At 50.2% G+C, this 268,231-nt stretch overlaps 12 protein-coding genes, 3 long non-coding RNA genes and 1 other non-coding gene across 27 annotated transcripts; 9 read left to right on the plus strand and 7 right to left on the minus strand.

Annotated features, from left to right (window-relative positions):
- Positions 1-6,090: 6,090 nt before the first annotated feature.
- On the minus strand, positions 6,091-27,471 carry MAP1S (microtubule associated protein 1S). Its single transcript, XM_032465304.1, has 7 exons — positions 27,316-27,471; positions 25,971-26,072; positions 24,388-24,470; positions 23,431-23,571; positions 20,383-22,738; positions 7,264-7,499; positions 6,091-6,333 (listed from the first exon to the last, which is right to left on the minus strand). Exons 1-7 carry the CDS (start codon positions 27,434-27,436, stop codon positions 6,178-6,180), a joined length of 3,195 nt encoding a protein of 1,064 aa, XP_032321195.1. The 5' UTR covers positions 27,437-27,471; the 3' UTR covers positions 6,091-6,177.
- On the plus strand, positions 27,057-33,713 carry LOC116659018. The gene is made up of 3 exons (XR_004314288.1): positions 27,057-27,183; positions 31,596-31,694; positions 32,264-33,713. It is a non-coding gene; the product is annotated as an uncharacterized LOC116659018 (long non-coding RNA).
- A 2,545-nt stretch (positions 33,714-36,258) lies between these two features.
- Positions 36,259-60,769, minus strand: LOC116659017. The gene is made up of 4 exons (XR_004314287.1): positions 60,699-60,769; positions 51,794-51,797; positions 37,672-37,676; positions 36,259-36,269 (listed from the first exon to the last, which is right to left on the minus strand). It is a non-coding gene; the product is annotated as an uncharacterized LOC116659017 (long non-coding RNA).
- On the plus strand, positions 38,550-38,621 carry TRNAT-AGU. The gene has a single exon. It is a non-coding gene; the product is annotated as a tRNA-Thr (tRNA).
- Positions 44,470-104,592, plus strand: UNC13A (unc-13 homolog A). Of its 5 annotated transcripts, XM_032465299.1 has the most exons (45): positions 44,470-44,647; positions 54,000-54,029; positions 54,618-54,717; positions 56,594-56,711; positions 58,398-58,521; positions 59,221-59,294; positions 60,164-60,218; positions 62,131-62,166; positions 65,185-65,392; positions 70,083-70,625; positions 71,136-71,244; positions 72,991-73,037; positions 75,101-75,179; positions 75,342-75,347; positions 75,832-75,903; positions 76,196-76,415; positions 76,963-77,190; positions 78,046-78,187; positions 78,313-78,482; positions 79,465-79,580; positions 81,234-81,397; positions 81,765-81,915; positions 82,229-82,297; positions 82,606-82,695; positions 82,922-83,056; positions 84,604-84,737; positions 85,766-85,851; positions 86,046-86,172; positions 86,855-86,951; positions 87,310-87,453; positions 88,296-88,379; positions 88,955-89,032; positions 89,288-89,376; positions 89,803-89,955; positions 90,910-91,033; positions 91,985-91,990; positions 93,571-93,609; positions 94,762-94,791; positions 96,170-96,226; positions 96,601-96,681; positions 97,398-97,545; positions 98,734-98,790; positions 101,162-101,254; positions 101,970-102,129; positions 103,160-104,592. In XM_032465299.1, the coding sequence occupies exons 1-45, from the start codon at positions 44,626-44,628 to the stop codon at positions 103,458-103,460; spliced, it is 5,196 nt and encodes a 1,731-aa protein (XP_032321190.1). In that variant the 5' UTR covers positions 44,470-44,625; the 3' UTR covers positions 103,461-104,592. The 5 variants fall into 5 exon arrangements, with proteins under 5 accessions (XP_032321190.1, XP_032321191.1, XP_032321192.1 ...); XM_032465300.1 differs by lacking the exon at positions 91,985-91,990; XM_032465301.1 differs by lacking the exon at positions 62,131-62,166.
- A 9,037-nt stretch (positions 104,593-113,629) lies between these two features.
- On the minus strand, positions 113,630-134,143 carry COLGALT1 (collagen beta(1-O)galactosyltransferase 1). Its single transcript, XM_032465305.1, has 12 exons — positions 133,798-134,143; positions 132,391-132,501; positions 131,520-131,637; positions 127,792-127,926; positions 126,420-126,624; positions 124,066-124,185; positions 118,336-118,412; positions 118,151-118,257; positions 117,762-117,894; positions 116,378-116,505; positions 115,442-115,648; positions 113,630-115,209 (listed from the first exon to the last, which is right to left on the minus strand). Exons 1-12 carry the CDS (start codon positions 134,058-134,060, stop codon positions 114,942-114,944), a joined length of 1,872 nt encoding a protein of 623 aa, XP_032321196.1. The 5' UTR covers positions 134,061-134,143; the 3' UTR covers positions 113,630-114,941.
- Positions 134,144-135,511: 1,368 nt separating this feature from the next.
- Positions 135,512-152,772, minus strand: NIBAN3 (niban apoptosis regulator 3). 3 transcript variants are annotated; one of them, XM_032465307.1, is made up of 15 exons: positions 152,563-152,772; positions 151,161-151,291; positions 148,779-148,904; positions 148,036-148,150; positions 146,131-146,298; positions 144,717-144,832; positions 144,529-144,633; positions 144,134-144,296; positions 143,334-143,524; positions 141,848-142,006; positions 140,650-140,766; positions 140,462-140,569; positions 139,526-139,637; positions 137,746-137,829; positions 135,512-135,860 (listed from the first exon to the last, which is right to left on the minus strand). In XM_032465307.1, exons 1-15 carry the CDS (start codon positions 152,615-152,617, stop codon positions 135,754-135,756), a joined length of 1,857 nt encoding a protein of 618 aa, XP_032321198.1. In that variant the 5' UTR covers positions 152,618-152,772; the 3' UTR covers positions 135,512-135,753. The 3 variants fall into 3 exon arrangements, with proteins under 3 accessions (XP_032321198.1, XP_032321199.1, XP_032321197.1); XM_032465308.1 differs by lacking the exon at positions 140,462-140,569; XM_032465306.1 differs by lacking the exon at positions 137,746-137,829 and having other exon boundaries at positions 152,563-152,747.
- Positions 152,773-155,917: 3,145 nt separating this feature from the next.
- Positions 155,918-161,659, minus strand: PGLS (6-phosphogluconolactonase). The gene is made up of 5 exons (XM_032465309.1): positions 161,319-161,659; positions 157,887-157,994; positions 157,499-157,600; positions 157,070-157,210; positions 155,918-156,282 (listed from the first exon to the last, which is right to left on the minus strand). Exons 1-5 carry the CDS (start codon positions 161,604-161,606, stop codon positions 156,145-156,147), a joined length of 777 nt encoding a protein of 258 aa, XP_032321200.1. The 5' UTR covers positions 161,607-161,659; the 3' UTR covers positions 155,918-156,144.
- Positions 161,660-164,069: 2,410 nt separating this feature from the next.
- Positions 164,070-186,614, minus strand: SLC27A1 (solute carrier family 27 member 1). 4 transcript variants are annotated; one of them, XM_032465311.1, is made up of 13 exons: positions 186,420-186,614; positions 184,619-184,786; positions 176,591-176,985; positions 176,297-176,458; positions 176,129-176,198; positions 175,276-175,367; positions 175,087-175,196; positions 171,904-172,113; positions 170,672-170,798; positions 170,446-170,583; positions 170,204-170,368; positions 169,662-169,808; positions 164,070-168,179 (listed from the first exon to the last, which is right to left on the minus strand). In XM_032465311.1, the coding sequence occupies exons 2-13, from the start codon at positions 184,783-184,785 to the stop codon at positions 168,022-168,024; spliced, it is 1,941 nt and encodes a 646-aa protein (XP_032321202.1). In that variant the 5' UTR covers position 184,786; positions 186,420-186,614; the 3' UTR covers positions 164,070-168,021. The 4 variants fall into 4 exon arrangements, with proteins under 4 accessions (XP_032321202.1, XP_032321203.1, XP_032321204.1 ...); XM_032465312.1 differs by having other exon boundaries at positions 186,406-186,614; XM_032465313.1 differs by lacking the exon at positions 186,420-186,614 and adding an exon at positions 186,257-186,342.
- Positions 186,615-192,272: 5,658 nt separating this feature from the next.
- NXNL1 (nucleoredoxin like 1) lies at positions 192,273-196,203 on the plus strand. 2 transcript variants are annotated; one of them, XM_032465314.1, is made up of 2 exons: positions 192,273-192,511; positions 195,299-196,203. In XM_032465314.1, exons 1-2 carry the CDS (start codon positions 192,285-192,287, stop codon positions 195,627-195,629), a joined length of 558 nt encoding a protein of 185 aa, XP_032321205.1. In that variant the 5' UTR covers positions 192,273-192,284; the 3' UTR covers positions 195,630-196,203. The 2 variants fall into 2 exon arrangements, with proteins under 2 accessions (XP_032321205.1, XP_006174894.1); XM_006174832.2 differs by having other exon boundaries at positions 192,273-192,610; positions 195,299-195,647.
- A 2,961-nt stretch (positions 196,204-199,164) lies between these two features.
- On the plus strand, positions 199,165-205,683 carry TMEM221 (transmembrane protein 221). The gene is made up of 3 exons (XM_006174798.3): positions 199,165-199,512; positions 201,573-201,658; positions 204,174-205,683. The coding sequence occupies exons 1-3, from the start codon at positions 199,193-199,195 to the stop codon at positions 204,641-204,643; spliced, it is 876 nt and encodes a 291-aa protein (XP_006174860.1). The 5' UTR covers positions 199,165-199,192; the 3' UTR covers positions 204,644-205,683.
- A 7,563-nt stretch (positions 205,684-213,246) lies between these two features.
- Positions 213,247-216,911, minus strand: MVB12A (multivesicular body subunit 12A). 2 transcript variants are annotated; one of them, XR_004314289.1, is made up of 9 exons: positions 216,730-216,906; positions 216,503-216,601; positions 216,291-216,387; positions 215,153-215,279; positions 214,673-214,792; positions 214,483-214,589; positions 214,199-214,260; positions 213,839-213,925; positions 213,247-213,622 (listed from the first exon to the last, which is right to left on the minus strand). XR_004314289.1 is itself a non-coding variant. In XM_032465315.1 (9 exons), the coding sequence occupies exons 1-9, from the start codon at positions 216,817-216,819 to the stop codon at positions 213,560-213,562; spliced, it is 822 nt and encodes a 273-aa protein (XP_032321206.1). In that variant the 5' UTR covers positions 216,820-216,911; the 3' UTR covers positions 213,247-213,559. The 2 variants fall into 2 exon arrangements, 1 of the variants encoding a protein (XP_032321206.1); XM_032465315.1 differs by having other exon boundaries at positions 213,839-213,895; positions 216,730-216,911.
- A 20,792-nt stretch (positions 216,912-237,703) lies between these two features.
- On the plus strand, positions 237,704-241,082 carry BST2 (bone marrow stromal cell antigen 2). Its single transcript, XM_032465317.1, has 5 exons — positions 237,704-238,228; positions 239,014-239,089; positions 239,359-239,416; positions 239,688-239,818; positions 240,056-241,082. Exons 1-4 carry the CDS (start codon positions 237,719-237,721, stop codon positions 239,782-239,784), a joined length of 741 nt encoding a protein of 246 aa, XP_032321208.1. The 5' UTR covers positions 237,704-237,718; the 3' UTR covers positions 239,785-239,818; positions 240,056-241,082.
- Positions 241,083-243,199: 2,117 nt separating this feature from the next.
- Positions 243,200-245,732, plus strand: CCDC194 (coiled-coil domain containing 194). Its single transcript, XM_032465316.1, has 2 exons — positions 243,200-244,252; positions 245,393-245,732. Exons 1-2 carry the CDS (start codon positions 243,620-243,622, stop codon positions 245,561-245,563), a joined length of 804 nt encoding a protein of 267 aa, XP_032321207.1. The 5' UTR covers positions 243,200-243,619; the 3' UTR covers positions 245,564-245,732.
- A 321-nt stretch (positions 245,733-246,053) lies between these two features.
- Positions 246,054-248,007, plus strand: LOC116659021. Its single transcript, XR_004314291.1, has 2 exons — positions 246,054-246,133; positions 246,448-248,007. It is a non-coding gene; the product is annotated as an uncharacterized LOC116659021 (long non-coding RNA).
- Positions 248,008-253,392: 5,385 nt separating this feature from the next.
- PLVAP (plasmalemma vesicle associated protein) lies at positions 253,393-266,722 on the plus strand. Its single transcript, XM_006174830.3, has 6 exons — positions 253,393-253,862; positions 258,521-258,617; positions 258,718-259,430; positions 261,262-261,319; positions 261,454-261,535; positions 266,100-266,722. Exons 1-6 carry the CDS (start codon positions 253,494-253,496, stop codon positions 266,104-266,106), a joined length of 1,326 nt encoding a protein of 441 aa, XP_006174892.2. The 5' UTR covers positions 253,393-253,493; the 3' UTR covers positions 266,107-266,722.
- The last annotated feature ends 1,509 nt before the right edge of the window (positions 266,723-268,231 follow it).

Consider the following 268,231-nt stretch of genomic DNA (forward strand, 5'->3'; position numbering starts at 1 on the left):
TGCAGTTGTCTCCACATGCAATCCATTACTAACTGGATCCTCCTAGCCTCCCTCCTTGACTGTCTGTAATCTCCCAACAGTGAGAAACCTAGCTCCCACCATCCACTCTCCATTTACTTCATTATTCCATTCAGGGGTGCAGGTATAGTGGCTTCAGGATGTGAATTTTTACCCACAGCGGGGTTTTCAAACAGAAACTGATCACCTATCTCTTCAGCTCCAAATCCCCCCCAGCAGCCTCAGTAAAGACCACACCCCATCCCCCTGTGCAGCCTGGCCATGCCCTTCTCGGGGCAGTCCCACCTCAGGACCTTTGCACCTGCTGTTCCTTCCGCCTGGAGTGCTCTCCTCCCAGCTTCCCATCTGACTGGTAACTTAGCTTTCATTTCCTACATGAAAGCTCTGGTCTGGCTTCCTTACAGCCCAGTGCTGAACCCCTAGGGCTGAGGCGTTGTGTTAGTCTTGGCCCTCTCCCCCTCCATGGGCTGGCACCACCCATACCAGCCAGATGGGGTCTGAACTGCATTTATACCGTCATACACGCCTCCCTTAAGCCTGGGCCAGGGGCAAGGTGGGGAAGGGACAGGGGTAATTCTTGTTTTATAGGCAAGGGGACTGAGGCTGGTGGACAAGAGGCTACTCTCTGAAGTCACACAGTGGACATGTCAGAGGAAGGGCTTGACAGCTGCACTGGTGCTGAAATTCTCACCTGCCCTGCCCTTGGATACCCAAAGATGCTGTGGGGAGGACAGGATGCAGAACAGGACTGTCTGGCCTTGGAAAAGGAAACTTGAGGGGTCCAGTCACCACCAACACAGCCCAAGGATACCTAGAGGTTCAGGCCAATTTTCTTCTTTCCAAGATTGGGTGTGGGGTGGGGTGGGGGTCCAGAGTGTTGTTACTTTCCCAAGGACACATTCCCAGTGCTGCCAAGCTGGGACACAACCAACATTTCTTGAGCATCTACTATGTGCCAGGGAGGGTAAAGGCACATACTGTGTGGGATTTGTCCTTGTCCCAGAAACAGCCCAGGTTATGGACTAGAAGGAAGCAAAAGAGGGTGACTTACTGGTAGACAGGGTGGCATTTTAAAGGGAGTCAGTCAGGAAGAACAGAAAGAGGGCCTAGGCTGGGGGTGGGGACCAGAGGGAAAGCAGGGAGGGCTTCCTGGAGAAACGGCTCTAGTTGGTGGGCTAGGAAGATGAGAGGTTTTGTGCTGCTCTTTCCGGGAGAGGCTATCCCTTCCTCCTCTATCACAGCCTCCCAAGAGCCCACATCAGTCCAGAAAAGTGCCCTGGCCACGCTCCACTAGGGACCCGGTCTCCCTCAGCCCCACCCGGTATCGCCTCCGGAACCTCAATCGAACCTGGCCTGCTCGTAGCACCCCAGCTTGGCTCCGCCTCCCCAGCCCCACCCCCAGCCCTTGGAAGGGGAAGTCCCAACTACTCAGTGAGGTATCCAAGCAGCTGTAGGGCCGGCCCGGCCCCTCAGCCTCCCCAACTTTACCAGTCTCCTTTCGGTTCCTCTAAAAGACCAAGACTGCCTGTGCGGGTCCCTCCGCCCGCCATGCTCTCCCTCATTCCCTAGTGTGGCTTAATCCTTTCCATACTCATGAAGCTCTCTCCCATCCCCAGGCATGTGGGGCTCCTGTGGCGCCCCATGCCACCCACCACACCCTACAGCGTGGGTGGTTGTCCCCGCCTATGTGTCTGGCTCCCCTACTTGACACTGCCCCGTGAGGGGAGCATCCAATATTTGTTGACTGATGGATGGCTGGATGGTGGCATTCCAGGGAGGGAACACCAGCGGATGCAAAGGCCTGGAGGCTGATCTGGTTGTTGAAGCAACACGAGAAACCAGGGGGCGGATCAGGCTCAGGGTGAGTATCTGGGAGGGGCTGCCTACGAGCAGGCGGCACAGAGAGTGGGTGCCCGGGCCAAGGTCGTACACCTGGCTCCTGCCACATGCTTGGGGGTCCCCAGGTGCTTCCGCGGCTACCGCCCAGATATTTTTAGTGCGTGCTCCTTAGAGGCTGGGCCAGACAGCTGTCAGGAGGGATTGGGGGAGAGGGAGGAAAAGAGACAGACAGAGGAAAGAGAAGAGGACGAGGGGGTGAGGAACTCCAGGCCCCAGACTGTTCTAGCAGGTAGATGGGAAAGAGTCAAGCGTAATGCCCTATACCAGGAGTTGGCAAACGACAGCCCAAAAGCCGAATCCAGCCCACTAGCCTGTTTCTGTAAGTGAATTTTTTTTGGAATACAGCTATTTTCACTCGTTCTGCTGCAACAGCAGAGTTGAGATCTGGACAGGCTGTGTGGCCGACAACACCAAAAAACAAACAAATAAACTATCTGGTTTTTTACAGAAAAATCTTGCCAACCTCCTTCCAGGAGAAAAATCTCTTTGGGAGGAGGACTTGTCGGTAGTTATTCATTGATTCTCACCGCTATTTCTCTGATTCTCCTCCTTCCAGATGCGAGAGGAGTGTACCTTGCAACGCCTGAACTAGGCAGTCATGTGACTTGCTCTGGCCAATGAAATGAGGGTGCAAGTAGCACACAGCTTTCTGGTGGAAGCCTTAGGAGCTGGTGCCTGATTTGCCACGTCCCTTTCTCCTCTCCTGCCACCTCTGCCACCTGATGTTCTAGGTGGTGGAAGTTCTGTCACGATGGGCTGCTGAGTGAGGGCTATGAGAAAGACGGCAACATCATAAATCTAAAGGGCAGGGAAAGACGGTCACCAAGTATTGAGGGCCAAAGCCCAGACCCTTACCCCCCCATAACCCCCCACAACTGACTAAAATAAAAATACGAAGTGGAGCTCTTTCTAGGAATGTAAGGATAAATCAGTGTTGAAAAAACCTACTAATAGGTTAAAAAACATAAACATTTCCCCCTAGTGGTTCTTAACTTTATTTTGAGGCCTCTATTAGGTGCACATAAGTTTGGAACTGTGAATTAAAAGTTTTCATATTCCTTATTTCTATTAATATACCAAAAATATAACCTTATTAATATGGGCATATCAGCTTTAATTTTTTTCTTTAGTATTTGTCAGGTTTGTTTTTTCCCATCCTTCACTTTCAAATTTTCAGTATCTTCATATTTAGATGTTTCTTGTAAATAGCATAAAATACGAATTAAAATAAATAGTCTGACAATCTTTTGTCTTTTAACTGGAGTTCTGGTCCATTTACATTTATTTAAATTACTGGCAAATGTATATGTATTTCCATTATCTTATTCTGTGCTTTCTAATTGTATCTCCTTCCCAATGGAAGGATTATTTCAGATTCTTTCTTTTTCCTGCTCTACTAATTTGGAAGTTATAAACTAGTTCTATTCTCCCAGTATGTACTGAAACCATTAATATTCTTACTCTGCTGAACTAAGTAACATATTACTCTTCCCTCAAACAATACAAAGATTTAAAAACCTCTACTCCACTCAGCTCTTATTTATTTGCCATTGTTGCCTAAATTTAATTTACCTTTTAATCCTACATATTGGACATTATAATTCTTGTTAATGAGGGTGATTTTTTTTTTAATTTTCTTTTTTTGTGGGGGGTAGGTAATTAGGTTTATTTATTTAAATGGAGGTAGTGGGGATTGAACCCTGGACCTTGAACATGCTAAGCATGCACTCTACCACTGAATTATAGCTTCCCCCAGGGTGATGTTTCTTTAGCTGCACCCATGTATTTCCCACTTTTTTTTGCTGTTTCCTTCTGCAAGTCAGCCCTTCCACCTGGATCACATTTTTCTGCCTGAAAAAATTCTCTCAGAATTTCATTCAATGGGGTCTTCATTTCTCTCTCATCCTCCAAAGACATTTCTGTTGGGTGAGAACGTCTGGTTTGCTATTTTTTTTTCTGTTTGAAGATGGTACCCCACTGTCCCTGACTTTCACGTTACGGGGCTGAGGAGCTGATTCTCAGTCTGCCGTTTTCCCTTTTATTGTTGACTTTGGTTTTCTGTATTTTCAGTTACCTTTTCATATATCCTGCTTGGGATTTGGTTGGCTTTCTGAATATTGGTGAATTGATGCCTTTCATTAGTTCTAGAAAATTCTCCATCATCATCCCCTTCAGAGTCTGCCTCTGTTCGTTCTCTTCTGCATTTAACCTCCTTTTTCTCTTCCCATATTTGGGAAATTAATTCAGTTTCATTTCCCAGTGCACCAATTTTCTTTCCAGCGATCTCAAATCCACTGTTGACCCAATCCAATTATTTGCTTTTTATTTTCTCTTAGTTCTAGTTGGCTTTTCTACAGATATTACTCTCTCTTGCTCTTTGTTCACATTTCAGGATTAAATACAGCAAAGACATCAGGATTAAAGATACCAGGTCTTTGCTGTTGGCATTGACAGGCTGTGAGTTTTGATGCTGGCTCATATTCCCTGGGATGTGATTGGAGGAATTTTTAAAGACTGAGGTTGAAGGCTCTTCCAGCAGAGCCCCAGGGTCACCACCATCCTGGACTACTTTAAAGCATGTCATCCACCCAAGTTTGCTTTCTATTCTTGGGAAGATCTTATTTTGAGTTCTACTTCTTGCTTTGAGGCCTTCACTTATCAGACACACCCTCTTGAAGGCCCATGAAAACGGAAGACCAAACCTGCCTTGTCTAACACAAAAGCTGCTTCCGTCCTGGGGCTTCTGTCTGCACTGACGTTGTGGCCTCTGACTGTTCCTTACTTTCTGGTTGCTCACTGATACATTAGTCAAAATTGAACTCAACTTTACCCAGTAATTTTAGTAGTTTTTATTGGGAATCTAGCTCCCTACCTGGTTAGAAGCAGAGGCTGACAGCATTTCTTATTCATGTGTTCAGACCCCACCCCCCCACCCCCGTGGAGATGCTAGAACTCCAAGAGGAATGAGCGTGTAAAAACAACTTTTTATGAATGAAAAAAGTAAAATTAAGGAGAAAGAACCTGCCTGATGAGCTATGCCAATGAAATCAATAAGGAGATGACCAGAAAGGTTGGTGATGGATTAGAACAGATTTGGAAACAAACAACGCAATGTGGGATCTTATTCAGGGAGGAAGGAGTGTTTCAAATCTGAAAATCATAAAAAATAAAATGTTTGCAGCAAAACCGCTCATAAACAAAACTGAAAGGTAAATTTGGGAAAAAATTTACAACACAAAAGTTTATTAATGGTTAAGATGGTAAATTTTATGTTACGTGTTTTAAAAATTTTAACAAGTTTGTTGTCCCTATTGAAAAAAATATTATGATGTATGAATGAGCAAAAGACAAGCATCTAATAAAAAAAAAAAACTGAACCAGCCAATGAAAAATAAATACAAGAAAACTTCCAGAAAGAAATAAAATGAAAACAAGGAGACAGCACCTGTACTCAACAGTTTGGCCAAGATGAAAAATCAGGGTGATGTGGCCTCACGTACAAACAGTATCTTATCCTGCGATCCTGGACCAAGAAGTCCATCCTTATGGGAAAAGGCGGGTAGGTATTGGGGGCTAGGACTTGGTTGCATGTTTTTTAAGGTCACCATTTGACCCAGTACAAATGGCATCTTAATGAAAATGTTATCTAGATGTTTCTGTATGTGCAGGACATAGAGATCAGGGAGAGGGTTCATAAGGAAATTAATGTTTTATAACCTTAAGGTTCAGATTGCTTTTTAAGACTTTTCTGTAGAGTGAGACTTTCCTGCCATGAGTGCCGATTATCTCTAGGAACAGAAGGCAACTTTTGTTTAATGGCTTTGGATCATAGAGACTGGGGTTCAGATCTCACCTCAGCCACCAACTGGTTTGTGTGGCCAGGGTCTGGCAGCTGCCCTCCCAGTCTATAATGTGGGCCCCTTAGGTGGCTAGGTTGGGCTGGAAGGCCGTGGTCAGCAGTGAGCTCCACTGGCCAGAGGTCATTACTTAAGAGGCCCTGCCTCCCCTGGTCCTGGGTTTTCCCATCTGGGACCTAGAGGCCAGAGAGTGCCTGATTTGGGGGCCACTGGGGGTTCTGCAGAGCCTGTCTCCCTAGAACTGAGGACCCACATGGCAGCAATGATGGGCCTGGGTGCTAAGTCTCCCGCCAGCAGAAGGAACTGAGGCCACAGCTGAGCGGAGTACCTGGTTTATTTCCATCGCAGGTGAATCTCAGGACAGTGGCAGACTCTGGGCAGAGGGGCGGGGTTGGGGGCGGGGCTAGAACTCCACCTTGCAGGCAGGGAAGGCCTCATCCTGCATGGATACGGTGCTGTTGCTGCCCAGCACCGTGATGCCCAGCGCCTGGTGCCGGGCATGTGTCTCCTCGTACCACTCGTGCATCACCACTGAGTCGAAGGTGGGGATCAGGGTCACCTGTGGGTGGGACAGATAGACCAATGGTGAGGGGCAGCACCCTCTTCCCTCCTGCCCCAGCCCCATGGCCGCTGAGGCCCCTCTTCTCTGACCACCTTTGCTCTGCCTCCATTCTCTCTCGCTTGGATGTCTGTAGCCACTGCCAGCCAGTCCCTGAAGTCCCTTCTCTTTCCCACAGCCCCCACGGTCCCTTCTACAATCCAGGAGACCAGACTACTCCTCTGTGAATTCCTCTCCACGCTTCCACCCACCCTCCACCACCCTCTCCCACTCTTCACTCCCCAGGCCTCCCTCCAGCTCCTTGAATGCACCGAGCTTGCTCCCCACTTCGGCCTCTGCCTGTGCTGTGCCCTCGGCCCGGGACTCTCCCTCCCAGCTGCTCCAGAAACTGTGTGCCAGGCCAGGTGTCACACACTCAACTCCTGAGTGGGCAGCCAGGTACCTGGAGACTCCTTCTACCTAAACTCGCCTCCCCCTTCAAGGTTCTACTTCAAAGCTTCCTGTGGAAATGACGCCAGCCCTTGGGGCCAATTCTCAACTTTCTCAGCTGCATAGACACCACACACTCCCTGTTTCCTCCTGGCCAATCCTCATAATGTTGGGGAGGTTAAGGGGCAGAGGTCAGGGGAGGTGATCAAACCAGCCCCATCCACGCCCTCATCCAGGTTTGCGCAGACACACAAGGAAGTGGATGTAACAGGAACATAGTCCTGAGGGCTGGGAGGGACTCTGGCATTTGGCCTCACTGCCCCATGGCCATGGGGGCATGGCTTAGTCTCCCTGAGCTCTGCTCCCTCCTCTGATGTGGGTGAAGGTCACTTCGACCTCACAGGACTGTGCGGGTTTAACAGGAAGACATTAGGAAGCATTGACCCCACCCTGCCATCTGCTGCCCTCAGGACTGTCCTGAGGCCCCCGCTGGTCACTCACCTGGAGGTCCCGGTCCCACTGCTGCTTGCCAGCCAGGAGCGCATCTAGGACGGCCCGCATGCCCTCCTCCTTGTGCTGGTCCTGGCCGCTGATGACATAGCAGAGCGCACGCACCCGCCGGAAGAACTCCTCGTCCACCAGGCGGGCACTGCCCCCGCTGGGCAGGTAGGCCAGGTCGAGGTACACAGGGGAGCTGGGTGGGGCTGCTGACCCTCCTGGCCGACTGCCAGCTGACCCTGTGGGCAACAGGGATGGGGTCAGTCGTGAGCTCCAGGGACAGGAAAGGGGCTGAGACCCAGGGCCTGAGATGAGGCTCCCAGCTCCACCTGCACCCCTCTTGAGTGGCTCCCTCCCTGGCAGAGGTCTGATCTCACCGTTTTATGGTTGACAAGCCCTCCCTGTGAGCGGCAGTTACTCAATGAACCCTGCAAACACCCTGGCCAACCCCTCAGTGCCTGGATCCTTCCTGGCTAGTCCCTGGACACAGACATCCCCAGGGCCTGTGGGAGGGGGCAACCAACGAGGACTTCCTGGAAGAGGGAGTTTTGGAGGTTGAGCCCCTAAAGCAGCAGTACCTGGAATGCTCTGCTGCTTCAGCAGCATCCATCTGTTCAATTACTCAAGGGGCACTTATCAGGTGTTTATCAAACCCTCCTGGGCACCATAGCCTAGGGACATGGCAGTGACTAGAACAAAAATTCCTGCCCTCAAGGATGATGGGGAGCCAGAGTGGTTGTGGGAAGGACAGAGTTGCAAGCGGGAGAAGCAGGATGGGGCAGCCTGGATGCAGATAGGGCAGCTGCTCTCCAGGCCTTGTCAAGGGGGACAAGGCCACCACTCCTGGGCCAGGGAACTCATCAACTGATGGGAGGACAGAGCTGGGTCTTGGGCACAGGAAACCCACCAGATGTTTGGCATCTTATGCTCATAAACACTGTCCAGACCAGGATGTAGGACCAGGGGGCATTTGCAGAATGAATGAAACCCCCAGCTTTGGGCAAGTAGCATCTCTTGCTCATAACTGGGGATGGTGGCATCAGGGATCCTGAGCAGAGCCTCAGGAAGGGAAAGCCACCACAGCTGTGGAAAGCAAGAGGAAGACAGGAGCAGCAGAAGGACAATAGCAAAGAGAAGATGAGGGGAACATGGGCAGAAGCCGTGGGGTGCGAGGACAGGGGTAGAGTGGGGACTGGCAAGCGATGGCAACCGCCTGCTTTTGTAAATATATACAGTTTTCCTAGAACACCCATTCGGGTACTTACTGAGCTGCTTTTGTGCTACAACAACTAGCTGAGTAACTGGGACAGAGACCCTCTGGCCTGCAAAGCTGAAAATGTTTACCCCCTGGCCCTTTAAGACAGGTTTTGCTGACACCAGAATGGATGGTTGGTTTATGAGAATTAGTGGGAGCAGGAGACCCCCGAGTGGCCAAGACTGTGGCCTTTGGAAAGAGGCCAAATGCCCCGGCAGGATAGGGCCTCAGAACACCCCCAGCCTCCAGGTGCCAGCCTTGTCCGTGGGCTCTGGGGGACCCCCCTCTATCTCCCTGACACTGTGCTGGGAACCCCTGACCCACCAAAGAACATAGGAGCCCATCAGGTTCCTCCCTTGGAATCTGCCCAGGAAAGATAAGAGGTGGTGGCTTGGGTGGGGGGATGGGGGTGGCGCTGAGCTAGAAGACAATCAAGAAACCAAGGTGGCCAGGAGTGGAGGACAGGCCACGCGAGGAGAGAAGCTGGAGATGTCTGTCAAATCTGGAGGGCTGAGCCTCTCCAAGCAACTAGAATAGGGCCCAGCCCTGAGGAAGCGCTCAGTGAACACAAGCTAAAGTTATGATTAGTCATGGCTGTTGCTGCTTTCTTGCCATCCCTTCCTTGGTAAGTTTGAATCTGCGCTGATGCAGGGACTGCCGAGTACTGGAATGTGTGGACTGTGAGCTAAGACAAGCTGGGAGTGCAAAGCACGCACCAGGCTCCCAAGATGTAGTGTGGAAAATAAAAAAGGGGACTATCTAGTAATTTTTCATGTTGGTTACATGCTGCTGGGTTTCTACCAAACATTTAAAAAACTAATACCAAGCCTTCTCAAAATTTTCCAAAAAACTAAAGAACAGGAAATACTTCCCAACTCATTCTATGAGGCTAACATTGCTGATACCAAGGTCAGACAAAGACACTACGACAAAAGAAAACTAGTGACCAATAACCTTTATGAATACTGATGCAAAAATTCTCCACAAAATACTAGCAAACCAAATTCAGCAGATCATAAGGATCATACACCATGACCAAGCGGGATTTATTTCTGGGATGCAGGGTTCAACATACAAAAATCAATTGATGTAACATACCATATTAACAGAATGAAGAAAAAAAAAACACATGATCATCTCAGTTGATGCAGAAAAGGCATTTGACAAAATTCAACACTCTTACATCATAAACATACTCAACAAAGTAGGAATAGAAGGAAAATATCTTAACATAATAAAAGCCATATGTGGAAAAACCCACAGCTCATACCATAATTAATGGAGGAAGACTGAAAGCTTTTCCTCCAAGATCAGGAACAAGGCCAAGATACCTGTTTTAGCTACTTCTGGTCAACATAGTACTGGAAATTCTAGCCAGAGCAATAAGGCTAGAAAAAGAAACAAAAGGCATCCACATTAGAAAGGAACAAGTAAAGTTCTCTCTGTTCACAAATGATACAATGTTATGTGCAGAAAATGCTAACAATTCCACACACACAAAAAAACCTATTAGAACTAATAGATGAATTTGGTGAAATATTTGTATACAGAAACTACAAAACACTGCTGAAAGAAACTAAAGAGGACATAAATTAATGGAAAGCTATCCTATATTCATGGATTGGAAGACCTAATATTGTTAAGATGCCAATACTACCCAAAGCGTTTCTACAGATTCAATGCAATTTCTATCAAAATTCTCAATGAATTTTTTTTGCAGGTGTAGAATAATACATTCTAAAACTCACATGGAATCTCATAGGATCCCAAATGGCCAAGGCAATCTTGAAAAAGAACAACAAAGGTGGAGGACCCACATATCCTGATTACTACAAAACTACAGTAATCAAGGCAATATGGTACTGGTATCAAGACAGACATATAGATCAATGGAACATAATAGAGAGCCCAGAAATAAACTGTCACATATATGGTCAAATGATTTTTGACAAGGGTGCCAAGAACATTTAACGGGGGAAAGGACAGTCTTTCAGCAAATGGTCCTGGGAAACTGGATACCCACATGCAAAAGAATGAAGTTCAATGCTTATTTAGCACCATACCCAAAAATTAACTCAAAATTGATCAAAGAGCAAAATATAAGAGTTAAGCCTATAAAATTCTTAGAAGAAAACATAAGGCAAAAGCTTCATGACACTGGATTTGGCAATGACACCAAAAAGCACCAGCAACAAAAAACAGACAAACTGGATTTTATGAAAATTAAACTTCTGTGCATCAAAAGACACTAACAACAGAGTAAAAAAGGCAACTCACAGAATGGGAAAAATATTTGGAAATTGTATATCTGATAAGATATAGAGAGACAATATATAGAGAACTCTCAGAACCTAACCACAAAAAGACAAATAACCTGACTCCAAAATGGGCAAAGGACAGTCCTACAAAGATACACAAATATCTAATAAGCACATGGAAAAGTGATCAATATGCCCACACTGTACAGCCATGTGGCTTATGCTGTACACCTGCTTGCCCCTTTCTGGGGAGTCTGGAATTTTGGTGTATGCAATACTGTGATTTATAAGAAATCTATAAACAGTTGGTCATTCACAGATGTATTTGGTCTTCATCCACAGTTCCTATCTCACAGCTCCCCAAACCCTTGGATTTTCTGATCAGTAAGAGCAATGGAAGCATCTTCTGTTACAATATTTGGTTTCCTGGCCTCAGTTCCAGAAACTACTTCAGGGCGTAAAAGTGAAATAGGTGTCTTGTTATTCATAACAAGCCCTTTCCATCACAACTAGGCTTATGTTAATGAAGGTGACTTTGAATCCCATCCCAGGGTGGGAGCTAGTTGCCGTGTGATTAGAAGGTTGGAACTTTCAGTCCTGCCCAATTCCTCCCCAGGCTCTGGGGAGAGGAGAGGGCTGAGGTTGAATCAGGCACCACTGGCCAATGATTTGGTCAATTATGACTGTAATGAAGCCTCCATAAAAGCCCCAAAGGAGAGCTTTTTGGCCCTTTTTCAAAGCTTCCACATCTGGGGACCAGAACACTTCTGCATGCCACTGTGTGGGGCCCCAAGCTCCACAAGGACATCAGATCCCTTGTTCAGGACCTCGTCCTATGCATCTCTTCATCTGTTTGTTGATTTGTATTCTTCAGTGTCATTTTATAATTGGTAATCTAGTGAGTAAATTGGTCTTCCTGAATTCTGTGAGCTGTGCTAGCAAATTAATCAAAGCCAAGACAGGGGTCATGGGAACCTCTGATTTATAACCAGTCTGTCGGAAGCATAGGTAACAAACTTGACTTGCAACGGCATCCTGAGTTGCAAGGTGTCGTTCAGAACCTCCAGTTTATAGCCAGTTGGTCAGAAGCACAAGTAGAAACCTGGGCTGTGATGGTATCTGAAGAGGAAGGTGGTCTTGTGGGACTGAGCCCTTTACCTGTGGAATGTGATTCTATCTCCAGGTAGATAGTGTCAGAATTGAACTGAATTCTTAGACACCCTGAAAGTGTCCAAGAAGCTCCCCTACCCCTCAACACACACACACACACACACACACACACACATAATGGAATTGGGTCCAGGAACCCTTTTTGGTTGGTGTCAGGCGTGGGATTTGTTAGAATGGTCCTGGTTTATGGAAACATGTGTTTTTTGAAGAGAAAGATAGAAGGGCAGACAATGAGGAAACTGACTCATGGATGGTTACCTGGTCACCCATAGTAAGAAACTGCAGCTGTGCTATGATCAGTTACTAAAGGTAAAAGTTACCAGTGGAAAGTAGAAATGGTAGTAGACCCAACTCCCAATGAGTTGGTTCACTGGATATATAAGAAGTGCCAAATAATAAGCAGCATGCTAAATATAGTTTCCTGGCTATTGTTTCCTGTAATAGCCTAAATAAAAGTTAAAAAAAGTGCTTGTTTGGGCCTTGATGCTGAACCAATTTCAGATTTGGGTCAATCTAGGCTTTGGCCATTAGCCTCAAAACTGCCCAGAAAGGGGGAAATTAGGCAGGGGCAAAAGGAAGTACCTCTAAGATTTCTGGTCACCAAGCAGGCAGTGAATATTAAGGGGAGGGCAAAAGCATGAAACAACCAAAAGCAGGGGCTACAGTATGAAGAAACTGACTCATTTTGTGGATTAGTACCACCAGTTTCCTGAAGACCCTTTACCAAAATGGACTGCAAGAGTAACCAATTTGGGGGCTGTGGCTTTGGTTTTGAATGCTGCAGGGCAGAAGAGCGTGTTTGGGTTGACGTAGGACCTGCAGCTCCCTGCTGAACAATCAGAGACGGCTGTGTGTGATCCAGACACTCAGGAGGTTATTGTCAAAGGAACAGCCAGCCTGATGGACTGGACAAAAGCCACTGGAAAGTTTATCCTGTGGAGGAGGACTACCCGACTCCCACTATGAATGCCAGACAAAGTGGCTGAGATGCTTCCTAGGCAAGCCACGTGGGGTTGGTTTTGAGGTAACCGGGACATTCACACACTGAACATGCCCATTACCCAGGTTATGGTAAATGCTGTGATGAAGGGAATCCCTGTTGCATGGGGCACCTCCATGTAACTTTACTGCCACAAAACTGAACAATAGTTCAAGAAGCCTCATCAGATCTGCTGTCTCAGCTTCCCCTGTGGGTCTTACTGACACCAAGAACATTACAGAAAGAGACTCACAGACATAGAAAACAAACTTATGGTTACCAAAGGGGAAAGGGGCCAGGGGAGGGATAAATTGGGAGTTTGGGATTAGCAGATACAAACCACTATATACAGAATAGATAAACAACAAGGTCCTACCGTACAGCCCAGGGAGCTATATTCAATAGCTTGTAGTAATCTATAGTGGAAAAGAGTATGAAAAAGAATATATAACTGAATCACTACGCTGTACACCAGAAACTAACACTACACTGTAAATCAACTATACTTCCAAAGAAAGAAAGAAAGAAAGAAAGGAAGGTAGGAAGGAAGTAGGGACAAAGGGGAGAGTAAAGGGACTCGACCCAGCAGAGTGGAACTCCTCAGACTGCTGTTGAAACATGGCATGAATAAAGCTGACATTGACAGAGTTGAAACAGGTGTCGACTTAGAACTATTAAAAGGCCCCAAACAAGTCCACTCTATTTATTTATCTATTTATTTGGAGGAGTTTAAAAAGCTGGAAAGCAAAGGTTACAATGAGAAACCTGACCAGGAATCCCCTGGGGTGATGATCAGGAAGATTAATCAAGATAAAGACTGAAGTAGAGGCCAGGGTCTTCTGGCCCCACCCCCAGGCAGGGACCCAAAGACATATGCACATGTGTGGATAAAATGGCCAGGAGAGGAGGAAAGTTTCCTGGAACTCCTTGATACAGGAACCCAAAGCACTGTGATTCCAACACCTGTTGGCGAAGTCTTAGCAGCACCTAAGGTTAGACTGGGAGGAACTGTAAATGCAAATACAGTTGGGAGCAAGGTGAAATTTGGATGAAAACTGGGCTGTTTATGAACAGATTTGTGAGGTGGTCACATCTTCTTTACCTGAACATATTCTTGGGATGGGTACTATGTCTGACTGGGGATTGCTACCCCTACTTCATATTGTAAAGCAGAGGCATGTAAGTCCGCCCTCCGGCTAACTGCCTAGAACAGGTGGCTAACTTGGAGCACTCTAGAACACCTGGTAGACAAAAAGACGCCCACTTTAATTCATGATATACTAGAAGCTGGAGTGCTGGTACCAAGGGGTTTGCAGTGTGATAGTCCTGTGTGGTGGAGGGTTCATGGAGACTGAACAGTAGCCTATCAAGGCTCAAATTAAGTTGTACAGCCCATGGGCTCAGCAGTTCCGGACGTGGTTTCAACCCTACAGAAAATGCAAGGCGGCTGCTACTCCCCATCTCAGAAAAGAGCCAGCAGCAGTTGGCCTTCACGTGGGATGGATCCCAATTTACTTTTCCTGTGCTGCCGCAGGGGTATCTGAACTCACGGGCTTACTGTCACAATTTGGTCACAAGGGAAGGGATGTGACGGGGGTCTCCAGTGTCACAATAAATTGCATTGATGGTGTTATGATGGTAGTGGAAATGGAAGAACAGGCTGGGACTGATTTGAATTCAGTGGTGATGCACATGACCACGGCGGGGGGCGGGGGGAGTTTAGTAAATCCAGCAAAGGTCCCTGGGCCTGCCCAGACAGTCAAATTCTTAGGAAGAACCTGGGCAGGAGCCACCTGAGATCTTCCACAGAGACTAAAAATAAACTGCTGTCGCTACCCAGGCCCCGGTCAAACAAGCAGCCCAGCATTTGGCTGATTTGGATTTCGGAGCGTGCATATTCCACATCTGGGAACACTGCTAGCTCCCACCTTTAAGACCACCTGAAGGAAAGCTGTATCTGAGTGGGGACCTGAATAAAGCAGTGTCTGAATTACAAAGGGAAGCAGCCCTCTCAATGCCTTTGGGCCCTTATGACTCTGACTCCGACTTGATTTTGGGAGTGTCTGCCATCATCCTCTGCAGACTGGAGTTTATGGCAAAAGCCCAGGAGTACCTCCCAGCAGTGACCACAGGGATTTGGGGCCAGAAGATTCCAAGATGCTGCTGCCCGTACAGTGTTTGAGAGACAATTATTAGCCTGCAATTGGGCGTTAACTGGAATTGCTTCAATGACTGATGGACATAAAATAATCATGAAACCTGAGATACCCACAATGCCTTGGGTGATGTCGGAGAAACCCTCTAATAAGGAAGGCAACGCCCAGAAGAGTTTCAGAGTAAAACAGAAATGGTTCATACAGGAGCATGCTGCCAAGGGAAAGCAGGGAGATGCCCGCTGTATCATGATCAGGTAGCCTCTTTTCCTCTAGAACCGACTTTGGGGCCACCTGAGGAGCTGCTGGAACAGACTAGCACGTGGACGTGCCCTGTGAACAGCTCTCAACTGAACAACAAATTGCTGCTTGCTTTACAAAGGGCAGTTTCAAGATGAATGGACAATATGCCGTTTGGAAAGCAACCACATTAAGACTGGCGGATGCAAGACTGATTGAAGAAGGCAAGAACTGATCCGCTGAGTGGCCTGAACTGCACGCTGTTTTCCCAGCAGTGGTGGAAGAAATTGAGCAACAGTAAAAGCCCTTATATTTGCAGTTTGACCGACTCATGGGCCACAGCCCGTGGCCTGGCCATATGGTCAGGTGGCTAGGCAATGGAAACCTGGACTATTAAAAGGGCGCCTGCAAGGGGCACAGCCCTGTGGAAATCACTCTGGGAATTTAAGAGGCGCCCTAAAGCAGGACATGTCCATGCCCATCAGAAGAACCCCTTCCAGGTTTGGAAGGTGACTGAACCACCAAGTGGATCTTTTGGTGTGCTTCCCTGAGGTGGCCATGGATCAGCGTCTGTGAATGACTGGACGTTGGGGAGGGGTGCAGCAATGCAGGGCGGGTGGCTAGACCCAGATATATTCGTCTGGCAGCCTGCAAGGCACAAAAGGCCAATAAGAACTGTCAACAAGAGAGAGAAACCACAGATGGCGATGGGGGAAACTCCCCGGGGGCAAGGCCTGGCCCAGAGCTGACAAGCGGATTACACTGGACCCATGCCAGTGGCCCCCGGGGTGGGATGAGGTGAGCACTATGAACGAGTCCTAACAGGAACAGACAGTCCGGGCTGGCTTTTCATACCTGATAGTAGATGCAAACGCTCAAAACAGGAACAGAAAACACCGTGACCACTTGAGCCACTGAGTTGTTATTCTTCGGACCGAGGGACACACATTACAGCCCATATCGTCCAACAGTGGGCCAAGAGACCACACACCAGATGTGCTGTATTATCACCCTCAGAATGATGGTTTACTAGAAAATCGGAATGGGTGGCTGCCACGTTTGCTATCTAAAATAGGGGGGAAGATAAAGCCATGAGAGGTGGGCTTAAACGCCTTCAAAAGTGTGTGCTCATGCTTGACATCAGGGGGTTAAGGGGGGTCCCCACCAGATAGGTTCCTCCCCTTTTCTGAGGGATGTGGGGAAGTGGGGGTGGGGGAGGATGCTGACGCAACTGTCATTCTTCCCCACGTCACAGCAACTTTGTTTTTCCCTACTTGATGCAGTGGTCCCAGGACCAGGGATGCAAGTGCGGGTGCCAGAAGCAGGGATGACTCCTAAACCAGAAACGGGAACCATACCTTTAAATCTTCATGTCAGAGTTCCTAAGGGCCTGATGGGGGGGCCTTCAGCCCTCAGGCAAAGCTGGGGCCACCAGTGAGTGCTGCTGTGCTGCCCGTGGTTCTGTACCCGCGTAACCCCACTCTACACGGGTGGGAGCGGACAGAGGGGGAGGCACTCGCTAGCCTGGTTTGCTGCCAGCCGTCTGGACCAGCACAGTGGCTGAACCTCATGTCCCCGTCTAAGGGTGGAAAAGTTTGGGTAAAGATAAATGACAAGTGGAGAGAAGGAGAAATAATAGCTGAGGGTAAAGTGATGAATAAGTGGGTTATGCAACGAGGGAAATCCAACATTTTATTAATAGCTGGAGAGAGGCTCAGAGCAAGAGAATAATTCAATCTCTCAGCAGAAGCACACCAGATGCCCGGCAGGGTGAAGCTAGTTTGCTGAAGCCAGCCCTGCTTTGGGGACCTGACAAGACTGAATAGGCAGCCTGCTGATCTGAGTGGCATCGCTCTGGGAGACATTCTGGTCTTAAGATATATTGATGAACAGGACCAACTGTTAATGACTAAATGGAATTCTGGTGATTCCAGCAATGTGCCTGGATCTTCTGACTCCTAGTTTTCAGGCTACATCTACTACCAAGGATATCATTTGGGGAGGAATTTCCAAGAACTGCTCCCTACTAAGACTTCAAACCATGTGGTGCGGGGCTCTGAGCTGACAGATCTATGTAATCACTGTGTAATTCTCAATCTTGACGACCAGGGAGAGGTAAATTAGGAATTTGGGATAGGCAGATACAACCTACTATATAAGAAATAGATAAAAAACAACATCCATGGTGCATTCAACAACACTGGCCCACAAGACAGAAAAGAGCCTTAGGGGACATCAGTGCTAAATCTAGGTATCCTAGGACAAGTTGGATTCGCTCTTAATGAGCAGCAACATTCACTAGAAAAAGATTAACTGGAATAGGCAGATTAGAGGGAGGTCTCATCCAGGAAGGCAAAGGATGGGAGTCAGTCTGGAAAGAGAATGAGGTTTTAGCAAAGTGGGTCAGGCAGACTCAGCCAATAATGCTGGACGGGCTAGAACCCAGTGCTGGGAAGGGGCCTGTTCTCTGACCCAAAAAGGCCTCTCAACAAAATAGTATTTTGTATTAAAATAAATACAAACAGAGGCTGAAGTGGCCCCCCAATCCTAGCTGCTGAGGCTCAGGGGCACCCACACCTATGTTACGGCCCTCCAAGCTTAAGGAAATTCTCTGGGAGGATCTGTGGTTTACACAGATGGACCCTGACTGCTCTCACCCCCAGTAAAGCTAGAAATAAAACATATCCTGTGGTCCAGTTAACAGGGACAGGAATATTCTAAATACCATTCATGTCTTCCCCGAGGGAGGGAGGTGGGCCCTGCTATACAACACATGATGGAAACCAGACTCCACACAAGCCTGTGAGCTGAGACTGGGTGAGTGGCTTTGTCGCCAGTGACCTTGGAATCTGGAGCTAACTGACTCATGGCCAATTGTCACGACCCTTGTCCTTAATAATATCTGTCATATGGGCAAAGGCAGATTTTGCTGGGAAGGCAAAGTGAACATCTCTGTAGTTCTGATTTGCTCTGTAATGAAACTGAATTGTACCGTGACCATATTTCAATACGGTGTAACCCTGGAGTTGGTAAGATTCAACTACTTTAGGTAAATAAGTCTTGTGATAATGCTGACAGTGATGATCAGATGCATTGGGAGACTAAGTTAAGCCTCCTCTGGATGTAATACACATGGAAAAGGACTGGCCCAAGGAGCAACTGGATCGAGCGAATCTCCAGCTGATTTCTGTGCTAAATAGCTCTGCACAAGTTTATTGCAAAGTCCAAGTAGCAAATGACGTGTTTCCTTAAATTGATCCCTACCCCACACTAGCTTCTCCAAGTGTTAGGCCTGTTGGTGTTGGTACATCGGCGGGGGGCGGATAGGGATTAGGTTTGTTTATTTTTCAACGGCACTATCGGGGATTGAACACAGGACCTCATGTATGCCAGGCATGCGCTCTACCACTGAGCCGTACCCTCCCCGCAGTGTGGGTACTACTGCTGTATCTATTCTCTAACTGCTGTCCCATACACAGCTGCTGGGGTAGGTATGACTGTTTTGCCGTACGGGATCTGTGTTCAAAGACCAGGGGGTGGACTGTGATATTGTGATTTATAAAAAATATATACACTTGGTCATTCTCAGACGTATTTGGTCTTCATCCACAATTCGTGGCTTACAGCTCCCCAAACCCTTGGAATTTTCTGCTCAATGAGAGCAAAGGCAACATCTTGTTACATTTGGTCTCTTGTCCTCATTTCCAGAAAACACTTCGGGGCCAAAAAGGTGAAATGGGTGTCTTGTTACGATTCATAACAAGCCCTTTCCATCACAAGTGGATTTATGTTAATGAAGGTGACCTTGGATCCCATCCCAAGGTGGGAGCTGGTTGCCAGGAGAACCAACCACGTGATTAGAGGGTTGGAACTTTCAGTTCTGCCCCCTGATTTCCAGGGAGGGGAAGAGGAGCTTGAGGTTGAATCAGTCGCCATTGGTCTATCATTTAGTCAATCATTACTGTGTAATGAAGCCTTCATAGAAGCCCCAGAGGACAGCTTTTTGGCCCCCTTTCAGAGAGTTTCCACATCAGGGAAACAGAACACTTCTGTGTGCCACCGTGCAGGGCCCCAAGTCCCACAAGGACATCAGATCTCGTTTGGGACCTCACCCTATGTATCTCTTCATCTGTTTGTTGATTCGTATCCTTTAAGAGCCTTTTATAATAAATCAGTAATCTAGAGAGTAAACGAGTTTTCCTGAGTTCTGTCATCTGCTCTGGCAAATTAACCAGATCCAAGGAGGGGGTCATGGGAACCTCTGATTTACAGCCATTTGGTCAGAAGCACAGGTAACAACCTGGACTTGTGACTGGCATCTGAAGTTGAGGGTGCCTGTGGGGCAGAGCCCTTTACCCGTGGAACACGGGTCTATCTCTAGATAGTGTCAGAATTGAAGGGAACTGTAGGACACCCAGCTAGTGTCCAAGAACTGGATCTAGGAACCCTTTTCAGCGTACGTGTCAGGCAGAGGCTGCCTGCATGATCATCCCCAACAGAAACCCTGGGTCCTGAGGTTCTAAGGAGTTTCCCTGGTGGACAGCACTTCACACGGGTCAGCACAGCTTGTAGCTCAGAGAATGAAGCACATGGTGTGTGACTCCACTGGGAGAGGGCTCCAGAAGCTCGTGCCTGGTTTCCCTGGGACTCCCCCCTTGTCTTTTCCCTTCACTGATTCTACTCTGTATCCTTTTGTTGTAATAAATTTCCGCCATGAGTCTGACTCTACACCGAGGTCTCCTAGCCAATCCTGGAACCTGGGGGTGGTCTTGGGAACCTGGACACAAATGCATTCAATAAAATATACCATTAAAACTAGTTTTACCTGTTTCTGCTTAAGGTGACTACTGGAAAATTCAGGATGCTGGTTGTGCTCACGTTCCATTGACCGTACTACTTGAGCACTTGGAATTATAAGTGCTTAAAACAGTCAGGTCAGAGCTTCCATTTTATAGGAGAAAACTGAGGCCCAGAAAGGGTGGCGGGTGTGGCTGAGACCACATAGCAAGTAGGGAACAGGACTCAGGCAGGTAACCCACTGCAGGACTCCAGCCCCCAGGTACTTACCTGATGGACCCCGAGTGGTCATCTTCGGGACTGAGGCCTTTCTGGACAGGGGTGTCCGACTTCCTCTGTCACTGGGCTCGCTCCGGGTGCTGAGTGGCCGACTGGCCCGGTCCCCACTGGTCAGCCCCTTGGTTTTGGCAGTGGTCACTGGAGCGGCTTTGGGGGCAGCAGAGCCAGGGTTGGGGCGGCTGAGGGGCTTGCGGGTACGGCCGAGGCCCTCTCTCAGCCGGGCCTGCTCAGGAGGCAGCATCTCAGGGTCCACCATGCAGATACTAGGTGGGGTGGGCAGCGGTGGGGGGATCTTGAGGGGGTCAGGCAATGGGTCACGGCGAGGGACCCCAAAGCCCTCTGTATCCTCATCTGAGTCCGCAGTGCCAGGGGCAGCTGGCAGGGGGTCTGAGTCAGACAGGGTGGGCAGGGACTCACTAACAGATGTGGGTGGTGTCTCCTCGGCCCCTGGAGCACTCGCCCGCTCCTGGGACCGGGCACTGCTGTCATTGGAGCTGCCAGGGGATGAGGGTGCTGGAGCCATGGGGACGGCCTTGCGGTGCTCAAACTCACAGGGTGACACCAGACACAGGTCCACGTCGTGCGGGGAGGCTGAGCGCCGCACCCGGGGGCCACAGAGTGGGAGGCTCAGCCCGGCTTCACTCGCAGTGGCAGGCGGTGGCGGGAGCACTTGCTCGAAGGAGACAGACAGAGACTCATCCACCTCTGTGGAGTGCGGGGAGCCCACCTCGGCGGGCAGCGAGGGTGTGGTCACTGTAGGGGACGCATCCGGCCCGGTCTCTCCACCCCGCAGCGGGCTCAGTGACAGTGGCCCACTGCTCTCAGCTGGGCCCTGGTGGGCTCCGGCGGGTGAGGGCGTGCATGGCTGGGGGGTGCTGGCGGCCAAGAGTAGCTCCAGGGTCTTCTCCTCCAAGCTGCCACCCTCTTCCCCAGCTGGGCTCAGCCCCAGCTCCAGGCTGCTCTCCTGGCTGGGTGTGGCCAGCAGCTGGGAGGCTGGGGAGCCACAGGCCTCCGTGGAGGGGCTGGCCTCTCCACAACGGAAGCTGGGGGGGCTGTGGGGCCCATTCTCTGTCGGTGGGACACCCAGGCGGGGTGTGTTCGGTTCTTTGCGGGGCTTGGGAGCCACCAGGGCACCTGCCTTCTTGCTGCTGACCACAGCAGGGGCCATCCGGCGCACTTCCCGGGGCTGGGTCCGAGTGGTGTTTGGCTTGGGGTCCTTTTTTACCTCCCGGAGGTGCTTGGTTTCTTTCTCAGCCCTACGAGGGGCCTCAGCTCGTGGCGGCTCCTTCCGGGTCACCCCAGGGCGCTCTTGGGCAGACCTGGAGGGCGCTGCCAACCGACCCTCTTTCCTCAAGCTGTCCCGGGAGCCCACGCTCTCCTTGCTCTCGGCTCGCCGAGGCCCCATCAGGTCCTGGGGGGTCACCACAGGCTCCCGCAAGAATCCCAGGTGCTGTAGGCGGACCAGGCCATCCAGGAGGCGGGCAGGCGGCGTGCAGCCAGGGAACAGCACACGCACCACCTTCTCAGCGGGGCCCGCGGGGTGCCACACCAGCAGGGCGCACACGGAGGCCAGCGTGTGGTCGGCAGTGGCCGAAGGCGGGTGCAGCACGTACATGTCCAACCGGCCCACACCCATCTTCTGGAAGAGCACGGTGGGCTCGGCTGGCAGTGGCCCCCGGTTCAGGGGCAGGGGCGTGATGCCCAGCCGGGCCAGGAGGCTCAGGGCCAGCTCCGCCTCATCCTCGCCGCGCACCAGCCGTGAGGCAGCTGCCCGGGCATTGAGGAACACGACACCCAGGTTAGGGGAGATCAGCCTGCGCAGCCTGTCGTCCCCGGAGCCCCCGCCAGCGGCTGCCTCCTCACGCTCTGCCAGCTTGCGCCGCAGCAGGCTGTTTAGGCCAGGGAGGCTGTCTGCACCCGCGTGGGTCACCAGCACGGCGTCCACCCGGTCCAGGTGCCGCACCAGTTTCCAGAAGCTCGACTTGGGGTTAGAGCCACCATTGACCAGCACGGTGAAGCCGTTGACGGCAAAAAAGGCAGCATCGCCGAGGCCACCAGGAAAAATGTAGCAGCAGGGCCGAGCAAGCCTGAGGAAGCCCACAGAGGCCGGAGGCTCAAGCAGCTCAAAGGGGGATGGTGGCTCCAGTGACTCGGCCACGTATTCCAGGAACTCACGCAGGCCCTCAGCAGCTGGCAGCTGCACTGGAGGGTTCAGCCGCAGCTGGAGCACGCCCTGGAGGCCGGGCACTTCGGATGTCAGCTGGGCCCAGTCACCAAAGGTTGGGCAGGTGATGGTGAGCTTGGCTGGGCTGGCAGGTGGGGGTGTGGAGGCCAGGAGATCCCGGATCTATAGAGAGGGGGATGGTTAAGGGGTCACCTGCAGCCAGGCAACACCCAGCCCCTCGGGAAAACTAAGTGAGAACATCTCTGTTCTGCCTTCTGGAGCTAGAATGGCCCTTTGCCTGCCCTTGTCACCCTCAGGACAAAACCCAGCCCTCCTCACAGTCCAGGAGGGCCTACTGTCCTGCTTCACCAACTGTCCCCCTTCCACTCATCCTACCCTCTCTCACTCTCCCTGCCCCAGGGCCTTTGCACTTGGTGTTCTCACCTCCTAGAGAACAGATCCTTCCAGGGAGGACTTCTATTAGTATCCACCCCCAACCCTGTGTACTGGCTCTTATCTTGCCATCACTACATCACTCACTACAATGTAAAAAACATGGTCTGCCAGAGTTTTCTGCTTATCTACCCTAACCAGACTAAGGGATTCAAAAGGGGCCCCATCCAATTCTGTCCAAGATGGGAAGTAGAATCTGGGGTGCCACTTGAGGCCTCTGAGACCTCTGGGTCTAAAGGTGCAGCCTCAAACCAAAGTGGGTGATGGGACTGGGCCCTGACAACAGGAGGAACACACGTTACCACCATCATTCCACAGAGGAGGAAGGGATAATGCTCAGGGGGAACAGTGGGTTGCTGGGCCATACAGCCCAGTGGGGATGAGGCAGGATTCAGAGGCAGGATGGGGAGGGGAAGGCTTACCTCTTTGTCCCCTAGGACCTGGAGGAAGTGGCGGGGTGAGAAGCCCCCTGTCTGGAGCAGCAGCTCCCCTGTCTCCTCCAGGCAGGGCCCAGCCAGCACCAGCAGCTTGTGAGAGGCAGGATCCAGCAGGAGGTTTCGGAGCTGAGGGAGGGGGAGAGTTTTCAAAGCTGTATTCCATGCAGTGAGATAGCCGACCCTCCACTTTGGGGGTAGTCCCCAGCCGCAAATCTGCATATAACCACCCCACTCCTGTCCCCACAGTGGCCAGGCCAGTGCTAAACTAGAAGCTGGGATTATAGCCTGTGGACCTCCTTCTGGGCCCTGCCTGCACCCCACCCCCCCAAATCCTGCTCATTCTACAAAGCCCAGCTCTAGTGCCCCCTCCACTTGGAAGTCCTGTATACCCTTTCTGGGCTCCCTCAAGCCCACCTCTCCCTCTGGCCCAGTCCTGACACCATGGGGAGGAGGGTACTGTGTCTGGCTCTGTCTCCTCCAGAGCCCCACCCAGGGAGCAAACAGGAGCATTTCTGATCAGAGAAATTGACCTGGACAAGGGTCTCTAGAGGGGTGTCTGGGGGCTCTATCTTGTTTCTCTTTCTCATGGAAAATTGGGAGAAGAGTGCAGATGTCCACAAGCTAGAAGTATTAAGAAGTCAATTCAGACAACTACTGGGCCCCAGCCAGAAGGAACGCACAGGACGCAAATATCGGTCAGATCCTGCCCTCTTGCCTCCAGACCATCCCTATCCAGTTCCTTCCTCCCCAACTCCCACCTTTTCTGATGCCACCCGCTCCCATCATCAGCTCTGAGGGAATAAATTGAGGCTGGAGCCACTGGGTGGGGGGGTGTCCAGAAGAGCATTTCAAGCAGCATGAAGTCAGGAATATAGGAGGTGAGGACAGAGGATGGCATCAGTCCCCGAAGCCTGCTCCCTGCAAAAGCCTACCCTCCCCTACCTCGTCACACAGGGATTTGTCTGATGGATTCAGGAGGACCAGCGTCTCCAGGGTGTCTCCACGGTGGTGCAGGCTCCGCTGGCCTACGGGGAAACCAGGCCCTGTGAGTTTAGGGCTGAGCCACGTGTGTCGGGGTCAGGCTGTCCTGGGGCCGAACCCTGCCCCACTGTGTGACCCCACGCAGCCACGAGCCCGTCTAGGACTCGGTTTCTCAGGAACCCCAGCCAGGGAGGTCATCCAGGGACAAACATGCCTGTGGTAGGGCCACAGGTCAGGATGAGGCCATAACAGGAAACCTGCCTTGGCAGGCCTGGAAACAGCCGTGACAACAGGCCTCTGCTGCATGCAGGGCCCAATTCTCAGCCCTGTGGGGGAGGCCACTGTCACCCTCATTTTATAGTCAAGGAGCCTGAGCCCAGGGAGGGCCAAGGAGGACTCACCAGGAAAAGGGCATAGCATGGGCAAGGGCCCTGAGGCAGGACTAAGCTTGGAGTGTCTGAGGATCAGGAGGTGGCAGGTGGGGCTGGAGCAAGGGGCCACATGAGGGAGCCGAGGGCAGGGAGGCCTCACGGGCCACAGAGAGGGGAGTGGGGATGATTCTGGGAGCCTGACCCTGGTCTGTTCCCCAGAGCCCAGATATGTTTCAAACACAGAGCACCAGACCCTGAGTCTGGAGAGGCATGGACCCTCCATGGCTGGTTACCCTTTATCCATTTATCACATACTTTTCATCATGCGTGGATGCTGACACATTCAGGTAGAGAAACTAAGGCAGAGAGAGAGGAAGCGGCTGCCAAGATCACTCAGAACAGACGGGATTTCCAGCTTCCCCCTACTCCCCCGCCAATTCAGTGAGGGTCAGGAAGCTACCCAGAACCGATGGGACAATGAGGCAAGGTGACGGACACTTCCTTCCCCTCCTGCAGCAGCCAGGAGGTGACTCAACAGGCTGGCTGAGACAGGGGGAGCTGCAGGCAACACCCAGGCCCCACCCAGCAGCTGCTCAGTTCACCCCAGTCACCCAAAAATCCCCTGGGAGCCATGGCCTGTATGGGGCTGGCACGGATCCCAACCCCCTCCTTGATCCTGCCTTCTCAGATCCTCATCTATTGAGCATCTACTGTATAGGAATCACAGCCATGAACCAGACACAGCTTCTGCCACACCAAGCCCATGCTCCACTCTCCAGTCCCGCTCAGCAGTCCCTCACTTTCCAAATGTCCTGTCCCTTTGCCTGGGGCTCTTCCCTCCACCCTCCACACCAACCGCAGCTGCTTCTCATCCAAAAGGACCCTCCTCAAAGGTCTCCCTGTCCCCTCCACCCCATCTCAGCTGCCTCATCTGTAAAATGGGGACAATAACACAAATTCTTGCCTTGTGGGTTGTTGACGACTGAGGGAGTTAGTGCTGGCTCAGGGCCTGCCCCTCCTCTGTACTCAGTAGATAGCAGCTGTATGATTACTGTTGTTGTTTACAGTCATCCCCGACCCCCATGCCTGGTTCATAGCTGGCACTCAGAGAACACATGCCCAATGAATGAGCAGAAGGGGTGCAGCTACAGCAGGTGGGGTCCCTAGACTCACCTTTCACGATGTTGGAGAAGGTGGCTGAGTGCCGGGACACGAAGACTTTGAGCTGCTCATCGAGGCTGCAGACACCAGGGTCAATGTCCCAAGACCGGATGCCTGATGAGGAGGGCAGGGGAAGCAAGGAAGGAACTCAGCTGGACTCCCCAGCTCCCAGAATACTTCACTAACTAGCATCTGGCAGGTGGGGGCCGCCACAGCCCCCTCCCCTCAACCTGCCTCTGCACAAGACAGCCTAGATCCTCAGAAACATCCAACGTGCCTTTGGAGCTCATTGCTTCTACCATCTGGGAACCCAAAGCGTAACTCAGGCATTTTATAGAGAAGACACATGACATTAGTAAGAAAGCCCTGCCTCCTAAATAGTCATCTCCTTCCCTCATTATCCTCCTCACCCCCAGGTACAGTTCCCACCTCAGAGAAAGCTTTGCACAAGCTGTTCCCATTGCCCGGAGGCACTTCTCCCTGCCTCCCCACCCTTCAGGTCCTCTCAGCTCTGTATCCTTCTGAGCACTCCTGAACCATTTGAGTTTAAAATTTATTTCATCTCCTCACTCACTATGGGTCAGCCTCTCCAAGCCCCCACCCCCACCAAAGACCACTAGCCTTGTGAGGGCACAGCTGAGCCTGCGGGTGGTCCCCACCCCATCTCTGCCCTGTGGGGTAATAGTCCCCAACCATGTGAACCGAAATGGGTGCTGCCACCCCATTTTACAGGCCATGGACAGCAGGCCTTGCCAATCTGAGAGATGGGGAATGAATGAATGCCTTCCAACCACAGGTGTGGGGTGCACCAGGCCCGCTGGGCCCACCGTGCCAAGCGGTTGCAGGTAAACCTTGCAGGTGCATCTATGACTCACCTTCCCAGCTGCCAAATCCCCTGGGCACCTGGGCCGCACCCGCCCACAGCCCAATTAGCAGTTCTTCACGGAGCAATGGAAAGTGGGCCCCGGGGCTCCAGGTCCAGCCTCCCCATCGCTGCTCCTCCCTCCAGAACGTCCAGGCTGCTAAGACTCGGGAATTCGGGGCGGCCCGGAGGGTAGGAAGCGGAGCCGTTGCCCGTGTTGCCCAATCGCGTGGGTCCCAAAATCCGGGCCCGTGTCCCTTCCCCGGTCTGCACCCTGTTCGGGGCGAAGCACCCCAGCCCGAGCCCGAACGCCGCTTCCTCCGCCAGCGCCTGCGGCCACTGCCTGCGACATGTAGCCTAATGGTAAGGAGACTGGGTCCCTGGGCCCCTAAGATCAGCCGCCCCCCGCCCCCGCCGCTCCATCCCCGCGGCCCTCAGGCCGAGATGCGCGGCCGCGCCTGCCTCCCAGACCCCGCGTCCCTAGGCCAACCGGACCTCGTTCGAGCTCCTCCAGCACGTAGGCTAGCAGCCCCGGGCATCCGCACTCGCCGCCCACCACAAGCAGCAGCGAGCTGGGCGTCTCCGCGGCCCCGGGCCCTTCCACTGCCGCCGCCATCTTCGCACCGCCCTGACGCTCCGAGCGCCCGCCCTGCTGTCCCCACCCCTTAAAGGGGCCGGACCGGAAGGGCTGAAGACCCCGCCCGGAAGTCCCCCCTCTTTATGTGCATCCTCCCGCTCTTTGAGGTGATGCGAGATGGGCATACCGGCATGGAGAGGTTGATGGAGTCTTGGGTCGCCGTTTTGGGCATCCCTCCCAAATGACCACTGATTCACTCATTCATTCACTCATTTATTCATTCGTTCATTCAGCAAGCTCTGATTGCATGCCTACTACATGCCAATCGGAATGTCTGCCCTCTGGAAACTCACATCACATCACAATGGGCCCAGTCAGAACCAGATCTGAGATGGCCCCAGTTCCTTAGATTAGGGCTTAAACAGAGAAAAGAAGGGTATCTTTGAGGGCTTTGAGGGATGTAGGATTTTGCCAGGTGTGGTGATGAGGCAAGGACATGTGAGGCATAAGTTAGAGCAAATGCAAAGTATTAGAGGTAGAAAAGTACATGTGAATTTGGGACACATTCCAGAGCACTCTGGGCCTGAAGCAGGGCACCACATTTATTCTGCACCTCCTGTATGCCAGGTGTTTTACTCCATTAGCTCATTGAATACATGCATCAACCTATGAAGTCACCACTGTTACTATGGTCATTGCAGAGGAATGAAGAGGAAACAGACCTGGAGAGATGAAGTCACCAAGCCCACAAAGAGACAGAGCAGAGATACAAATCTTGGTGGATCTCATTCCAGATCCAGCCTGTGGCAGACACAGACTGCCTGGCTCACATGTGCACCCCTCCCTTTCCAATCACATTTAGCCCTTTTTACACATAGTGGCCATTACTTGAAAAATCCTGTTGCATCAAACTTTTTGACAGTTGCCCATGCCAAGGAAGGGCTGGGCTATCTCCCCCTAGGACTGACGTATATAAAACAAATCAAGACAAATGAAAAGATCCAGGAAACAGGATCAGCCTCCCACTGCCCTTCATTATCTGTTCAGCCCAACTTCCTTCCTGGTCAGTGTGCAACAGTTGCTTGCCACGTGCTGTCTAACATCTAATGTTTGAGTGCTCCACTTCCTCTCTGTCTTTTTGACCCTGGCATCCTTCCTCTATCCCAGTCCCTCCCTCTTGGCTCCCTTCCCTATTTCCTGGCTGCCTGTGATTTCTTCTATTATTGCTCTGGGTAATAATGGAAGTGGGAGCATCTGTGTCAGGTTCTATCTCCTCCACCAGGAAAGGAGACGATTGGAGGCCAGACCAGGCTGAGGTCTCTCTGGGGTCCTGGTCTTTTGCATTTAGGCATCTGGAAAGTGCGTGATAAAGGGCTGTGGAATGCGTGAAAAACTCACCCATCCACCATTCATTCATTCATATGTACTTACTGATTGGATCAGGACTGGAACCCAGGACCTTATGTGTAAAGTTTATGCTCTTTCTTCTTCCCAATGCTATGAGTTATGATTGTCAATGTTCATTCTAGTTGGCCTTAAAGGGCCCTGAAGTGCCAAGATGTGTCTCTACCAGGGAGTATGTGAGCTGATGTTCTGAGTGTTCTGGAGTCCTGAGGTTTCCTGTCCTCAGTCTGGGGTCTTTGGTGTGGAGAGTGTGAGAAGCATTTCCCAAGAGATGAAGAAGCATCTGGGGATCATTTCTGAAATCCTAGGCATCAGACCCTGGTCATTGCCCTCCTGACTTTATCCACACCTGGCCTGTTTGCAAGTCATCTGCCCCAGAGGGGTCAGGTGATGGCATTTGTGGGGAAAAGAGAATCCTCAGCTCTCAGGACTGTTGGATGCTCTTGTCTTCTTCCTGTGGCAATTCTTTTTTCTTTTAAACATATTTATTGAGATTTAACATGGGCATGTTCAGATTCATGCATGCCAGGAGTGAAGGCTGGTAGAGGTGATAGCCCTTGGGTTGGAATCGAGGAAATCCCCAACCTCTGCCAGTTCCTTGGACCTTCTAGTTGACTCTGCCCTCCCTCAAGGTGACTACTACCTTGACCTCCATCACTCAAGGTGAGTTTTAGTTGATTTGGAACTTCACAGAAATAGGATCAACAGCAGGTGTCCATTCTTGGCTCTGGATTCTCTTGCTCCTCATATTGTTCAGAGCAGGCTCTTGTTCCTTTTCATGGCTATATAGTATTCCAGTGTGCCCTTTTGTTTTCTTTTTAAATTGTGGTAAAATAAATCTAACATATTACTTACCATTTTAACCATTTTCAAGTGTATAATTCAATGATATTTAGGACATTCAGGATGTTGCACGACCCTCGCTAGTATCTAGCTCCAGAATAGTTAGAAGAACACCCCATGCCCATTAGCAGTCACTCCTATTTCCCTCCCTCCCAGCCACTGGCAACCACTAATCTGCTTTCTGTCCCTATGGATTTGCCTGTTCAGGACATTTCAGACAATATGTGGCCAGTTGCTACCAGGCTTCCTTCACTCAGCATAAAGTTTTCAAGCTGCATCCATGTTGTATCGTGTATGACCACTTTATCCCTTTGTGTGGATCTACTGCATTTTGACGGTCCATTCATCTGTTGTTGATGTTTGGGTTGTTGCTACCTTTTTGCTATTGTGAATAGTGCTGCTGTGAACATGCATGTACAAGATTTTGTTGAGCAGCTTTTGATGCTTTTGGGTCTTTACCTAGGAGTGGAATTGCTGGGTCATAGGGTAAGTCTACATTTAGCTTTTGATGAACTTCCAGGCTGTTTTCCATAGCAGCTATAACATTTTACCTTCCCACTGGTAGTGTTCCAATATCTCCACATCCTTGCAAACACTTGGGGTCTTTTCCTTTCTTATCATAACCGTTAGGTATGAATTTGCCACTATTTGTCCACTTTACCTGTTAATGGACATTTAGGTTATTTCCAGTTTGGGACTACAGTGGATAAAGCTGTTTTGAACCTTTTTGTATGTGTCTCCTGGTGAACATACACTTTTTACCCCCAGGGTTGGAATGGTATACTCATGTGATAAGTAATGGCCAGGCTGTTTTCTCAAGTGTTCCGTGTGAGAGGGAGTGCCACCCCATGTGCTCATCAACACTTAGTTTTCAGCCACTTTAATATTTGCCTTTCTCTCCTTCTTCCCCAGCTGGCTCACCAACCCTGGTCATCACATTCATTAAGCACTTGTGTTAATAATATTCTAATTCTGGGTGCTGGGAGATGAACAAAGCTACTGATTCTGGATGCAAATCACTCTCAGTCTGGGACAGGAGGGATCCTGAGGACCATGCACTTTGTGTGTCAGTTTATCTCATTCTTGCAACAAGTTGGGGCACAGGTTCTGAGTAAACACATTTAATAAAAGGGGAAGGGAGATCTGGAGAGTCAAGGGACAGAGTCAATGTTCAGCATCCAGCTAATATATGAACTAGGATATGTGACTCCAAACCCTGCAACAGGCATTCATTCATTCATTCATTTTTTTCATTCATCCATTCAGTAAACACTTCCTGCCAACTTTCCTGTGCCCCCTAGAGGTCTCAGTCCTAGTCCCCAAGGAGACCCTAGTCTGCAGGAGGAAGAGCCGCTGGCCACAGATGGAGTGGAGTCAGGGCTGGGGTAGAAGCTGGACCTGGAGCTGGAAGAATCAGGAGTGGGGGAATGAGGGTTTTGTGTGTGGAGACAGGGAAGGTGTCCTGGAAAAAGGGACATTGAGTGGGGGTAGGTAATAGCTCAGTAATAGAGCACATGCCTAGCTTGCATGAGGTCCTGGGTTCAACCCTCACACCTCCATTAAATAAAGAAATAAATAAGTAAGTAAATCTTTTTAAAAACAGGGGGACATTGAGGCTGGGGTTTTGAAGAGTGCATAGGAGTTCATCAAGCAGATGATGCATTCATTAATTTGACAAATACCCTCAGCCAAATCCTCTGTGCTAACCTCACCCCAGCCTGGTCCCAAGTAGTCTCTAGGCTGGGGGAGACAGAACGAGACAGGACTTCCCAAAGGGTCATGGATGGGCAGGAAGGAGAGGTTGGGGCTGGAGACACTCCAGATGGAGGAACATAGAAATTCTTCAGAGGACCAGCAGAGGTCTCCGGGGAGGAGGATATGGCTCCAATTTTCTCCCCCAGAGCAGAAAGAGCTGGTGCTGAATGTTTTTGCTTTGAACTATATTGCTTAGGTTCAGTGAGGCCCAGACAACATGATTCTGCCTCAAAGAGATGCTTGGACCTGCTTCAAGCCACCTCCCAGCAATGGAGCCTCAGTTTTCCTGGGTGAGGTATGTGGAAGGAAAAACATATATCCCCTTACCCATGAGCCTTGTATTATGGTAGTAATAGAGAAGGACTTCGAATTGTTGCCTGTTTGTGGAGGTCTACACATTTGAGATAAACAGGGATCTGTGCATGGAACAGGGATGTCTCAACCTGACCTGAAAAGATCTAGGAGGACTTTCTGGGGGAAATAGCTTTTGAGTCAGGGCCTGAGCACAAGTATGGGACAGCAAAAGGAAGAGCACATGGAGAAGGAAGAGCATCTCCTGTGGGGGAAACAACATATGCAAAGGCCCTGAGGCCAGAATAAGCTGTGTGTGTTCCAAGACTAGAGAAGACCATGCGTGGCTGGCTGGTGTGACAGGGAGATGCAGAGGAGTGGAGTCAGGGGGGTTGGTGGGGGTTGGACCAGGCAGGTTCACCGGAAAGGGTGTGGGTTTTTACTCTGAGGGCTATGGGAGCCATGGAAAGTGTGGGAGCAGAGGGGCCATGAAAAGTGAACTGTAAAAAGGACAATGAACTGGTTTTAAACATTTGACGAGATTAACATGTAACTACCCATCCCATTTTACAGGTGGGGAAACAGAGGACTGCAGAGAGTAAGTCATATGCCCAGGATCACATAGACATCATGTGACAGACCCACGATTTGAATCCACAGTGTCCTCAGTTTTAGGGGCTGGGCTCTTCAGCACCATGCTATGGGGCAGAAACGAAAGAGGGGTCTGGGAGCAGCCTGACCAAGGTGGGAACCCGCTTGCAATCAGTTTATTCCATAAAATCACCATGATGTGGTATGGGGGTGGGAGTGGAAGAGAGAGGCTGCGTCTTGTTTATAATCCAGTCCTCTCTGGGTAGGGAACCTCACAGCCCCTCCTCATATCCCCTAATTAGTGTGAAGATGCCCCCCAGAAATGATGGTTCTTGCTCCTCTCCTCTTGCCAGCTCAGGGTTCTGCCAAGCTCCAGCCCCATGGTTTATTAGACAAGATGGCCCACTTTGGACACATAACAGTGGCTCAGGATATGAATTTTCCCTTCCCCTCTTGGGCCACTCCAAACCCCACCTAGGGCAGGTCCTAGATAGAGTGCAAGAAGGGAAGGAGTGACAGGCTGGAATGGCTTGGGTCTCTGGGAGCTGCAGAGGACCATGAAGTAGAGCCACAAGCCACCATTGAACACATACTGTGCTCATCCTCAGAAATAACCTGCATCCCTTACCTCCTCCGTTCCACACACGTGTATTAAGTGCCAGGCCAGTAGCAAGTGAATCTCATCCTGCCCTTAGGAACTTTTAGCTCAATGCTCCCTAGAATGTTGCCAAACTGAACTCAGGTCTCCTTGCCTGACAAGAAACAAAATCAATCTACTGATAATAGGTTGTGGTGAAGGAAAGTGTGGTGTTTATTTGCAGGGTGCCAAGCAAGGAGAACAGACAATGAATGCTCAAAAGACCCAAACTCCCTAATGTTGTCCAGGAAAGGGTTTTTAAAGGCAACATTAGGGGGTGAGGGTCACAGGGTGTGTGATCAGCCCGTGGACATTTTTCTGATTCGTCGATGGTGAGGTAACAGGGTGATTTTCAGGAATCTCAATCTCACAGTCTTCTGGCTGCAACCAGTTTAGGGTCTATATGTCCATGGTCAGCAGTTTCCATCTGGTGGGCTCTTGGTTTCTGTAAAAACACCTTAAAAATGTGGGTCAGAAGGTTATCCATATCCCTCAAGGAGTTCTGTGTTTTTATATCTGATCTATTATTTAAGTTATTATTACTTTTCCTGCTTGATTGCTTTTCCTTTGTACCTGCTTTTCCACTTCTTTAATCACTAACTGCTTGAGTCTGCTTTTGGAACTTGAGGAAGGTCTAGGAAACTAAAGCTTTTTCTATAAGCAAGAAACGGAACACAGGGGTCTGTCACTGGGAAGACCCCATAGAGGCCAGTTCAGTTTCAAGAAGGCAGAGGGCTCCCTAATCTTTGACACCAGATTCATTCATTAAGTTTTCCAGTTGACGTATATTTATTGAGCGCCTATTATACGTAGGCAATGGGGAGACAATGTTTTCCGAGACCCCCGGCTTGGCTTCTAGTTGGGAAATAGACAAGGAAACCGACAAGAAAACTGGTATGAGAACACAAGATGCCGAGGGCCCAAAGGGCGGTCTCCATTCTGCCTTGGGGATCAGGGAAGGTTTCCCAGAGGAGGGGACGTTTCAGCTGAGTGCGAAAGAGAAAGCAGCTTTTACAGGAGAAGAGAGAGGAAGAGATGTTTCTGGCAGTGGGAACAGTTAGCGCGTGAAAAGCCTGTAGGCGAGGAGTGTCAGAGGAACTAAAGACATCTAGGGAAGCCCAGTCTGGAGGAGGATGCAAGAGGAGAAGGGAAGATCGGGAGCCAATCACCATGCAAGAAGAGCCTTGTGGGCAGAGCTTTCGGTGTGCGCCCTCTAATTGGTTGCCAGCTGTCGTGTGAAGGACGGCCATAGCGATTACACCCGCCATGGTCCAATCAGCGGCGGCCACCGGGGCGTGGTCGGGGCGGAGCTGCATCATCCAGGTCCAGAGAGGGAGGGAACCGGCCTTGAGTGACTTGCAGTCGCTGGAGGAAGGCGGGGATCGGAGGGGACCGAGATGAGTTCCAACCCGGTTTCCCACCTCCGTCCAGATCTGGACCCCCAGGCGACGCCGTGTCCCCACATCCACACCCGAACTAAGTCAAATGGTCGCCATTGTATCCGCATCTCCGGTCCCACTAATGACGCTGCCATGAAACACAGGCTGAGGACAACACAGGGGTCAAGGGTGCAGACCCCAAGTCTGGTAGAGTCCAAATCCCAGCTGTGTCCTCCAGCTCTTTGATCCCTCTGTGCCTCTGTTTCCCCATTGCTTGAACCCGCATCATAACAGCTCCGCCTATTAGGGACACCACTGGGATTAAACAAATTAAAACACGCTGAACAGGAACCAGCCCCTGCACGTGCTAAGCGCTTACCAGTAATTTATCACTTTGCTCTGGAAATTGGCCACAGGCAGCTCTCCTGGGTAGAGAGCTGGAGGCAAATCTGCCTGGGTTCTTCCCAGGGAGAGCACTGCAAATCCAGGCCTATTTCCAGGTACATATATTTTTTTAAGTCCAATAAAGTTGACATAATTAAACATCAGTTCATTTGGACTTTGCAGTTCCCCTTTTGCATTCTGGAGCCATAGTGTGTATGCATTTGGGTCTCAAACATTTTCATAGGGCTCTGGCGTTCCTGGGACCCCAGGGCACGGTAGTGGGTGGGGGAGGCTGACACAGCCCGGCCTGACAGTGCCGTAGTTGTAGTCCTAGAGGCATAAGAGACTGAAGCCCTGGCTTTGAGCTGTGCCTTATACTGCCTGGGCAGTTTGGGCAAATGCTATGGCGTCTCTGATTGTCTTCCTACCTGTCAAAGATCACATCACTGAAGCCCCTTTGTCCAGTGTTCTCAGACCTGCCCCCAGGCTGAGTGCGAGTCCATGGGATCTCCAGCCAGTCTGGGGTAGGGAAGCAGGACACGGAGGGGTGGCATGAATGAGGGTGCAGCTCGGAGCTGAGGCACATCAAGGGGCTTGGCTAGGGCAGTGGTGACAGCAAGGGCCTGGAGGCTGGAGAGGAGAGGCTGGGGATTTGGGGGGCCCTCTGCCAAGCTGGACCCAGACCCAGTGGTGGATGACCCTCACAAGCTCTTGGAATTCTCACTTTGGGCAAAGAACCACATCCGCTCCCAGAGTCACTTCTTCATGCCTCAGTTTTCTTCATCTGTAAAATGGAAATAATTGTACACATCTGGGGAGATGTAAGATAAACAAGAAAAGCTCAAGAATTGTTGAGAGGGAGCCCTCACTTTTTTTTTAAACTATCATTTTAGGGGATTTGGGAGTGTAGTGGTTAAGGGCCCCAGCTGGACTGCTGGGCTCTGCCACTTACCTGCAATGTGACCTTGGGTATATGACTTAAAATTTTCGTTCTCAGTTTCTTGCCTATAAAATTAATTATGGGTATTAAACGAGTGAATATTTGTAGAGTTCTGCGCAGCGCCTGGCACACTGCAGGCACTTGCTAAATAAATTAACTCCCCTCTAGGTGGTCCCTGGCTCTAGGTGATCCCCAGCCTTAGGATCGCCCATTGGCCCAGCGCTGCCCCCTGCTGGTCACTCTGGGGACTTTGTGTTGAGTCCCGCCTCTGAGGCCGGAGCCCAACCGGCCACCTCATCTGAATCAGCCTCATTTCTTTGCCCCCTCGAGGCCTCATCATCTTGACCAATCCAATCGCTCTCTTTTATTATCAGCCCTCCCCAGGCCAATCCAATTCCTTCACTTCCTCTAGTTAGTCTCGCCCTACAGCGTTGTAGGTCAGGGCTGGGAACTCAAAAGGAATCAGCTCTGACCTTGTCCCATTGGTTCTCTAGGAAAAAAGTTTTTTTTTTGTTTGTTTGTTTTGTTTTGTTTTAATCTCCATGTTAAAGGAGATAAACCAAGATTGCCCTCATCAATTCCTCTTAGTCACTGCCAGCCTGAGAGCCATAAGTAGGTCCAGCCTCAGAACATTTGCACTTGTGCTCTCTGCTAGGAACTCCCTTCATCCAAGTCCCATCATGCTTAGTGAGACCTCCTCACTCTTAAGCTTCCCCTCTTCCAGGAATTCTTTCCCAACATCCCAATCGGGACCCCCTTCCCCCCTTAATCATCTCCCTTACTTTGTCCCAGCTTTTACCTTAGAGACTGGGTTCTGTTGCCCCACATCCTCCTCCCAGACTCCAGGTAGGACCCCAACCTTGGACGTTGCATGGACATGCCTGTGGATCCAGGCTGTGTTTGTTGAGGGAGTAAATGACTACATGAAGATCTGTGTTGCAGAAACAGCCTAATGTAAGAGTTGGTCCAGCCTCACTTCATATCCCAGCCTTGTCTCCCCAATCTCTCAGTCTTCCTATCCATAAAATGAGCAGAGTATTGCACCCACATCAGGTTGCAGAAGATTAAGAGAAATAGCATATGGCAGGCTACATAGCACATTGCCAAGTACACTGTAGGCCTTCAGGAATCACGTAAGTACTCTTCCCTCCAATTATGAGAACCTCAGGCACAGGATTCATGTCCTACTTCATCTACTTCAGTACTCTCCCATCCCCCACCCTGCCCTAGTACCCAGGGCAAGGTCATTGACAAAAGAACTGCTGGTGGGGTGGGGAGAAGATGAGAGTGTCCCAAGGACTCTGAATTCCATGTTCCCCATGCGTACCATTGCTTGCTATTCTGATAACAGGGACTAGGGTCAGAGATAGATAGACATGTGGAGGATGGACCCCTGGGTTTGATGTCTTGATTTTGGTCCTGGAAGCCAGGAGGCCCTTTACCCTCTGTCTACACTCTGGCCCCAAGTGGCTATACCCCATCTCATGTTGATGTCTATCCCATTTGTATCACCAGCCCAACCTCTCCCCTGAGCTCCAACTCAATTGTGCAACTGTACTGGGTATTCTTATTGGGTGCCTTGTGAGCATCTCACATTCAGCAAGTCCAAAACATAGCTCCCTGTTTCCCACCCTGAGATCTGCTTCTCCATCAGCATGGTGGAAGGCTCCACCATCACCCAGCTGGCCAGGCCCCAAACTCTGGACCATTCTTGTCACTTTCTTGACTCCATGTGTCCAGTCCATTTGTTGGTCCTCTAGGCTCAGACTCCAGAATGAACCCAAACCTCCCCAATACTCCCATGAGCCCGGCAATCTCATGCCTGGATGCTGCCCTGGCCTTCTGCCACCTATACTCCACCTGCTCTGACCATCCCTGCTCTCCTAGGCAGTATCAGAGGGATTCTTAAAATTATAAATCGGATCATGTCCTTCCTCAGCTCAAAGCCTTCCCATGGCTGTCCATTGGCCTTTGAGTTAAACCCACAATCCTCCTTGTGGCCAGGAGACCTCACATGGACTGTACTCCAGCCCACAATCTCCTCCCTCACTCCGACTTGTACTGACTCATTCACACTTATGGAATACCTATTGTGTGCTGACACCATTCTCAGCACAGGGTGGGTGGGTGGCCACCTCACTGACCAGTGCAGTTGGGGCATCAGAGAGGGGTCTAGGGTTGGGGTTCATGGGTGAGGATGGGGCCTCAGTAGCTACAAGATGCCCATGGAGCCTTGGGTCCTGCTGGACCCCACAGGGTCCCATCTCTCCTTCTCATTCACAGTTTCCCTCTCTCAGTGTCTTTCTCTGTATCTCAGACCCCTCTCGATATCCCTCAGTCTCCTCACTAGCCCCCGATCATCTCCCCTCTCTCTCACTCTGCTTGGGCCACACCAGCCTCCTTGATATTCCTCCAACCCACCAGACACAATCTCACCTTAGGGCCTTTGCACCTGCTCTGCCCTCTGTCTTGAATGCCCCTCCCCCAGCTCTCCCCATGCCTGGCTCCTTCTCCTCCCTTGGGTCTCAGCTCATGGCTTGCTTCTTCCAGGACCCTCTCAGTGACCCTCTCCTCCACCATTTCTCTCTATCGTGGGACCCATCCTGTTTTCCTCATAATTTTCTTTGATTTTCTCTGTGCATGCTTATTTGTTTCCAACTCTCATGCTAGGGACCATGTCGTTTGTTGGAACCTGTTGACGGGAGTAGTTCCCAGCATCCAGATGGTGCCAACAAGTGTTTTGCAGAACAAATTGATTGACAGCTGATTCATATCTGTCTCCTCCATGGAGCTTCAGGCAGTGTCAGAAATATGAGATGTATCCACTAAGGGCTGGGAATTTATTTGAAAACCAAGCAGTGTGACCCTGAGTTGGGGCTTTAGAAGAAGCTCCATTTATTCCTCATTAAACAGCTGAGCTCAGGTGGGGAAGGTATAGCTCAGTGGTAGAGCTCATGCTTAGTATGCACGAGGTCCTGGGTTCAATCCCCAGTACCTCTATTAAATAAATAAATAAACCTAAATTACCTCCCCCACTCCCCCCCAAAAAATCTGAGCTTAGCAGATGCTGTGGAGGAGGAACTTTATCATTCAAAGCCCAAAAGTCTCCATAACTGCTTTTGGCACAGGGAATTGGCAAGTTTTAATAAGAGCAGGGCCCCTGGGGATGGCCAGGAACTCAGATGACAGGGAGGGATGTGTGTGTGTGTGTGTATGTGTGTGTGTGTGTGTGTGTGTGTGTGTGTGTGTGTGTGTGTGTGTGTGTGTGTGTGTTGTGTTTTCCACCAGTCTGTGCACTGTCTCGCATCATCCCTCTTTGAGTAATTTTTCTCTGGGGATGTCATAGGATGGTGGAGAGAATGAGACGTCAGAAGCCAAGAGAGAAGAGAGACAGAAAGAGAGAGAGTCTGAGAGTTTGCAAAAGACGTGTATGTAGATGCATAGTGAGGAGAGTCAGGGAAAGAGGGAACTTCGGAGGAGAGAGGGCAAGAGGAAGACAGCATGGCGTAATTAAATGGAGGGATGAGATAGCTCAAATAAATAGCTTTGGAATGAGCCAAGCTGTTGGTGGAGCAAAATGGGACACTGGGGCATAAAATTAATTGGATCTGAGTGATCAATTTATCAGGGACTTTAGCAGAAGGAAGGAAATGGAGTATGAATAAAAGAGAAACAGAACAAGAGAGACCAATTGGTATCAAATATATTGAGAGAATGTAATTCATGCGAACATATTAAAGGTGAAAAGTTATAGAGTTGTCCCAATTGATGCAGGAAGTGCATTTGCTAAGATTCATCACTTGTTCATGATAAAAGAAAAACATGTTAACCACTGAAAATAGAAGTGGATCTCCTTCACTTGATTTTCTTTTAAAAACCTACAGCAGATACATTTAATGGTGAATGTTGAAATCTTTTCTTTAAGATAAGGAACAAGGCAAGAATTCCTGTTACCATGGTGTCTGAGATTATACTGAAGTCCCTGGCTTGTGCTGTAGGGTAGGAAAAAGAAATTAAAGGCCAACAGACTGGAAAGAAAGAAATGAAAATGTTTTCATTTGCAGATGGCATTGTGTACAATGGAAACCCTGACGAATCTGCAGCTCTAATGATTGGATTTACGGAAGGTCAAGAGAGCTTGTTAGATGCTAGAACCAATTGTATTTTACACTCCTGCAACTAACAGGTAAAAAATGCAATCTGAAAAGACCATTTATTCATAGCATCAAATATACAAAGCATCTAGAAATAAATCTAAAAAAACAAAGACTTGGAAGATTTATGGAGTGGGGGAGGGTATAGCTCAGCAGTAGAGTGCTTGCTTGGCATGCACGAGGTCCTGGGTTCAATCCTCAGTACCTCCATTAAAGAAAATAAATAAACCTAACTACCTCCTGCTCCCTCCAAAAAAACAAGATATATGGAGAAAAATGTCAGCTTCATTTGTCAAAAACAAATAAATGGAGAGGTTCATTGTATTCACACTCTGGAAGAGTCAAAATAAGAAAAGATGTTGGTTTTCCCTCTCTTTGGTTTATAGATTCAAAGCAATTCCAGTCAAAGTCCCAACAGGGTTTCTCAGTGGAACTCAACAACCTAAGAAAAAAATGAAGAATAACCCAGATGTTCCTGAAAATGAGAGAGGGGGCTCATAATAATAATAATTAGCAAGGACTAGTATAAAAGGATAGATGGTCTCAGCCCAGAAGAGAGAGCCAGAACAAATCCTCAAGTAGGACAGAAATCCTGCAGCACAGCTACATTGTTGTTGGCCTGTGTCCACTATTAAGTCCATACATGTACAAAAACTTGCTTTGTGGCAGTTTCATTAAAGGTTGTTGGGATGATTGACTATCCACATGGAAAAAGTATGTAATTGGACTTAATCTCACTCCACACTCCCAAATCAGTTCCTCCAAGAGAGGTTGACTTGACTATAAATGATTAAAGTCTAAAAATGTAGAAGATGCTATGTGAATATATGATGCTGGAGCAGGAAATAATTCCTTAAACAAGACACAGTGGGCATTCATCACAAGAAAAAAATCTGTAACTATGTATGATAATGGATGTTAACCAGACTTACTATGGTGAAAGTTTCAAAATATATATAAATATCAAATCATTATGTTGTGCACCTGAAACTAATAGAATGTTGCATGTCAATTATGCCTCAAAAAATAAAAGGCCACAGTGTGCGTACTGCAAACTGATTGATCAAGTTGAAGAAGTTAAAATTAAATTAATAGATACGGAAAGCAGATTAGTTGTTGCTGGGGCAGTGGTGAGGAGGAATGAGGAGTGACTACTAATGGGGATAGTGTTTTCTTTTGCTGTGGTGGAAATGTTTAAAGATAGAAGTGGTGGTTGTACAACACTGTGAATATACTAAATGTCACCAAATTGCACACTTTAAAATATATAAATGGTAAATTTTGTTGTATGTGTTTTCAGCAATAAGAAAAAGGAATTTAAAATTAAGAGCTTCTCAGAAACTCCTGCTCAGGAGGTGAATTTCCTCCCCAAGAGGGTGGGCTGGGCTTAGTGATTTGCTTACAAACAACACAGAAGGGAAAGGGAAAAATAATAACTTGACATGGATAAACTTGGGAGACAGCACCTTACTCAGGTCATCAAAATTAACATCCTCTGTGATGTCACATGGACATCAGGGACCTCTAGTATGAGGGAGGAGGGAACCTCATCTCTGCAATCTTCCTCCCAAGGCCCATAACCCCAGCCTAATAATGAGAAAACATCAGATAAACCCAAATCAAGTGATTTTCTACAAAATACCTAACTGGTACTCTTCAAAAGTATCAAGATTGTGAAAATCAAGGAGAGATTAAGAAACTCACAGAGAAGGAGACCAAGGAGATAAGATAATTAAATGCAATACAGGATCCTGGATTGGATCCTGGACTAGAAAGAAAATGTTAGTGGGAAAACTGGAGAAATATAAAGTCTGCAATTTAAGTAATAGTAAGGGCCAATGTTAATGTTTTAATTTTGACATATGTACCCTGTAACCATGTGTAAGATGTTAACATTAGGGGAAGCCTAGTGAAGGATAGATATATAAGAATGCTTTCTGCCTTTTATAACTCTGTACCTCTGTAACTTTTTTGTACATCTAAAATTTTTCCAAAATAAAAGTTTTTTTTTTTAATTAAGCACTTCTGGTATGGAGATTCCTCAAAAGACTGAAAATAGACTTACCATATGATCCAGCAATCCCACTTTTGGATATATAGCCACAGGGAACTCTAATGCAAAAAAATACAGGCATCCCAATGTTCATAGCAACACTATATAATAGCTAAGTCATGGAAGCAACCTAAGTGTCCATTGACGATGACTGGATAAAGATTTTGTGGTATATTTACACAATGGAATACTATTCTGCCATAAAAAGGAATAAAATAATGCCATTTGCAGCAACATGGATGGACCTGGAGAATGTCATTCTAAGTGAAAAAAGCCGGAAAGAGAAAGAAAAATACTACGTGATATCACTCATATGTGGAATGTAAAAAAAAAAAAAAAAAAAAAAAAAAAAAAGAACACTATGAATTCATCTATAAAACAGAAACAGACTCACAGATTTAGTAAATAAACATGGTTACCCAGGAAAGGGGGTGGGAAGGGATAAATTTGGGAGTTTGATATTTACAAGTGATAGCGAATATACAGAAAAATATGTTTGAAAAAATTTCTTCTTTATAGCACAGGGAACTATGTTCAATATCTTGTAATAAACTCTAATGGAAAAAACATGTAAACAAATATATGCATGACTGGGATATTGTGCTATACACCAGAGACTGACACATTGTAACTGACTGTACTTCAATTTTTAAAAATGAATAAATAAAATTAAGCACTTCTGTTCAGAGAATGACACCATGAATAGATTGAAAACAAACCACAAAATTGGAGATTTTTACAACACATGAAACCAACAAAGGGTTTGTATCTAACATGGATAAATAGCTATATAAATCAATAGAAAAAGACAGTCACATTGTTCAAAAATGGATAAAAGACTAAAAGGCACTTCACCCTAAGAAGAAACCCAAAAATTACATAAAGTGTTCCATCCCATGAGCAATCAGGAAGCTAATAAAAACCAAAACCAAAAATACCCTCTCCCTTTTGGCATAATTCAAAAACCTGGAAAATTCAAAGTATTGGCAAGGAAATGGAGCAGCTGAATGCTTATATGGTGCTAATGCAATGTAAATTGCTGAGGCCAAGTCAAAAAAAAAAATAGTTGCTGTAATTTCATGAAGCTGAGCATGTAGGTGTCCTATGATCCAGTCATTACTACTCATGTATATTAGCCTATATTTCTGAGAATGGTTATAAAAGCCTTGTTTATGATAATTCCAGAATGGAAACAATCATAAATTCCACCAACTGGAAAATAAATAATCAAATATGTACTAATTCAAAGGAACACTATACAGCAGTGAAAAAGCATGCATTACAGCTAACCACAGAAACTCAGATTAGTATCAGTAGAATCATGTTGAGCAAACAAAACAAGTTAAAAGAATGTGAAGGTTTTATTCTAGATTATGTGAAGTTCAAAACCACACAAAACTAAACAATGTTTTGTTTGCTAATAAGTATGTGGTAAAATTGTAGCAAAAAGTAGGGGAATGAAAAACAAAATTTGGGGTAGTTCTTCATTCAGAGGGAAAGGACAATAGATTGGGAAGGGACAGTGGCCTACATGGTCTTCCACTATGATGGCAATATTTTTTACTCAAGCCTGTCATCACTGCTCCTTATTTCTTACCTATGGTTAATTGATAGGTGATAAAAAATTTTAAAGCAATGAAAATCACAATGGTTAACATTATACATTACTATTCCATGTGCTTTCATATGTTAATTTATATAATATCTCCTACAACTCTGTGAGGCAGGTCCTATTATCTCTGTTTTACAGATAGGGAACCTGAGGCAGAGTGGTCACATGACTTGCCCAAAGTCATGCCTGTGATTAGAGGCAGAGTTAGGTTTTGGACACAGGCCTCCCTTGTAACTAACTCCATATATGGCTTGTGTTTATGAGGCTCTGCATGTGTGCTGGGGGCAGGGGACTCTGTGGGGCTCAACCTCTGGGACTGTTCTAGGTACTGGAGATACACAGTGAACAGGTTTGTAGGACATCAGCTCACACGGAACTGCCTGGTTAGATGTACAGGGAGGCGTAGTGAGCAGAGCTGTGTTGGGGTCAGGGCCCAACCAGAGGAAGAGTTAGGGTGTAGGGGAGTCCTGAAAGGTGGAGTAAGGGCTAGGTTTGTGGCTTTCTGGATGTTCAAACTGGGCATTGATGGATGAGTAGGAGTTTGCCAGTTACACAAGGGAGTAAAGAATGGAATCCAGTTCGAGTGTGTGCAAAGATCCACAGCCTGAGTGAAACAGAGACACAGAGGGAGACCAAGACAGGACTTTGTAGAGACACAGAGAGGCTGGACATAGGCTCAGCGGGAGACACATGATCGAGAGAGACAGAGAGAGGAACAGAGAGACCCAGAGAGAGAAAGAGACAGAGAAACAGATGCAAGGAGACAGAGATGTAGAGACAGAGGAACAGAGGTATTCAGGGAGAGCAGAGACAGCAAAGGACTCAAAATTGAGAGTCAAAGGAGAGACAAAAACACGCAGAACCAGAAGGGAACCTGCCTGGAAACCGCCCTCTGGTCCAGGAGCCGGGACTCAGCTCCGGCCCTTTAAACCACCCCCACCCCCCCCACCCCCCCGCCAAGCTTGCGGCGCTCGCACCCCATCAGGCGTCGCTGGGCTCCGCCTTCCTTCCACATCACTGCCACGTCAGGAGCTGTCCGCGCCCCTGGTGCTGAACCAAGATGGCCGGCGGCGGAGGCCTGGCCCCGGCGTGAACTGAACGCGGGCTGCAGCACCCGCCATGCCCCAGTCCAGCGGCCGCTAAAGCCCAACCTGACAGAGCCGGTCCGCCGGCGACCCCGGAGACATGTCTCTACTTTGCGTTGGAGGTAGGAGGCGAGACTGCGGGGCGGGGAACCGGTGTGGACCCCGACTGGGCTCGGGGTCTGTGTGGACGCGGCTGGACTCCTGAGGGGGTGACCCGAGTACATGCGGCTGGACTTTCGAGGGGGCAGCCCTTGTAAACGAGTCAGGGCGCCTGAGAGGGTGATCCGTGTAGACGCAGCTGGGCTCTGAGGGGGTCTTGGTTGCCGCTCCTGGGGGTCGTGTGGACACGGATGAACGCGGAGGCCCGTGTGGACGCGGGCAGGGATGTGGGGCTCTATCTGGAAACGGTCTAGACTGGTCGTCTGTGTAGAACAGGCTATTAGGGGGGTCTGTGTGGAAGGAGCTGGGCTGGGTAATTCGAATGAATTCTGCAGGGTACTTGGAAGGAGTCCTGTGCTGTGGGCTGGGCAGCAGACTGGGCTCGGAATTGGGAGAAGAGTGTGGGGTGGGGTGGGGGTTGTCTCCAAGCCCTGAGAGTGTAAGATTTGGGTAGAGGGGCTTAACCGTTAGGACTACCACGAGCTCTAGGTATCCTTCAGCCCTGGGAGTGGAGAGGACTGGGAGGGGAGCCGTGGAGACCCCTTCCAGAATTCTGAGAGGGCTGGGATTCTAGGGTCTGGGGGAGCTTTTCTGGTTGACTCTTTGGCTTCCCTAGTAGGGGCTGGAGGAATCGCCTGAGGGCCTTCCCCTCCCCGCCCTCTCTTGCCCCTCGGAACGCATATCTGGGCTTCTCTGTAGGGAGCCGACCCCTTGAAAGTGCAGTTCTCCCCTGCACCCCTCACGGCCAATCTCACCTCACCCACATTGCGCTGTAGGGAGGGAGGAAGAGGTGGGGTGGAGCTATTTTGGGGCCAGAACGCCATCTGCACCGAGGCCCACGCCCAGGCCCACGCTCTGCGTTGGGGTGAGGGGAGGGAGAGAGACGCGGGAGGGGCATTACCGCCCCCCACAACACGCACCTTTGAAGCAGGGTTAGGGAGAATCCAGACCACCTGGATCAAGGCGTCTGGGGGCAACTCTGAGTTCTCAGCAGGGTGCCGTGGCAGCTGGGGTGGTGGTGAACCGGGGCTCAGGGCTTACAGAGGTCTCAAACTTGAGTTTTAAGGCTTGGGGTCCTCCCCTCTCACCTCTACTCCCTTCAGAAAGGCTGGGGTGGGGAAGAGGTGTGTTGGCCAAGCCTGAGATGGCAGGCTTCAGGAGACCTCAGGCAGCCTAGAGTATATTCTGTGTGTGTGTGTGTGTGTGTGTGTGTGTGTGAGAGAGAGAGAGAGAGAGAGAGAGAAGAGAGAGAGAGAGAGACAGAGAGAGACAGAGAGAGACAGAGAGACAGAGAGAGAGAGAGACAGAGAGAGGGAGCACTGAACCCCGGCCTCAGCCTGAAACCGAAGGGCAGGCCCGGGAGCTGGGAACCGCCCCCACTGACCCTCCCCCTCTCTCCCTTCCCCCTGTGCCGCTCCATTCACAAACCCAGCCCCGCCCGCCGGCTCCCCGCCGTGGTGGCTTCCCGAGTGCTGCTCGCGCGCGGGGCTGGGCCGGCGTGGACGCGGGTGTTCTTAAAGGGACAGGGGCTCCTTTCATTGAGCTTGTTCCCGACGGGCGGGGCTGATGGTGGGAGAAGAGCCAGTAAGATCAAAAGTCAACTCGTTCAGTCCCTAGCCTGTGGAGTTAGGGGAGTTGGGAAGTGGGTTAGACCCCCATGCAACTCCCACAGACCAAGCCTAAGGGGAGGAGAGGGCGAATGTCCAAACCCCCTACTGGCCCTTCCCCCTCCTCTGAGTTGTCTAACACCTGGGAGGGAGCAGCACTGGAGGGGAGGGTCAATGTGGGTGTTCCTGGTTGACTCCTCCTAGCTCTCTCCTCTGCCCCCAACCCCCACCTTCGGAGTTGGGCTTCTCTGGAATCTCACCCTTAACTCTGATGCAAACTGGAGTCTGGGCTGCAGGGGTGGTGTGAAGCGGAGGCAGTAAGAGGGGTGAGGCTTCCTGAATAGGAGGCCTAGGGAAAGAATCGTGTTGGATGATTACGTGGAACTTCTAAGGAAAGAGTCACCAGCAGAGTGGAGGGGGGTCTCTGGGAGGAGCAAGGCTGGGGGTGAGGTAGGAGGCAGAGCCCTGAGGTGTAAAGGGATCAGCAGGATGCTGAGAGAGGCTGGATAGGGGAGACAAGGAGAAGTGGGGAGAGGGGGATATACTGGGAGAGGTGGGGGTGATGTCCAGAGTGGGAAGCCTTGAGGGCTGAGGGGAAAGGGGAAGGTAGTAGGGCATCTAGGCTGGGAAGGCTTTCCTCGGGTTTAAGCTCATCCTAGGAGTTGAGGAAATACCTGCTCCCCAAGGCAGGGGCTCACCCACATTCGCCCATAACTGCACACACTGAAGCTGGTACAGTCATACCCAGATTTGCCTTGTGTGGACAGAAGTGCTCAGGACCTACCAAGTCTCTATGATGACCACATGCCTTTAACTACAAATTCATGGACACATGTGCACATTCACATGCCCCTTTGAACATACACACATACACATATACTGGACACAGTCACTCTGCGCCACAGACATGGTCCCCCCCAAATAAAAGCATGTGCCTGCACATGCACACACATGGATGTATCCACACGTGCTTGATGTAGGTTCACAATATGTATGTCACCTAAAGATCCACCCATACCATAATACTCAGACATGTACCTATACCTACATACCTGTTAAGGCCCCAAACCCCAAGAAACACTTGTGTACACATGAGCACATGCCAAGACCATACATGTGCACATATGACAACACTTGGCTGGACATTCAAAGCAGCCATTTTGAGCAGATGAATGATGACGTATCCAGACATATGCTAATATATGTAGATTCACATAAGTGTGTACATTTTTGCAAAGTAAGCAAATACACATGCTATACAACTGTTTAACACACATACTCCAACACGTGTTTTTGCCTAACATATCATTCAAAAGCCTGCATGTACCCAAGCTCACACATACCAGCATATGGCACAAACAGTCACGCCCCACTCCCCAGCACATACATGCAGAACCTCACCTGCACTCAAATGGTACACGAGTATCCATCCCTCTATACATTCAACCCATATACACTCAACTGCCTGCCTGGTAACGTGAACAAATACACATGCCAGTACACACAAATGCCAGTTCTTTTGTGCACACCCTGCACTAACACATGGGAGACCATCCCCCTCTACAGACCTTGCCTCTACCACCTTCTCATTTCTTTATCCATTGCCCCATTGTCCCCTCCACCTTAATCCACTTGCTAAGTCTTGACAGAGTCCTGAGGCTGCTAACAGCAAGTGCCAACTAGTTCCTTTGTGAATTCATTCATATAGTTACTCACCAAGCGTTGAGCACTGACTATAAGCCAGGCACTGTTCCTGGCTCTTGGGACCCAGCCCTACTCCTGACTTCATGCTGGTTGGGTCAGAGTGGGAGAGATGGGGAAGGGCTGAGGGAGTTGGGGAGGAGCGTTTCCATGGCTCTCTTCCTCTGGGAAGCCTGCCCTGTTCCCACCACCACCATTTGCCTAGGTCTCACAAGATGAGGGGGAACTGTGCAGAAGGGAGACCATGATTTAGGTGGAGGGCACATCACGTGCAAAAGCGTGGTGACAGAGATTTGGTTTTAGAACTTCCTATGTGTCTCATGGCATTTTGCCAGGTCACTGAATGTTTAAAAGTCTTCATAAATATTTGATGAATGAATATTGCATATAAATTAGCAAATGCATGTGATGGTGAGTTTGCCTCACAACTAAAAATAATGTCTACAGTCAGCCCCACTTATCCAGCACTCCACAAGCACAGTGTTGAGGGCTTTTATGCCCATTGCCCTCTTCAATCCTCGCAGCAACCCACTTTACAGACGAACAAAACTGGGGCTCAGAGAGGTTCAATAACATGTCTGATGCCACATAGCCAGAGGTGTAGCTGCCCAACTTCACAAACTACTGGGAATTAGAGAGTGCAGGTGGAGCCTCCTCTCAGCCTCCAGGATCTGGGAGACACCCAAGTCCCTTCTATGGTGTGAGAATCTGTCCTGGGATCACCTTATTTCTTCTTCCACTCAGTGAGCAGACATGCTATGATCTCCCCATTCATCATGGATGCTCCCTTGCCCCTCTCCCAGGAAGTCTTCACAAATCCCTCTGCCCTTTACTGCTCCATTCCTGATACCAACCACCCAGTCAGGGGAGGTCTGCATATGGGTCTTTGCTCTCACCACCCTCACAGGGTACCTCCAGGATCGGCTCTGATTCATTTTCAGGACAGCAACGTTAGCCACCTCCATATCTTGCATTTCACTTGCCTCTCACATACGATGGGCTTCCTCTGTGAGGTGCCAACCAGGACATCCAGCCTGAGTTCAGCAGGTCTGGATTTGAATCCTTAAATCCACCACTTCCTGGAAAGTCCCATATCCTCTTCATTCCTCAGTGTGCCCATCTGTAGAATAGGCACAGTAACAGTACCCGCTGCCTAGGTTTGCTGGGACTCTCCAATCAGATGAGGCATGCAGAGCCCTTGGTATGACGCCTGGCTTGTGGAAGGGTTCGATATGTGTGTGAGCCAAAGACAGGAAAAATCAATGATGGTGTTTTTATTAATGGGGACTAAAAGCTTTCTGGAAGGAGGTCTGTGAGTGTAGGGCATTTTCTGAGAGCTCACTGCGTTCTCAGTCCTGAGGAGGGCTCAGTAATTCACAGTGGGCCAAAGAGGTGCCAATTCATTGGAGGTACGTGGGCCCATGAAAAGTTCAGCACCGCGGACAGCTCAGGAGGGAGCCGCTGGGTTCAGCACAGTGGACAGCGTCCGCGCCAGGGGACCAGGTCCCAGGGCAGGATTGCTGGAGGAGACAATGACTTCTTTCCTTCAGTGAACACTATTTAATGAGCACTTACTATATGCCAGGCCTACTTCTAGGTGGCACCTGGTAAAGAATACAGACAGAAATATCTGTCAAGGTTCTTGGTGTGTTTTTCACACCTAAGGCTTTAATTGGACTCCAGCTTATTTCTGTCTAAGGAAGATGAGAGTCCTCATTTATTCTCCCTAACATACAAAACCAGCGGGACCACTGTCCTTGTCAGAAGGCCCATGTCCACTATAGACATCACATTTTAAGTACCGAACATCCTAGGACCTGTTTCTGAATTATCTATGCTTCCTTTCCACCACTTGCAGTGTCTTCTGATACCCAATAAGCACGTCCAGCGGGTAGGCCTTCAGCCACTTCCCTTGATGGCTGGAATTCTCTATTCCCCTACTCCCACTCCCAAGCTTGGCAGGTTATGGACCAGGTGCCTCAAGACTGGATTCTACCTCAATTAGAATCCAGGATCGTCTAAGCCAGGGGCACAATTAGAACTCAACCAAATAATAAAAATAGCAGTGATACTAGTAATGGTAATAATGATAATATTAGTAATGATAGTATAAAAATGCTGATGCTAGTAATGATGAAGAAAGGGGAGAGGGAGAGAGAGGAAGAGGAAGGGGAGAAGAAGGAAGTGAGACCAACTAGGTCTCCCTTGCCCCATTTCTCACATGCAGAAACTGAGACCCATTGAGCAGAGGCTCACTGGCCTGGCAGTGCCAATAAGCCCCTGCTCCTACTTCCACTGATTCTGCTCTTGGCAACATCTGCTTGTGCAACCACATTAATCAGTCAGTGTTGATGGGGGCGCCCCAGGGACAGCGGAGGCCCCACAGGCTGCTGACCTGGTATGACGTGGTGTCTCCTGCCAGCCCGTCAGAAGGTCCAGCAGTGGGGACCTCCCCCACTCTCCACTTCCTGCGGTCGCGTTGCTCACGCCTTCCGCGCCCACATTATAAATAGCCTCATGCATGTGACCAGGAGCTCGCGGAGGAGGGGCGGCGCTTCCGCCCTGGTGACCCCGATACCGCGGGCAGGGGGAAGGTGGCTGCGCTGAGATGTGATGACAATTACAGTGGTGAAGACGACAATGACTGGGGTTCCGCTTACTGATAGGGAAGACAGAGGGAGAGAGAGATTTGTTTCTTTCTCTGAGCAACATCAGCCCCTCCCTGAGTCCCCCTTCCTCCAATCCCTCTCTTCCCCTGAGCCCTACTCCTAAGACCACCCACCCCTCCATGCTCCCCTCCCTTCCTGAGTAGTCTCCCCCATCAGGAGCCTCCTCCAGCTCTCCAAGCTTCCTTTTTTTAGTTCCCTACCCTCCTCCTCCTTATCCCATTCCCTCCCAACCTATTCCCTCCCAAGAGCTTCCTATCCCACCCTAGTCCTTGGTCCCACTTGGAGTCCCCTTCCCTGATTCCTCATCCTCCTCTGAGTCCTGTCTTTCACCCTGAGATTCCCCTTCCTCCCTCTGAGTCCCCGGTGATGAACATACATTGATGTCCTCACCCTGGACTCTCTGAAGGGGCCTGGGGTCTCACTGTCAGAGCTAGAGCCCTCCAGAAATCTCCCATTCCTGGTGGGCCCCAAGTTAGCCCATTGCCCTCTGGCCCAGAGAGGCTTAAGGAGGAAGAAAGGGGGAGAGACTGAGAAACTGGGAACAAGAGAGACAGACAGAAGCAGACAGAGAAGGAGAAGAGAGACAGAAAGACAGTGATGGGGTGAATAGAAACAGAATTGGAAGGAGGGAGTCAGGGAGAGATCTCCTCCCTAGAGAAGAGGATAGAGACAGACCTTGGACAACTGGTTTTCCCTCTGAGCCCTGTCCCTGATCTGTACAAAGGGGACACAGAATGGGACCTGCAGAGTGGGGTCCAGCCTGGGCCAGACCTCAGTGAGCCCCTCAGATCCCCCAGGGCCTGGCACCTACCTTCTCCCAGTGCCTCCCCACCCCCAGCTTTTCTCTCCTAATCCTGTCTCTCCTCTCCACAGCATCTCCCCTGCCTGCCCTCCCTAGTGGAAATCTCTGTGTCTCTCTCTTTCTGTCTCTCTGGGTCTCTGTCTCTCTCTGACTCTCATGTCTTACCTCCTTCTACTTCTTCCTCCCTTCTTTTCCTTTCTCTCCCCATGTTGATACCTCCATGTGTGCCTTTCTCAACCTCTGTGTCTCTCCCACCGTTCTCCCTCCCCGCCACCCCCCCCCCCCGCATCCTTCCTGCTTCACAGAATCATCAGGTTTGCAAGCTGGAACTCTCCTAGGAGGGAGGCCTGGAGCTTCTCCTGTGCACAGTCCTAAGTGCCCCTGAGCCTCAACAGGCCCAGGAGTGAGGGGCTGGGTGGATGAGCTCCCTGTGGGCTGGGTAGGGCTGCGTGTATGAGAGGGGGTCTGTGGGTCAGGGATAGGGACCCTCTCCTTCTAGAGAGTGATTTTTGCACATGCAGTAATGTGCCTTGAGTGGGAGGTTGAAGAAGACAAGACATGGTGACAGATTTTGGGTGTGGGAAAAGAAACGGAAACAGAAATACAGTGGGAGACAGATATGGAAGCTCAGAGAGGGAGGTACACTTTCCCAGGGTCACACAGCACCATAAGATGAACCCAGCTCCAACCGACTCCATCCTGAACCATTGCTCACCTCTCCCAATGCCCAGCCAAGGGCTCTATCTGTTTTCTAACTCCCAAACTGAAACCCAGGTGTGGTGGGCATAATGTGCAACTTATTTGCACTTAAAGTCTGGGTCTTTGGGAAGGATGCTGTTGGCATAAGGAGACACTCAGTTCCTCGTCTTCTCTGCAGCTCTGAGGAGCTCACTCAGTGCTTCTGGGCATCAATCCACACCACCCCACCCCAAACATACGGTCTGTCTGCAACAGGAACAAATAGTATTTACTGACAAGTGTTTAAAACCACTCTACTTCCCCTGTCCTCGATAGGAATTCTTTATTCACTGATTCCATTCAGGTGTTTTTCAAGAAAGAAATTCAAGTGATGGAGACAGAGATACAAATCCCATATGTGAAGATGAGCCCCAGATAGGAGGCCATGGTATGTGCCCAGAAAAAGGCTGAACTTGACTCTCAAAAAGAAGAAAGAACAGAAAGGCAATTCTGTTTCTAGGAATTTATCCTTCAACTTACTTGCACACACTTTTTAAGACATACTTAGAAACAGAAAGGTTCTGCAGAGGGTATAGAATGATACTATTTGTGCAAGAAATAAAATAATGTACATGTGCACATAATTGCGAATGCACAGACTATCTATCTCTAGTTCCACAAGGAACTGGTAATGGTGATTGCACCTGGGAGAGAGAGTGAGAGCTGGGGTAGAAAAAGCCTTATCCTCATTGTATAATCTTTTGATTGCTTTGGATTTTGTAAAATGTGCGTGTATTGCCTACTCAAACAAAAATACTCATTTGAAAAGTAAAAGGGAGACAAAATATAGAAAGCAGGCGAGAGGGCTCAGTTTGGGAGCAGGTTTTGGGTGGGAGTAGAGAGTGAATAGCGGAGAAATACATTGGGAACAGATGCAGAGTTTTAGAGATATTGAAAGTGAAAGTTTAATATCCTGTGAGAAAAGCCAGCAAAGAGTGGAATTGTTTTGAATCACCTGGGGCTGTGGGGTTATGTGACATATGAGGAGACTGGACCACATGTGATCCTGATGTAATTTGGGTCTCACCTTTCACAGGCAAGTTGGGCTGGACAAGCTCTAACAACCTCCTGGCCAGGACTGGAATGTTTCTCTATGCACTATGGAGTCAGCTCTCTGGGTTGTTCTTTCCCACCTTGTCCAATTCCCTTTGAATATTAAACCCCAAACCCTGGGATCATTTGGTAGGACAGACTGAGCTGAACAATTGGGGGACAAGTCTCACTGGCCTAAGAGGGGGATTGGAATCACTGGAGATTGTTTTCTCCTCTCCCCTACCTCCTTCTCACTAAATCCCTTCCTTCTTCTGAAGCAATCCTGGAGGGCTTCCTGTGGGAGGCCTCTCCTGCCACCTGCCTTCCTTCTTTTGAATCGTGTTCAATTGTGCGTAAAGTCATAACTGGAGGGAGGGAGCTTTGAGGGAGTTTGATGGGGAGGGGGGTGGGGCAGGGACTGCTCCCAAGGTCCATGCTTCCTTCCACCCCTAGGTCTGCCTGTGTTCATCTGTCTGATGGCTTCTCTCTCTCTCCCTCTCATCCCTGCCTCCCTTCTCTTCTTATTTCTCCTCTCGTTGTCTGCCTCTGGTCTCTGATTTCACCTTCACCTTTTTTTTTTCTTTTTGATCTCTATCTGTCTCTTTTGCTCTCTATTTTTTGCCTCTCTCTTTACTCTGTCTCTTTCTGTGTCTCTCTCTTCTCTGTCTCTCTCATTATGTCTCTATTTTCATGTGTCTGTGTCTCTGTCTCTCTGGTCCCCTTCTCTCTCCCTGTCTCCCTTCCCTATCTCTGTCTCTCTCCACAGTCAAAAAAGCCAAGTTTGATGGTGCCCAAGGTAAGTGACCTCTATTTCTGCCCTATCCTGTGTTGTCTGTCTGTCTGTCCGTCTCTTGGAGAGATTGGGGAGGGGGTCTGAGCCAGTGATGGGGGCTTGGGATCTATGTCTGCTGAGCATCATGGACAGTGTCAGACTTGGTCTGGGGTCCCAGCAGTCTTCCCAGCCATCCCCTGAAGACCCCAGTGGGAGTGAGGCTCATCCTGAGCCAATGCTGATTACTAGGATCCTAAAAGACAGGGTAGGGACTCTTAGATCAGTTGAGAAAAGTAAGGCTCAGAGAGGTGAAAAAGTTTTCTTTATCTAAAGATATTGGACACAGTCATTTTTAAGCATCGGGATTAGGCATTCCAAAAGTCCGCATCTCCCTTGCACCAAGGCCCCTGCCTTGTGTTCTGAGGAGCTGGGGTGGGGCTCTGGGGGCTGATCTGGGGATGGAGGCACAGAAGAACCTCAGTATATTGGACCTGGGGTGGCTCCCAAGAATTCACAGCCCCTGGGGGATCATAGTAGGGTCATCAATAGCTTGAGAAGGGGCATGGGGGAATCCCTGAGCCCCTGCACTGACCTCTGTTTTCATCATCACAGAGAAATTCAACACGTATGTGACCCTGAAGGTGCAGAATGTTAAGAGCACGACCATCGCCGTACGGGGCAGCCAGCCCAGCTGGGAGCAGGATTTCATGTTGTGAGTCTTCTGTGACTGGACCTAAACAGCCTCACCCCTTGGCACAGCCAGGCGCTTTGCTGGTCCTACAGGGCACAGCCGGACACCTGGGTGTTGTCTGGGACTCCCCTCCCTCCTCCTTCAGCCCCCATGTCCAGACATCAGCTTTGCCTCCAAAGAACTTCCCAAATCCAATTGTTTCCCTTTATCTCCGAGGGCACCAGCCAAGTCCCCACTGCCCGACAGCCTCCACCCTGGCCTCCTGCTGCCATCTGCCTCTCACAATCTGTTCTCCTCCAGGCAGCCAGAAAGATATTTTTAAAACTGCAAATCACATCCTGTTACTCTCCAAACTTGCTTGTGGCTCATAGTTCATCAACCTCAGAACAAAACTCATATCCTCCCCACCATCCCCAAAGGCCCAGCCCCTGTGACCTCACGCCAATATCTTGCTCCTTCTCTCCTGGGTCGCCTGCCCCAGACACACCCACCTCTGCCCTGTTCCTTCAACATGTCCAGCTTGTTCCTGCCCCAGGATCTTTGCTCTTGCTCTTCTTTTCCCTTCTCTTCCCTTCCCAGTTGGCTCTACCTGTCCTTTGGGTCTCAGCTGTGTCACCTCCTCAGGGAAGTCCTCCCTGATCACCATCCCCAAGCTGTAATTGAAGAGTCATTTCAAGCCTTGTCACTAATTGTTATTTTATTCATTTGTGTGATTTTTTTCCCTCCCCTCCCTGCTGACCCCATTTGTGTGGTTTTTGACATATTTCTGGCCCCTTCCCCTCCAAGAGGGAAGGGCCCTGTCATTCTCTGTCCCCACTGTGACACTCACACCAAGGACAGGGCCTGGCACACAACAGATGCTCAATAAATATGTGCCTAACAACTGTGCCATGACCTGGCCCCTCGCCTCAATCTGGAGCCACTCAGGGCTTTCGTTTTATATCCCACCTACTCTGATGATGTGTCAGGCCCTCTTCTAAGGCTTTGATTAAATCATTTTGCCCATAACCCTGGTTGGGAGGGTGCTACTGTAATCCTCATTTTGCAGATAAGGAAACAGAGGACCAGAGGGGCAAAGCCACCTGCCCAGTGTCATCCAGCCTATACTTGGGAGAGCTGGGATTTGGACCCAGGCAACCCTGAACCTCTGAGCAGACCCTGGCTGGGTATTTTCACTGGTAGAGACCATGAGAGATTCCAGAATTGAGATTCTGGAGCAGAAGAGCATTTGGGGAAAGAAGGAAGGAACTGGTTCTACAATTCTGGGGAAAATGTGAAGGGGGTGGGACAGAGTGGTCCCCAACTCCCCCAAAACCACTTACTAAATGATCAGGTCACAGTCAACAGATATATTCAAGGAGCTCATTCCTTAAGATAAATCTTTGGTCAATTGGTAGACTCAGTGAATTGGACATCCCCCAAGATTTTCCCCCAAGTCTGCATATTTCCAGGGTGGGGCCTGCAGGGAAAGGGCTTAGAGGTGAAATCATTCATATGCTCAAGGGTGTCTTCATATGATTGAAAAGATGACTTTGGGAAGGATGGAAGCACCTGAATATCCTAATCCTGGGGTAATAGGGAGCCATGGAGGGTGTTTGAGCCTCCTCACTTAGCCAGCATTCTCAGGGTCTGAGGACTAGAGGAAAAGTCAGATGAATTGGGGGTACAGGAGAAATGTGATAACTATCCACTTCCTTCCCAGCTTGGAAAACATTCTGCTATGATATCCTGAGCATGTAACTAAGCCCTCTGGCCTCAGTTTCCCATCTGTAAAACAAGAGCCACTGTGTTACCTTCCTGGCTAGGACTCACCGAGGCGTGGATTCGCACTCCAGTTCTTGTGTGTCCCAAGGTAAGTGAACTGACTTTTCTGAGTCTTCGTTACCTATTTCCACAGTGAGATTAACCGCCTGGATTTGGGGCTGACAGTGGAAGTGTGGAACAAGGGTCTCATCTGGGACACGATGGTGGGCACAGTGTGGATCCCCCTGCGGACCATCCGCCAATCCAATGAAGTAAGTAGTGGGCTGAGGGTTGGGTAAGAGTGCCTGGGAAGGGACCAGGGGCCAGTGGCCCAAATAAGATGGACATCTATATCCTTCAAATGACCATGTTCCTATAGGCATCCAGGGCCACAGTGGCAGCTCCAGTCACCAGGGTCTAAACTCCTTCCATCTTGTTGCTCTGCCTTTCTCCCCACGTGGCTTCCACCTCATGGCCCAAGATGCTTACTCAAGGATTACCATTATATCTGCATTCAAGTCAAGGGAGGGAAAGGTAACAAAGGAGGGGGTTGGCCCTTCTAATGAAGGGCCCAAACTGGAAGCTGTCCAAGGCACTTTATTCACATGTCATGGACCAGAACGGTCATGTAGCCCCATCTACCTGCAAGGGAGTCTGGGAAATGTAGTTTTAAGCTGCACAGCCCTGGGCCCAGCTAGAAATGTGTTCCTATGAAAGAGAGGAGAAAGAATATTGTGCGTAGATAGCACTTTGTGCCTAGATGGGCATCACGGAGGTTACTCCAGTTCTAAGGAAGGTACTAGACAATAACCTTGGCCTCCTCCCTCTCCTCCTGGCCTTAAGTCTCACACTCTCCACTTGGCCCCTAGGATCCTGTCCTGCCCTCCCTGCCCATCTCCCTTGGGAGGCTTTCCAGATGGCACTGACCCACTTTGCCAGACTTATTTTCCCCTAAGTCACAATCTATACACCTCACAGGCCCCAAAGATGGCCTCTGAACTTTCACATATGCTGTTCCCTGGGTTTCAAGTGTCCTCCTTTCCATCACCCTTAAGCCCAGCTCTCATCCCCTCTCCTCCAGGAAGCCCTCCCTAACTTCCCCCTGAATCTCTCAGCTCTCCTCCCTCCCACTGGCCTGGCCCTGATTTCATGGGTCTGGGACTATCTGTGTCAGGCTCTGTCTGCTATGACTGTGGGCTCCTCGGGCATTACCCAATGTAGACGAGGCATAGAGCAGGCACCAGGGAGGGTTCATTTTCTAATGAATAAATGGAGAGGGAGGAAAAGGGTGCAATAGTCCAGGCAAGTGAGTCCAAAAGGAAGCCTTATAGATGATCCAAAATTTCCTCAGTGACCCCCAACAATGTATGAGGAAGGCTGGTCACCTGGGACAACTGTGACCAATGCAAGGGACCCTGAGCTACTACCCCAGCCCCTGCCAGCCTTCCCCTAGGGCTGCAGAAAGCAGATTCTGCAGAACACTATTTTCATTTGAGAGATGAAGAAACTGAGGTTTAGAGCGGACCCCACATGCTCAAGGGTTCATTTCCCTGAACCAAGGGGAACTGGTTCATTCATTCAGGAGTTTCCTCTCTGGATGGTGGGAGGATCAGGTCTTTTATCTGAAGTCAGGGCCCCATAACCCCTCATTAGAGATGATGGGTGCTGTGCAAGACTGGGACCACCCCTATCTGACTCTGCAGGTCCCTCTATCTGACTTCTTACCCCTGAGTTCCTTAGAACCACCATATTGCCCTGAACTGTGACCTTCCTTCTCTGAGTCTCAGTTTCCTCACCTGTAAAGTGGGGACACGATCCTTGCTCTTGGGATAAGAGTGAGATGGGGTGAGGGAGACATCTTGGTGACAGTAGGAGGTCTGCTGGCCAGTGCACACCAAATACGTGATCCACGTTGCTTACCTGTGACCCTAACCCCTGTTACCCCACCCACACTGCAGGAGGGCCCTGGAGAGTGGCTGACCCTGGACTCTCAGGTCATCATGGCAGACAGTGAGATCTGTGGCACTAAGGACCCCACATTCCACCGCATCCTCCTTGACACCCGCTTTGAGCTGCCCTTAGGTGAGTGTGGGGTGGGGGATGGTGGGGAAGGAACCTCACTCAACCCCAGGAGAATAGCCGGGCCTATGTGGGTCCAGAAAACCCTTCATTCTGAGGATGAGTTTCCTCCTCCCCAGAGGAGAGTCTCCTGGGTTATAGCAAGTCAGCAGAGATGTGTGCCTGCCACGTGCAGCGTGCACTCCAGCTCCTGCAGGTCACCAACGGCCTGTAAGGGCTTTTCAACCTATGGAGCTCAGGTCTAAGCCATCCTGTCTGGTCTTTGGTGCGGTCTTAGGCTGAAGAGTGAGCTGAGGCTAGGAGAGACAGATAGAGGCAGAGAGAGACAGAGAGACAGAAAGAGAGAGAGACTGAGAGAGAGGAGAGAGAAAGAGAGAGAGACATGTAGAAATAAACAAAAGGAGAGACACAGAGTAACCTCTCCACCTTTCCTGGGAGCAGCTTGGATCTCCCACATTATCCTTCCAAGAACCCATGGCTTCCTCACCCTTGTAATACTAGGATGCAACTTCTCTCCTATTCTCCATCCATTCCCAAGGCCACTCTGGGCTGCACTGGTGGGGGGTCAGGGGTGCCATCTTGCCCTCCCTTCCTCTCCCTCCACCCACTGGAGAGCAGCCCCATGGGCCTGCAGGATACACTGGATGGAGGCTGAGAGGCAGGGAGGGGCTTCCAGACTCACAGCCAGGGCTCTGTTTGCAGACATCCCCGAGGAGGAGGCACGCTACTGGGCCAAGAAGCTGGAGCAGCTGAATGCCATGAGGGACCAGGATGAGGTGAGTGTTGGCATGGGGGCTCTTTTCTTCCTCTGTCTCTTTGTCTCCCTATGTCCTCCACTCTCTGTCTCTGTTTCTCTCTCCGCTTGTCTTTCCCTATGTCTGTGTCTCTAACTCTTTGTAACCTGACTAAATCAGTGACCCACGTGGTCCAGTCTTGAACCCATGATGGCATCAAGGAACATATATATGGTCCACCAAGGACATGATGATTTCAGTTGACTCAAGATCTGCATTTACCAAATACTCTCAAGGAGATATGGAGGCTCCATAACAGTTCTTTCACCCTCTTTCTGCCCATACCCCTCAACTCCTTGAGTCACACTTTCAGATTTCTTAAAGTTCTCCTCCCCTCACAGCAGCCCTAGCCCCTGTACCTCTGTTCTTCCATGCCCCCCACTTCTTCTTCTGCACTCTGTCTTCTCACGGTTCAAAGACCCAATGTGGCCCAGAAGACAGTCTTCAGGGAAGAAATAGCAAGCAAGCCTGGAATACTCTTGAGTGGGAGGCGGAAAGCAAAGGGGCAACAACACTCACATGTTAATAATTTTTGTCCAACCTCAGCTCACATCTTCTTTCTTCAGCTCCCTGCCTCAGTGTTCTCTCTCTCCCTCTCCTCTCTCTCCCCTTCTTTCTGTTTCTTTTCCTCATCTGTGTCTCTTTTTCTTTTTTTCTGTTGCTCACTGTCCCTGTGTATGTGTCTTTCTCTCCCTCTTTCTTTCTCTGTGGACATCTGTATCCTTCTCCTACAGAGAGAGAGGATTTAGGAGGTGGGGGAAGTCAGGATGAAACAGAACAGAGAACCATCCTGATCCCCTGGCTTCTGGCACCCCCCTGAGACAAACCTTCTCTTCTGCCCTCCCCTTCAGTATTCATTCCAAGATGAACAAGACAAGCCTCTTCCTGTCCCCAGCAACCAGTGTTGTAAGTACATCTCAATTCCTTCCTGGGCATCATCTGAAACGCTCATCCCTCTCCTACCCCATGACTGTCCTGTATAATGTGTTACTCCCTCTAGAGATATGGGTCCTAAGAGTGCACAGTATCTGCTCACAACTTAGTGGAAAAAAGAAGGGATCTGGCACTTGGGTTTGAGTCCTGCCTTGCTATGTGGCCATAGGCATGCCAGTGTCCCTCTCTGATCCCTAGAATCCCTCTCTTTGAAACTGGGGCATCTGATAGGCACCCCCACTCCTTTCTAGAAGGATCCAGGAATGTTAGAGTCTTTGAAAAACACTTTGAAGACTCTTCAATTTCATTCATCAGATCCTGGATGAGGACCTATAACTCATTCAATAAACTTTCATGAGGCCAACACAGACCCCACCCTGAGCAGCCCACAGTCAGATGGTGCAGACAGACAATCAGGTCAACACGTATATAATAGGCACATGTATAATGAACAAAGACTATTTCATTTACTCATTTTCTTGGATAAGGAAACTGAGGCCCAAGAGGAGAAGTGACTTGCCAAGGCCACACAACTGGCAGAAGGCAGAGCCAGTATTTGAGCTCAGGTCTGAGGGACTCTAAGTTTGCTTGTCTTTCCACTGCACTGCACCTATCAATGAAGGTGATTATCATGTTCCACTGCATACTGCCTCTCCATCAAGGCTGGAGTTTTCAAAAGCATTTATCTTCTTTGGCCTGTGGACACTCAGATGCATCCCCACCAGGTCTCCACAGGCCTAGAAGATGTCATTCCCTTAAAAGTGCTGTTTGAGTCCTCTGAAGTAGGAAGGGAGTAAAAATTATAAAGTCTCAGGGCAAAACTCCCACCCGTGATACTTTGCTCCCACCCCACTCCTCAACCTCTTTCCCCTTTGCCATCTGCTTCCCCATCCTCCTTTCCTCCTCTCTCACAGTCTCCCCTGTATCCGTCGTCCACCCTCCCCTATATGCCCAGGATTGTGATGATGAAGGTGGAGGGAGAGGGTGGAGACTGCAGTTGGAGGAACCCTATTCTTACACTAACTTGGGATGTGATATTGAGAAAATCCCTTGACTTCCCTGCCTGGGGAGCGGTCATCGTTGCTCTGAAGAAATTAACAACCCCCTTCTCTGGTGAATGGGGTCATTGAAGGATTGTGGTGGGGCAGGGGCAGGCAAAGTAAAGGGCAGGAGCAGATGCCAAAGAGCACCTGGGCAGGAGGACTGAAGCAAGAGGTGGGTTCAGCTGGAGAATGGAAACCTACTACCCAGCATCTACCTCCGAGTCCTCTGGGGGATGTGTCATCACCCCCATTTCACCAAGGAGGCAGCCAAGAGGAGTCTGAGTTTTGGTCTAGTTGTTTTTCTGAGCTGCCTGGTGCTGGGGATGAGGCTCAAAGATGTGGTGCTCTCCCTGGTCCTGATGCTCAGGCTGTGTGACTTGAGGCTGTTCATTCTACCTCTCTGACCCTGCTTCTTCACCTCGAAAATGAGAAGAATGATTAAAAATAAAAACTCACCCAACAAGGGGTGTTTCAAAGTTGAGGATTTCCAGTTCAATGTTTCTTTTATTATCTGGGATATGGGGGAAGGAAGGAATGGCAAATCCTGACCCCAGACTTCAGAGTTGGAAAACCATGGGATGGAATCCCTCTTTGTTACTTCCTGGCTGAACCTGTGGCCTTGTCAAAAAATGGGGAGATCATGCCTTCCTCCCAAGGTATTCAGTGAAGGCATGACAAAAGCCAGTGGTTAAATTGATGCTCGGGGAAGATACTCAGGACAGAAGGGGATGGGATCCTGGGGTGGGAGGAGGAGACGGGGAGAATGAGGAGGACGGGGAAGCACCCCCATGCCTCCCCCTCTGCCTGCTGCCTTTTATTATCTCTGCCCCTTCTCTTTGTAGGCAACTGGAATTATTTTGGCTGGGGTGAGCAGCAGAGTAAGTACTCAGCTTGATGTTCTGGGAGGCCATGGGGAGGTGGGCACCTTGGCGACCCTGAGGCCCCCACAGCCCTGCTCAGGGAAGCGGGGAGCCTGTGGCTGGCACATTAGGGCCAGAGGACTGGCAAGATCCCTTTGGTGCCATCCTGCCCCCTGATCATTAACCTCTGTCTTGAGGGTCCTACTGTCTGGTGGGGAGTGGGCACCACCCCTGAGGTGGAGGGATTCAGCTGGGAGGAGTGGGCATTTAGACTGGAGACCTGCCTGTCTCCAACTGGGCACTGTGACTTCCCCTCCCTCTTGCTCCCCATGTATAACCTCATCTCCTCTCCTGTGACTCCTTCTTCCTCTTTTTGTCTCCCCATCTTCCTCCTTCACCTGAAAAGGAACCCTAATGTCACTCAGAGGCTGATGGGTGGGAGGGGAGAGGGTCTCAGAGGGAGCAGCTGAGCAGGGACCCCAGCAGATATCACTCAAGATCTCAGCTCCCAAATCTCTCTTCCTCCACATCTTCCTCCAATTTACCCTTAGAGGAAGGAAACAAGCTACCACCCCCAAATTGGATGGCCATTTTTCTCCCTAAGGAATAGCTCCCTTTCCCCCATGTACTGCCTCTTTCAGAGAAATCCACTCTTACACTCTGAGCATGAATTTACCTCTTATTCTCTACTCCACCAACTAGGGGCCTCTCCACCCCATCCCCATATCCTGATGGACCAGCTCCACCCAACCCTCCCTCCAGGATCAGCGAAACTGTTTACAAATACAGTTGCCCTTTGAATAACATGAACTTGAACTTATATGTGGATTTTTTTTCCAATAAATATTGCAACAGGACTACACCTGTTTGGTTGAAACCATGGATGCAGAATTGTGGATACAGAGGACTGATTGTAAAATGTCACACATGGATTTTCAACTGCATTGGAGTCTCTAACCTTTGCATAGTTCAAGGGTCAACTGTACTTTGATCCAAAGCAATCTGTCAAAAACGAGTCGATCAGAAGCCAATTTAGCCAAAATAGGCATTTGGCAGACAAGAAGGCTTGGTAACAAACAAACAGTCTACCACAAACAAACAATACAATGAAAAAAAAATCATTTTTTGTTAAAACCAATTTAGAAAAGGCCGATAATTGGGTCAAGTAGAACAAAGACAACTGGGTCAAAAGCAGACCATTTTGTCAACCAAAAGTAGCTGAAAATGCCTTATCCAGAGAAGCAGGCAATTTGGTCAAAAATCATTTGGTAAAGAGCAGAGTCTGGACAAAAACAGAAAGAACCCAAGAGAAAGCAATTTGCCCCTCAAAAAACAGACAATTTGTTAGAAAAAAATAATTTAGTGAACACGCACACAGCCTCATGTGGTTTGGCTGGAAACACCTCAGCCCAGTCAAGGGCACGTGGGTAGACTGTAAGCCCAGATGATGAGAAGAAAACAGGTTGGTTAGAGGCGTAATTGGGTGACATTCACAAGCTGTCCCAAGTTGCAGACCCCCCAGTTCAGGGCTCTATGATATCACAGGTTCACCTTGGTGCATAAATCAAAGTTGCAGAAACTCACATCTACTGCCGATGCTCCCAGGACACAGCACATCTGATGGTGGTCGTATGGCAGGGACAGGATAAAAAGCTTGCAGATCACGGTGGCCCAAGTCAAATGAGAAGCCAGGGAGCCGGAGTTACCTTGGTGAGGCAGGGTTTGCTGCTAAAAATAAATTTAAGGTTTTGCGGAAGGCAAAATAACGTAGGGAATGAATCAAATAGCTAGTTCTACAAGAAGTATGAAATTAATTTTTCAACAGTTTACCACAATAAAAAAAAAAGATCAACCTGTTTTGGAATATAGAGAAATAGACTCTATCAGTGGGAAAAGAATGAGAAAGTTAAGGGGGGTTGGTGTAGCTCAAGTGATAGAGCTCATGCTTAGCATATACAAGGTCCTGGGTTCAATCCCCAGTACCTCCTCTAAAAATAAGTAAGTAAACCTAATTACGTCCCCACTGAAAAATAAATTTAAAAAAAAATGAAAAAGTTAAAATAATAAAGAGAAAAAATCTGGGAAATGAGCAAAAATACTTAAAGACATTAAAAAAGTACAAGCCACCCCATTGGTGTTTAAAATCACCAGTAAATTGATACCACAGCTGAGCATACCATGGGGCTCCCAAGCAGGGGGTTAATTTAGGGTAGGGGGCAACCCCACTTCTTTTCAACTCAACTGTTGCTTTCTAAATAAATTGAGTCTCTCCTGTTCCCACCACAATCTAGCATCTTTTGAGACTGTTTTCTTTTCACTAAGAAAGAAAACCTATTTTCCATTTACTAAGGAAAACAAGCCAAACTAAAATATCCTGTAATTCTTATTAAACACTTGAAGTTTGGCAACCCGAACTTGTTCCATTTGACCGATAGATTCTGGGCACGTGGTGGTCTTGTCAACCTAAGAATCTAGTCTTTTTGAGGCTGACAGCACTTTGTCAGAGCCCCTTCCTTGTTCCTATGCATGTGAGCTCAGGTCTGGGGTCCCTATCCTTGAATATCAAGAAATCTCTGAAGGTTAATGGGCATTTATACTCTACTGTGTCTTCCTGATCTCCCTCCAACTTTCCCCTGAGTGTTTGTGTGACTCTTGTTATGGGAAACTCATTGCCTGATGGAAAAACTCATATTGTTTTCAGAGCCTGGACTTTAGCAAAGTCCATTCTCACACTTGAGCTGAAAGGCACCTTCCAGTTTGTCCCTGTCTTCCTCACATTGTAGGACCAACCCTGGACCTCATACTCTAGGTCCATTTTGAGCCACATATAGAGAAGTGGGTTGTCACCTCCCTTATTCTAAAGCCTATTCCTCTATTAACATGACCCAAAATCCTTCATTCATTCTGGTAGATTCCTCTTCTTGGGTTAGCAGCCAGTGAAGAACTCTAAGTCTGAGAGACTGTATTGGCTTCCATTGTGTGCTCTCTCTCTCCCTCCCCTCCTCACTCTCTCCTCTCACCTCTTTTCTCTTCCAGATGATGACCCTGACAGTGCAGTAGATGATCGTGACAGTGACTACCGCAGTGAGACAAGCAACAGCATCCCGCCACCCTATTATACTACATCCCAGCCCAATGCCTCAGTCCACCAATATTCTGTCCGCCCACCACCCCTGGGTTCCCGGGAATCCTACAGTGACTCCATACACAGTTATGAGGAGTTCTCTGAACCGCGGGCCCTCAGGTAGTCACTGTGGAGTAGATGATCTGTGTGGTGTGTGTGTCCGCATGCATGCATGTGTGTGTGTATCTCTGGAGTGGAGAGAGGAGTATAGGGCTGGAGGGAGCTGGGGGTGGAGGAAAGTGGGTCTAGGAAAGCAGAATCCATGCTTTCCAGATCCTGGTCCTGCTATATCCGGTCTATAAGCAAGAAAAATAATGATGGTTAATTGAGCACTTACTATGTGCTGGGTATTCTAATGAGTCCCAAATAATTCACTTATTCCTTCCACAGTCTTATGAGGTGAGAATTTACCTCTTCATCTCCCAATGGCTTTGTAGATAAGGAAAATGAGGCAGAGAGATGAAGTGATTTTCCTAAGGTCACAGAGTTAGTAAGTGGCTGAGCCTGTGAAGAAGGCTTCTGAGTCCATCTCCACAGCCATAATCCCATACTGATTCTCAGCCCTAAAAAAAGGCACCTGAGTACCCACAAAGTTAGCCTCTCAAGATCCCACAGCTGGACAAAGGTGATGTTCCCATCTTGCAGCCAGGACATCAACCAAGGAGACCATCCATCCTCTGTACTCTCAGCAACATCTCAGAACCACCCCCATGTTACCTTACATTCAAAACTTCAAGGGCAGGTGGAAGGTATAGCTCAGTGGCAGAGCATGTGCTTAACATGCACAAGGTCCTGGGTTCAATTCCCATTAAAATAAATAAGTAAATAAATAAATCTAATTACCTCCCCCCACAAAACAAACAGAAAACAAAAATTCAGGGGCAAACCCCAGTTATTTTTTTAAGTACTGATAATTCTTTTTTTTAAAGTACTGTTAATTCTTTTTTAAAATTTTTAAATTGAATTATGGTCAGTTCACAATGTTGTGTTAATTTCTGGTGTACAGCATAGTGATTCAGACACCATAGTGATTCAGATATATATATACATACATACATACATACATACATACATACATACATACATACATATATGTATGTATAAAATTCCTTTTCATATTCTTTTTCATTATAGGCTATTATAAGACATTGAATATAGTTCCCTGTGCTATATAGTAGGACCTTGCTGTTTTTCTATTTTATATATAGTAGTATCTGCAAATCCTGAATTCCCAGTTTATACCCCAGTTATTAACCATAGCTATCCAGGCTCTTGAAATGCAGACCTTCTCTGCCTCTTGACAAAGAGGTTAGTCATGGAAACAAGTATTGATATCGTGGCTGAGACTTGGAGAAAATCAAAATCAATTTATTTGTAGCACGGTAAGAAAACAAATCTTGCATTGTCTGTCTTTGTACCGTCGAGGTAAATGGAGATTTCAGAGCTGTGCTGTCCAACATGATAGCCACACATGGCTTTTTAAAGTTAAATTTCAATAAATTAAAATAAACAAAATAAAATTTCCGTCCTTCTGTCATACTGGACAATTTTCAAGTGCTCAAGGGTCATGCACATGTGGCTAGTGGCTACCATGTTCAATAGCAGGGGCAGAAAACATTTTCATTTGCTGGAAATTCCATTGCACAATGCAGTAGAGAGTATGGGTAAAACATAATCTGAAGAAAACCTTTTTAAGCTTCCTACCCACTCATGAGCATCATCCACTACAATATTTTTTGCAGATATTTGAACAACTTTTATTTTGAATTTTCCTATGGAAAGCTTGGATAGTTAATAGACGGAATGTGTTAGAAGGAAATTTTTAAAAAGAGTGAGCAGTTAGCTATATTGAACATTTTTTCATGGGCCTATTGGCCATTTGTATGTCTTCTCTGGGGAATTGCTTGTTCAAGATTTGCAGATGCTAACTACTATATGTAAGAGAGATAAACAACAAGTTTCTTCTGTAGAGCACAGGGAACTATATTCAATATCTTGAAAAAGATACAAAAATGAATATATGTACACATGAAACATACACACATGTATGACGGAAACATTACGCTGTACATTAGAAATGGACACATTGTAACTGACTATACTTCAATTTTTTATAAAAGAGTGAACATTTAGTCTAACCTCTATTTTTTAGGTCCAAGGAAATGAAATGATGTAGTCAAGGTAAAGCATTTAGTGGCATAGGTGGGAGCAGAATTAGACTTACCCTGGATTTGTTCTAGCATTCCTCCTTCAAATCCTTCGTGCTTGAGCTGTCCTGAAAATAAAGCACTAGGTCCCTTTCCATTTATCTTCATGACTTCCTGATTCAAAATAGCTTCAGAAGCACTCCTACCTCCCTAACAGCTCCTCCTACCATTTTTGCAACCACTACAATTTGTAAAGCCTGGTTCATTAGGCACATTTGGGCTAGCTCAGACTTAAGCAATTATTGGAATCAAGTTTCAACACTTTGGAAACAGCTGAAAGAAGGGTCAGATATCAATATCAAATATGAATAAAATATTAACTGTTTTGGAAGATAGAAAAAAGTCTTTTCTTGGGGGAAAAAGCAGAAGAGGGCCCACTTTACAGATAGGGAAACTGAGGCTCAAAGAGTGGGAGCGAGTTGCCTGGGTCTCAGAGCAGGGTGTGCACTGAGCTGGTCTTGGCTTGGGATCCCGCCCTGTGTGCGTGGCCACTTCTTGTCCTTCTCTAGCCTTGGGTGTGTCTGTTTGTCTGGGAGGATTCTGTTTATTGTAAGCATTCCTGGGATGGAGTGAGGGAGTGAAAAAGAAGGAGCCCCCTCCATTCTCACCATGAACAGGTCATAGGGTGGGAGGGGATGCGGAGGCAGAAGCTGCCTGAGTCTCTCTAAGGGTCTCTTAAGCCACCCTCCCAGGCCACTCTGACCTTGCTGCCCAGTGCTGGATGATGCTGGGCGCCCAGAGGCTGGGGAGACAGAGTGGGACACAGACATTCCATCCAGCAGGTCAGTGTTTGGCTAGAGGGAGGGACATGGCTTGATAACCTGGCGGTGGGGAAGGGCATAGAGGGCTTCCTGGAAGAAGGTGCCCGGGACCCAGCCCTTGAAGGATAAATGAGGAGTCTAAGGAGAGGCATTCCAGGCAAAGAAAACAGCTCGACTAAAGGCTGGAGAGGTGGACAGGGCCAGATCATGCAGGGAGGCCCTTGGTGGCTTACTTGGGGACGTGGCATCCAGGAGAGCCATCTGGGGTCAGAGCCGTGTTGGACCCTGAATGTCAGAGCTGGGGTGAGAGGAGTCTTGGTGACTACCAGGTCCCACCCTGTCACTGCCTGGGGCAGTTTACATGGTGCCTGAGGTCACAAGTGGACACATCCAGGCCGAGGTGGGGGCCCCAGTCTCACTTGGGAGCGCAGAATGTGCTGGGGTGGACTTTGTGGGTATTCACTGGCAGAGGAAGCTTGGAGTCCTTCCCAGCTCAATAACAACTGCTAATTCCCCCATCCCTACTGCCTGCAAGGATGGGCACTAAAAAGCAATCAACCATGCATGTAACTTGGCAAATAAGGACCAGAGGGAGAAACCTCTGCTTGATTCCTACAGCGTCCCAGAGGCTGGCCGGGGAAGAAGGTCCCAGTCAGAGAGTTTAAGACCAGGAATGCTGTTTATTGAGTGACTGAATGAGTGGGTAGAAGGAGGACGACAGGTGACCCCTGTCACACTGCCTGCCCTCAGGCAGAGGCAGATATTTCTTCCTGGTCATGTCGAGTGTGATCCAGGGTGCATATAAGGAGCCTATACTGGGGGTGGAGTGGGCTGACCTGGCCTGAGGGTAGGGGAGACTCTCTCAAAGAAGTGCTATTTCAGCAGGCACCAAAGGATTGTTCCAGCTAAAGTGGGCGAGGAAGGATGTTCCTGGCAGAGGGCACAGCTGGTGGGCACGATTTAGGGTGTTGGGACAGCTAGGAGGCAGATATGGCTGGGGCAGGGGGAGATAAGGAAGGATGGAGGGAGATGGGGGTGGGGACATTGGAGGGTTTGGGCCACTGTGGGGTGCAAGGAGTGGCTTTATTTCAAGGGGGCTGTGGTAGGGTTTGGAACAGGGCAGGCGAGTGATTAGTTTATGATGCGAATGAACCTCTTTGTGGCTTCCATGGGAAATGGGGACTGTCAAGGACAGGAGTGGACGTGGGGGCAGCATCTAGTGGAGATGGCAGAGCCTGGACTAGGGTGGGGCCTAGGGTGCAAGGAAAAGGATGCATTTCGCAGACATTTTCGAGGTGGAGCTGAGGAGACCCACCACAGGATCAGCTGTGAGTGGAGGTTGGGTCAAGGAGAGGAGGCAAGGAGGCCCAGGTCCCTGGTGAATGGAAAGTACTCAGCAGTGGGCTCAGCAGTGGAGGACCAGGTTTAGGTGGGGGTGACATGAAAAGCCAGGCACAGCTATGTTCAAGCTTTAGGAGCACGAGGTCTCCCAGGGGGCTCTGGCAAGGCCACTGATTCAGGGTCCCCAACACATGGGTGAAGCATTTGCAGCCTTCACAGTGCATGGGTAGGAGTGGCTCACAATAGGTCACCAACGATCGCTAATATCATCACTCTGGTTTTATTGCCTGTCCCCCAGACAGTGAATGCCCCAAGAACAGGGATTTTTGTCTCTTTGGTTCACGACTGTGTTTCCCTGGAGCACAGAGGTGCTCCACTAATGCTGGGAAGCTAGGGAATGATCAATGCAAGGAATGACTGGGTGATGGAACCTGTGTGACCAGAGCTGGGAAGGGCAGCCACTCTCTGCCCCAGTCCCTGAACCCCCACCTGTCCCTGCAGCCCCACAGGCAGCAGCCGCTATGCCTCCTCAGGGGAGCTGAGCCAGGGCAGCTCGCAGCTGAGCGAGGACTTCGACCCAGATGAACAGAGCCTGCAGGGCTCCGAGCTGGAGGACGAGCGTGACCGGGACTCCTACCACTCCTGCCATAGCTCAGTCAGCTACCACAAGGACTCGCCTCGCTGGGACCAGGATGAGGATGAGCTAGATGAGGAGCTGGATGAGGAGCTGGACGAGGACCTGGAGGACTTTCTGGAGGAGGAGGAAGAGGAGCTACCTGAGGATGAGGAAGAGCTAGAGGAGGAAGAGGAGGTGCCCAACGACATCCGTGGCTATACCGAGCGCCAGGAGGTGGCCGTGGCTGAGCCCAAGGACTTTAAGCGTATGAGCCTCCCGCCTGCTGCCCCCGAGAAGGAGGACAAGGCCCCAGTCGTGTCTGCCATGGCCCCTGACGTGGCCAAGGGAGCCCCTGAACCAGCCGCACCTGAGGAGGTGCCTGCAGTTGAGCAGGAGCCCAAGCCTGAGCCCCCCAAGAATGAGGAGAGGTAACGGAAAGGGTCTGAGGGGCCATCACAAGGTCATAGGGTCAGTGGTACCATGGTGATGGGGTCAGTGTAGACCTGTGGGTGGGGGCAGGTTGTCACAGGGTTATGGATTTATTGAAGGTATCATGATGGGTCTAGGAGGTCAGAAGGGACTCAGTGGGGTCAGAGGGGTCAAGTAGGATCATGAAGGAGTCTTAGTGGTTGTAGGGGGCCAGAGGGCTTGCCCGGGTTGGAGAGATCACAAAAGCATCAGAAAAACCATGTGCGAATAAGATTACAAAGTTGCAGAGGGGACAGGAAGGTGGCAAAGGGCCTGGGGGTTCCAAAACTGTCAGAAAGATGATGAGCATGTGGGAAGAGGGGAGGGTTACTGAGGCCGGTCAGAGGGGGTTACAGGTGGGTTGTTGTGTCTCCAAAGAGCCAGGGAGGCCATGGAGAGCCCGGCATCACTTGGAGGGTGGAGGGTCTGGAGGTGCCAGCTCTGGAGCCTCATGAAACCCCTTGCCTCAGTTTCAGGCCACGAGAGGATGAGGAAGGCCAGGAGGGTCAGGACTCCATGTCTAGGGCCAAGGCCAACTGGCTGCGAGCCTTCAACAAAGTGCGGCTGCAGCTGCAGGAGGTGAGTGAAAGCAGCAGTCAGCTCATCCCCAGCCTGGCCAGGCCCAACGCTCCACGCCCCGCTCACACTCATGCCCACACTGGCCACGCCCATTTCCCCACTCTTTCCGTGGCCCAACCCCCTCTGGTCCTTTGCTTGGCCCTGCCCATACCAGCCCCATGCCACGCCCATGGGCTGCCGGGCCACGCCCACTTCCCCATCCAACCCACCACTGTGCATGTGCCTCCATACATCCTGGTTCTTTAATGGCTCTGCCCAAACCAACCAGTTCCACAGCCTTTCCTTAGGCCCACCCACGCCTACCTGCTCTCCCCTGCAACCAGCAGCCTCCACCAACGCCCAGCCCAACCTCCCCCAGGCCAGCCTGGGATTTCTAAGTGGGGAAGGAAGAGAGGTTAACTGGAATCTGGAGCTGAAATTAGCTGAGGTCACGCCTTTGGCTAAGTTCAGGGGCCAAGTTCATGGATAGGGATGGAGGTTAGGGGTAGGGATATAGGTCAGGGTTAGGGCAGCAGTCAAAGATCAGGGTCAGGGTTAGAACTGGTGTTAGGGGAAGAGGTCAGTGATTGAGGTTACACTGGGTGTCAGTGTTGGGGTTGGGGAAAGGTCTGAGGTCTGGTCAGTATTAGAGAAGGAATTACGTGAAAAATAGAATTAATGTCAGGGTCAGGATGACTTAAGATGGACAACAGGAATGAGACCATTCATTTACTCCTTCATTCATTCAGCCTGCTCTGGGCTGGGGACCAAGCAGTGTTATTAACCAGAGTGACCTTCCAAACTGGGGTGAGGCTGGCAGGAGGACATCCTAAACAGACCGCCAAAGTCTTAGACCACCAATTATCAGCGCCACAGAAGTTTCAAATCAAATTGCTTATCAGTTGTACAATAGAATTTTTTTGACTAAGCAATATATTCTCATGGTTCTAAATTCAAACAGTAGAAAAGAATACACAGTGAAAATCTGTTGACTACCTTTCACTAAGTCAACAAATTAAATGAAAAAAAAAAAAACAGTAGCTACCCTTTCAATAGAGCTAGTGATGTGACAAGAAAAATAAACACAACTAGGATCTCTGGGTTTCATAGAAAAGGCTTAAAACTAATCCAAGGCAATCAGGAACACTCACTGGAGAAGGTGACACTTCAGGTGAAGTAATATTCAAAATACTTTAACAATATTTCAGAAGAGAGGACCAGACCCATCTCCCTGACCCACTTCCTCTCTGCCATCCTTTCATTGCATAGTGGGGCGTGTTGACTCTGGGTCTTCACTGAGACTTGAATGACAGATAGAGGCTGGTCGGGTGCAGAAGGTGGGAGAGCATACAAACAGGTGGCACAGCTCGGGCAAAGGCCCTGGGGCATGAGATCAGATAAGCAGGGAAGGCAGGGCTGTAGTTTAGAGAATATTAGGATCTTATGAGTATTGAGCCAGCCCCTAAGACTCTTGGAACGGTAAAGCATGAGCTCTTGTTGGAGATGATGCTAACAAATCCCCAGGTTTGACAGACAAAGAGACCAAAGTCCATAGAGGTTGGTGGCAGAGAGTATCTCCTCTCTTCTCATTTTACAGATGGAAAAACTGAGGCCCAGAGAAAGCCAGTGAGCTTCCTAAGGACACACAGTGAGGACTAGGACCCAGGCCTCCCGACTCCCAGCCTAAAGGGGAGACAGTAGTACAGCGCCTGTGCTGCCCTGGGAAGGGGCAGCCACACTGACGATATCTGTCTGTCTGTCCTGCAGGCCCGGGGAGAAGGAGAGATGTCCAAATCCTTGTGGTTCAAAGGCGGGTGAGTAACGGATCTTGGAGGGGAAGGGGAGAAAGTTTTGAACCCAGAGCCCAAGGATGGTTTGCAACCTAGCCTCAGCCCAGCCAAGGCAGAGAGAGGTTCCATTTTGACAGGGGACAGATTGTACACAGGTGAAATAATGTAGCCACTGTCCATTGTCATAAGGCACTTATAATGGGCAGGAGCCAACGATAGTAACATATTGAATCCTCACATGGGGGGTCCCCTGCCCTTCTTTTATAGATGAAGCCACTTGTATGATTCAAGACCACTTCCCCCTAGAAATAAATGTAAGATAAAGGAGAAACCCATTTCCTGTGCAATATATCTGCAATCCTGAAGTGAATTTTTTGCTTCTATTCTGCCATTAAATTTCCTGGGGGATGGGGGTGGGGAGGGTATAGCCCAGTCACAGAGCATGTGCTTAGCATGCACAAGGTCCTGGGTTCAATCCCCAGTACTTCCATTAAACACATACATACATACATACATACATACACCTAATTACTTACCCCTTCCAAAATAAGAAACCAACAACAAAAAAGATTTTAAAAATTTCCCAGATTATTGCTACAGTTGCTGGCACTTTCATTAACATTAATCGCTGGTCTTACATGGCACATTTTGTCACAACTAACTTGAGTTACTGATTTTCAAGATTTGGATGATGAGGTTAGAGGATGCAAAGGATATATACACACATATTTTTCTTTTGGTGGGGGAGGTAATTAGTTTGTTGTTGTTTTTTAACGGGGGTACTGGGAAATGAACCCAGGACCTCATGCATGCTGAAATATACCCTCTCCCCAGTGAAAGATATTTTTAAACTACACTACTGTTTCAAATAGTAGCCAGAGAGTGACTGCCTTCCTTTGTACATCCTTTGCAAACAGAGGCAGGGACAGGCTCTGTGACTCCCAGACGGGCAAATGTCCTGGGTAGGGAGCCCTAGAAGCGGGGTCTGAGATGGGGGCCTCCTGTGCACACGATTTATGCAGGAAGCACTCTCAGGAGAAACCTATGAGGCAGGCAAGGCCACGCAGGGGAAGCTGCCAAGCAGAGATGTGGTTCAGCAGTCACCAAGCTCCTGCCTGATCCTGTGGGGCACACTGGATCGTGAATAGCACCCAGAGCTTGTCCAGAGTCATCAACTGCCAGGCATCATTCTCATTGGCCAATGGGAACTTTCTGGAGAGGAGCCACACCTGAACCCTCTCTGGGACGAGTGCATCTCTCAGTAAGGCGAATTTGGACAGGTCACTACTACATCTGCCACAGCCCTTATTCCAATTCTCCAGCTCTGGCAAAGCTGCCAGAAGGCAATAGCACAAATACAATTTCCACTTCCCTCCTTCCCATAGGCTTTGAAATCACTCCTCCTAGGATAGACTTTAAATATACAGATATATCTCCAGTTGTGAGCATTGAGAAACGTTTCATTGATATTTTAGTATATTATTTAGATTTGCCTTCATTCAAATTTTCATTAATGTGGGCAACTGCATATTATTGCCCCATTTCCCAGATGAGGAAGTTGAGGTCCAGTGTCTTCAATTCTTAGGGCTGCCATAACAAACTACCATAAAAGGGGGCTTAAAACAACAGAAATGTACCCTCTCATAGTACTTGGAGGCCAGAATTCCAAAACCAAGGTGTTAGCAGGGCCACACCCCCTGACACGTGTAGCGGAGAATCCTTCCTTACCTTCCTAGCTTCTGGTAGTTGATGGCCATCCTTGGTATTCCTTAGTTTCTGAGTCACTCCAATCTCTGCCTCCATTGTCACACTGCTGTCTTCTCCCCGTGTGTCTCTTATAAAGACATGGAGCCCACCATATTCTAAGATGACCTCATCTTAATGAATTACATCTTCAATGACCCGGTTTCCAAATGAGGTCATATTCTGATGTACTAGGGGTTAGGACTTCAGTGTATCTTTTGGGGAGACACAATTCAATCTTTAATACCTGGGGAGATCAAGTGTCCTGCCCAGGCCTTGGGTGATGTCTGTTGGAGGAAGAGGAAATTCCCTGGACCCTTGACATCCCTCTGTGTGTCTTGCAGCCCTGGTGGTGGTCTCATCATCATTGACAGCATGCCAGACATTCGCAAGAGGAAGCCTATCCCGCTTGTGAGCGACCTGGTGAGCACCTGTGCCTTCCCCCTTCCCAGCAGAGTAGGCTTGCCACCTGCAGTGTTCAACCTGTACAACTGCCCATGGCAGACCTGGGGTTGGGGCTAGCAAGGCATTCTCTGGAACTAATGTGATCTGATTTCTACCCTGCGTGCTGCATGGACGCTTCAGGCCATGGTGAGTGATGGAGACCCGAGCCCCTGAATCTCCTCCCCAGACTCCATCCCTCCATTGGGAGCTTCCAACTGGTCCTCAGCCCATGGGTTCTGGGGAGGGAAACTTGTCATGTCTTACAGTTCATGGGTAAGGAACAGAGCAGGTGATTCCCCACCTTGGTCCATGGTGTGGCGGATGGTTTTGCTCTGTGCCAGGTGACCATGACCAAGTGCAGCTCTCCAGTCTCGTCCGCAGTGGAGGGAGATGAGTGAGTCAGAGGGGTGGGGCTGCTCACCTTCCAGGGTCTCTTCTAACCTGGAGCCTCTATCACTTCTCAACTTTTTGCTGATTCTGCTCCTGCTGCTGTGACCTCTTTCCTATTTGTGGCTGTGGCTTGAATCCGTGACTGGTGGCCTCAAACCGTGCCTGTGGATTCTGCTCATGGTGACAATTCCCTGGGTGTCAATCAACCCCCCGTGACTCCTTGGTGACTTCCCTGCCCCAGTCCCTGGTCCAGTCCAGAAAAGCGGGCATCACCTCGGCCTTGGCATCCAGCACTTTGAACAACGAAGAGCTGGTGCGTGGGGCCTCCCCGTCCCCAGATTAGGGGGTGGGCTGGGTTGGAGGCTCCTGGAGGAAGGGAAGAAGGGTGTCACAGAGACAGGCACTCCTCACTTTCCAGAATTCGATAAGGCAGCAATTCAGAGGGCACAGTCTGTGCACAGGAACAGGTGGATTCTAACTGTGGGGGAGGGGGAGGGACTGGGACTTTATCATACTCAACAAGAGGTGGGGGGTGGGTACGGGGGGCAAGCCAGTGCTCCAGATTAGGGCCCTATGCCCATGCCGCATGCCCTCCCTTCCCGCAGAAAAACCACGTTTACAAGAAGACCCTGCAAGCCTTAATCTACCCCATCTCATGCACAACGCCGCACAACTTCGAGGTGTGGACAGCCACCACACCCACCTACTGTTACGAGTGTGAGGGGCTGCTGTGGGGCATCGCGCGGCAGGGCATGCGCTGTACCGAGTGCGGGGTCAAGTGCCACGAGAAGTGCCAGGACCTGCTCAATGCAGACTGCCTGCAGCGTGAGTCTGGGCCACAAGCTGCAGCGGAGACGGAGGGGCGGGACTGTAAATAGGTAGGGGGCGGGGCAGGGACAGGGGGCCGGGCGATGGAACAGGACTCCAGGAGCCGGTGGGCAAAGGAGATGTGAGGGGGTCCTAGAGAGGTGGGGCGGGATTCAGGGAGGAGCTAAACTGTGCAAGGGACAGGCTTAACGGGAGGCTGCGGTTTCCCCGGAGGAAAATGGATTAGGGTTAGCTCTGAAGAGAGAGGGGGCTCAAGTTGGGGAGAGGAGTCAGAGGAGGGGAGGGTCTTGGAGAAGTAAGGGGCTCAGTGAGGGGCGGAGGAACTCACTCGGACAGGAGTGGGAAGGGCCTAGTAGGGAGAGGATTCAGAGAACATGCAGGAGCTCTGGCAGCTCTAGCTTTGGGGGCATGATTCACCCGAACCCCCACGACTTAAAGTGCCTGTGGCCCTGACAGCAGATGAGGAAGCCCTAGAATGGGAATCAGGGTTATTGATCCTGGGAGGGAGCTCCCTCTGGACAGTGACAGCTGTCTGTGTCGGCAGGGGCGGCGGAGAAGAGCTCCAAGCACGGGGCGGAGGACCGAACACAGAACATCATCATGGTGCTCAAGGACCGCATGAAGATCCGGGAGCGCAACAAGCCCGAGATCTTCGAGCTCATCCAGGAGATCTTCGCAGTGACCAAGACGGCGCACACACAGCAGATGAAGGCGGTCAAGCAAAGCGTGCTGGACGGCACGTCCAAGTGGTCGGCCAAGATCAGCATCACTGGTGAGGCCATGGGTGGCAGTGACGGGAGTGGCCATGGGGTCCCTTCTCAGTCCCCTGTGCTCCCTCCCACGAGCCTTCCTTCTCTTTGCTGAGCATATTTGATTGTATCTGTGTCTTTCCCGTGTCTATGTATATATGCATTAGTGGGTATATATGCCTCCAAACGTGTGTGCATGAAACTGTCTGGGTGCACCTTGGTTGGTAGCCCTCAGAACCAGATCCCAAGAAGAGGAGTTGAGGGCATTATGGTTTATCCGGGAGGTGACCCCTGGGTGCCACCTAGCAGCCTATGTAGTGGACACTTGGGACCACTGGGGAACAAAACCAAGCTCCCAGGGGAGAGAGATCCTACCAAGGGGCCGGGGCTTTGTGGTGTTTATCCATTCCTCATCCTCACTGAGATTTCCCTGAAAACAGACCCCAAGATGCGGATTTCAGGGCAGATGGGTACCCAGAAGTGGTCCCAGGAAGCCCCCCTGGGAGGAAGAGACATGAATTTGGGAGCAGAGAGGGAAATAGCCCTGCAGAGGAGGCCAGTGAGCAGGTTACACCCTGGGCAACTGGGGGCTCATTCCTGCTGGGGACCTTAGGGGGCAGTGTAGAGCACACACTTGAGAGTGTCCCACCCTAGGGATGATCCTGGGGCACCTTTGTATTCTTCACCGGATGAGGGTTCCCTAGGTGGTAACTCTAGCCAGCCCAGTGGGTGTGCCCTCAGGCTCCTGTGGCTAGAACCAAGCCCTCAGTCTTGTCCCAGGCGTTCGCAGCAGGCAGCCAGGGGCCTGTGGCAGTGCCTGTTCTTGGCATGCCTTGCTCCGTGAACCCACATCTGTATTTGTCTTGTGTGTCTTCCAGTTGTCTGTGCCCAGGGTTTGCAAGCAAAGGACAAGACGGGATCCAGTGACCCCTATGTCACCGTCCAGGTCGGGAAGACCAAGAAACGGACAAAAACCATCTATGGAAACCTGAACCCTGTGTGGGAGGAGAACTTCCACTTGTAAGTGTCTGACTGGACCCCCAGACTCCCATGTGGAGCTGCTTGTTGGGGAAGCTGAAAGGGGGGCTTCAAGACTAGCCTGCGCCAGCCTGACCCCGGCCCCCACCTCCTCCTCCCCCCTACAGTGAATGTCACAACTCCTCGGACCGAATCAAGGTGCGCGTCTGGGATGAGGACGATGACATCAAATCTCGTGTGAAGCAGCGGTTCAAGAGGGAATCTGATGACTTCCTGGGGCAGACGATCATCGAGGTGCGGACACTCAGTGGCGAGATGGACGTGTGGTACAACCTGGGTGAGCAAGGGTGGGGTTCTGCAGGGAGGAGGGGAGGGGGCCCCAGGGAGTCAGCCAAAGTGGAGAGCTCAACTAAAGGGGAGAGACACAGTGTCAGGAGGGGTCAGTCTGTGGGCCTCAGTCTAACGAGGGAGGCAGAGTCTGTGAGTCCAGTCTGACAAGGGCAGGAAGCACGCAGACTGAGAGGGTGAGCAGAACCCAGGGACCTCTTCGTTCAGTTTGGGAGAGTGAGGGAAGGACAGAATCTCCATATTCCATTCTGATGGAGGAGGGAGGATATTAGTCTAAGGGGAGAGGCATAGACCCAGGAATCCAACCTAAGAGGAAGATTGAACTTTGAGAATCTAGCCTAAGAGGGGAGGTACAGATTGGAATTCTTAATCTGAGAGGGCAGCTATAGACCAAAGGACCCTCTCTAAGATGAGTATCATCCATGAGCCCAATCTGATGGGGGAGGCAGGATCTGTGAGCTCAATCTAAAGGCATAGGGAGAATCCAGTCTCAAAGGGATGAGCAGAGTCCAGAAATTTCTTATTTGGTTAGAGGAAATCTAGATATCCCATTCTGAAGGGGGAAGCAAGAAGCAAGAAGCAGGGATCCCAGTCTGAGGAAAGAGGCTCAGCCCCAGGAATCCTAAGAAGTTAAGTAGATTCTAAGGAGCTTGATCTGATGAGGAAGGCAGGACCTGGGAGCACAGCCTGGGGGAGAAGCAAGGCCTAGGGCTCCTAGTCTAAAGAGGGAGACACAGACCAGGAATCTACTCTGAGTGAGGAAGTGAGGTCTGGGATCCTAGTTAGAAAGGAGAGACAGGACCTAAGGATCCTAGTCTAGTGGGAGAAACACAAGTCTAGGGAGCAAATCTGAGGAGAAACACGTAGGCCCTAATTCAGGGAGTCTGGAAGGGCTACAGTCATGCATATGCTAACATAACCTAGGGCTATATTGGGAAGTTCTGACACTGTCATCCCTTCCTGCCCTGCAGACAAGAGGACTGACAAATCTGCTGTGTCGGGGGCCATCCGGCTACACATCAGTGTGGAGATCAAAGGCGAGGAGAAGGTGGCCCCCTACCATGTCCAGTATACCTGTCTGCACGAGGTGAGGCTTACTGATCCGCCCTGCCTTCAAAGCTCATCTTTGTCTCCCACGTTGTTTCTACCTACCATTCCTGCCTGCCCTAACTCCTTTCTCTTTCTAACCACACTGTCCACACTCCCCTGGGCCTCTGAGACTGTGCCCTGTGCCATTCTCTCTGCTCAGAAAATTCCTCACCATCAATCAGGGTCCAGCTTCAGGGCCCCTTCCTCTGGGAAGCTCTCTCTGACCTCCAGGAAGACTCTCACTATCCAGCTCCAGATCTTCCATACGTCCCAGCACTAAATGCTAAGGGTTGGGTTGTTTGTGCCTGGGTTTGTCTCTTCCACCCACCTGGGGGCTCCTGGAGAGAACTCAGTTCGCTGGATGAATAAATGATTGAATGGATGAGTGAGTATTGAATGGATAAAAGAATGGGTGGACAGATGGAAAGATAGGTGAATAGATGTGTGGTTGAACTATTGGAAGTATAAATGTATTGGATGGGTGAATTTTGGGGTAGTTGGATAGATGGATGGTTGAATAGATGGATCGACAGATCGATGATGGTTGGAAGGATGGGTGGATGGTTAGGCAGTGGGGAGGATATAGCTCAAGTGGTAGAGCACATGCTTAGCATGCATAAGGTCATGGGTTCAACCCCAGTACCTCCATTTTAAAAAAATGATGGTTGGGTAGATAAATAGGTGCTGGATTTCTACCTAGATAGATAAGTGATGGATGGTTCAATGGGTTGATAAATTATTGGATGGACATATTAAGCTGTGGGTAGTAGATAGACTGATGTACAGTTGAATTACTAGAAGGAAGGATGACTGGGTAGGTGAATTTGGGAGTAGTTGGGTGGGCGGGTAGGTAGGTGGGTAGATGGATGGATGGATGCATGGAAGAAAGATCAGAAAGACAGATGGATCCATGGATGAATGGATGGAGGGAAGGGTGGGTGGTTAGATGGATGTGTGGTTGAACTATTGGAAGTATAGATGTGGATGGGAGAATTTGGGGGTAGTTGGATAGGTAGATGGGTGAGTAGATGCATGGGCACATGGGTGATGGATGGGCAGATTGATAGTTGATTGGGTAGAAGGATGAATTGTTGGATAAACAGATTAAGTTGTGGGTAAATGTATGGAATAGATGGATGTGTGGTTGAATTATTAGAAGGGAGGATTAGTGGATGGGTGAATTTTTGGATAGTTGAATGGATGTTTGTGTGGGTAGATGAGTGGGTAGATGGATGGGTGGACAGATGGATGGGTGGATAGGTAGGCAGATTGTTGGATGAATGGATGGTTGTGTGGTTGGATTACTGAAAGGATGGATGAGTGAATAGGTGGATTTGGGGGTAGTTGGATGGATGGGTGAGTGAGTAGATGGATAGAGAGGTGATGGATAGACAGGTAGATGGACAGATGGATGGATGGGCAGATGGATGGATGGATGGGTGTGTAGTTGAATTATTAGAAGGATAGATGAGGGATAGGGGAAATTTGGGGTAGTTGGATGGATGGGTGGGTGGTGGATGGAGGAAAGAGTAGATGAATGAATTAACAATTAAACAGATAGATAGATGATATAAGCTGCCCTAGACCTGGGCTCCCTGACCCTTTGTGTCCCCTTGCACTCTCTATGACACCTTTTCCCTTGTGGTGGCAGAACCTGTTCCACTTCGTGACAGACGTGCAGAACAATGGGGTCGTGAAGATCCCAGATGCCAAGGGTGATGACGCCTGGAAAGTTTACTATGATGAGACAGCCCAGGAGATTGTGGATGAATTTGCCATGCGCTATGGTGTCGAGTCCATCTACCAAGCCATGACGTAAGGCTGCAGGCTGAGATGGATATGAGGGCAAGGTTCAGGAAACTAGGGGGAGGAGTGGTTACCAAGAGGACACTTACAAATCTGGGGTGGAAGGGGTTCCCGGGAGGAGAAGCCTGAGCAGAAGTGAATGTGATGGTGGTTATGGAATTTCCCTGAAGGTTAGGAAAGTGCCATAGCGGGAGGCTAGAGTGAGATGGATGGGAGCTGGAGATAGCGGCAGAGACAGGGCAGTTCAGAAAGGAGACAGAGAAACTCAGAGGACAGAATCAAGCAGAGGGAAAAGGGACGGTTTGCGGGGTTGGGGGAAGCCATCATAGAGGCATTCTGGGAGTTGGACACCAGGCTTCTCATTCCCTTCTACCAGCCACTTTGCCTGCCTCTCCTCCAAGTACATGTGTCCTGGAGTGCCTGCCGTCATGAGCACCCTGCTTGCCAACATCAATGCCTACTACGCACACACGACCGCCTCCACCAACGTGTCTGCCTCCGACCGCTTCGCTGCCTCCAACTTTGGGGTCAGTCCCAGGGGCTGGGGCCTGGGGATGAGGGAGAGCTTGACCCTGTGCTGGTCAGACCTCAAGTGATTCCTGGATCTCCAGTCTGGACCTGACTTGCTGTGTGACTTTGTACCAGTCACTTCCCCTCTCTGAGCCTCATTTTACCCCTCTGTAGAATGAAAATGGGTGTTATGAGGGGTCAGTTCAACAGTGGATGGGGTGCACTTAGTGTATAGTATGCACTTAGCCAATATGGCAGCCACCTTGAACTGCTACACTTGACTCCCAAGTCCCTGTTTTCATCCCTCCTCTTCCGCCTCTGCCTCCTCAGAAAGAACGCTTTGTGAAGCTCCTGGACCAGCTGCATAACTCCCTGCGGATCGACCTCTCCATGTATCGGGTGAGAAGTGCATGCCTGATGATTTGCTCACCCCGTGCATGTGTTTGCCTGGAGGGAACAGCTACCAGCAGGCATCCACGTGGCAGAACCCTGCTTAACATGTAGAATGTGTTCCTCTGACACATGTACACATAGGCCCAACATGTTTGGTGCATCCAAGCAGACACCCCCCACTTACTTCAAGGTGTTCTCATTGACCCCTAACATATCTCCTGAAATTGGGGTCTCTTGTGTCTCTCCTAAAACACTGTCTCCCATCATCCCCCAGCCTTCTTTCATAACCCCACTTCCTTTCTCCCTTCCGATAGAATAACTTCCCAGCCAGCAGCCCAGAGAGACTCCAGGACCTCAAATCCACTGTGGACCTTCTCACCAGCATCACCTTCTTTCGGATGAAGGTGAGTAAAGGGACTCAGTCCCATTATCTCTCCAAGAAGCATACTCCAGGACTCTTAGTTTCTGAACCAGTAACATCCCTCCTGGAGAACAATGCCCTTTCTCAGTGACCCTCCACTTTCATATTGCTGCAACATTTCCTTAAATCCAAAACCACTTGTAACCACTTCCTGGGTACCTTCTGTCCCAACTATGCACAGCCATGCCCATCTCCCTTCCTCTTTTCAGGTGCAAGAACTTCAGAGCCCACCCCGAGCCAGCCAGGTGGTGAAGGACTGTGTGAAAGCTTGCCTCAACTCTACTTATGAATACATCTTCAACAATTGTCACGAACTCTATAGTCGAGAGTACCAGACAGACCCGGTGAGGACTCCAGATGAGGCAGAAGGGACTAGGGGGGACTCAAACCAGACCCCAGCTCAAGTTCCAGTTCTGCCTCTTTCCAAGTGATTTAACCGTTCTGAGCCTCAGTGTCTCCCTCTGTAAAATGGGGTCATAAACTCACATCTCAGGATTGAGAAGGAGATTCAATGAGATCCAAGCTTTAGATAAAATATAGTCCAGTGCTTAGCACCTAGTACAGAGTAGGGGCTCAATATTTTTGGTTTTAGTTAAACTTAGTTGAGTCTGGCATAATACTATGTGCCTGGAACAGAATTACTGTTCAATAAATGTTGAGTTGAACTCAATTTACTTGAGATCTTCCAACATATTTACACATGTAATGTCCCAGGGTTGTCAGTAAAATTTCAAGGAGCTTATGCCTTATTAGGAAGGAAAAAATGTATAAATTGGAAATTTACAACCCAAGGTGATTAGCACTAGAATGGAGGAATCACAGGAGGCTGTGGGAGCTGAGGTGGCCCCTACCTCAGCCTGGGCTTCTGATAGGAGATGACACATAAAATGAATTCAGTTCAATTTTATTTCATTCTGTTCATTTGCATTCATTTGACTTGAGTTGAAATCAAGTCACTCTTAACTGATTTGAGTTGAGATGAAGTGGATTAAATTGGACTGAGTTTAGTTCAACTATAATCAGTTTAGATCCACTTATTTCTGTTCACTTGACAAGTTAAAATCGCTCCAGTCTAACTGGTGAGCATCACTGAGTTAGATTGAGTTGAGTTTAATTGAGTAAAAAATTCATTCGTTTCCATTCAGTTTACTTGAATTCAAGTTGTTCTTGATTGACCTGAGTTGGCTTTGAGTTAGGATGAACTAAGTTGTTGGCTTAGGTGCAGGTGCATTCAACTGAGTTGGACTCATTTCAGTTGAGTTTAGCTACTTTCATTTCCATTGATGGACTAAAGTTGGATTGAGTTGGCCTGAGTATGTTAAATTGGGATGAGTAGGTAGAGTTGGATTGGGTTGACTTGGGTGAGTTGAATTCAATTAAGTTGGGCTGGGTTGAGTTCAAGCCAATTTATTTACATAATTTTGAGTTAGGTTGATGTTGATCTTGGGCAAATTGATTAGGTTCAATTCAGTTAGGTGCATTTGAGTTTAATTCAATCCAGTTAAGTTTAATTCCACTCATTCAGTGTAATTGGCCCAAGTTCAGTTCCACTGAATTAACTCTGATAACTTCCATCTGTTAAGCTAAGTGGTCCTGATTTGCATCCATTTCAGTTCTGTTTGGTTTAGTGGGCTTGAGTTTATTCAACTCAATTCAGTTCCATTCAGTTTTATGAGTTGAGTCTAATTAAGCTTTGTTGAACTGTGTGGATATGAGCTCTGTTTGGGCCAGTTTACATGAGTTCAGTTCCTTCTCATGCAGACTTCCCACCTGAAACATATACATGTTAATGGGGCCCCTTCCTCACTAATCTCTCACCCCTCAATAATGAACTGTCTGAGCCCCTCATGCTTGGACCCTTTGTGGCCAATGTCCCCACTGTCCTTTCCAGGCCAAGAAAGGGGAAGTTCCCCCAGAGGAACAGGGCCCCAGCATCAAGAACCTCGACTTCTGGTCCAAGCTGATCACTCTCATAGTGTCCATCATTGAGGAAGACAAGAATTCCTACACTCCCTGCCTCAACCAGTGAGTTGTGTATCTGTGTACTTAGTTATCTGGAGGTCACTGTGAATGTGTGTGCAGTTTTGCGTCTGTGCCTTTGTGTAAAGGCAATCATATCTAATTACACATAAAATATGTAGGTCAGGGCAGATGTGGGTGTGGTTGTGCATGGATGGAGTATGGCATAATTTGCAAACAAAATTGTGTGTATGTATATTCAATCACTGGTACAATCAGACATGCATTTTGTATGTGTTGATTTGTATAACAGTGTGTACCTATGTAAATAATTGTGTATGTATGTGGGGGTTCATAAATAACAACAGATAGTGTTGCTCAAGTATTTACTATGTGTTAGATACTCTACTAAATGTTTTCCATGTATATCACATCATCACTTGTATGTATGGATATAATTTGTGTATAGTTGTGGCCTATGGGTTTAATTGTGTATATCTGTACAGTTATGGAATGTGCTTCAGTATGCAGTGTTGTGTATTGTGTGATTGTGTGCAAATGTGTGCACAGTTTTGGTTTGTGGATTTATATGTCTTTAGAATTTTCATCTCTGTTACCTGAATGAGTTTTTGTGTTTTTTTTCTCCTTGAGGTACACACTAGAAGGGCTTCTAACTCTGGGATGCCAGCATTTCTTGTTTATTTAGATACAGAGTTAAGATCAGGGATTTTGGATGGATGGATAAATGGATGTATTAATAGGTGTATGGATAGATCGGTAGAAGGATGAATGGGTGGATAAAGGAATGGATGCATGGATGGATGGATGGGTGAATAGATAGATGGGTGGATGAATGGATCTGTAGATAGATGAATGAGTGGGTGAATGAATGAATCAAGCGATGGGTGGGTGAAAGCTAAGAGAGAAGCAAGGTCTCAGTGCATAGTCACTCAACAAGTCAGTATCTATGAGTGAACTTGAATCCAGATCCCTTGCCTGTCCCACACTACCCTCTCAGGGTTGGGAAGGCCAAAGCAGCATGAACCATCTAGTTTCTGTCTGCCAAGGTTTCATACGTCCATGACCTTCACCAGGTTTCCCCAGGAATTGAACGTGGGTAAAATCAGTGCCGAAGTAATGTGGAATCTGTTTGCCCAGGACATGAAGTATGCCATGGAAGGTGAGTCCCCACCACCCCCGTATCTCCCAGCCTGGCTGCAGCAGGTAGCTGTGCCTCAGTGTCCCCTCCAAGACTGTGAGTGCCCTGGACCCTCATGCCTGAGGTCAGACACCACTGATGGCCAGAGTGGGCACTGCCAAGACAGAGAGTAGTAGACCCTCCTGTCTAAGCTGCCCCCTTGCTTCTCTGACCAGAGCATGACAAGCATCGCTTGTGCAAGAGCGCCGACTACATGAATCTCCACTTCAAGGTCAAATGGCTCTACAACGAATATGTGGCAGAGCTTCCTGCCTTTAAGGACCGAGTGCCTGAGTATCCTGCGTAAGTCCCCTGCCCCGAACTCAAGCTAGAACTGTAGCACTGACAGCTAGACTGAGGCCCCTCGGAGAGTGGGGAGTTGACTTCTTCAGGGCTCCCTGGACATTGGGGGCCTGGGTGGGGCATAAACCCAGTGTTCTCCATTCTCAGCCATTGGACTGTGGACTCCTGTAGCTAGACAATTAATAATCACAAGTTTCAGGAACCGTGCTGAACAGTCCCACTTGTCTTTTCTTATTTAATCCTATCCTTTCGCCAATTCTGTGAACTGGGAGTGTTGTAATTCCCATTTTGTGGATAAGCAAATAGAGGGTAAAATGCAGAAGGATTTGCCCAAGGTGACATCCACTTAGTGACGGAGCCAGGATTTGAACTCAGGATGTCTGACTCTTTGGCTGTGTTGGAGAGTGAGATGGTGGTCACCACTAACCAAGGACCTACTATGTGCTGTGTCAGGATCTCAGAGAGTAAACCCACTTGCCCACAGGCAGTTTATCAACCAGGATTTCCACACATCTGAGCCTTGCTCTGGCAGTGGTCACTTAGTCCATTTCACGCGTGAAGCAGCCAAGGCCTGATACAGGAGAGGAGTGAGGGAGTAGCCATTCAAGGTCATAGAATGAGCCTGAGCAGAGAGTCAGGGGGACACGAGATGGTAGGGCCTCACCCCAGCTCTCCATTCCAGGTGGTTTGAGCCCTTCGTCATCCAGTGGCTGGACGAGAATGAGGAAGTGTCCCGGGATTTCCTGCATGGGGCCCTGGAGCGAGACAAGAAGGATGGGGTGAGAAGGCTGATCTACCACCAAGATCCCAGTCCACCCACAGTGGGATCCAATCTGGGGGCAAAAAATGCCCTTGAGATGAGACCGGTCTCTGAAAGTTGTCATCCATCTTTGTCTTGTTCACAGTGTTGAAAGTCTTTTGTGCACCCAACAAATGAATGAGAATTGATCAAGCTTGACCCTTCCCCCTACATCCACCTCTAAGTCTTGGTTCTAAGTTCACCTTGTACAGTATCCATTTCACTATTATCCCAGGCGTTTGGTCTCTGGCTTTCCCCATGGAGAGGAGGAGGGTTGGGCTCTGGCGACTATCAGGCTCTGACCTCTCTCCTCCCACCTGTCTTCCCTCCCGATGCAGTTTCAACAGACTTCAGAGCATGCCCTGTTCTCCTGCTCCGTGGTGGACGTCTTCTCCCAGCTCAATCAGAGCTTTGAGATCATCAAGAAACTTGAATGTCCTGACCCTCAGATCGTGGGGCACTACATGAGGCGCTTTGCCAAGGTTCGGGAGTACAGATGGGGTCCAGGCGAGGGATGGAATATGGTCAAATTTGGGGTTGAAGTTGAGGTCAGGATTGGTGTTGAGGTTGGCACTGGGATTGAGATCAAGGTTGAGATTGGTGATATCACTGTTACTGAGGTGGGGGTTGAGGTCAGTGTTGAAGTTGGTCATGCCTTATGAGATCGGAGTTGTGGTTAGAATTTGAGGTTGGGCTTTGGGTTGAGTTTAGGGCTGGCGATGTTATTGAAATTGGAGTTGAAGTTGAGATCAGAGTTTGGGTTAAGGTTGAGTTTGAGGCTGGGGTTGAGGTTAGGGTTGTGGTTAAAGTTGGAAGTGAATTTGGAGCTGGGGTCAGGGTTAAGGATGGGGCTGAGGTAGGGGTTAGTTTTAGGGTTACTATTAGGACTGGGATTCAACTGGACATTCATGGTGGAGTGAGTGTTAGGATTTATGTAGAATGTAAGCAGGTGTGGGGGGTGAGTCTGAAGTTTGAGATCATTGGATTGGGATTGAGGTTCAGTTGGATTGGCTTTAGCCTGGGTGAAACCTGAAGACTGCAGGTAGGAACTGAGATTCCATCTGGGATTGAGTCATGCTTGTGTTTGGGATTGGGTTAATATGATGGTTGGTTGCTCTGAAAAAGAGCTGAGTCTGTATAAAATAATCATCTTCATCTGGTGATGTCTCCCTTTGGTCATGGTGGTCATCTAGGTGGAGAATTCATCCAACCCAGTGGTCCAGTGCTAACAGGGGTTTAGGTTCATCCTTGATCTCACAGTAGCTCTTGATGAGCCTGTTGAGCCCCAGCCCCTTGTCTCATCCAACTTGTGTGTCCTCCCCAGACCATCAGTAATGTGCTCCTCCAGTATGCGGACATCATCTCCAAGGACTTCGCCTCCTACTGCTCCAAGGAGAAGGAGAAAGTGGTGACCTGCGGGGGTCCCTGTCCTGTCCCCTCCTGGCCCCATTCCATACCCCCAGAGCTCCATCCTTCCCTGAGCTCTGATAGCTGTGTCTCTGTGTGTGTCCAACTGTGTGTGTTCGTGTGTCTGCCTGAGTGTGTCTTGGTGGGGGGGGGGTGTCTGGAGGTGAGAGGACATACCTTCAGTGTGTCATTGTCTGGTTGTTGTGAATGAAGACTTCAGGGTGAATGTATGAGATCTTATAAAGTTTTGAGCCCTTATATAAAAATATGAGTGTGTAGCAAGAATTCCCCTTCCTGCTATTCTCAAGGCCCAGCCCCTCTCCTGGACACATAAGGTCCAGCCCACCATGATGGGGAAAGTCCTCCTTCCTCCTGTTGGTCCACAGAGATCCCCACTCCCAACACTCCCAGGAATCTGAAACCAGATGCTGTCTTCCTTTCTCAGATGGCCCTAGGGAACCCCAGCTTCCTCCAGACCCAGACCCCGTAACTATCTAAGGTCCCTGGCAGTAGAGGGAGGGAAGGTTCTGTGGCAAGGTCCTGAGCCCTGACTCCCTGCTCTGTTCCCATCCTCAGCCCTGCATCCTCATGAACAACACTCAGCAGCTGCGAGTTCAGCTTGAGAAGATGTTCGAAGCCATGGGAGGGAAGGAGGTGAATCAGGGCCCGGGCTGGATCACCATCATCCCCATGTCCCTGCAGGCCCCAGAGCTAGTCCCTGACAAATTCCAGCTCAGCTACTTCCTCACACCCAAACAAGAGGCTTAACTATCTGAGCCTCAGTTTCCTCTCCAGTCCCTTGGTCTCCCTTTCCCTGAGTTGGGTCCCTTTCCCTGGATTGGATGGGAAAATGCTCCATACATGTGGGTGTCCTATAAACCTGACCTGATGTCCCTTCTCCCTCCTCAGCTGGATGCTGAGGCCAGTGACATCTTGAAGGAGCTACAGGTGAAACTCAACAATGTCTTGGATGAACTCAGTCGGGTGTTTGCCACAAGGTAGGGGCATTTCCAGGGCTGGGAGCAGAGGGGAGAGGGCAACTCCCAGACCTCTGAGCCTAGGGCATCTGGAGACTCAGCAGATGGAGTGGGGAAGACCTCAGGCTAGGAGCTAAACAAAGCTTGAGTTCAATCCTAGCTTCACTGCTTACTAGCTATGTGGCCTTGGGTGATTTGTTTCACCTCTCTGAGTCTTAGTTTGCCCATCCGTAAAGTGAGGATGCACATAATAATAGTACCTGAATAGGACTCTGTGATGAAATGAACAACATAGGTCAATGTCAGCCTCCCACTATAGCTGTTATATGCCATGGCTCCCTGATGCATGTGATTAAAAGTTCTCAGGTCAGCCTTTGTGGCCTCATCTGGCCCTTCTTCCAGAGGCCAGGAGAGTCTGGTCTGAGCTCCTACACTCTGTGTCCCCAGCTTCCAGCCACACATTGAGGAGTGTGTCAAGCAGATGGGCGACATCCTTAGCCAGGTGAAAGGTACAGGCAATGTGCCTGCTAGTGCCTGCAGCAGCGTGGCCCAGGATGCTGACAACGTGCTTCAACCCATCATGGACCTACTGGATAGCAAGTGAGCCAAGCTGAGTGGACAGGGTCTGCCATGGAGGGCTCCTGGGTGAAGCCTCAGAAACTAGGGGCTGGCCTGGAGAGGATACTCAGGGCATGTTTTCTGGGTGGTGAATGGTTTGGATGGGTGGGTAAGTAGAGGCATGAAAGGATGGAAAAATGAGTGGGTTAATGATTGGAAGGTTTAGTGTGTAAATATTTGTCTGGATGAATGGATGGTGGTCGGATTGATAAATGACATGAAAGATGGGTGGGTGGATGAATGGGTAGATTAAAAGATAAATGCTTAGAAAGTTAGATGGAGGGTATATGGATAAAAGGATAGATCCATTGATGGATAGATGGATGGATGTATGACTAACTGGAGGATGAGAGAATGGATGCATGAATGGGAGGATGCAAGGAAGGAAGAATGGAAAGAAGAAGTGATGGATTAAAGAAGGTTTGGGGGATGGGAGGGTCATTTGCTGAAAGAATCATGGTGGATTGCCCTCTCGCAACCCCATACATCCAATCATGAACCCTTTGTTGTTTTCCTTCTCAAGTCTGTCCCCCTTTCTACCATTCTCATCCTCTCCTTTCTGAGCATGGCCCCAGCCCCTTCATAGTCCCTGGTCTCTAGCCTTTCTATTTCAGTTCATCCTCCATTTTGTTCTTTCAAATAGGAAAGTATGGCTGTCTCTCTCTCTCTTTCTCGAACATTGCATGGATCCCCACTGCCCTCCATGTTAGGGCCCAAGCCTTCCTCCTAGGCTTTGAGGCCCCTTCCAAGTCTGACCTGTTCAGGCACCATTCACCCTCCTCTCATGCATTACACATCATAGCCCCATCAGACCACCCAGGGGGTCCTTGTCCAGGCTCTGTACACTTTTGCATGTCCATGGAATGTGTTGAGGGGAAAGGGCTCCTTGGGTCAGGGCCAGCTGGGCCCTCTCTCAGACTTGCCTCTCGCCCCTAGCTTGACTCTCTTTGCCAAAATCTGCGAGAAGACGGTGCTGAAGCGGGTGCTGAAGGAGTTATGGAAGCTGGTCATGAACACCATGGAGAAAACCATCGTCCTGCCACCCCTCACTGACCAGACGGTGAGGTCCGCAGGGGGCCAGAGGGAACACCTGGGCCACCCCCTCTGCGGGAGCCCAGACAACTTGGTGTCAAAGGCTCTTGGGGCTTAGAGGTCATCCAGGTACAAGGGCCATCTGAAGGTTCTAGAAGCCACCAGAGGTCAGTGGGGCCATTGAAAAATCAGAGAGTTCACATATGGGTCAAGAGTCATCAAAGGGTTAAAGAGGTCATTCATGGGTCAGTTATTTAAAGGTCAAAGAGGTCAGATTGAGTAAAAAGATGTCTAGGGGGCATATGGGCCAAGAGGTTATTCAAAGGTTAGAGATCACCTAGAAAACAGAGGTCTGCTTGGGGATCAAGACCATCCATGGGTCACAGAGGTTATGGGGTCATTGGGTTCATCAGGCGGCTTTGGAGGTCAATCAAGAGATAAGAAGAGGAGATACCTGGATTCAGAGATCAGAGACCAATAGAACAGAGGGCTTCAGAAGGTCAAACAGAGGTCATGTAGAGTGTTCAAGGTCATAGAGGTCAAGCAGAGGTCCATGGTCATCCAGAAACCAGGACTGTGCCTCTGGGACCCTCTGGGAAGAGCACGGAGACAGTGATCCCCAGAGATCAGGCTGCCAGGTGTGGGTTGGGGATATCTTGGGAGGAGTTGGCTGGTGTGGTCCCCCTGGAGGCCTGAGGACAGCAGTGGCACGGGACTGATGGCCTAGCACAGAGTGGGAGGACGTTCCTGGGTGGACTGGGGAGGCTTTGGAGGGTGAGTGGGGGCTGCCTAGGGGCAACCATGGTGGGGGAGGTTCCAGACCTCTCGCTGCCTGCCCACCTCCTCAGGGCTGGGCTGGTCTGGGGCGCGGGATCCGCCCCTCGGTGCCGTCTCTGCCCGCCCCCTGGCCTTCCTGGGAGACTCATGGTTACTTATTCCCCCCTTCCCCTACCGTCCCCGCCCCCATCACGGCTGACAGATGATCGTAAGTAGAGGTCCCTCTGTCCGTCTGTCTGTCCGTCCGTTCTGTGTCTGGACTCAGCCCACCACGTGGCTGCACCCAACCCCCCACCCAGAGCCCCGTCCTCACCTACTGGCCCCCCTACCCACCGTCCCACCTCCCGCCTAGATGTGCCTGTGTCTGTCTGGGGCGGAGCATGGGGAGGGGGCGGGGCTGGGAGGGAGGGAGACCACGCCCACCCACCCCATCCCATTGTAAGTACTGAGGAAAGGCCTCCGCCTCCCCAAACCCTGGTCAGCACCTTCACATCTGCACACGTCTTTTAGTTAGAATCACCCTTACTCTCCTGCTCCAGGATGTCTGGGTCTCTCCCCAGAGCTTCAAGACAGTTCAAAGTCATGGAGCTACTCTGACCTCTCCTTTGGGCTCTGAACTGTTAGCAGCCAACCAAAATAAAGGCCCTCATTACCTGGGTCCCTACTCAGCTGATCAACGCAGACACCCCACCACCACCCCTGCCCATTCTACTCCCACCACACATACAAACACACAAGAATCCCAGACACACACCCAGGCACCCAGGTCGGGGATGATGTTGTGACTGGTGTCATGCAGACTTGGCGTCAAATCTCAGCCCAGCCATTCTCTCTCTGTGACCTTGGGAAGTCACTTTACCTCCCAACCTCCATTTCCTTGTCTGGAAAAAGAGGTTAATTGTAGCAGCTCTCTGATGGTTGTTGTGAGAACCAAATAGGATGGTGCATTAAAGTGCTCAACTCAGTGACTGACTGAGGCAGTGCTCACTAAATTAGAGGTAATATGGTAATGGTGGTGGTGGTGTGTAGACACCTACAAAGGCAGAGATCAGTTAAAACCACTTTAGAATCTTCTTTTGTGGGCCAGACGAGGCTGTGACAAGATTTCACCTTGTCAAAATTTCCTAGTGCTCATCTGACTTCTTGTTGGCTGCAGTCTGGGTCTTTGGCTGTAACCACGTGGTGGCAACGTACTCAACCACAGACAATGCATTTGTGGGCAGAGAGCTAGGAGAATTTACATTTATTGAGGGTTTCCTGTAGTACAGACCTCATAGCTGTTGTTTCAGCTCAGCTTCATGACCATGCTTTGAGCAAAACAGCTATTATTATTCCCACTTTGCGGATGAGGAATGCTGAGACTCAGAGAGGAGGAGTCACTCAAAGCCAGATAGTAAATATATGTCAGAGTCAGGATTCAAATTCAGGTCTCTCTGAATATGAGGCCCATTTGCTTTCCTATTGACTCAAGAACCAAGAACCTCATATATACAGTAAATGTAAATGGGTAATGTCTTGGCAGTGACTTCTCTCCTCTCTCTCTGGCTCTGTCTTTCTATTTCTCCTTCTCTCTGTCTCTTTCTCTTTCCTGTCTCTCTAACTCTCTCTTGCCTTTTAAGAGTCAGTCATGAAGGCACACATACAATCCCCCCCGCAGCCCAGTCACCAGCCCCCTGTACAGTGCAGCTGCCCTTTGCTTCCTATCCCCACGAGTACCTGTGTTATCACCTTGGGTTCCTACCCCATACAGCTTGCTAGGTTGATCACCCTGTGACGTTGTCTCTGCAGGGCACCCTCTTGAGAAAACATGGCAAGGGATTAGAAAAGGTAATGAGGGCCTCGTTTCTGCTGAGGTCCTGAGCTCTGATGTCTGGGCGTTTGTGTGTGTGTGTGTGTGTGTGTGTGTGTGTCTATTTACATGGGCAGAAAGTTCAGCTGGGGGTCATGGGTAGGAGGAGGCAGGTGTCCTAATCAAGTTCCACAATGCCGGTCAGAGACAAAGTGATTTCCTAGGGACAGGGCTTGGAGTGTGTGTGAGTTTGTGCACAACAATCTCCTATCCTCTCACAACTACACCTAAAGTTCTTACCCCAGTCCTGGGCTTGGCTGAAATTCCATGGCTTCGAGAAAGGCCCAGACACTGGAAAACTGCCCTGGGACTGAGACATATTTTGTTTTTTTATGTAGATTTTTTTGTTGTTGTTCTAATGGGTGTTTGTCATAAGGAGATGTGAGCTGTGGCAACACATGAACAGTTGCCCTGGCTGTGCACTTGCACAGGAGCTATCATCCCTATGTGCACACAAGTGGGGTCTCCATTTCATGACCGTGGGTTGTAAGGCTTCCCAACTCACTCATCCAGCCCTTTGAGGGGCACATTCTATATGTCAGTCACCATTTATACATACGTGCATCCCTGTTGGGGGCAGAGAATGTGTGGATTTGTGTGTGTGTGACTGTGCACATGTGTGCAAGTGTTCAGTAGTGTATTTTAGCTCGTGAGTTCTGCATGCATGTCTTTGTATGTTGATCTGGGCATGTGTGCATAAACTTTCTGTGTACTCATGGATGTGCCTGGATGTGTGTCTGTATGTTGAATGAACTCGTGATACCTGTGAGTATGTTTCTTTTAGGGTCAGACCTGCTGGGGTAAGATCTTGGGAGCTGGGGGAGGAGAGACCCCAAGCCTTCTCTCTTCTTTCCCCACCCCAAGGCACCCCATCTCTGGGCAGGCTGACTGTGGGATTGGGCACTTGTCCCCAGGTGATGAGCTGATGGTAGCCTCCTGGCAGTCCAGAGTCTGGTCCCAACCCCCCACCAGGGGGCAAGGGAAGGTGCCTACCTGGGAAGGGGACCCACCATTAGACTCAGAACTTGGGAGGGAGCTCATGGGCTGTGCTTTGAGGGGGCAGGGAAGTCCCACTGCGTCTCTTCTTAGCAGCCACCCAAACTCTGACCTCCGCCTGATTCTCTCCACAGGGCAGGGTGAAACTGCCAAGCCACTCAGATGTAAGACCGGCCTCTCACTGTCTGTCTGGCTCCTATCCCCCACCCCACTACCCCCGCACCCCACCCCCTGCCTCTTTCCACCTCTGTGATCCGTGCCGTCCGGGGGGTGTACTGTGACCCTGTCTGTCGGTCTATTCTTCCTCTGTCTGTCTGGCTTGCTCGTGAGTGGTGGGGGGGGGGGTGGCAGGTGGGGAGGTGGGTATGGCAGGGGACACCAAGGCCCAAACAGTTGGGCTCCTGAGTACCTGTGCCTCATGACAGCCTCGGGAAATTACAGCAAGGAATAAGAATAGCAACAACCAAGAAGATAATAATAATAATAATAGTAGTGGCAGGGTGACTAGATCCTACTGGAAAACCATCAACAGGGCAGTAAATGCCCCCTCACACCCCACCTAGCCCTGCCCAGGACCCCAGACCACCCCAGGACCCAGTCATTCAGGACACATAACCTCACTGATAGCTACCCCCACCCCCATCCCCTAAGCTAGTGTGGGTGCTCCTGCTAGCCAGGGAGAGGAAACTGAGACCAAGAAAGGGCCGGGAACATGCCTCAGGTTACCCAGCATAGTGATGGAGGAGGCAGGACATGTGGCTTCCAGACCAGAACCCCATCTCCCCCAGCACTGCCCATGACCTTAAAACCAAGTGATAATAACTACCAATATTGAACAAAGACATGATTAGTCCCAGCTAAGCCATAAATTGGATAAGATTTCCCATCTCAAAATGGGAATACTGAGGCTCAGAGAGGTTAAATGACTTGCCCAGGGCCACACAGCAGAGCTGGGATTTGAACCTAGGCCCATCTGGTTCATCAAAGCCATAACCCGGATGGCATCTAGCTGATGTCTTTTTGGGGGAGGAGTAGAGGATGGGTACTGAGGTATGTGTTGAGGGGGAGGATTCTTCCTTTAAAAGATCAGATGAAAAGCCCCCCTCCCCAGATTACTCCCACAGAGGGACTGCGCCTGCGGTGGCTGGTGGGTTTCACCAGAGCCCATCCCACAGTTTTCTCAGGGCTTCTAGACTGGGGACTGGCAAGCCCCGCCCATATCCACAAACACCATCTTGGGCTCTCCTCACCCACTGCCCCTCCCAGCCTGCTCCCTGTTTGTTTTCTTCTCTGTCCCACAACCTGGGGTCGTGGTGGAGGTGGGAGGATGGGTAGCACCCCACAGGACTGGGATTTCTGGGGAAAATGTCAGCACTTCCTGGAGGGCTCCAGGCTGCTGTCCCCAGGACACAACCATTGCCCTACCCAGAGCCTTTGGACAAGAACTAAGATGGCGTCTGGGGCTGGGGTGTCAGTGGGAGCTTGGTCACTGGGCAGGAGTACCCCCACTCTTACCCAGGTTATGTCTGTTGTCACCTGCAGGGAACCCAGATGATCTTCAATGCAGCCAAGGAGCTGGGTCAGCTGTCTAAACTCAAGGTGAGGCCAGGGGTGGGGGCAGGAGATTGGGGTGGGGGTGGGGGCTCCTAAGGAAGAGGCCCCAGAATAGTGACACACTTTGCATGCTCAAAGGACAGAAACCTACTCAGACAGGTTTAAGTATAATTTATTCATTCCAGTATATTGGAAAGATGTGCAAGGTTCAGCTTCAGAGACAGCTTGATCAAGAGTACAAATAATTTATTCAACAAATATTCATTGAGCACCTGCCAGTCATATGTTAGGACACAAAGATGAAAAGACAGACTCACTATCCTAACTCACTGGATTTAGCAAGGGTGAGACCCCTAGAAAGGCAGATCCCCAAGGCGGAGTTTGCTGTGCCCACCTGGCCCCTCTTTCCATCCATCCAGGACCACATGGTACGAGAAGAAGCCAAGAGCTTGACTCCGAAGCAGTGTGCAGTTGTTGAGCTGGCGCTGGACACTATCAAGGTAAGAGGCCCCATCCCTGTCCATCCCAGGTGGGACAGGCAGAGGGTGTGGCTGGTATGAAGTGAACCTAAGCTCCAGCCCAGCTTAATTCATTCAGTTCATAAACACTCCCTGATGACCCTTCTATGTCAGTTTCAGGCTAGCTGATTGTAGCCTCCTGAGGAACCCCAGGCTGGATGTCAGCTGGAGGCAGACATCTCTAGCCCTGTGGGGTCAGGATAGGGTGGAGGGAAGGATGGGAGAGCTCAGGGACTGGGCAGAAAGGGTTTTCTGGAAGAAAGCTTGTGGGAGGTGGCATTTAAGGAATGTATGGAAATTCACAAGGCAAAGCAAACAGAGCATTCTAGGTAGTCAACCAGCCCATGCAAGAACAGGGAAACATAAACGGGCTGTGGTCTCCATGATATAAAAAGTGTTAAAACTACCCTGAAGGAAATGTTTTGCTGAGATGGAGAAATACAGCAAAATAGGGTTGGCAACATATTAAGGAGGGGACATTAAGGAAAACTTGAAACCTTGATCAGAGAAAGACAGGGAGCCAGCCATGGCAAAATAAGGACTGAGGGTGGGGGGACTAGCAGGACCTGAGTGTTCTGAAGACCCCCCTGTCATCCAGCACATCACAGAAGAGGGCAGTGGAGTGGGGGAGGGCAGTGTTGTAGCTGTCCAGCCGGATGTGCAACAACCTTACCTCTCCCCAACCCTATTCCTCACAGCAATACTTCCATGCGGGTGGCGTGGGCCTCAAGAAAACCTTCCTGGAGAAGAGTCCAGACCTGCAGTCCCTGCGCTACGCCCTGTCCCTCTACACGCAGGCCACTGACCTGCTCATCAAGACATTCGTACAGACTCAGTCGGCCCAGGGTAAGGAGCCACTGGTTAGCCTGGATGACAATCCTCGCCCACAGGGGCAGCCCAGCCCCAAGCCGGTGCCACAGTCTTTGACTTTCTCCGGTCGCGGGTCCAGGGCAGAACTGACAGCTCGTGGGCGCACGTGAACTCCATGATATCAAAGGGCCGATGAGTGATCTACAGCTCTTGGGACGGGATCTATGACGTCATTGGGCCAGGAGGGGTTGACATCTGGGAAAATCCATGGCGTCATGGAGTCAGGATGTGATCAAAAGCTGTGGGGCGGGACCTCTGACTGCAAGGACCAGGGAGTGATCGACAGCTCCTAGGGGCGGGACCTCGATACTGTGGTTCCTGGGAGCGGTTGACAGCTCGGGAGCAAGACCTGTGGCGGTTGTGATTAAGGAGTGATTGACAGCTCTGGTGTGGGCGGGGGCCTGTGACGTCATGCAGTCAAAGAATGATTGGCAGATCCAGGGGAGGGACCTCTGGAGGAAAGGTTGAAGGTCCCTGGGGTCCTTGGGGTTGAAGGTCCCTCTGCACTGTCAGGGGCTAAGGAATGACAGCCCCGGGGATGGGAGGAACCCTGACCTGGAGGGGGCGGACGGAGAGGGAGTTGAGTTCCCATTTCTCAAATTCTCTCTTTCTCTCTTCTCTTATCTCTGTCTCCTGTCGCTCTCTGAGTTCACACACAGCAGCTGGGGCTGGGGGGCAGGACTCGAGGGTCCTAGTTCCCCTCCCTGGGGACCCCCATTTTCAAAACTGGCCCTAAGAGTGCAGACAAGGGAGAGAAGTTTGGCTGTTGACCCAGGCTTAGTTCCGGCATTGGAAGAGGAGGCAGGGGTGAGGGGAGAAAACCTTGCGGCCACCAGCGGCCCCCCTTCCCCCGCCCCCCAGTCAGCCCAGGGCCTAGGGCCCTCCCTGGGCGTCGGGCCTCCGCGTTCAGCTTCGTGCCCAGCCCACGCTGCTGCTTTTAGTGTCCCTGGTGTCCCCCCCGGAGCGGGAGACTGTCTGTCTGTCCGTCTGCAGCTGACGTTTCTCTCTCTCTTCTTTCTCCTCCCTCTCACTCGCCGCCCCGTCTCCGCGCCTACCCTGCTCCCTGCCACGCACACTCGCCCTCCATCCTCGCCTTTCGCTCGCTCGTCTCTCCCCCCACCACCCTTCCCCTCCCTCCTTTCTCCACCTCCCCCTTGTGATTAGTCCATGGTGGAAAAGGGACTAGGTTTACCCTTAGTGAAGACATTTATCCTGAGAAGGGTACGTGCTTCCGCCGCCGCCCGCCCGCGCCCCGCGCCCGGTGCCCGGTGCCTGCGCCCCTCCCGGCCCGGCTAGTAAAAGGCCCGTCCTTCTGCGCCCCGGGCCTGCGGGGCCCCGCCCAGGCCCGACTGGCTGCAGGGGGCCTAGGCAGACAAGGGGGAAGGACGGCTTGCTGGTTCCGCATGGGGAAGAAGAAACGATTCGAGTCGGAATTCGTTTCTCCCTAAGTGCTTCTCTTAAATCAGATCCCGGGCTCCCCAGACAGATGCCTGCCGGGTTAAGAGCGGGCTCAGATCCCAGCGCCCCTATTCCGTGGCTGGGCGCCTCCAGCAAGGGTCTGCCTCCCTGAGCCTCAGTTTTCTCATCTGTAAAATGGGAACAGTCAAGGACCCTAATTCATAGGATTTTTTTTTAGGATTAGATGGATTAAATTTAGAGCAGTTTCTGATGTATACTAGCTGGCAGCAACTGTTGTTGTTTTTCTTGTTGTTGTTTTTAATTTTTATTATTGACGTCACTTTTCCAAGTGTAGAAAACCAACTTTTTTCAGGCTCCAACTCTAAGCCAGCCCTTGTGCCAAGCACTTCTCTGGGATTCCTGAAAACATTCCTCCTGGTTGCCCCACAGGCTGGTCCATCATTCCATAGATGAGGAAGCTGAGTCTCAAAGGAGATTAATCCTCTTGCCCAAGGAAACTTCCCTTGCAGGGGGGGCCAGGACTTGGGAATGGGGGGTGGGGTTGGGGCAAGCACAGAGAGGTCCAGGAAAGCCCCTTTCCCTTGGAGCCAGCAAGCCACGGGATGGGGGCGCCCAGCACTGCCCCCCTCCTGCTTCTTACTAGCTTTGGCCATGATCTGACCCCTCACCCCACCCACCACTGTCCGACTCTCCCTTGGCACCCCTCAGTCTGGCCCGGATTGAGCTTGCTGTGAAGCATCAGCCTGGGGTGGGGGGGGAGGTGAGGCTGAGCATGTGACTGGTTGGGGGAAGGGGGGTGGAAGCCTAAGATGACAAGGGGGTGGGAGACTTCGATGCCCTGGGGTGGGCAGCGAAGATGAGGGGATGCACGCCCCAGTACTGGGGTGATGGGGGTCTTCAGGCCCCTCTGCCCCCGGAGACTCAGTCACTTCCTGCCCAAAACCAGGTAACCTGATCAACCTTGGACTGGCCCGTTCTCCTTCCCCACCCCCACTCCTAACTTTCCCCCTGTTCCTCCCCCCATGCATGGGGTGCTCCAGGAGTGGGGAGCTTTCTTCGGGGCAGGGGAGTGGCCTGCTGGGGGTGCTGGCGGTCACAGGTCCCCAGGCCCCACAGGATGCCCTTCCCAGAGTCACAGAGGGAAGGGTGGGGACAGAAGTTTTTAAACTACTCCTTCAATGATCCCCAGAATCAGTCAGGATGCTTGTGGCCAGAAACTGAAGCGTACCTTACCCAGACTCAGGCCGACTAGAGAAATTGTGAGCCTGTAACTGAAAGATTAGGGATTGAATCAGTATCAGCAATAGCTGGATCCAGAGTCTCCAACAACGCCATCAGTTGTTGGTCTGTGTTGAGACATCAGTGGGGTGGACCCTCCTCTTATTGGACAGAGTCAGCTTTCCCAGCCTAGCACCAGAGAGAGACTCTTTCCTAAGAGTTATAGCGAAAGTCCCAGGGCCAACTCCTATTGGCCCAGGTTGGGTCACATGACCACCCCTGAGCCAATCACTGTAGCCATGGCCAGGGAGTACTCTGATTGGGCAGCCATGTTTCACTTAGACTTACCTGAAGGTTGACAGGGGCTGGACCAGGATGGAGGCCAAGGAGGTGGGTTAGATTCTGGATATGTTTTGAAGGGAGACCTGGCAGGATTCTCCACTGTACCAGTTCTTAGGAAATGATAACAAAGAAGGGGCTGAGGACTAAGGTGCAGGATGCCCCAACAGTTTGAAGATCAACAGAGGAGGAGGAAAGGACAAAAGAGGGTGTGACTAATCTGTAGGATGAGAACCTGGAGAGTGTGGCCTTGTTGCAGCCAAGAGGAGAACCTGAGGCACAGAAAGCCAGGGTGTCAGATTCCACCAAGATGATGTGGAAGATGAAGGCTGAATTTGATAGCATGGAATGAGAAAAAGGACATTAGGCCCAGAAAAGTTAAGAGATCTGTCTGAGATCACACAACAAGGCAGTGAAAGGCTAGAACTCAGGATTCTTGGCCTCCCCAAGAGCACCCATCATCCAAGCCACCTCTCAGTGCCACCCTGTCAGGGCTGATGACCTGATGCCGCCAGCACAGGTAGGGAGGCAGTTCAGGTGGGAGGCAGTCCAGGTCCTTCCTGGTGGGTGGGAAAGAATGGAGCTCATGCCAAGCATCCTCCCCTAACTCGCCCAGGCTCGGGTGTGGAAGACCCTGTGGGTGAAGTCTCTGTCCACGTTGAGCTCTTCACTCATCCAGGAACTGGGGAACACAAGGTCACAGTGAAAGGTGAGTAGCCTGAGGTGGGAGGGAGAATGCCTCAGCCAGGATGCACTAGGTTTTAAGACAGAAACCAAACTCAAACTAGTTTAAGGAAGAAAAAGTTTTTTTCATTAAAAAAAAAAAGTTTTCATAAAACCATAAATTCCAGAAGTAACCGCCTTCAGCCATGGTGGGCTCAAGGGGTGCAGTGTTACAGGACTCAATTCCACTTCCTCTATCTCTCAGCTCTGTTTTCCTTTTGTTGGCTTTTATTTTGTTAATTAAAATACAGATTGGGCTGTTTTAGCCAAAGCCTAAAATAACAGTAGCTTAAACATGATAGATTAATGAATTTTTCTCTGAGTTAACTTCAAGGACAATCAGCTCAGAGCTGATGTGGAGGCTTTGGCACAGTGTTAGGGATCCAGGCCCCTGTCATCTTTTGTTGTACTCTTATCCCTAATGTGTTTTCTTCTTCTATAGGGTCCCAAAGAACTCAGCCCTCATCAGCATCCCAGCCTGCAGCTAGGGAAGGAGAAAGTTTAAGGCATTCTCCCTACTTTTCAAGCCACAACCTGAAAGTTGTGCTTCCTCTTACATCTTATTGGCTGGAACTTAGTCATATGGCCACACTTAGCTACAGAGGCATGCAGGGAAATGTAGTCTTTCTTGAAGGTTGTGAAAACCACCAGCTGCATACTGGGGGTTGGTAACTGGTCTTATCCTATACTTTCCCCAACAGTGGTGGCTGCCAATGACCTCAAGTGGCAGACTTCTGGTATTTTCCGGCCGTTCATCGAGGTCAACATCATTGGACCCCAGCTCAGCGACAAGAAACGCAAGTTTGCGACCAAATCCAAGAACAACAGCTGGGCCCCTAAGTACAATGAGAGCTTCCAGTTGTGAGTCTGGGACACTTTGGGGAGCATGGCGAGGGGACATCTGCTTTATGAACCTCAGGGCCCACTAAGCAGGAGGGATCCTCATGGGCCAGTGGCACCTGGGGACAGGAACAGGAGGGGATCACATCCTAGGTGGGGGGTGCTGGGAAGGGAGGCACCTTAGTGCAGGAGTGACATCAGTTCTGTCAGGGGAGGGCTCTTGGTCAGAGGACTTTGGAGCGGTAGGTCACCTGATGCAAAACTTGGGAGCAAGAGCACTGCCTAGTAGGGGGCAGATGTCTCCTGGGGTGGGCTAGAGTACTTGAGGGCTAGGAGTGCAGCCTGGGAAGGGATCCGTGTGGGCGTGGCCTGACAGGAGTGAGCTCTTGACTAGCCAGCAGCAAGGCTGGCCCCAGTGCCCCTAGGGACGCAGCCTGGGAGAAGGGGACTCGTGCTGAGATTTTAGGGCAGGGTTGTGAAGAGAGCGCATCTTGGGTGGAAAAGGGGTGGGCTAGAGAGCTTGAGGGAGGGGACAGTTCAAGGGGAGAAGTTGGATTCAGGTGGGAGCCTGGTAAAGGGGGCTCCTGGGTGCCATATCTGGGGCAGGGTGGTGGGGACAGCAGCTCAGCCGGCCGAGGGCGTGGGTGCGAGTATCACGAGGTGGGAGCATGGCCTATCCAGGGTGGTCTGGGGAAAGGGTCACTTGGGATGGGGACGTGGTTTGGCTAGGGGCTGGGAATGGGCTGGCGGGGGAATCATTGGGAAGGAGAGGGAGAAGGGAGGGAGGAGAGGTGGCACGGACAATACTAGGGTGGCGTGGCCAGCTGATGTGGGTGTGGCCTAGCGAGGGGTTGTAGGTCTGGACAGCTGGAGCAGGGACAGGGCCGGCCTATTGTGGAATCTTATGAGAATAGATGGATCCCTTAATGTGGGCGTGGCCCAGCTTAGGACGCCCGGGTGTGGGCGTGGCCCGGGAGGGAGGCCGGGTCACCGGTAGGGGCTGTGGCTGGCCAGTGGGCGGGATCTGTTCTCACGCCCCGCCCTTCTGCAGCACGCTGAGCGCCGACGCGGGCCCCGAGTGCTACGAGCTGCAGGTGTGCGTCAAGGACTACTGCTTCGCGCGCGAGGACCGCACGGTGGGGCTGGCTGTGCTGCAGCTGCGCGAGCTGGCTCAGCGCGGGAGCGCCGCCTGCTGGCTGCCGCTCGGCCGCCGCATCCACATGGATGACACGGGCCTCACCGTGCTGCGCATCCTGTCGCAGCGCAGCAATGACGAAGTGGCCAAGGAGTTCGTCAAGCTCAAGTCTGACACGCGCTCAGCCGAGGAAGGAGGCGCCGCGCCTGCTCCCTAGCGCGGGGCGCGCGGGAGGGCGGGCAGCCCTGCTCCTGCGCAGAGAGCGCGGGGCGGGGCGGTGCCTGCATGCTGGGACCTCCCAGAGGGCGACTCTCCGGGTTCTGTGCAGAGGGCGGGCTGCCTCTGCACCCTTGACTTAGCTTCACCCTCTGGAGAAATGTGAATGGCAACGCCCACCCCCCTCAGGATGCCACGCCCTAGGGCGCGAGGAAGGAAGGAGCCACATCCCCTACTTGAGGCCACGCCCCCAGTGTCTGGTGGGGGACCTTTCAAGCTCGGATGGGAGGAAAACCCGCCCCCTATAGAGGAGGCCAGATCCCAGGGCTGTGGTACCGGGAGGCCCCGCCTCCTGCCCTCTGGAAAAGCCATAAGATGGGTCCCCAACCCCGGGGACCCAAGACCAATTTGCCAAGTATGGATCTCTCAGCTCCCTCGAGGAGCGGGCCCTGAGCAAGGGGCAGGGCTTCCTGGAGCGCCCTCTGGGGTGGTCTCGGGGCTAGAGGGACTAAGGTGGTGGTTGGAGGGCCTCCGGGTGAACCGGAGCCCCTTCTGATGTTTGTGCAAAAAAGAAACGGGGAGGGGGAGTAGGATGGGATTTCAAAAGCACATGCGCCCTCGGGCGCCCAAACCCTGGGGGCCAAAGGGGCGGCTCTGGGGCACTTGCACTGCCCCCACTTCCCTATGGGGGTTTGCTTTCCCTTTTCCTCAAATATACCCAGTCCTCATATCATAGAGTTCAACCCACCCACTTGACAGATGGCAAAACTGAGGCCCAGAGAGCCACTTGAGACAATGCTGAGGGTCCCAGTGCCACATCCTCTCCCTACTTCCTTTGGCCTGTGTGCCCCATTGAAGGGTGGGCTGAGATCAGATGACCTGATACAGCTCCCCATTGCTGCTAACTCCCCTCAGGGGACCTCCCCCAATCCTTAAAGGGATGGGGGTCCTGGGCCAAGACCCCCAGTGCCCCCTCCCACTTTTGGCTGCCAAGCAAAGCCTCTGCCCTCAGCCCTTTCTGATGGGACCCCAGGGGAAGATACCCTGAGAACTCTTGACTTCCTGCCAAAAAAGAATGAAGATTTGACATTCCCTGGACCCAGTCCCCTACCCCAACCTCTTCTTCCTCCACTAGAATGCTCCAGTCAGGAAAGGAGAGAGAAAGAGACCAGTGTGTGTGTGTGTGTGTGTGTGTGTGTGTGTGTGTGTGTGTGTGTGTGTGTGTGTGTAGGGTTCCCAGCACTGGGCCAGGCACATGGAAGAAACCTCGGAATATTTGTCAAATGACTTTCTCTGACTCCCAGGCTAGGACTGTTTTGGAAATTTCCTCCCTCTTCTTTCCCCCTAAGAAGTCCTACTCATTCCTCAAAACTCATCACAAATATTCCCTGCTGCAGCAAACCTCTGATCCCCCTCAGGACTTTCCTAGCCTCTGTCTCTGATGCCATAGGGCTGGGAATGTCTGTGAAAGGCTCTGTTTCCCCCCACGTGGAGGCCTGAAGCCTCTCAAGAGCCCTGAGTTCATCCAGCACAGGCTGAGTACAGGGGAATGGCAGGGAGGGTTTGCCTAGTTGAATTATGTCTTGGATTGGTGGTGTGGTGGGCTCTGTGTGTGTCCACATGTGTGTCTGTCCATACCTTCCCCTCCCATACAGATCTGGGCACAGAGGAGGTGTTTAAGCCAGACTGTGGCTGAGCCACAGGACACAGAGTGATGAGAGGGTGAGAGGGGACTGGAGGTGTTGAAATCGGTATGTTCCTGTATTGGAACAACTAGGCTCAGAGATGAGCAGGGCTTTCTCCAAGGCCACTCAGCATTGGATGGTACATTTGGGTTTCACCACTTCACCTGGGGTGCCTGGGGTTCTGAGCCTAGGTGAAGTCTGTGGGTTGCATTTGGACCTCACTTCATGCCAGGAGCTTGCCCCAGATTTCCATGGATCAGGGAAAGGACAAAAGAGGCCCATAGTGGGATGTGGTAGGGTGACACTGAAGAACGTCTTGGACAGAGCCAATCCCCCTCTTGAGAGGGACAGAGACAGAGTAAGGATGCAAAGAAAGAAGAGGAGAGAGGGAAGGAGAGAGACACACACACAAGGAAGGTAATTAAGAGGGTAAAATCACGCCCAGATGGAGACAGCCAGAATTTTGACATGGAGAGACTCAGAGATGGAGAGATGCAGAGACACGGAAGAAAAAGCAAAAATGGGGATCTAGAAGGAAGAAGGACACCCCACTCTGTTCTGTCTGGCTCCCATCAGTCTATCCTCAAAGGATTTACCTAAAATGAGGAGGTGCCCAGCCGCGTCCCCCAATCCCTCTGACTCTTAGGCAACACAGCCTGTAACCTCACCGTGCCCCCATCAGAGATGCAAAAAAAACACCTAACCAGAAATCCTTGGGACCTCTCTCGGCTGAGACCTCAGAGACCTTTCCAGCCCGAACTCCCTGCACTGTCCACCTTGCAAATGGGGACACTGAGGCACGGGGCAGAGTGGAGACAGCCAGGAGTCACCCCACCTCTGCTGCTCAGGTAGACAGGGAGGGGAGCACCCCTGGCTGGGGGGAGCTGGTCCACATCGTGACCCCTGCTGTCACCTGAACATCTTTTCCTAAGAATTGTCAAGGACCAAAGTCGTTTTTGCTGACACACATTGCTTTTTTCTTTGCCTTTTATTTTTTTAAAGAGACAAATCAAGTTGATGGTGTCAAGTAAGACTCCCCTCCATTCCCCTGCCCCCGACCCCTGCCTAGCCATAGTGACTCTCGAGGCACAGGTCATGGGCGGAGGGTCCCCATCCCTCCCTGGCCACACAGCCAAGGGGATTCAGACCCCACCTTTGGCCCCTGCCCCATGAGACCCCAAATCTGGCCACACAGTCCAGGGAGGTTCTTCCTCCATACACCTTCTCTTAGCATGTGACTGCAAATGTGAAAACAAAATGCTGTTTGTTTGTTTGTTTGTTTTAATTCCATCCCGTCAGTCTGGCATCTGCAGATGCCCCCATTTCTCTGTAAATATGTGACTTGGAACAAATGTTTAAAACCAACGAGAAGTGGTCATGAATGCATGGTGTTGAGATGTTTTGCACTATTCTGACTTTTTGGTCTCTGTAAAAATATTTTATTAACAGCAGACATTAAAAAAAAAAAGAAAAAGAAAAAGTACATAGCCTTGGAAGCACAGTGGCCTCCTTGCGTTCCCATATTGGAAAAAAAAAAAACTCTCTGCTATGAGCAGCCGCTGGTTGAACATCCCTCCCACCCAGGAGTGCAACTCCTTCACAACTACCATGCTCCCATTTTACAGAGAAGGAAAACAGGCTCAGAGAGGTGAAATATTTCGGAAGAGGCAGGGCCGAGATCCGAACCCAGGATACTGGGTAGCTATTGCTCTTAGTTCAAGCAAGTTAGGACACAACTGCCAGGGACCCACTCTCAGATTCAACCCCCACCCCGATATTTGTCTGGGGGTTTTGTTTCGTGTTTTTGATGTGGCAGGTGAAAGTCTCATTTCATCATTTTGGCTGTGCAAAGAATGAAGCTCCATTTTTCTCCAGCTGAAGCTGACTTCTCTTTTGAGCCCCCATCCCACCAGGGAGAAGAAATGAAATCTCACTCAGCTTCATTCCTCAGTAAAAACTCAGTGTTACACCACCTAAGATCTGAAGTTGTTTCTACACTTGAGTGGCCAGGGCAGGGGCAGTGGGATCCCCCACAGGAAGTGAATTAGATGAGTGCTTTGGGCTGCAAGTAACAGCCAAAAGAGTTAAAATTAGAAGAAAAAGTGGGCAAACCACAGGGGTAACCTATAACTCAGCAACTCTGCCCTCAGGAGACTCTCACACGTGGGCAAGGCTGGAAGCAGCCTCAGTGTCAAGGTATCTTCACATGGGGGGACTGTTCTACAGCTGTAGAATGGATAAACCACAGGCGTCTGCATGACTGAGAAGAGGCAGCCCACCAGGGGCCCTGAGCACCCCTGCACATCCTTACTGACTGTGCCAGGCTGCAGACCTGTCTTTCTTCTGAGACCGAGCAGTTTCCAGAGCTAAGCACATAGGCTGCACAGCATGACTTCTGTGTAACTGATCCCCAACAGAGGGAAACTGATGTGTTTGCTGCTTTCTACAAAAGGTGCTCAGCCCTTGGCCCTGTGTCCCTCAGCATCTGGGGTCCGGGGTGTCACCCATGCACCGTAGGAACTGAGGCTCATGCTGCTTGCTGCACTGCAAGAAATAAACCATCTTGCTCTGATCCACTGAGTCCCACAGTGAACTCCACACCTACAGACTAGAGACAGGCTGGCTTCTGCTGTGCTCTATGAAGTGAGGTCCTTCACTCTGACAGATGTCATGAATAAAGTATGATGTTGAGTGAAGGAAGAAAAAAAAAAAAAAAAAGTCCCAGAAAGCTGCAAAGAGCAAAACACCATATTTATAAAGCTCAAAAGTCATACAAGATACACCCACAGAGATTTCATGTAAGGATATATAAGTGTGATTAATTTCTTAAAAAGCACAAAATTAAGGATTAAAAACTCAAAGATTCTACCTCACACACATCAGGCTACTATTAAAAGAACAGAAAACAAGTGTTGGCGAAGATGTGGAGAAATTGGAGCCCCTGTGCATCACTTGTGGGAATGTAAAATGGTATGGCTGCTGTGGAAAACAATATGGAGGTGCCTCCAAAAATTAAAAATAGAATGACCAAATGATCCAGCAATTTCACTACTGGATATATGCCACAAAGAAATGAAATCAGGGCCTCAAAAAGATATGTGTATACCCATGTTCATAGCAATATTATTCATAATAGCCAAAACATGAAAGAAAACCGAGTGTTCAACAGAAGAATGGGTAAGCAAAATGTGCTCCGTCCATACAATGGAATATTACTTAGCCTTAAAAAGGAAAGAAACTCTGCAATATGCTACAGTTGGCTGAAACTTGAGGACATTATACTGAGTGAAATTGGTCAGTCACAAAAAGGCCAATAGTGTATGATTGCATTTTATATGAAGTACTCAAGAATAATCAAAATCATACAGACAGAAAGTATAATGGTGTTTTTAAGGGGCTGGGGAGAGGGAGGAAGGGGGAGTTAGTATTTAATAGGTACAGAATTTCAGTTTTACAAATGAAAGAGTTATGGGGACGGATGGTGGTGATGGTGGTAACAAAAGGTGAACACATTTAATGCCACTGAAATGTACACTAAAAAATGGTTAAGATGGTAAATTTTAGGTTATGTGTAATCTAATGCAATTTTAAAAATTGAGGATTGAAAAAAAGAGAAACACAAAACCAAGGGTAGTGGTTGCCTTGGGGAGTGGGCAAAGCAGGGGAGGTGGGAGCAGGGAGTAGGGTAAGTGTGTGTGATGATGATGAAGAGCTGGTGCTTCCGTGGGCAGTGACCTTAAACTTTATTTGATAATGCACAATATATATTTTTGTGATAAAGGCAGCTAGTTACCACTCAGCTGGTTAAAATTCCCCCTCAACACTTTTTTCATCCCTTCCTTAGTATAACAATAGGAGCTTTATTTGTGGGCATAGCTAGCCAACCAAAGGCTACATTTCCAGCCTCCCTTGCATACATGCAGTCATGTGACAATCTCTAGCCAATAGGATGTACGCAGAAGCCACATGAACAAAACCAAATCATACCTTTAAAAGGAGGGCTAGCTAGGCAGGCCCAAGTTTGGACAGAGCTTACTGTCTTTTCTCTGTCTCTACTGGCCTTTTTCTCAGTCCCAGGATGGCTGCCAAAGCTCCAAAACTCCATCCATCTACATTTCTTCTTATCAGGTGAAGTTTTCCAGAAGTCCCCTTTTGCAAATCATGGGCCAAAACTTGGTCACATGCCAACACCTAAACCAATCACTGAGAAGGGAGATGGGTCACCATAGTCTGTGTAGACCAATCAAGGCTCACCTTTAGGGCTGGTTCCCATCTCCCACCAGGCTACCCAGCCCATGAAGCAAAATGGTGGCTCCTGGGTAAACAGTCCCCAGCGTCACCTATGTTCATTGTCCTTGCTCCACACTGGAATGGCTACTGTATTAGTTACCTATTGCTGTGCAACAAATTGCCCAAACATAGCAATTTAGGACAACAAATATTTATCATCTCATGCTCTGCCTCAAAGTCTCATGCTGGCTGCAATCAAGATGTTGGCCAAAGCTGCAAAAGCTTAATTGTGGGAGGAGCTGCCTCCCAGTTCACTCATGTGGTTGTTGGCAGAATGGCTCTCTTCACTGGCTGTCAGCTGGGGGCTGTCCTCAGTTTCTCCACAGGGCAGCTCACAGCATGGCAGCTGGTTTCATCAGAAAGAGGAAGACAGAGGTCCCAATCTTTTGTAGCCTAATCTTGGAAGTGGTTTCTGATTATTTTTGCCATAATCTGTTGGGTAGAAGGGAGTCATTATGTACAGCCCACATCAAGGGGAAGAGACTACACAGGGGCTTGAAGACCAGGCAGAGAAGATTGGGCACCATTTTGGAGGTTCCCTAAATATGGTCATACTCCCTGTGGTTTCAAATTGCTGCCCTGACCCTGAGGCTTATGATGAGGATTTGGGTTTTGAGCCTATAGCATTTTTGTCTGCTTTTTCTGCTGAAACAAATGCATTGGGACTGAATGATAATATAGCACAATCTGAGATCAGAAATAAGATGAAAGGGGGTGGAGAAGGGTCAGTTAGGGGTTTGGGATTAACAGATACATGCTACTATAGATAAAATAGATAAACAATCAGGACTTACTGGGTAGCAGAGGGAACTATATTCAATATCTTGCAATAACCTACAATGGAAAAGAATCTGAAAAAGTATGTGTGTATATATATATTCAGCAAACTGAATCACTTGGCTGTACACCTGAAACTAATACAACATTGTAAATCAACTATACTTCAGTTTTAAAAATTTTGACAGGAAGACAACAAGGTAGTGTTAGCAAACTCAAGTTCAGCTGCTCACCTCTCAAAAGCCAATAATTGAGAGGCAAGTGTCAATAGAAAGGAAAGATACTTTAATCAGAAAAGTTGGCAATCTGGGTAGAAAGTGGACTCATATCCTGAGACCATTTCCAAAGATTCTGTGCAGCCATGACAGTTTTTAAAAGGGAAAAAGCGGGGAAGAATCTCAATGAATCATCAAGGCAAGATGTTGGTCTCTGCATCATTCTCCATTGCATGCAAACTGGCCGACTCTCTCTTCAGATGTTATCTTGCCCGTGTGATCTGCCTGCCGTATTGCTAAGAGGGCTGTTGGGGCTAGAGAGCTAGTCATCCTTTAACTATTTAATTCTTCATTTTTACTTCTTTTAATCTAGGGAAAGAACCAATGGGTTAGGAACCTGAATAGTGTGCTTTCAGGGGAACATAAGTCAGGAGTTAGGTTGACTTGCCTAGTGATCTCGTTCCTATAATTAGGTTCTTTCAAGGATAGAAGGGAACAGAAATAGCAAACAGGCAAAGGGCAAAGGAGTTGCTTTCAATTTCCCCTCCTGTTTCTCCCAACTTCTCCCAACCTTGGGCAAAATTCTAGCACCATCCGTATGCCCATCCCATCCTCCATTCTCCCTTGAATCCTCCAGCCCAGCTTTTACCCCATCCTCCCTTCAACTGCTATAATACCACCCTGCATTTACCCAGGCCTCTTCATCTCGACACCTGCCGCAAGGCAGGATCACCCAGAGAACACCAACAAGATGCACACGTAGTTCCTGGAGGGTGTAACACAATTACGTGATTCATGATCTCTGTAAGATCACATTTCATTACATAATTTGTTACATTGCATTATAATTACTCTGCTCCTAACCCTGCAATTACACAGACTGGTTTCTGTGATTATGCACCCTGAAATTACACACTCATTCTCACCAACACCACAACGTAGAGTCATTAATGAAGGGGAGTGGTGGGTTGACGTCTGGCCCTGCCCCTACCCAACCCCTTTCTGGACGGAGGCTGCAAAGTGGCAACCATGCTCCGAGACGTCCCTGCAGCTGCACATGTGCTCGGGTCCACCGGCCAGAGGTGCCCTGGGGAGCCCCGGGGGAGTTTGGAAGGCAGAAGGAACTGGAGCTGTCTTGGTTTTGCTTCCTTTTAAGTCTGCCAGTAGCCAGGCATGGAAGCATCGGAAATCTTGGAAGCCAAATTCCCTTGTTCAGTCACAAGGCTGGAGGGCACTGAAAAGCAATTGTGGTGGTGGTGGGGGGTATAGCTTAAGTGGTAGAGCGCATGCTTAGCATGCATGAGGTCCTGGGTTTTTAATTATTTAAAAGAAAATAATTAAAAATAAATAAACCTAATTACCTCCCCCCACCAAGGGAAAAAAAAAGCAGTTGGAGTGACGGAGGCAAAGGCAGCACCCTATTCTCACCAGTTCTGTTCTGTGGAGTCATTCCACTAGGAATGTTCTAGAACGAAGGAAGTGGTCCTCCCAGAGATTCGGAGAACAAAGGAGATCTCAGAGTTAGATAACTGGGTGGGGGCATCGAAATAAAACTCAGATCCCTGGGTACCACCTCCAAGCTTCTGACATCTTCTGTCTGGAGGTAGAGCCTGAGAATCTATGTTTTAATCAGAAACATTTCGTAGCAAAGGAAACTTCACCTTATGCCACGAAGAAGACCCTTCTAGAGAATTGGGTGTAGGGATTTTCCACCTCGGCACTGTGGACTTTTGGGGTCAGATCATTCTTCGTTACGGGGACACCCTGTGCACTGCAGGGTGTTTAGCGTCTGTCCACTAGATGCCAGTAGCTCCCACTCCCTCATGACAATCAGAAACGTCTCCAGATATGGCCAAATGTCCCGGAGGGACAAAATCATCCCCAGTTGAGATCCACTAGGTTAAAATAAGATTTGGAAACATCACATGTAATTGTGACACATGAGAAAGCACTGCAATGTTCTATGAGAGGGGACTGGTTAATAAACTCAGATCATCCACCCTGGTAGAGACATGATCAATAGTTAGGGTTTAACAAGAAGAGTAAATATGGCAGCCTCTACCGAAGCTTCAAGTGCGCCTTTCTGTTAGCCCAGTGATCCCACCCGTAGCAACTGAATCAACTGAAATAAAAACTTCCAGTAGGAAAGATATATAATGCTGTTGTTCACTGCCAGGTTGTGATAGTCTTAAATCAGGAATGTCAAGTAAACGCTAGTCCACCCTGACTACGGTACATTGTGTGTAACGATCCAAAAAGAGCTGGTAGCCATCTGCGTGGATTAGGATGTCCACAATACGGTGTTAAATTTAAAAAGAAAATTGCTGGAAAAACAGGTACAATATTGATCCGTTTATGAAATTTAAATGTGTTATGTGGAAGAAAAAAAAAGCATGTTGTAGCTGAGTTTATGCAACATGAATCTGCTTTTAAAAACACGTATATGTATTTGTACCATGCAAATGGGTCAGACTGAAAGATTTTTCCAAAATGTTAAGAGTTGTTGTCTCTGAGTATGTGGGATTTAAATTTGCTTTTTCGGTTTGCTTAGCTGTTTGTTCTCATTTCTTCATAAGGATCACACACCATCTGTTATTTTGTAAAAGCCTCGGATTTTACACTAAGGGTTTAAGAATCCTGAGAATCCTTAGGTATTTGACCCAGGAAATTCAAATGCTGTTGGGCATAGTAGATAAATGCCCCTCTCCCTCACCCCTGAGGTGGGACCACTCAGAAGTGTGTGCTCTAGGCTGTCCCTGGAGGTCCCCAAGTGTTGCCATTAATTGCTCACTGGCGCCCCCTGCAGGGCGGCTTTCCTCTGCCTCATGGGCCAGCCCCCATCCGAGCTTCCTGGAGTTGCTTCTTGGATCACTGAAGCACTCATCGTGAGGTCTGTTTTCTGGGGACTCCAAACTATGATAGCCCCTTTCCTCATTCTGTCATCTGAGACAATCCTGCAATTGACCCCGCAGGATAGAGGCTGACCATCTGTCGTCCCTGGGCTATTTTGGGGATGTTTTCTGGGGCAGGCTGGGACACTGGGCTGTCACTCCATCCTCACCCCACACTCCCTCCACCAGCTGGCTTCTCTCCAGCACCTGGTTTCCTTGCACATCTTGGCCTGAATGGGGCGGGGAGGCAGGGGCGTGTAGGCAGGGCACAGGTAGTGCGCAGAGCATCAGACCAAGAAGACAACACGGATGTACGTGAAAACCAACCAGGAACATTTAATACAAAAATAAGCAAGTTATCCAGGACCAGACCTGGACAGCAGTTATCCTTCAGAGAGTGAAGCACTGCTGGCCAGCTCCGACATTCGTTTCAGGCTGAAGGCACAGTGAGTCCTCCAGCCTGTTCTAAGGGATGTCCTGCCCAGGCTGGGGGTAGTGCCCCAGTGCAGCTCAGCCCACACCAAGCCCCAAACACATGATCCCACCAGAAGCTTGGACAGAGGAAAGCCATCAAGCAGGCAGAAACCACACCTGAGATGCAGGGCAGGGTGGTCAAGCAACTGGGACCAGAGGTGAGCGTGGGAGACCCCGCCCGAAGCTTCACCCCTCGCCCCCTCCAGGGGGGCTGGATCTAGGGGGGCTTACACGAGGACATGTGGTTGCTGGAACTCATGGCTGCCCCTGGGGAGGAAAGAGCCACCTCTGGGGATGTTGTCTGCACACAGCTTGTGTGAAAGGGGCAGGGGATGAGGAAACCAATTCTGACAACCCCACCGGGAGTCTGTGAGGTCAGGCACACAGTAGGTACCCAATAAATGCTTACTGCGTGAAGAAGTGAAAGGACTCATCTAGTTCATCTCTGTGGCCCAGCACACCTGTGGGTGATCACACGCTGATGGAACAGCTGTCATCCTGTTTTGTGTCCCAAGGGCCTGGCACACAGGAGGTGCTCTCTGGATGTGTGTGGGGAGAAACCAATTAAAGAGTGAAAAGCACCTTGTTTATCTTCATCTCTAGCACCAAGCTCAGCTCCCAGCACACAGCAGGCACTCCATAGGTGCACCGAGTCAATAATAACTTTTGTGTCTTGAGTACCAGGCACAGTGGGTACTCAATATGTATTTGGAGAAATGGAAGAAACTTGATCTCAATGTTCCCAGAGCCCAGGATGGTGCCCAGCATACAGCAGGAACTCAATAAATACTCAAATGAATTCAAACAGTGAATGGGGATCGCTAATGCCTGATTCTTGATGGGGGATCAATAATGCGTGATGACTGGATCAATCACTGATGGAGGGAATAATTATGCCTCATTCACTGCCGGAACACATGAAGGGCGTGCAAGGAGATGAATTGTTCCCACCCAATCCACCTGTTCCTGGCATACAGTAGGAGCTCCATTAATGCTGCCTGCGTGCAGGTGACTGCTGAGCAAGAGCCGGCTGGATACCGCGCTGTGAGGGGAGTCCTCTGCGGCCTGCCGGGGATCCACAAGGGCCCCGCTGTCCCCGGCCAGCCTGTGATGGCTGCTTTGGCTTCTGGGCCACCGCCCCTCAGAGCTCTCAGAGCTCGTCCCGGGCAGCGCTGTCCAGCGGGGACTGGAGCACATCTGAGTTCTTGGCCTCGCGGCTCAGGGCCTGCTGCTCCCGCATCTTCTGCGATTTGGCCCGGTCCCAGTCGGTCTTGACATGCTCGTTGTTCCACACGACCGAGGTCTCCGTGTCGCTCACGTATCCATCGTCCCCCGTGTAGTGCGTCGGGTAGATGAGCAGGGGCTCCACGGAGAAGGCACGCAGGTCGCGGGGAGAGAAGTGGGCCTTGTACTCGGACCTGCAGGGGAGGAGGGCGCGGGGGCAGCAGTGGGTCAGGGGAAGGGCCAGATGGAGGGAGAAGTGGGCGGCGGAGGGACAGATGGAGACAGCAGTGGGCGGCGGCGGGACACATGAAGGAAGAAGCGAGCAGAGGAAAAGACACCTCCCCGGGAGCCGCGAGCCTCTCGCCTCCTCCCAGGACATCTACACAGCCAGAGTCCAGCCCGCCTGCCCCCGCGAGCCCCGCTCACACTGGGTGCTTGTCGAACATGACCGGCAGGAACTCGTCTACAGGCAGCATCTTGGAGAGCGGCCCAGCAGCCAGCAGCTTGCGGGCGCCTTGCAGGGAGATCACATAGGCCAGTGTCCAGTACGAGTAGTCGGCCTCTACCAGGTTCCTCACGTGGGGCACAGCCTTCTCGGGTTGCTCCACCTGCATCCGCTTCCGGCCCACGTAGCTGGGGTGCAGGATGGAGGGTCCGTCACCTTCCTTCCACTTGCCCGCCCGCCCAAGAATGCTAACCCAGAAAGTCAGGGATGGAGTGAGCCCGTCAGGCCCTGGTCGGGGGGTCGCGCGGGGATCTGGAGCAATGAGGAGGCTGGTGTGACTAGACCAGGGAACAGTAGGACCACAGGGGTCGGGGGCCTGCAAGGAGGAGAGTGGGTTTTTTGAGGGCCCTCAGGAGGATGTGGGCAGGATCCTGCAGCTGGGGAGGGCAGGATGCCTGGACATTCTCTGAGGCTGGGCCACAGGCAGGAGACCAGGGCTGAGAGGGAAGCTGCTGTGGGTTGAGAGCTGGGGGTCAGGCAGGAAGGTGAGGGGATATGGCGAGTGGTCAGGAAGGAAGGGGTGCAGTGACTATTCATATTACTAGCACAGTCCTGAGTCTGAGCTTCATCAAGCCCCAAGGCTTCTGGCCTCACTCCCAAGCCACGAACACACCCACCCCAGACCACGCCCCCAAATTCCTTAGCCACGCCCACAGGCTTCCTGGTCAAATCTCAGCCATACTTTCCACCCCTACAGGCTCCAAGCCTGAAGGAGCCTGCAGCTTTTGCCAGGTCCCTAGACTTCCAAGGCAAGAATAAGTCCTCCTGCCAAGCTCCCTATTAACCTGCAAAGGCCCTCAGACCTAGAGGCTCTAGGCCACACCGCTGAGTTCTGGCCCCACCCAGGCCCCACTCACATGAGGTCCCAGTCCAGATCCTCCCGCTCCACATCCCGCATAAGGTTCATCAGGCGCCTCTTGAAGAAGATCTCGAAGCGCAAATCGTCCTCAAACACGAGTGATTTCTGCAGCCCACGGTCCACAACCTGACAGGAGAGGACCCACTGAGATCTTAGAGAAACCAAGGCCAGGCGTGCCCCTGAAGTCAGTTCTGCTAAAAAGCTCTGGGGCACCAGAAGAAAAGCAAACACTGCCCCCTCCAAGTTCGGATCTATCTCCCGGCCAAAGCCTCCTCCCTGCCGCCTGGCAGCCTCAGCCCAGCTGCTCCTTCCCACCCCAGGGCCTGAGCCTGTGCCGTGCCTTTGACACAGAGCACCCTCCCCCCAGACAGTAGCGGGCAGACTCCCTCTCACCCTTCAGGCCTCAACTCAAATGTCACCCACCCAAGAGGTCCTCCATGACCATCAGCCAAAGCTGCTAGTTAAGGGTAATTCATAACCCTGGGGCCTCTCAAGTAGGTGTCTCTCACTTATTTCATTGTTCATTTCTCTGTGGTTTATCATCAGACTCCCTACTTCCCAGGACTGTGGGCCCCCTGTGGGGGCTGGGTCTGTCTGGGTGGCTGTTGTGTGTCCCCAGCACCAGCACTAGGCGAGGCTCAAATTAAGTGCTTGGCAAATATTCCCTGGATGAATTAACCTGAGCATCTTCACAACTGACCGTGAAGCTGTGACTCCATCATCTGGGGAAATAGCCTCAGATTGGGAAGTGACTTCCTTGTTCACAGAGCTCACCCCTCTCAGAGGCAGGGCTAGACTTGAACCGAAGTACCCCCTGGCTCCAGGGCCACCTGGACACCACAACCTCTGCCCCACACCCTCCATGATGAGTCTCAGAAAAGGAGGGCAACCTGGCTGGGCACCTGTCACCTCAAATGCCAAATTCCCCATCTAGCCTCACGCCTGATAGTCCCAGGTTCAAATCCCAGCCTGGCATCCTTGCCCATCACAGTCTCTTCCTCCAAAGGTATCTGATGAGCCTCTGGGGCTAATGAGGTACAACCAGGTGGGGTCTGCATTAGTTAACGTCAACATGGCTGTTATTCCTACTAGTAAGCTTTGAGCATGGAGCCCAGGCTCTAGGTATTTGACAGTGGCCGGGCCTGAAGCAGCCTTGGACCCCACCTCTTTTGAAAGCCAGGTTCATGGCTCCCCAGACTCGGTCTCCACATCTGCACAGGGGAAGGACAGCAGCTGCCCCCTCCAGGCTTCAGGTGATGCATTCACTGAAGTCAGGCCCTGTGTCCTGCTGCATTTCTGGAAGCCTGCCTGGGATGCCGGCGATTCCCTCACACGAGCTGTTAAGTAGGCGGAGGAGGGCCCTGCCCCCTTGCAGGACCCACCTCCTTCCAGATGTTATAGTGGCTGAGGAAGCAGCCCAGCTCGCCCTTGGTGAGGGGCCGCCCGTGATAGGGGTCCCGGTAACCGGGCAGCATCTGGATGCCCAGTGCCTCCACCTGGCTGGTGTTCATGGCTCTGCACGAGGAAGGAGGGGGTCAGTGGAAGATGCTTTCTGCCTGGGATTCCACCATTAGTGCTCCCCTCCCTCTTTCACCACTGGCACCCCCGCAGGGACCCAACATGGCCAGGCCTGCCAGGGCGTGGATTACGCGCATGCGCAGACCTGCCAGCACCCCTGGCAGGGTCAGACTCCCAGTCCCTCCAGCACCCCCACCAGCGTGGTCTACACCCACACACGGAGCCGCCCCTCCCCCACCGGGCCCAGACTCACTTGCCATCCACAGCCTCCACCAGCCGGCACTCGATCTCCTGCTCCTGCAGCGCCCGCAGCATGCGTTCCCGCCGGTCCTGCCGCCGCTTCAGGTTGATCATGAAGACCTGTGGCCCAGAGCCTCGGTTGGACCCTCTGGGCTGGCCCCTGCCCCCATCCTCACCTCCCAGGAAAGCCCGGCCCACCTCATCAAAGCCCATTTTGTCGGGGGTCTTGGTGGGCACCGAGATGAACTGCGAGGGCTCCACCGGTGGGTGCTTCACTGCCGGGCAGAGAGATGCCAAGGGGTCACTGGGGTCACTGGGTGGGAGGCTCCAGCCTCTTCCCAATGTCGCCTCCCCAGCCCCAGCATGGTTTCCTGTCACCCTGTCACTTCTTAGCCTGTGCTGGAGACCCTGTCTGATCCAGCCCCACCCACAATGTCAGTGTTAGTCTCTCTCCTCCACTTCCTACTCACTCTGTCTGTCGGCCCTACTCTGGACTCACCCCATCACCCATTCCTACCTCCGGACCTTTGCACACGCCGGACCTTTGCTGAAACACCCTTCCTTCTGCCGTCCTCCTCCTGCCTGAGTTCTTAGCTAAGTTGCCTTCTTGGGGTGGGGAGGGCAGAGAAGTCTCCTGACCTCCCCAGGCTGAGTCAGTTAGCTCCTCTGGGCCCCCACAGCGCCTGGGCTTCCATCAAAGCCTCACCCTGCTCTCCTAACTCTCCGGCTCCCTGACCATCTCCCATGAGCTTGAATGGATACCGGGTATGTCCACTCACACTGGCTCCGCAGCACCAGACACAGAGCTGGGTACACGCTCACAGAATGAGCAAAGAAGTGACTTTCCTCGTTTGTAAAATAGGCTAATAAACACCGTTTATTTCATGAAAAGATGAAATCACACATTGTTATGGGTTAAACTGTGTCCTCCCCGAAAAGCTATGTTGGCGTCCTGACTCCCAGTGCCTGAGAATGTGCCTTTATTTAGAAATAGGACCTTCACAGAGGTGATCAAATTCAAATGAGGTCAGTGTAGGGTGGGCCCTAATCAATATGACCGGGGCCCTTATAAAAATGGGTCATTTGGATACAGAGACACACAAAGAAGGAAGACGGTGTGAAGACACACAGGGAGAAGACGGCCACGTGCCTGGAGGGACATGTCTACCAGCCAAGGTACGCCAGGAATTTCAGGGTGGTCGTGACTGCTCCTCTTTTAGATGCTGTGCACAGTGCTCAGACCACATCCCCGGGCCCTGTCTGGGCACTTCTCTGATGGCTTCCCACAGAAGGATCAGATCCACAGGGGGCTATGACCTGGTGAGGCTCCAGGCTGTCTGCCAGGCTGGCCCAGAAAAGCCCAGCATGATGGGGAGTGTGGCATCCGTCTCCCCAAGAACAAAGGCCCCGTGTGAGCTAGCAGAACAGACACAGGCCCCTCTGTCTGGGAGAGGCCTGGGTGAGGCCCAGAGCCAACCTGGCCCCTCCCACCTCGCCACCTGGGCCTTCCCCAGGGACGCTGTCACTGGGGCTTTCCTCCTATCCAGGGCCCTTCACAGCTCCTGACCACCCCCTTCCCTCCTCAGGGGAGCCTGGGACCCAAGAGCAAGGCTTTGAGAGCTGAGGCCCCAGGTTCAAATCCCAGATGCCCTTTCCCTCTCTCTCTCAGTCTCTGCCTGCCCCCTTGGGGTGTGGAGGGTGAAAGGACCTGCTTGTGCAGGCTGGGGGTCTTGTCACCCTTTCTTACCAGTTCTGGGAAAATGGAGCATATTAGGGTCCAGAAGGAGCAACACAGTGCAGCCTCTCCAGAGAGCCATGGCACAACGATTCTAAAAATGTAACTCCCCTAGACCCACCGTCAGGTGAAGAATTGAACTTGACCCAAGAGAGGTCTGGCCTAACCGGCACATGAAAAGATGTTTAATATTGCTAATTATCAGAAAAATGAAAATCAAAATTACACTGAGGTATCACCTCACACCAGTCAGAATGGCCATCATTAAAACATCCACAAATGATAAATGCCAGAGAAGGTGGAGTAAAGGGAACCCTCCTAGACTGTTGGTGGGAATGTAATTTGGTGCAGCCACTGTGGAAAACAGTATGGAGATTCCTTTAAAAACTAAAAATAGAGTTACCCTATGATCCAGCAATCCCACTCCTGGGCATATATCCAGAGAAAATTCTAATTCAAAAAGATACATGCACCCCAATGTTCACAGCAGCACCATTTACAATAGCCAAGACATGGAAGCAACCTAAATGTCCACCGACAGATGACTGGGTAAAGATGATTGACATATTTATACAATGGAATACTACTCAGCTATAAAAAATAATGAAATAATTTGTAGCAACATGAGTGGATCTAGAAATTAGCATACTAAGTGAAGTAAGTCAGATAGAGAAAGACAAGTATCATATATCACTTATATATGTAATCTTAAAAAATGACACAAATGAACTTATTTACAAAACAGAAACAGACTCACAGACGTAGAAAACAAACTTACGGTTACCAAAGGGGAAAGATGGGGGAGGAATAAATTAAGAGTCTGGGATTAACAGATATATATTACTATATATAAATAGATAAACAACAAGGTCCTAATGTATAGCACAGGGAACTATATTCAATATCTTGCAACAACCCATAATGAAAAAAGAATATATATACATATACATATATACATAGAGATAGATATATATAAAAAAAACTGAATCACTATGCTGTACATCAGAAAGTAATACAACATTGTACATCAACTAAACTTCAACTGAAAAAAAGAGAGAGGGGTCTGGCTTTTGCTTCTAGCTCCAGGGACGTTGAAGCCCTTGGAATGTCCTACCTGGAAAGTGTCTTTGTTTATCTCAGGCCTTGGGCCACACTGGGTATCTATGCCAGCAGTATGATTTAGAGTGGGGGTCTTGGGCTACTTGGTATCAGCTGCAAGGGCTGGAGATGGAGGTCAGCCACGCGGCAGTCTGCTGCGTCTGCATGTGTGAGTCCCAGTGAAAACCCTGGACGTAGAGGCTCAGGGAGCATCCCTGGTTGGCAGTACACCATGTGTGTTGTCACACACTCGTGCTGGGAGAAGCAAGCACTTGTCCACGTGACTCCACCGGGAAGGGACAACTGGAAGCTCTTTGCTTGAAACTCTCCTGGATGCTGCCCCAGGCACCTTTACCCTTTGATTTTAATTTGAATCCTTTTGCTATGATAAACTGTAACTGTGAATATAACAGCTTCCAGTGAGTTCTGAGTCCTTCTAGTAAATCATCAAACCTGAGCATGGTCTTAGAGACCCATGATTTTGCAACTGGTCTTAAGAAGTACGGGAAATCTTGTGGATATTTCCTAACTTTGCACCCACTGACGCAGGTCTAGAACTCTCTCACAAGAGTGCATGGGAAACTCAAGGCAATGCTGAGAAAAACAGGAAGTGCCCTCCATGCCCCACAGGAGAAGACCGGTAAAGTGACATATGACACAGCCAAGAGTGAATAAATCTATGGCTGAACATCTACGCAGAATATCATGCAGCAAGACAAGGGGACAAGCCACAGTCACACACAGCAGCACAGCGCAGACGGGGATGCTGAGCGGAAGACCCTGCACTAGAGCAGCACGCTGTGCGATGCCAGGGACGTGAAGCGCAAGACGGGAACGACCCGTCAGCTGGTGGAATCAGGGCAGTGGGGGGCCCCGGGGAGGGCCAGGGTCTGGCCTGTGTCTGGAGACAAGGATTTACAAACAATCAAGACAAACAACAAGGCCCTACTGTACAGCGTAGGGAACTATATTCACTATCTTGTAATGACCTATAATGAAAAAGTATGTGTGTGTGTGTGTGTGTGTGTGTATATATATATATATATATATATATATATATATATATATATGTAATTGAGTCACTATGCTGTACACCTGAAACTAATTGTAAATCCACAATACTCCAATTTCAAAAAATAATACACAAAAAATACAAACAATCAGCAGGTTGCACACACATGACCTGTCACTACTGTGAGTGCTGAAACTCAAAGAAGAAGATAAATCCTCAGCTGGGTTTACAGGGCTGACTGGGAAAGACACCCCACAGGTCGTGAGCAGGTAGGGAAGGGAGCAAGTTGCTGGATTCCCCATACGCAGAGGGCATCGCTCTGAGTTTTTCGGTAAGTTTGAGATTTCATCATATGAAAGGGTTTTGAACGCATGAAAAATCACATGCACTGCTGGGGACCAGGAACTGACATGCAGGTGGAGAGGAAAGGCGGTTTGCTCTTGGAGTGTAAAGGAAGGATCTACACAGATATCTGGAACCTCCAGACCCTCCTTCTGTCTGTGTTATGGGCTTTGCTCTGGCCCTTGAGAAACGGGAAAATATTCATGCCTGTGTGTTTGAGTTTATAACAGCAGCATGGCTTCCTGACCAGAAATAACAACTGAAATACACGTGAAAATTTAAATGAGGAGAAAACCACAACAACCATGGAGAGGCCTCTCAGGGTCCAGTCGCCCGTGGGAGTTGGCAACAAGCAGAAACCCACCTCTTGTGACTATGGCCTGGTGGGGTTGCTGGGCTGGGCCCGGGCATCTACATGCAACAGACACGTGGGTGTCATGGGGGGGTCTTCACCCTGGTGGCCTTGCAGTTTCCAAATGTCACCTCAAAAGGCCCCCAAAGCCCCCTCAAAACCAAGAGGGAAGGGTGTCATTTTATCTTCAGCCACAAGGGGGAGCCATAGGCAGAGCCCTCTAGAAACAGAGAAGAGTGGGAAACTGAGCCCCAGGGCAGAAGCCTGGGTCTCCAAGCTTCTCTTGTTTGTGCAGTGGGAGGGATGGCCGTGCTGCTTCACAGGCCTTCACAGGGATGTGGGTGGTCAGCCCAGGGCCAGGCCCCCAAAGAAGAGGACGCTGTACCACCATCCGGTTGCTCCAGAGACCCTCACCCAGGGCAGGAGAAGCCCCCTCTTCAGACAACCATCAATGGCAGCTGAGCCCTGTGCACTCAGTCCATCTCAGGGACCATCACAGGGACAGCTGCTAGTTTAATAGTTTATGGATTTATTTGTATATGTATTAGGAAGACATGAGCTTGCAACTTTAGTAAAAAAAAAATATGTAGTTTCCTTTTTAAAATAAATGGAGGGGGGCAGGGTATAGCTCAGCGGTAGAGCACATGCTTAGCATGCACAGGGTCCTGGGTTCAATCCCCAGTACCTCCATTTAAATAAAATAAAACAGAATAAAACGAATAGAATAGAACAGAACAGAATAGCATAAAAGTATTCAAGTGAAAAAAGTGTCCTTTTAAGCTGAATATTAAACAAACAATTGTGGGGCTGGGGTTTGGCACGGCATGGATAAGGAAAAGGGCCGAAGTGGCTGTGTCCCAGAGGCTGCCATGCACATGAAGTGGCATTCAGTGACACTTGAGGTCCTCCCTGCTCCCACACCCACTCTGGCTGTGACTGGCTCTGGGGAAAAGGCCCGCTCCTCAGCCCAGTGTCTGAGGCCCCTGCCCTGGCTCTGCCTACCAGCCCTGCCCACTCAGCAGCCCCACTTCTGCCATGCTGACCTCGCCTGTCTCCTGAGTTCACAGCCCCTCCAGCCTCCTGGGTTTTGCACGTGCTGCTCCCTCTGGCTGCAATCATTCTTCTGGTGAACTTCTATTCAGCCTACATCTTAACACCACATCTGCTGGAAAGCCCACCCTGACTTCCCCAAGCATACTGTGCACAGTTGCTTGCAAGCCAGAACTCTGTCAGAGCAGGGACAACTGTCCACCTGTTCAGGCCAGGTTTCCAGTTCCCGGCAAAGAGACTGGCACCCAGCAGGCACTCAGTCACGGTTCATTGATAGATGCAAGACAGCAGGAAAAGGGAGGCGACCCAGCCCTCCCAGGGTGGAACAGGCAGTCTCACCCATGACTTCCAGCTGCACGTGCATGAAGCTCTCGGCCTCGTCCTGGAGGGTGCTGTGTGCCCGCAGCGGCACCGGCAGGAAGCCGTACACCTCTTTGTTGCAGACGTACATCTGGACCTCTGGGGCCAAGGAAACAACAATTGAAATTACAAACAGAGCAATAAGGAAGCAGAGGCAACCTCCAAACAGCAGCATGAGTCTCACATCCCAGTGTGGGGCCGGAGCATAAATGGGTCCAGCTGTTCCCAGCAACCGGCAGAGATCCCTCAGTGTTTCACCTGGGAACTGGAGCCAGAACAGGGGTTCACAGTGCCAGGCAGGATGATAAAAAAAACTCCATAACTGTTAACAAATGTCTGGCACTGGTACTGACTCAGTCCCTGCAGGATTCCATGAAAAAGCAAATCTCAAAACAGCAGGTGAATGGCAAAGATGCATGTTTATCATTTACACATTACTGTATATAATAGAGACAAACAACAAGAACCTATTGTGTAGCACAGGGAACTATATTAAATATCCTATAATAACCTACAATGGAAAAGAATCTGAAAAAGAATATACATACATATATATATATGAATCACTTTGCTGTACATCTGAAACTAACACAACATTGTAAATCAACTATACTTCAATTAGAAGAAATTAATTTTTTTAAAGATACACATTTATGCACAAAAAGGAGATGCAGCTGGACAAAAAGTTAGTAACGTTACCTCTGTCTGTGTGTGCCCTTTTCCAAATGGCTTCAATTTTTATGAGTGTGGATCTTTTTTCCAAGTGAAAAACTCAATGAAAATAATTTTCATGAAAGGGCCAGCTGGTAAATATTTAGGCTTGTGGGCCAAACAGTTCTGTCTCAATGACTCAGTTCTGCCTTGGGAATGTGAACACAGCCATAAATGATACTTAAATTAGTAGGCATAGCTGAGTACCAATAAAACTTCATCTACGGGCACTGAAATTTGAATTTCATGTAATTTTCAGGTATCACAAGATACTGTTCTTCTTTTCATTTTTTTCTAACCATTTAAAACTGGGAAAACCATTCTGTGATATTGTAGCTTATTTCTCATATATATTTGGTCTTTATCCACAGTTCTTGGCTCACAGCTCCCAAAATCCTTGGAATTTCCTAAGTGATGAGAGCTGAACGGTGCTTCTTATGTTAGTAAGGTGACTTTTGGAACACACTAAAGATGGGGGTTGGTTGTCAGGAGAATCAACCAGGAGATTAGAGGGTTGAAACTTTCAGTCCCACACCCCTGACCTCTGGGGAGGGGAGAGGGCTGGAGGCTGATCAATCACCAATGGCCAATGAGTTGATCAACTGTGCCTATGTCACAAAGCCTCCATAAATACCCAAAAGGATGGGATTTGGAGAATTTCTGGGTTGGTAACCACGTGGAAGTGCTGGGAGCTTAACAACATGCCCACGGAGGGCACAGAAGCTCCGTACCCCTTCCCACACATCTTGCCCTGTGCATCTCTTCCTTCGGGTTGTTCCTGAGTTATATCCTTTTATAATAAACAGTCATCTAGTGAGTAAATGGGTTTCCTGAGTTCTGTGAGCTGCTCTAGCAATTTAGTAGAACCCAAGGAAGGAGTCACGGAAACTTCTGACTTACAGCCATTTGCTCAGAATCACAGATGAGAACCTGGACCTGTGACCGGCATCGGCATCTGAAGTTGGGAGGAGGGGGCAGTTTTGTAGGACTGAGCCTTTAATTTGTGGAATCTGATGCTATCTCCTAGTAGATAAGAGTCAGAATGGAGTTAGAATTGAGGCGAATTCTCAGATACCCTGCTGGTGTCTGAGAATTGCTTGCTGGTATGGGGAACACCCTCCCCCACCCCCAACCTGCCAAGAACACAGAGACAGGAACTGGGTCCAGGAACCCAAAAGACATTCTTAGCTCATGGCCGTATGAAAACAGATGGTGAGCCAGATTTGGCCCATAGGCCATAGTTTGTTGACCTGTGGTTTAAAATAAATGACAGTTCAATATATGGCTATTATTTTCTTTCTCTTTAAAGTTTTTTCCCTCTAATTATACAATTAGGAAACAATTATGCTCAACTACAGATAATTGGGAGAATACAGGAAAATATCAAGATGGAAATAATCTTCAATAAGTAGATCTTAAAGATCTGGGGAGTGAAGCCACCCAGCAAAGCCACGGCTGGAGAGACAATGGGTCCTGGGGACATCATTTGAACACCTGGATACAGCTACACCTGAAGTCATCCCTGCAGCCTGCAGTTCTGGTACTATGAAGTTTCTGTGGGCCCAGCACTGGTCCCAAACAACCAGACAGACATCCCGTGATGGCAAATCCCGTGGGCTCACCTGCCTGTTTGCAGGAGAAGGCAAAAACAATGATGTCATCGAAGGACCAGGTGTAGTCGGGATGGGGAGGGTAGAATGCCAAGTTCCTGGATGCCGCCTTCCGCAGGTCAATCAGGAAGGTTGAGTGCACCATGGGAACTGCAAAGCAGCCCCGGCGGTCCCGCTTGCGGATGGGGATGTAGGCGGGTGTGCGCTTGTAGTAGCCCTGTGAGGAGAGGGGCGGAGTTCTGCATGGGGGTTCCCAAAAGTGAAGCTGGAGGCCCAGGGTCAATGGGAGGCATGGAACACCTCGGAGAGTAAGGCCTGAGTGCCAGCTTCTGGGTGCAGTGGGCATTCCCTGAGCACGGGGCCCTGGGCAAGGCCAGTCTCCAACCCTAGAGCCTCAGTCGCTGTGCAATGGCAGAGAAACACAGGGAAAGTAACTCGCGGACCCAGCTCAACACTTCTGATCAGAAAGGCAGCATTTGAGAAAAGAAATTAAAAAGCTGAAAAAGGGACTGGACATTTGAGATTTTTTGATTTTAAAAATTAAACATCAGAAGCGTGACTTCCAATAAGTGGGGGGGGGGGTCTTTTAGAAGACAGGTTTTAAAAGCTTCTGGAACAATCTAGAGTTGTCCTCTCTCTTTCTCATAGCCTTTACAAATTGGAATTTTTAGCATATAAGATGACAAAACTAAAAATATAGAAACCACTGAATTATTCACTTTAAAATGGTGAATTTTATATTTTGTGAATTACACATCAATTCAAAACAAAAAGATAAGAAGAGACAGATTGGGTCAGCGTCCAGGCTCTAGCCACCCAGCCCCCTTCCCCTGGCACAGCCCCGCTCCAGCACTCACCCGTCACTCCCCTTGGCTTTGCCTGCAACCCCACCCTCAACCCTGGGGTGGGATAATCAGAGCCTGGCATTTTCCTGGCTTCAGTAATTGGTTCAGGAGTAGGAGGAGACTGGACAAGGCTCAATCAGAGTGGACTTTGGCTGAATGCTACTGGGATCATTCCCCAGGAGTCTGAAAGTGAAGCCTTCCAAGGCATAGAAGAGGAATGTTGTTTGCACATCTGCCTGAAGCCATGTCTGAAGCCCCGTCCTGGTACCACCACCCCTAGCTATGTTTGCTTAGGGAAGTCCCTTCCTCTCTGTGTTTCTGCCTCAGTAACAGGGGTGAAGATGGGAGGGATTAGGAAGGAAGAGCACACAATGGAGATCCCATCTCTAGGGGCTCTTTAAGGATTAGCACAATGGTGTTTATTTAATGTTCACAAGGAGGCAGTGAGATGAGAAGTTAGACTCCAGCCCCAGCCCTGACCTGCTCGGCTCAGCCCCCACCACCCTCAGGCCCCTGCCCTACCCTGGCAGCCCCCTGACCTGGGAAGTCATCCCACACCAGAAGTTGGAGTACGCAGCCCGGGAATCCAGCATGGGGGCCACCACCGTCTTGTTTTCAGCGATGAGCAGGGTCAGCATGTCAGGGTTGAGGATCAGGTTGTCCGCGTCTACAAACTGCAAAACACCCAACACATGTCAGCATGGGCCACCACCGGAGTAAACCGGGCTAGGCCACAGCTTGGAACAGCTGGGGCAGAGGCAAGAGTCCTGGGGCTCTGGGGAACCTGGAATAGCACATGCGACCCAGGATGCCACCTGGCTCCTCAACGGACAGCTCTGCCCTTAGTAACCGGTGGGGTTACATTCACACAATGAAATACACTGCATGGCAAGAGAAGGGACGGACCACACAGCAATACACGTGGGTTCCTCAATCCCACAGACAGAGCGCTGGTGAGGCACCAGAAATGACACCAGACGCACCATGTGTGGCTCCATTTGTGGGAACTTTTAAGACGGGCAGTGCTGGTTGAGTGAGGAGGATGGCTGGGGCGGAATCTACCTCTGCGGGGAGGGACCAGGAGGAACACACCTTTTCCTATGTGAGTTAACTGCCAATAAAAATTCATAAAGATGGGCTCTTTAATAAGGCTTTTTTCCCCTCTCTCTCTTTAATACCTTGAATGTTAGGGTTAAAAAAAAATAACTTGTTTGCTGCAGCCTGGAAAGAAATTCCCCAACCCATGAACCAGGTCATCATGGTAGGAGATGCCTGCTGGTCCCTTCAAACTGTGTGTCACCAACACCTTCTAGAAAGGCCACCCCAGGATATTCACAGCTGGGCTATTCATCATACAAATGAGGAATGACCCTGGAATCTAGCAGTGGAGAATTAGCCAGAGAAATTCTCGCCCTGTCCTGCTGCAGGATGAGCCGCAACAACTGAAAATAGTGCCACAGCAAACCACTAAGTAAGGATGTTCCTGTCTACTGGGATGTGAAAACACATGGGGCAAGATATATCACAGAACTATCAGGAGGCGGGTTCTTTTTTTTTTTAATGCGTCTGGCCCATAGATAGGCTTTCTGCTACCCATGCAGGGTTTTGAGAAACGTTTGAATCACTTGCCATAAACAATAGCAAAAGCTAGAATTCCAGCCTTCTCCAGGGGAATGGCTTTCTCATCCTGCAAGCCCCAGCTGGAGGCGGGAGGTGGCTGCCCCTTGGGACAAGCCCTGCAGTCATGTTATGATCCCCGCCCCGTCCCTGTGGACATTTCAATTTGTGACCTAGGAATATACATGCAGTGAAAACAGCCAGAACAGGCTGGCAGTTCCTCAGAAAGTGAAACACTGAATTACAGCAATTCCACCCCAGGTACCGACCATGAGAACTGGAATCAGAGACTCGACCATCATGTTTAAAGCAGCATTATCCACAGAAGCCAAGTGGTGGAAACAACCTAAGTGGCCACCAACAGATGAATGGAAAAACAAAATGTAGGTCCAACCACACAATGGAGTACTATTCAGCCATAAAGAGGAGTGACGCCCTGACACACGCTATTACACAGATGAACTCTGAAAACATCAGGCTGAGTGAAAGAAGTCAGACCACACAGTGTACGATCCTGTTTAGGTAAAAGGTCCAGAATAGGCAAATCCACAGGGAAAGAAAGCAGATTGGTGGTTGTCAGGGGTTGGGGAGGGGAACAGGGAGTCACTGCTCATGGGCACTGGGTGTCCTTTCAGGCTGATGGAAATTAGTTTTGGAACCAGATAGAAGTGGTTGTAAAACACAATGAACATACTAAGTGTCGCTGAACTGTACACTTTGAAACGGCTAATTTTATGTTATGTGAGTTGTACCTCAATTAAAAAGCACAGCCAAAGCCTGAGTCTCTCTGAGAGGTAAGATTACAAGGTTTGGGTCGTTTTCTCTTTTTTTTCCCTTTTCTAAGCTTCTTATTGTTTCTCATCTATTTTCTTACAAGTAACACCCACCGCGTTCATAAAAAGAGAAAAAAAGAGGTCTTCTTAATCATAATTTTAAAACACCAGACAATTTCACATTCCAATATGGATTTCCAAAGTCCCCGGTTACAAAAATAGATCAGTGTGTCAAAAGCTGCTTTGAGTTGTGAACCAAACCCTAGAGTTCCACCCAGGTTTGCTGAGGGAAGAAAGTGAAAACCAGCCAATCTCCAACCATGAAAGCAAAACCCAAGGAGGCAGACAAGGTGGCCCTGGGCCGGATGGTTCTGGGAGGTTCTAGACCCACCTCTGTGCTTCACCAGGTTCTGAGCCCTCACCCAATAGGCTGTCAGTTTCCTCTCTAAGTCTCCACTTTACCATCTAGAAAACGCTCTGAGAAGGCACCAACAGGATTCCCAGGAGGAGCCTGTTCCATCCTTCCTCCTCCCAGGAAATGGCTCTGTCCTCCCCACAGGGCTCAGGCCAGGGTATGAGGTCCTTCTGGTACCCACACATCCAGCAGGGCCTGTCCTCTTGGCCTCAGAATGCATCTGGAACCCACAGCTCCATCCAGACTCCCACCCTGGCCTCCTGCTGCCCCTGACAGGCCCTGCGCCCCACAGCAGCAACAGGAGCTTCTGAAAATCCAGAATCAGAACTGAGTCCTTCCAGGCTCACACACCCTCCATGGCTCCCCATTACCCTCGGAGTAAAAGCCACATCCCTCCCTCAGCCTGCAGAGTCTGGTCCCCACCCACCACTTCAGCATCTCCCCCTCCATTGCTCCACTCTGGCTATGCTGGCCTCCTCGCTAGTCCTTGAATGCCCCAAGCTGGCTCCCTGATCTTTTCCCTCTGCCTCTGACACTGGTCCCCAGCCCCTAGTAAGGCTAGCTCCTTCGCTCCTTCTGATCTCTGTTAGGGCCTCCTCCTAAGGGCAGCTCCGACCCTGGCTCACTCGTTCCCTTCCCCTGGTGATGCCATCTGTTGTGGGCCGAATGGTAGTCCTGCCCACAAAAGACATGTTGAAATCCTAACCCCTGGTGCCTGTGACTGACCTTATTTAGAAATAGGGTCTTTACTGATGTAATTAAGATGTAAATTAACCCGGGGTCACACTAGATTAGGGCAGGCCCTATATCCAACAACTGATGATCTTATAAAGAGAAGCGACAATGACAACTGGACCACAAAGGCAGAGGTGGCAGGCTTTCGACCTCCATGGTGAGCCAGGCCCACCTGAAGCCACGCCCAGCTGTCAATGCCCTCCCCACGCCCAGGTCAAGGGGACTTGTTGATGGAGCCCACAGAAGACTCATGACCTGTGGGCACGTATCCCAAAATTATTGTTTCCAAACCTCAACCGGCCCCTTCTCCCCAGGGGCCCAGGAGGAGGAAGTGAAAGTCAGGGCTCAGCATCTCAGTGTCGCTAACATCCCCATGCCCCTGCCTCAATCCTCCTGCTTCTCAGGGTGACCCGCGCTGAGATCTTGCATCACTGGTGGTGGTGATCAAAGTGGAAGTGACCCAAGTGTCCAACCACAGGGGTTGGCTTGGGACACAAAAGCCCGTTTCCTCTTGATGATTAAGAGCCCAGGTGACCCGGGATCAAATCCCAGCTCCTCTACTAACCAGTTGTGTCACCTCTGACAACTCACTCCCTCTCTCAGAGCTTTAGTTTTCCCCACTGGAAAATGGGGTTAAGGCTGGTCTCCATATCCCACTGCTCCGCCTTCCCTTGGACACCCCAGACGTTCTGCTGGGATCCATGGGCTGGCTGGCTGAGAAACTCACCAGAATGTAATCGGCCCACATGTCCCTGGCTGATTTCAGGGCTGCCTGGCGCAACTTCATGACGTGCTCATAGCGTGAGTCAGACCAGTGTTTGGGGCCCTCCTCGTCTGGGTAGGACCTGTGGAGAGGCAGCTATGATGTGGGAAGCCCAGGGCACTGTGGGAGCCCAGAGAGGGCCCAAGCTGGCTGCATGTGAGTTAGTCAGAGAGGGCTTCCTGGAGGAGGGGAGGTATAAGCTGGATCTGAAGGCTGGGAAGCAAGGAGAAAACAGGAGGAGGGAGGTCTGTTCCCAGTAGGGGGCAAGGCATGTGCAAAAGCCCAGAGAGGAAGAAAGTTTGGAGAAGGGGGAAGGGGCCTCTACTGCCTTGCAAGGACATCCCCAAGGGCGAGGGGGAGCCACTGGGAAAGAAGATACAGAGCAGAAGAAAACTTAAAGCTTGTCCTCCCAGACTCCTAACCTGATCTGGGCAGTGGGTGGGAACAGAAATAAATTCTGAAAGAGTGAAAGGAAACAAGAGTCCACATTGCCTGGGGCTCATGGGGTAGCTAAGCAGCAGAGCTGGTGCTGGGGCTGAGTGAGACAGGGAACAAAGCAGTGGGCGTCCACCAGAAAGACCAGGGAGTGAAGGAATTCCCAGTGGAGCCAACGGTGGGGGCAAAGGTCCGGAGTGAGGATTACGGCCCATTGGTGAAGATGAGGTGGGGTCAGAGTCATCAGAGCCCGGGCTTAAGGCTGCAGAGTGGGGCTGGAACATCAGGGGCTGGGGGATGGGGTCTGTCCCAGGATGATGGGGAGACATGGAGAGTGCGTGAGCAGGGGTATAGTCGAGCCCAACTGGGGGGGGGGGTCAGGGCAAGGCCTGATGCTCACCTGGGTTCCTCGGCTGGCCGCCACTCTACAGAGTGGTACAAACTCTTCACGGCCACCAGCCATTCCCGAAGCACTGCTGATGTTTTGTCTGAGTTGTGGTCCGTGGCCACCCTGCAAATGGAGCGGGACTGTCAGTGAAGTTAGGGAGACGGAGGCAAGACAGGCGGCAGGGAGACCACAAGGGATCCCATGTCTCAGCTGCATAGCCCGGGATAAGACAGATGCTTCCCTGCTCCATGCCCCAGTTTTCCCATCTGTAACACAGGGTGAGGACACAGCCCACTTCACTGGGCTATAGAGGGGATTAAGTGAGCTAATTTTGTAAAACACATTTAGATGATATGGTACTAGGGAGCATCTAGGATCTTATAACAATGTTTGGTACTAAATATGTGTGATTTAATAAAAATATATGTCATACAGCCCTGCCCTGCCTTCCATGATTCTCTCCTATGAGCTAAACCACCTCAGAGTGGGCTGTGGTCATTCATTCATTCAACAAACATTTCTTAAGCACCACCTGTGTGCTTGGATTATCCAGGATTGAGGAAAGGGGAATATTTAGGAATCTAGTTTGACTACGCAGCCGAGAGCTATTCTCCCAAATGAATTGTTGAGTCAACAACCAGGATAGTAGTCATAACAATAATTAACAACAATAATGATAATAATAACTACAGCTCTGGTCACTGATGCCAGGCACAAGGGCTTCACACTCATTAACTGGTTCATCTTAAGAGACAAATCCAACCAGAATTATATTAATAACCCCATTTTCCAGTTGCGGAAAGTGAAGCAGGAGGCAAGAAGTCACCAGTCAGATTTGTTCATGGCCCTGCCCCATTCGGCTTCCAGGAAGGATCTACTTTCCCTTCTCTGTCACCCGTCCTGTACAGTCCCGACCCCAACTCCAGTCAGAAGGCAGGGGTTCTGATTCAGGCGGTGGTCGGGGATCCATACAGCAGCAGGAGCGGAAAGACTTTCAGTTAGTGTAAGTGTGATGTGGGCCACGGCAACGCTCCAGGGCGGGGTGGAAGGGGGAGGCCCTCAGGCTTCCCTTTTTTGAAGCTGTGTGTGCTCCCTAGTGGGTTGGGGGTTAGTTCCAGACAGAGCGGCACGCATGGTCGCCGATATGCTAATGGCGGGCCAGAAAGCAGGGCAGCGGCCCCACCCACCCTAAAGGGGACAGCGGGCAAAAGCGCGGTTCCGGTCGGTCCTAATGGGGCTGCGGGAAAGCAAGAAGGAAGACGCCCGCGGGTCTGGCCCGCCCGATGGGGACAACAGGCAGCGGGCACGCGTGGGTCTGGCCGGCCCTGCCTGGTGGCAACACAGCAGGCAGGGCGCGGCACGGACCCGCCGGGATGGGGGCAGCAGGCCGGATGCGGAGCCGGTGGGCGCCGCGCTCACCAGAGTGCCGTGCGCTCCCGCGGGTGCCGCAGCCGCTCCAGCGCGCCCAGCGTGGCGGGCAGCGCGTGGGCCGCGTTGCGCGCCAGCAGTGCGATGAGCACGCGCGGCGCCTGCAGCGGCGACTCGGGGCTCCAGCGCTCTTCGGGGAAGTAGGCGACAGCGCCCGGCGGGCCCCACGGAGCCGACAGCGCCCACAGCAGCAGCGGCAGCAGCGCCGGGAGCAGCCTCCAGTGCCACCAGCACGCGCGTGGGGCCTCCGCCATCGCGCCACGCGTCGCCTTTAAGCCGCTTTTCTGCCGGCAGACGCGGACAGCGCCTTAAAGGGGCCGTCGGGGGTGCCCCGCCCCTGCTGCGCGCCTTAAAGGGGAGGAGAGCTCCCGGCGTGAGTCAGCTGTCTGGGCCCGCCTCCCAATGGTCTTAAAGACACAAAGTGCATCCAGCCCTCAGCAGCCACCCGCCCAGTGCAATGTCAGTCTGCTGGCCAGCCCGTTACGCCCGGTCCCGACTCCCTCCATCCAGACGCGGAGCGTTGGTCTGTGCTGTGAAAGTGTCAGAGCTCAGAATCTGCCCTGCCTCTTGGCGAGTGCTCCCGGGACCCTCAACTCCTCAACTGATTTTCCGTCCAACTTACATTTGCATTAAGACCTTGGCTGTGTCACCAGGCGCACCTGAATAGTTACTATCTGGTTTGGGACTCGAAAGATCTGAGCCTCAGTTTCCTCTGCTGCAGCATGAGTTTTCGTTTTCAACCTGATAGTTCTCAGTCTCCCTGGGATGTTCTCAGGGGTTGTTGGGTACTAAGCGCACGGGCCCTTGTGTCCCCAGACCTGGCTTCAAATCCAGCCCCCGCGTGGGCTTGCTGTGTGGGCCTCAGTTTGTCTATCTGTAAAATAACGACCCCGCAAAGTTGATGTGAAGATGGAACGTGCTGAGCACTTGCTCCAGAGGCAAGTGGGCGTTCCCATAGAAATGCTACAAGAAGATTGTTACCCAATAATCTATTTTCTAATTGATCATTTTCGTGGCATTCTTAAAAATGAAGTTTTAAGAATGATGCTCAAATCTATATTCACGTGAGTGGTGGGGGAGAGGCTCAATATTGTTAAGTAAAATTCAGGGCACAGATAGTGTGTCCTCAATGTGGGCAAAGGACAGTAGGGCAAAAGTCAGGAAAAGTGACGAAAGTCTCATTCTCTCAGGGAAGGATGAAAATTCCCAGGCAGAATGAGAGGAAACCATGGCGTGTGCATTTCCCTCTCTGAAAGCTGAACTGAGAAAAACACTGGGGAAATCCCTCCGGAACCTACTCCAGAGCAGCTGGAAGACTTGTGATGTGGAGAAGCTGCCAACCTCCAGTGGACAGATGACTTTTCTGGCAAGCAGAAGGAAGCCAATAAAAGCTCTATTCTCAGCTGGGAAACTTGATACCAAATTAAGATTTAGAGCAAATAGACAAACCCAAAAGGCCCACAGGAATCTGAGAAAAAAAAAATCTATAGCCTGCAGAACAAAGTGTTAATATCCTTAATATGCAACGAGTTATTAAAGATCAATAAGCAAAAGATAAAATCTCCTGAAGACAAAAGTAGGTAAAAGCCATGAAGAGGAAATTCACTAAAACAAAACGTATAAACACACAAATATATAAATGGTTAATAAACATATTTTTAGGTTCAATTTAGTCATGAAAGAAATTCCAAATGAAACAATGAAATTTGTATTCTATCAAGTTGTCAGTTTTTTCTTTTATGAACATTTCTAGTATTTGGAAAGGATATGGAGAATATGCACAAAGTTTGCTGGTGGGAGTAAATAAGGCATATCCTTTCTGGAGAGGAGTCAGGTGGAGGTGTGTGGGAGGTTATAAAAGCCTTGAAATGGTACATATGCTTTGACTCAGAAATTCCACTAGTAGACATTTATCCATTGGAAACAACAATGAATGTGGGCAGTGATTCAGCTCTGGAGTGTCCCTGGAGGAGGCAGTGGGCAGAGTGGCCGGATCTCGGTGCTGGAGCCTGGTTGCCTGGAGCAAGTCCCTCTCTGAGCCTCAGTTTCCACATCTGTAAAATGGGAAGTATCATAGGATGCCAAAATATCTGGACACATCAAATACCTGGCACATAATACATACCCAGTAAATGAAGGCTTAACAATAAAAACTTAATAGAGGGGGTGGAGTTTAGCTCAGTGGTAGAATGCATGCTTAGCATGTGTGAGGTCCTGGGGTCAATCCCCAGTACTTCTATTAAAAAAAAAAATTGGGTGGGGAGGGTATAGCTCAATGGTAGAATGTATGCTTACCATGCATGAGGTCCTGGGTTCAGTCCTAGGAAACTCCTTTGAAAATACATAAATAAATAAATCTAATACTCCCACCCCCAAAAAAGTAATAGAAATGTACAAGTACCCAGCAGATAAGTAGGTCACAGAGAGAAATGGAGGTTCACAGAGAAGCTCCTAAACACATGATAAGATTCTCCACCTCATCCCCAATAAGATCTACCATTAAAATGATGCCAAGACATCATTTTTCACCCAGAAGATCTGAGAAATCCCAAATCAGCTCAGCCTGTGGGGAGATGGGCCACCTATACATAGATGACAGGCACCAGATGGGACCATCCTGATGAACAGCACTCTAGAGACTGCCATTGAAATGACAAACATGCATGCTGTAAACTGTGAGATTTCACCTTGGGGGATTTACCCAAGGACATGCACTTGCAGGAGAAATATATACAAGGTCATTCACTGTGGTGTTAGCTGTTAGTGCAAAAGACTAGAAGCAAAACCCCATCATCAGTTAGGTTCTGGTTAAATAGATTAAGCAGCCCATCAACAATCTCTCATCCTCAAGTTGCAAATCTCCAGAGATTCTGACACCCAGAAGTCTATTTTGTTGTTGTTTTTTGTTTCTATATCTGTGAGTCTGTGTCTGTTTTGTAAATAACTTCATTTGTGTCATATTTTATTTAATTATTTTTTATTGGAGGTACTGGAGATTGAACCCAGGACCTTGTGCATTGAGCACGTGCTCTACCACTGAGCTATTCCTCCACCCCACCCTCAGAAGTCTGTTTAATCTTCATTTATCCCTATGAGTGTAAATATTCATCAGTTTATCTGCAACAACGGACTATGAGCTGCTGCCCCAAATCAGCTAGGGAGTGTATTAGTTAGCTATTGTGGCATAACAAATGACACCAGAAGTTAGCCACTGAAAACTATATACATTTATTATCTCAGAGTTTCTGTGGGTGAAGAATGTGGGAGCTGCTTAACTGGGTGGGCTCACAAGGCTCTCCAAGCAGTGATATTCGAGGGGGTTGAGCTGTGAGCTGCTCTAGAATCCCTTCATCTGCCCTGGGTTCTGAACATCCACATTTTAAGCCGCCTGCCCACTGGTCCTCTTCTAGTTGGCCCAGTTGTTTCCTGCCCCATTTCAGGGACGTCCTCATGAAATATTTCCATCTTAGGGCTGGAGTTCAGGATCCCTTCACCAAGACCAGTGCCAGCCTCTGCCCTAGATGCATTTACTGCTCCAACAAGCAGCTCACTGTAGGAAGCTGTGCCCCTAAGCACAGCTCCCTGCACTCATCTTACTAGAGAGCTTTCTCGAGGTAAACCCAAGGCTCCCATCACCACAACCTCTCCCACCAGTGTTGGGAACCAGTAGCCACAGGGAGAGTCTCCACAGAGTGCTGGCAAGAAGAGACGGGACACAAATTCAAGTGCACGTCAGAGGGTACCTCTGTAGCTCGGGCATACTGTGTGGCTCCCCATTGCCCTAGTTCACCACAAACTTGGCCAAGGTCAGGAGACAAGGTGCATGCTGTTCCATCCAGGAATCCATGCTCATAGCCATCTTGTATACCCAACACTGCCCCCCCCCCGCCACCCGCCAGCAATTCACTGGCTTGGGGTAAGAACCTGTGAGGTCCTCACCTGCACCTGCCTGGTCCCATGGAGCCTCCAAGCAGCCATCCAGAGTGCAGGACATGTTGCTGGCACCAAGGGCTTTTGTCAATTCTAAAATAAAAGATGGGGAGGAGGGTACAGCTAAGTTCCTGGGTTCAATTCCCAGTACCTCCATTAAAATAAATAAATAAATAAACCTAATCCCCTCCCCTCAAACAAACAAAAAACAAAAACAAAAGAGATAAACTCCTCGGCCCATCTGTATAAACCCCAGCATTCCAGGGTTTTCATGAATTTTCCCAGAGAGGTCACAGAGGGCAAAGGATGGAGGAGATGTCTCAACCAGGACCCCTAAACTAGTGGCCCACATGAGCCTCTCTCCATGCCTCTGCCCATGGCAGACATTGCTAGCCGATCCCCACACTTTCCCTGAGCCTGGATGCTACCTGCTCCACCTTCCTACACAGTGTTCCAAACAGCCATCACAAATCAATTGAAGACAGACACCCCCCTCCAACCCCCAACTCCCCTCAAGGACATGTAAAACCTCTAGGAATAGAAACTTGTTTCTGAAAAAATTTTTTTTCCAATCAGAGAATAGCCTTTTTCCATTTAAAATGTAAGGGAACCAGGTTCTTTTTGCTTGGCCACCCACAGACCAAGGACACTTGTCACCTTTATTTCCTGGCTCCCAGAACGCTGCTATGTCTGGGTTTCTCCCATCTCTCCAATTGCTCCTTCTGCATCCTTTCTTCCTCTTTGTGTCCTTCAAATCAGGCTTTTTGGGCTCCTCTCCTTTATTTCTGCACCATCCTCAGGTTTGTGGTCCCTCCTATGCACTCAGTGACACCCCAGGCCAACAACAGCCTCTGGCTTCTGCCTCCTCCTCAGGCCTGGGCTCCATCCCCTTGGTTGCTACCCCTGCTCAAGTCCATCCTTTGCCCCCAAGACCACACCCTCAGCATCCTCCCTAGCTTCCAGCCTGGCCACTGTTGTTCTCTGCTCACACACCCTCCATGGCTCCTGATTGCCTGCTGCCAAATGTCTAAACTCCTCTGCCTGTCATTCAAGGTCCTGCATGGCTACCCCAGCAGCCTCCAGCCTCCTCTCCTTCCTCCTGTGTCAGCCACGTGGATGCTGTGACACTCCCTGAATCACCATACAAATTGTTCATCCCCCTGCTGGTACACAAGTCTCTCCATGTCTCCATGGTCACAGACATTGGGTCATGAAGGAAGAGATGAGGTGAAAGGGAGAAAAGGGGGTTCAGGAAGCTCTTCTTAGCCCAGGAAATCCTGAGAGGCTGACCTTCAGTTGAATCCAAGTACTCTTGGGGCCTCAATGCCAGCCCAGAATAAAGCAGGGAGAGGTTGTTGAATGAATAAATGTAAATGTCTACGGGAAGGGTATAGCTCAGTGGCAGAGCACATGCTTAGCGTGCACGAGATCCTGGCTTCAATCCCCAGTACTTCCATTAAAATAAACAAATAAACCTAATTACTTCTTCCAAAATAATTTTTTTAAAGTAGATGTCTATCCCCAGTTTTTAAAATTTTGCCTCCCTTCTCTCATCTTAAGAACTCCTACACACACCCTGCAAAACTTACTCCAATGTCCCCTCCTTCAGGGAGGCTCCAACATGGCCCCTCTAGGCTCACCCACCCCAGACCCCTTCTGTCCTAATCCCAGCCCTCAGTCAAAGGGCTAGTGTTCACAGGAAGTGAGAGGCAACTGGGACCCAGGTAGGACTCAGAATACACAGCCAGGGTTCACCAGGCTCCCTTGAGCTGCAGGGGGCGGGGCTCACCTCCATTGATCCTCTGCAGCAGGACTCCCCGGACAACTTCCTCATAGATGCCCTCGATGGTCAGAGCAGGGCTGCCCACAGCAAGGACTTCCCCTTCAAACTCAGACAGCTCCTGGAAGCAAGGCAGTTTAGGGGCTGGGCTGGAGGGGTGGGCTATGTGGGACATGGGTTCACGCCCCAGCTCTGACCTTGCTTAGCTAGGGATCCTTAGAATTCAGTTTCCTCATCTTTAAAATGAACTCCTTGATTCATTATTCCCTCAGATTGTTGTGGAGAATTTACAAAACAAAGCGCATCACCCCTCAATAGGAATAGTACAGGTGTCTCTGCTAGGACGCCTTACAGACACTTCCTGCCTGACCCCTGATGTGGACCACTTCCTGGTGCCCTGAAGCCTTGTGTAGCCAGGCCCCTGAGACCTCTGTCCTCATCTCCTTCCTACCCCCTTGTTCAGCAAGCTCCACACTTGCCTCCTCACTGTTTCTCCAACACACAAGGCATAGACCTACCTCAGGACCTTTGCACATGCTAGACTCTCTGCCTGGAACACCCTTCCCTGGGACATGGCTCATGGCTTCAGTTCACTGCTTCTTAAGTGTCATCTCAGGGAGAGCCTCCCTAACCACTCAGCACCCCCCACACACACACGTACACTCCTCCTCTCCCCACTCCCTTCCCTGAAGCCTGTGTCACCTGCTGATATGCGACGCATGGGACCCCATCCCAGCTCTCAAGTGGCAAACACTGAACATTGTCATGGGAGAAGCAGAGGGTATTGTGGGAGCCCAGAAGAGCTATCCAATTTAGCCCCAGGGCTCAGGGAACAAAAGTCTCTAATTGTCACAGTGGCTCTGTGACGAAGAGAACACTCTTCCCACCTTACAGAAAGATACAGGCACTTGATTGCTCTAAAGGACCTGTCCTCCATCAGCTCACCGCTTTGCAGCTTGGCTCCAGCTGGCTCAACACAAAGGGCAAGAAGATGCCGAGCAGCCACCCGTGGATGAACTGCCTCCTCGCTGAGCCACTATCCGACTGGAATTTCTGCGTGACACACAGGGCAGCTGGTCCAGTAAACATCTGAGCACCCAGGGCCACTGCCATGGCCTCCCCGTGGACCTCACCTTTAACACACGCCCCCTGACTTTCTCCAGCTGCTGAGCGGCCTGGTCACGGTCCAGGGCTGTAGTCAGACACTGGTCGGCCAGCTGCAGGAAGGTGGCCACGGCGTCAGCCATGAGCTGTGAGAAGAGATGCTGGAATGAGCCCCAGGCACCCATGCTGTTTCTGGAGCCCATGCCTGCCTGGCTGAAACCTTCTCAGCATCCAGCCTGCCCTGACCAGCTCTTTCCCCCAATCTTCCTCTTGTCTCAAGAAACAGTACCCTCCTCCTCCTCTCAGGACCTGGGGCTCATCCAATCAGTGGGGACCTATGTGCAAAGTGGCAGAAAACCTCTGGAGGATGGTGCCAGGGTGCCCAACCTGGGGAGCAGAGTGCTGCCCAGAGTTCAGCCTCCTTGGCTGAGCGCTCTTGTGCAGTACACAAACTGAACAACCTCGCCAGGCAGCGCTGGGCCTTCTGAATTCCTGTCTCTTTCACTCACCGTGTCTATTAGCAAGTCCCATCCCCTTCACCTTTAAAAAACAATCCTGCTTCTCTCCACCAACCCAATCTGGTTCAGACCTTCTCCATGCCTCCTCCACTCCTGCCCCTGACAGCCACTGCTCCCCATAGCAGGCATGGCTTTCTAAAAAACTTTGAATCTGGTCATGGCCCTGCCCTGCTCACATACCTGCTGTGGCTCCCATTGCCCTCAGACAGAGCCCAGCCCTCTTAGCCCCACACTCAAGGCCCTGATCCAGTCCCCCACTGCCACCTCACTTGGCACATCTCCCACATTTTTGCCCTCCTCAAACCTACAGCCCAGTGTCTCTAAATTGCTTCACTTTCCCCAAATGCAGACAAGCTCTCTCACCTCCCAGGGACTATCCACACTACCTAGGGCATGCCCCATTCCCATTCTTCCCCCTTGCTGCCCCAGCCTAGCGGTCCTTTCCTCTTGGAAGCCCTCCCAACCTTGGAGATGGATCGGGTGTCTCCTTAGGTTTCCCATAGCACCTTTGCGTGTCCCCACCAAAACCCTGTCCACCATGCATAGTCACTGCCTGGTCATGAGCTCATGTCTTCATGACACTGGGAGCCTGGGAGGGCCCAAAGGAAGGCCAGGTCTGTGTCGGTCATCGTGGGCTCCCCGGCACACACATGGCACCTGCTCAGTGGAGGCTGCCATCTGTGCCTCCCAGTCTCCCACTCATCCTCACCTGCTGTGCCAGATCCTGGGCTCCAAATACCAGGCTTTGTGTTCCGAAGAAGCCAAATGGTGCTGCCAGCTGCCCCAGGCGTCCCTGGCTCTGCTCAGCCTCACGGTAGCAGATCTGCATCAACTCTGGGTCCCATGGCATCTCCCCAAATGAGTAAACCTATGTTTCAATGGCCGTCGGGTGAGAAAAACACCACCAGCCAATGGAAAGGTGGGGCCAAGGACCTCACAGCCAATCCATTGAAAGAGAAATGCAAATGAAAACACATCCCACTTCAGTTATCACCAAAAAAATGCATAATAAAAGTTACAATGTGGTATGGGTGATGGGCATAAAATGGTAAAATGTGAAAAAAATAACATGTGGTGCTGCCATGACTGAGGCGAAATGGGCAACTCAGATCCTTGTTGCATCTATGCCCATTGCCTGATGCTCTCTTTGTGCTGGGTCCTATGGTTGCAAAAATGGAATAATCCAACATACTGTTTGCTCTCAACCTGCTCACGGAAAAAAGTTCAGGGAGACAGAGGATAGACAAACAACTACAGCGGTGTGAAAACAATTCTGGGAGGAGGGAAGCACAGGCAGCAGCAGATGCAGAAAGGACCAGGGGAAGTTTCTAGAGGAGGTGATTATGAAATGGAGATGTGAAAATCGGTAAAGGGAAACTTCACTTAAAATGAAATCTCAAAGCCCTGAAGGGGGAGTGCTCATGCACTGCCACTCCTTGCCCTCTGCAGATCCCAGGCAGGAAGAGGCACACCTTGCATCTCCAACAAGAAGAAGGTTACTACTTTACCACTCTAGCAGGGGAAGATTTTCTCATTCCCAGCAACAGCCCCAACCAATGAGAAACTACCACCATTTAGCCAATGAGAAGCTGTCACCACCCTGCACTCTTGCTTTTCTCCAGTGGACTTACCTTCAAAGCAGCCCCTCCTAACACCCTCCTTTTTCTCTACAAAGTATTGTTCCTCTCCTTTGCTGAGCTTGCTTGTGATTTTGCTGTAGCCTGCATGTCCCAGATTGCAATTCCTCTGCTAGTCCCCCAAAAAACATTTTGCTGGTAAAATAACTGGCTATTTTATTTTAAAGGTCAACAGAGGTTTAACAAGTTGAAGGCTTCCTGATACCTGGTAGGCTCTCATTTAACATCAGTAGAACTGAGCTGACCTGCGTGGAGCAGAACTTTGGCTCAGGAGATGGGGTGGGCTGTGACCAAACAGGAGAACGGGAGGAGGAAGAGTTTGCCAGGAAGGTAACTCCAGACTGATCTTACTAAAATGCTAATCATGTCATCTTACTCCTTTCTCCCATGTTATAATCTGTGCCACAGTGACCATATCATGGCAGTCCACCGTAAGTAAAAAGTAGCCTAGAGCAAAGTTCAGAGATTTTTCAATCAAGATGCAATGTTCACGCAACTCTTCTATAAAGTTAATATGCTGTCCATAGGCCCGATGAACCCCCATCCACTAGAGCTCACCTCCTTCCGCAGTTGGGTGCCCGAGGGGCTCCCACGCAGGTGGCGGGACAGACGGCCCATGCCCTGGGTTAGGAGGGTCTGCACGGCTGCGAGTTCGGCTTCCACGGTGCTCAGCAGTGTCTGAGTGAGCGGGGGCAGCTGCGCGTCCACCTTCCTGTGCAGGCACGAATCAAGGGGGCCCTGGACTGCAGCTGTGAGTGGAAGACACTGGCCTGGATCGTCTTCTCTAGGTACTCCGCAAATGGGTGGTAGCGGGGAGGGAGTGCGGCCCTGAGCTCAAGAGGGCTAGGTGGTCGGGAGTGCAGACTCCGAGCAACCTCTTCTACTCCGTTTTACAGATGAGAAAACGGAGGCTTCAAGTGCGATGGGGATCGGCTCAAAGGCTCACTCTGGAAGGTAGAGTCGGGATTCCAACCCGGGTCTCTTTGTTACTGAGCTGAATGGGAGCCATCTCCGCCGTCTGACCTCTGACCGGACAACCCACAACCCGGGTCAGGCCTGCTTACCGCCAACGCCTCCGCGCCTCTCCCAACCCGGTCTCGGGTCTCACCCACTCTATTCCTGGCCCACCCCCTTCCCGGGGCTCCGCCCTCCCTCTTAACCCCGCCCCGTCTCGCCCCCTCGAGACTATCTCAAGGTCGCGCCCATTCTCCTACTTAGGCCCCGCCCTTTCCTTTCTGGTCGGCCTCTGCTGGGTCCCAAACCAAAGGCCCTGCAGCTCATACCCCTTCTTCTCAGGCTCTCGGCCCCACCCTTCCCACTCAGGCCACGCCCCTACAGGCCACGCCCCCAGACCTCACCTCGCAGCCTCCCAGCCACGCGCGCCCGCAGCCTCAGCATCTGGTCCGCGTCTGGACGGATCGTCTTCTCTAGGCCCACAAGCAGCTCGTCCTTTTCTGGCTGGAAGGCGCGGAGCCCCGCGGAGGCCCCGGCTAGGACGGCGGCGTGGACGGCGTCTAGTAGCTGCCCAGACGGCCGGAAGGGACCCCACACCGCCAGGGGCGCGGTAGAAGCCCGAGATGGGGCGGGGGTGAGGGGACAGAGAGACAGAGACAGAGACAGAGACGCAGAGAGATGGGGAGAGAGGTTGGGCGACAGTCGCAGGGAGGGCGAAGCTGGGCACCAAGGTCCGGTTTCTGTCCCTCTCCGCGGTCTCCTGCGTGTCCCTGCCCCACCTCCGCGACCCCGCGCCTACCTTCGTCCAGGCCCAGGCCCGGGCTCGGGGGGCTCCGCGCAGGCTGGGCAAGGTCTGGGCTCGCAACGCTGGTTGTAGCTCCTGCATCAGTACCGCGGTCAGCACCTGCGGGAGTGGAGACCATGGTTGCCACGGTGGACCGAGAGGGGTCCTAGGGGTCCCGGGTGAGGCCTTGCGCGGGCACTGACCTCGGCGTCCGAGCCCAGAGTCACGTTGTCGTCGCCAAAGTGGCCTTGCTGCTGCCGGTAGAGCCGTATAGCGTCCAGAAAGGCACGGGCTGCGGGGGCTTGACTTCGCTGCAGAACTGAGGGTGGCGGCTCCTCAGTGCCCGCCCATCCCTCCCCTGTTCTCATATCTACCTGGCTCCCCATCGCCTGAGGAGGAAGCCTTCCACCTCCTCGCCAGGTCCCAACAGCCAAGTCTCACCCACTTCCAGACTTTGCCCAAGAAGTGCCCTCAGCCAGGAACATGCTCCCTTAAGCCCATCACCAGCCCATGTGGGGCATTTATACCACTTAGGAAAAGGCATTCCCTGTGGGCAGTCACAGCCCAGGTCCCACTGCAGTCTCCAGTTGCCAGGGTTGTTGTTTTGTTTTGTTGTGTTCTATACAATATTATATAAGTTACAGGTGCACAATATAGTGATTCACACGTTTTTATACACACAAATTACAAGTGTACAATATACTGATTCATAATTTTTAAAGATTATACTCCATTTATAGTTATGATAAAATGTTGGTTATATTCCCTGTGTTGTACAATATATCCTTATAGCTTATTTTATGCCAATAATTTGTACCTCTTAATTCCTTACCCCTATATTGCCCCTCCCCCTTCCCTCTTCCCACTGTTAACCACTAGTTTGTTCTCTATATCTGAGTCTGCTTCTTTTTTGTTTTATTCACTAGTTTGTTGTATTTTTAGATTCCACGTATAAGTGGGAATACATATACGTAAAAATATTTGTCTTTCTCTATCTTATTTCATTTAGCATAATGCCCTCCAAGTCCACCCATGTTGCTGCAAAGGGCAAGATTCCATTCTTTTATGGGTGAGTAGTATTCCCTTGTAGATAGACACCACATCTTCTTTGTTAATCTGTTGATGGACGCTTAGGTTTCTTCCATATCTTGACAATTGTAAATAGTGCTGCTTTAAACATTGAGATGAATGTATCTTTTTTTATAAGTATAGTTGATTATAGAAATACAGTCAATTTACAATATTGTGTTATTTTCTGGTGTACAACATAGTGATTCAGTTATATATTATTTTTCATATTCTTTTTCATTATAGGTTATTATAAGATACTGAATATAGTTCCCTGTGCTATACAGTAAGTCCTTGTTGTTTACTGTTCCTCTTCTTTACCTGACCTAGCTGGCCTCTTATCTTTTTCAGACCCCAGCTATGACATCCCCTCCTCTGAGAAGCCCTCCCTGATTCCCCCAGCTAAGCTCCCACAGGGTTGTATCTCTGTCTTCTCCCACAGTCCATTTTATAGATAAGGAAATTGAGGCTTGCAGAGGATCTCACAGCCAGCAGGAGCAGAGCCATCTGAACCCAGACTCTGAGCTCCTGCCCTTTCCCAGGACCCACCTGTGCCACGAAGCCGGATGCCGCCCTGCAGGGCTAGCCTCCAGGCACGCTGCATCTCCCCTGTGGCCGCAGAGAAACAGAGATGCCGGCGGAAGGGATGCTGCAGGAACAAGGGGAAGCTCACAGGCATCTCCAAGAGGGTATCAGGCTCTTCCTGTGCATGGTCTCCTGAAAGAAGACAGGAGGTCACATCCTCATTCATTCATCCACTCTACAATCATTCATTCACTGGGAGAAAATAACCATGAAATACTTAGAGGAGCTCCAGACTCCATCAGTTTCTCAATAAGTGTGAGCCAGGCTATTATAGTTGCTCTATCCTTATTTTAGCTCTGTCTCAGGGGGAGGTGTGCCCAGGGCAGACATCAGCAATCCATCCCAGCATTGCTTCCCAGCCTCAGCACCCTCCTTAACACTGCAGCCTGGGCCAGCGATCTGTCAGAGTTGGCATGTGATCTGAGCCCTGCTTCCCGTGGGGTGCTGGAGTCAGCTTGGCCCAGGCTTGAGTCCGGCCAGGTCATTTTCTAGCTCTTGGCACAGTTTTGCATCTCCCTGAACCTCAGTTTTCCTACCTGTAAAATGGGCTAAAAAGTCATACCGATGACCTAGAGCTGTTGGGAGGACAAAACTGAGTGGATTTAATTTTGACGAATTTAATTGGGGTCTCCTACATCCTTGGTGTTCTGTTCTGAATTCCAGAGTCATACATAGAGATGGCAGTAAGACAATAATCCAGAAGGTGGATGATTCCTGGTCCTGGTCATCCAGCCCTTCCACCTCAGTCCTCAGAGATAATAATAGCTATGAACCATCTGGGGGATATTACTCCAGATTTTTAAATCTGCACAGAGCTGTGTGGGGTGCATTTTTTAAAACAAGGTGGACGTTTCTGGTCTATAACTGGCCTTTTGGCTCCTGCTTCTGACTGGGACAACATGCTTTCTAAGGGCCAGGCCATAATTTATTCAATCAACCCCAAAGAATGGGTATTTGGGTGGATTCTGATGTTTTCAACATCATCAACATTTCTGAAGACTCTTGATGCTACATCTTCGCATCCTTAGGCAGGCGGTAGCCTCTCAGTGAAGCAAAGGGTGCAATTCTGGTCTGTCCCCGACTAACTGTGTGACAGTCCTTGGCATCAATGTTCTCATCTGTGAAACAGGGTAGTTAGTGATGAGATGATGCAGGTCCTCATAGGGTGCATGACAGCCCAGTTACGCTGCACCTTACCTATTCAGACAGAGGAGGAGGGGGGCAGGGGAGAAGAAAAAGGGCAGGGGAGAAGAAAAAAGCAGGGGGTGGAGAGGGAGGAGAGGGATGGAGGGAGGGAGAGAAGGAGAACCCTCCTGGAAACACTGGACTGAACAAATAAACCCTTTAACAAGTCTGTGTGATTCTCCTCCTACCAGTTTCCTTCTCCCCATATGTTTGCTGACATCAGATTTTATTGTTTTTACCCTTTGTTACTTTGTTATGTTTTTGTAGGGGAAGTAATCAGGTTTACTTATTTATTTATTTATTTTTAGAGGAGGTACTGGGGATTGAACCCAGGACCTTGTGTATGCCAAGCATGAGCTCTACCATTTGAGTATACCCTCCCCCTCCCTTACCATTTGCCACTTTGATTCTGCTCTGGTGACCTCTCATCCTGACAAGAATAGGTGTTTCTTTTTAGAGCTGGGGTGCTCCCCCACAGGCAATGCTGCTCCTTGGGACACTGGGCCATGTCTGGAGATATATTTGGTTGTCATACTTGGGGTGTAGGGTGCTACTGGCATGTAGTTGGAGACCAAGGATACTGTGTGAAGCACAGGGCAGCCCCCACTGCAGAGAATGATCTGGCCCCAGTGTCAACAGTGCTAAAGTGAAGAAACCTGCTTTTGAGGTCCCTGGGACCCTTACCTGAGGAGTCTGGGCAGAGAGCATCCAAGAGGCGGAGATATTCACGCTGGGAAGTCAGGACTGTGTACCCTGTCAGTGCCGTAGAGCCCAGAGGACGGTCACCATTTTCATATTCCTACAAAAGGCATCCAAAGAACTGGCTTGGAACAGGTCTAAACTGTGGCTTCTATATCCGCATGTGGGATCAAGGGAAGGTTTTGGTTTAGCTGGGGAAGTCTTCCACCCCACCTCCTTGCCTCCACCCCTCCCTCCTCTGCCCGGCCCTTCCTCACCTCCTCCCTCCCTCCCCCATAGCTGAGCAGCCAGCACCCACTGTGTGCAAGGCCAGTACCCAAGTGCTGTCTGAGGATTATTTCATTAAATCCTCATACCCCGTAAGGCATGGACCATCATCATCCCTTTTCACAGAAGAGGAAACTGAGTCCCAAGGAGACTAGTGACCTGCCTTAATTCTGCAGCTGGGAAGCAGGACACGGGCCTGATATGCAAAAGTGTCACATGGTTTCAACCCCAGTTCTGTTGACAATCGTGAATGAATCCCTACTCCCAGCCTGGGCCTCAGTTTACCCACCAGGCACAACAGGAGATGGTTGCCCACCCCCGGGTCAAGCACACAGGTGACCTCCGTTCATAGTCAATGACTGAAGAAAAAGATGGGGTAAACTGAGACCTAGACCTGAAATCCATCCTGGGGTTGGGGGATGGAGAGGCCAAAGGTTAAGGGGTGCGGCCTACTCACTCACCTCCCTGTGGCTGAACCACTCCAGCCGGCCATCCCCACGCAGGACACAGAAGATTGGCTGCCACTGGGGTGGGTGGCCCTGTAGCTGGGTCAGGGGCCCTCGGTGCTCACGGACTCGGGGCAGCTTCTGTGAGAGGAGGGGCAGGCAGGTGTCAGGGACATGGGCCAGTATCCAGGTATCCAGACCACCCAGACAGCTCCTGCCGTGACCAGGGCACCACCAAGTATAGGGTGCTTGGGCTCCGCTGGTATAGTGTTGTTATTCTTTATCAAGCACGCTTACAGCCTGCACTTGTTAGCAGCCCCTTGAAATACAAACTGAATTTGTTCAGTTCCCCAAATTTACTTGCAAGGGGGCCCTTCCCCATTTTAGCCTCAGATGAGACCCCAGCCCTGGCCAATATCTTGATCGCAGCCTGTGAGAGACTCTGAAAGAAAGGACCCAGCAAAGCCCTGTTTAGATTCCTGACCCACAGCAACTGTGAGACGATAACCGTGCATAATTTTAGGCATTGATTGTGTGGTATATTGTTACACAGCATAGCTAACTGATACAAGTGGGATTGTGGGGTCGTGGAGCCAGTGTAGTTTAACTTTATGAGAAACAGTCAGGCCTCCTTCCATAGACCCTTAGCTCAAGCAGGGTGGGACATCACCTTGTTTGGTTTTCTTTGTCCCTCTTCTGTCTACCTGGCCACCTGAATTGCATGCATTTCTTTCACCACTGGGTTCCAGAGTAGCATCTGGCACATAGCTGGTGCTCATTAAATATTTGATGACTAAATGAACAGCAGTTGTGATGTTTTGATTCTTCGGCACAGACTGAGAACTCAGATGTTTCTTAACTGATTCTCCATCCTTCTTCCTAGATCTGAGATTTTTCACTGTAATATTGTTAAAACATTATTATACAAATTATATACCTAATGCAAATATCTAAAATAAGTATGGGGAGAGGGTATAGCTTAGTGGTAGAGTGTGTGCTTAGTGTGCATGAGAGGTCCTGGGTTCAATCCCCAGTACCTGCATTAAATAAATAAGCAAATAAAACCTTAATTACCTCACCACCAAAGAAAAACAAAATAAAAGTAAAAATAATAAAATAAATATTAAAGAAAATGTTCCAACTGAAGCGAGGGGAAATCTCTCCATGCTGCTTAAACCTCAATGTCAGCTGTGCCCAGGCCCAAGTGGTTGGGACCAGCAGGTGGCTAAAGGCACAGGCGGGGGCGACCCTCAGGCCCCATGATGCCCCAAGTGGGACAAGGGGAGTCCCAGGTGGGAGGGGCTCTGTATCAGGGAGCCCCCACCCCAGGGCAGGCACAGATGGGAGAAGCGGCATCTGAGAGAAGTAGGAAAAATCTCAGAGCCCTGATTGGGGCAGGGGACCCAGTGTCATAAGGAGTGTGGGCTCTGGGTTCAAATCAGGCCTCTGCCCATTGCTGGCAGTGTGACTGCAGTCAGGTCACTTCACTTCTCTGTATATTGGTTTCCTCTCTGGTCAAAAATCCATCACCCGAGCTGGTGAGGACTAAGTTGTACAGGACGTGGGGAGATCCTGGGCGCCATATGCCAGCTCAGGAGACATTTGGAACAGGGGCCTGGCAGTTCCAGCCTCTTTTGTGTCATGACAAACACTTTCTGAGCCTCTACTAAGTGCAGGCACCATGTAGACACAAGGGGTCAGGGGGAGGGGGAGACAAGGTCTGGTCCCGGTCCTCCCAAAGCAGACAGATGGGAGTGGCGAATGTGTGACCCAGGTCTGAGCTGGAGAAGCAATGGATGGGGGTTCCAGAGGAGGTGCCTGACTCAGGCGGGAGCAGTGGTAATCAAGGTAGGCTTCTTGGAAGAAGTAGCAGCCAAAGCATGAGGAGGAAGGGGGAGGGTGGCGCATGAAAAGGCTTGGGGGTCCAATGCACATGTTGTGCTCTTGGATGCTGCACTCTGTCAGGCCACGTTTTTCCCAACTCCAGGGCTTTCACGTTGGCTGTGCCCTCTGCCTAGAATGCCCTCCCATTCTGAGCTCCAGATCAGGCTCCTCCCCAACACCGCCCTTCCTCCTGTCTTCCTAGCAATTCTCAGAAGTTATCCTGCATCATGATATGTTAACATCATACTGGTTAGTCATTTCCTCCAATTAGACAGTGAGCCCTGCAGGGCAGAGAAGGATCTGTCTCAGTCACTACTGTGTCCCCAGCATCCTGCCCCACGATATGGCACGCAGTAGATGCCCAGCTAATGTCTGTTCAAAGAACGATTTTTTAATAGTCACCCCAGGTCGTGGCATCAGTGAGGGCAAATGTGAGAGGAGGGCCCCTTGAACGAACACACGGCCTCCCCAGACTCACCCACTCAGCACCCCCTCCCCCATCGCAGCACCCACTTTGCTCTGCAGCAGCTGACATCCCACAGGCTCCTGAGGGCCCAGCTCTATCGAGATCTTCCGCAGGACAGAGGCTGCCAGCTGCCCGCGGTAGCAGGGCAGGAAGTTCCTCAGCAGGATGTCCACTTGGCCTGCAAGGACAAAAGAATGGGGAGATGGCTGTATCAGGCTTTCCCAACCTGCCAGAGGGTGAGGGCAGAACAAGCAGGGAAGCCACTTGTGGGCTCCTACCTGCACCCCAAAACTGCCCAAAAAAGACATGCTCCAATTCCATTCACCCTTAATCCTCCACAGCCTGTTTCCATCCACATAGTGGTTGGGGGTCCCTGAAGGTAAAGGACTCAGGTTTAATTTATAACAGATGTCCAGCACACCTTAATCATATAAAGCATAGAATTTAATAAGTCTGACACATGCACACACCCATAAAATCATCAACACAATCAAGAAAAAGAACAGATCCATTACAGTCAAAAGTTTCCTTGTGGCCCTTACCTGGGTTGATTTTCAAAATCTTTTAAAAGCTTCGCTCGGCACAAAGGAACTTTCTGAGGTGATGGAAGTGCTCTGTATCCTGATCTAGGTGATTACACAAGTGTTTAAGTTCTTCAGGTTGTTCCCCGAAGATGTGTGCACTTGCCTATATGTTAATATATATCTATCTTGCTGCTTAGAATGTGGACCCGATGACTGGAACTCCAGCAGTCATTCTGTCATGAAGTGACCTCAGGCACAGAAGCCATGCATGGTAGAAACCATAAGATGGAAGGAAGTGGGTTGCCTCACTTTTATCAGCCTGCCTGCCACTGTACCCCTCTATAGGAGAGCAATACGTCTTTATCTTGTTTAAGCCACTACAGGAAAAATAATTCAACACTTTGCAGTTTCTTATTGAATCTATTTGTATAATGATAACTTGACCTTGTTTCCTGGTCTAGGTCATGAGCCCACCATATCCTTAGTGCCCAGAACACAGTAAGTGCTCAACTGTGTATACGGAGGATGGAGGACACTGGCTCTTCTTTGACTCAAATCAGGAATTGTGACTTGATCCCGGGGGTTCACACGGAGGGGCCTATTGGTCCCTGCCCACCTGGGAAGATCTGGCTGGGCTTGGGGCACTTCCTACCTGGCCCCATGCCCTCCACCCCGAACCCATGCCCTGAGTAGGATTACCAGATTTACCAAATAAAGGTACACAACACCAATGAAATTTGAATTTCAGGTAAATAAGGAATACTTTTTTTAGCATAAGTATGCCCTCATGCAAAATTTGGGACACACTTATACTAAAAATATTCATTGCTTATCTGAAATTCACATTAATAGGGCATCCTGTGTACCTGACAACCCAGCCCTGAACCTCACCTGCCAAATTCCAGTCCCTTCCCACTCCACTCACCCCTCAGGTGCTGCTGCTGCTGCTTGTCCAGGGGGCTGGAGGGCTGCCCGCCCATTCTGCTGCCGTCTCCTGCACTCCCTTGAGAGTGAAGCAAACACCCCTCCCCTCCACACAACCCCTTAAGGTTCCTCAGCTCAGGGGCACCCTGGAGCAGGGTGGCCTGTGAGGGACCTGAATGCTGTGGAGGCCAGCTGTCTGGGGTCAGAAGCCAGAGCCTGGTCCTGGTGTGGGTGTGGGATGCCTGCTTCTCGCCCTGCCCTGCTCCACCCACCCTGCACCTGTGTCCTCCCAGTTCCCCTGGGGCCAAGTCCCCCAGAGCTGGTGGTTTCTGTAGGGGCTGTCCCGGGAGTGGAGGTAGAAGACAAAAGTCCTAGCTGGCTTTGGAGGCGGGATACAGGGCAGATACCTGGCAGGACCTGCGAGTAGTTGTTAGTGTGTGGGGGCAGAGTGGACAGGGATGTACCTACCCCCACCCTCACTGTACCCACTCCATGCTGGGCAATTCTGGGTCCTAAGCCAATCCAGCCCTGGGCCAGCCCCAGGTTGGGAAGATAGAACTAGACAGACAAACCTGGTCCCAGGGTTCAGTGCTGGGGCAGGGGGAGCTGGTGGGGAGCCTTTGCTGTGCCCTGGACTGCTGGGGCATGTCCCTTCTGTTTCTGCTTTTACCAGTCTGTCCTCTAACAGCACATATAGCACTGGACTGGGTCTGATTAGTTGGGTCTCCCTACCTCTTCACCTGTTTTTCCAGTGTTTGGCACAAAACAGCCATCAGTGTTTGGCAAAGGAAAGAAGGAAGCGAGGGAGAGTGGGAAGGCAGGAAGGCAGGAAATCAGGAGGGAAGGCAGGCAGGAAGGGAAGAAGGTTGGTCTTCACTTCAGGCTGAAATGTGATCAAATGTTTCACAGGCTTTCAGATGAGGGGAGTGTCGAGTTCAAGTGGGCAGAACATGGACATAATGGCTGGAGCACAAGCAGTCACTTTGGAGCATGAGGTAAAACTCACTTGACAATGAATCAACTATGATGTCACTTGAGGGGTTCCCCAAAGATCTCATGACATTGCTTCACCAGTTCTGGGGGGCCTCCCTCCAGAGAAAGAGCTAGACCTCCATTCTGTTTAAACCACCAGGAACATCTGACTGTAATCCTCACCAATGCACCAGGATTCATTTCTGCTTTCAACAAGTCTCCATACCATGCCATGTGCCAGCCCTGAGCTAAGCACTGGGGATGCAGATGTAGGCAAAACAGACCACAGTCCAGCTCCCATGCACCACTGGCGAGCACAATAACAAAACTGTCAGATAATAAGGGAAAGGGAGAAAAATGGAATAAGAAGAAATAGAAAATACAAGGGGTGAGGAGGGATCAGGGAGATTATGTTGCACCAAGACCTGAAGGAAGAAAGGGCCAAGCCATGCAAAAAGCTGGAAGAAAGAGAATACTGGGCAGTAGGCACAGCATATACAAAGGCCCTGGGGTGGGAATGGGGTTGGTGGATTCCAGGAAGAGCACAGGCAGGTGGATTGGAGGGGAGTGGATGAGGAGCAAACGTTAGGTTCAAGGGTAGCCCAGGCAGGGCCCCCAACACGGGGTACCTGTACCTATCTTATCACTTACCCTTCACTTCTCAGCCCCCCTGCCTTGGCCTCAGCCAGTGGCTTTGGGGTCACAGCCACCTGCTGCTGCCCAGCCTGGGCTGATTTCCTTCCAACCCTCTCCTCTGCTTTTCTCAGTCTGTTTCCACTCAGGTCCTATACCACTTCCTCCCTCTCACATCTGGGTAATCAACCCGGACAAGATGTTGAAGGAAACTTCCCTTTCTGTTGTTTCGGCTTTGAGGTTTCAATTCCCACCTCCCTCGCCCACCAGCCTCCCCCACCAAGGTCCCTGGAGCCAGGCAAAGTTAACAGGTGGGCCACGAGCAGACATGCTCTGGGCAAAGGCTGCAGCTTTGACACAAAGAAGCAGCATCTTGGGGCATTCAAGGCTCTGAGCAGGCCTGCAGCACGGCCAAATGTAGAGGTCAGGACTGGCCCTGTGTGTGCAGCGGGAGCTCGGCCAAGTGAGTGTGAGGGGTTGAACTGTGTCCCGCCAAAGGGTACGTAAACAGGCCACTCCAAAAAACAGAAAACAACAAGTGTGAGTGAGGATGTGGAGACATTGGAACCCTTGTGCGCTGTTGGGTTGGTGGGAATGTAAAATGATACAACTGCTGTGGAGAACAGCGTGGAGGTGCCTCCAGAAATTAAAAATAGAATTACCATATGCATATGACCCAGCAATTCCCCTTCTGTATGTAAATCCAAAAGAACTGAAACAGGCTCTCAAAGAGTTATTTGTACACGTGTTCACAGCAGCATTGTTCACAAGAGCTAGAACATAGAAGCAACCCAAGTGTCCATTGATCGATGAATGGAAAAACACAATGTGGTATCTGCTTATGTTAAAGAGGAAGGAAATTCACACCTGCTGCACCATGGATGAACCTTGAGAGCAACACATTGAGTGAAACAAGCCCGTCTCAAAAAGCCAAATACCCTATGATCCAATTATACGAAGCACTTCAGAGGAGTCAGATTCATAAAGACAGAATGGTGGTTGCCAGGGCCAGGAGGACGGGAGAATGGGGAGTTGTGTTTAATAGATACAGAATTTCAGATTTACAAGATGAAAAGAGTTATGGGGATGGATGGTGGTGACGGCTGCTTAAAAATGTGAATGTATTGAGTTACCACTGAACTGTATACTTAAAAATGGTTAAGAAGGTAAATTTTAAGTTATGTGTATTTTAACACTTTTTTTAAAAAAAGGATACATCCACATCCTAACCCTTGGAACTTCAGAATGTGAGTTGATTTGGAATAAGCGTCTTTACAGACATAATTAGTTAAGGATCCTGAGATGAGCTCATCCTGGATTTAGGGTGGTTCTATATCCAATGACAGGTGTCCTTATTAGAATAGGAAAGGACCCAGAGAGACACATGCAGGGGGAAGGCCATGTGACAACAGAGGCAGAGATTGGAGTGATGTGTCTACCAGCCAAGAAAGGCCAAGAATTGTCGGCCTACCAGAGGCTGGGAGAGGAGCCTGGGACAGATTCTCTTGCAGAGTCCAGAAGAATCCAACCCTGTCAACACCTTGATTTCAGACTTTTGGTCTCGTGAACTGTGAGATAAATTTCAGTTGTTTTAAGCTACCCGGTTTGTGGTGCTTTGCTGTGGCAGCCTCAGAAAACGCATCTGGGGTGCCCGCCCCTGCCCTCCACGTGCTGGGATGAGGGATGCAGGTCAGGCGCTCCACCCGGGTACCCAGGGTCTCGCTGCCCACCAAGGACCATGAGACAGTGGAGAATTTTTCAAACAAATACTCCTTTTAATAACTGAGTCGGCCAGAGCCACTGCTCACGGGCCAAGCCCCCGGGGCAGGGCTGGTGGCAGATTCCGTCGGCTTCCAGCTGGCACCGCCTGGCTTTTCTAAAATGAAGCCCGGAGCATGTTGGCAGCGGGGCCCAGCCCCGGAAGGTCACAGCCCACTTAAGCTGCGTGTGGTCCCAGCTGTAACATCTCTGGTGCCGGCTACAAAGTGGAATGTTTCTCAAAGGGCACAGTCAGGAGTCGGGCCGCTGCCTCATCCAGGAACCAGCAAAGTTTTCCCGTGCTGGGCTGGACCAGGGCAGCCGGGAGCGGGTTCTTCTCCTTGTCCTCCAAGATGCGCTGTATGGAAAGGGCAGAAGCATGGGGTCCTGCACCTTCGGCGCCCCTCGGAGATCTCATACCCCACAAGAGGTGATGTAGCCCTTCCCACATGTCCTAGCATCCAGCAATCAGCAGGGATGGGGTCCTTTTCTTTCTGTCACCTGTGACTGCTTCATACTGGGGTCAGCATGCCTTCTCTGCAAAGACCAGGGTCACTATTTCGGCTCTGCCGATCACACCTCATCTGTCCCAGCTACTCAGATCTGCTGTTACAGGTCAAAAGCAGCAGCAGATGACTCATTAGCAAATGGGTGTGTCTGGGTCCCAACTAATCTTTACTCATGGACACTGAAATCTGAATTCTGCCCGATGCCAGAGGTCTATCTATGTTTTGGACCTATTTACCATTAAGCTCTTAAGAATATTAACCAATTCATCGACTTCTGATTTGAATTTCACTTATTCCTTCTGCTGATTCTTCTTAGACTTATGTTATTGTTCCTTTTTCTAATTCTTAAGTGCTTGATTTGTTTATTTCAATTCTTTCCTATTTAATAATTAAGTATATGTGCACGTGCACACACATGTGCACATTAAGTGCTTTGAACTTACCTCTGAACACAGCTTTGGCCTCATCTCAATTTCATCTCATAATTGTTAACACTTAACTAGTCAGCAGTTTTCATCTTCCCTTCAACCCAAGAATTACTGAAGTATCTTGGGATCTGGTGTTTTCAGCACAATAGTGTCTGAGGCCATATTCTATGCCCACAACCTTTTTGGGAAGGCGGCCCTCAGCTGTTACCTTCAGAATAGCTGCCTTTCCTTCTCCAGTTGCTACAAAGATGACAGTTCGAGCTGCGTTCAGCACAGGAAGTGTGAGGGTCACGCGCTGAGGAGGGGGCTTTGGGGAGTCACTGATGGGGGCCACAATCTTCTCTTGCTCCTGGGGGAGGGAGGCCCAAGATGGAGACAGGAGGACATCACTTGACTTCTTGAGTATTCACACATGCCAGGCACTGTCCATCCATCATTCCATGCCACCCTGCTAATCTTGTGGTATCTGATTTAAGGCCCATGTTTTAAGATGGGTGAACTGAGGCTCAGAAGAGTTAAGCCCAGCAGGTCTGCCTGTTGGCAGAGGCTGACTCTGCCAACACTCCAGCCCTCCTGAAGCCCCAGATGGTAGAGGTTGAGGCTTGGGCACAAGCAGGGCCCTCATGGGTGTGCTTACCTGCAGGAGAGGGTGGTCTGGGAAGAGTGAGCAAGTGTGGCCATCGGGACCCACACCCAGAATCAGCAGGTCAAAAACTGGGATGGAATCCCCTTGAAAGGCCTGATTGGGGAAAGAAGACAGTCCTGAGATGTTGTCCCCAGTTGTTGCCAAGATATGAAGACCTAGGCCCACTAGCAGGGTGTCAGAGGCCAGGCTGCACCTGGGGCCCCCCAGGGTAGGGCTGTGGCTTCTTAGAGGGGGGAATCCTCCAAGAGGTCTGCCATTTGTCCCTAGGGGTAGTTTCTGCCAGCAACAATCACTCAGTGCCACTGGCAGGCTGCTCTGCCCCCCTGCGAGTGGCCATTGGGTAGATGAGGTCTCCCTGAAGCTGCTTCCAGGGACTCACCTGTCTCAGCTTTTTGGCATAATCCTCAGCTGCCTCCTCCACGGGCAGCTCGGGGTTAATGGTGATTACCTGGCTGTCGGGGATAGGCAGCCTGGAGAGCAGGTGGGTCTATGGCAGACAGAGGCACATGGTCACCAACAGAAACAGTTTATGGCAGGCAGGGGGCATGCACATGACCACCCAGATCCTCCACATGAAGACATGACTGTCATCACACCCATTTCCTGTATGAGTTGGGATCCTGGTGGCTCTCAGTGGCATTCCGCCAGGGGTCTCTGAAGTCCATCGTGATTGGGAGACTCCTGGCCCCAGCCTGCACCTGTCTGGCCACACCACTGCCCTGTTTCTAAACCCCCAGGGTCCTCTGCGCCTTCAGAATAAAACCTGACCCCTCTCTGCCCTCCACAAAGCCCCGCTGACCTTCCTGCCCCAACCAGGTATACAAGCTGCTGCCCTTGCCTGGGAAACTCCTACACATCCCTCAGGGTGCCTCCTCTAAGCAGCCACCCCTGCCTATGCCTCCCTTATGCTCCTGCTTGGTAACTGTGTATCCTGCATGTAACTGTGATAAGCACCGATTTCTCTTCTGGGTTGCCTCTACAGGGTGAGCCTGCCCAGCACATAGCCAGCGCCCCAGCCTCCGATCAGCGGGGTTAATGCAGAAACACTAGGAGTCAGGCCTCCTGCAAGGCAGAGGGCTCTAGCCCTCTCCCACAGTGATGAGCCCCAGGGCCTCTGATCTGCTCTGGGATAGACGCTGGCAACCTTCACCTTGGTACCTTTTCTGAGACAGGAACTAGCTTTGCAAAGGCAATGCTGAGCTGATCCGCAAAGTGAAAGCAGGGAAACAGCAAAAATAGTGTGTTTGGAGCAGAGAGGAGAGGTGGCATGAACATGGGCTAACCCACCAGATCTCATGGGGCTAAGCCCCCACCAATTGCTGGCCTGAGGAGTGTGGGTTCTGGATTGAGGGCGATGGGGAGCCAAGGTGGGTGTGTGAGCTGGAGAGGATCAGATCCATTGTTGGAAAGATCTGCTCTGACCAAAGTTTCCATCTACACACACCCTTGAGGACTGTACCACAAAGCCAGGAGGGAGCATCAGTGCCCCGTTTCTGTCACCTGACGCCCCACCTTAGCTGCCCTTCCCCTGCAGGCTCAGAGCTTTTCCCTCTTCCTCAGGATGGGCTTCCAGGGTGCCCAAGGCTGGGTGTCATCAGTTGGGCAGGTTCCTAGAAGTGAAACTGCTGGCTGATCAGGCAAGTTCATGGTAAACATCCCCAGAAAGGTAGCCCCAGCTAACCCTTCTAGCCTGGACAGCAGAAGGCCCATGGCGCAGGTTGAACCATTCAGGTTTAGAGACCCCCAGGGTGCACAGGGTCCACCCTCACGAAAGGGAACGCCTTTGCATCCCTTACTAGGTTGCTTAGTGGCCCCCCAAATTCATTTCTACCCGGAACCTCTGAATGTGACCTTATTTAGAAAGAGGGTCTTTGCAGATGTCATAGCTTAAGATGAGGTCACTGTGCTTTAAGATGTGCCCTAAATCCAATGACTGGCATCCTTATAAGAACAGAGGACACAAAGAGAGAATCAGAGAAGGTGACATAGAGATGGAGGCAGAGATTGTGGTGATGTGGCCGCAAGCCAAGAAACACCTGGAACCACCAGAAGCTGGAAGGAGCAAGGAAGCATCCTCCCACTGAGCCTTTGGAGGGTGAGTACACAGTCCTGCTGACATCTTGATTTCAGACTTCTGGCCTCCAGAACCGTGAGAGAATCAATTTCTGTTGTTTTAAGCCCCCAGTTTGTGGTACTTTGTTATGGCAACCCCAGGGAACTAAGATGGTTCTCCTCATGGGGGAACTGGCAGGAGTAAATCCTCACCCCTCAGTGGTTCCCACCATCTTTTTCCTTCCCCTCTACCCCAGCTCACCTATGATCAGCTTGTCACATCCTCCCGGGCTCAGCTCAAACGTCACCTCAGAGCCCCTCGCTGCCCACCACCCAGGCTGATGGATGCCCACTACCTCTTCCTTGGCACTTACTACCATCTTATACTATTCTCTTCTGTCCGCGCTGCATTATGTTATGGCTCTGAGTGGATTTCCCTTATTTACTGCCCTGTGTGTTGGTGCCCCTGCCTCCTGCCCCGCAATGAGTCCTGGGAGTGAACTGTCCCTAGTGCTGGAAATTGGACACAATGAATATCTGTACTTTCTCTTTTACTGTTTCATTAGAATTTTGTTACTTGAGCAAAAATAGTTTTCCTAATTAAAACAAATCAAAAGTCTTTCAAAGTCATGCAAAGTAAAAAGAAACAAGAACTCACTTTTTAATTAAGCTCTGGAGGAATATACACAGGAAAACACACTTTAACAGGGCCCCTTTCCTGAGCTGTGTCCCAGGTGCTGTCTGGGGAGGCTTGGGCCAGGAGGCTCACACCCCAGCTCCCTCACTGGTCACTGGGTGACTCTCCTCTTCTCCATCTATGGAGATGGAGATACTATGGCCTCAGTTTTTCTGTCTATGAAATGGAGTTACTAACAACCCCCACCTCATAGGCTATTGTGTAGTTTCATGAGATGATATGAATAAAGCACTTGGTAATCAGTAAATCTTCCTGCTTATTACAAAATCAAACAAAAAACCCCCCACAACAACAGAAAATTATCCGCTCAAGAGAATTCAGCACACCCAGGACCTGAGTGAGCTGAGGCTGCTGGCCAAACCTACCCCTCCCACACATCCCTGGGTGGGTTTTCCTCCTTGGGGTAGGAAGAGCTGATTCAGATGCAGCCCAGGGGGGAGGAGACGGCGGGGGCGGGGGTGTCAAGGCAGGCCACATCTCCTCCAAACTTCAGTTTCCCTTTTTGTAAAATGGGGAGTGTTTCTCTGATTCTATAGGAGTCTGGGCCCCAGGCCAAAGATAACCAGCCTCCAAGTCATCAGCGCCGCAAGCTGCATGGAGACAACTGAGAACTCGTCCAGGTTGGAATGGGGAAACTGAAGCCGTTTCCACACCTGATCCCTCGTGCCTGGCTCTTCCCTAACTCTGCCTTTTCATGCGAAGAGGCTGTGGCGCCTGAACTTCTCTAGGACCTGGAATGGGCCACTCCGTTTCAAATCCACGTCTTGGCCAATGCCACTCCCTCTTCCTGGCTACCGGATAAAGGATCAAGAGGAGCTACAAAGCCCCACTGGTCCACCCGGAGGTGTAGCCTAGATGGGACCTCAGGGAACCCAGCGACCATTCCCAGTTCCAGTCCAGATAGAGGCAGAGAGCATGGTGTGACCCTGCATGACCCCCATAGCCAGGTTCAGGCGGCGGGCGCGGCCTTCTCGAAATGACCCCCGTTGGCCCCCGTAGCCGGGTTCAGGCAATGGGTGGGGCCCGCTGGGCCTGGCCCCCAGCGGCCCCCGTAGCTCTCACCCGGTAGAGGCCGTACGTGCTCTCGGCGTGCTCGAAGGGCACCAGGCGCTCGTCGCAGAAGCCCAGCGTCCAGCGCGCGAGGCTGGCGGACCCGGCGGGAGCAGCGGCGGCAGGTAGCTCGCGGGCCAGCATCGAGACGAGGCTGCCGCCCGACAGGCCGAGCGCGAAGCGGGCGCGGGCCCCCGCCAGGCAGCATGCTGCCCGCTGCACCACCAGTTGCGCTAGCGACGCGCCCAGCTCCTGCGGGCTCGAGAAGACTGAGATAAGGCCGGGGGCCGGCGCGGCCATGGCGACAGCGGCGGCAGGGAGGCGGAAGCCTTCCCGGCGGCCGCTAGTGCGCCTGCGTAAAGGCTGCTCCGGCCGCACAGCGTTCGGCGCCTTTGACACATGCGCAGTCCCACGAGTGAAGTCCCAGCGGGGCCGGGCAGTAGGTCTGGCCGTGCTCATTGATTCTTTGCGTCCTCATCGAGCTCTTTCTTGGGTTCGGACAGGCAGAGCCCGTGCAGTTGCGCTGAACCTCCGGGTATCAGGGCAGGGCCAGAGAGGGAAGCTTAGAGTTTCGATACCCGAAGTAGGGGACGTGGGGTGTGGTGAGGTGGAGGTAGGAGATAGGAGGTTTCCTGGAGGAGGGCGCATTTTGATGGACTTTGAAATTCCTGAACCTTCTAAGTATAAGCTTGATGAGGGCAAGGATATTTGTTTTGTTCACTGAGTCCTCGAAAGCCCCCTGACCTATGGCAGAGTGTAGGGGCTAAAAATGTGCTTGTTGAATTTCTTCTGCACATTCTCCTTGGAAACCTATATCTCCATGAGGACCTATAGCGTTCTCTACCCTGGCTCTTGCCTGGGGAAGTTCCCAGACTGAGGCAAGTGATCCTTGGCTGATATGACGGAACATTCAGGGAATAGCATGGGCAGGGAGAGCTGGAAAGGGGAGGAGGCCTGGTGAGCCTGGGCAACTGGACCACATCTCAGAACCAGAGTTTAGCAGAGTGTAGTAAGTGCAATGGGATTTGCACAGGTAGTGCATCTTTAAAACCAGTAGCCAATTAAGAAAACAGTTTCATTTACAGTTGCATCAAAGAGAATGAAGTACTTAATTTAACAAAAGAAGTCCAAGACTTGTACACTGAAAACTAAAACATTTTGGAAAAAATTTGAAGATGATCTAAATAAATGGAGAAACATCCCATGTTCACGGATTGGAAGATTTCATGTTGTTAAGATAGTGATACTCCTCAAATTGGTCTACAGATCTAGCACAATTTCTATCAACATTCTGACTGATTTTTTTTGTAGAAATTGACAAGCTGATCCTCAAATTCATGTGGAATTGCAAGAGGCCCCCAAATAGCCAAACCAATCTTGAAAAGAACAAAATTGGAGGACTCACACGTCTTGATTTCAAACTTACTACAAAGCTTCAGTAATCAAACACTCTGGTACTGGCATAAGGATAGACATATGTATCAATGGAATAGAACTGAGATGAAAACAACAACAAACCATAGGTCTATAGTCAATGGATCTTCAACAAGTGTGCCAGGACCATTCAATGGGAAAAGGATAGTCTTTTCAATAAATGGTGCTGGGACAACTAGACAGTCATATGCAAAAGAAGGAAATTGAACCCTGTAATAGGCAGAATGAGGGGCCCCCCAAAAAGGTGTCCATACCCTCATTTCCAAAACCTGTGAATATTTTAGGTTACTTGGCAAGGGGGAATTAAGGTTGCAGGTGGAATTAGGTTGCTAATCAGCTGTCCTTAAAAGAGTTTCCTGGGTGAGCCCAATGTAATCACAAGGGTCACTAAAAATGGAAGGAGGAGGCAGAAGAAGGAGAACCAGAGAAATCATGCCATGAAAAAGACTCAGCCCACTGTTGCTGGCTTTGAAGAGGGAGGAAGAGGCTGTGAGCCAAGGAATGTGGGCAGTATCTAAATGCTGGAAAAGGCAAGGAAATGGATTCTCTGAGAAGCTCTGTAAGGAATGCAGTCCTGCCAAACCTTGATTTTAGCCAAGTAAGATCCATTTCTGACTTCTCACCTTCAGATCTGTAAGCTAGTTGGTGTTATTTTAAGCCGCTTAGTTTGTGGTGATTTGTTACAGCAGCACTAGAAAACTGATACAGATCCCCACTTCACACCATATACAAAAATTAAAATGGATCGACCTAAACGTCGGAGCTAAAACTAAAAAACTCTTAGAAGGAAACAAATGGGTAAATCTTTATGACCTTGGTTTAGGCAATGACACCAAAAGCATGAGCAATAAAGACAAGTAAATAAACGGGACTTCAAGGTGAAAAACTTTTGTGTTTCAAAGGGTACCACCAAGAAAGTGAAAAGACAACCCACAGAGTGGGAGAACTTTGCAAATCATATACCTCATAAGGGTTTAGTATACAGAATATATTAAGAATGCTGACAGCTCAATAAAAAGACAACCCAGGGAGGGAGAGGGTATAGCTCAGTGGTAGAGCAGGTGCTTAGCAAGCACAAGGCCCTGGGTTCAATCCCCAGTACCTCCATTAAACATAAATAAATAAATAAACAAACAAACAAACAAACAAACAAACCTAATTACTCCCCCCACACCTGCAATTTTTTAAATTTGTTTAAAAAAAAGCCAACCCAATTTTAAAAAGGGCAAATGATCTGAATAGATTTCTCCAAAGAAGATATACAAATGGCCAATAAGCACATGAAAAGGAAATGCAAATCAAAAGTACAATGAGCTAAAAATAAATGCATAAACATATAAAATGAATTTTTTAAGTTAAAGAAAACCTACAATGAAGTAACACTTTACACCCACTAAAATGACTATAATTAAAAAGAAAGTAAGAGGTGCTGACGAGGATGTGGGAAATTGGAACTTACATACTACTGCTGGTGTGAATATAAAATGGTGCAGTCACTTTGGAAAACAGTCTGGCAGTTCCTCAAAAGATTAAACATAGAGCTACTGTGTGACCTAGCATTTCCACACCTAAGATTATGCCTAAGAGAATTAAGGATGGACATACACAAAACCTTTTACATAAATGTTTAGGGGAGTGGGGTATAGCTCAGTGTAGTGTGAGTGCTTAGCATGCACAAGGTCCTGGGTTCAATCCCCAGTACCTCCATTAAAAATAAGTAAATAAACCTAATTACATGAATGTTCACAGCAGCATTACTCATTCCAACATTGGAAGTAACTCAGTGCCCATCAACTGGTGAATGGTTAAACAAAATGTAGTCTATCCATACAATGGAATACTATTTGGCCATAAAAAGGAATGAACTACAACCTGGATGAATCTTAAAAACATGTGAGTGAAAGAAACCAGACACCCAAAGTCCACGTATTATATGATTCCACTTCTAGCAAATGTCTACAACAGGTACATCTGTAGAGACAGAAGGTAGTTGCCAGAGGCTAGGGAGCAGGGCATGGGGAGTGATTTCTAATGAACATAAGGTTTCTGTTCTGAACTAGACAGGTGGGATGGTTGCATAACCTTGTGGGTATAATGAAAGTCGCTGAATTGCACAATTTTAAAGGGTGAATTTTATGATATATGAATAATAGCTCAATCAAGCAATAAATCAGTTGGAGTTGGCCAGGCACAGGAAGGCAGAACAGTGGTTCGAGCACAAGAGACAGCAGGAGCAAAGCATGGAAGCCAGACAGACTGGAAACGACCATCCGTGGTGCAAGGAAAAGAGCCTGCAGGATGGCAGTGCTAGCCAAAGAGCCTGAAAACTTCCCCAGAGTGATGGAGACCCTTGAAAGGTGTGGGGCAGGGACCCAGCCTGCAGCCACCTGTTCGTGGGAAGCTCTTGTAGCTCCAACTCTCCCTCCTCCATATGCCCTCCTGGGCAGCTGTTTCTCCTGCGTCGTCCATCACAAACCGCTCAGCCCCTGCCTCTCACAGCACACTTGCTGACACCAAGCTGGGGTTTCTCTTCCCCCATCGCAAGTACAGACGTCACCTCTCTGTGTATCCTTCCAGGGTCCCTCCAAAAAGGAAAGGTTTGGGGCAGAGGACCTTCCGATCCCAGCTTTCTTCCTGATTTACCGAGGGTCCCTGGGGCAAGTCACAGAGCTTTTTATTAGGCATAAAAAATACAGAGCTCTCAAGTCACAAGACAGCACAGAGGACCCTCAAATGCATCTTGCTCAGTGAAAGCAGCCCATCTGATTCTTTGTGACACTGTTAACAGTGGATGTATGTCTTACGCATTTGTTGAAACCCACAGAATGTACAACACAGAGTGAATCCTAATGTAAACTGTGGGCTTGTGTTAATGTTTCAAAATTAGCTCAAGTATAAAAAAATGTCGCACACTAATGCCAGATGTTAATTATAGGGGAAATAGTGGTGCAGGGGTGCGAGGGTATATGGAAAATCTCTGTACTTTCTGCTTACTTTTCTGTAAACCTAAAACTGCCCTAATAAAATGTTAATTCATTTTAAAAAGCAAAACAGAGCCTGATCCTAAGAGTCATCAGGATGATTTTCTTGCCAATTTGGAGGGAACTTCTTACGCTGCAGCTAGAGTTGCAGGCTTTGCAATGAGAAAGGTCCCCACTGGACCACTTTCTCATCAAGAGCCCCTGACAAAGACTTCATTCCCTTCCTTAAGCCTCAGTTTCTTCAGCTGGACAACAGGGACCATAATGACACCTTTGGAGGTGGTCAGGGTATCTAAAGGGATGTTACCCAGAATGCACTTGCTTATCAACACACCACCAATGCTCCATTCCCAGTGGCAACAGATCCTTCTCTCATCCTCACTGGGCTTCTCGAAGGCTATACCTTGCATCCCTCTCTTGCACTGTGGACATTCAAGGACCAGCCCCATCCATCAATGATCCATCTTTGAGCTGGCCAAAGGTTGTCCCCTGGGTACCCCCACCCAGCAAATACTCCATCATCTTAAGACTTTCTTCCTCAGTCTCTGAAGTGGAGACAAGATGAGAAAGACATTGTAATTCTGGAGGGGGGACAGCAGAAGTTGGGGGCTGAGAGTATACACTCTGGAGCTCAATGTCCCAGGTTTAAAATCCAGCTAAGATGGCGATACTCGCAGGCCCAGTGGGCTCTCACCCAGAGCTATGGCCACACCTGCTGGCCCTGCACACTGAGCAGCACCCTTCCTGGGGCAGCCAGACATACCAGGACACACCCTCTGTCCTGGGCCAACCTGTGCACCTGACAGAACCCACAGGCAGATCGGCTGGCAGTCTCCTGGGACCACTGAGGCTAGCACAGGGCAATGTGAGGCCCCAGAGACTGCAGGGAGGTGGTGAAACACCAACAATGTGCCCCCTGTCCCCAGACCCCTGGGGCCTCGCCGGTGGGAGAACAGGCCACAGGAACTATTTTAAAAAATAAAATAAAAAAAAAAAAGACAAGCGTGTTTTGCTCATGTCTGGCGACTGTGTGTTCCCCGGTGAGGGTTCTGCTTTCTAAAGCCCAGAAAAGGCTCTAAGCCACATGGGGACAAACGGTGTGTGACTGAGCCCCCACCAGGCACCAGACACTCTGAAGGTTTATTTCTTAAACTTAACTAGGAAGCAATACCTTGGTGCTTGGAAAGGCCCATGTGAAACAGCACGGGGTCACTTGTTACTGGCCTTGCTGTTCTAAGGGCCGGATGGTGCTGCTACAGGGAGAGACAGAGGGACAGTCTGGGTTGCTGGCATCAACAGTGGGTGTCTGGGAAGAGTCACCACCAAAGCCAATGGCGATGTTTGAGTTGTCCTGGCAGCGTTGTCTCAGGATGTCACCAACACAGGGTCCAAGCTGTCACTAGCAAGACCAGCAGAGACATTCAACAGGCTGGAACTCCTCAGGCCCAAGAGGCTATCTCAGATGCCACCCCTGACTGGAGACATCCCCCAACCCAGCTGATGCCACTCCCAGCAGCAGCCACACCCAGCAGGGCCCCAAGAGGCCTCCACCGGGGTGAGCATCTGAGCAGTGGGCCAAGCAGCCACCCAGAGCCATCTTCAGGGCCCCTCCGGGAGGAGCTCTATGGAGATGGCCTGAATAGGGACATCTGGGTAGGAGTTTCTGTTCTGGAAGTCAGTTCTGGAAGTTTCTGGGGCATCAGGCAAAGCAGGCAAGGCAAGGGAGACCCACCAGGGATAGGCAGTGCAATTGGCCCGGCCTGGGGGGAGATTTCCTGCTGACCTAGAGGTCCCTTGCTGAGGGCCCCCTGCCCCCGGGTTGGCCAGACAGACCGCCTCCCAGCTCGTTAGTTCAGCAAGGAGGTGCAGGGCCTGCCTGGAGCTCACACAGGGCTACAACGTCCTGGAATCCAGCTGCCTAGGGAGGCCTAGACTGGGTGGGGCTCATTAAGGCACAGCTGAGACAAAGTGGAGAGGCCCCACTGCATAGGAAATGTCTGTTCTGCTTTTGGCAGGAAAGGGCAAGGGAGAAGAGAGGAGGAGAAATGGAGGAGAAAGGGGAGGATAGTCGGGAACAGTGGGGAAGCCAGGAAGCAGGGAGAAGAGACACACACACAGACACAGGAGCCTGATGAAAGGCAGGCGGGGCCCCGGGAAGGGGAGAGGTGGGTGAAGGCAGGAGACACAGGCTCCTCCTTGGATCTAGATTCTCTGCCCCAGGACAGGGCAGGGCTGTCTGGCTCAAGCCAGCCTCCCTTGCTGGGCCTGGCATGGAGTCTCTGGCGGGCAGAGGAGGAACGTCAGAGGGCGAAGGCACCCGAGCAGATGCGGGTGTAGACACCCTGATCCAGAGGCAGGTAGTGACCCTGCTTTAGGTCCAGGAAGAAGAGCCGGTCTGAGGTCTGGCATGGGTCGAAGCCCTCCCGCTGCAGCCGCGTCTTCTGAATCTTGAAGGTGCCTGTTGGGGTAGGGGTAGGGTGGGGACTTGTCAGGAGGTTTCCAGGTGCTCCCCTCAACTCATCATCCTCTCCACCTTTAGGCCTCTGATCAGCCATACCCTCCACCAGGAATCTTCTTCCCCATTTTGTCTGCCTGACTTCCCCTTGTTCTTTGGAGGCCTCCCTGACCACCCTCATCATGGCCTGAAACTCTTGTGTACACCCTGCCTGGTCACGTGTCCACACCCCAAAAGACCAAGAAGGTGGCAGGGCTGGGTCTGTCACGCAGTAGTTCAGGAGTCAGCAACTTACAGGTCTGTGTCCCGGCCCAGGGGCCAAATCCCGCCCACTATCAGAAGCCCCACCCCTCCAGGTACACACTGTTCACGGCTGTTTTTGCATCACAGCTGCAGAACTGAATTATTGCTGCAGAGGCTGTGTCCCCGAAAAACGGAAAATATTTATTGTCTGGTTCTTTAAGAAAAAGCATGCACTCCCTGCCCTGGACAATTAAAGCAGGGTTTTGTGAAAGACAGGCTAAGGGTTAGGGTTAGTAGAAAAAAAAAAAAAAGAAATCAAGGGAGAAATACCTGTATGCTCTAGAGTTGGGAAGGTTTAAAACAAATACAACTTCAAAAGCACAAACGATAAGATTAAAAAAGGGAAGGGGGTTAAGTTTGTATTAAAACTAGGGATTTATGGGAGTGTACAGCTCAGTGGTAGAGCGTATGCTTAACATGCACAAGGTCCTGGGCTCAATCCCCAGTAGCTCCACCCAAAATAAGTAAATAAACCTAATTACCTCCCCACTAAAAATAAATAAATATATAAAGGTTAAAAAAATTGTTAAAAAAATTTTTTTAAAGTAGGGGCTTCTTTTTCAACAAAGGGCACTGTGGACCAAGTTAATAGTTGGACTCCAAAATAGATGAGATTTAGAGGGGGGTATAGTATGACTGAATGATGGAGTGTGTGCTTAGCATGCACAAGGCACGAGGTCCTGAGTTCAATCCCCAGCACCTCCATTAAAACCAACCAACCAACCAACCAACCTAATTACCTCCTCACCAAAAAAACAGATGAGATTTAGAATGTCGGCAACTGCTAAGGAATGAACATCTAGACTCTTATGGGGAACTCCCGTAAATCACAAAGGAAGAGTGAGGCAAGACAAAGATGAGTGAAATATATGAGCAGGTGATTTACAGAAGAGGAAACCTCAGAGCTATGAGATGATTTGCTCAAATTTCCTACTCATCAGAAAAAGGCAGAAAATGAAGAAATGCACCAAACATTGTAGAATGCCCAGTGGGAGCAGGAGTGAGGGGTGGAAAGAGATAAGTACGTAAATGAAACAAGAGAAGGGCCCCGTCTGAGCCCACAGGGCTGGCTGGCCAAGAACCATTATGTCAGACTGGGCACAGGGGCTGAACCAGGACAAATAAGTAAATAGTTGAGGAATCCACAGACACACGGGAGGACAGAGAGGCAGGGGGCCGCACCTGTGGTGTCCACCTGGGGCAGGAGGCGCAGGAACATCGGCCTGGCGTAGGGGGCCAGCACTTTCTGCAGCTCCTGGTACAGCGCATTGGGGCTCAGCTGGCCATGGGGATCTGCGATGGCCGCCATGCCTGCTTTGCCCTCTACTCCTGGAGACAGAGGTCAGGCTGAGAACACCACCTGTCACTGGGACCAGATACACCCTCCAATGGTGGTCTCTGGCCTCCTGTCTCCAGTCCCTTCCACCTGGACTAATGCTCGCCAAAGCAGTGAACATTTTGTTGAGCTCCTGCAGCACTCCCTGCAGCCCTGAGCCACAGCGGATTTCGTGATCCCATTTTCTGGATGAGAAAACCGAGGCCCAACATCAGACATAAGGAGTAATTCCAGATCTTGGCTCCCACCCAGGCTGCCATATGCAGTTGCCCAGGTTGTGCACTGCCTTAGGTCCTGCCTACAAGGGCACCTGTGCCTCCAAGCTCCTCCTGGTTGGGCTCCTCTGGGGCTGTCGTACCCTTGGACCACCCCCACAGCCCTGGCTTGCCTGGCACAGCCACCCCATACACGGCCACATCTGTCTGGCCCAGCAGACGACTCAGCACGCCTTCCACCTCAGTGGTAGAGACATTCTCCCCACGCCAGCGGAAGGTGTCCCCGCTGCGGTCCCGGAAGTACATGTAGCCCAGTTCATCCATCACCAACACGTCACCTGGCAGAGAGGAAGGGGTAAGGTAAGATGGCGACTAGCCGTCCCCATAGCCAGTCCCCAGGGTCGGGTCTGCACACCTGAGAGGTAGGCACTGTCACCCTTGTGGAAAACGCTGTGGGCGATCTTCTTGTTGGTGGCGCTCTCGCTGATGTAGCCATCAAAGCGACGCAGCGGGTCCTGCTGGTTGATCTGGCCCACGAGGAGGCCGGGCTCCCCTGGGGAGGAGGCAGCACTCAGGCTGCGCTGGGCAGGCAGAAGGTGGGGGCCCCAGCTCCCCAGGGGACTGGGTGGGACCCCGCTCACCGGTCTGGCATGGGATGCAGAGACCCTGGGCATCCCGCAGTAGTTCCATGGTGTCCTCATTGACCTTCACCAGCCGGATGGGGTACACATGGGGCAGGATGCGGCTGTTGAAGCCACAGGAGCCAACCTGGGATGGGGCAAACCCAGTCAGCAAGGAGATCCGGGTGACACAGTGTCCTTGCCCCAGATACCTTGCCTCTCCTGCCCCAGGGCCTGGAATTAGCACTAGTGACCCCTAGTGTCACCCCAACTCTGTCACCCTGGCCGATCTGAAAGAGGAGAGTATTATGTGCAGCATCCTCCCAGAACTCACACCCCTTTCGCACTTTTCCAGCCTCCCTTGCGGTTGTGTGAAGAGACTTACTGGCAGGCTGCCACTTCCTGGTCCTTAAAACTCTCCATGCTGGCAGGAAGTAGCCAACTTGGGGGACACTGGCAGAGCTTCTGCCTGCTGCCCACTGCATGTCACCTTGCCTGGCTCAGTTCTACGGGCAGAAATGCCTGTCTAATGAATCTGTGCTGCTGAAGGCAGCTGGGTATGTTTGTTACAGCAGCGACCTGTGCTAGCACAGCTGGAGTGTCCTCCTGGGCTGTTCATTCAAGCAGATGTGCATGGTGGGGCCTGTGCCTTTTTCTCAGGTGCTGGGGACCCAGCAGTGAGAGACAGAAAAGAATCCTTGCCCCAAGGGCACTTGCTTTATTCTACTTCTCATTTTCTGTTCCTGGCTGTGAGTGAGAAGGACCTGACTAGGGAGCAGGAGGGTCCTGCAAGGGCAGAATGGAAATAATCATTGCTAATCATAAAAGCATCTGTTTGCAGAGAACCTACCGCATGGGGGAGGGTGCTGTGCTGAGCTTATGATGTTGGGTGATTAGAACAAACGTAATGAGCTGGTATTCCCATTTACTGATAAGGAAACCAAGACCCAAGGAGCCTGAGTGACTTGCCTAGTCGGAGATCAGCACCCCATTCCTGGCCCTGGATCCCCCCCAGGCCCCTGCTCTCCCCTGCCACCTCCACTGCTAAAAACTGAGCCTCAGAAAGGCTGAGGCACTTGCCCAGAGCACACAGCCACTCTGTGAACTTGTGACTGTGCACGCCCAGAGGAAGGTCCCCTGGCCAAGCTTCTGCCACAATCCAGGCTGTTCTGTGGGAACATGGGCCAACAAGGCAGAGGTGGCAGCAATCCCTGAACCCTGAGACCCGCCTGGGTGGCCCCGCATGCACCCACCTTCCCGTCCACATTGGCGATGCTGCAGTTACATTCCGTGGCCCCATAGAACTCGCCAATCTGACGCACGCCGAAGCGCTCCGTAAACTCCTCCCAGATGGCTGGCCGCAGTCCGTTGCCCACCGCCAGGCGCACATGGTGCCGCCCTTCTGCCTCACGCACTGGCTGCTTCAGCAGGTAGCGGCAGATCTCCCCAATGTACTGGACCACCTGGGGGTGGGGAGTGAGCGGTGGGCGCCTGCGCTGGGCCAGAGGGGAACCTGCTTGTGGTGGAGGCTGCAGAGGGCCCAAGACTCCCAGACCCAGAAACCTCCCCTCTCCAACCTGGCCGCTAGGACCAAAATGGCCTTAAGGGTGAGGATAGCAAGGAAACAGCCCAGGCCATTTACACCTATCCACTCCCTCAGTCCCTGACACGCCTTCTGAGTGGATGCGTCGCTCCCCCAGGCCCCTCCAAGGTCCCTCTATCCCCTGTGCTACTTCCTGGGAACACCACGTGTGGCGCAGGCAGGCAGGAAAATGAGCCTCAGTGTTGACACTCCACAGCCCAGAGCCATTACTGTCCTCCAGAGCCCCAACCATCTCAGATCAGGCTGCCCACAGCCTCGACCGACCCTGGGGTGGGACCACTCTCAAGCACATGCTCTTCACTGCCTCTCTGAAGTCACAGCGAGGACCCAGCCCCAGTTGCCCATGGAGTCACCTGCTCACTGGCCGACCCCCCTAAGGAGTTCCTTCCCTCCCTGTCTTGTGGCTTCACCCCCCCAGGATCATCTCCTGGTTACCCCAGGTGCCCTTGAGACTTCATTTCCAGGTCAGCTTCTGAATGATTATCCTTCCCATTTCATAGATGGAGAAACTGAGGCTCACAGACAGTAAGTAACCACCAAGGCTGATAACATGGTAAAATGTGATTTGAATCTGGGCCCCCTGGCTCCACAGTCTGTAAGAAATGTTACATGTTCAGAATTAACCACCATGGCAATCGTTACTCACAACTCCTCTCTCACACACAAAATGAAGTACAAAATTCTGCCTGTGATCAACTCTGTCTGGCCCCACTGCCCTCACCGCCTCCTCTCCCTTCGACTCTCACTCGTCTCTGCCACATAGGTCTCCTCTGCAGAGCCTTTGCACATACTGTGCCCTCTGCCTAGAGCACTCTCCCCTCAGATGCATCAGGGTCCTCAGGTCTCACATCAAAAGTCACCACGGCTGAGAGGTATCTCTTGACCAGGACTTGATAAATACCTGATGACTATAAGTGTACTGAGCACTCACTACCCACCAAGCCTGGAGCTCATCTGTTTAATCTTCCTGACACTCCACACACTCTACCGCTGAGCTATACCCTCCTCCCCCCATCTTAGCCATCTTTAGTGTACAGTTCAGTGGTATTAAATACATTCACATTGTTGAGCAGCCATCACCACCATCCATCCCCACAACTCTTTTCATCTTATAAATCTGAAACTCTCTACCCAACAAACACTAACTCTCCATTCTCCCCTCCTCCAACCCCTAGCAACCACCAGCCTACTTTCTGTCTATGATTTTGGCTACTGTAAGAACCTAAGATAAGTAGAATCATGCTGTATTTGCCTTTTTTTGATTGGCTTATTTCATTTAACTAATATCCTCAATGTTCATCCATGTTGTAACAGGTGTCAGAATTTCCTTCCTTTTCAAGGCTGAATAATATTCCATTGTATGGATGGACCACATTTTGCTTATCCATTCATGTGTCGATGGACATGTGGATGTACAAATATCTCTTTGAGACCCTGCTTTCAGATCTTTTGTTTTAAAAACAGCCCTCATCAAACACAGAAGGCCACACAGAGATCCCATTTATAAGAAATGTCCAGAATAGGCAAATCCATAGAGACAGAAAGCAGATTTATCCAGAGAAGCCAGATGCTGGGGGAGGGGGAATGAGGAGTGACTGCCAATGGGGACAGGGTTTCCTTTTGGGGCGATGGAATGTTCTGGAACTAGACACAGGTGTTGGCTGCACAGTGCTGTGAATGTACTAAATGCCACCAAACTGTCCACTTTGAAATGGCTAATCTTATGTGAATTTCCCCTCAATACAAAAATAGTCCTCATCTTTCAAAAGTTTTACTGAAACATCTATGCAGGAAACAGGCTGCTGTCTGGGGCTGCTTCACAACAACCCAGGAGGAGGGATGTGGGTGGGAGTGGAGGGGGCAGAACTGGGTATTTGACGGCCTCTGGGGCCAAGTGATGGGTACCTGGGAATCCCCTAAACTTTTCTGTCCACATTTATGTATACTTGCAACTCTCAATAGTTAAGTTAATAAAATGGACAGTTTTATATTTCAAGATTCAGATTAGTAACTTTCCCTAAGACTCTTCCCCTGCCACCCCCAGAAGCAGAAGGCAAAATCCTCAACAGCAGAGCTGGGCATAGTCATCACCCTGGGGGTCCTCCAGGATGACCAGACCAGAGCCTCCATCCTGCCTAGCTGTGTGTGATCCAGGCAAGTGGCTGAACCTCTCTGAGCCCCACCTGTTCAAGGTGGGGTCAGCACCTGCCAGTTTGCCAGTCCCTGGACACACCCCCTTCTCTCCCCTCCTCACCCCTTCTCTCCCCTCCTCACCCCTTCTTCCTCCTGGAGGAAGGTACTGACACTTGTATTTCCACCCTCATCACAGCACAGAACCCCCGGGACTGGTTTCTTCTCACTGCAGAGGGAAGAGGGAATTGTCTTACCCCTCTCCCCCAAGGCTGCTCTAAAGAGAGCAGATGCCCTCCACCTCTGCCTCGTGCTTACCCCGCCTGGAAGCCCTGGGCTTTGTGGCCTTAATCAGCCCAGGACAGTGACTGTACCCATTCCCCTATGGCCAGCAGCAGGGAAGACCTTTGCGGCACAGGGCATGGGGAAGGCAGTGCCTTAAGGAGCTCAGGCAGTCCAGTCTGCATCCAATCCCAGCTGCCTTAGAAGCCTCAGTTTCCCCACCTGCAAAATGAGTGTGATGATGCTCGCAGTTATGAGGATCCAATGAGTTTATATGTTGAAGGTTTAGCCTCGGGCTGGATATAGAGCACGAAGCCTGACTTCCCGCAGCCGCCCCCCCTCCCCGGCTCCCACGTCCCTGGAAGGCAGCCATTTAGCGCCATGATGGTGGGGGCAGGTGCGAGAGGGGGCGGGGCCTGACCGTGCAGTTGTACTTGACGCAGTCATCCCAGAAGCGGCTGGCTGAAAACTTCTTGCGGAGGACCACAGTTAGCCCATAGATGAGACACTGACCCACGCCCATTATGTTCCCTGCAGAGAGTAGACTCGGTGAGGGGTCCCCAGTACCCAGTCCCCCGCCCACTCCACCACCCAAGTTGCCCCACAGTACCTGCAGAGTGGTACAGGGGCAGACAGTCGTAGAGGACGTCTGACGCCTGCATGCTGTAGGCGTGGTGGCCAAATGCCGCGATGCGGTAGTACCTGCAGGGCGCAGGGAGTGCAGGGGCTGGGACCTACCTCTCAGAAAAAGCACGGGAGTAGGGGGAGTGTGCTGGGTGCCGGGGACACTGCAGGGACCCAGGCAGAGCCAGCCCAGGTCACAGGGGCCTTACAGAACCGTGGAAAAAGAACATGCAACAAATATGAAAATAACTGTCCATGGTGTTAGGTGCCACGAGCGATAAAATAGGGCAAAGGGACAGAGAGAGGCTGCAGGGGACCCAGCCAGGGAGGCTGAAGTGTCCTGTCTGGGGAGGTGACACATGAGCTGAGACCTGGCGGGAGGCAACTGTGGGGAGAGCTAGGGAAGGGCACCCGGATAGAGGGCAGAGCACATGCAAAGGCCTTGAGGCCAGAAGGAGCTGGGTAGGTTTGAGCAAGTGTGAGGGGCCGAGAAGCGAGTGAGCATCAGAGAAGTAGCAGTTGCCGCACAACGTGATTGTGGCTTTTATTCTGAGGGCCAAGGTGGGGACAGGGAGGTTTGGCACCAGAGGTCTGATTTAGGATTTTAAACCCTCTTATGCCAGTGGAGGAAAGGAGAGTTGTTGGGGGCAGGAGCTGGGGAAGGAGGAGGTCAAGGAGAGGCAGAGGGCAGCATTGTGTCTTGTGATGGGCTGTGGGTTTTAGCGGGTTGGGATGAAGATGCCCACGAGACCCCAACAGGAGCTGGGGTTGGGGGGATTCGGCTGTAGAGACAACCTGGAGTCACTCAGCGCTGAGGGCGATGCCCACGGGCCCCTCACCTGCTGTGCACAACGATGGCAGCCTTGGGCAGCCCCGTGGTCCCCGACGTGTAGATGTAGAAGAGTCGATCTGAGAGAGACGCAGGTGTTGGGGACTGGAGGCTGGGATGGGTGGGAGGGACAAGGGGACAGGGTGGGCATCGGCAGGGGGATCCCACCTGCACTCACCATCCATGCCCTTGCCAGGGGGCTGTGCCAGGGGGGCTGTGGAGGCCTCTTTCAACAGTGGGTCCAGAAGCTGGGTGTCCGGCAACATGCCCTCAGGCCCCAAGTCTCCAGAACAGAATTTGACCAGACTCTTGCCCAGCTGTCCGCTCACCTCGGCCACCGCTGCGGCCCGAAATATATGTCACGGTCAAGGATGGACAGGCCCCCTCTCAAGGCCCTAGAGGCACCATCTCCCCACCCAGGGCAGCCCCAGATCCCCCCTACCCCCGAAATGATGCCCACACCCAGCCTCACCTGCTGCCAGCTCCACTCCGAAGACCAGGGCCTTGGCGCCTGAGGTGCCCAGACAGAAGGCCAGGGGCTCCCGCCGCAGGTTAACATTAAGCAGCGCGGCCTCCACACCCGCCTTGGCCAGGCCCAGCCACAGCCCCACGAACTCTGGCCGGCCCTCCAGGAAGAGGGCCACCACGTCGCCCGGCGTGAAGCCCAGCTGGCAGAAGAGGTTGGCCACAGCGTTAGAGTAGGTATCCAGCTGTGCAAAGGTCCAGCACACACCGCTGCCCGCATCCACCAGTGCCAGGTGCTCGGGCTGCTGCCGGGCCACCGCCTGGAAGATTTGCGGGATGGTGTGGTGGGCACGCTGGTGTCGCCGCAGCTCCAGGCGCACACGGATCAGCACAGAGAGGCCGCTGGGGGTGGAGACGAAGGGACAGTGTTACTAGGTGCCCTGCCCAGCCTCCAGGAGACCTCCCCAAACCTCAGCATCCCCATGAGGAGAAAGCAGAGTTAAAAGTCCCTGTACCCCCAAAGGTGGTGAGGATTCAGTGAGGACCCTTGGGTTGCTGGCTCTCTCGGGGAACTGAGGGCAAAGAACCATTTACGAACCAGCCCAGAAGTAGGTAGATTCGCAAAACTGGCCAGGCCACGCAGTGTCAATCAGAGTCACCCTGTCCTCCTCCACCACAATTTGTTCGGTGACCCTGAGGGAGCTGGAGCCCAGTCTTTCCTTTCTCCCTCCTGGGACGTCCCAAGGGCACCATGCTGCCCCCTCACTGCCTCCACCGTGGACTCTTTGTGCTCCGCCTGCCCCTACCAGGCCCTGGGGTCCGTCCACTCCCAAGTCACTCAATGGCACTAGGCACGGAGGGCTGAGCCATCTAGCACATTTGCCTCCACCCAGGGGAGGAGCTGCCTCTGCCCCAGGTGGGGCCCAAAGACGGACTAGCACGAGGCCCTGCTCCCCTGGCCCTTCTTGCTAATAGATACGAGGGGAAAGGAGCCCCTGGGGAAAGCTGAACCCCAGTAGATGGAGCCAGGTCACTGAATGACCACCTGGAGATGAGCAGCCACCACTGATGCCAGGCTGTCAGATGAGTGAGAAATGGACTTGCTTGCTTTATAGCACAGAACCAAGAAATCCAGAATTTCTCAGTGTGGGAGCTCAAGAAGCAAGTGGTCTCCTGGCTTTATCTGGCTCCCTTCCCTGCCACTCTGAGCCCCTGGCTGTGAGAGGTAACCTAGAGCTGGGTTCAGCCACTGATAAGCTGGGGGCCTGTTTGTTACAGCAGCTTTCTCTGCCCTGACAGATACAGGTCATCTCAACTCCACCCCCTTTTTAGGCTACATCTTGCTACTGTGTCCCACCAGCTTTAGCATCAAATCAGTTATCAAATCCATCCTTTTCACCCCTGCTGCTTCCTCTGTGTGTCCTCGATTCCCTGCAATAGCTTCCTCACACCCATGGACTCAACTGGTCCATAGCAGATCTCAGCACTGATACTCATTCATTCATTCCCTCCCTCCTTCATTCATGCAGGCAGCTGATGTGTACCAGGCCTACTGGTTTTTTTTTCTTTTCCAATTTGAAGATTTAATCAACTTCATTTGTATTTTAATTGGAAGATTTAATTGGCTTTATTTTTCAGTTTTTGTATGTGTGTGGGTGTTTTGGGGTTTTTTTGTACCAGCACCTACTGCATGCTGGGCACTATTCCTAGCTCAGAGATGACCAGAAGCTCAGTCTTCCCAGGGGAGCAACCCCCCTCCACATACATGAATGAGCATGAGAAAAGTGCTGGATGATGACAAGGCCATGATGGGTGATGCAGTCAGAGTGACATGGGACAGAATGGGGGCGGTGGCGGCCCTGGAGAGAGGCAGGTGGGTGAAGTCTGAGCAGGTCTCTCAAAGGTGAAAAGGAGTAGCCTTGGGTGTAACGCCAGGGGCACGGCCAGTGCAAAGGCCCTGGTGTGGGAATGGGCCTGGGAACGGAGGAAGACAAGGTCCTGGGTGGGTGGTGGGAGGGTGGTCTGTTAGAGAGAGGATGGATGGGGTCCACACAATCACCTGCATCTGCAGTTTTTTAAAACCAGGAGTCAGGGTTCTGATGAGATTTATGGCTCTTCCTGCTTGGGTCTCAGACTGCTTACCCTGGGAGTCCCTGGAAGGCCCTTCCTGCTTACCCTGGGGAGGGACCAGGCCTTTGTGACCTGGCTCAACTGTAGCACCCAAACACATGCCACCTTCCAGCACACTGAGCTGTGCACAACCCTACACATAACTGGGCTCCTCCCGGCATCCTCACCACCTCCCCTAGGAAGTCTTACAGGGCTCGGCCCCTGCACTGTGCCCACTGCTCCCCATCACAGTGTAGATTCCCCCAAATGGGGCCAGACTGGGTTGGGCACTGGCTGGGCTCAGGGAATGTTCTCTTGTCCACCTCAAGAGCCCTCCCTGCCCGGCTATGTACCCCCTTTAAAACCCCTGTGTGAAGCCACCCAGTCACGAGTCCATGCCCTCCAGGGTTGTGAGCGTCCAGGGAAGTTACATCCGCACTGGCCAAGGAGACTAGAGCGTAATGGGTGCTCAGTAAACAGAGGCCAGATAACTGTGTTCCTGCCTGAACACAAAACCTGGTGTGCCTTCCCTCTCGAGCAGCCAGCGCAGGGGCACAGACGCTTTATTTATCCCCCAAATAGTGAGAACCTACTATGTGCCAGGCCGAGCCCATGCTGGGCAAGACCCAGCAGTGATGGAGACAGACCCTCCTTCTCCTCCATCTTCCTCCACTCCCTCCCCTTTTCCCTCCTCCCCAAACATTCCCTTTCACTCACTCACTCACTCATGCCTCCTCACTGTTCCTTGAATACACCCGGCATGCTTCTGCCTCTGGGCCTTTGCACAGGCTGTGCCCTCTGCCTGGACTACCTTCTCCCAACATCCACATGGCTCCTCCCCGACCTCCATAAGGTCTTGGCTCATGTTGCCCTACATGTTGCTGCATCACTCCCTCCCTTCTCTAGCCCTTGCTTTGTTTTAAGGGTTTTTTTTTTTTTTTTTGGAGAGGGGTAATTAGGTTTATGCATTCACTCATTCATTCATTCATTTATATAGAGATACTGGGGATTGAGCCCAAGACCTTGTGCATGTTAGGCATACGCTCCACCACTGAGCTATACCCTCTCCATCCCCCTCACCCCCTCTTTGTTTTTTTAACATGGATTCAAGGTCTTCAAATGCCATATGCAGTTGACTTGGTTACCCATTACCATTTGCCCCTAGGCTGTCTCTCCCTGCTCTGGGTGGACAGGACTTGGCCTCTGTTTCCTTCTAGACCCTGGAGAGACAGCTGTGGAGGAGACACACCCAAGGCCCCACCCTCCTGGAGTGCAGTGAACCTGCCACAAACAATCCCACAGGACAGACTTGGAGGGAGAGAGGCATCTGGGGCTCCCAGGCCAGGCCTGAACCCTGCAGCCAGAGGGAACAGCTGCCCCAGCCCTGGCCAGATCCTTGGCAAGGGCAGGACAGCCACAATTGAGCAGGGTCTCAGGGCAGAGTCTCTCAGTTTAGGGGCCAGAAATGGGGACAGATGTGAAGAGAAAGACAAGGGGTCCTGGGTAGGTTCCCACCCACCTCGTCCCTCTGGGTTCCTGCTTTATCTCAGTGGCTGGAGGGGTTCTTGTCAGTGAACATCTCCAATTGGAGAGTTCCCCTCATCAAAGCCTCTGTCTGCAGCAACCCGGTGAGAGCGCCCAGGGAAGTGACACCCTGAAACCGACCAGTGGCTTGACACGTAGTAGGTGCTCAGTAAATAGAGGTGGGATGATCATATTCACGCCCCTGAACCCGGAGCCCAGCATCCTGCCCCTTCCTGGCAGTTTCCTTTGTTCATCCCCTAAACAGTGAGCACCTACTGTGTACAAGCGAACCTGATCTGGTATGAGAAGTCAGATCAGTGGGAGCCTGGGGCAGGGGGCAGGGGACAGACATACTGACGATAAATAGATAGGACAGCACACCTCCACAAAGTGCCACCAAATGCTGGACATCATGACAAGAATGGGGATGCACAGGTGACCAAGGTAGGTGTGGTCCCACCCCTACAGCTTTACAATATAGGGAGAGGGAGAAAGTTAATAATAATAATAATAATAAAGCAAACAAAAACAGTGACAGTTTTATGATAAATTTCCTAAGAAGGAAAGAAACAGGATGATGTGATCAGGCATAACCAGGACAGATTTTATCCAAGGTTGGGCAGGGGAGCCTTGTCTGAGGAAGCAACGTTTACACCAAGTTTTGAAGGATGAGAAGGAGCCAGACATGGGTAAAGCTTAAGGGAAAGTATTCCAGGTGGAGGGCACCACGAGTGCAAGGGCCTGGGAGCAGGAGGGAGACTGGCACATTTAAAGGACAGCAAAGGCCAGCAGGCTGGAGAGACGTGAGTGCAGCAGAGAGTGGGAGGAGACAGCACATGTTGGGAACATCTGTCCACTGCCGGCTGATGGCAGTCAGCATCAACATGTCTGAGCACCTACTGTTTCCTCAGCTCTCCTCTAAGAGCTTCCTGTGGGTCAACTGGATTGAGAACCCCAAGAACCCCATGAAGGGGTACTAGTGTCAAAGCCACGGGGAGAGGGCCACCAGCAAGGGTGGGAACCACAGGAAACGGCCCCCACAAGGATGCTCTCTGCCCACAGGCAACACAGCAAGAAACACAAACTGAGGCTGCAGCTGGTCTTGCTCAGATCACTTGAACATTCCTAGCCAGGCCCAGCCTTGATGCCCTGTCCCAACTGCCCTCGCCCCCAACCTCTCTGGAGTCCACCCACATGGCCGGGGCAGTGGACTCCAATGCTCAGTTCCGGCCACAGGCCTGGGCCGCCCTGCCTGGCAACAGCACAAACCACCCCCTCCCTGGGGACAAAGAGGCCACTGTTTGCCTTTGGGCCCTTCCTGAGGCCTCTTCTTGTCCCTCTGCTCCTTCTGCCCCCTCCTGTTTTCACCCTGAGCTCCAGGGAACCAGGGCAGGAAGAAACAAACAAGGCTGAATGTGATCAGACGTCATGACGTAAATACAAGGACAAGTTGGAAGAACTGGCTTGGGGTGCTTAAATATTTTCTGATCCTAGGGTCTAAATGCAGCCCCCAGCCCAGTACAACAGAGCAGCTAAGAACACAGACTCTGGAGCCCTGCCCCTGCCTGGCTGTGTGTTATTGAGCAAATGACCTCACCTCTCTGTGCTTTGGTTCACCAAGTGTAAGATGGGGTTAATAAGCATTCCTTCCTTACGGGACTGTGAGAGCATTAGAACAAGGCCTGGTATTGGCAGAGAGGGGTGTGCTATACAAGTCACATTAGTTACCTATTGCTGTGTAACAAATTATCCCTCAAATTACCAACTGGAAACGGCAAACATCTACTATCTCACAGTTTCTGGGGGTCAGGAATCCAGAAGCAGCTTAGCCAGGTGGTTCTGGCTCAGGGTCTCTTTTGAGGCTGTAATCAAGATGTTGGCTGGGGCTGTGGTCATCTCAAAGTTTCACCAAGAGAGAATTCACTTCCAAGTTCACTCACGTGAGACTGTCCACAGAGCTGTCTCACATCATGGCAGCTGGGTTCTTCTGCCAAGGCAGTGACCCAAGAGAGCACCCAAGATGGAAGCCACAGTCTTTTTTATTACCTAATCTCAGAAGTAATATCCTATTACATTTGCTGTATTCTATTCTTAGAAATAAGTCACTAAGTCCAGCCTACACTCAAAGGGAAGTACAAGGGCATGAAGACCAGGAAGTGGGCCATCTTTGAGGCTGCCTCCTACAGAAAGCGTGTTACGCTCTGTGTTGGGGACTTGGAGTGGACCCAGCCCCTGCCCTGTGCTGGGGGAGGCAGAGCGAACACAGATGTCCCCTGTCCCATGGAGCAGAGCTGGGGCCTGGGCAAGCCCAAGGAAGGAGGGAAGGCTTCCCAGCCAAAAGATATATCCCGTCCTCCTGCTGTGTGCCACCCTGATGGGAGACCAGGGCCACAGGGGCACAAAGACCAACACAATCTCTATCTGGGTCCCCACAGGGCTCACAGTTTGGGGAGGGGGAATGCAGGGGGGAAGAAGAGACCCAAAAAGTAAAAGGCAAAAAAGCAGACACATAAGATCATTACAAATGACAAGTGCTGCTCATGGTTACAAGTCAAGCTCTGGGTCCATGCTGCCTGGGTTCAAATCTTGCCCCTACTACTTGCCAGCTGTGTGACCTTGGGCAAGTCACAAAACCATGCTGTGCCTTAGTTTGCAGCTCCTCTGTAAGATGAGACCAGAGAGTACTCACCTCACCAGGTTGTTGAGAGGGCCTGAAGAAGTCAGGCTTAGCATGGTGCCGCATACAGAAGGAGCACTGTGTAAATGTTGGCCATTCTCCCAGAGAGCAACTAGGTGGGAGGGTCTACAGAGACACAGGGTCAGGGGAGGGCTGTCTGAGAAGGTGACATCTAAGCCATGGCATGATGAAAATGAATAGCGGGGGAAGACTGATCTGGGCAGAGGGGAAAGCAAGTGCAAATGCCCTGGGGCCAGAACAAATATGAGTGTGTTTAAGAACAGCAAGGAAGCCATTGTAGCTGGAAAAGTGACAAAGGAAAGGAGGTTGGGGATACAGTCAGAAAGCTCATGTGGTCTAGACTCTAAGGGCAACAAGAAGCCATGGGAGGTTCTGAGCAGAAAAATTCAGCAAAGGGTCCCCAAGGGAGGCAACATCATAAGGCGTCACCAGGCATAAGGAGGCCCAGTGTGTTCTAGACAGAAGTAGCAACCTGAACTTGACAAGGCAAGTTGATTCGGGGGTGAACCTACAGAGGTGAACCTACAGAGGTGGGGAGTGGCAAGAGGGCAGGGGATAGGTTGGCAGGAGCTCAAGTGCCCAGCTGGAGACTGAGTCTTTTCTACTGCAGAGGATGGAGATCGTGGAAGGTGTCTGAGCAGAAGACACAGTCAGACCTGCATGTACGAAGACCAAGGGCAGGGGCAGGAGCCAGGGCATGGAAGGAACAGGACAGGTTCTAGAAGGTTCCAACCAGTCAATTTGCAGTGGCACTTTTCCCAGCTCCACACCATCCTGCCACTCATGGAGCCTCCGTTTCTTCACCCTTACAATGGGTTAGCCCTCCAACTTCCTGAGGGCACCAAACCTGGGAGATTCACAGCAGGTACTCGTGGGCTCCCACAAGGAGGCTGTTCCTGAGATGTGCTCTGATGAGAATGCTCAGAAACTTATTTCACCCCAGGACTCCCAAACAACTTCTTCGAGCAAGCTCCTCGGAGACATCCCAGAGACCTTCCCAGGAGGCCTGCAAACAACCCCAGAATCCCCTCCCCAGGGACTCCCAGTCACCAGGGACTCCTAAGCAAGTCTTGGAATACACAGCAACCTCTCCAGAGACCCTGAACAACCTCCAAAGTCACACCCAGACCTCAAATTCTCGAAGGGCACCCCGAACACAGAGAAACCTATAAATGGCCTTGAGACAAAACACTCTTCAAAGACCCTAAAAAGCCCTTTCAAGGTAACCCTTTCATCTTTCCCGAGAAAGCCCCCTGAGAACGCCTAGGGACCTACCGGAGTCCTTGAAGAGCTCCTAGAGTCCTCCCACAGTCACCAAGGCCCCATTGAGACCCCCGAATCACGCACGGCCTCCCAGTCAGCCTCAGCTCTTTGGAAGTCCTACCCACGGCCCAAAGACCCCCAAGTTGCCCTCCAGCTTCCTGAGGTCACCCAAGCAGCCACTACTCAACTCCCTCCAGAAACCCTCAAGCTGTCCCCTGCAGGCACCCTCAGAGTGCCCCAACCCCTCACTCTTTCAGATCCCGGCCCCGCCCCTAGACCCGCCCCAATCCAAACCCCACCCCCAGTCACCAAAATCTCTCCCCACCCCAAGCCCTCAGGGATCCCCAAGCCGCCCTTGCAGCTCGCCAGTGTTCGCCCTCAGGACGTGCAGCCCGCCTCCGACCCGCTCCAGCCCTGGGACCAGGCCTGGGCTCCACTCACAAGAGGTCCCGCCTCGCGGTTTTGCAGACGATGCGCAGGAAACGCCAGCCGCCGCCGCCAACGTACACGCCGAGCGCCGCCGCTGTGCTCCAGGTCCACGGCAGCCCGAGCAACCATAGCAGCACCAGCGAGGCCATGGAAGCCGAACCTGCACCCGGAGTCCGCATCCTGGGGAGGCGGAGAGCGCTGAGGCCGCGGGCAGCCGAGGCCCCGCCCCACGGACAGAACAGCCCCGCCCCCAGGACAAGCTCCGCTCCCGCTTCGGGCCAGGCTCCGCCCCATGTCTAGTATTGGGCATGTCTCGGACAGACTCCGCCCCCGGGCTAGGGCTCCTTCCCATCCCAAATCGGACACAGGCCGCCTTGCTCCTAACCCGGCCCAGGCTTTTCTGCCAATCACGAGTACAGGCCGCGCCCCAAGATAGTGCTCTTCCATCCCGTCAGTCACCGTCAAGCCCTGCCCCGTGCCTCGACCTAGCGGCTATACTCTGGGCCCAAGCTCCACCCTAACGACTTGGCCGCCAAGCCTAGTGCCCACCTTGGCCCCAACACAGACCCAGGCCCTTCCCAATCAGTTGACTAGGACCTGCCCCCATGCTATGACTAAGCTGTTGTCCTTGGTTCCCTGGATCCACCCCCACTTCCTATCCTCAAGCCTATCCAGCTTTCTGGTCCTGGGCTTTCCTCCAGATCCCACCTCTACCCGCATCCGCCACTCATTTGGCCCCGCCCCCAGTTTAGGCCCCCCCCCTCGGTCCCGCCCATATACATAAGTTCCCAGTCCAGAGCCTCGCCCTCTCTGAAACATGTTCAGCCCCTAGGTTAGGCATATGGCCCCGCCCACAAGCACACGCCCCGCCCACTCTGGATCAGGCCCCGCCCCCAGGAACTCAAGTGTCGCCCCAAGTCCTGGGCCTAACCCGCATTACCAGGCCCAAGTTCCACCCCAGCCACCGGCCCCGCCCTCAGGCTTTGGCCCAGCGACAACCCTCCGGCTTCACTCTGGTCCACCTAGCACCCTAGGCCCCGCCTCACCTGCCCTACCAAGAAGGTTCTCCTCCGACCGATCTGGCTTAGAGCCCTTCGGCCGTATAGCCGAGGCCCCCGTTCCGGAGGCCATGAACATAGAGAAGGCCCCCTAGTCAGAGCGACGGCCAACGAGACGCAGGGGCTAGAACGCTCTGGCGAAGACAGCCGCTGTCTCCATGACAACTAAATTTCACCACGCCCCCTCTCCCTCCTCCCCTCTCTGCCTGGCGATTAGAAAACACGTGCATCCCTCTCCAGAGGCGTGGCTCCCGGGCGCTCCTTGGTGCACCTTCCCTAGCATTACTGCAACCAAGATCCCTACCCCGGGGGACTAGGAAGTCCCAGTTCACACTCAGGGCCTACCTGTGCTGGATTCTTGCCCCATCTTGTTCTAAATCCAATCCCCAAAGCCTCTTCAGTTTTAAACACATTCCAGGGACCCGGAGAGTCCTAAACTCACAGGCTATGGGCCCCAAAAGATCTAACCCTCACCTCAGTCTTAGAGACGTACTTTAAGAACCAAGCTAATCCCAAATCTATATCCCCAAATCTTGTCAGTTAAGTCTCATTGTAACATCCCAGGAGCCCAGGGAGGATAAAATCCACATACCAGGTCCCCACCCTTCCACAGGAAGCTCCACAGAGTCCTTTATTTGCATTCCAGGGTCCTAAATGCTCAGCTAGAGACCCCAAAGACTTCCTCTGGTCAGGCGCTGCCGGTGCTGGCCTGGCTACCCACCACCCTGTTCCCTGGCTGACCTGGAGCCACTTACAGACCACACCCTCAGTCTTTAGCTGCTCCCTCGCGGGCTCCCAGAAGCTCAGGCAGTAGACAGCCAGGGACAGCCGGGCCAAGACACAGGACGCCACACCTAGCCTGAGCAGGTGGGCCCCTCGGGGCCTCTGTTTCTGAAGAGTCCTGGGACCTGCTCTGACGGCTTTGTGCCCATGTGGGCTTCTGCCTTGGATCCCCCTCTCCAAGCTCCCCCTCCTCTGCACCCCCTGCCCACCCCACCCCTGCTTGTTCTCTGCCATTCTTGGCCGACCTTCTCAGCACTCTCCTTGGGAGGTGGCCAGGGCGTGCTTCCAGCACTATTTGGAGGACAGGACTGGGCAGGCGCTCACTGCCCCCACCCCCACCTTCCTCGATGCTGCCCATTGGTCGCTGCGGGCTGCCTAGGGTGGGTGAAATGGGGACGAGGAGGCAGATCCAGAGGACAGGCCCAGAGCCAGCCATTGGTCCCCTACTTTCTCAGCCAGGAGTTAGCAGAGTCAGCAATGCCCTGTAACAACACCGCACTCTTATCCTGCCAGGTAGCACTGTTGTGATCCCCCCCCCCCCATTTTACAGGTAAAGAAACTGAGGGCTGGAGTTGTCATTAGCTGGAGTTGAGATTCATTCATTCATAGATGCCGGCTGAAAGCTTGCTCTCCTTCCTCCCCCTCCTCCTCCCCTTTCAATCTTCCTTAAACTTTTCCCTCTTCTCCCTCTGGCCCTAATTCCTTCTACTTCCCCCATTTCCTCCCTTCTTCTCCCCCATTCTTCATCCCCCTTCAAGTTTCTCCCTCCCCTCCTCACTTTCCTCCACTTCCCCCTTTGCTCACCTTTCCCCTACTTCTCTCCCCTCCTCCACCCACTCCTCCTCCACTTTCCCCCTCTCTCTCCCCCCTCCCTCCTCCCCACCACTTCCCTTCCCCTTCTCTCTCCCCTGTCCCCTGCGGGTTCTTCCTCTTCCTCTTTCTTCTTCTCCTCCCCTTCTCCCTCCTCCACCTTTCTTCCCTCTCCTCCCTCCATTTTACCAAGTTTACTGAGCCCTGACTAAATAGTGCACGTTACAGTCTCTTCCACCTCTCCCCACTGCTCCTGGAGATACTCTTCTGGGTCTTCAGTAGTCCCCAAATCCAGAAGGCTCTGGAAACCCAACTTTTTCTTAGGATAGTGCCAGAACTCCAGTGGACAGACCACTTCTCCAGCACCAAGCCAGGCTGTTTTCAGTGATTCAATCATCCCTTTTTAGCCTTTATCCCTTTACATAAGGGCTTTCCCACACCCCCAGGGACATCTTGCAATACATGGTAGCTTTCACCCTCAGTTACCTTCCTAAGATCTGAAAAGTGTCCAATTCCAAAACATAACTGTCACCAGGGATTCTGGATGACTGATAAAAAAATAGTCCTATCCCCATTTCACAGAAGGGGCAACTGAGGCTGGGATAAGGGGACAGAGGGACAGAACTCAGGTTTTAAGGTCAAACCAGGATCTGAGCCTCTTTCACAGGGTGGGGTCACCTCTCCCCTCTGCTCCTTGGTTGCTCTCTGGGGGCTATCATCCACCTCCCAGGACGCTGTGCACAAAGGGGCTTCTCATCTGGAGAATGAACAGGCACAGACTGATAGGTGTCTCCCTTCCCCAGGTGACTGTAATAGGGAGGAACAAATCTGACTCCATATTAGATCTGTTCCTTTAGCTCCAACCGTGTGCTCTGTTTCTGGTGCTTAGTCATGCTGGGTCTGCACTTTTTGTAAAAGAATGCGGCCTATAGCCTGAAATATACAGGGTAACCCATTCTCAAGGCTCTGACCTGTGAAGGTGTAACACTTTTCCATTCATACAGAGATAAAAAGTTGCAGAACAGAGAATAACACTTGTCTTGTTGGAGGTTTACAGGAACATTATGACCTGATCTATGGGGACAGCTGCAAGAACAAAGGATTCCGATACCAAGAAGTTTGCAACAACCAACCACACCCCCTCCCATTTTTAGTATAAAAGGAGCCTGAATTCTGATTTGGGGGAGATGGTTCTCTAGGACATTAGCCCCCCATCTTCTTCATCTGTTGGCTTTCTGAATAAAGTCATTATTCCTTGCCCCAATACCTCGTCTTCCAATTTATTGATCTGTCATGCAGCAAGCGGAGAGTTTGGACTGGGTAACATGACCACAGGGCTGTGAAGGCCATAGCCAAGGGAGTTCTTGGAACTTCCATTAGAAATTTCTGGAAGAACAAGAAAAATGAAGCATACATTGAAATAAAATTACGGGAAGATCACAGCACCGGGGACATGAGCACCATGTGGGAGTGAGCAATTTCTCCCAGCCATGTTTGAGTGCCCACCACAGTAGGGGTGTTGGTTTACTGGGTTGCATAACAAAGTACCAGAAAGTGGGTAGCTTAAAATAACAGAAGTGTATTCTTTCACAGTTCTTCCTGAAGCCAGAGGTCAGAAATAAAAGTTTCCCTCTGGAAGTTCCAGGGATGCTTCCTTACCTCTTCTGGCTTCTGGGGTCTCCAGGCAGTCCTTGACTGGTGGCCACGCTGCTCCAATCTCTGCCTCCATGTTCGTATTGCCTTCACCCTGTGTCTGTGTCCTCTCTTCTGTCTCTTATACGGACACATGTCATTGGAGTCAGGACCTACCTAGATAATCCAAGATGATCTCATCTTGAAACCCTTAATTTAATTACATCTGCGAAGACCCTTTTTCCACATATGCTTACAGTCACTGGTTCTGGGGGGTTAGGACTTTGATATATCTCTTTAAGGGCCACCAGTCAACCCAATAACAGCAGGGTAACCAGCTGGAACAGTGGTTCTCAACTGGGGGATGATTCTGCCCTCTATGGACACTTGATTACACCTGGAGACATTTTTAATTGTTACAAAGAGGAGGTACTACTGGCTTCTAGTGAGTTGAAGCCAGGGATGCTACTAAACGTCCCGCCATGTTCAGGACAGCTTCCACATCACAAAGAACAATCTGGCCCCAAATGGCAAGGGTGCTACAGTTTGGCAATTCTGAGATAGCTGAAAGGTCTGGTCAAGTTGAAATGAGCTCTGCTCATCATTCAGTGGGCAGCTTGGCTGCACAAATCAGCTTCCCCCAGGCTCTGTGCTTCAGCTGTGAAATGGGAGAAAATCACATAGGCCTTGTAGAGCTGTTTTGAGAACACAAACCTGGCACCTCTGTTGACCTTAAAAATATAAGTTATTTTACCAGCAAAAATGGGTTTGTTGGGGAATAGCAGAGAATTGCAACTCAGGGCAAGTAAGCTACAGCAAAAACCATAGGCAGGTTCAACAACAACAACAAAAAAAAGTTGTGGGGAGAGGAACATTATTTTGTAGAGAAAAAGAAGGAAGTTGGGAGGCATTATTTTGAAGGAAAATCCATTGGAGAAAAGTGAGCATTCAGGGTGATAACAGTTTCTCACTGACTGAGTTCCTGGGTTAGTCAATTTCTTATAAAAGATGTGATGTACATTTTTTCTTATTGGTGCCTGTAATTGATGCTTTTTTCCTGTTGATGATTCTGTTGGGGCCTGTAATTGACAATTCTTCCTGAAATTGACCTTGAGTGGTCCTGCATGAGAGCTCCCCCTTCTGGCCTCTCAACACCATTTTGGTGAGGTTTCCCTTTATTTTTGCAACTGGTAAACATCATAGAAGAGTTCTCCATTGTTGAGATCATTTTGCTCTCAGGAACCTCTTGAATTCACAACAGGCTGGGACTTCCCAGGGTTCTGGCAGTATAAGGAAAATTTGACCAGGAAATTGTTTCTAAACAGAATGAAATGGGGACACATCAGGAATGGGTCAGTTCACAGTGCTTGAGAATGTAAATTAAACTCTTGAGAAAGGATTTTGCAGTTTCCTTTTTTATTGTTTAAAGTCAATACTGAGTTTCTCTTAGAGTCCATCACATTTTCCTATGTCCAGAAAAGTCCTCAAGACCCGGTGTTCCAGTTAGCTACTGCTGCATAACAAATCACCCAAACTGAGTGGCTTCATACAAGAGCAATCAACTATTTCTCAGGATCCTGGGGGTTGCCGAGGTGGTCCCTCTGCTGGTCTTGTTAATGGATAGAGAGACTACCCCCCAAGCTGGAAAGCCCACCAAATGTGTGGGTCTTTGCTCGCGGGGTGAGAAAGAATTCTCAGCACATTCTCAGCAGAGGCAGAGAGACAAAGAGAAAGGCTGTTTTTATTGCTCCAAAGAGGAAAAGGAAAGAAAGTGCTTGAGCAGGGAGTTGTCAACTAAGGTGGCCAGACGAGAGAGCTCCAGCTTCTGATCAGGCCATGGGGTCTTTTATTGAAAGGCTCTGTCATCATTATCTTCATTCTGGCAATGCCAATCACCATCTATTATGGGCTCTTTCCTCCCGTGGATAGCAGCCCTAAAACAGAAACTTTGATGGGAAAGAGAACCAAAAAAAGAGGTACTGAGATATGGTCTTGGGGTTGATGCAGCAGTTGTAGAAGATAAAATGTCTTGTTGTAGGGCTATGTCCTTAGAACCAAGGAGCCAACTGTGGGATAAAAGCAGCATCCTGTTTTTCAACAGCCTGGCACTTTCTTTCCCTTATTGTGTTAACCAGCCAGGGTCAGCAAGCCTGCCTCATCACCTCTCTCAGTCTCACCTGGTCCAGTCCCTCTGCTACATTCCGCCAGTGGCTGGGCTGGAAGGTCACATGTATGGCAGTTGGTGCTGGGCATCTAGCTGTCTTCCCTGTGGCCTGTCAACCAATAGGCTAGAGCAGGGGTCACAGGCCAATCCTGCTAACTAGGGGCTAAGAATGGGTGCACAAAAGTCAAAAGATTAATATTGCATGACACCTGAAAATCCTATGAAATTCAAATTTCAGTGTCTGTAAATAAAGTTTGATCAGAACCCAGATACAGAAATTTATTTACATATTGTCTAGAGCTGCTTTTGCACAATGAGAGGATTGGAAGATGCAACAGAGACCGTATGGCCCACAAATTCGAACATACCTACTCCCTGGCCCTTTACATAAAAGGTTTGCCAGCCTGTGAGCTAGATCGGTTTCCTTCCATGGCGCATATGGAGGCAGCATTCCAAAAGAGTGAAAGTGGAAGGCTAACATAAGGCTTATCCTGCAGAATAAGGAACTCACACCTTCCAGCACATTCTATCAGTCAAGGCAAGTTAGGAGCCAGCCTGGCTTCAAGGAGAGGGGAACCAGTTTCCAGCTCTTGATGGGAGGGGGCTGCAAAATATTGTGACCATGATTTTCACTTACACACCATGGGATCTTAAGGTGGGCTGTGCAGACACAGAATTCAGGAGGGTGGAGAAAAAAAGTTTATTCTTATTAACTTCCCATTGGAATTTAGCATGTTTTTCTCAGGGCCTGTCAAAGCAAGTTATTGGCCCTGTGACTTTGTCACCTATGTAAATCAAAGATAATTTCACAGCACATCCCAGTCACTGCAGGCAGATATCTTGAAATATCATTTCTGCTCATCTCGACTTAGAAATCACAGTAATTAGAGTAATTTGTAGAGTCCTTGTGATTTAGGATTACTGACTGCATTCGTGAAGCAGCACAGATTTTTTTACATAACAATTTAATGAAATATTTTCACACCAGTATGTCAGTCTAACTGGTTTGTTTGTTTTTTTATGCATTTGCAGCCGTCTCCTGAGAAGGACCCATGGGCAGCTGGTGCCCTGCACTCAAAGGCAGCAAAGAATCAGGTCAAGGTTTAGGCAGATTAGTGAAGTCCTAAACTGGTCTCCTAAAGATTCCTAATCCTGGGACAGCAGCCAGCCGGTAGGCTCAGGGTCACTGGAGGTCCTTCTGCCCTGTTCCCAGCACACAGCCAGGGTTGCCATGGCTTCCCTGTTCTCTGGCCGCGTCCTGATCCGAAACAACAGCGACCAGGATGAGCTGGACATGGAGGCTGAGCTCAGCCGCAGGCTGGAGAACCGACTGGTGCTCCTATTCTTTGGTGCTGGGTCATGTCCGAAGTGCCAAGCCTTTGCACCCATCCTCCGGGACTTCTTTGTGCGGCTCACAGATGAGTTCTACGTGCTGCGAGCAGCCCAGCTGGCCCTGGTGTATGTATCCCAAGACCCGACGGAGGAGGAGCAGGATCTGTTCCTCAGGGACATGCCCGAGAAGTGGCTCTTCTTGCCCTTCGAGGATGCCCTGAGGAGGTGAGGCAGGAGGAGGGGTCAGGGAGGGCTTCCTGGAGGAGGGGCTGTTTCTGCTGAAAGTGAATATTTGTTTATTGATGTGTCTGTTCCATCTGAAGTTGATGAGCACCCTCTGTGTGCCAATCAGGACTGAGAACTAGAGGGGTATGGGGCAGGGGGGTGGTTTAGGTGTGCAATTCCTGTCCAGCTTGGAAGTTTACAACCTAGTGGGGGAGACAAACCTGAAACAAAGACTCAAATTCTCAAATAAATACATAATAACAAACTGCCCAAGTTTGACTTCCTTTTGGAGGACAAAGGAAGGATGTCATGTGGAAATATAACAAGGAGACCTTGCTGAGATTTGGGGGTCAGGGGAAGCTTCCTCCAGGAAGTGGCTTTAAAGAGGGACCCCCTCCAAGGACATGGAGGATTGGAGAGTGAAGGGTAAGGGAAAGGAAGGGTTTCCAGTCAGAGGACACAGCACAAAGTCTCTGAGGGCTTCAGAGAAAGAACAGCCAATTCAGGGAACAGTAAGTAATTCTAGGAGTGCAAAGTCAGCAGGGATCATGTGCGGCAGCCCCCTAAATGCCACTTAATGAGTGCGGATGTCATCCTCAGAGTAGCTGGGAGCCATGGAGAGTCCTGGAGCTGAGAGAGACGTGGTTGGGTTTAAACTTTCCAATGAGCTGCCCAATAAACAGTGTGAGAGTTTGTGGCTATTTTCAAACTTTCTCTCTTTTCTGCATTAAGAATTGAATTCTTTTTAAACCCCAACTTTAAAAAAAATTAAATTTTGTTTTGTTTTGTTTCTGTTTTTTGTTTTGTTTTGGGGGTGGTAATTAGGTTTATTTACTTATTTATTTTAATAGAGGTACTGGGGATTGAACCCAGGACCTCATGCATGCTAAGCAAGTGCTCTACAACTGAGCTACACTCTCCCCCCAAATCCCAACTTTTTACTATGAAAAATTTCAAAGATACCAAGTAGTTAGGAGAAGCAGACAAGGAAACCCTTGGTCCTTGTTCACATTTTGCCATTTGCTGTATCTCCACTAGTGGGGCGTTCAAGTGGAACCATTTATAAGTCAAAGTCAGTTGCAGACTTTGTGACATGTTACTGATTTCATCAATTTCATTACACAAGTGCCAAGTTTCTGATCTTGGACACCTTCATTTCCATCCATTATCAAAGTTCAGACACTTGTTCAACTCCCACTGTGACCTCTGAAGCAGGAGGTTTTTGGGTTTTTTTCCCCCAAACTGGCAATATGTCCCTCCCTGGGGCAGAAAAGCCAGCTGCAAGGGCATCAGAGCCAAACACTGACCTTGTCTTAGGTACGGTCCTTTCAACAAAACATTTACCCAGGCAAGTACCTGAATAGAGAGTGAGCAAGTTCCCACCCTCTACCCACTCCCCAAACAAAGGTTGCCAGCTTTATATTTAACAGGATACCCAGTTAGATGTAAATTTCACGTAAACAAGGAATAATTTGTAGTCTTAGTTATGTCCCACATATTTCAGGGACATACTTATAAAATATTATGTTTATATGAAATTTAAGTTAATTTATACAATGTGTCCTGTATTTTTTTAATTTTCTGTGGAGGAGCTCATTAGGGTTACTTATTTATTTTTTAATGGAGGGACTGGAGACTGAACCCAGGACCTTGTATGCTAAGCTGGTGCTCTACTACGGAGCTATACCTTTCCCCCTGCATTTCTGTTTGCCAAGTCCAGCAACCTACTCCTGTGGGACTGGGAAAGTACTATGTGTTGTCTGAGTGGAGGCCTGGAAAAGGACCACCCAAGATCCCAGTGGGTGGAAATTAAGAACTGTGGGCTATCGGCCCAGTCTGGCAGGCTGCTTCATTCCACGATGACTGTGGGATTCTGGCCAAGATGGGAGATTTGCTCTGGGGACCCCTGGGGCTGTGGAGGGCTTCTCACTGGCTTCCTCTCATACAGGAAACAAAATAAAAAACTCCTTACCGTGATCAAGGCTGTACTCCAATCTCTCTCCCATCCTAGGGCCTTTGCACCAGCTGTCCCCTCTGCCTGGGAAACAATTCCCCAGTTCACCATCCCCTCCCCCACCTGCCTCATTCTGGAGATCTCAGCTCCAGGATTACCTCCTTAAAGAGGCCCTCTCTGACCATGAGTCCTTTACTCAGCTTAATATTTCTTCATGGAATTTATCAGTATTTATTTATTCATCTCACATATATTCCCTGAGCATCTACTCTGTGCTCGACACTGTTTCAGGCAGCAGGGACACCAGTGAATGAAGACTGTGCCCTCCCAAAGCTACATTCCATTGTGGGAGAAAGTGGCAAAAACAGGAGAAATAAACTATGCAGTGTGTTGGATGCTGAGAGCCAAGCATTAGCAGAGAGAGAGGCGTTGTGATTTGAGGTTGGGTATCTGCAGCTTACAGGGTCTTAATCCGCAGATGTCTGGGGAGAGTGCTCCACGCAGAGGGCATGGTCAGTGCAAAGGCCCTGAGGTGGAAGCATGTCTTGGGTATTGGAGGCACAGTGCGGAGGCTAGTGTGACCGGGCCTGTCCTGGTTCCTGGGCGTCTTCAGAGGCCGGCACGGGACAGTGGACACAGAAGGCGCTCAGTAAGTACTGAGAGGAAGGGTGTGGTGCTCCTTCGCTTGAGATCACGGACGAGGGTCCTACTGGACTGACCTATCTGTCCCGCAGGGACCTCAGTCGCCAGTTCTTCGTGGAGCGCCTGCCTGCGGTCGTCGTGCTCAAGCCGGGTGGGGATGTGCTCACGCTCGACGCAGCGGACGAGATCCGGCGCCTGGGCCCTGCCTGCTTCGCCAACTGGCAGGAGGCGGCTGAGGTGCTGGACCGCAACTTCCTGCAGCCAGAGGACCTGGACGATCCAGCTCCGCGGAGCCTCACTGAGCCACTGCGCCGTCGCAAGTACCGCGTGGACCCGGCTGCGCTAGGCGCGCGTGGCCGGGAGAGACGGGGCGGCCCCGGGCAGGAGGGCGGGGCAGAGGGTGGGGCAGAAGGGCTGTTCTGACCCCTGGAGGGGTAGACTAGACTGGGGTTTCCGCGAAGAAAACCCCAGCAGAAGCGCGAAGGCGGGGCCGGGACGGACCCCGGCTCTTCTGAGGCTCAGAGGTGGGGAGTAGGGAGGGTCCTCTGAGCCCCACCCCCCAACCCCGGATGGGGCTGGAGCAGGGGCTGTAATAAGATCGGGGTAGGGAGAAGCATGGCAGGACCTGGGGGCGTCTGTTCTGATCCTCCCGCAGATGGAGGATTGGACCTAGGGCGGGGTCGGTGGCCGAGGTTTCTTTGTGAGACCCCCCACCCCAGGATCCGGCGGGCCCAGGGCGGTACTGGTTCTCCAGCGGCGTATCTGAGCCTTCTGGGTCAGGGTGGTGAAGCAGGGAGAGCTTTTCAAGGGTATCTAGAAGTATTCCTAAAACTGGGGAAGGTGGGGCGGTTAATTGTTCCAAAATGGGAAAATGCAAACTAAAAGCGAATGATCGTGCTGAGAACTCTCAGCCGATTTACACGGGATGAATTTCAATATTTGGTGCGATGTGCGCTGGGTTCCGGACCTCCAGCGAGGGCTAAGAGTCTCCCTGTCCCTGGTGAACCCCAGGGATTCTCGGGAGAGACAGCTGAATACATAAATCAAAAACTCCGGTCTGTAGCCATTTCCCGGCTGTGTGACTCTAGGACAGCCCCCCGACCCCGTTACTAAGTCTCCTAACTTTCCTCTGGAAAATGGCAAGGCAATATCCTACCTAGCAGTCCAGCCTTGGAGCCAGAGCTGGAGCTGGCTCTGCTCACGAACCTCTTCGCTTTGGCTCTGGCGCCGCGTGGCGGCAGGATGGAGAGGCGTGTCCTTGGGGAGGGGCCAAACATGCAAATAAGATGCAATCCATTCCTCCAGCTCCCGCAAAGGGTGCTAAGAGGGCGACGAGTCTCGGGGGTTTGGGAGGCTCTAGAAGCGAAAGAATTGGACAAGTGCCTCATATCATGTTTACCCCTAATCCCCAATCTCCAAGTGAGGAAATTGAGGTAATTCCAAGTTGAGACTTTTTCTTACCTGTAAAACAGAAAATTCACTTTAACTTTGGTGATGATGAAAAAGCCTGGGTGTGTTGGGTCAATGCCTAGTGAATAGACGAGTAAGTGAACTGATTCCTGTTATAGATGGGGAAGCCCAGAGAAGTTAAGGGACTTGCCCAAAGCCACACAGCAAAGGAGGAAGCCACCTGGGGCTGAAGGGTCACTCCATACTCTTCCCCAGGGTCATTTTGCCCAGCAGGTACTGGGATGAGGGCTCAGGGCCCACAAACTTTTCCCAGAAGACCTCCAAAATTTTGAAACCTGAAAATAAAATGACTCCAAAGTCGGAAAAGAGACCCAGAAGTTCAAAACCAGTGGGATCTATAACATTTCTGTGAAGTAATATAAAGCAGTGGGTGGGAGCTGGGCTGCCTATGCTTGCTATGTCACCTAGGGAGTCACTGACCCTTTCTGAGCTTTAGTTTCCTTATCTGCAAAGCCTAGGTAATGACTATGCTTTCAGACCTGAATGCATTACAACAGGACTCTGCTTGCAGGAGGCCATGTCAACCTCATTGACTCTTATATTTTAGATCTAGCAGGAATGTGTTGTCTTTGGAATCATTTTCAGATTTGATATTTTCTATATTGCAAGAATTCCAGAGCAGGAGTACAAGGCGAGTCATTCACTCATGTGTGCAGCAAGCATTTATTGAGGGCCTCCTGTGTGCTGGGTGCAGTCTCATACAGGAAGCGGACACAGCAGGTGATGTTTTGGGGTCCTGGAGCAGCATCCCCACACCCCCCACCGACCCTGAAGGGGGTCGCAGACAGCAGGAAACCACACACACTGCATGTGGAGATACAAATTCTTCAGGAAAGCAAGAAGACAAATAACCCACTGGAAAATAAGTCGAGATTGTGAACAGACATCTCTCCAAAGAAGATACACAAATGGCCAACAAGTGTATGAAAAGACAATCAATATCAGTGATTATGATGGAAATGTAAATCAAAACTGCAATGAAATACCACTTCACACCCTGTAGGACAGCTATAATAATTTTTTAAAAACAGAAAATAACAGGGTTGTCAAAGAAATGATGAAATTAAAGCAATTAAAGCCCTGGTGCGCTATGCTACTGATGAGAATTTAAAATTGTGCAGCCGCTGTGGAAAACCCGCAGTTCCTCAATAAGTCAAATACAGAGTTACCATATGACTCAGCCATCCTACTCCTAGGTATAGACCCAAAAGAAATGAAAACAGCGACTCAAGCAAACTGTCTGTGCACGTGCACAGCAGCACTAGTCACAATCTCCCAAAGGTGAAAACAATCAAAAGGCCCATCAACAGACAAATGGATAAACAAAATTTGGTCCATGCACACAACGGAATGCTGTTCAGCCATAAAGAGGAATGAAGCACTGATAACTTGCATGAACCTTGAAAACATCATGCTGAGTGAAAAAGTCCAAGCACCAAAAGCCACATATTATCTGCTTTCCTATATGTGAAATGTCCAGAAGAGATAAATCCATAGGCACAGAAAGTTGATCAGCGGTTGCTAGGGGCTGGGGGAAGAGAATGGGGAGTGACTGCTAATGGAAATGGGATCTTGCCCGGGGATTATGGAAATTCCAGAACTAGACAGAGGTGATGGTTTCACAACATTACGTATGTACTAAATGCCACTGAACTGTTCACTTTAAAATGGTTACTTTTATGTTGTGTAAATTTCACCTCAATTTTTAAAACTTAAAAATAAATAAATAATAACCCTCCCAAAAATGTGCCGTGGGAACAACAAAGCCTAACAGCGAAGGACAGGTGTGCGGAATGGGGAGGGGATCCAGGAGGGCCTCGCGGAGGAGGCGACATTTCTGCAAAGCCTTGAAGGAAGGTGAGAGGAGGGGATATCACAGGCAGTTGCCAGGTCCGTGGGCAGAGACCAAGTACCAAAATGAATTATTTAAATATTCGTTCAACTTTTTTTTTTTTGGAGGGGGTAGGTAATTAGATTTATGTACTTATTGTTAATAGAGGTACTGAGAATTGAACCCAGGACCTCATGCATGCTAAGCAGGCACTCTACCACTGAGCTATATCCTCCCCACTCAAGTTTCTTTTCTTAAAAAAATAAATAAATAAGATAGGCGTTTAGGACAGCGGGAGGGGAAAGAGGGTCACTTTAATGCGTTTAGGGACCTGTGAGGCTCCCTGGATACAGCCACCCAGCCCTTCTCCCACGCGGGGCCGTTTCTGCCCCTAATTTGCCCCGCCTCTCGCCGGCCCCGCCCCTCCAGAACCTGGAGGCCCGGAAGGGGCGCCCGCAGGGTCACCAGAGAGAGAAGATTTTTGTCTCAAGTTGTCCCGGAGTTTTGGTGTTCACACCACGACCAACAAACACCTCGAGTCCTCTGAGTCCCCTCAACTTTCAGACACCCCCTGCAGCCCCGCCCCCTTGGGGATCCCCGGGGGCCTTCAGACGTCTCCCAACTCTCCTGCCCCCTAAAATCTCTTTGACTCCTCGACTATCCCTCAGGCCCGCAGGACCCCTCCATGGCTAGGTCGTATGGGGGCCGGGTGCTGGCCGCGATGATTCTGTTGTGCATCCCCGCGGCGGTGCTGGCGGCGCTGGGCGCGCAGCTGCTGTTCCAGCTGCAGGCAGGCCGCTCGGACCTTCGGGGACTGCGATCCGACCTGCTAGGCCGGGAGCTGGCCCCCGGTCCGGGGCTGCCGGAGAACGCGGTCTTGGCGCTGCTGCCGCTGGCCGCCGTCCTCGCCGCTCTCGCGCTCGTGCTGGGTCTCACCTGCCTGTTGCTTGCTGCGCTCTGCGGCCACCTGGGTGCTGAGATGGCGCCGGGACCTGGTCCCAGCAGGTAAGAGGACGGGCCCCTTGGCCAGGATCGGGGCTGGTCGAACCCGGGCGAGCCGCTGCCCCTCTCTGGGCCTCCGATTGGGGGAGAGTTTCCTCCCTCACTTCCTCCACTCACTTTCCCTTCCTCCTTTCTTCCCTCCCTCCCTTCCCCTCTTTCTCCTTCTCTCCATCCATCTCTCCCTCCATCCTATATTTGTTGAAAATTTACAGCAGGTACAACTACAGCTGTGACCCCCTTTCACAGATGTGGAAACTGAGGCTCAGAGAGGTCCTGGGGTCAGCTAGCCCCAGTGTTGATGGCCTTTGTCATTTATGGAACCTCCCACTTCATGTGGATTCGCTCAGTGAAGCCCCCTGGGCTGCTGGTGCTGTTATTATCCCCCTTTTAAACTGCGTCTTGGACAGGCGAGGCTGCTCTCTCTAGGTTGCCAAGATTGGAAGGGGGTGGGCTGGATTTGAACTTGAATCTGGTAGAGAGTTTTGGGGGTTCCTTGTTAGTCACCTGAGTGCAGGGACATGGGCACTGGAAGGGGGAGCCGTGAATTTGAAGTGAGGAACTTTCCTTGAACCAAGGACTTGGCTGTCCCATATGCGAGTGTTTCCCTCCAGGATGCTGAGGAAGGGGAGCAGGGATCCTGGTCCAGGGTTCCACGGATTTGAGCGGATGGGAACTTCCACCATTGGATCCCATCCAAATTGTGCATCACCCATCTGATAGTTCAAGGGGTGCTGAAATGCATGTGTTCTGTCAGTTGACAAATATGTGTTGGGCACCTGCAGGGGGCTGAGCCCAGAACTGTAATGCTGGGGACACAGCAGGAACCAGGTGGACCTGGACCCACCTTCATGGGGACACAGATAATAAAGAAACAAAACAGATCAATAATGTCAAATGGTGGTGAATGCTGGAAAATGGGGTGATGGGGTGGAGGAGGACAGGGCAGAGGGAGAGATGGGACCATCAGGGGAGGCCTGAGCTGAGACTTGAAGGACGAAAGGAGGCAGAAGATCTGTGGGACTGTGTGTGATCCAAGCAGAGGGAACAGCATATGCAAAAGCCCTGGAGCAGGAATCAGCTTGGGGAGGTAGAGGGAGATAGAGGTGATTGGTGTGGGTGGAGGGGGAGATCAGGGAGATGGGGTCAGGGAAGTGAAAGGTACTGAACTATATAAGGCCTCTTGTGCTGTGGTGAAGACTTTGTGTTTTACTCCACCTCAAAGAGTTGTGAGCGAGGGAGTACATGATCTGACTTAAGTTTGGAATTACCCACTCTGGCCACTGTGCAGAAAAGGGGCTAGGAGGGGAGCTGGCAGGGAGACCAGGGAGAAAGCCATTTCCATTGTATTGGTAGGAGGTGAGTGATGATGGAAGATTTCAGAGCCTCCGTTTCCTGATCTCACAGAACTGGAGCAGGGAGAGAGAGTATACCCGCTGCTAGGCTCAAGACTAAGTCCTCAATCCGTGTCAGCTCTTGAGAACTTCTATGTCTATCATCACTGATAACGAGTTAACCACAATTTCCTCACCCTCAAATAAGCTTATGGTCAGATGTCTAGCAAGTGTCATACATAATAGCTGCTTTGTGCAGATTGGATGTTTGAATGGATTGATGTATATGGATGGGTTATGGAGGAGGGGAATGGAATGGGTGGTGACTGATGGCTGGATGGACAGATGGATGGTTGGCTGGCTCAATGGATGGTGACTGGAAGATTGGTGATGGATGGATGGGTGAGTGGGAATGAATGGGTCAATGGATGGATAAGTGGTGAATGACAAATGGATGAATGGATGATAGTGGCTGTTTAAATAAATGGGTAGATGGATTAATAAAGCATGGCTGTATGGTTGAATCATTGATGTGGATGGATGGTAAGTGGTGGTGGATGTTTACCTGGAAGGAAGAATGAGTTGGGGGTGGGGGGGTGAAAGGATGTTTGGGTCATCACATAGATATACAGTTCCCCAAAGCTGGGCCACTCTCCCTCCCTCTCCTCCCCAATCCTCTTCCACCAGCTTGACCTCCTGAGCCCAATTTTTTCCTGCCTCCCTCCCTCCCAGGTCTGACTGGTTTCTCTACGACTGCCGCCTCCTCAGACATGTGGCCCTCGGCCTCTTCTGTTGTGGGGTATCCGTGTACTTAGCAGGTGCGTGCTGGGGACAGAACATGGTGTAGGGCCCTGGGTTGGGGTGGTCAGGGATAATGGCCCCATAGCCGGGGTCAGATCCTGAGCTAGCCTGTCTGTGTCACTCTTGGCTCTGACACTTTCTCACTCTGATGCCTTGGGCAAATTCCCTCTGTGCCTCCGTGTCCTCACTAGTACAGTGGGGTTAATAACTGCCCATTCCTTATAGGATTGCTGAGAGGATTCTGAATTAATCCCCATAAAAGCCCATGGATGGCATATGGTCCCACTAGGGGGGGTCCCATAAATGGTGGTTGTCTTCAGAACCTAACTCATTGGTGTTTTACATTTGATTTGAATGAAAATTTCCAAATCCTTGGTGGTTTCTGCAGAGAGTGTTTCTCAGGTTGGCCTTAGCAAAAACTGTTTTGGTCACAAATATCAGAACCTCCAGCTCAAGAATGGCTTAAGGAAAAAAATGCTTTATAAGCCAGAAATGCAATTTTAACCCCCAAAACCTGAATCAGAGTGAAAATGAATAACCTGGGTACCAGAAAGACACACCACATCATCTTCCCTTCCCTGACTTAACTTTTCTTACATCAGTGTTCTCTCACCCATGCATGCTGGTGAAGGAATCAAATCATCAAGTTTCTTTTTTGGGTGGGGAAAGGGAGGTAATTAGGTTTATTTGTTTTATTTATTTATAATTTCATTTTTTTTAATGCAGGTACTGGGGATTGAACCCAGGACCTCGTGCATGCTAAGCGTGTGCTCTGCCACTGAGCTGTACCCTCCCCTCCCAATCAAGTTTCTTTAAAGAAACGTCTAACACCTTATATTTCGTTCTAATCTTGAAAAATGTGTTGCTGGACCTGCAGACTCAGCGATGCACCATACAGACATCTTTGGCAGCCCTATAAACAACCTGTTGTACTAGAAGAACAAATACTCAGCTAACTGAAAAACAAACGATTTGCTATTACTGGTTTTTTTCCTTAGCACCACCATAGAGAAATAGAACTTTAGAAGGTATATTTAAAATATTTACTTATGAGATATGAGCTGAGGTTTCATTGGGAGAATTTGTATGTTACAGGGCAGGGAACTCCACATAACCTTTGTCATTTGACTTAATAACATGCTCCAGGTACTGGTTTTTTAGAAAGGAGAGTGGATGGAGTGACTCAAGTATCTGAAAAGATCAGGAGTTATTGGCCTCAGATGTGGCTGGATCCAGGCATTCAAATGAGGTCATCAGAAATGCCTCTTAATTCACCTCTTCATATCTTCACCTTTCCTATCTGAAAAAGATGCCTGTATCTGTAACTGCTTTCAGCATAATACCTATGACCTCAAGCCTTTTCATGGGCCGACAAAAATGCTGGAGACTTGGAGAATATTTTTATCCTCATTCTGAAATACAAGAAAACTCACAAAGGGGGGGAAAAAGGTAACTATGTCAACCTCATTAAGTGTTAAAACAAGAATTTGTTTAGCTCCCATTTAGATGCTTTTTGAGGTGAGGTGACCTCACTCAGCAAGAATTCCCAAGCACATCGAGCCAATCATCCATTTGTTGCTAGCCAGAGCCAAAATAATAATTATAAAGACCTTTTCAAAAATGTTTAGAGAAAAAAATTCCTTGGCCTCACTTTAATATGTCAGACTTGATGCAGTGTGGCATCTTCAAAAGCAAGACTGCAGAGCTGGAGAAAGCATAAAAACAGTCCATAAAGTGCCAAGAAGTCCTCCATCAGCTCTAGATTTCTCTCCTATCAATTGCCTAACTGCTGCAGTAAGAAAATTGTCCTGTTCCCATAACTCAAGCAAAAGTCCCACGGCTGACTCTGATTGGCTGACCCTGGGTCATATGATACCTGTGCACCAATCACTACAACCAGGGGAAGCAATGCTCTGATTGGCCAAGCCTAGTACCATACTCATCACTGATGCCAGAGAGGGGTTAGTGCTTCTAGACAAGTGACTGTGGTAGGGGTATGGACTGGGCAGCACTTCCCAATGGGAGATACCTAGAGACATTTTGGTTGTCATCATGGCAGAGCAGGGGGAGGGTGCTACTGGTATCTGGTGGGTAGAAGCTGCTAAATGTCCTACAATGGACAGGATAGTCCCCACCAAAAAGGAATGGTGTTAAATGGACATTGGACAGGGACAACAGAGAACCAGTACAGGTCCTCAAGGTCAGGTCACCAAACATCTTGTTGTTCAGATCAGCAAACTGAGGCCAGAGAGGGACTGTGATTCATTCAAGGTCAATCACAGGGATTCAGAAAGCCTGAGATCTGGGTTGTTTTAACTGTGGCAAAGTACACATAACATACAATTTACCATTTTATGGCAAAATAGATATGATGATGATGTGTTTGTGGGGTGGGGGAGGATTATATGAGTTAGTCTGTGTGCCTGTCATAATGTACGATTTTCTTTGACTGCCCTCCATTTGGGGGAGCCCTCCCAGGGCTTGGCGGGGGCAAATATTTGTTGACTGAATGAGAGCTGTTTTCTTCCCCAGCACTGTCCATCTACACCCTGCTGCTCTTCGAGATTGAGATAGGTGCAGCCGCTGCCTCCATCCTTGGCTTGGGTGCTCTGGTCCTGGTGGCGGCGCTGACCTACACTCTGCTCCGGGCCACCCGGGCCACCCGCCGTGGCCCCTGTGAGCTGTCCCTGCCACAGTCTGAAGATGACCCCGTCCGCCCTGCTGAAGTCTCCAAGGCCAGCCCAGGGGCTCAGCCCCAGCAGGGTACCCATCACTGGACCCCCTACTCATCCTACCCAAAGTCTGAGACCTCCCTCAGGCCCACGGTCACTGCCACAGCACCTGCAGCCATGGAGCGAGGCCAGGAGAGCAATCTGCCTGCATCCCGCATGCACCAGAAACTGTCTGACAGTGAGGGGCACTGGGAGGAGGTCACACATGAGATGCGCAGCATCCTAAGTCACAGGCCAGGGAACTCAGGGAAGGACTCCACCCTGGTGTGAGCCCAAGGGTCAGGGATAGAGACCTGGTGTCCTTCCTGCTGTCAGGCAGCAGGAAAAGGACTCTTAGTAGAGATAGGTCCAGTAGCAGCACATATTGATTTTTTTCTCAGTTCACAGCATCCCTGACTTTAGTCCTCAAGGTTACCTCTTGGTACAAAATGGCTTCCAGGGCTCCAGCCTTCACCTCCTCACTCAGGGAAAAGTAGAGGCCAGGGCTGGCTCAGAAGCTTTTGAAAGTCTTCCTGGGAGGCCTTGGAACATCTCTGCCTATAGCTCACTGGACAGAACAGAGTCATATGGCCCATGGAGACCACAGGGAGACTAGGAAATGTAGCTGTCCAGAATGAATAAAATTCTGTTATAGGCAGGAGGGGAGGGGAAGGCTTAGGCAGCAGTTCTCTAAATATCTCCATCCATTTTACAGATGAGGAAACCGAGGCCCAGAGAGGGGCAGTGACTCACCAAGGGTCCCAAGGTCAGTACTGAGCATCAGGTCCAGGATTCGAACCTGAGTCGTGTAACCTCCATGCTGCCAATAGCACCCAGGACCAGGACCAGAGCACCCAAGCCAAGTGCCGGTCTCAGACTCTGCGAATCCTTCCCAGCCGTGAGTGTTTGAAACCTGTGTATGCCGAGCTCAGAGCAGCCCAGGACCACAGACACACCTGGAGGCCTGGACCCAGACTCCTGGCTGTGGGCCTGTGGCTGAAGGCTTCACTGCTCTGTGTCTCGGTTTCTTGGTCTGTAAAATGGGAACAGAAGCCATTCCTCCTCCGAGGGCTCTCGTGAGATTCCATGTGAGCCATTCCAGGGACCTGTAAACAGGAGGTCCTCAATGCATGTCAACCTGTGCTTCTGTCTCGGGGTGCCTAGTGGCAGGAAAAGGTGGGATGAAGGCCAGTTTCTGGAACTCATGGTGAGGCAGGAAGCCCCATAAAAAACCCAGCAGGGAAGACATGGAAACAGCTTAAACGTCCATCAACAGGTGACTGGATAAAGAAACTGTGGTATATTTATACAATGGAATACTACTCAGCCATAAAAACCGACAACATAATGCCATTTGCAGCAACATGGATGCTCCTGGAGAATGTCATTCTAAGTGAAGTAAGCCAGAAAGAGAAAGAAAAATACCATATGAGATCGCTCATATGTGGAATCTAAAAAAACCCAAAACAACAACAACAACAAAACAAACAAACAAAGCATAAATACAGAACAGAAATAGATTCATAGACATAGAATACAGACTTGTGGTTGCCAAGGGGGTGGGGAGTGGGAAGAAATAGACCGGGATTTCAAAATTGTAGAACAGATAAACAAGAATATACTGCATAGCACAGGGAAATATATACAAGATCTTATGGTATCTCACAGAGAAAGAAATGTGACAATGAATATATATATGTTCATGTATAATTGAAAAATTGTGCTCTGCACTGGAATTTGACACAACATTGTAAAATGATTATAAATCAATAAAAAATGTTAAAAACAAAAACAAAAACAAAAACAAAAAAACCAGCACCAGGGGGGACAGCAGGGCCCCCACTCTTGTGCCGGCACCATCCGGTTCCCTGGCCCAGAGGCTCTATCTCACTTTTTGCCTCTGAAACAGCTTACTTACGCCTAAAATTCTATTGGTTCCCTGAGCTCACTTCTGATTGGTTGTTTCCTTCACTCCTGATTGGTTATTTCTCTCACTACTATTTGGTCTATTCCTACAAAGCTTGTTCCTGGTTGGTCAACTTCTGCTATACTTTATTTGCTTATGATGTTGCAAAGTGTAAACTGGCAGCCTATAAAGGCCTGTGTAAACCTACAGACGGGGTCTAGAGCTTGGCGTGTTAACTCCTCTGGGCCCGCTGGCGTAATAAACCTGAGTTCTCCAACTCTCCAAGTGCTGCTTGGTCTCTTGCCCGGATCCAGGTTGCTGTCACAACTGAGCTGTAACACTGAGCTGTAATACCGATCTGTAACACATTTTTCCGCAACAATGGAACTGAAGGGGCTTGGAGTGGATAACTCAGAGCCCCAGGGGTCTCCTGCCCCCCCATCCTGTACAACCTGAAAATAAACTCCATCTCACTCTCTCCATGTCATGTGAGCCATATCCAAAAGTGCTGTGTAGCCAAGTCCAGGCCCAGGATGAGGGATGGAGTGACAGGAGCTGGGGTAGGAAAGGCAGGAGTTGGAGGCAGAGAATGTGCCCCTTGGGAGACTGCAGTCTGGGACCTGTGTCCCACAGATCTTCATGCATATCAGTTTCACTGGGTGTGGGGATGGCCTGGCCCCTACCCCCACCCCAAGTGGACCAATGTCCCCAGATATCTCCCAGCCTGCCCCTTCCTGGGCCACATGGGGACTCAGGAGCAGAGGAGACTCAGCCACATAGTGGCTTGAAGCTCCCCAGGACCTGTCCCAACGGGCAGGGAAGTGACAGCACCCAGCAGGGAGGCTGGTCCCCAAGCCTGACCTTGGGCAGGGATCCTGATGACCAGACACACACAGACCTGGATGCCCACTGGCCTGGGCCACTTCCTTCCTGGGCCAGGAGGCTGCACAGACCGCCCCCTCCACGTGGCACCTGTCATAGGGGTGTCCAGGAAGCATAGGTTCTTGGTGAGCATTATCAACGAAGAGGATAAAAAAGAATGAAAGGCACGTCTTTATCACATGACTGGTACTGCAGGCACCTGACAGGCAATTTCTGGCCTTAGTTAATCCTTAGGACAACCCCCACTCACAGATGGGGAAACTGAGGCTCAAGAAGCAAGAACATTCCTGTGAGAGCACATGGCAGTGGTGATGGATGGAACCCCATAACCCTGTCACTTAGGACTCCAGGACAGAGCAGGTGCCTGGGAAACACTGGAGACTCCCATTTCTGAGAACTCTCTGGAATAGGAGAGGCCCTGGGAACTCTGAGGGTGGGCAAGAGAACTGAGGAGAAGGACCCTGGCACGCTGTGGGCGAGGAGTGCCTCTTCTCCTGAACTGGTCTGGGGAATTAGGAACTGGATCTCCAGGCCCCATCCCCAGGGCCAGGACTAGGGTGGGGATGCAAAATTGTAAGAGGCCCAAAAGAATTGAAAACAAGTGTTCAAACAAATCTTTGGACATACATGTTCACAGCAGCACTAGTCACCATCACCAAAAGGCAGAAAACAACACAGATATCCATCAATAGATGAACAAAATGTGATCCAGCCATAAATGGAATATTACTCAGCCATAAAGAGGAATGAAGCCCTGACACACACTACAGCATGGATAAAGCTCAAAAACATCAGGCTGACTGAAAGAAGCCAGACACAAAAGGCCACATAGTATCTGATCCCATTTATATGAAATGTCCAGAACAGGCAAATCTGTAGAGATATAAAGTAGATAAGTGGTTGCCAGGGGCTGGGGGAAGGGCAATGGGGAGTAACGGCCAACAGGGAAGAGGTCTCCTTTGGGATGATGGGAAAGTTTTGGAACTAGACAGAGATGATGGTTGTACATCCTTCATGCACCAAATGCTACTGAATTGAACATTTAAAAAATGGTGTATTCCTTATTAGGTGAATTTCACCTCAACTTAAAAAAAAACCACACAAAAAATTAAGGAGGTGCCCATTCTCAGGCTCCTTCAGGTACAGAAGGACCCCTGAGCTTGAAATGACCACCTCCTTAAATGTTGCGCCCTGCGTGCTAGCTAGCCCCAACCCAGTCTGATCCCTGCCCATCCTCCTGAGACCCAGAGCCCTGGAAACTGCAATATGGGAGACTGGCAGGAAGCACTGCCCACAGTCCCTGCTGAAACCTGCCACCCTGGTCGGCACCGCTCCGGAAGGGACGCCGAGCACCTTAATATCTTGGCAGAATTCCTCCGAGGAGGGAAGAGGCTGGTTCTGGGCCTGGAGCCAAATACTCTGGTTGCTCCGTGTCCTGGGCACCTGATGAAGGTTTGGCATTCTAGGAGCCAGCCAGGACAGACCTGGCTCGGGGAGCAGACGTGCGACCTGCACCTCAGTTTCTATTCTTATAAAAGAGGGCTGGTCCCCACTCCCACCCCACCATAGCAAAACTGCGAGGACCAAATCAGAAAAAGCATCAATGACTCCGTGAACTCCGCAAGTCTCACCAACACTAGCAGCTGTTGGCATTTTAAGCTTGGCGTCATTAGAACCAAAGCCTGAGATGATTGCAGAGAGGTGGTCCGTTTATCTGGGAGGTGAACCCAGGAAGCCCTGGCGTCCTGCAGGGGGGCGCCAAAGAGCAGACAGTGCCGCGAGTAACCCGGACTCCATCCCACTAAGGACCTTGGGGAGATGGCATAGAGCACACATAACTTGGTCCCCCACCAGGGGCGAGGGGGCTGTGGTATTGATCCTCTTATCACCATCAGGCATTAGCTGAGAGTGGCTCCCGTTGGGATCGACCCCTCACAATTTTGGCCTTTTCTATGCACCGATCAGACACGTTCCTGTGGCCCCCAGGAGGCCGCAGGAGGCCCCAGGCCAAGGCCGAGGCACAGGTATTTGCTGTGAGTTATCTTCATCACATAGAGATGTCTGTGGACGGGAGAAAGGCACATAACATCTGTTCCAGCTTCATGGCATTTTCACAACAGCAGGCCTAAGGAGGATATTGAAAGCACCTGACCGTGCTATTTTGTGGTTGAGAAGAGCTGTTGATTTTGGAATGCTTGCCATGTACCAAGGACCCTGCCTAACTCACACAGGTATCAACATTGTTGCCCCAGTACAACTGGTCTCTCTCCTTTACCTCTGCACCTGAAAACTTCTGAAAGTGGCAGATGTAGTTGGGGGTCCTCTGTGCTGATGACATTTAGAACAGAAGGCCAGATGCTACCTTGAGGGAGACTGCTCAGAGCAACAAAGGGCCCATTTCCCCCAGAGAACACTTTATTAAAACACTTTTTAAAAAAAACTCTTTGTCAGGGAGGGAAATAGCTCAGTGGTAGAGCACAAGCTTGGCATGCATGAGGTCCTGGGTTCAATCCACAGTACCTTCATTAAATAAATAAATAAACCTCATTACTTCCCCCAAAAGAAGTGAGCCTACACTAGATTCAGCCTACCCTTAAGGGGAAGATTGGATTACCAGGCCTGGATATCAAGACACAAAGGCCAAAATTCCCCCAAGGGGACCATCTCAGTAGCTACGTAATGTCTTGTGAATTCTCTGCCCAAAGACAAATTAAAACGACAGATGAATAAGGAAGATGAGAAAGCGGGGTTTTCTATACAGCATGAGTCAGCTATTTCCAGTTCGGATTTCTAAGCTGGCAAGAGAGCACAGGATAGCTAAGAAATTCCAGCTGGTGAGACAAATGGCCAAAATTAATGAAATTGACAATGCCAAGTGTTTGAAGACATGGAGACACTGAAATTTGCTTCAGGTGGGAGGGTAAATTGATACAATAGCCTTGGAAGTCTGCTTGGCCATATCTGCTAAAGCTGAAGCTAGGCCTCCCCTACCACCCAGAACTTCCACTCAGGGTATTTACCCAACAGGAACAAATGTATATTCACCAAAAGACATGTACAAGAGTGCTCAGAGCAGTTTCACTCAATGGCCAAGAACTGGGAACAATCCGAATGTCCATGGACAGGTGAACAGATTGTGGTATGTTCACACAATGGAATACTACTCAGCAATGAACAAGAAGGAATTGGTGATACAGACAATACCCCCAGATAAATGTCACAGACATAACAGTGAACCTAATTAGCCAGGCTCAGGAAAGAGGAATTGTTGGGGCCTTGCCCTTAGGTCAAGTTCAAGAACAGGCAGAATGAATGATGGGGTAGAAGCCAGAAGCTTTGACGGTTTGGCTGGGAGGGGGCCCAAGGGGATGCTCAAGGCTGCCACAGATCAGCACTCTGATCTGGGGGTAGAGAGAGCAGTAGGGGCCACAGCTGAGCTCTACATTTGAATACAAGAAGCGTGGAGCTTGCCACTAGCAGAGGCCGCTTGGACTTGCATCCTCCATCCACTCTGCTTGGACTTTGGGCTGCAGAAACCTTCCAGCTGAGGATTTTCAGAGCCAGGAAGCATTTATGCAACAGTCAGCAGGGGCAGCTGAGAGAAACAGCCCCACATGAGTTATCCCTCAGAACTACCTATGAAGGGAGGGCTGTTGAGATTCCCATTGTAAAGGTGGAAAAACTGAGGTACTCAGGGTCTGGTGAGCATTTGAGCTACATCTCTCCAGAAATGTCCCTCTTAGTCCCCAGAATGCCTGGCTCAGTGCCCAGGAGTGAGCAAATGGCAGGATAAGTCTTCCTCTCCCTTGACTGTAGCCCAAGATGACGTAAGCTTGGCTAGAGCTCTTAGGATTGATGTGGCCCAAGTTAGGAGTTGGGGGTTAGGGGCACAGGCCCCAATGGGACTTACTGGCCCCTTTGTGAGGCTGTTCCCAGGCCCTGGGAGGCTCAAACGGTTAGGATTTTGCAGTCAGTGACCTGGCAATGACAGTTGGTCCAGTCGGACCCAAAGTCAGCTTGGTTCATCCAAGGGCCCCTGGTTACACACAGATGCCCTGGAAAGTGATCCGGGGCTGGTTTCGGGGTGGCTGAGATCACAATCAGGGAGAACAAACAGCCTTTGCTTCCCGGCTGGATCAAATTCCAAGGCCGGCGCCGGAGCAGCCTGGACTGGGCCTGGTAGGTGCTGGCTGTGCCCAGAGGGAGAGATTTGGGAAGGTATCTTAGCACCTGAGTTCTAGTTTTCTCAAAGCAGCTGAAATATGTGTGGGAGAGGGTATATTTTGCAGTCTCCCCTCATCCACCTCTCCAGCATCGTTCACTGTCTCCACCCTCAGACTCGCAAGGCGGGGCTATACCTCACCCATCGGACCGCAGAGCAGGACTTTGCCTCCTCCCTCAGACCCCAGGGCAAGGGACTCTCTTCTCTTGGACCCCTGTTCAGGGCAATGTCTGCCCCTGCAGGTCCCCAGGGCAGTGCGGTTAGATACAAGATTCTAGGTGGTTGGCATATCCTGGCGAGGCCCCATGTGACCCTTTCTGGCCAATGAACTGTAAGCAGAAATTTGACAAGATACTTGCAGGCCAGAGTATTTAACTGACAACATGAGACCTTTCTGAGTCCATCCCCACTATCTTGGAGGGATGCTGGCCACTCCTTCAGGTGTATTTCCACATGACTACAACGAGCAGCCGGTTGCCCTGGGTACATGGTGTGACTGAAAAATAAGCCTTCACCTTAAGCTGCAGAGATCTGGGGATGTTCTTGACTGCAGCAGAAGCTGGGCCACCCTGCTATGGGACCCAGGAAAGAAAGCAGAAAAGAAAGCCCATGTGTGAGAAAGACGGCATGAGACTGGGGTGGTTCACTTAACATACACAGTTGAACTTCACCATTGGTGGAGTCTGTATTCATCAATTCTACTGACTAAAATTTATTTGTGACCACCCCCAAATCAAGACTCACAGTGCTTTTGTGGTGGTTGGTGGATATTCACAGAAATTTGAGCCACCAGAGGTACATGTTCCCAGTTGAGGTGGGATGAGGTGATGCTCTGCCTTCCTGTTCCAGCTCTCTGACTGTAGACAGGTATTCCTTCTGAGATCTAGCTAGTGGCACGTTTTTCATTTTGGGGTTTTTTTGGAGGGGAGGGGAGTAATTAGTTCTGTCTGTCTGTCTGTCTGTCTATTCCTTTCAATGGATGTACTGGGGATTGAACCCAGGACCTCACGCATGCTAAGGACGCACTCTACCACTGACCTATACCCCCGCCCCCGGCCCCATCCTTTTTTATTGGTGATTTTGCCATTTGAAAAGGCCCCCAAGTGTACTGTTGAAGAGCTATCTAGTGTCCCCAGGAGGAAGAAGGCCAGAATGTGCCTCTGGAGGAAATATTGTTTGATGAGCTTTGTTCAAGCATGAGGTTATGCTGCTGTTGGCTCTGAGTTCAATGATAACAAACCGGCAGCATATATTAAACAAGGTGTTTTGAAACACACAGAAAGTAAGGTTACATATTGATCACTTGACAGAAATCTGACCAGAGGTTTACAGGAATGTACCCAGATCTCCCCGAGGAATCCCTTATTTCCTAATTCAGTTTCCCCAAGACCTTATAGGAAGTAACTGCTGTCATTCACGAGAATCCACCGTTTGCATCCACCACACAGCGGAAGAAAGGGGATGTATAGAACTGATGGCTTGGTGGTTAAGACAGCAGGCTCTGGGTTCAAATCTCAGCTGTGAATTTAGCCACCCCTAGCCTTGGTTTCCTTATCTTTGAAATGGCCCCAAAACCAGGTCTTCCCACTGGGGCTGGGAAGGACTAAATCATATACTGCCTATCAGGTGCTGGGATGTGGTACACACAGTATAAACTGTAGATGTTACTATTATTACTGTCATGTGCAACGATGGAGGGGCAGGACCTAGTCTTCTCTGTGATCCAGAATCCCAAGTCTCAGTTTCTCCCTCCATAGAATGGGAGTGGCAGCAGTGCCCCCCTCCCCTCGCTGATTTCACCTACTTGCTGGGTGTGCATCTGCCCCAGCTCGTGCTCCATGTGTGTTGAAGATTACGAGCCACAAAGGACACACAGCCAGGATGGAGACTACAGATGGCACAGACAGCGTAGTGTTTATTACCAGGAGGATGCCTGCATGGCCTCCAGGCATCAGAGTTTTGACACAAGTGACTTGAAGGCACTGGTTTCCGTCCAGCCCCAACCCCTGCCCACTGGGCAGGGGGCCCCATCACCAAACAGACCCAGTCCCACCCCCTCTTCCAGGGCTGCAGCTCCACTGGGTGGCCGAGGGTCCGGAATGCCTTGCACTGCCAAGGTTCCCAAAATAGAATGGGGTGGACAGCTGTCGGTCAAGGAGTGTCAGGCAGGGGGCTCTTCCCTGGAGCTGGTTTGGGGCTAAGAGACGCTGGGGGGCAGGCGGGCAGCCGCGGTCTTCTCCACCACGAAGCCATAGTTGTACTGAGGTAGGGTGAGGGGAGAGCACAGTGATGAAGGGGTAGGGGAGTGGGGGGGGGAGGGGCCAGTGCCTGAGGAATGGTGAGAGGTGGGGAAGCACTTAGGAACGGAGGGATCTTGAGCCCTCGAGGTGGGATGTAGCTGGGATCATGGGGGCCAGAGGGAGACTGAGGTGGCCTGCAGCCCCCAACCCCACCCCCTCCCCAGCTCTGCACCTACCTCCTCCTCGATGTCCGCCAGCGACTTGATAGTCAGATCAGCAAAGGCAGAGAAGGCCTGGCAGGCAGGAGCAGGTCAGGCCCCAACCTGGAACCCCCATTCCCTCATCTTTAAGGAGAGCCTCCTCAATATTTGCCCAACCGTCCTCTCCCCCAACCAGCCATACCTCTAGCACCAGCATCCAGCCGCCCTTCTGGACTCCCTCATTCCGGGAGACCCTCCAGCCCCCACCCCTTGGTCTCCAGCCTCCTCCAACCCAGGAACTCCCCTCCATGAGTCACGGATGATGCTCCCGGCGTTCTGGTGCCTAGCAAGGCAGTGGGCAGGGGCTGACCCAGATTCCCCATGACCCTAACTCACCAGGGGGCCACAGCTCTTGCCCTCGAATCGGGGGTGCAGTGTGAAGGGAACCCCATCCATGGCTGAAGAAAGCAGGTGGGAGGAAGGAACTGAGGCAGCCTGCCTGCTGCCCATCCCAACCCAAGACACCCATCCCAAAGGTCTCAGCTCTTCCCAGTCTTTACAGAATCGGGGAGGCCTAGGGATGGTCCAACCTTGCCCCTGCCCCTTCTGGACTGTACAACCTCCGGCCAGTCTCACCCCGCCCCCACCCCTGTGCCTCAGTTTCCCTGTTCTGTGCTCACCTGACATGCCATAGAGGTTGGAGGCCTCATAGATGGAGTCGCTTCTCCGCAGGGTAGACGCCCGGGAGCCCAGCCTTGACAGCGTCCGCTCCAGGAAGCCACCCTTGCTGGTGGAAGCAGGACAGCCCAGGTCAGGCCTGATGCCATTCCCCTTCCATGGCTGCTCCCATCCCTGAGCCCAAGGACTCACCTGGGCTGTCCAGGCGGGTCCAGGGAGAGGTCCCTCATATCTCGGCTGAGAGCTCGGGGCTTGGGCACTGGACGTGGGGCCTTGGCCTTCTTGCACCAGATGGCAAAGCCACCCATGTCCCTAGAGGAGGAGGAGAGAGGAGGGGCTCTGGTCTAAGATGCAGCCAGGGCTGAAAACAGCTGGCAGGGGAGGTAGGCTTCTGGGTGACCTCACATCTCAGCCAACACTGTCAGCAACATACTAACCAATGTTGCCGGGTTCAGTCACCATACTAGGCACTTTAGACACACCAGCGCCTTTACTCCTCATGACCACCCTACAAGATTGGTACAACTGTCCCCATTTTAACATGTGGAAACTGAGGCCCAGGGAGGTGGCAGAAGGGAAGGACTCATGGGAATCCTTGAGGATCAGAGGGGGAGATGAGACTTGGGGGGGCGGGGTGAGGAAGGAGGCCAGAGACCGAGGGGGCAGCCCTACCCTACTCGCAGGTAACCAGGCACCGTCTTGGTCTTCCCACTCAGCCGGACGTCAAATACAGCCGTGTCTGCGACCCCCAAGGGCACCAGCTTCACACACATGCGTTTCTTCTTTGACACAGAGGCCTCTGGGAGTGGGAGGCAAGGAGGGGAATGAGAAAAGGGAAGAAGAAACAGGGCAGGGGCCCAAAGATGGCTCCAGGATGATGCTCGCCAGGGTGCTGTTTAAGGCAGTCACTTGAATGGTGTTAGGACAGTGGCTAAATCATGAATGGTAAGGCAAGAGGAGGGGACTCCATGCAGCTTTTAGGAGCCATTGGGGCAGGCTCATCTTTAGTGACATGGAGGAGCATCCATGGGGTGGCCCTGGGTACCACAGCGAGGGTGGATAGCTGTGGGATCAGACAGAACAGGGTACCCAGCCTGGCCCCCTCCAAACTCACTTTCTCTCAGCCCTCTAATCCAGGGGTCAGCAAACTGCAGCCTGTGAGCCAAATCCGGTCCAAAGTCTCTTCCTCTATGGCTCATGAGCTAAGAATGGTCTTTACATCCATACATATATGTAACAGATACCACCTGGCCTGCAAAGCCTAATATATTTACTACCTGGCCTTTTACAGAAAAAGTTTGCCAAGTCCTGTATCAATAGATATATGCTAAGAGTTAAATATAAATGACAAGACATGGTGGGGGCATGCACGGGAGGCAGGGAGAGCCTGATAGTTAGAAAGCAGAGCAGTCACGGCCGGGAGGGCAACACTAGGGCAACCGAAGCCCGTGTGCAAAAGCCTGGAAATGAAAAATAGAACTGCGTGTGGTTCAGCTTGGCTACAGTGTTAGGAGATGGAGTAGTAACAGTAACAAAACTGGTTGCATTGACTGGACTCTTACTCTAGGAAAGAGACTGTACCAACCCCACATTTTTACCCAGGGCAGGGCACATCGTCCCGCCCTAGATCAGGGCTCTTTAGTCCTCAGCCAACAATGTCATCACCCAGTGCACCGAAAGGGCGGCCAAGACTCAAAATTCGCGCACCTGTGGTCAGTCCATTCCCTTCCAGGTCCTCCTCTCAGGGACGCGAACGTACTCCCCGACTCCACCCCATCTCACCCCGCTACATTGTCGACGCGAGACTCACTGGAGTCCAGGGGGTCACAGACTGGGGAGAATCCTGGCGGGAGGGGACTCTTGTCCACCAGGACCTGGATATCGACCACCACATTCTCCTGTGGATTCTAGGGTGGAGGGGGAGACACACAGCGAGTCACCCAGCAGCAGAGACGGCGCGCCCCGAGAATGGACTGCGCGAGTGGGAGGATCCCGGGGATTCTGAAGGCAGGCGCCACTTACCTCTAGGCTGCCCAAAGGATTGAGGCACAGGAAGTAGCCAGATTTCTGCCCGAAGGTCTTGCCGAAGCTAGCAGGAGCCCCCTCCACGGTGCAGGAGATCTAAGGCGCGGACGCGGGTCAGCGCCAAGCTCCTACCCGACCGCAGCCGCCTCTGTCCCCATTAAAGCCCCCGCCCTGGTGCCGCCGCATCTCCCTTTACTTGTCCCGCGTCCCCCGACGTCGCTCACCGCACTGAATCCCCGCGGCGGAGGCGCGGAGGCCGACGACCAGGCCAGCCCAGCCAGCGGAGACGCGTCGGTCCCCGGCCCTGGATCCATCCCGTGAGACAAGTGCGGAAGGCGGTAGACCGCCTCGGACCTCCGAGCCGCTGCCCGAGGAGAGTTCGGGCAAATATCTGAACTACAACTCCCAGAAGACTTTGTGAGGTCGGGTCCGGAAGCGCCGTATGCGCGTGCTGGGAAAGCGACCCGCCAATGGCATGGAGACAAGAAGCCACGCCCCCCGCCCATCCCGCAAGTGCACCCGTGAGCGACGTTTGCGGAAAACTGTCTCGCTTTCTTCTCAGGCCCAGTAACTTCCGCCGGAAATGTCCGGGCTCAGCGCTTAGGGATTCGCTAGCTGCAAACCAGAACTACGCTCCCCAGAATTCCTTGCGGTATTAGCCTGTCTTCCAGAAACACAGTGGGTGTTTCCGGGAAATTGGGGAGACAAGTATGAAAAACCCGCAATTCTAGTTCTAGAAAGTCCTCCCAAGGAAAACTTTTATGGATTATGCAGTGATTAGTTTAACTAAAAATAGGGACCAATTTGAGCCATGAAATCTTGGTGTAACTTGAGGACTTGCTCACAGATACAATAAGTTTTTTTTTTTTAATGTGATATGAAAGTATTTAGTATGGCTGCTTCCTTTTACACCCTCAGGTGGAAGATATGGAAAGCTAGGGAACAGAATATTATCTACTTTTGCATGTTTTACAATTTTCTACAATATCATGGGTTAGCCCACCGCATGGTTTTTGTACCACTGTAACAGAGCACGACCCTATTGTTATCAGTGACCATCTGATATCTACAGTGGTGTTTGTAACTACCTCAACTGTATAATGGTTTAAAGAGTTTTTCTCATGCTCTTGCTGACCAGGGTTAGGCTGGAGAGGAGGGAGGCATGGGTGGTCCACCCAAACCCTGGTGGTGCTGTGTGAGGGGATCATGCTCAGTGCCCTGCTTTTGCCCCCAGTGCCCTCCTCATAACCCTGACACCTCAGAAGGGGCAGTGGAGTGTTTTGTGCATCTTGTTATTCATAGTTGTTGTTGATCCCTGTGGTTTCCTTGTATCCTGTTTTTCGAGCTGCAGCCCTCAGCCTGCTTAAAAGGCTAAAAGCATTTATCAGCCTGACTTTAAGCTGCACAAATTTTTCTCTAGAGCTCTTTTCCACAGAGCCTCTTTCTGTGCACCTTTTGTTCTAGGAACAAGAATATTGAGAAAGTCCCAAAGCCAGAGGTAAACTTCATACCCAGCAGAAGGAAGGGGACCATTGTATATGCAAAAACAAGAAAAACTTTGCAATAATTTGTTACCCTGTGTATGATCTCTATGGAAACTAGCTCCACCCCTTGAACTCTTGAACTTTTGCTATAAATCCCCCTGCCTTCTCTCCCCAGCAGGCTTACAGTCTTAGAGGCATTAGCCCACTATTACCTCCTTTGCCTGGCAAAGAAATAAAGCTGCCTTTTCAACTTCATCCAAAACTCTGTCTTTGAGTCACAATTCAGTAAGCAGGGTACAGAGGCTGTGTTTCCACCTGTAAGCTAAGAATGATTTTTATATTAGTGATGAAATAAAATTGTTCTTAAGGTGGGTCAAGAAAATTTTTACCATAAAATTTTCTCTGCTGTTTGGGCCACTACTCACTCCCCTTTAGTGTGTATTGTGCATCTGTAACTGAGCAGGACCCTATGGGGCCTTCCTGGGATAGGTCTGTCCCCCCCAACCCCATCCCATGTTCTCCACCTGCCTCTTATTTGTAGAAAAACTTTAGCCTCATAGGCCTTCCCTGAGTTCTAAAGAATAAATTTAATCAGAGAAGTGGGAAAATGCAGAAGCAAAGGAAAAGAGTCAAGCAAGACAAAACAGTAATAGTTTAGCCATTAAACAAAGTCAAGGACCTTTAGTTCCTCCTCAAGGGCTATAGATAATATTATAAGCCATGTTCTTTGAGCTGTTTTGCAAATACTGAAACCACCACCAGGTGGAAGAAGTTAACTGTATGTTGCCCACAAACATGTAGAGCCCGATGGGTTGGAACCAGAAGGTTGATGATGTTGACTCTTGATTACCTCACCACCAACCAATCAGAAGAATGTCCACAAGCTGATCATGTATCCCACAACTCCCACCCTCCCTCGCCCTGTCTTTAAAAACCTTTCCCTGAAAGCCATCAAGGAGTTCAGATCTTTTGGACAGTAGCTGCCTGGACTCCTTGCTAGGCGCCCTGCAATAAATGCTACACTTTCCTTCACGACAATCCAGTGCCAATAGATTGGCTTTAATTCACTACAATCCAGTGGCAATAGATTGGTGCACAGGCAAACTGACCCAAGTTTGGTTTGGTAACACATCTGCATTATATATTAACTAGATCTCCTTAACACAGGAATGCCTGCTCAACAGAAAAGCAATTTTCTTCTAGTGCCAGCAAGGGAACTCTTTATGAGATAATATTCCTTCCTAAATCCTGTAACGGGTCACAATGGCCCACTACTCACATAATATGTGCAGACCTGGCCTCTGTAAATTGTCAGAACCCTGTCTTGAAAACTATGCAACTGGGCTTTGACTTCTAACTGTCGGAACAATTCTCAGAACTTTCTGAAAGACTCTCTCTTGGGTTATAATTGCAGATTGACTCAAATAAAATTCTCTAAATCTTTCTTAGACTATTGATTAAATTTTGTTGATATTTGTAAATGGAAGAAAAATCAAAAGAAGAATATTTAATGACATATGAAAATTATATGAAATTCAAAACTCAATGCCCATGAGGAAACAAACATCCTGGGAAAGATAACCCACTAAAGATACAGAAGTGAAGAAACTATGGGTCCCCTTGAAGTACCCCATTATTCCCACCACTTTGGAGGAATATTGGTTCCCAACCTCAGGAGTTCTCCCGATGAAATCTGAAACTGGTCCCCATACATAGAAGGCAAGGAAAAACAAAAGAAAGAGGTAGACCATTCCAGGTTGGTAGGTGGTTGCTTTAATCAGCAAAGGAACTTATTTATGAGGCTTTCTGGGAGGCAACCACAAGACCAGTAGATCTCCACACTGCTCACCAGAATCTTAAATGTTTACATAGAGACCTTAACTGGATTCAGTCACATATACTGTTCAGGTGGCCTCAACAACACTTTACTCTCTCAAAGCTGAGTCTTTGAAAATGGCTCCCATTGTGGGAATAGTGGGTGGAACATACATTCCAAAGATGGGGAGCAGGGGTAAGGGGCCTCTGATTGCCACGAGCCACCTCGAGGGTCAACTGACAGTCATGTTCTCTCAATGACCTCCTCCAACACTCCACCCCTCGTGACCGGCTTGTACAATCTGACATGGCCCCCTCTTCTACCACATGTGATGAATGGTCAGCCAGGAGTATCATTAGCATGGAGGGGGCATGTTGGGTGGCTCTCCAGCTGCAATGGAGGCAGATAGCACAACAACAACATAGGCACACGCAAAACGAAGCAGGGATTGGGGTGGGAGGGTATAGCTCAATGGTAGAGTGTGTGCTCAGCATTCAAGAGGTCCTAGGTTCAATCCCCAGTCGCACCATTTAAATAAATAAATAAATAAATAAACCTAATTACCTGCCCCTCCCAAAAAAAAAGAAACATGGATTAAGATAACAATTCTCAAAATAAGTAACAATTTTTTTTCCCACCAAGAGCCTCATGATTTGAATACTGATTTATTAAGTCCCTGAGGCTGGGAGTCACTCAAGGCCTTCACTTGTGTCCTCATGTGCTTTAATAAAGACGATACGTTAGCAGACGCATCAGGCATGAACACACAACATTCTACTTGAATAATGACACAGGTGCCTCCTTGCGAGGCAGTAATGATGTCCGAGGTCATCCTGTTTTGAAGGATAGCTTTTCTCATTGCAGACATGTCACTGTTCAGGAAGTGCAGACTTTGTCAACTATCACTTAAGACTTGCTGGGTGAATTGAGTAAGGGCTTCTATGAGTGCTCCAGGCCAATAAAGGGGAAAAAGACAGTGGTCAAATGATTGTACCAGTGGAAAACAGAATGTGCCCATCTGGACTGGAGGAGAGGGAGGTTCACAACTTTTGTGACTGCGGGGTGGATTCTCTCTGCACCCAGGATGCAGCAGCCCAACCATCCAGGTGGAAGCGATGGCCAAATATTTTTGCCCCACATCCACTGGGTCTCATTAAGGATTACCCAATAAATACCTGGGCGGCATGACCAGTGCCAAACCAGTCGCTATCCTTTAATAGGACAGAATGCTGGCACAGTTTCCAATGATGTACTTCTCATATTCCTCATATTCCAACTGAGTTGGTTCTGTTGAGAATGTTTTTTCTGTTCCCAAAATAGAGGTGCCCAGGTACCAAATATCCCTAACCTGGGGTTAACCAAATGTACCCATTTCGGATGTAAGCATAACCACCTGTGTCTCTGATGGTGGTACTTTTATTGGTCAGCAGTTTGCTGGGCTGTCGGTGATGACTAACAGAAAAAGAATATCCCCTGCTCAGTGTTACTGATAGTGTGTGCCTGGTTTTTGGATCAGTATTGGTAATATCAGATGAATTAAAGGCACTAATCTAAGGGGGAGGGTATAGCTCAGTGGTAGAGTGCATGCTTAGCATGCATGAGGTCCCCGGTACCTCCATTTAAAAAAAATCAAAATAAATACATACCTAATTACCTTCTCCCCACTAGAAAAGAAAAAAAAAGAGCTTTCATCCAGGTTTGTTTTTCTGTAATGTAATATACTGCGTTAGTGCCTTCTAATTCCCTCACTGGAGTGTTAGTGCCCACCACGGCAATCCTGATGAATTAGAGAGGAGCAGTTTTTCACATATCCAACAGCTGGAGTGATTCCTTTGCTGGGCATGTGTGTGGGTCCCTTTGGTGCCCACCCTGTGACTGGACAGCACAGAAGCAGCAGGAGTCTAAGGTCAAAAAGACAGATCCTTAGTAGGAACTTGCAGGGGAGGTCTTCCCCTTCACACTTATGACCTGATCCTTAGATGTTAATGTGGCTGCAGTTTTATGAACTTGACCTCGTTGTGCATATCAGACATGTCGGCAGAAAGAGCAGCACTGTCAGGAGTGAGGAGGTGGACTCGGGGAAGGAGAGACCAGAGCAGGACCCCTACCTTCTCCTCCCAGAACAGGACCCCCACCTTCTCCTCCCAGACCAGGACCCCCACCTTCTCCTGTCTTTCAATGGTGACTGTCCAGCTTATAGCAGGACAGCAGGGTCCCAGTAGAGACTAAGCAGGTCCCCCTCACCCAGGGGTGTAACTCACTCATCCTGGTGGGACATCCCACAGCGAACTCCACTGCTGGTGTGACAGGGCTTGGTGTTCTAGGCAGCACCACACATCGATCCACACTGAGAGTCGGGGCAGGGGCTCTCTCCCACCACTTCCGCACCTTTACAGTGTTGGGTGTCTGGGCAGGGCTCCTCAGTCTGGCATATGGGGCAACAGGCCTTCCTGGTTGATTATTTAAATGTATTAAAGCCTGGGGCAGTACTTTAGTCCGCCTAGCGGGTGGTTTTCCCTCTTAGTCATTTAATCTGCTGCTTTAAAATTCCGTTCTCTCTTTCTACCAACCCTGCTGCCTGCAGCTTTGGGTTGGAGGATGGGGGAGGGGTGGAGATGGAACTTCTGCTCAGTGTCATGTGCTTTGGCCCAATCTTGCACATCATGACCCTTAAAATGTAACCCCCGGTCACTGTCTATTCGATGAGAATATCTGTACTCAGTTCCTCTAATCCCCTAGTGGTGGACAGTGACAGGGGAAACCTTGGGTTAGGCTAGATGTGGTATCCACCCAAACCAAGACAATTAGAACCCTCACTTGCCAATCCCTCACTGGTTGGGAATTCCAGTGGATGGCCCCAGATTCCACTGGCAGCTGCCTGGGGCATTGTTTAGAACACACAGGACCAACTGTTACTGCATTAACCAAGTCACTGTATTTCGAGGGCAATTTAGCATCCTTGGCAATATGCCATCCCACTACGATGGCTGCTCGTCCTATAAGCCCAATCTGCTGTATCTACTTAAGAGCCCATTAGGGCTTCTACTGGGTTAGAGCATCAGCTCTCCGATTGCCAGGGACATGGAAAACAGTGAGGATCGCCTCTGGTTACTGGAGGTGAACCCAAATGTCTTTTCACATATCTTCACCCTGCAAGGGCTTATTCATGATCATCCACTCCTTGGCTTCCCATTGTCCAAACCATAGGGTTAATGCCTTGAAAACAGCCCAACTATTAATGCAAAGGGTTAACAAACACCCGGGGGTCTTGAGTGATCGCCAGGAGTTCAGCCCACTGGCTGCTGCAGTTTGTTTGCCATCCAGATGGTGGCAGTGTTGGGCTGAATAGTGACTGTAATCCAATGACCTGCTGCCCAACCAGATTCAGCTCAACTGCAGCCATCAGCAGAAATTTCCCCCACTTCCTCTCTACACGCTGCGAGGGCAACCACAGGAAGAGGGGTGGGGCATTTGGAGGCTCTACATACTCTGCAAGATCCAGCAGTACCCGCGTTTCTAGAGACAGTGGGCTGGCCAACAGGGGGCTCTTGTGCCGCATATAGGACGTCACTCAGTGACTGTGGGAGTTTGAGCCGTGGCAGAGGGGTGTCGATGGAACATACTCTTAACACACCCCTTGATAAGAACTGACGTTATTTCCATGGTATGCTGGTTTTCGCTAGAGGCTCTACTTGGAGGGGCGTGATGTATTCTGCTAGAGCTTTTGCTTTATGGGGGTATATTGGGTTTCTGCCCCCTTCCGGAGCTGGAACCAAAATCTGAGGGATACTCTCTCCTGCTGTCTCTGCCACGGTGTGCAATCCATACCGTCCAGAGTCACAGATACATCTAACTCTCATGGTAACCCTGCTTGGGAGATGCCCAGAGCTTTAATCTGCTTCACTAGTATTTTTGCCTTCTCAAGTATTTTTGGCTTGCTGCTCTAATCCCCAGTCCCACACATGCCCTTTCTTTGCTTAAAGGTGGTATAAAGGATGGAGGCACTGCGCCAGGTGGGGAATAAAAGTCCTCTGAAACCCCCAAATCCCTACAAAGGCTTGTACCTTTTTCACATTATTAGGGGTTGATAGGCTTGCCCCTTGTCAATCACAGCTCTGGGGACAAGGATGGGGGGAGACCTCTCAGGCATTTCCCGTCTGAAGTCTATGTCTTAGAATAGTGAATACAGGAAAGCACATTGAAACTGGAAGAATTAAACGAGTGCTTTCAGAAGACACAGTGCAGGAGTAAACAGGAGACAATAGTTAATGGACTTTTCACAAAAATAGCAGAACTTCAAACATTAAAAAAAAATATTACTATCTTAAAAGAAATGTTTGGAACCAAAAGTTTTATCAATAATACATTGATAGCTTGTATTTTGAAAATTCAGGGACCATGGATTTGGATAAGAATCCACAGTCAGTTAATAGTCCAGATGAAAGAGAGACTTCTGTAAATTCTAAGCCTTTGAGTCCAGACATCTTGAGAAAGCTGTCTCATCAGATGTCATCCACTTCAGCTCTGGGAAATCTTTACCTTCCGGTCACCAGATGGTGTGAAAGTCCAGTCAGGGTTTGGTGCTTTCTCTAAATATGTCACATGAATCTAAGAATCTATTCTCTTAAGTGTGGTGCCACAAGGGCTGGTTGACAGAATGTGGTAAGGGCCTTTCCAGCAAGGTTGAAGAAAGAATCCTTCTAGAGGTGTATTTTCTGATAGACAAAATTTCCAGGTTGCAAGGTGTGATGCTTAAGGTCTTCATCGCCCTGGAGCACACTGTGCAAAGATCGCTCTACCAAAGCGTGGTAATTTTTAATAGAAGCAATTAGGCCTTACAATATTGAAGCATATCTACTTTTATTAGCTGCAGATAAAAAGAAGTGGGGGCTAGGTGCATTGAACATCCTATAACTATCTCAAAGAGCGAGAGTTTATGAGTTCCAAAGGGGGTGCATCTGAGATTTAGAAGAACCAATGGCAATGCTTTTGGCCAAGGTATTTGGAGGGTATTCACAAATGTTGAGTCTTCATAGTGCTGTTGGTGAGTTCGACTAACCTGGAGGACTTGAGGATGATAAACACAATAAAAGTGTTATCAACTGGCCAAATAGCACAGACTTGTTGAAGTACCTGACCTGTAAAATGGGTTCCCCTATTACTATAAAGTTCCAGAGGGGGTCCCCAGGTAGGGATAATCTTTTCTAGCAAAATTTTAGCCGCAGAAACAATGGCCTGTCTACAAGGGAAAGCTTCAGTCCAGTGAGAAAACATACAGCTCTGTTTATATCCATGAGATGGGGGCATGAAGCTGCATGAAGTCCATTTCTCAAACCTCCAATGGGCTGTTAGGCAATTCAAAACATCCTGGAGCAGCGCGAACAGGTTTCCCTGCATTGTACTTTGGACAAATGGGACAAGCAAGGTAAGCACTTTTTGCAGCTTTATTAATATTTCCCCACCAATATTGATTAATGCGTGCTATCATTTTTGTCAGTGGACCAATGGTTTAATGCATTGGTTTAATGTAAGAAGTGGGGCTCTTATATATATAATAATGGTTTGTATTATTATATATAATATAAAATAAACATAATGTAATAATAATACAAGCCACTATTTTATATATATGATTATATATTATAATATAATGGCTTAATGTAAGAATTGCAAATCTTAGAATTTCTGGTCGGACACATTTGTTATTTGACCAAACCAGAATTTTCCCTTTTTATCAAACCAACAGTTACTAGATTTCCAATATTGATTTTCCCTTCCTGGGGACAACTGTTGGCCATTTCTAGTCAATTTTCTAGATTGTCATTTTGAGGAGCACCCCTTTGGACTATGACAGAGGTTTGGCCACTGGTTCCTTTGAAAGCAGCATTTTTGGCAGAAATATCAGTGAATGGATTTCCTTTAGCCTCTAGAGAGTCAAGCTAGGAATGCCAGGGATCTTAATGCCAATGCGGCTGGCAAGAGTATGGCATCTGATGAATTTTGGATAATAGAGCCATTTTTAATATTTTCCCCACTAGAGGTAAGAAAACCTCACTGTTTTCATAACATCTCAAAGTCATGGGCTAGCCCAGTTGCATAATGGATATTGGTATAAATGTTTGAAGTTTTGCCTTTGGCTGAAGTACAAGCCTGAGTGAGAGTGCGTGATTCAGCCTGTTGGGTTGAAGTAGCCAAAGGTAAGGGTGCTGTCTCAGCGACTTTGAGAGGTGTGATAGCATACCGAGCATGATGTTTACCATGGCCATCCTTTAATTATGAACCATCAGTAAACCATGAGAAGTCTACAATGGTTAGAGGAGTCTCCCGCAGATTATCAAAGGGAGTCAAAAGGTGATCTGTCAGTGTTGGACAGTCATGAGGGAGTTCGTCAGTGAAGGAGAGGAGAAAAAAAGCAGGGTTGAGGTTATTATGACCTGAAAGAGTTATGTGAAGAGCAATCAGCAAAAGGATTTCACAGGAGGTGAGGCAACTGCCTGAAAAGTGTTGAGTGTGATGGAAATTCAGGAGGGTTTCTACTGCAGGGGGTACAAAGGTGGTTAATGGGGAATCCCATGATGATTTCTTTGGTGATTTCTTCTTAACCAGAAGGGCAGTCACAGGAGTGGTTCTGAGGCAGGGAGGGTATTCCAGTGCCACAGGGTCCAGATGTTGGCTATGATACCCTATGGGTCAATGATGGTCCCCATGTTTTCAGGTGAGTCCTCCAAGGACATTTCCTTCCTTCTCAAATAGAGAGGAGAGAAGGAATCTGATAATTAGGATGTCCAAGGGCGGGGGTCTCATTAAGCCCTTCTTTAAGGCTTCAAAAACTATGTCATCCTGACCTCCCCAAACAATGGGGCAAAGTTTGCTGTTTTTTAATGAAGCGTATAGGGGCTGGGCCTTAAAGAAAGAATTTTGGAGTCCAGTTTTGACAGTAGCCAGCTAGCCTGAGAAAACCTCATAGTTGGTGCTTAGTTTTAGGTTTGGGGAAGTTCAGGATCCCCTGAAGCCTACCTGGATCTAAATGTAGTCCTTGTTCTGAGATCAGGTGCCCTAAATATTGAACCTGAATTTGAGCAAACTGCAATTTTTCTTTGGAGACTTTACAAGACCAAAAGTTTTGACAGGTGGGTGCTATCTTCCTGTGAAGAGGTTTGAGAATGGCAACATAGAAGCAAATCACCCATATATTTTGGAAAAAAAAAAAGTAGAGCCTGAAGAAAATTTTACATCATCCAAATCAGATTTTAAGATTTGTGAAAATTAAGAGGGACTTTCTGTGAAGTCCTGGGGCACTACTGTCGAGGTGTATTGCTGTCCTTCCCATGTGAAGGCAAAAAGATATTGGCCTGCCTTGTAAACTGGAATACTGAAGAATGCACTGCATAGATCAGTTATGGTGAATCTTTTGCTTTCAGTGGGGATGAATGTTAGTAGTGTTGATAAGTTAGAAACAACAGGGTGACAAAAAAATAACAATGTTGCTCATTGCTTGAGGGACCTAGACAAACCTACCTCCTCAACCCTTGGGTTTTCTCAAAAGTAGAATAAAAGTGTTACAGGAACTAGCATAAAGGTTAATGAAGCCCATTATAATGACTTGCAATCTTCTATTAGAAGCTTTATAGCTTGAAGGGCTTCTTTACTTACAGAGTATTGATTAATTCTAGGGAGAGGTTTTGAGAGGTCTGTTTGGATCTCAATGGAAGATGCACTGTGGATTTTGCCAACATCAGTTGGAGATTTTGCCCATAAGGAGGGTGGTAGCTGAATCAATAGGGACAAATGATCATTGTCTCCAGAGTCAGCTCCAGTATCATCAGAGATGGGGCAAATAAAAAATGCTGAAGGATTATTTAATTAACCGTATTGGCTATTTTGATTGCTACTCTCAAATTCTAGAATTATTTCCCCCTTTCTGGAGAAAGAAATTCTGGCATAATACTTTTCTAAGATGTTTCAGCCTGATAAATAAATAAGGGCTGAGGAACTAATGAGAAAAGGGTGTGTCTCTCTCAAGGGGCCTAAACAAAAGGGAATAGGTTCATTCTTGAGGTTCATTAGAGACTCCCAATATTAGAACTGTTCCAGTACTGTGAGGCAGGGGCTGCTTTAGAGCAGAGGAATTGAACATCCAGAGTGTGTCTCCAGTGTCAATAAGGGACAGACACAGGTTCATTCCCAATCTGGAGAGTTGTTTCTCTGAGCAGATTAAGACAGAATATTGGAAAGAGCCGCTGTAATTCCTGGGAATTAGAAGGACATTGGAAAGCCTGGTAAGGGGACTGAAGATGCCTGGAAGCTTAACTTTATAACAGTCTCATTTCTAGTGTCCTGGCTTTTTGCAAAATAGAGAAATTAGGTTTTTGGTTTTTAAAGACCTTCATTTGCTATAGTTAAAAATTAAGACTTTTGGTGTTCTTTCTTTTAGGTGACTCATCTAGGGTGCAAGCAAGCTGATTTGCCGAATTAACTACATCTGGAGTGGACATAATTTCCCATTCCACCCTGGTCCTTTTAACTAAAAGAGAAAGATCCCAGTTCAGCCCATTAATAAACATAGAGTTAAAGGCTACCCTGTGGATTCAACATCTGAAAAAGACCAGAATTTTCTTTGAAAACAATCTGAAGTTGATTATAGTAGTTATGAACAGGTACATCAGATTTTTGTGTGCAAGCCTAAATTTTGTTCTGGTCATTGAGTGTAGAAAAAGCTACTGCAATTGATCTGTGGAGGACTCTAGTGAGTGTTCTAGGCTCTTGACAAAAGTTAGGGGTTTGTTTTTCCTAAATCCTTTTCAGAGGATGTTCCCATTGGGTTAGCTAGTTTCATCCAATACTTGGTTTGATCCTTACCAACAAGCATGTGGACTAACTGAGATAAATCTAGACAGCCAGGCTTGTTTTGAGATAGGCTGGGACCTGGCACTCTTTACCAGGAGTGCCTGCACCCAGACAAATGGCTCCTCGAAGCAACAGAGTACAAAGAAATTACAAGGCACTAAAAATATCTACAACACATGTTCAGTTGGGGCAACTATGAACAATAAGATACAAAAAGGCCACAAACCAGCTGCCATTTCGGAAGTGCCAGCAAAAGCAAGGTACTGGGCATGATCCCATCACACAGCACCTCCATGGGCATGTGCAGAACACCTAAGCTATGCCTCCTACCCAAACCACTGATCTGCCCCCACCCTCTCCCTGTTTAAGGACCGAGCTTGTTTCCTCCTCCACTCAGCTCAGGGAGTGATTAAGGGCATTTGTTTCTTATTTTCACTTCCTCCTGCTGCAGCAGTCCCAGTAAAGTCATGCTTGAATTTCTTTATTTTTTAATAATATTCTTTTTAAATTAATTGATTGATTGATTGATTGTGGGGGAGAGGGTAATTATGTTCATTTATTTATTTATTTACCTTTTTAATGGAAGTACTGGGGGTTAAACCCCGGACCTTGTGCTTACTAAGCATTCACTCTACCACTGAGCTATAACCTGCCTCCCATGCCTGAATTTTTTATCCAGCCTTTTATCAATTTCTATTGATTAAAAATTCTGAGAACCTGGGTCTGTAATAGGTTGAACTCCTATGTGAAATTCTCCAGCAAACCTATCGGAGCCCTCAGTTACTTTAGGGAACTCTTGCAATTCATATGGTTTGCAATTCAGCCTCAGTCCAGGGAACCTAAGAAACTTGTGTTTTATTTGGGTCCTTAGAAGATTTCACTTTAAAAGGGCAGATTCTGATTGGTTTGGGGTGAGGGGGTGAGAGAGATTTAGGGAAAAAGGTAAGTTTGGCCAGAGAATTAGGATGGGGAAGCAAAGGGTACAGAGGAAGTGGAGGCAGTGCAAAGAGAAAGAGGAAGATGGCAACAGATGTGAAGCCTTAGCACAAGACGGGTGCTGCAACACAGAAAAGTTGAAGGAGAGGAAAGAGAGCCTCAGGGCCATGTTGTCTCTCTTTGTTTGCTTCAGTTAACTTAAAAATTGTGTTTTGCAGAGAGGCCATTTTTGACTCCTGATAATGTTTGGAAGCCTCAAAATATCAATCAAAATAGGCATCCCATTCAATTTGGACAATTTTAGAGCCATGGCTGTCCAATATTAAGAAAATTAAGTTTAGGGAGTTCAAAAGTTCCCCAAAATGGCCATCAGTGTTCTAAATTATTTTGGGGTTAAGTCAGTCCATTTAGTTAGAAATGGGCATGAGTAGAGACTGATTGGGGAGTGGGGGGTAATTTGGTTTGTTTGTTTGTTTGTTTGTTTTAGAGGAGATACTTTGAATTGAACCCAGGACCATGAATATGCTAAGCATATGCTCTACAACTTGAGCTACACCCTCCCCAGGATTGTGATTTTTAAACATAAAGTTGACTGGGATCCCTAAAGGGGAGTGGAGGGGAACCCTCAAAACATTTAGATGACTGTAATCCCATTTCTTAGAGGTTTTTCTTTAGAGCAAAGGAAAAAAAATCTTAAACAGCATAGTTCCCATAGAAACACCCAGGTTCCAAAAGGAACCAGACTGAGGACTAGTACAGTTTCAGTAGAAACAGCCTGGTTTCAAAAGTCAGGCCAAATGGGTAATCACAGAAAGGACAAAGCCTTAAAAAAAAAAAAAAAAAAAAAAAAAAAAAGCAAGTCCTCAATAAAGTCTGGAGACTTTAAAAATGCAAAAAAAGCAGATTTTAAATCCAGGAGAAAATTTACCCTCAAACTTGGGAAGAAAGGACTGGGCTCAGTGGGCTCTGTGGGTACCAGCACCTGTTTGCTTACCAGCCTCAGTCTTATTAGGGGTCCTTTGTGGACCCCACTTCTCAGACATCAAGTAAAATTTACCTAAAACAATTAAACAATCAGTTATTTTACCAAAAAAAAAAAAAAAAAAAGAAGAAGAAGAAGAAGAAGAAGAAGAAGCAGGGGGCGGGGGTACTCGGGAAAACAATTGCAATTTGGGATATGCAAATTATAGTGAACCACAGACAAGCCTGGAGAATGTAGGAGAGAAGTGTTCTCTTATAGAGGAGAAGGGGGAGTTGAGAGGGGCTATTATAAACAAAGAGTCCACTGGAGGAAACTGGGAGTTCAAAGTGTAGTGGCTTTTCATTGGCTGAGTTGTGACAGTCTCTAATTGGCTGGTCTGTTGCCAGGCAGGGAGAAATCCTTCCTTCCTCCCTCCTGCTGAGTAGCAAAGTAGTCATCTTCTTCCTGTTGGAGGTGCAAAAGTACCACCTCTGTCTGTTGCAGAATTGACACTGAGAGGTAGGTCATAGGAGCTCACCCTTCTGGCCTCCCCACCCCATTTTAAATGAGGTTTCTGTTTATTCGTTTTCACGTTTCCCCATTTTGATCAAAATCTTTCTCTGAAAGCTGATCGAGAGTCAGGTTTGTTTGTTTGTTTTCCCAGGTCAGTAAGCTCAGCAGGTATGTATTCTCTCATCAGGAACACTTCCTGAAACTGGGGGCTGCCCCACCGGCTGGGTTTGTGGTTGCTGTGCTTCTGCTGTCCTTGGTATTAGGGGTCTAACAGCACAAGGTGCTTCATCCATTTCACCGTCAATCACCACAACATCCTCCCCTTCAGTCTCCTCACTTTCCCAGGGGTCCCACCTCTTAGTGGCTTTATTCCAGGTGCTCCAACCTTAATCTGAGGCGGCTTGCACCCTCCTAGCTTTGCAAAACAGCACACTCAGTTCTCCAACTTAATATCCTGCTTTCCCACCTTCTCCACTAGCCCCAAAGCTATCAGAGTAGTGAACAACCACATCTTTCTCTAACCTCAACTTTTCCTCCAATTTGCTAACTCGAGCTTCAGCCTCTAATTGGCATGGGTGTCCAGCTCCCTGTGACAGTCATTCATCTCCCTTCTTTGCTGAACTGCACTCTGCACAGTTCCTCAAACAGTACATTAGACCAGCTAATGTTTTCAGGGCATCTCTGTACTCATGTGGAGGTCCACAAGCATCTAACATACAGGACACTCTTCCTCACACAGAGGTCGATGGCCATCCAGTAATTTCCCCCTCAGATGCCTCTTTCCCAAGGCCCATTCCTTCAGTCTCCTGGCTGGCTCACCAATTGTTGGCTCCCAACCTCCAGAACCAACGCGAGCTGGTATTCCCTGAGTGAAATCTGAAACTGGCCCCTGTAGACAGAGGGTAAGGAGTGACGGAAGAAGGAGGCAGAACACTCCATAATTGTAGGTGGCGGGTTTAATAAGCAAGGAAACTTACTTAAAAGGCTTGTCTTGGGCGCCTGCAAGATAAGTAGGTCTCAGCCCTCACCCACCATGATCTTACAAGTTTATACAGAGATCTTAATGGGGTTCAGTCAGATGTATCAACCAGATGGCTTCAAAAATGCATTATTCTCTCAAGGTTGTGGCTTAAAGTGGCTTGAAGTGAGAAAAGTGGGCAGAACATATATTCCAGTATAGAGGAAGGGGGGTGGAAAAGGATAGAGGAAGAGATAAGGAGCCTCTAATTGCCCCGTCCAGCTCTCAGGTCAACTGGTCATCACATCCTCTCAACAACCTCTTCCAACAAGAAAACATGGTTTGGATGCCCACACTCAGTCCTGGGGCTGCTTCAGAGGCCCAGGACTGAGAAAGGGGTGCTGATTGAACTGCAGACCCAGGGAAATGTCCAATGTGGGTCGAGGGCACTCTGGAGCTGGTGTGTTTTATAGGAGAGGGAGGGGCTGCTGGAATGGGGACCAGGGAAGGAGCTGGAATGAAAACAAGAACAACTGTGACACGATTGGAGAGATAAGAATCCACCCAGGGGCAGGCAATGGATTAAATTCTAGATTCCTCTTTAGGGAAAGCAAGAGCCAGGGAGACACACATTCTGCTGGGACCCAGGAACCCCATTTTGGGGAGCTCCATCTAAGGAAAGGATTCAATCAAATCCAAAACTTATCAACTGATGATAAGGATGAAGTCTCACAGGGTAGTAAGAATGCACTAGGCATTGAGCCAAACATTTTTGATATATTGATGTATTTAATTCTCATAATGACTTGGGATGTAGCTGGTATCACACCCATTCTATAAGAAAGCACTAAATAAATAAATAAGTAAAACTAATGAAAGAAACCACAGTGTCAGCAGGATGAAGTAGCTGGTCCAGAGCCAAGATGGAATTTGAGGGGAGGTCTGATTCCTAAGCTGCACCTAAGACCCTCCAGGGCAGTGCTTCTCACCCTCCGCACTCCTGAGATGGAGCATTCTCTGTGGCGGTGGGACCACCGTCCTGTGCACTGTGGGAAGTTGAGCATAAGCCCCGCCTCCACTCGCTAGAGGCCAGCGCCCTTCCTCCTGCAGCTGTGACAACCAAAACTGTCTCTAGCCATTGTCAAATGTCCCCCTGGGGGCAGAATTGCCCCTGGGCCAGCGGCTTTCTACAAGCATGGAGATGTCCCTCTGTCGCCCACACGGGGCTACGCACAACTAAAAACACTTCAATGTCCCAAAGTAAGGCATTCTGTCAATGCAATGAAATGTATGTGTAGTTTAATGAACAGAAATAAAACAGTTGAACAGATACACGTTACTGCACGTAAAATAGATAAACAACAAGGACCTACTGTATAGCAAAGGGAACTAGATTCAATTTCTTGTAATGAGCTGTAATGGAAAAGAAACTGAAAAAATATATATGTACGTAATTATGTGCATAACTGAATCACTTTGTTGTAGACCTAAAACTGACATTGTAAATTGACTACATGTTAATAAAAAATAAGAATTAAAGAAAAGAAGGTGATGAGAGCTACACATAAAAGAACACACCCAGAAAATGAAAAAAAAAAAAAAACCTAAAAAACAACAAAAAAAGAAAGAAAATAGTTGACGGAGGGAAGCAGGATGATTGGATCTTTGCGTCCTTTACGGACTTTTTTCTTTAATGTCTCTACGTTATCATCTTAATATTAACCATGAAAAGAAAAACCTTTGTGCATGCTCTCTGCTCCTAGAATCATGTCACTTCCCTGCCTACCCCAACCTTCTCTCTTTTTTTTTTTTTCTGAGAAGTATAGTCAGTTACAATGTGTCAGTTTCTGGTGTACAGCATCATGTTTCAGTCATGCACATACATACATATATTTGTTTTCATATGCTTTATTATTATAGGTTACTACAAGATACAGAATATAGTTCCCTATGCTATTACAGAAGAAATTTGTTTTTTATCTTTTTTATATATAGTAGTTAATATTTCCAAATCTTGAATTCCCAATTTGTCCCTTCCTATCCCCTTTACCCCTGGTAACCATAAGATTGTTTACTATGTCTGTGAGTCTGTTTCTGTTTTGTAGGTAAGTTCATTAATGTCTTACTTTTTCTTTTTTTAGATTTCTCATATGAGCGATATCATATGGTATTTTTCTTTCCCCTTGACCTTCCCTTAAATGAGCCCCTTATAAACATTTGGTTTCTACTTGCCTACGAGGAATATTCCAGAACACTTCCTTGGAACTAAGTTTGTTAAAACAAAGAGTCAAAGCTGGAACTATTTGAATGACAAAATAAACAATGGAAAGTGTAAAAGAAATATCCCCGAGTCCACACTGATTTAAATAAATGATTGAATAAATAAATAAATGGGGGAGAAGAGACATCTCCCAGGCAGAAGAATCCCGAATAATTTATGCAGATGCTCTGCCCTCAAGGAGGTGGAGGGTGACTCCTCATCCCTTAGGTTTGGGCTGTATATAGTGACTTCCTTCCAGAGGGTACAGCACAGAAAGAGGGGAAGAGAGTAACTCAACAGTGGAGACACCTGGCAGACACTTCAGCCAGGTGACTTCAACATCACAGTGATACGTTATATTGGTGGCATATGCCCTGGACACGGTGTGATGAGAAGGGGGCTTTGCCTCTGTGGTCCTCCCTAAACCCATCACCCCAGTTCAATCATGAGAAAAACACCAGACAAATCCTAGCTGAGGGCCATCCTTCAAAACACCTCAAAACTGTCAAGATCATCAAAACCAAGAAAGTCTCAGAAAGGATTCCAGCCCAGGGGAGCCTAAAGAGACATGACAACTTAATGTAACCTGGGGATCCCAGGACAGACATTAGGGAACATGAGGAGATCTGAATAATGCATGGACTCCAGTTAGCAATAATGTTCTCAGTCAGTACTGGTTCATTAATTTTAACACACGTCCCATACAGATGTAAAATGGTAAAAATAGGAGAAATGAGGTGTAGGGTATAGGCAACATTTTTGTACTATCTTTGCTATTTTTCTGCAAATCAAAAGCTATTCCAAAATAAAATGCTTCTTTAAAAAAAATAACAAATCTGGGGGGAGGTTATAGATCAACGGTAGAGTGTGTGCTTTAGCATGCACAAGGTCCAGAGTTCGATCCCCAGTCCCTCCATTAAAAATAAGTAATTAAATTAAAAAAAATAAACAAACATAATTACCTCCCCCCCAAAAATAAAAAAAAAACAAAAAAATTAAAAATAACAAAGCTAAAAGCTGAGGAATGGTAGCACAACTATTTCTATTTGGAATTTTAGAGAGAAAAAAATCACAAACTTTCTGTTTGCAGAGCTAGGACTAGAGTGAGACGAATAAGGTACTTGCTTTGGTTGCAAAATATGGGGCAAGGGGCACCTAACAGTTCTATTATTGTTATCTCCATCTTAGAGCTATGGAAACTGAGACGGAGAGGAAATCGCTTGCCCACAGTCTCACAGAGAGGCAGGGCTGCTCACACACAATATTAGCCTCTACCGGAAATTGTGGTCCCGAGCTGACTCTCAGGTTTGAAACTAGCACAGTGGGGCTCCCATAAGTCAGCTTTGCCAAGCGTTGTGCACCTGGAGTCCTGGCCTGGGAGGGAGGCCCCTGCTTATGGTGTTGCTGACAATTAGGTTCTTGTCTCATCCCTGGAAGAATTCGGAGACGACATGCGGAGGTTAAGAAAGCAAAGTGAGGATTTATTAAGGGATGGATAGTACACTCTCAAGGGAAGAGCGGGCAGGCTCGGGTGAGCAGCTGCACTGAGCTTCTTTGGCAAGTTGGTTACAGAGTGTAAAAATGAATGGGCGGAATATTCATTGGGGAGGGAAGGGTTTGGGATCGTATTCCCTGATTTCCATCCGAGCTCCACCTTCCCCAGGGGAGGAAGGATTTCTGTCCTTAGTATGGATCGGAAGTGTCATGGTGTCGGTGCATGACAGATACTTCTAATCTGCAAGGCTAATATTATTGTAATGAGGCATAATGAGCAAATGGTTACATTCAGACACAGGAGATTCCTGCTTTTTCCCAGCTTTATTTGCCTGCCTCTAGGACACTTGTCACCCCAAAATATGTGATCTCTTATCAGGTCGGAGGTTCCTGCTTTTTTCTCTCTGCCCAAGGACCCCCATTGTTCACAAGATGTATGGTTTCCTGCCATTTGGCCCGGGCCCCTTCTTTTTCTGGTCCTATCTAGCTATCTGCCTACTCTAACACTGCAAGGAGACAAGAACTTAATCTTCGGCAGGAGTGGGGCACACAAGCTCCCCCTGGGCCTCCTCCACAAGATTGTCTCTGATCCCATGTCATTTGGCTGCTGAGTGGCTTTAAGGGGTGTGGGGGGGGGGCTTCAAGGCCAGGGCTTCTGGCCTTGGCCCTGCCCACCATCTGACCCAGCTAACTGCAAACACTAGAAATGGCTGACCCAAGAGAATCTGGGTTGTGGTCAGGCTGCGACTAAAAGAAGCCACAGGAAAAAGCACACAGCTGCCTTCCAGAGGTCACAGCCGGCAGCTGGTAGACTGTAATCAGGCTGATTTCCAGCAGCAAGCTCCAGCTCCCTTGGTCACATGGAGGAAAGGTCAGTATGGCCTAAGTTTCCTCAAACCTCCCTCCACGGTCCAACCCCTTTTAGGGGCCTCTCCCCAGACAGCCCCCCCGAGCCCTGTGGGTTCAGCATGTCCCAAATGGACCTGATTGTCTTTCCTCAAAATGTGCTTCTCACTCTGTGGCCTTGTTTTCACATTATCCACCTCTCCTGCCCTGTGCCACAGGACCAGCCATACACCCATTGAGAGCCTGCTAGATGCCAAAGCACTTTACTCAGAACTCCTCATTGGCCCTCCTAATGAGGCTGCTCCTGTTATTGTCCCATTTTACAGATAAGGAAACTGAGGTTTAAAGGGTTTACATCACACCCTGGAGTGGCAGGGGCAGATTCTGGGAGGAGGAGGCTGTTTCTGGCTGGAGCCAGACCAGTACCTGGGCGACCTTGTTCGTTGGCTGGGGCGGCCTCTGGTGGCCAAATGGGGCAACTGCAGTCTTGGTCACAGGGCATGGGGGTGTCCATCCAGATGGCCCCCCTCCTTCCGCCAGGCTATGATCCTGCCTCTGACACCCTCTGTGGCTCTCTGTGGTCCCCTTTGCTTGGTCAGGGATGCTAAGTGAACCCCTGCTAGGTCTAGGTCACCACGGAGACCCGTGAACTCAAAACCCAGCCTCTTTGGTCAGATCCAGACCTGGCCCCCTGTCCACCACTCACCTCTCAACCTCACTTTCCTCAGCTGGGGACTGGAACAAAAATGTCCTTCACCTCTTCAGGTCATGGGACAGATGGAGACAAAGCTGGCATACACTAGGCGCTCAGTAACTGCAGTTGTCACTCTCAGAAACACATAGGAGAGGGTGTATAGCTCAGTGGTAGAGAGCCTGGGTTCAATCCCCAGTATCTCCGTTAAAATAAATAAATAAATAAACCTAATTACCCCCTCCCCCCGCAAAGAAAGAAACTTTTAAGAGAAGGGCAGGGACTTGAGATGGGGTGTCGCAGGCAGTCCTAGCTGCCCCTCCAAAGGATCTCACTGGCCAGCATCCAGCCCAGAAATCCCCAAGGCTATAATTTGGCAGAAACAACTCACCCTTTTTCTTGGGAAAATGAAAAGGAAACCGAAACCTAAAGCCTGGGCTGTCCTCTGCCTGCAGATTTCGTGTTCAACACCTCCAAGTCAGAGGACCCTCCCAGAACTCATCATTGGTCAGCACAGCTCCTATGCTTATAAGGGGGCAGCCCCAGTCCACAGAAGGTTCCAGCGCCCTTCTCTAACTCCCATCCAAACTCCCTACTGGCAGATCTGGTTGGCACCCACTTTTTATCACTACAGCCCTATGCCCATGCTCGACTGCTATAGGAAGTTGATGCAGCGGGGCCGCAAGCTGCCGGGATGGCTGTGGTTTCTGCTGTTTCTGATGGTGTTGGTGGTGGTGGCTCTGCTTGTGCCCCTGATCATCTTCACTATCAGGGCCAACAGCAAGAGCTGCAAGGATGGCCTCCAAGCAGAGCAGAAGTGTCAGAACTCCACCAACCTCCTGCAGCGGCAGCTAACCCAGACCGAGGAAGTCTTACAGGAGACCAAAGCCCAGGCCACCATCTGCATCCAATCTGTGGTAAGCCACTGCACCCACTAGAGCGCCCTGTGCTCGGGGCGCTCTCACAGGGCCTACGTGGAGATCCATCAAGATAGACTTTGAAACTGCCCCTGGATATCCACACCACAGTTTGGGAACCTCTAAATTCTTCAGGGTGCTGGTGTCAGGGGGCCTTAAAAGTCTCCAGAGCACCCCAATCGGGGATTTCAGCAACCCTGCTAGGATGTGGGGGGACTCTCCAATTTCCAGGGCACTGATTTGGGGGAGCTAGAAACTGCCCTCAGGCCCCAGTGTTGGGGAGAGGAAGCCCCCTCAAGGGATTGGGATGGGGACTTCACCAGGTCCCAGAGAAAGAAAGGGCTCTTGATACTTCCACTGCGTCTAGACAGATTTTGAAACCTTCACTTGTGTCCTGGTACAGGGGACCTTGACACTCCCATTGGACATGTAACTTTGGCTCCAAAGTCCCCCTGGGTTCTGGTTTGGGGAGAACCTCTCAAGCTCCCTGGGCAATAGCCCAGGGGATCTGGAAATTTCTCCTAGAGTTTAGGCATGGGGAGCCTCCAAAGTCTCTTGTGGGGGGTCTCAAAACTCCCATTTTGAGGATCACAGTCTTATGGGTGGCCCTGGGAAGATGGGAATTTGTGGCCATTCTTCAAGGTGGGAGATTGAGGTGCAGGGAGGGTTGGAGAGGAAACTGAAGAAGGGGTTGGACCTGAGCTCCTCTGACCCCAGGACCTAGGGAGGGATCCAGGACCCAGGGACAGAAGCCCGGTTCCTTACCCCCCCCCCCTCTATCCCAGGAGACCCTGAGGGATTCCCTGGAGAAGGAGAAGGCTCTGGGTCGGGAGCAGCTGGCACGTGCAGAGGAGCTTCAGGGTGAGCAAAGCACAAGTCCAGGGTCCCACGGAGGGGGCTCAGAGGGGTGGGCCAGGTATTGAAAAGGACTGGGGAGGGAAGGTCCCAGGGTTGGGGTCAGGAGAGAGGTCCCGGGCCAGAATCCAGTTGGAGGGGTGGGGAAGGGAGTGGGCCAGCTTTCCAAGCTGGGGCTGGAGGAGGGCAGGGTTGGAGGGGGTGGGGTCAGGCAAGGGGTGTGGCCACCGTGTTGACAGGGCCCCTGATTCTGTCTCCCCGCCTCTCTCCACCAGATGAGGTCCTGACATTGAAACAGAAGCTGAACACTTTGGAGGAGGCAGAGCGACAAAGGTCCGAGATGACGCCCCTCAGGCCACGCCCCTTTCACCCCACCCCCAAGACTCTGGACCCCTTTGGATCGGAGAAACTCATCGTTGCTCAGGGAGCAAAGTTTAAAAGCCCCAGCCTTGTCCCTTGTGTCACACAGCCATGGGTTGGCCAGTGCCCACTCTCCTCCCCAGTGACTTGGTGGTGGGTGGAGGAGTGGAGATTCTTAGGGGAGAAGCCTAGAGCTGCTGGAGCCATCCAGCAGCTGCCAGAGTTGTCCCTTTCTCTACTCCAGAAAAAGAAGTGAGGCCTCAGCAGCTAACAGCTCTTCCAGCTGCTGGAGCATCCTGGGCTTCCTGATCACTCTGAACATGTTGATCCTATGCCTCTAGTCTTGGCAGGGCTGAGGTCCCAGGAAGCCGGCCGGTAAGGAGGGGAGTAGCCAGGGGGAGAAGCTGAGAAGGGCCGGGAGTCAGGGATGGGTCAGGGCCTGGGGAGGTGACCTGTCTGCGGAGGTAGAGGGCTGGGCACAGAGGAGAAGGATCTTGGAGCGGGACAGAGAGCTCCCTGAGGAGGGAAGGGGCCCTGGAGCCGGGCGGGGCTTCAGAGGGGGCGGAGCCCATGTTCTGTCCACCTCTGAGTCCCTATTTTGATGTCTTTTAGGCCACAACCTGGACTGGTCCGGTTCCCACTCAGCTTTCTCAGGGGACCACATGGCAACATGGTTGGGGGGGTGGGGAATGGGGTGGCAGCAGGGGGTCCATGGGGCAGCTCCCGAGGGATGCCTTGGGAATGGAGAAGTAGTGGAGTGGGCCCAAGGCTGCCCTAGAGCTGGGGAGGGCATGCAGAGTGCTTCTTGCTGTTACGGTTTCTAGAAGGTCACTTCCTTCTGGGGTCTTTGGGCCCCATTGAGGGGGGAAAAAACCTTACTCTAAAGTTTTTGGAGTATTATTGTGCCACCCCAAGCATCTAGGACCTGCCCTGTGGGCAAGGGTGGACACCTATTGACATCTACACCCAGCCTTCCCTGTTCTAGAATGTCCCCAGGAATCCCTGGGGTTCCAGCCAGCACCACTCCAGGGCCTCCCCAACCCTTTCCTCTGCTGGGATTATCTTAAAGGACTCTACACCCAGGTCAGTGCTCCCTGCCTGAAGGAGAAATAACAAAATGGCCACACTTAGGCTAATTCCTGGCCCTATTCTTGCCGTTTGATTTAAAATGGTCAGCAAATCTGATTGACCGGACACTGGCCCCAGCCCCAGGCCCATTGTTAGAGTTAGAGTTAGAGTTATTAACCTCCTTGTTTATTTTACCTTACTCTGGCAATTGAAGTTTACAATCATGTTTGGAATTTGAGTCATTCCCCCAGGAAGGGAGTCATGGGACAATAATCCTAGGAAAATGACCAGACCCCTAGAAGTTCCTCCTGGTGCCTGATGAATCTGATCAGATAAAGAAGGTCATGGGCAGACACACCAAGATTCAGACTATGGAATCCTCTGCTTCCAGGAGGAAGATTTAACAGAGACTTTTGTTAATTAATGTCCCCTTTTACACCCCAATTTGTTCACTGTATAATCACTAAGCCCCAGCCCTAAAACGGGCTCACAGTTTTGAAGGCACTAGCCTGCTGTGAGGCCCCTTTGCCTGGCAAAGCAATAAAAATACCTCTTTTCTTCTAAACCCTAAGATCTGGTCTCTGAGTTATTTGGCTCGTCAGGGACGGAGCTGATCTTTCAGCAACATGCCTGCAGAGTGGTCTACTCCCATCTCCTCACCGGATCTTCTCCTAATAACAGTGGTTCCAGGAGGAAACTGAGGCTGTGAAAGAGACACTTTGTCCTGGTTCCCAATCCCTTCCCACAGAAAGTGCAGGGCTCGGATTCAAATCTGGATCTGCAGACACATACAGACCAGGCCTGTGTCACAATGCCCCCCTCTTCTACATCCCCCAAACCCTTATTCATCCTGCAGTACCAAGCTCTGGGAGCCCCTCCTCCAGAGAGCCTCTCTGCTTCTCAGAATTGAGGGCTACGGTCTGACAGACCCTTTAACCCACTTTCTTGCATCCTCCCATGCCCCACAGTTCCCTCCTCTTCCTTCCTCTAAGTTCTCCTGGAATCCCAACTATTGTCCAGGCAGCTTCCTGTATGTGGCACTGGGGGTGGATGCTTGCATCTACCCAGAATTCCCAGAATTCTGCACTGCCCTCAGGTCCCCTGGTCCCCACTCAGATGGTTGGTAGATTCCCCCTCTATGGCTTCTGCTGTCCTCCTAGGGACCCCCAAACACCATCCCTGCCACAGGCCCTCTGACCCCCTTGTCCCCTAACTTCCCCTTGCTCCAATCCCCCTCCCCCTGCCCCAATCATTTCTCTGGAACTTTGTCAAGTTCCTTCCTGCCCCACAGCCTTGACTAGTGAGCAGCTCCTGCTGCTAGGGACACCCACTCTTCACTCTGAAGTTCGAGGGCAAGGTTTCTCAGCCTCAGCATCCTTGACATTTGGGGTCGGATCGTTCTCTGCGTTGGGGGGCCGTCCTGTGCACTGTAGGATGTTAGCAGCATCCCTGGCCCCCACCCTCTAGATGCCCGTAACACCTTACCCCCAGGATGTGGCAACAACAACAAAAAATGCCTCCAGACATTATCAAGTTCTCCTTTTCCCTGGGGAGGTGGGAGCAGAATCAATTCCAGTGAAAACGTCAGCTATAGAGGGCAAGTCTTGGGTCCCCCTCACTTCTGTCGGAGCCCTCACAGAATCCCTTTACAATGACTGAGTCACTTCACATTCCCTTCAATAGCCCCACCTAACAAATGAGGAAACTGAGGTCCAGAGAAGTGATTGGACTTGTTCAGGGTTTCTCAGCTGCTCAGACTATGGAATCCTCTGCTTCCAGCAGGTTCTCTCAATTGCCAGTAAGCAAGCCATTCTCACATGACCTCAGTCCATTCCCACCCACACCCAACATCCTCCACCCCAACTCCCAACTTGGGCTACTGGAATGTCCCCAAACAGCACTGCCCCACCACATCTGAGCTGTGTCTCGCTGATGGAGGGAGACAGGTTTGCCAAAGATCATGGGTTCAACCTGCTCAGTTTCTCCCTCCAAACCCCCACACAAGGGCCGGGGTATAAACTTCTCTCTTTCCAAAAAGTGCCCCTCTTCCCTGGCTGGCTGTGACCCAGCCAGGGGTTGAGAAGTCAGGACTAAGGGGTGCTACAGGTCTGGGGGGTAGGGGGTGGTCCAGCTCCAATGGGAATCTGGCAGGGACCAGCAGCTGCTGTGTGTCCCTGGCCTGAGACTTGGCCTCTCTGGGCAGTTTCTTTATGTGACGTGGGAGGCAGGGAGGGACACAGATTCTAGTTCACATTTATTACATAACTGCTGTGCTCCAGGTCCATGCCATGGCAGAGGGAAGGAGGCTTTGCGGGCTTTGCCTTTTAGGGGCTCACCCAGTCTGATGGGGGAGGCAGCCAGGAACCAAACACATAAGACATAAAACTACAGCAGAGCTGAGGAAACTGATCCAAAGCAGCCTGACTTAATGGGGAAGGGGGAGGGTTCTGGAGGAGGAGGTACTCTGGTAGACAGGGGAGAGCTGGTAAGGAAGAGTTAGCTGGGCAAAGAGAGAGGATAGGGCCCTCAGGCAGAGGGAACAACCAATGCAAAGGCCCTGGGGTAGGAATGCACTTGCCTGAAGACTGTTGAAGGCTGGAGGGAGTCGGCAGGAGGAAATGACATCAAATACTTGCTAGGGGCCTTGCAGGGGAAGGAGGAAGAGAAGGGGGAAGGATTAAGATATGGGGAAGGGTAGAGGGAAAATGGGAAGATGGTGGGGAGACAAGGGGGAAAGTAGGGTGAGCGAAGAGGAGGAGGAAGGGAGATGGCAATGGAGGAGGGCCAGGAGGAGAAGGGGGATGAGGGCCCAAGGGGAAGAGGAGGATTTGATTTGCCACAGGGAAGGGAAGCTAGGGGAAGGGGATAAGTTGGCCTAGATTCATGTTGTAAGTTTGCCCCCTGGTGGCCTAGTGGAGAACAGTCAGGGAGATGGGGACTGTCCATCCTTGCATCTACCCTCTGGCCCTCACAGCAGGTCACAAAAAGTGTGGCAGCTGGAGCCAGGCTGACTTCAGTTGCTCATGTAGCCTCGGTTTCTTCATGAACAGAGTGGGGACAATATACACCTAGACCTTCGCAGAGCATCCTCCTGTGGAAGTGAGTGCTATGTGCAGATGTGCTCATGTGATTCCCAATAAACCCAGTAGGGCAGGAGCTGCTGTCGTCTTAACTTCACAGAGAGGGAAACTGAGTCTCAGAGGACAGCACATGGGATGCAGAAGCGAGACTGGAACCCAGGACCCCCAAGTCCCGTCCTGGGCTCGAGTAGCCTGGACTTGCCCCTGGCACAGGTCCAGCCCCTCCCAACAAACTAGAAGCCACCGCCGGGCGGGGCGGAACCGTGGGTGTCCCTGGCTCCCCAAGGTGCCAATTAAATGCTCGTGGCCGTCTGGGGTTAGAGCTGTGGACGGCGGCATGGCCGAGCAGGGGCCGGAGCCGGGACGCGCATGGCGGGTGTTCGCCCTCTGCGGGGCTGCTGTATTTCTGGCAGCGGTGGCCGCCGGAGCAGCCCTCCTGGCCTGGAATCTGGCCGCCTCGGCCTCCCGGAAGCCTCTCTGCCCAGAACCAGGGACTAACACCACGGTGCCGCCTGGGGACCCGGCGCCCGAAGTCGAGGAGCTGCGGCGGCGGCTGGCAGAGGCGGCCCAGCGCGAGGAGGCCCTGACCAGGCAGCTGAACCAGGCCGAGAGTGTCCGTGGGCAGCTGGAGGAGGCCCTAAGGGCCTGTGAGGGCCGCCAGGTACGTGGGTAGGGTGGGGTGCTGGGAAATTCAGGCTTTGGGGGAAAAGGGCTTACATACATCCCCAGGGTCCCTCCCCTGGGCCTTGGTTTCCTCAGTTCTTCAACTGAGGGAGGCAAATGAGAATAGCACGGTAATTCCTTCCAACTCCTACATTGCCAGTTCATCCTTGAGTCTACCTTCTGACCAAGAAGGCTCCACTCTTCTCTGCTATTTGCCAGGTCAATGGTCGGTAGCTAGGGAAGCCCCAGACCCCTGAGCCCACCTGGGGAGGCCCTGTGCTAACCCTCCCCCCAGACACCCACTCAACACTCCTCCCCAACCCTCCACTCCCCCAGCCCCGCCAGTGTCCAGCAGCCCTATTTCAAGATAGGGACATTCAAGTCACCTGTAATTAAGAGGCTAAAGTTGGCCTCTTGGGGGAGGTACCAGCCAGGTCCTCCCTTTTCCTCTTGCCACCTCCTTCAGACTCTTTCTTAACCCTTCCCAGCCCTGGGCCTCACAGAAAAACCATCCTCAAAGTCCCAACCATTCACATTTATTGAGTAACTACTGCATACCTCTGCGTACCCCGCCCAGTAGTGGCTGGGCAGTGTGTGAATTTTAGAAACTGAAACTTGCCTCTCCTGCCTGCCTAAGTGAAGGACTTGGGGCAGCCAAGTTAAAGGCAATCTGCCCTGGGTTCAAATTCTGGCTCTGCCCCTCTATTGAAGATTCTCTGAGGAAGTCAGGCCAGTTGCTTTGCAGAATGTCTCACAGAAGTGACTAAGGATACCCCAGAAACCCAACATTGTTAAACACCAAATTGGCTTGTGTTCGTTTAAAATCCATCGGCAAGTCTACAGCTAGGATTGGAACCAGTGTCTGTCGGCAGAGCTAAACCTTTTCTACACCCCGTTGATCTGGAGTGGGGATTGGTGGACCTGGGCAGAGATCTCCTTCCAGTCAGGCACCAGTCACCACTTCGTACCCCAGACTTCAGAGACCACTTCCGTGTTTTACAATTACAGGACGCTCAAGGACATTGCAAATAAAGCTTAAGGAACATTAGTGTCGTCTCAGTCTCCCCTAGAAAGGGCGGGGCCAATTCACTCCTTCTCCCATTCCCCCTACCCGCCTCATTTCCTCTCCACTCTGCAGAGTCGGCTTCAGACCCAACTGATGACACTGAAGACTGAGATGGACGAGGCCAAGGCACAGGGGACCCAGATGGGGGCTGAGAACGGGGCGCTGACAGGTGTGTTGGGGTGCAAAGGAATGGGCAGGGTTAGAGGTGAGAGGAGCCTAGAAGGTTCCTACCTATGCAAATGACTTGCACAGGTGCAATCGCACAGGTGCAAACGTAAAGCAAATGAACACGGAAACTTGTGAAAGAAATGCACATAATATGCAAAGGTTCTGCAAATGTCACAAAACAATGCAAATGCAACAAAATACGCACACGCCATGTAAGGACTCCCCAAAGCAATGTAAACCTATGAAAAGCTATGCAAATGGCACGTGAAGGTCATGCAAACAGCACACAAGCTTAAATCAAATAAAACAAATTACGCAAATAGTTGGCCGACTATAAACTCGGAGCGGGTGTGCGCGGGGCGAGAGCCTGGTCTCCAACCTCACCGGGTTCCCTGCTCCCGCAGAAGCCCTGGCGCGCTGGGAGGCGGCGGCCACCGAGTCTGCGCAACGGCTGGACGAGGCACAGCGGCGCGCGCGCGCGGCCGTGGCCGAGGGTGAAGCCTGCGCAGCCCGGGAGGCGGCGCTGCGCGAACGCGTGTGAGTGAGGCCGGGGCCGGAAGGGGTGGGGGACTGGGCCGTGTGGGCGGGGCCTTAGGAGGGGCGAAGTTAAGGTGCTGGAGTAGAACCTGGGGGTGGTGACGCAAGGTGGGCTCTTTGGGGGCGGGAAGCCCTGGTTGAGGAGGGCACTCTGGAGGCTTGGTTTCCTGGAGTTGGGGGCATCGTGGGGGCTCCGGGGAGGGCGAGGAGTGAAGTGAGGGTGCAAGAAAAGCGAATATCGAGGGAGGGGCTTGGGGCCTGGAGGCGAGCTTCTGGGAAAAAGTTTGGGAGTCCCTGGAGAGGGGTCCTGGAAATGGCCAGGGGTGGAGCATGGGATCTCTGAGGAGTGGGGTTCCCAGGAAGGAAGAAAGAATGCTGGAGAGTCTCCAGGTGCTGACAGGTCCCTTCCCCCTTCCCGGCAGTAACGCCCTGGAAGCCCAGATGGGCCCCCAGCGCAGACTGCCACACCCACGGACCCGCTCGGGGTCCCGACCCCGGCCAAGCCCCCGCTCGCGCTCTCGCCCGGGAACATCGGGAAGCTGCCGGCGACCAGCGCGGCGCGCACGAGGGTGAGTCAGCCCCCAGCAAGACTGGGGCTCCAGGCCAGGAGGACGGACACTGGGGGCCCCGCAGGGACACATATAGAGGTGCCCACGCTGGATGAGATACCCAGTCTACACCCAGCAGCGCTCAGCTTTTGACCCAGCTGCCGCCCTGAACGGAAAGTGTTCAGAAAGAAGACCCGACCCTCTCTCCCTGACCATCTAGTGCTTGTTCTACAGACGGAAAAACTGAGGTCCATTTGGTCACAAGGTGAGACAGTGCAGAGCCAGGGCCTAAGTCCCCTCTAAGGAAAGTTTTGTCCACATCCCACAGATATAAGGACTTAGGGTCCACCCTGGCCCAGGAGTAGGCTGAAAGAATCACTTCTCTCTGGTCCTCAGTTTACCTTGTCTGTAATTGTCGGAATCATGAGAGCCAGCAGATCCTGGACACCAAAAGCTGAGAAAGATGGCACAATAGGAAAACTATAGACCCCTCTCCCTTTGAGGAGGGTACAATTCCAAATGGAATTTTAGCAGAGAATCATGTAACACATTTTTAAAATACACCTTAACATAAAGACATGTGCCTGAGATGCAGAGATGGTTCAGTATTTGGAAGTCTGTTCAGAAAGTTCACCATACTGATGGATCAAATGAGAAAAATTCTGAAGAATTTATCATAATAGCAACAATTTCATGTGAAATTATACAGTATTTGTCTTTCTCTGACTTATTTCAGTTAACATAATACCCTTCAGAAGCAACCATGTTGTTGAGAATGGCAAGACTTTTTTGTGGCTTAGTAATATTCCGTTGTATATGTATGCTACATCTTTATCCACTTGCTGGACACTTAGGTTCTAATCTCTCAACCTTAATCTGATTTTGCCAACTGTTCTGATAATGTCCTTTTTAACAAAGAAGTTATAACAAGGAGTCCTGGTTTACACATTGTATTAATCTGGAATATTCCTCAGTCTGTCTTTGCCTTTCATGATGTTGGCGTTTAAAAGCCCAGGCTGGTTATTTTGCCGTGTCTGAGTTTGGGTTTTTGTGATGATTCAACCTAATGATATTATCTGCTGTTGGTATGACTATATATAGAAAACCCAAGAGAATTAGTGGAAACTCTCCTATATCTTAACAACTCTGTAGAAAATCTTTTGGAAGAAAAGAAAGATCCATTTCAGATAGTTTTTTTAATATCCAGGAATAAACTACTTTCCTTAGTATGTAAGGATCTCTTCTAAATTAATTTCTCAAAAAATAACTCAGTAGAAAATAGGCAAAGAACATCGGCAGCCAGTTCAAAGAGACACACAAAAATGTGCCTAGTCTCGTTCCTCAAGAAGCAATGCGGACTGAAACTATATGGTACCACTTCCTACCCATTCACAGGGCAAAGATGAAAATAAAAACCAATTAAAAGTTTGTGAATACACTGTGTTGGCACTGCTGTGGGGAAGCAAGCAATCCCACACCGTGCTGGTGGGACTGCTCATGGGTACAACCACTTAGGAGGGCAATTTTCTAGAATGTCTCAAATTAAAAGTGCATCTACTGTTTGCCCTATCAATTCCTCTTCAAGAATTTTTCTACAGTCATATTTAAATGCATACAAAATGATGGACTAAATGCAACGGCGAATCCTGGGTTGGATCCTGGAACAGAAAAACACTTCGTGAGGAAATTAAATAAAGTCTAGAGTTTAGTCCATAGTAATATACTAAGATTAATTTCTTAGTTTTGACAAATGAACCATGCTATACAAGATGTTAACAATGAAAGTAACTGGGTGAGAGGTATTCAGAGGCTCTCTGTATTATCTCTGCAAATTTTCTGTAAATCTAAACTTATTCCAAAATAAAAAGTTTACTTTAAAAAAGGAGACAGGATTAGGGGAGAGAATGAGGGAATTCTTGGTAATTGCAAAAAAAAATGGGGCACAATCTCAATTTCCACCAGTTGGGAACTATTTAAACGAGTGTCTGTCCATCCACACCATGGAATATTATACACCTGTTAAAAAGACCAAGACAGATCTTCTCTGAGACTCATTAATGTAAAAAGCAGGAGAGCAATAATTTGTGTACATCTTTTAAAATCTGGCACTGGGGAAAACTTTTATCCAAGTATCTCTGAAAGAAACTGGACGCAGCTGTGGCCTCTGGAAAAGGAATCAGAGATCTGGGGATTGGCAGGGGAGGGAGTCTTATGTTTCTCTGTATACCTTTTTGTAAAGCTTGCATTTTAAAAATCATGTGCAGTGTATTACCTCTAAAATAATTAAAATTTGTTTTGAAAAAATTCTGAAGAGGCTGGTGTAAAGAGGGAAAGAGGAGCCCTTTGAAACTGTGATCCTGCCTCAGCCAGTCCTGCTCATTATCCCCCCACCCACCTTGGAGGTGGCTTGGAGGTGTCTGGTCAGGGCCTTTATTGGGAGAGGGTCCACCTGGAAGGAGAACTGGAGGACTTCCCCCGAACCAACAACGGAGGCAGTGAGGCTGAAGGGAGGGAAGAGTCCAGCCTCTAGTTCCACTGCCGGCCACCAGGGGTCGCCCCAGTCTGCAGACCCGGTTGCTAGGGGCTGAAGGCCCAGAGCTTCAGAGGATGGGAGAATGGGTCTGAGACTTACCCTCCCCCACCACCAACACCCTCACCCCCACCCTCGCGCCCCAACTCCGGCGTAAATCCGGAAGTGAGCAGGAAACGGCTTCTCCTTCTGGAGTCAGCTAGAGCTGGAGATTGGTCTCGCCTTGTCTGGTGCCCCAGGGACTTGAGACATCTCACTGTGCAGTTGTGGGATTTAGGGCTGAACAACGTAAAAGACTATGGGGAGGGTAGAGCTCAGTGGTAGAGTGCTTATCCTGTATGAGTTCTTGGGTTCAATCCTCAGTCCCTCTGTTAAAAATAAATAAACCTCACCTATTTTTTTAAAAGATAAAGAAACCTAATCCCCCCCCCAGAAAAAAAAAAAAACAACCGAAAAAAAAAAAAAAAAAGAAAGAAAGAAAACAGAGGGAGAGAGTATACACATAAAGGGCTGGGCTCAGGGCTGCAAATGGGACCTAAAATATCATTATTATTCACTTACTCTGCTGGCTTCACCTTAGACATACCTGCCAGGTTCCTGAAAATCAGCCCTGGGGGAAATGGGGAGCCATGGCAGGTGTGTGAGCAGGAAGAGTACGATCAGATCTGGTATCAGGCAAAGAGAGGGAAGGGTGTGGGGGTGACTGAATCCTGAGGGGAGGTTGTATGGCAGGGAATGGGTGAGAATTTGGAGCAATTTCAGGAGAACAGCTCTCAATCCCTGGCTGAGACTGAGAATCCCCTAGCTGCCCAGCCTCTCAGACTGCACCTCCCTCCCACCCCACAGGGCCAGCCCCTGGCCTGCCCTTGCTTTATTCTGCCTCCCTGTCTCCACCTGTCTCATTACCACTCAAAGCCTCTGTCTCTGCGCCTCCACCTTGTCCCCAGCACACTCTCCCAGGTCCCTCCCCTGGCCTCCCCATTCATGGTCACCCTGGAGTCCCTCTGGGGCTGTAGAAACAGGAGTGGGGGAGGGGTGGAAACAGGAATTGTGGCACAAGCTGGGTGGAGGGCATTGGGGACAGCCACAATCTGACCTTGTTGGTCCCCAGTCCCAAGTAAGAAAGTGGGTCACCTTTTTTCAGCCAGGAACACGAACCCCCAGGGAGGACAGGCTCTTCCCCTCCAAAGGGCTCTCTCTGTCTCTTCTGTCAACTCCAAAAGCAGAAAACTTAATTTCCTTTGCATTTAACCAAAAACCGAACACATTGGCATAAAGGTGGAGGGTTTTCTGAACTTTGCTGAAATTTTTCTTTGCCAGAAATATCACTTCCTCAAAAATCTTCCTGAAGTTCCGTGAGAGTTTTAAAAACCCTGTGTCTCCTTGAGAACTTCAGTGTCAGCTTTCAGAATGACACCAAGTATACTTCCCCATGGCAGTTTTCCTTTTTATGCCCAAACGATCAAATGAAACCAACGTGATTGTTTTTAATTTTTAAAAAAAAGTTTAAAATTGAAGCCAGATTTTATGATAACCCTCCAAGGGAATACAGAAAGATTCATCCACAGAATTTCCTGTGACTATGACAAATTGTTTTCAGGAAAAAACCAAATGCTCACATCATTTGATGCATTTGACCTCATGTGAATCTGAGGACCAGTTGCTCACCTCCTCCCTCTGGAATTTTTTGGCCAGGGATGCAGGCAGAACGTATTCAGAAAGTCTGTTTTTAGAAATTTTAGACACTACTGGCAGGGGTGTTAATGGAAACAACCTCTTTGGAGGACAAATTGGTGACAGCTGCCCAAATATAAAATGTTACTGCTTTAGGACCCAGCAATTTCATTTGTGGAGATTTGATATCAAGTCTTATTTTGTTCACTGAAACAACAAATTTAGAAACGGTTTGAATGCCCATTGATAATGTATGTGGTGAAAAACCTAAACAACAGTCAAAAAGAATCAACAAATCTCAGCGTCATAATGTAGAGCAAAAGAGGAAGTTCCGTCATTATCATTATCTTTTCCATTAAAAAAAAATCTAGCTTTTAAAACAAGTTATTGGAAAAAGAAACATCACAAATCAAAGTTGTGAGATCAAATTGCCAAATAGAAAGGGAATGTTATTTTTGAGCTTGATATAAAAGACATTAGTGTGTATATTTAAAACTCTTGTTCTTATACTATGACAATTGCTCAAAACTGTAGCACATCCACATCATCAGGTTTAGAGTGGCTTTTTTGGTTTCTGGGAGTTTATGGTTGCCTTTCTTTTCCCTGGACAACAGACATTATGTTCATACATACGCATATGCCACACCTTCAATATATCATGAAGGATCTTAAGTCCACACCAAGACTGTCACACCTCTTGGCATTGATCCAGGCACTGCCCCCTAGCCTGAGCTCCTCAACTGGACCCCTGTCACCCAGGCTCTTCCCCTATCATACCCCCTTTCCCCTGGTGAGCCCACGGGCCCAAGGCAACAGCACCTGGGCAGTGCCCCTCCCCTGTGTCTCAGTTCTTCAGCCCAACTTCAGAAGCTGGGCATGATCCAGCCCCTCCCACCTTAAAAAAATACCACCATTTATTAAGGCTGAGTGTGTGCCAGGCACTGTGACAAATGTTTCACAACTGGCTATGTTGCCTCCACTTTAGACAGAAAAAAATCTGGGGCTCAAGGAGAAGTCACTTGTCCCAGGTTACACAGCAGTTAGTGACACAGCCAGACGTTCACTCCAGAGGCCCTAAATTGAAACCATATATCCACTCTGCCCACATGGCCCCCCGCTGTTGAAGATGGAAGATGCCCTCCCTGCTCAGGGGACTCTGGGGGGGGGGCCTGACCAACCTAGAGAAATAGCTGGTTGGGCACTACTTGCAGCCCCCAGCCCTCCTCCCTCCCAGTAGTGGCTGGGAAGGGTCCGGAATCAGGAATTACTGGGTAGCAGCAAAGGCCAAAGGTCAGACAGGGGTTTCCTGCCCACCCCTGGGAACTTCCTCCTTCCCGACCCAACTCCCGCCTCCTGGATGAACGCCACCCTGGAGGACCCCTCCCAGCTCAACTTACCCGGGCTCCATTACCCTGGCTGTTAGGGGGCTGGGTCCCTATGCCAGCACTATCACCCTGATATGTCCCCCACAGGCAGTGGACAGCAATTTTATTGTCCCACACCCATGGTCCAGCCTACTTTCCATTTCTTCACCCTCTTCCCCTCTGCCCCTTTCCGACCCTCCTGCTCTCCTTGACCTTGTGAGGTCAGGGGCTGTGTCCCATTCTGACTCTCCAAGACTGAGGACCCCACATGGCCAGGCTTGTGACTTTTACAGGGGGCTTTGGCATCACCCAACATAGAGGATTTCCCTGGAGCTCCTGATTCTGAGGGGCTGGGCAGAAGGGCATACCCAGAATCCTTTGCTCCTTGGTCCCCAAATCCCCTCCATGCCCACCTGGGGGTGACCCACAGTGAAACTTGACCCCCATTATCTGGTTCTTCCCATTCCCCCTCTCTCGAAGCCCGAAAATGAGGTTTCCAGCAGGAAATAGTAGTGATAACAGCAACGGCAAATCCTTTCTCCCAGCCCCCTCCTGCTCCCGGACCTGGGCACCTCATCTCACAGAGGGGGAAACTGAGACCCAGGTAGGAGAAGCCCCTCCTTCCAGCTAACACCGGCCCCAAGGTCACTGCTGCTTGCGCTGCTGCCCCGGGAGCACTTGCTAAGCGCCTACGTGAGCCGGGCATCAGGTGGGATGACTGCTCGGAGAAACTGCACCATCCTCAGATCAGAACCTCCGCGAGGCCTTCACGTGCCGGTTACCGAGCACCTACTGTGTGCTGGCCCTCGGCCAAGCGCTCCTCCCAATTCAGCTCCAGTAATCGGCCCTGTCCCCTGAGGTGGGCTGTAGCCAGCCCGCCAGGAGCTAAGTCCAGCTCTGTGAACCGACAGAGTGAGACCTGGAGGCGGTCCCTTCTACTGCCCGTGCCTCAGTGTCCTCCTCCGCACTACGGGGATAATCCGCAGCAGAGAATAGCGCTGGGCACAGAGCAAGGGCAGGTGAGGAAACTGAGGCTCAGCAAGGCCAAGGCAGCCCAGTCACTTAGCTGGCGCCCCACCCAGTGTTAATCAGAGAGGCCCAGCTGTGCTTTGGTGCCCCCCTCCTCCTTCCCTTCACAGCCCGGGTGGGAGTGTTGTGATAACCCACAGCCCCCGTTTCCTCCTGGCCAGGAAGGAGCCAGGCAGAGGAAGTATTAAGAGGAGTAATATAAACACTCCCCCCGCCCCCCCGCCGGGGCAAGGTCTAGAAGGGGCAGCAGCCGCCACCCAGAGCAGACCAGCCAGCGGAGCAGTGCTGTGCAACGGGCGGCGGGCGGCAGACGCCGGGAAGAGATGGGCTTGGCGATGGAGCATGGGGGGCCCTATTCACGGGCCGGGAGCAGCCCCAGGGGATGCTGGTATTATCTCCGCTACTTTTTCCTCTTTGTCTCGCTCATCCAGTTCCTCATCATCCTGGGCCTCGTCCTCTTCATGGTCTACGGCAACGTGCATGTGGGCACGGAGTCCAACCTCCAGGCCACCGAGCGCCGGGCGGACGGCCTGTACGGCCAAGTGATGGGGCTCACGGCCTCCCAGGCCAACCTGTCCAAGGAGCTCAACCTCACTGCCAGAGCCAAGGATGCCATCATGCAGATGCTTCTGAACGCCCGGCGAGACCAGGACCGAATCAACGCCAGCTTCCGCCAGTGCCAGGCGGACCGGGTAAGGGCTGAACACTCGCCCTGGGGACCCTGGGTGGTCACCTCACCTCTCTGAGCTTCACTTTACTCATCCATGAGACAGGGACAGTCACGAACTCTACAGTTTACATGAGAAGCCCACATCACTAAGCAATGCATATTTTGTTTGTATAAGTATATCCCATGCAATATTTGGGACATACTTAGACTCAAAAAAGTAATTTGTTGTCTACCTGGAATTCAAGTTTAACTGGGCATCTGGTCTGTTCACAGGCCTGGGTTCATGACTTAGTAGGCATAAAACACCCAGAATGTGCCAGCACACACCAGCTACAAGTAAAAACTGGCTTAATAAACACTCAGAGCATTTGGTTCTTACTCTGTAATAACAAGTATGAATGGCTTAGATTTGCCTGATGCTGGGAGTCTGCTTTGGAAATGTTATCACTTCACTGAATCCTAAGAGGTAGGGAGAGTCTCTAAACCCTTCTGTGGATGGGGAGATGGAGACCTGAGAGAGGAGGCTTTCGAGGGGAGTGGGAGGGCAGACACCAGTGGCCTTGGGTCTGGTAGAGACTGCTGCCCTATCCACCCCCAGATCCCGTCAGACTCACTCAACACTGTCCCCATGTTCTCACACACGCAATTCCTTTGGGAGGTCCTGCTGCTGGGAGACACTGAGGAGAGGGGCCCCTCCTCAGGCCTTGGCTGGAACAGGGTGAAGGACGGAGAGGGCAAGGAAAGGGAAGTTTGGATGGGGGCAGTCTCGGTTTTGCCCACAGGAGGCATCTGGCCGGTTGGGGAGGGGGCAGTGGGAAGGAAAGGCATTTTCTGGGGCTTCAGACCACCCAGCCCCCGCCACCTGGCAGGAAGGGTGTGCAAGCGTCCCCTCAGACCTGCCCAGGGAAGGGAAGGATTGTGTCTCCTGCTCTTAGACCCCCAGGGTGGGGCACTTCCCTCTCAGACCCCTAGAATGGGGTGAGTCCCCTGCTCAGATCCTCAGGGAAGGGCAAGTCCCCCTTAGATCCTCAGAATGAGGTGAGTCCCCATCCAACCCCCCCAAAGGAGGCAGGTCCCCCCTCAGATCCTCAGGGTAGAAGGCCATGTACCCCCTCAAATCCCCCAAGGCTGGAGTAGGGGGGCTCAAACTTCTCAGTTTCTGGGAATTGGCCCATTTGGAGTTTTCACGACACGCACGGCCTTCCGGTCCAGGAGCCATGAGGAATGCTAGGATCATAAAGTTTGAGACACTCCCATGCGTCTTGGAATCCTGGACTCCCCCATCTTAGAATATTAGAAATCTAAGAATCTGGGTCTTTACAACTTTATAATTTGAAAATTATAGGGGTTTTTTCCCCCTCTCAAGTTGACAAATTCCTCTGGCCTGGAATCCCTCAGGGTTTTCTTCAGGAACCCCCAGGAAGGGGGTGCTGGTGCTGGGAAATAGCCCCGACCCCTGCCACCCCTGCCACCCCTGCCCCAGGCAGCCCCTGGCGTCTGATGGTAGCAAGTACGAATCTTGGTCTTTCTCCAGTCCTGGTGTTGTTATGAAACAGGATTTTTAAGTTCTCTACAAATGCAACGTCATTTCTGGCCCTGAGGCCCTGGAAGAGAAAGGGGAGATTAACTCAGTGGGGTTTTTTTTAGGGTATGTCCCACCCCTGCCTGTGTCAAGGCGCCAGCACCCCAACCTGGGGTTGCATACAGGAGAGCGAAGCAGCATTTGGGGGCCACTTTTTGTCACTTCCTCTCACTGGAAGAGAACTTCTTTCTTGCCCATCTTTGGATCCAACTCACACCTGCAGATCTTTCCCTTCTGTAGTTAAGGCTTTTGAGAGCAGAAGTCACTGAAATTTTCAGAGCTAATTCTATCTTCTCCCAACACCCAGTGGTTAGCACAGGGCCAGCTTCCGAAGAAATCAGGACGAGAAGCAACAGAAAGGCAAACCCTCTAGGCTCTTCACACCTTGACTTGCGCATTTTTTTTTAATTGAAATGTAGTTGATTTACAATGTTAGTTTCAGGTGGAAAGCAAAGTGATTCAGTTATACACATACATACTTTTTTTTTCTTTTCAGATTTTTTTCATTATATGTTATTACAAGAAATTGAATATAATTCTCTTTGTTTATTTTATATATGTAATGTATGTCTGTTAATCCCCAACCCCTAACTTATCCTCCCCGCCCTTTCCCCTTTCATAACCATAGTTTGTTCTCAATGTTCATGAGTCTGTTTTCGGTTTATAAACAGAATTTGTATTTTTTTTTTAGATTCCACATATAAGTGATATCATACATTTGTCTTTCTCTGTCTGACTTCACTCAATATGATCATCTCTAAGTCCATCTATGTTGCTGGAAATCACATCTTGACTTGTTATACTTCTGCAGCGGGTTCTGTTCCAAAGTTTGAAAGGCACAACCTTTGTTTGTAAAAACCTAATAAAACTTATAAAAAAATGCCATTCACATGCCATACAATTGGCCCATTTCAAGTGGACATAAAAATGATTTTTAGTACATTAACAGAGTTGTGCAACCACCATCACAGTTAATTTTAGAACCTTTCCATCACCCCAAAAAGAAACCCTGTGCCCGTTACTAGCCATTTCCTATCCTCCCCGCCCCCGGTCCCTGACAACCACTAATCTGCTTTCTGTTTCTACAGATTTGCTTATTCTAGATATTGAGTCTAAACGGAATCATACGTTCTGTGATCTTTGGGTCTGGATTCTCGGACGCAGCATGTTGTTTTCAAGGTTCATCCACGTTGTCCTGTGCATCAGGGTTTCATTCCTTTTTGTGGCTGAACAGTAGTCCACTCTATGGACTGTTTTATCCATTCATCTGCTGATGAAACACTTGGAGTGTTTCTACCTGTTGGCTCTGGTGACTCGTGCTGCTCTGCATGTTTGTGTGCAAGTTTTTGCGGGAACATACACTTCTGTTGCTCCTGGGTCTACACCTAGGAGTGGAATTGCTGGGTCATATTGTCATTTTATGTTCAGCTTTTTGAAAAACTGCCAGACTGTTTTCCCAAGTGGTCCCACCATTACATTCCCATCAGTACTGCCTGAGAATTCTGTTTCTCCACATCTTTCACCAATACTTTTACCATCTATTCTTATTTTTTGATAACCAATCTTTTAAAAATTTAGAAAAAATTTTTTTTCAGTGGAGGTACTGGAAATTGAACCCAGGACCTCATGCATGCTAAGCATGTGCTCTATCACTGAGCTGTACCCACTCCAAAAAATCAGTAAATTTTTTTTTAACTTAGGTTTTGGTTGTTGGTTTTTTGTTTTTTTGTTTTTTTGTTTTTTTTTTTTTGCTTTTGATAACAAATCCTTTTATTCTTATTTTTTGTTTTATTTATAGCCATCCTAAAGATCGCGAGGTAGTATCTCATGGTTTTCATTTGCATTTCCTGACGACTAAACATCGTTTGATGCGCTTCTGGACCTTCTGTATATGTTCTCGGGAGAAATGTCTCGTCAAATGTGTTTGTCCATTTTTCAATGGGGTTGTCATTTTCTTATTGATTTGAAAGAGTTTGCTTTTATATATTCTGGTTACTAGTCTCATCATCAGATACATGAGTTGCAAACATGAGCTATGTGAGGTTTTTCCCATCTATGGGTTGTTTTTTCCCTTTCTTGACGTTATCCTTTGAAGCACAGAAGTTTTTAATTTTCATGAAGTCCAATTTACCCGTTTTTTTGTCTTTTGTTGCTTGTGTTTTTGGTGTCATATCTAAGAAACCATTGCCAAATCCAAGGCCATGCAGACTGAACACTTATGTTTTCTTCTAAGGAGTTAATATAGTTTTAGCCTTTACATTTAGGTCTTAGATCCATTTAGAGCTAATTTTTGTATACGGCATGAGGTAGAGGTCCAAATTTATTCCTTAGTATGTGGCTATCCGCTATGCCAGCATCATTTGTCCAAAAGACTCTTCCCTCCCATGAAATGATCTTGGCACCTGTGTATGTTTGCTAGAGCTGCCTTCACAAAGTACCACAGATCAGGTGGCTTAGATAACAGAAATTTATTTTTGCCCATACACGAGATCAAGATGTTGGCAGAATTGTTTTGTTCCTGGGGCCATCAGGGAAGGATCTGTTCCAGGCCTCTCTCCTTGGCTTGTAGAGGGCTGTCTTCTCCTCGTGTCTTTACATCATCTTCCCTCTGTGCATGTCTGGGTGTCCAGACATCTTCTTATAAAGACACCAGTCATACTGGATTAGGGCCCACCCTAAGGACCTCATCTTAACCACCCTTTAAAGACTCTGTCTCCAAATACATTTACTTTCTGAGGTCCTGAGGGTTAGGGCTTCCACACAGGAATTTGAGGTGGGGGACACAATTCAGCCCATATCTGCATCCTTGTCAAAAGTCAGTTTTTGATTGGCTGTCAATTGGAATGTTTTCAAGGTTCATTCAGGTTGTAGCATGTAGCTTTGTTCCTTTTTATGGCCAAATAGTATTCATCGTAACAACTTTTGAAGATTGGCCCACCATCCCCTGCAAAGAAGCCATGTTCTTGTAAACTATGCCAACACAGACCACCCGGGTACCAGATCTGGGGCCCCAGCCCTAAGGGTCTGGGCAGCCCAGGGAGGCAGGAGGTCCTGCAGGTGCTGGGCACTGAGCTCTGTCCTGTGTCCCATCTGGGCAGGTGATCTACATGAACAACCAGCGGTACATGGCCGCCATCATCTTGAGTGAGAAACAATGCCAAGAACATTTCAAGGAGACTAACAAGTCCTGTGAAGGTGAGTGCTGTGGGCAGCAGAGAGCGGGATAGCAGACACCCCGCCCAGTCTCTTGGCAACTCCCGCAGCCTTCCTGAGTCTTATCGTCCTATACCCATAGCTTTGACCCTCATGCTGAACCAGAAAGCCAAGACACTGGAGATGGAGCTGGCAAAGGAGAAGGCGATATGCACTAAAGACAAGGATGGCCTGGCACTGGGCAAGCGAGTGGTGGAGGAGCAGCTGGCCGAGTGCAGCAAAGCCCAGGACCAGCAGCGGCAGGAGCGACAGCTGGCCGAGAACCAGCTGCAGCGGGTGCAGACCCTCTGCCTCCCTCTGGATAAGGAGAAGTTGGAGGCAGAGCTGTACAGACTCTGGAGGGACTCCATCATCCCACGCTCCCTTGATAACCTGGGCTACGGCATATTCCATCCCATCGGCTCAGAAGTGGCCTCCATCCGGAGAACCTGTGACCAGATGCCCGCCCTCATGAGCACCAAGGTGGAGGAGCTGGCCCGGAGCTTGCGGGCTGGCATTGATCGCGTGGCCCGAGAAAACTCGGACCTCCAGCGCCAGAAGCTGGAGGTCGAGCAGGCCCTGCGAGCCAGTCAGGAGGCCAAGGAGAAGGTGGAGAAGGAGGCCCAGGCCCGGGAGGCCAAGCTCCAGGCCGAATGTGCCCGGCAGACCCAGCTGGCCCTGGAGGAGAAGGCGACACTGCGGAAGGAGCGGGACAACCTGGCCAAAGAGCTAGAGGAGAAGAAACGAGAGGCTGAGCATCTCAAGATGCAATTGGCCGTCAGCAACTCGGCCCTGGACACCTGCATCAAGGCCAAGGTGGGCTGGCGGGCCCTGGATTCAGGTTGCACTGAGGGGGAGGTGTCTAGAGGCCAAGTTGGGTTGGTGGTGATGTTGGACTTGGGTTTGAATTTAGTGGGGAGTGTTTGTTGCTTTTTTTAAACTTGGTTTTGAGGTCGGCTTCCCAGTCTAGGTCGTGTAAGTTAGGACTCGCTCGAGACTTTCACTGACATTAAGATTGGGGAGGAGTTGAGAGTGGGGATCAACACTGAGAAAGGGTGTGGGGTTATGACTAGAGTTGAAGGTAGGGTGGCCGTTGGGTCCAGGGTTGAGTGACGGGTGAATAAAATTGCAGTTACTTTGGGAGTAGGGTGAGTTAAGGCACTGAATGTGGATTTAGAATAGATGCTAGAATCAAACACAAATGACTGGTGAGCCTCAAAATTGGCTTAGGATTTGAATTAGAGATTCATCGAGGGCTGGTTTTAGGGTTGGGATGCGTTTGAGTTGAGCTGAAGCATCGAGGGGCTCTGGGTTAGAGTTGGGAGTGACATTGGGGTTAGGGTAAAGGTTAAGGCAGATCTAGAGAAAGACTCGAAGCAGGTGCCAAATTTGTGTTTAGAACTGGGTGGACTTGAATTCTTGGCGACTCCTATATCTAGAGTTGGTTTGCGTTAAGATTAGGGGTTCCATCTAAGATTTCATTAGTCTTAGAACTGGGTTGAGTTTGGAGTTTGTATTATGAGGAAAAGCTAATAGTTGGGTCGGGGGTCGCTTGCAAGGTAGCCGTTGGGTCTAGGGTCGGGTGAGAAAGGAATCCAAAGTTTCAGTGGCTTTGGGATTGTGTTAAGTTGAGGCTCAGATGAGTGTAGGTGGCTGGTGGGTCTAGAGATGCTTGAAAGTTTGGGGCCAAGAGTAGATTCAGGATTTCATGGGCATTAGGGTTGGGATTGGCATTGACTATGTGTTAGGAGTTGAGATTGGATTGGGCTTAGGGTGGTCTGGTTGGGGGTTGAGTTGGGCTAGCTTTGGGATATATTTGAGGTGAAGGATTAGCTGACCCTGAGTTAGGAGAGGGATATACTGGGGTTCACATAAAGGTCAAGACTGGGTGTAGAGTAGAAGCTGTGTGGTTGGTAATCTTGGGCTGGAGCTGGGTTGGGGTTCCGGCTCAGGTAGAGGCTGAGTTCTAAGGCTGAGCTGGCCTTGAGCATGGTGTTGGGAAGGTATTTGTGGGTGGCCCATAGTGGGGCTGGGGGAACGGGATTGGGAATAGATTTTTCATAGTGGCCGGGTCTCGGGGGTGAGTTAGATGAAAGAAAGATGAAAGTTATGGCCAAGTCAGGTTTGTCATTGGGACCAGATTTAGGTCAGGGTTTGATTCTGAGGAAGGTTCTGTTTTCATGTTGGGAACAGATTTTAGCTGACTGAGTTCAGAACTGGCCTTGGATTTCAGGCTTAGGGGGTTTAGTTCAGGGTTGTTCAAGGATGGCATTGAGGATGGAGGTCAGGTTGGTTTACAGAACAGGTTAGCATCAGTCCAGAGGGGAGCTGGTATGGGTGAATGTACTCAGCTGGGGTCATGGATTGGAGTCAGATTGGCCCAGAGGCTGTAATGGAGACCAAGGCAGGACCCCTGCAGAGAGGGGTCCCTGAGGCACAGCCGAGGGAAGCCAGTCCCTGGAGTCCCCAGTCATTTGAGGAAGGTGGCTACAGGTGATATCACATGTGTCCTCCGTGGGTATCTGTCTGTTTCTCTGCCCTGGAGGGAACTCAGACCCAGGTCTCCAAGGGCATGGAGGGGCAGGAGCCTCCCCGGGACGCATGTTGAGGGGCCTCCACCAACCTCCTTTCACCCTTCTTTCCACAGTCGCAGCCGATACCCTTGCCAAGACCTGTGGTCCCTGTCCCCAACCCCCCGCCCATCGGTGAGTGACAGAGGGCAGAACCAGGAAAGAGGGGCAGATTCCACCTTGAATCCTGGGTTGCCAGCCCATCTCTAGCCCAGGAGCTGGAGCTACTAAGGCATTAGGTCGGAGCTGACCCCTCTCTCTTTCGGCAGACCCAGCTGGCCTGGAGGAATTCAAGAGGAGGATCCTGGAGTCCCAGCGGCCCTCTGCCGGTAGCTCCATAGCCTCATCCAGGTGAGGCTCTCGGGCAGGCTGAGACAGTTCAGTCTTAGGGCTTTGGATGAGTCTGCGTACAGGACTAGGGTGGAGCAATACTTGTCTCACACTTGTTGCTTCCTTAATTGAGCACCTGCTGTATACTAGGCCCTATGCTGGGCCCAGGGGACACAGCAGTGACCAAGACACACACAGTTCTGTTCATGAAACTCCCTGAATACTGGGCCAGAGAGACACTGAAGGAGGTAGGATAAGAAGGGTGTCCAAGAGTCTACTGTTATTGGGCGCTTACTGTGATCCTGGCACTGTCCTAAGCACCCTGCCCGACTAACTCATTAAATCTTCAGAAATCTGGAGGGAGGGTGTAGCTCAGTGGTAGAGTGTGTGCTTAGCATGCACAAAGTCCTGGGTTCAATCCCTAGTACCTCCATCAAAATTAACAAATAAACCTAGTAACTCCCCCACCCCCCCCAAAAAAAATCTTCAGAATTCAAATCAGTGGGAGAGCTACTGTTATCCCCACTTTCTGGATGAAGCAAATGAGACCCAGAGAGGGTAAGCATTGTGCCCCAGGTCACACAGTCAGGAAGTGGCAGAGCTGAGACATAAACTCAGGTGCTGACTCCAGACAGCCAAAGGAGGGCCTCAAAGAGGAAGGGGCCCTTGAGCTGGAGGTTGGACAGGAGCCAACCTGGAGAAAGGCTGAGGGAACAGCACTCGGAGTGCCATTAACAGCCAGAGCAAAGGTCTTGGGGCCAGACTAGAGTGGCAGAAGGTGACAGGAGCCAAGGCAGGAGAGAAGGGAGAGCAGAGTCGGGGAGTGACCCTGGGCCTCTCATTCCACCCTTCTGAGTCTTACTTGTTTTGTTTTTCTTCTTTTTTTTTTTTTTTTAATTTTGACTGGGGAGGTAATTAGGTTTATTTATTTACTTATTTAATGGAAGTACTGGGGATCGAACCCAGGACCTCGTGCATGCTAAGCACACACTCTAAACTGAGCTATACCCTCCCCCTGAGCCTCACTTTCCACCTCTACAAAAAGGGGGTCTCTGAAATCAAGGGCATGAAATGCTGTGCCAACTGTAAAGTGCTTTCCACAAATGGCCAGAGCAAGGGACCTGGGGTCTCTGCAGGAGCATCAAGGGTGGCTGGCACACGTTCAGGTCATAGCTCGATGCCTTTGTCCCCCTCACCTGCCTCCTGGAACCCAGTCATCCGCTGGACAACACCCTGTGCGTCACGGGGAAGGTGACTCAGGCCACGGCCACAAGAACACCCTGTGCTCCCTCCAGGGCCCTTTCGGGACCACACTGCTGACATAGGAGTCCCGGATTGGCCCTCCTGTTTGTGGATTAGGACCTGAGGCTCAAGGAGGCATCTGGGATTTTTTTCAGATCCCTTTGACCCCAAACCCTGTACCATCCAAGGTTTTGCCACCAAGCTATTGTCAAAACCTGGGTCTGTTTCAGCCTGAGGGAGCTCAACAAAGTCCTTGGGGGCAAAAAACCTTCCAGAGGTCTATCACCAACTCCCCGGTGTTCTCCACTCAGTTCTGTCTTCACTATGCCTCTTCTTACATACCCCCTCTGACAGGGAGCTCACCCCCTTACAGAACTGGTCCCTGCACTCTGGATGGCTTGGCCTGGGAGAAATCCCTTAGCCTCAGGCAGCCCCCAGAGAGGGAAGCAAGTGGGTAGAGAAAAGACCCTGCTGCAAGCAAACATAGTTTTCCTCACTCCATCTTGGCCTAAAGCCAGCAAGGCAAGGAAGGAGGTTCTATTATTATCCCCATTTCTCAGAGGAGGAAACTGAGGCCCCAGGGAAGTGATCAGCCCAGGGTCATGCGTCAGCAGGTCAGAATCAGAGCCAGGCGCCCAGCCCAGGCCTGTCCAGATCCCAGCTGAGAACCGGGGAAGCTCTTGACATTGTTTACCCCAAGTGACATCCCCCTGTGGAGGAAACAATGAGTGCTTAAGCCCAGAGCCCCTCCTGCTCCTCTCTGCAGGGTCACAGGAAGGGCCTCTGGCCTGCGGGCTCCAACCTTGATTCGTCTTCCCCTGAGAAAGGGGCTGGGATGAACAGGCTGGGGTCTTCAGCTCTGGATGAGTCCCAGCTCGGCCAGTCACACACTGGGCAGCCAGAGAACGACTAAATCATAACATGCGAATTTTAGAGGCACCCGGTAGGGGACCAGATAGGAGGCCCAGCATCCCAGCATCAAATCATTCACCCGTTGGAGGAATGGTTGATTTTTTTCCCCCACTCTTTTTCCTTCTGGGCTTCGAGAAAGTTTCCACTGGTGCTAACTCACCCTAACACCTCCCAGACCCCTGCAGCTCTCCCGTGTCCGCAGAGGGAGGGCAGACCCAGGGCCTGCACAAGTACAAGGTGTTGTTTTATTTTTTTTTTTGGCAGGGGTAGCTTTTTAATGGAGGTACTGGGGCTTGAATCCAGGACCTTGTGCATGCTAAGCACGTGCTCTACTGCTGAGCTATACCCTCCCCTCGCAAGGTCTTGCTTTTTAATTGAACGTTTATAAGTTGTTCTTTATTCATGGCAAGTGCACCAGCTTTCCTTTACTTGGTAAGACTGTCCTTTGGAGATCAGCTTATTTAAGTCAAAAAAAAAAAAAAAAAGTCATGGACACGACAAATATTAAGTGAATATTGGTTTAGGGGCTATGTGGCTTGAGGCGGCCAAAGTCACAACGTGGAAGGTTGAAGATGAGCTTTCAGCCCCGGCTCTGAGCTGGGTACACAGCGAGTGTCAATTCAGGTTCACTGATTTGTTTTTTCATTCAACCCATGTTTCTTGAGCAGCTGCTGGGTGCTGAGGACACAGGGAAGAATAAGGCACAGCAATCCAAATCCTTCCCCTTGTGCGGCTCACAGTCTAGTGAGGGAGATGGATAATAAATCAGATAAATGAGCTACTACAGGGCCCCTTGGTGATGGGTGAGACAGGAATGAGGAAGCTTGAGGAGATGGGAATATTCCATGGGGTGGGGGGGAGGGCCAGGGCAGGCTTTACCAAGGAGGTGTCATTTGGGCAGAATCCTAAAGGAGATGAGGGGATTCCGGGAAAGGTGCACCAGACCGAGCACAGCCTGCAAAGGCCCTGTGGCAGGGCTGTCTGTGCCTGGTAAGTTGGAGTGAGGAGGCTAGTGTGGCTGGAACAGAGTGATGGAGGGGAGTGGGAGGAGGTGAGGTCGGGGAGATGACAGGGGCAGATCGGGCACGGCCTGGTGGCTGTGTGAGGAGTTTGGGAGCCCGGGGAGGGCTATAAACAGCAGAGGATGGACCCAACTCAGGTATAGTCACAGGCTCATTCTGATCGCTGCTATGGGGGGGGGGGTGAAGTTGGGAACCTGGGACCAGGCTGAAGGCAACTGCCTTGGTCCAGGTAAGTGATGGGACTTAGGAGCCTCAGTCTCTGAAAATGGCCAGGGAACACCCTCCCTTGCAGGCTGGCAGGCAGGAGAGGGTAAAGAATGTCTCACTTGGAGCTGGTGAATCCTGGTAGAAGACAGAGGCTGGAGCTGAGAAAGGGGGACCAGAGCCAGCCAAGGAACGTGAGGCTGCGGGGGGTGGGGTGGGGGCCCAGGGAAGAGCCAGGGAAGGAAGGGAGGGGGCCAGCGGAAGCGGGACTTGGCTGAGGCCCCCACCTCCCCCACCAGGAAACAGCCTCTGCGCCAACCCCTGACCCCTGGGGAGAACTTTTGCCAGGCCAAGGAGGGGGAAGGGCATTCCAGACAGAGGGGTGGCTCCTGCAAAGGCAAGGGGGAGGGGTAGAAGTCAAGGAAAGGCTCTGATTAGTTTGGGGGGTACTTTGGCAGGTTTTGATTCCCTGATGGGGAGGCCGGATTAGGGGCTGAGTGAGTGGAGCCTTGAATGCCAGATATAGGTCTGGCTTTGTCCTGAGGGCACTGGGGAGCCAAAGAAGTGCAAGAGTAGGGGCAGGTTCATTAGAAAAACCCTCCTGGGGGGCAGGGTATAGCTCCGTGGTAGAGTGCCTGCTTAGCATCCACGAGGTCCTGGGTTCAATCCCCAGAACTTCCACTATATATAAATAAACCTAATTATCTTCCTCCCAAAACAAGCAAACAAAATAAACAAAAAGTCCAGCTCACAAATATAAATAAGGAAAAAAAAAAACCTGGAAAAGAAAAACCCTCCTGGGAATGAGTGAGGGGCTAGCTCTAAGTCAGTTCTTTGTAGACAAAAGAGGGAAACTGAGGCTCTGGCTGGAGGTAGGGGGGCCAGAGGCTTTGGGCAAACTCCTAGCATCCCCAGAACTTTAGGGAGCAAAAGGGAGAGTCAGACAGACTGCAGCAGAGGCCTGGAGCACAGGAGGAGGTGGCCTCTCTGAACCTCGTCTTTTCATCTGTATAGTGGAGAAGCACACATCACAGTCCACCGTCCCACAGACTCCTCCCACAGAGGTTCAACAAGTAGCAGTCTAAGGGGAGGCTGAAACCTGAAGAGGCCTTAAGGTCTTGGGAGCAAGAAGGGGTCTGGGGTAGGGAGTTTGTCCTTCCATTTGTCTGACCGACTGTTGTATTCCCACCTCCTTCCTGCCCCAGTGGCTGAGGAGGCTCCAGGCCCTGAGGACAGAGGGGTGGCCCTGACTCATCTGTCTGGAGACAAGGTGCAGCGAGATGCCCACGGCACAGGACCAAGTCATATGATCTTCAGTCCACACACCACAGTGGGCACCCTTGACCTGCGCCCTCTGCTCATCCTCCCCCACCCCACACCCACACCCCCCAATACTCTCTCACAGGTCCACACCTGCACCACACAACCCCTTACCCACAGGCACCATGATGACATCACAGACGGATGCAGTGACATCACACAGGCATGGTGGTGACATCACACCAAGACAAGGCAATGACATCACACAGATGCATGGTGAAATCACACACACACACACTTTCTGCCCAACCCTCGGCCAAAGTCATGCCCCTCCTTGCTCATGGACCAAGGCGCTCCCAGCAAGATGGTTACCTTCATCCTCCCCTGACAGTTTCCAGGCCCTCCTCAAGAGGGAGCATCTGGTCAAGGGGTGAGTATGGCCCATTGGCCCCCTCCGCGCCCCAGGAGGGCAGCTTCCTTTTCACTCCCTCCCCCTCCACACTCAGCCTTGTCTGTGGCCTGTATAATTGTTAATGGCACGAAATAAATGTTATCAAATCCCTTCAAAGACTCCGAGTCATGATTTCTGCTTTGAAAAGTTACCACCTGGCTATGAATGAGAAAAGAACTAGAAATAAAAGGAAAGCTAGAGAACACCTTCCCCAACATCCCCAGATCAGAAGACCCTTAAACCTGGAACAAACGTGGGCAGACACACCCCAAGGCATAGGCATCTCCATATGTGAAGAGAAATGGCAAAATCATAGTCAATAAGGGTTTCATGAAATGGCTAGAAACCCCTACATTGGGACAATATTATTGTCAGTTTAATGTTTCTTTAAAATAGCAGATATTTTAAAAGCAATTTCTTAAAACAAATAAATACACACATACAAATTAAATAATACAAATACACACAAATACAATAAAAACAAATAAATATTTATATATTATTCATAAATACATACATACAAATAAAATAAATAAAACATAAATAAGCTCACACGTACAAATAAAAAACAGTTTCTTAAAAAGCAACTATGTTTGCAAAGATCCCCCCAAGTACAGACAGCATTTGCTAAGGTACCAAAGCTTGTCGTGAACTGCAGGAACTCCTACTCGCCAAGATGACTCCAGAACAGTATCACGAAAGTCTCAGCCATTTGTTTTGTTTTGGGTTTTTTTTGTGGTGAGACAGGATGTTAGAAAAGGCACCAGTGTCCAGTTTGGGAGCAATTCAACTCACCAATCATTAAAGTAGCAGGAAGCCAGGGGAATTTTGCACATTAGAGGAATACAGGGAAATCACATGGCTCCCAATGGACTGGGAAAAAATGCTTAAAAGCTATAATACCTACTGCTGGTAAAGATGTAGAGAAAAGGGCATTTTTCTGCAGGACTGGTAGAAATGCACATCTCATCATGGCCCTTCTGGACATATTCAATAAAAGTAAAGACAGACATACTTTTGACTCAGCAACCCCATTCCTGGGACTTTATCCCTGAGAAGTGAAAACTCTAGGAAACAAAGCAAATGCCCACCTGTAGAAAGAAGTCCTAAAATGTGTGGTCTAGAATCTCAGCTTATCTGTCCTCGCTGCCTTGATTCCCTCCCAGCCTATCCCCTGGGACCTTGGACAGGGAGGGGATGAGTCATGAGGAGCCGGGGCTGGCAACGCCACGCTTAGAGCAGGCTAGTCAAGAGGGACAAAGGAGCGATATTTCCTGGATACGGAAACCCCGGGCGAGAGACAGGCCGCTGCAGGAAACACTCGGCTGGGGCCCCGCCAAGCCGGGGCAGAAGGGTCAGCCAGGCCGGGCCACCTAGACGGACCAGTCTGGAGGCCCCAGGGACACAGGGATGTCCCTGACCCTGAGCCTACGCCTGAGCAGCCTGGAGTCCTGGAGAGGATGCAGATACCTCCCAGTCCCAGGAGCCACAGGACACCTGAATTTGGGTTCCAGAGCCTGACATTCTTGGTTTCGAATTCTGGCTCAGTCAACATTTTCTCACCTACAAGTTAGTGTAATAATAATCATTCTAAACTCTCTGGACCCATGGACACAGGCCTCTGAC

The sequence above is a fragment of the Camelus ferus genome, chromosome 22 (assembly GCF_009834535.1).
Source record: "Camelus ferus isolate YT-003-E chromosome 22, BCGSAC_Cfer_1.0, whole genome shotgun sequence".
NCBI classification, from domain to species: Eukaryota; Metazoa; Chordata; class Mammalia; order Artiodactyla; family Camelidae; genus Camelus; species Camelus ferus.

What these genes read in the sequence shown, in the direction of transcription:
- MAP1S (XM_032465304.1), bottom strand. Translation starts at nt 27,436, where the DNA reads ATGGCGGCGGCAGTGGAAGGGCCCGGGGCCGCGGAGACGCCCAGCTCG. An exon ending in ACAAATCCCTGTGTGACGAG is followed by an intron (nt 23,572 to 24,387) that starts GTAGGGGAGGGT and finishes CCCCTCCCTCAG; the next exon opens with CTCCGAAACCTCCTGCTGGA. An exon ending in AGGTCCTAGGGGACAAAGAG is followed by an intron (nt 22,739 to 23,430) that starts GTAAGCCTTCCC and finishes CCCTCTCTATAG; the next exon opens with ATCCGGGATCTCCTGGCCTC.
- UNC13A (XM_032465299.1), top strand. Translation starts at nt 44,626, where the DNA reads ATGTCTCTACTTTGCGTTGGAG. An exon ending in AACTGCCAAGCCACTCAGAT is followed by an intron (nt 94,792 to 96,169) that starts GTAAGACCGGCC and finishes TGTCACCTGCAG; the next exon opens with GGAACCCAGATGATCTTCAA. An exon ending in ACACAAGGTCACAGTGAAAG is followed by an intron (nt 101,255 to 101,969) that starts GTGAGTAGCCTG and finishes TTTCCCCAACAG; the next exon opens with TGGTGGCTGCCAATGACCTC.
- COLGALT1 (XM_032465305.1), bottom strand. Translation starts at nt 134,060, where the DNA reads ATGGCGGAGGCCCCACGCGCGTGCTGGTGGCACTGGAGGCTGCTCCCG. An exon ending in CTTCTCCTGCAAACAGGCAG is followed by an intron (nt 124,186 to 126,419) that starts GTGAGCCCACGG and finishes CCTTGGCCCCAG; the next exon opens with AGGTCCAGATGTACGTCTGC. An exon ending in CGTGCAGCTGGAAGTCATGG is followed by an intron (nt 118,413 to 124,065) that starts GTGAGACTGCCT and finishes TCTGCCCGGCAG; the next exon opens with TGAAGCACCCACCGGTGGAG.
- NIBAN3 (XM_032465307.1), bottom strand. Translation starts at nt 152,617, where the DNA reads ATGGGCGGGCAGCCCTCCAGCCCCCTGGACAAGCAGCAGCAGCAGCAC. An exon ending in GGGCCTGGGCCTGGACGAAG is followed by an intron (nt 144,297 to 144,528) that starts GTAGGCGCGGGG and finishes CCGTCTGGGCAG; the next exon opens with CTACTAGACGCCGTCCACGC. An exon ending in GCTGCAGAGGATCAATGGAG is followed by an intron (nt 137,830 to 139,525) that starts GTGAGCCCCGCC and finishes CTTTTATTTTAG; the next exon opens with AATTGACAAAAGCCCTTGGT.
- PGLS (XM_032465309.1), bottom strand. Translation starts at nt 161,606, where the DNA reads ATGGCCGCGCCGGCCCCCGGCCTTATCTCAGTCTTCTCGAGCCCGCAG. An exon ending in GCACGTACGGCCTCTACCGG is followed by an intron (nt 157,995 to 161,318) that starts GTGAGAGCTACG and finishes TGTCTGCCATAG; the next exon opens with ACCCACCTGCTCTCCAGGCT. An exon ending in GAAAGGCAGCTATTCTGAAG is followed by an intron (nt 156,283 to 157,069) that starts GTAACAGCTGAG and finishes CTTTCCATACAG; the next exon opens with CGCATCTTGGAGGACAAGGA.
- SLC27A1 (XM_032465311.1), bottom strand. Translation starts at nt 184,785, where the DNA reads ATGCGGACTCCGGGTGCAGGTTCGGCTTCCATGGCCTCGCTGGTGCTG. An exon ending in ACCGCGAGGCGGGACCTCTT is followed by an intron (nt 176,986 to 184,618) that starts GTGAGTGGAGCC and finishes CTCCACCCCCAG; the next exon opens with CGGCCTCTCTGTGCTGATCC. An exon ending in GCCCCTGTACCACTCTGCAG is followed by an intron (nt 175,197 to 175,275) that starts GTACTGTGGGGC and finishes TACTCTCTGCAG; the next exon opens with GGAACATAATGGGCGTGGGT.
- NXNL1 (XM_006174832.2), top strand. Translation starts at nt 192,285, where the DNA reads ATGGCTTCCCTGTTCTCTGGCCGCGTCCTGATCCGAAACAACAGCGAC. An exon ending in TTCGAGGATGCCCTGAGGAG is followed by an intron (nt 192,611 to 195,298) that starts GTGAGGCAGGAG and finishes TCTGTCCCGCAG; the next exon opens with GGACCTCAGTCGCCAGTTCT.
- TMEM221 (XM_006174798.3), top strand. Translation starts at nt 199,193, where the DNA reads ATGGCTAGGTCGTATGGGGGCCGGGTGCTGGCCGCGATGATTCTGTTG. An exon ending in CCGGGACCTGGTCCCAGCAG is followed by an intron (nt 199,513 to 201,572) that starts GTAAGAGGACGG and finishes CCTCCCTCCCAG; the next exon opens with GTCTGACTGGTTTCTCTACG. An exon ending in GGTATCCGTGTACTTAGCAG is followed by an intron (nt 201,659 to 204,173) that starts GTGCGTGCTGGG and finishes TTTCTTCCCCAG; the next exon opens with CACTGTCCATCTACACCCTG.
- MVB12A (XM_032465315.1), bottom strand. Translation starts at nt 216,819, where the DNA reads ATGGATCCAGGGCCGGGGACCGACGCGTCTCCGCTGGCTGGGCTGGCC. An exon ending in CCTGGTTACCTGCGAGTAGG is followed by an intron (nt 214,793 to 215,152) that starts GTAGGGCTGCCC and finishes CTCCTCCTCTAG; the next exon opens with GGACATGGGTGGCTTTGCCA. An exon ending in GCAAGAGCTGTGGCCCCCTG is followed by an intron (nt 213,896 to 214,198) that starts GTGAGTTAGGGT and finishes CCTGCCTGCCAG; the next exon opens with GCCTTCTCTGCCTTTGCTGA.
- BST2 (XM_032465317.1), top strand. Translation starts at nt 237,719, where the DNA reads ATGAAAAGGAAACCGAAACCTAAAGCCTGGGCTGTCCTCTGCCTGCAG. An exon ending in ACGTGCAGAGGAGCTTCAGG is followed by an intron (nt 239,090 to 239,358) that starts GTGAGCAAAGCA and finishes TCTCTCCACCAG; the next exon opens with ATGAGGTCCTGACATTGAAA. An exon ending in GAGGAGGCAGAGCGACAAAG is followed by an intron (nt 239,417 to 239,687) that starts GTCCGAGATGAC and finishes TCTCTACTCCAG; the next exon opens with AAAAAGAAGTGAGGCCTCAG.
- CCDC194 (XM_032465316.1), top strand. Translation starts at nt 243,620, where the DNA reads ATGTGCAGATGTGCTCATGTGATTCCCAATAAACCCAGTAGGGCAGGA. An exon ending in GGGCCTGTGAGGGCCGCCAG is followed by an intron (nt 244,253 to 245,392) that starts GTACGTGGGTAG and finishes TCCACTCTGCAG; the next exon opens with AGTCGGCTTCAGACCCAACT.
- PLVAP (XM_006174830.3), top strand. Translation starts at nt 253,494, where the DNA reads ATGGGCTTGGCGATGGAGCATGGGGGGCCCTATTCACGGGCCGGGAGC. An exon ending in GACTAACAAGTCCTGTGAAG is followed by an intron (nt 258,618 to 258,717) that starts GTGAGTGCTGTG and finishes CTATACCCATAG; the next exon opens with CTTTGACCCTCATGCTGAAC. An exon ending in ACACCTGCATCAAGGCCAAG is followed by an intron (nt 259,431 to 261,261) that starts GTGGGCTGGCGG and finishes TTCTTTCCACAG; the next exon opens with TCGCAGCCGATACCCTTGCC.